This window comes from Pinus tabuliformis, chromosome 1_2, assembly GCF_031772625.1.
Source record: "Pinus tabuliformis cultivar Carrire ecotype Pingquan chromosome 1_2, CPIR1, whole genome shotgun sequence".
Lineage (NCBI taxonomy): Eukaryota > Viridiplantae > Streptophyta > Pinopsida > Pinales > Pinaceae > Pinus > Pinus tabuliformis.
In genome coordinates this window covers 131,718,524-132,006,881 of record NC_142298.1, presented here as the reverse complement: position 1 = coordinate 132,006,881, position 288,358 = coordinate 131,718,524, and the positions used below count along the sequence as shown (strand labels likewise).

The window sequence follows — 288,358 nt, the reverse complement described above, 5'->3', positions numbered from 1 at the left end:
AATGAGTGAGAAACATGTCTATGTTCTGACGATAACCCATTGTTGGTGCACTAAGATGTCTTATTACAAGAAATCTTAATACCTACATTAATCATCAACCCAAGGAAAGTATTTTTATTTCAAGAGTGTCAGCACTGTATATGCAGTGAATTCAGAGGTCAACTTATAATGAAAGAAGTTGGAATCGTTGCAATTGCTAATGTCTATTTCTCTAAATTCAATCCAAACAATTCTGAAAGGAATTCATAACACACTTTCAAATCTACTTAATCTATTCTGTAAGAAACTAAATTAGAATGAAAATAGAAAGGATCACACTTGGAAATCTAACTGGTATTAAAACTAATTCATTTAACATGAAGGAAAGCTATAACAATTGAACAACAAATAACCATATAAACATCTCATGGAAAGCAATCAACTCTAGCTTTGAAATCTATGATAGCGTTACCTTAGAATGAACATCAATCTAATGTTAGAATTAACATAACCAATTCAATAAAGAGTATCACGCATATATAACACACAACTAAATCTAGAATCTTGACTAAACAACAAACGCAAATCAGAATCATCAATCCTCACAGTAATCAAAATGATGCTAACTTTACAAACTAACAATAATAAACAAGTATAAGAGTAAACAAAAATGATTATAACACAATTGAAGCAGAATATGTCCTATTGACTGGGCCCAAAGTCTCCAGAAGTCCCCGTTGTTAGATATTCAGAATATGATTATGAATTAAATGCAATCTTATTCATTAAAATCAATAACAGAGTTACATCATCACTGTGATGAAAGTATTATATGTCCAAAAAGAATAGTTACAATCTGCAAATTCCTAACTAGCTGTTCAGTTCACCTCACAACTTTATATAACATTTGGAAAAGTAAATGGATAGAAGCGAATCCTCAGGATCAGGGGATCCTGAGGATTTCGCAACACTCGATATGATTTCATCATAGAATAGCATGGGTCATCCTGGTCTTTTGCTGTCTTCCATGCTCAAGAAGCTGTCTTTTTTACTTTGCTGGCTACTGTTGTTCTGTCGATTGAACAATAATCATCCAATCTGCGTCCCTACATATAAAGATAACGAAAATCAATTTTCCATGCCCAATTTTATCTAATTTGTTACTAATCGATTTTACCCAGCTTCTGCTGTTTTTTCCTCTATTTTTATTCATAAAACGAAGATAAGTATGTGAGGAAAAATGCTTAATTAATCTATTTACGAGGAGAAAACATACCTTTTTCTCGGCCCAACATACTCCCCTGCTTACCTTTTTGCATGTCCTCATGCAATCAAATGGTTAAGGTGTAGTTGAGTTAAGGAATAAGCAAGATATACTTCCTCCTTATACAACCTGAAACCGTTTTTCTTTTTGAGCGCTGCAAAATCCCGATTCACTTGATGGTATGACAAGTTATAATCACTGCGGTACCCATCTAGATGATACCAGATAATTGGACTTCTATATTGGCACCCTATCCAATCAGGGCCCATGCTCAGGACCATGTTGCTGTATTTGTGTAAGCGAGTGAAGGAAACTTTGAAATTCCTGAATCCAAATGGCTCTTTGTTCCTGACATTATTGCTAGAGGCTTCCCATCTCTGTCTGGCTGCAGACAAAGCTTCTTCTTTGATTTCTTGGAAGTACTCCTTCCCTGCTTGTATGATGTCTATGTGCAATGGTCCTAATTGGCCCACAACACCCATTCATTTCATGAACTATTTGTGTTGGACAGAGAGGTGCAGGGGTTTTGTAGGTTCTCCCCTAACCCATAAGTCTATGCCATATTCTCTCTTTTGAAAAGTATTATGGGCTTTAGCCCATTTGATCTGATTAGTGGCAAAGGAAAGAAAAGCTTGGAATTGGATATCCCCTATGAAGGGGCCAGGATTACTATTTAAGTCATCCTCTAAGAAAAAATTATGCATGTACAATTCACACAAGAGGTATTGTACCTGTTCATTCTGTTCTCTAAAACACTTGAAAAAGTCTGGGGTGGTCTTAATTTCCACCTACTTACCAGATTTAACAACTTTGACCTTCAATAAGAGGTATCTTTCTAGTAGGAACAGTGCATAGTTGGTGGCAGGAGCTCGACATGACAAGGCATCTGAATAAAGAGAGAAAACAGTCTCCATTTTCTCCTTAGCCTTCTGTAACTTGACCTGTGCTTTTTCAACTTTCTTCTGTTCATCCTTGTAATTAGCGAAAGTCTCATCCTCTATGACCATGAGTGCCTCAAATTTCTTTCGTAATTCCTAGTGTACTTGTAGGGGCACTACTTCCTCTTTATGCTGAGTCAATTCCTGCTGAGTCTTGACTAGTTCATTCTACAATTTCCTAATGACTGCTTCCCTTACTAGGGGAATGTAGTCAGGCATCTCCTCTATCTGGACCTCATCATCCTGTGTTTCCATTGGACTAGTCTGAACAACAGCCTCGGCCGCTTCTTGGGTCATACAACAATCAACTTGGGTGCTTTCTTCAGTATTAGTTTGAACAACAACTTCAGTTGTTCCTTGGGTCATATGGTAGCCTTCGTGAATATTCTCTGCAAAATTTGTTTGGACAGAAGCATCAGTAGTGGGGAAGTCCGTTTGGGTTTATTTTGAATAAACCAAAAGGGTCTCAGTTTGGATTTCGATATCTTTCCCAGAGCATTGTTTTGTTTGGGTCTCTATGGTCTCTAATTCTGTTTTCAATTTCCTGACCTTGACTACTTCCTTCAACCACTCTCTCAGTTGCTTAATTGTTTTCTTTTTCTTCCTGTACTTTTTAAACAACTTCTTGTGTTTTTCCTTGTATGTTTTCTTTGTCATGAGGCTTTTGACTGACGGTGGTACAACTGTATTTACTTCAGGTTCATGTTCAGGTGGAATTGTGTCAACATCAGGATGGGGTTCTAATGGAACTGTGTCTCCTGACGGACTTTCACCTTCTAGGTCCCTATCTTCATGAACTTGCCTCTTAGGAGACCCCAATGGAATGGTGTCTCCTGAGAAATTATCATTTTCAGGGTCTTCTTCTAGATGGGCCTCGTCCTCTGGGGAATTCATAAAAATGGTGCCCTGTGGTTGATTTTCACCTTCCAGGGTTTCTTCTGTAGGGTTTTCCTTAGATGGGGGTTCCAATGGGCCAGTAGCTTATGCTTGATTTCCCTCCTTAATGGTTTCCTCTGCATGCACTTCTGCTTCAAGGGGCTTCTCCATAGAAGGAACTTGTTCCCTCTATTCTTCCAAATTATAAGTAAATGGTAGGGTTTCTTCATGACTAGGACTGCCAGCAAGGGCAGACTAGTTGGGGGCATAAATTTTCCCTTCAAAATTCCTGAATTGCTCCCTTCCTTCACTGAATATCCCCATATTCTCCAATACTCAGGCAACCTCTTCCTCATAGTCTTGCAGAGAGTCATCTTGTGGACTTGGAGGGGGCATGTGAGATGGCCCAGCCTCGTCTATTTGAATTAGGGTGTGTCACTGTGACTTTATCCTCGCAGAGTGTCTTTGCTTTGCTGGGCCTAAGGCCAAAAAGGGATTCTTTCTTTTCTGTGTCCTTTTCGGACCTGTCACTCTTGGCCCTTGCTTTTTAGTCGCTGGGTTTTCTATAGGTGGGGTGAAAGTAGGATTTACTAGGTTATCCCAGGTTAGCTGCTGCTGGGCCAATCCATGAATGATGATTAATTTGATCAGAACATGATGGCCGATGATTGTAAGTGGGTCCTTTGCCTTTCTGACCCGACGAGCAACACCATGTAATACAAAATTTAAATAAAATGACAATTTAACTGTAATTTTCTGTTTCAAAATAGCTAACAGTTTAAGTTGGTGAGGTTTTACCACGTCCTGTCGTCCATCGCATGTGATATACCTCTGCACAATGGCTGCCAATTCCTGCCATGGCTGTCTTAAAGCTGTAGGGTGAACCCCTTTTCCTTTTCGCACCAATTTCTTGTCTAGGTCCTGAAATACTGTGACTGCATCTTGCAGAAGAACATGTTTGTCTATCCATCTTGTTCCTTCTGCTGGAAGTCTAGTGACTTCAGCTATGACTGCTTCAGAGACTGTTATGTTCTTGCCTTTCACCATGGTGTGGCCATTCTGTAAATTCTGCAAAAATTCAAGTGTCATTTCCTCATGAAATCCCTGTAATTTGGTCAAGTATTGTAGCTAGCCGGCGCGCTCAAGAATCACACGAGCCTGGTCTGATACCCTAAGCATTGTGGGTTCATTTCGAATGGCTTTTCCTCCCATGGCTGCTATTTTTCTGTGGCTGATTCACTTGCATGCACTTCTCTCACACTTTCACAGTTTGGAACAACACTAGAGAACGTTAAAGCTATTGACAGAAAAATGATGTTGTTTTGAGAATTAATATCAAAGGAAATTATGTTATTTGTCTCGTCAACAATATTTGGCACAGGATCATAATCAATTCGCATGTTATCCATAATGGTTGCCTTCTTCCCTCCAATCAGAAATCGTTTGATAATTATTACAGACGCGCAATCATCATGCATACCTTTAACCAAAAATCAGTTTAATAATCATCACACAAACTATCCATAAATTGTCACACATGCTGTTCATACGCATACCATCCCCCCTCCAATCAGAAAAGGGTGTCCATGCCCACCAAACATGGGAAAAAGGGAGAAAGTGTTGGTAAATCATAAATGCAGGTAACCAATCAATAAAAGCAGCGTAATATACGACAACGACAATCAAAGCAGTACATGTCAAAAGATTTGAAATGCTCGTAAAATAAAATAGAGATTTATATCATTATGTCAATAGATATTTACCTTAGGTGGAAAAGTGACAAACGCATGACCAACGATAAGTATTAATGACTGTCGGTAAAGTGATTGGACAATGATGATATAATGCATATAAGATATAGGTTACCATGCATGTTGGCTAATTAAATTAAAAATGCTGTTCAAATGGGAAATTTTCCTTTAGAAACGAATCCATAGGTGGTAATAGGATAGAGAGAATTTGGCAGTGTAACATAGTACTTCAATACCACAAGCAGATCCATTGCTGCCAGTAGTCGTTCATAGGTTCTACAAGGTTTCTTTGTAACCCCACAAAATGAGCCAAAGTCCTCCTTTTAGTATTTAGATGATTCTCCTTTTCTTTCTATAAAGAGACCACTATTATGGCATGGTAACCAGATAATCATAGTGCCATTCACTAGGATATAACAAAGTGATCAGGCTGGCTGGTGATGAGACCCCCTGTCCTTTTGAAAATTTTAATTATCAAGAAGGTCATTACCTTGGTGTGGTGGCCATAATGGAATGTCACCTGTTACATCCTTATGATCATGGTAGGTTGGCTCGTACTGAGACCTCCTATCCTCTTTAAGACAATGTTTGTTGCATTTTCACATTTTTATATTTTCATGTTTTCATATTTTGATGCTTTTATTGTAAAGGCTCATTTACTCCTTAAGAGTCAGGGATGGCGTGAGAAGTAAAAAAAATGCCAATGAAAGTTATGCTTTTACCCCCATATCATCATATCAAAGGGATTTATCCATTTGAAAGTGTAAAATATAAACCGACATGGTATTAAGATAATAAATAATTTTATGATGTGTCCAAAGGGAAAATATTCATCCAGTCATTATAGAGATGCACCATGTCAGATTTTGAATAAAGATGGCAATCAAAAGGTTCCATAAATCATAATGGTATTAATATTGCTGTTTTTCTTTATCTTAGGCACAAATCCAACAAGATGGTTTTTATTCAAAACATGGAAGAGAAAGAAAATGACAAAAATAATGACCGATGATGAAACAACAAAAATAAATCACAGCTATTTATTCTACTGAACAGTGATTGTTCAATCGATTGAACAACAACTGTTCAATTGATTGAAGAACAAACACACAAAAGAAAAATTAGGGTTGTACAATTGATTGAACAACAAACACACAAAAATAAATTAGTGTTGTTAAATTGATTGAACAATAATTGTTCAATTGATTGAATAACAATCATTCAATCGATTGAACAACAAACACACAAAAATTTTTTAGTGCTGTTCAATGGGTTGAACAACAATCGTTCAATTGACTGAACAACAAAACACACAAAAAGTGTTGTTCGATTGATTGAACAACAATCGTTCAAACGATTGAACAACAAAACATGCAAAAAATAAGTGATGTTCAATTGATTGAACAACAATCATTCAATCGATTGAATGAAAAAACACACAAAAGTGCTATTCAATTGATTGAACAACAATCGTTCAATCGATTGAACAACAAAACACACAAAGAGTGTTGTTCAATTGATTGAACAAAATTTTTTCAAATGATTGAACATCAAAACACGCAAAATGCTGTTCAATTGATTGAACAAAAATCATTTAATCGATTGAACAAAGAAACACATAAAAAGTGTTGTTCAATTGATTGAATAATAATCGTTCAATCGATTGAACAACAAAGCACTCACAAACAAATAAGTGTTGTTCAATTTATTGAAAAACAATCGTTCGATCATTTGAACAACAAAACCAACTCAAACAAATAAGTGTTTTTCAATTGATTGAACAACAATCGTTCAATCGATTGAACGACAAAACACACACAAGTGCTGTTCAACTGATTGAATAGAAATCATTCAATCGATTGAACAACAAAACACAAAAATGGTGCTATTCAATTGATTGAACAACAATTATTCAAATGATTGAACATCAAAATACGAAAAATGATGTTCAATTGATTGAATAGCGAAACACACAAAAAGTGATGTTCAATTAATTGAACAATAATTGTTTAATCGATTGAACAACAAAACACTCGCAAACAAATAAGTGTTGTTCAATTGATTGAACAACAAAACACACAAAAGTGATATTCAATTGATTGAGCAACAATCGTTCAATCGATTGAAAAAAAAAACACATAGAAACATGCTGTTCAATCGATTGAACATCAATCGTTCAATTGATTGAATAAAAAAAAAACAAGAAGTAAGTGTTGTTCAAGTGATTGGACAACAATAGTTCAATCGATTGAACAACAAAATGTACAAAAAATAAATTAGTTCTATTCAATTGATTGAAAAACAACCATTCTATTAGTGTCAGCCTTTGAAGCCTTCCACCAGTGATCAAACATGCTCTTACAAAGTGGTCTTAGGATGTCAAAGTCAAATTTTGTCATTTCAGTGAGTCTTCAAGTAAATTTTGGTCACTAGGTATTAGGTCTAGGATTTGTTTACACTCCTTTCAAAGTTGTCCAAATGTCGGTCCATGTCACCATTCAGCTAAGTGTACCATCATTCAAAGAGTTGTCATCATCATTTCAGGTTCTAATGGGTCATTTTACTCCTTGTTCGTGCTTCAGTTGTACTTGGGTAAGGCTCATTTCCCTCTCCTAGGGTTTTGAAGGTAATTTTTCTTAGATGGTCAAATCATCAACAAAACTTATATCCTGATGTTCATATACCTTCCCCTATCCTTAATGTACCTTCTTAAGCACTTTCCATCACTGATATCCCTCAAATTCATCATTTTCCCACAAACCCTAGCTTCTTGCTACAATTTGACAATCTTCTAGGCTAGGCCTGTGTTTTGCCCTTTTAGACCCCTTCCACTCACTCAATATTTGAAATTCCACTTTCCCTTGCTTCCTAACATACCTCCCTATTTTTCAAAATTTTCTCAAGAATTTAGCAACCCTTCATTTCCCCTTCATTTCCCTTCATTTCTACAAATCCCCTGTTCCACATATTGGGATAGGTTTTATTAAAAAGATGTTTTTGAGAAATAGAAGATGAATTTGACAAAATTGAGAGATTGTTTTTCCATCATTGGCCCAAGAAGAAAAAACTCTTTCAGTTTTTACACAGGTTTCATGGTTTGGGAGAAATGTAGAAAACATCATTTGCCTCAGGAGGGTTGCTGCACCTCTGGAGTGACCTTGGTAAAATCAATTTTTCTCCTGGGTGGAATGACCAAATGACTTTCTTGATGAGTCAACTGATAATTAGACACAAAGATATTTCCAATGGGCTATCATGAGCTCAATTTGGAGTTGAGGAAGACCTTCAAAAGTTGACTGCAACAACACTCTGCATTTAGGCAGCCTCATTTTGCACATTTGACCAGTCTTGGGAGATTTGACTTTTGACAAGGAAAATGAACTCCTAATTGGAAAATTTAAGATTTTCTGGAAATTAGACTCGATAAGATTTCCAACGAGCTATCACATGCCCAATTTGGACACTAGGAAGGCCTCCAAAAGTGGTCTGCAAAAGGGCGCTACACATAGAAGGGGCACTGCACACTTGGGGATTTCACATAGTGCAAAACTGAACGTGCACTGCGCATAGAAGAGGCACTGCGCACCTGAGAGAGGGCGCTGCACACCTGAAAACTAAGCTCCAAAACATGCCAAATTTTTCCAAATTGAATTAAATCACCTCAAATCTCCCAATTTCCTCCATTGCAAGTAAGTATCATTGCTATTCTTGCTCAAAATAATTTTTGCAATTGGTTTTTGGTGAGTTTGTCTCTTAAGAAAGTAAACCCTAGTTGTCACCAAAATATCTCATAAATTCAAAAGCCCGCTATTTTATTGCTATCTTTCCTCATCTAGTTTTTGTTCCATAAAACCTATTCCCCATACAAGAGTCCCTAAACATCATTCCCTCTATATTTTCCCCACTTCATACACTATTCCAAAACCCTACACTATTCCTAAACCCTACTCACTCACTAAATCCTATTCACACCTTTATTCACTATCACCCATTCATCCATCAAAATCTCTTCATACTCATCTTACCTTCAGTCACCAATTCACCACTCTTCATTCACCACAAGGAGAACAGGCAAATGACTACGAAGGCAAAGGTCAAGTTGACCTCCATTGAGCAAGAGATTGAATGAACGAGAAACTTGGCTTGAAAGGGTCAACATTCACCTTGAAAATCTGCTTGAGAAGGCCAATAAAGAAAAGAAGATGCTTCGTCACATGGCCTATCACTGTATGACCTGGAACAAAATATAAGGATGAGGAAGCTTAAGGCAAGGTTGAGGAAGGCCTTGAGAAGAAAAAAGGAGAAAGACAAGTTGGAAATCCTAGCTGATGCCTCATTAGCTCATCAAAGTAGTGGATGAGGGTGCCTTGTGCCAATTTTGGGAAAATTTTGGTAAGATTTTGCAATTTTCAAAATTTAAATTTTGCAACACAGGAATTTGGCATAGGTGCACAGTGCCACTGGCGCTGCGCTTTTGACTGGGACACCTTTTGGAGAAATGGATTTCATATTCAGATTTAGCATGATGAGAACATCAATCCCTAAAAGTTTCAACAAATTTTGAGCAAATCTTGGTCACCTAAAGGTAAAAAAACCATCAAAAAATGACCTCTTTGCCTCTTTTTGGACACACAGGAAGCAGCCTTGGGAGATTCCACTTTTGAGGAGGCAAATGACATCCAAATGAAAACATTAAAGATGTTCCAGAAACTAGACAGGAAGACCTTTCCAACGAGCTATCTTGGACTCAATTTTGTCAAGGAAAAGGCCTCCAAAACTGGGTATGAAGTGGCACTGTGCATAGGATAAATTTTGCCAGTTTTGTTCAAAACTCCAGTTTTCGCCTTGTTATTTCACAAATTGACTTTTTCTCTCATCATGGATGAATTTATGATTTTAAATGATGTTATTCTATGTAAATTTAATTACAAAAGGACCTTATAGGGTAGATTCATCATTTTGAGGTGGTTGAGGGGTCAATGAATCAGTTTCCATGCTTATAGAGGCAAATTGTTTGACTGCCTATATTCCAGTTCTTAGTTGGAAAATGGTTGAAATTGCCCCTTTTCTCATGGATTCGACCCCTGAAGGTCAGGATGAGTGGTTTGGTTGTCTATATTATGTATTTTCTTCCTCATTTGTAAAGGTTGGACTCTCTTGGATGCTCTGAGGTACATTGTACATCTCTACAGCAGTTTGGCAAGGAAATAAACCAGGATTTGCAGCTATTTTTGTGGGATTATTGTGGTAATGCGTTTTTGCATTGATTCTCCTTCTGTCATTAGTTTTTCTCATGTGTATATGTGCCAAAATCTATTTCATTCTTCTTAACTAAATGAAATAAATATATGTAGGTAGAATACAGTGGTAACAATGCTCTACCTTGGGAATACATTTAGTTTTTGATGTTTTCAGCTGTTTGAAGAGGACTCATGATCTTTGCATGCCCTCCTTAGCTCCTCACTAGTATTTAGACCTACCATTCCACTCAATTCCAAGTGCTTAAACATCTACCTACCTTGCCCCACAGAACACCCTGCATTCCTGACTTGATTTCCCGGACCCAAAGCTGCCTGCTCCATTTGATCCAACAAGAAAATCAACCAAAAATCCTAGAGCTACTATACCTAGCCTAAAATCCATATTTTATTCAGTCATCTCAACTGAGATTGACAAGGAGAGAGCCCTTTCCTGACCTAGTAGGGCTAGCTACTAGGTTAAGCTTGGTTTGTGGTTATCCTAAGATTGCCTCCCTTCAGCTTGAGCTCGATCTAAGCTCTAACACGTTCAATCGATTGAACAACAAAACGCACAAAAAATAAATTAGTTCTGTTCAATTGATTGAACAACAATTACTAAACACACCCAGAAACAAGAGAAATCCTCATATTTACATGGTGATGCCTAACTAAATTGTAACCAACCATAAAAGAATATATACATTATTTACAACTGAAGAAAGATACATTTTTACGAGAGCAAAGCTGCTAGGTCATCATTCTCTGCGGCTAAAATTTGCATAGTGGGGTCATCACATACTTGTTGACAAAAAGACTCTTTGGTGAGTGGTTTGTGATAAAGATGCACCCGATGCCCATTCACCTTGAAAGAATGGCCAGACCCATCAATGGTAGTCAAAGTGAGAGTACCATTTTTATGTACTTCTTGAATTTCATAAGGGCCAAGCCACCTTGTCTGTAACTTTCCTAGAAAGTCTTGGAATCTGGAGTCATAGAGGAGTGCCCAATCTCCTTTTTGAAACGTCTTCTTTTTATTAAGACTGTCGTACCAATTTTTCCTTTGCTGCTGAATAATTGTGATGCATTGTAGAGCAAGTAGTCGAGCTTTGTCCAATTCATTTATTTGTTGAATTCGTTTGGTTTGGGCTTCTGTCAGATCCAATCCCACTTCCTTAGCTGTTCTGAGAGTCTTTATTTCAAATTCAATAGGAAAGATAGGTTCTTTTCCAAATACAAGTTGGTATGGAGAATATCTAGTAGTATTTCACCAAGTTGTGTGATAGGACCACAAGGCCTCTAGTAGTCTAGCATCCCAATCCCGCCGATGTGTTGAGACTGTCTTGGTGGGAATTGCTTCGATGACCTTATTGGCACTTTCAACCTACCCGTTTGCTTACGGGTGATACATGGAAGTGACTCTATGTGTAATGTGGTGGTTCCTTAGAGTGGTTGTAATCTTGTGTCCTACAAATTTCCTTCCTCCATCCATTATCACTTCCCCTTGGTAAACCATACCGCACAAATATCCTAAAAAGGAAACTAATTACAGCTTCCTTTGTAGCTCTTGGAAAATCTATTGTTTCTACCCACTTCGTTACATAATCTATGGCAACGAGTATGTATGTTTTTTTGTTTGATGGTGGATGAAATGGGCCAACAAAATCCAATGCCCATCGTTTGAAAGGTTCTATTACCAATTTGGGTTGCAATGACGTTTCATTAGATTGACCAGGTCGGTCCATCCTTTGGAATCTATCACAAGCCTGTGCATATTTCTTAGCATATTTAAAAATAGTGGGCAAATAATAGCCCATCTTTAGTACCTTATGCCCTTTTCTACAATCTGTGAAGTGTCCTCCACACGGCTCGTCATGGAAAGCCTTCAAGATGTCATAAATTTCATCCTCACGAATGCATCTGCATATACACATATCAGACCCTATATGAAAAAGGTATCTTCCAATCCAAGAAAACTAGGCGTTGCGTTGGACAATCAGTTTACTTTGCCTTGCTGTCAAGTGCATGGGCAACTTTCCCACTGCCAGATAGTTTGCTACATCTACATACCATGGTGTTTTGACTGCTACGACAAACAAATTTTCATCTGGAAATTGGTCGTCCACTGCCAATGGATCATTTACCTTTGGAACTCGAGATAGAAAATCAACGACTAGGTTTTCCTTCCCCGGACGATCTTTGATGGTGATATCAAACTCCTGCAAAATCAACAACCAACGAGTCATTCGACCATTTGTAATAGGTTTGTTAGATAAGTACCTAATGGCAGAATGATCAATATACAGAAAATCTTGATAGCAAATTATATAATGTATGAATTTGTTTATGGCATAAATGCCATCTAAGAATTCCTTTTTTGTTACTATATAATTAAGTTTAGCAGCAGTAAGAATTTTACTGATATAATGTATAGCATAATATTTTTTGTCCTCCTCTTGGTCGAGGACAACGCCTATTGCTGCATCTGATGTGTCCATGGAGATGTGAAAGGGAAGCTCCTAGTTAGGTCCACGTAATACTGGTGCCGTCATAACTAGTTTCTTTAAATTTGTAAAACTTGTGTCACATTTGTCAGACCATTTAAAGTCAACATTTCCAGTTAAGCATATAAAAGCGCAAAAGTTTGTGATTTTTTTTTAATAAACCTGCAATAATAGCCTGCATATCCAAGGAATCTACTTACCTCCGTCTGAGTACAAGGTGTAGGTAGTAAGAGAATTACCTGTATATTTGCTGGATCTACCTGTATTCTTACTGCAGAAATGTAATGTCCCAGGATTATGCCTTTTGCCATCATCATGTGACATTTGATATTGCTTAAACACAACTTGGTAGCGATGCATCATTCCAAAACCTTCTCCAATGTTTGTAGCGCTTGATCAAAGTCATACCCATATGGGGTAAAGTCATCCATGTAAACTTCAAGTCCTTCATTTATCAGATCAACAAAAATGCTGAGTATAGCTCTTTGAAACATCGCTGGGGCATTGCATAAGCCAAATGGTAACACTCTGTAAGCAAATGTACCCCACGAATAGGTAAAGGTTGTCTTGTCTTGGTCTTCAAGGGCGATTTGAATCTGATTGTAGCCGCTGAAGCCGTCTAAAAATGAAAAGAACTACTTCCCTACCAGAGTATCAAGGACTTGATCAATAAATGGAAGAGGGAAGTGATCTTTCTGTGTTGCCTTGTTCAATTCTCAATAATCCACATAGATACACCACTTCCCATTTTTCTTGGGGACAACTATCAATGGATAGACCCATTCGCTATCTGAAATGGGATTAATGAAATTCATGTCCAACAACTTTTGTAGCTCTTCTTTTACAATGTCCTTGAGATGCGGATTCAACCTCCGCTGAGGCTGCCAGATAGGACGAGCATCATTTTCGATGTAGATATGATGCGTACATAACTGTGGGTCTATGCCCTTCATATCAGGATAGTCCCAGGCAAAAGCCCCTTTATATTTTTGCAGGACTTGAATGATTTTTTGCTGTTGGTCATTGTCCATGCTATCATTAATATTTAAAACCTTTCCTAGTTCAATTTCAACAGGCTTGCTATTATGAACAAGAGTTGTCTCGATATGCTGATCATCAGTATCTTTCAAAGGGTCTTCGAAGGCTTCATTGTCAAGAATTACTTTTAACATTTGGAATTTGACATTATTCACATTAGCTGGCTAATTGATAAAGTTCTTGATAACATCATCTTTAGTCTGATCTTTGAATTCAAGTGCCTCTACTACTATAAGAGGTGAACCAATTTTTTCTTCCAGGTAAGCATGTGGTTGTTTATGCATTTTTACAATGGGCAGACTCAGTTTGGCAAGAGGATATAAAACAATATTTTTTACAACATCCCCTTTAGAAATGGTCATGCTGCCTTCTCGGCAGCCTATGTAAGCATCAGCTGTTGCTATCCAAGGTTGGCCCAAAATCAGAGGGTGCCCATCTGATCGACTCTTTGGGTTTATGACGAGAAAATCTACTGGATACTCCCATGAATCAACAGAAACCGTAATATCCTGTAAAGTTCCCTCTGGTCTTACCACCAAATGATCAACAAGTTCTAGCAGGGTGGTGGTTGGTTCTAGATTTGTAATACCAAGTGTCTGACATGTTTCTACTATTAAGATGTGTGTTTGGAAAGGAGTGACCATATATTTGAACTGTAACTATGGGATTCCCAGGATCTTCATACTTTACTGGAGTTTCCCTTGCAAGAGAAAATCAGACAAGGTCTGTGCAACATGAATAGAGGGTGAAGCTTTTGCTTTCCTCACAGGCTTATTCACACAAATCTCTTTAATCATTTTAGCATAAATAGGAATATCTTGGATGGTATGGAAGAGAGGAATTTTAATAAAAAGATTTTTTAGTTCCCAAACAAGATCAAAGTTTGATGAACAACTAGTTTAGGCGTTGTTAACCTTTCGGGGAACGGGGGGGAAGTAACTATGAGTTTTTCAGGGTCTTTATGCTCATTTATATCTTCTCCTTGTTTAATTTCTGTGTCAGTCACAGTTGATGGTGTATGTACAAGTGGGGTTTATAACTCAATTGATGGATGGTCTCTATTTTCCCTAGGGGTGATGATGCGTCCTGACCTCAATCCAAGTTCATTGCATTATTTTTGTTCAATCTCATAGTCTAACATTTCGACAATTTGCACCAGTTGAACGGTCTGTTATTGGGATTCAGATTTGGTTGAGCTGGCAATTGAGGATGCAGAAGGGGCTGAGGATTTTGTTGTAATGGATATGGGGTTGATAATGTAGGTTGAGGTTGAGGACTTGTCCCCATAGGTGTATTGGATATCCCTAAAGGTTGCTGCTAATTCAGAGACCAGTTCGGATTTTGAGAAGTAGAGGTAGGCCACTGGGATGGATATGGATTACCTTGCCAAACAAGAGTAAAAGGAGAATTTGGCTAGCCATTACCTAGAAAGAACTGAGTTGGCAAAGGTTTCATAGGAAATGGCTTGGATTACCAATTCGAGTAAGGTGATTGGCCTTGCCATGCTGCCCCAGGGTTCTGTTGCTAATTAAATGATGAAGAAGGAAATAACTAGGATGTGTCTTGTGACATACTTGTGGGTTTGGCTTGCCACTGTCGACGTTGGTTCATTAAGTATATTGGCTCTGTCTCTTCTTTTGCTTCTTTGAAAACTACTTTCAGCCCTAGAAGTGATGAACATTATTCAGTGGTGTGATCCTTGGTGCAGATGGCGCATGTCTGGACCATGTCCAATGGAAACTCCCATTGGTTGTGCTTCTTCCGATAGCGTGGGAAAAAAAAAAACAAGTTTTGTTCTGCTAAGGCTTGTTTCTATTTAGCTTGTAGGACGTCTAGCTGCGTTGTAAGGGTGCCCAGGATGTCTGTCTTGAAGTCTTCTAGGAGGTTACCAATTTCCATTCTTGTTACGCCTCCACTGTGTGGTTTGCTTCCTCTAGTCATAGGATCTCGACTTCCTGACCCAGTGTGTGTGCTACCTCGCGAACACGTGATACACAAGTGAACAATTTCATCATAATCTTCATGAGAAATATCTCCTTTCCCCATAAAATTTAGAGTTTCTATCCATTCTTCTTTCATTCCCTTAATTAAGATAGCTCTCAGGACTTCTTTTGGTAAAGTGGTGTGAGGGGATATCTGCAAATTATAGTGAAACTGTTCGACATATTCTTCTAGAGTTTCATTATCCTTTGCAACCATCTTAAATATTTCATCTTTTACTTCCTTAGTCTTGCAGAAGTCTTGGTACCTTGTGCGGAATGAAGTTTTCATGTCATCCTAAGAGTTAATAGTATGTCTGCCTAAACCCATGAACCACCTCAAAGTTGCTCCTTTTAGAGTAGAAGGGAACAATTTTAATTTTTGAGGGTCGGTGGTATAGTCATACCCTCTGCAGAGGACATCAAACTTGAATAAGAAGGCATCCAGATCCTCTGTGATCATCCCATGAAAGGTTGGGATGCTTTGCAAGGGAATAACTTTCATCAGGGCATTGGCCACATGGTCAAATATGGGGTATTCCAATGTCGAGGTCTAACCTTGAGGTGGTAGATTCGCCATTTGGTAAAAAATGTCCCAATATCTTCAGGAATTTCAGGGGGTGCTATTTGAGTAAGCAGAGGATTCCCAATCTGAGTTGGTTTTGCAACACTACCTAGATATGGGATCATAGGAGATCCTTGTTTAGACAACTGTGGTCCTGCCTTAGCAGTTCCACTAGTTTCTCCCTCTCCTTCTCTTAAGTTGCACAATTTTCCCTCTTGTAGAGGATCAGAATGTAAATTTGCTGTAACCTGAAAACTCTGTTCAGATCCTCCAATTTGGCTATGAATCTCAACATAAGCTATAGATGGTGAGCTTGATGTCTGAGGGATTATAGTAGGGATTTTCCCAGATACAGTTCGGAATCCTACTGATGCTTGAGACTCTGCTTTTCTTATGATTTCATCTATAAAATTTGTTCTCCCAAGGCTCACCAATCCCTTGGGTTTTGTGGATTTAGGTGGGGGGTTCTGATATTTTTCTATCTTTTTATTCCTAGTCATTCATAAAAAAAATCTATTCCTATTTAACCTCTATGCAATTGCTGAAAAGTAGGCTGAGGAGCAAGCACTTTACTTTCCGGTTATGCAGGTTCTTACCTCTCGTTTTTAAAACCTAGTTCTTTTACAACAACTAAAAAAAATCACTTTGAAACACTCTCCTCGACAACGACGCCAAAATGTTGGTGCACTAAGATGTCTTATTACAAGAAATCTTAATACCTACATTAATCATCAACCCAGGGCAAGTATTTTTATTTCAAGAGTGTCAGCACTGTATATGTAGTGAATTCAAAGGTCAACTTATAATGAAAGAAGTTGGAATCGTTGCAATTGCTAATGTCTATTTCTCTAAATTAAATCCAAACAATTCTGAAAGGAATTCATAACACACTTTCAAATCTACTTATTCTCTTTTGTAAGAAACTGAATTAGAATGCAAATAGAAAGGATCACACTCAGAAATCTATCTAGTATTAAAACCAATTCATTTAACACGAAGGAAAGCTATAACAATTGAACAACAAATAACCATATAAACATCTCATGGAAAGCAATCAACTCTAGCTTTAAAATCTATGATAGCATTACCTTAGAATGAACATCAATCTAAGGCTGAAATTTACATTACCAATTCAATAAAGAGTATCACGCATGTATAACACACAACTACATCTAGAATCTTGACTGAACAACAAACGCAACTCATAATCATCAATCCTCACAGTAATATGAATGATGCTAACTTTACAAACTAACAAGAATAAACAAGTATAAGAGTAAAAAAAAATGATTATAGCACAATTGAAGAAGAAGATCTCCTATTGACTGGGCCCAAAGTCTCCATAAGTTCCCGCTGTTAGATATTCAGAATATGATTATGAATTAAATGCAGTCTTCTTCATTAAAATCAATAATAGAGTTACAACATCACTGTGATGGAAGTATTATATGTCAAAAATAATAGTTGCAATCTGCGAATTCCTAAAGAGCTATTCAGTTCACCTCACGACTTTATATAACATTTGGAAAAGTAAATGGATAGAAGAAAATCCTCAGGATTAAGGGATCCTGAGGATTTCGCAACAATCGATCTGATTTCATCATAGAATAGCATGGGTCCTCCTGGTATTCCGCTGTCTTCCATGTTCAAGACACTGTCTTTTTTCCTTTACTGGCTGCTACTATTCTGTCGATTGAACAACAATCATCCAATCCGTGTCCCTGCTTATAAAGATAGTGAAAGTCAGTTTCCTGAGCCTAGATTTATCTAATTTGTTACTAATCGATTTTACCCAGCTTATGCTGTTGTTTCCTCTATTTTTATTCATAAAATGAAGATAAACATGTGACGAAAAAATTCTTAATTAATCTATTTACGAGGAGAAAACATACCTTTTTCTCGGCCCAACACCCATTCTCACAAAGCTTTCCCCTTGAAGAAAAATAAACTTCCCTTTTCGTGACAACGATAATCCCCATGCCCAAAGATGACACATACTGTATAAGATAAAGCATGAACGACTCTTAATATTGAAGAGGGGAGTTTGATATCATCAACTTACCAATCAATGACTAAGGAACGATCGATCACATGATTCACAATAGGCTTTGAAATTTGAGTACATGCCAAAATTTTGGAGGGTGTTGCATCCACTACAATAAAAAGATACCTGTGGGACTGTTTGGTTAGATGATGGATCCGACTGTGATAATCAGATTTGCATTAAGCTCTCTGAGAATCATGTATTTTCACGATTGATCCAAACATATAGATATACAATATCACCATTTACAGGACTGTGTGCATAGGCGGATAATGTTGCTACAATACATTCCAACAGAGGAATAAGATGCTGACATTTTGACAAAAGCTTTGTCAAGAGGGAAGTTCTAGTTCCACAGGTGTAGGATAGGGGTGGTTGATAATCCCTTTCTTGATGAGAGGGAGTGTTGAAAAATGTAGCAATAAATTCTCAATTTGATTTTGCCTTAGTCAAATTGAGAAAACTTGAATTTCCACAGCACGATACAACTTGGATGCAGTTAACTTGTGTGACATGGCTCTTGTCACTCATTTAATTCAGTAAATTCGAGTTAGAGGGCTTGAAGTTCAATTAAGCATGTGTGATTGATAATTTGTAGCAATCAAGGCTAGTTATTTCAAGTTATTTTCAGTCAAACTTGTTCTAACCATTGGAGGAACTAGTGGAAGGTCAATTGTCCAGTGGGACAAAAGCCTAACTCAGTGATCATATAATTAATTGATCAATCAACCCAAAATAGCTAGTGCATGCAGACAATTTGAGTTCTCCAACTGTGGTGGAGATTCTAAGGAAATGTAACATCAGTTGTAAACTAGTCTTGAGTGTAGATGTGTTGCATGTAGTTAGATGATCAACCTTGGGAATTGCACAAGCATTTTGGAGGAAATTCCTAAATAATAGGTGCCTAATTTCCTTACGAATTGCACAAGGAAATAAGGGTTCAAGCAGAGGCAGAAATTGGCTAAGTCCAGGTTAGAGCTTCTCAATGAGAAAAGAGATAGGTTATTCACTTGCAGGTTGAGCTTAGATGGAGTTATCAATCATAATACATCTCTATTAATTAGATTAATGCAAACACACATAGGGTTTTTAGCAGATTTCTTTCCCTTGGAAAAAATACTATGTGCATGTGTCTTATTTCTCATTGCATGTTTGTGATTGATGTTCTAAATTATGAATTAAATTCCGTAAAACATTAGAGTAGGTTTGTGTCTTGTGATTTTGATTAAAATTTCATGAGAAATTGCAAATCTACACCATAATATCTACATACTATCTATCCAAGACCCCATGGAGTTGTTGTAAGTATTTTCATTATATATATCATTATAAAATTATTTATTACAATTATTTAGTCATATGGTTTATATGAGAATGCAACAACAAATGGTCAAAATGTTGAATGAAGAGAGTTGGGATGATGTTAGATGCAATTATAAAGATTCAAGCTCTACAACAACTCTGAAATAATTTTTTGTTGCATTAAAAAATGTATTTTGATTTATTATATTCATTTGTAGACTTTTTTCTATTTTATTGCTTATAGATATATCTATATATTTCATTAGAAATGTTGAAGAGGAATGCAGATGGAGTAATCAAGAATTTCAACAATTATATTCAAAAAACTAATCTTGAAAGACAACGAAAGAAACACCTTCAAAATGTTGAATTTGATGACACTCTTGATCAATATATTTAGATTTGGTTTGACACTATCCAATATCAAGTAATATTAGGTGATTGTGAAAATATTGCAAATCTTGCTCCTAAAAAGGATTACTCTCTCGTTATTGTAGATATCCCTTATGGTTTCAATATCCAAAACATTGGATATGATAGTTATTCTTATTCTTTCTAATCTTTCATGAAGTGGTTATGAGAATTGTAGTAGTCATAACATCACCACTTTGGAAATTTTTGATTTTTCATTCAAACATACAATTAGGATTAGTATTATCAAGCTTCAAGGGAAAAACAATCTCAATGAAGCAACTTGTTTGATATGACATTTAAATTGTATATTTTATGATTAAAATTAAAAATAAATTTGATTTATGTACAAGTTAATTGAAATTTTACTATTTCATGTTAACGGAAGAAATCAAATATTAGTAGCTCCAATAGTGATGCATTTGCAAGTGATATTGAGAGCATCCATGTTGCATGTTGGAAAAAAGATAATAGTTATAATTTTATTCTTATGAATTAAAAATATCTTATGAATGAAAAATATTAAGGGAAATATAGTCAAGTATTGGTTTATAGTCCTATTGTAAGAAACTAACATATGGGGAAAATATGTAAAACAAGATATCATTAACTTTTATCAAAAGCCACAACCACTCTTAATTATCTTATAGACACATTTTCAAGTAAAGGAGTTTGGGATTTGGATTTGTTATCATGTTCATGTAAGATTTATGATATTAATTTATACATGTTTACAACTCATGTAATTAAATTTTTATTTTTTATTTTGTGATTAGGTACAACACTAGCATGCTGCTTATGAAAAGGAAGAAATGGCATAACCATCGAGAATGACCCACTACAAAGCAATTTCATTCAACAAATAATTAAATCTATTAAAATTCTTCAATGCAATGCAATAAGTTGGTTTGAGAAAAAGAGGTTTTAGTGGAACACATGTGGCAAAATCAAATGAACCTTAACCACCATTATACATATTGTTTAGAGAGGAACACATTGGGGACTTGCATACGTTGAAGATACAATGGAAGAAAAAAATGACCCAATGGAAGCACATAGTAATGTGTAAGAAATGATGATGATGCTCTTGAGTACAGTGAATTTGGAATATATGATGTTGTTGATAATTTTAATTTGTGCTTGAAAAACATGCTCAAGGTTGCAAATTGTTAATAAGGTATAGTTGTAATGTTTTGGCTTTGAGATTTTATTATAAGAATAAATATGAATTTATTGTAGTTTTATGATGAAGATTTTTATCATGTTATCCCCATTATTCTATGGCAAAAAATTAAATATTATCTTCTTTTAACATAAAATCTATTAATTTTTTTGTTTGTTTGTTATTTTTGGTTCAATTATCCCATAAAATCCTTTGTTTTGACATGTCATTTTAAGCAAAATATTTCCAAAGTGTGTATTTTTTTCTTTATATCTATTTTTGAAATGTATATTTTTTTGTTAAACGTTTAAAATTAGTATTTTCCAGTGAGAATTATTCATTGTGAATTGAAATAGAGATAAAGAAGTGTTAAAATTTTTATTTTAAACTATATTTAATAAATATGGTAGATTAAATTAATTAAGGATACATAATTAGATGAAGAATGTTAACCTCAAAATACTAAATACAAAATTTATATTTCTTTATTTTCTAACATTGAGAGAAAATTGAAAATTCATTACACAAAAACATTGAAAAATAAACAAACTCGAAAAACACTTAGAACATCAACATTTGAAAAATGATGGTTGATACTTTATAGATAAAAATATTGAAAATGTCAGAAAATTTCTCCCCTCCACAACCCAAAAATAAAAATAGGGGATGCTTGGTAACTTTGTAATTAATTATATCCCAAATGGCATTAATTATTTTCTTATATTAATATTTTTTTGCAAGAATTTCGTGTTATGATTTCCAGCTTCAACCCAAGTGGCTTGACTCTTCATGTGCTAATCTATCTCTTTTTCCATCTCTAAGTTGGATTGCAAAGATTCCATATGTTTAAGTTCCTTTAAACCTTCTCATTTAAAATTCCCCAGTCATTTTCCTAGAATAGATCCTCCCTTCCAACCTCAACACTATTTGTGTCTCTATTCCTAAACCCCTTTCCCACCCAGGCTGCCACCTTCTCCTTTACAATATTTACTGATGAAGATAATTGCTCACAAGTTGATGAATTAGTCTTAGGAGAGAAATTGTGTTGCTTATCCTTAATAATGGAGTGAAATTTACTTTTTGCAAACCAACAAGAGTTATATTTGAAAATGGAATCTAATTTGGAGTCCCCTGAAACAAATGCTAAATAAGTGGGGAAGTGACGAAAGGATCTGGTAGTTCCCACCCATGATTTGTAATCTTCCACTTTCTGTGGTAGAGTATATTAAACTAGTAAACAATCCAATGCTTTTGCAACTGCATCATGACTAGATATATTATTGACCCAAGCAAGCCTTAGTTTGATTGATTTGCTATCCACCCAATAAGAAGAATATACTTGTGTTAAAAAATAATGCCATCTTGTTTGCCCTGGCACTAGCCCCCAAACTTCTTTATTGTTTACATTTAGATCAAGATCACCACCAATAACTAGGTTATATGACTTTATGCATTAATATTGAGAAGCCATATTCCAAAAAAGTTGTCTCACCTCATATCAACCATATACATTATATGAATTTATGCATTGATACTGAGAAACCATATTCCAAAAAAGTTGTCTCACCTCATATGAACCATATACATTGAGGATGAATAGGAAGTAGCCCAAACTCTTGTTGAAAAACTTTATAAATAAACTTGAAACAATAGAGAAAAAACTAGCTTAAAAAAATTGTTATTCCACCCATGATGATACTGTTGGACAAACTCTCAGAGTCTAGGGCTAAGAAATTTGATCCCTTCATCAATTGTTTTAGATTAGGGATAAAATTGTCCCCTTCTCCCATCATTTCTTATAGCATAAAAATCTTATGATGTTCTTGGTCAAATAATCATATAAAGGATAAACGTTTGGTTTATCCCCTTAGGCCTCTAATGTTGACATATAGGATCTTTATGGGGAAATCGCTGACGGGACTCATCCGGCTCTAAGGACCCCATGATTAAATTTTTCCTTCCTTGGTTGATGTTAATGATAGATTTCTCTTGAGGTCATTTAAGATTTTTAGTTTGGTCCAAAGATATCAAATTTGAACCCTTATAGACCCCCACAAGGATTATAATTTGAGAAGAAATATGAAGGGGAAGAAGATAGATTAATCAAGACATCTAAGAAATCATTGTTAGTAATCTTGACATCCCTAGGAGTGGGTGCTAGAGAAGACAAATCCAAGGCTAAATAAGGTTTTACCTAGAAACTAAATTGTTGCTGACTAATATGGAAATCAATGGAATTGAGATATCCCCAACAAATAATATTGTGTCTCCTCCACTACCCAGATTGACCTCCTTCAAAACATGGTTGTAAGTAATATTATCAAATTACATCAATTGATCCTTCATTAGAACAAAAGAAATCCACCCTTGTTCCTCCATGACATGCCCCATTGAAGCAATTCTTCCTCCAAATCCTTCTTAGTAAATGGTTTTGAGAAATATTTCAAAACATGGCCATGTAAATGACATTTTGAGCATTGGAAAGGGATGTTAACACAATCTAAGATCTATGTACAATTTTCTTCCATGAAAACTAGCTTAATAGATTCAAACAAACCTTTATTGAGGTTAATATCTACAAGGATTTGAGTTACAGAGTTAAATCCAACATTGATAAAACTATCATCAACCATAAATGTCTTACCATGATGTTTACCTATGGCTCATAGATCTCATTCACTTTGAAATTCCATTAGGGAGAATTGAAAGTTTGATCCAAATAGGAATTCTCACCATTGGATCATTCTTGGCATCAAAGAGGGTGTGTTAAGGTTTTATGGATAGGTATGACTTGTCCATATATCATACCTTCTTTAAGATTGAAATAACATTCTCCTTTGATTGAAAAATAAAACCAAGTTAACCTATATCTCAAAGGTAATCCACTGGAATATAATAAAGGCTATATTCCCACTTCCCTTCCATCTATTGCAGTAAGTGGCCCATCCCTACTCACCCACCCAAGAATTTTTTGGCAAAAGTATGCCCAGACAAATCCAATATTTGGTCCACTACAATGTCCTCTCACTACTAGCATGACATACCCATCACGATCGTTAGTTACCCTTAGTTTTCTCTTCTTGTTGTTCCCAACATCACTAAAGTCCTACTCTCCTTGTAAATTTCATATACTAACCATAGACCCTGAAAAACCCACTTCCTCTACGTATGTAGATAGAAATGATCACTTAGATCCAATTTTAACACAAAATTTGGTATCTCAAGACTTTGGACAAGTGGGTGGATAGAAGTATTTTGGGTTGTCTTCCAGTAGTAAAGACGGATCTACAACAAAAATTACACTTGAAGAAATGTAATCATGAGGGGATTCCATGGAACCAACTCGAGATTTCCTGATCCTGACAAATATCCCTTAGTAATAAACTCTCCTATGCCATAGTTAAGTAAATTAGAAGAACCACTACACTTCTTGAGCTTGAGATTTGGTAAGTTGAACTCATCACTTTCCAACAAGTGAGATGATCTATGCATTAGTATGGTTACACTTCATGGGGAGAAGAAATTTTTCTCTTCTAACAAGTCATTCAAAGAGTACTTGACAAATTGGACATCATCATCTGTGGTAATCTCTAGACTGATGATTAGGAAGCAATGAAAAAATCAAATGATAGATGATAAATGGAAACCATAGAAAGAGTTGTGTGGCACCATGCCACAAACCCCAATTCCTATACCTTAAGCATCACTATGCAAAGGCCCTTGATAATCTTAAACCAACTAACCTAGTGGAACATAAAGTATGTATAATTTGTGGCACATATTATTTTGCTCAACGACCAATTTATTAGGTAATTATAGATGATCACTTTTTGACCGGATCATATCACCAACCACTTCATAGGTTTGAATCTCCTAGAGGACATAGTGATAAGATGAACATCGACCCCCAAAAAGTTTATACAATTTTTCTTTCTTCAAAACCTAGGTATAACTATTACAAAATCGTTTAAACTATCTTGTAGATAAACCTTAGTTCATGTGTTAGTATCAACACAAATCAAAGACATATTCATTATGCAAAGCTATTACCCCTAATATGATGCTCTAAATAAAGTACAAATACGTAGACATTGATCTTGCATTCTTCTTCATTTGATATGCTACAATACCCTCACTATTGTGTTCTTCCTTGTTCAACAAACTATAATAATCTCTCTACATCCAAGGGGAATCAATATTTATGCCTTGGGGAGGGAATATCTAACACAAAAGAATAGATATTCCTTAACGATCAATTATTGTAATGGAAATGGAATCATATATATTGGTATGAAAAACCACATTTCTATCTATTGCATTTAAGGTTTCGCTAGTCACATCTCTTGGATGGTAGATTATGGTTTCCTTTTGATGTTTTCCAGATAGTCTCTCTCTCAAAAGCTTTCAATATGAGACAATGTTCATAAAAATGAATAGGGTTTACCCTAGCTAGCACCTCCCTCTGAAAATTTTGAAGGTTCTTGTGCTAAAGTCGATTGATCTCTTATGTGAACATTAACGTTGTATTATTTGAATTCTTATGTAAATTTTAAATTTTGTATTGAAATATTTTTAAAAAGTATAAGAATTATATATGTTACTCACACTGAGAGTCATCCTTTAGGGTTACAACAATATTTATCAAGGAATTATAGCTCATCATGTCACTAGTCAAGAATTTAATATGGGTGGGGAAGATAACAATCATTTCGCCCAACCACCAGAGATAACCTTAATTGATCTTTTTGTTTTTTAATTATAATCAACATTGTTTATTTTTATTTAGAGAATATTTTATTTTATTTTAAAAAGGACTTGCATCAACTCAATGGTAAATACTAAAATAAATACACATATCCCTTGTACTATGGTATAAAATGCACCTCTTAGTGTAATTATATAATTATGATTAAGTGTTAGATTTTATAATTAGAAGTGGCTATCCAACCATCTAAACTCATTAAATAATTTTTTGTTTGTTTGCTAGATTATGTGAGTCCTGAGATCACTGGCACACCTAACACGTGGCTTGAGTATGTTAGTTTTTTATGGTCTGGGGTAGCATCAGACATGTATTCTAGTCTCTAACGATAATTAGAGGCTAAGGAACATGAGACCTCCAAAACCTAGAAAAGGTTTTGCAAGATGTTCTTGTGAAACGCTTTAATTAAGTTAATTTTCTAAAATTAAAATATTTCCTAAGTCTAACTTAGGAAAAGTGGTAAATTGAGATTACTCTAGAGACTTCTATTGATGAAGTCTAATTGATCTAAGTTGTCGATGAAGATTAAATCATGGTTGTTGAAGACTCAACGAGAGTCTATTATAAGACCAAGACGAAGGGGCTTGGAGAAAACACATCAAGGAGATCGAGCATCAGTGTGAATTTCCCAATACGTAGTTTTCAACGAGGGAAGAGTTTGAGCTAGAGAAGGAGAGTAGCAGGGGGTTTGTAGCTATGAGGAGAAATTCTCAGGTGGTTTTCTAGTTTCCAAATTCAGGAAAGGAAGATTAAATTATCCAGTAAGGACATTGAAATTCTACAGTGTGAATTGCTAGTTTCCCAGAGAGTGAAAGTGCAGGATCTAGAGAAAAGTGCAGGATCTAGGATCTTATCCCGGAGGCAAAGAAAATTGGATCCAAGGGCATATAAGGGCAGGATGTCTCATCTGGAATTGATTCATTTAGGAAGATCAATTTCTTAGTAGCAGAGTGTGCAGATTTCCAATCCAATAGAGTGGATTTGTTGGGAAGTGTGAATTTGACAAATTTGTAGTTAAGATGGATATAGAATGGTATTACTGCCATTGATACATCTTAACTATGGATCTACCAAATTCCAAGAGGGATCAAATATTTCAAGATGAAAGCCTCTTTTTAAGTGCAAACTCTAAATATTTGATTGCTTTTAGTACAAGATACACACTGAGTTAAGATGACGCTATTTCTTAATAATAGTATTCATATTTATATAAATTTTACATCCCTCTATATAGAAATATTCTTAAATTTAATATAATTAAAACCCTAATTATATATATATATATATATATATATATAATCCCATCCTCACTCTATTCGTTTAGTTAGTTTTTGAGTATGAAGTAGATTTGGTAAATCAGTCTTAGCTATAAATAAAATAGTTCAATACTTTATAGAGTAATATTATTTTAGATCAAATTTAAGAAAAAATAAAACACTTAAAATCTTTAGATGTGAGGAAGATATATAATTCTTATAATTTTAAAAACATTTCAATATAGAATTTGAATAAATTATTTGAATATCCATATTAATTAATTAATTTCAATATCAAATTCATATATGGAAAAATAAATTATCCCTCAGTGGGAGTGGATATATGGTTAACCAGAGGGCCTCGGGGTTAACCCACTCCCCCACGCATCACACATGTGATCATTAACACATGGCTCTAGAATCCGATACATCTGCTGGGAGGAGTATCCAAAAGCTATGACATATATGTTAATAGGCGTGATGGAATTCATTCCGCTGTTTGAATTCTGGGTGATGAATTTTGGCTGGAGAGAGAATAGCAGGGATCACGATGGTGACCATGAGTGCTTGCTTAAGTGTTGAATCAGCGGGTACAACATAGTGGCATGTCGACTTGCAACATAATGGATTGATTGTGATTTTCAAATTAGTATATGGGACTTGGGTATGACCCTGAGAGGGGAATTGGTTCTTGGCTCAACATTTGGGTAGGAACTTAGGCACTTTCTTTCCTATCTATATTGTGGTTTCAAGGTGGACTACCCTTTATGCGCCGAGAAGGTAACCCTGCTACATTATTTATATTTGTCTAGTTGGTTTGTCAATAGTTCTGTGGGTAAACTTTGGGATAACTTCAAAGGGGATTTCATTGAACTCTAGGGTTTGCATATTGGTGATCTAAATTGGAACAGATTATTAATTTTGTGCTAATTCCCCATTCATAATTAAACCCAAGATGCCTATCATTTGTTTTTTCAAGTGCTTAAGGATTCAAAACTGTTGCATAATTAGTAGATTCCCATGAGAGTTTCTTATGTAAATGTTATAAATAGTTTAACATAAAAACATATGCTAAACAACAGAAATATAAAAACAAATAAAATCAAAACATAACACACAACAAGCACATGATAAATGAGTTCACCCCTTCTGGGTTACGTCTCCTTGGTCCAACTTCCAATGCCTTGGGCCTCTCTATTACGCTCAAATTACATCAAAAGTGTGTTTACAATGCTCATATGCCCTTGAAACCTATCTCAATGAGTTCAGAATCATCAAAACTGCTAGAATTGACTATTTGTGCATCAAATTTGGATAAGAACTGAAGGATTTATGACTTCTCCTAGTTCTTCCTCTAATCGTTCCACAAAATGCTCTAAAACCAGCAGAAAACTACAAATTAGCCACAAAATCTGCTATTTGGGTGATCCAGGTGGATGCTGGTGGCCACCCACCTATCCAATTTGGACCCCCACAACTGTCTCTTTTAGTTTTTCAGTTTCCCTAATTCTAGCACAATTTACTATTTTTAGCAGTTTTTCAGGTCCTGAACTTTCGGAGCCGTTTTGAGGCCATAAACGACGTTTTTTGGGAAATCTAGGAGAAACATGGGTCCGTGGACCGATGTTTCTCTTCCCAAAGTTGTAGTGCTCGAATATATCTTTCTAACGAGCTATTGTACGTGTCAAACAAAGATCGAGTGCCAAAGTTACAACCCTGGGAAGTTGATGTACCAACTTACCCAAAATGGGGCCCACAATTTGGCGTTTCATCTTCTAGGGTTAGATTTTGGGATGTGAAGGGTTTTCCATTATTTCTCAACAATAAATAGGCCTTCGAGCCTCATTGTAACACAATTTAGAGGCATGTACCTGACACATCTCTTCTCAAAGATAAGCTACCATCGCCCTAGCTGGTCTATTTCCATTTATGTTTGTAAGCATATTTCAATATTTTACATTAATGAAATGAAGTATTATTTCTGCTGCATCTCCACGTTTATGGTTATCTCTGTAATTTGTTGCATTCCTTTTTAAATCCAGATTAGTGGTATCAGAGCGGTCTGCTCTTTCTCTGTTTTTCTTTGCATGTCCCCAACGAGGTCGGGATATAAGGAGTTAGGGCTTGAACTGGTCGAACCTTTGCAAGACCAACCTCACAAATCCCGACGGCCTCCCATGATGGATGAAAAGAAAGATGAGGGGGCAGGAGATCCTATCAAAATCTTGTTCGAAGAAGCCCTCGAGCGACAAAGGAACGCGATGATGGACAACTTTGCGCAGATCCTTCAGCGGCTACCCAGAGGTGACGCATCAGCTTCCAACAACTACTCTGGAAACGCCACATCCTTTAAGGTACAAGTTAATTTTTAAATGCCCATCTTCGAGGGTAAAATAGACACAGATGCCGTAGATAAATGGTTAAATATGCTATATGGGTACTTTTCTGTTCATGAATTTTCGAGTCATGAAAAGATTGTTTTCGTTCTTCTCAAAGTAGCCCCCCACGTCAAGGACTGGTGGGAAACCTATTGCGAGCATAAGGATGAAAGTATGGGCTCACTATTTTCAGCTGCACCCACTTGGAATTCATTCCAGGATGCCGTCAAGGAGCAGTACTACCCTATCAAAAGCTACGAGGACAAATACATAAAGTGGACCTCGTTGTGACAGAGAACGGACCAAGATGTGCCAGAATTCACAAACATTTTTCATACCCTTCCCACAGAGTTGGGTATCAAGGATTTTGAGCTACATTTGGTAATCAAATACCACGACTGCCTACACAGATACATCCAGGAAGAGATGGAGTTCCTGAACATCTCCTCACTCGGCACGGCGTACCGATACGCTGCCTAGATCGAGCAGAAGTTTAAACAGAAGAAGTGAGACTTTGGATCTGTAAATTCGAAGACCAAAGGAAAAAGCCCAGGTAGGGTGACCCAAGACAGCCCGTCGAAGTCGCAAGAAAAGAACAACACCATGAAGTTGAAGAAGGATAAAGGAAAGTGGTGGGAGTTCCATAAGAGCCCCACTCATAACACAAGTGAGTGTCCGGACCAAGCAGTCACCGGTGGCTGAGTTGAAGGCTTCCAAATCAGATGCATGTTCCGACCCTGAGTCAGAACCTGGAAAGGGGAATGGAAAAGGGAAGTAGATCATTGATGCAGAGCCTAGTGTCACTATTTCCACCGCCAAGATCCAAAAGAATGAGCCCAAAGAACCAGAGGAGTGGGAGCGTCTTTTCCACTCACAGATGTGGGTGAAGGGTTCGCTGCTACAATTCATTGTTGACAGTGGCAGCCAAAAGAACCTCATTTCAGCAGAGGTCGTGAACCAGTTGGGCCTACCGACTACACCACACCCGCAACCGTACAATATCGGGTGGCTTCACCAAGGACGAGATCTCTGAGTTCGCCAACAGTGTTGCCTTCCCTACAACATCAAACACTTCACAGATGAGGTATTGTGTGATGTTGCACCTATGGATGCTTGTGATACACTATTTGACCAGCCATACTTGTGGAGGCAACATGTTGTGTATGAGTCAAGGCCTGGCGCTGTTATTATTACTTTGGGTAATTCATTATACAAGATACCAGAGGTAGCCCCACCTACTGCCACCTCTTTGATCTCTGCTAAGAAATGCAGCAAGATCGTCTCCCAGATTAGGAAATTCATTTTATATCTCATTCGCTCCCAAAGTAAGGGGAAGATCGTCACCACATCCATGACCCCCGAGAAGGGTTCCTCTATGCAGCAACAGTAGTAGAGGGATACGATCATGAAAGAACACGGGAACAACTTCTCCTCGCCCACAGGGGCACCACACAAGTTTCAGGTGGGCGACAAGGTTTGGTTACATATGCAAAAAGAACGCCTTACAAGAGCCCATTAAAAGCTTAGACCACTCCGACATGGTCCTTACAGCATTACCAAGGTCGTGGGAAAAAATTCTTTGGAGCACAACATTCCTCCATTCCTTTGTCTGCACCAAGTGTTCATTGTGTACCACCCTTGACCATGCTTCCCACCATTACTGGACACATCAGAGGTTGCAGAACAACTCACCAGGGACCAAGTTCAGTAGATGGAGGAACTCAACGCAATGGGGACCAATGCTTCCTAACGGGGGAGGAATGATCCAGGTGGATGTTGGTGGCCACCCAAATATCCCATTTGGACCCCCAAAATTTTCTCTTTCAGTTTTTCAGTTTCCGTAATTGTAGCACAACTTACTATTTTTAGCAGTTTTCTGGGTCTTGAACTTCCAGAGCCGTTTTGAGGCCCTAAACGATGTTTTTTGGGAAATATGGGAGCAACACGGGCCATGGACTGATGTTGCTCTTCCCAAAGTTGTAGTGCTCGGATAGATCTTTCTAACGAGCTATTGTACGCATCAAACGAAGATCGGGTGCCAAAGTTACGACCCCGGGAAGTTGATGTACCAACTTACCCAAAATGGGGCCCATAATTTGGCATTTTATCTTCTACGATTAGGTTTTGGGATGTGAAGGGTTTTCCATTGTTTCTCAACAATAAATATGCTTTCGAGCCTCATTGTAACATAGTTCAGAGGCATGTAGCCGCCACATCTCTTCTCACAGATAAGCTACCATCGCCCTAGATGGTTTATTTCCATTTCTGTTTCTAAGCATATTTTAGTATTTTACATTAATGAAACAAATTATTATTTCCGCTGCATCTCTGTGTTTATGGTTATCTCTATAATCTTTTATGTTCCTGTTTAAATCCGGATCAATGGTATCAAAGTAGTCTGCTCTTTCTCTATTTTTCTTTGCATGTCCCCAACGAGGTCAGGATATAGGGAGTTAGGGCTTGAACTGGTCAAACCTTTGCAAGATCAGCCTCGCAAATCCCGATGGCCTCCCATGACTGATGAAAAGAAATACGAGGGGGAAGGAGATCCTATCAAAATCTTGCTCGAAGAAGCCCTCGAGCGACAAAGGAACACAATGATGGACAAATTTGCACAGATCCTTCAGCGACTACCCAGAGGCGACGCATCGGCTTCCAACAACTACTCTGGAAACGCTACACCATTTAAGGTACAAGTTAATTTTGAAATTCCCAACTTTGAGGGTCAAATAGATGCAGATGCCGTAGATAAATGATTAAATCTGCTAGATGGGTACTTTTCTGTTCCTTAATTTTCGAGTCGGGAAAATATTGTTTTCACTCTTCTCAAAGTAGCCCCCCATGTCAAGGACTAGTGGGAAACCTACTACGAGCAGAAGGATGAAAGTATGGGCTCACTATTTTCAGCCGCACCCACTTGGAATTCATTCCGAGATGCCATCAAGGAGCAATACTACCCTATAAAAATCTATGAGGATAAATACATAAAGTGGACCACGATGCGACAGGGAAGGGACCAAGATGTGCCAGAATTCACAAAAATTTTTCATACCCTTCGCACACAGTTGGGTATTAAGGATTCTGAGGGACATTTGGTACTCAAATACCACGGCTACCTACACAGATACATCTAGGAAGAGATGGAGTTCCTGAACATCTCGTTGCTCGGCACAACATACCGATATGCTGTCAAGATTGAGCAGAAGTTTAAACAGAAGAAGCGAGACTTTGGATCTACGAATCTGAAGACCAAAGGACAAAGCCAAGGCGGGGTGACCCAAGATAGCCCGTAGAAGCCGCAAGAAAATAACAACACCACGAAGTCAAATAAGGACACATGAAAGTGGTGTGAGTTCCATAAGAGCCCCACTCATAACACAAGTGAGTGCCGGACCAAGAAGTCACTGGTGGCCGAGTTGAAGGCTTCCGAACCAGATGCATGTTCCTACCCTGAGTTAGAACTCAACAAGGGGAATGGAAAAGGGAAGAAGATCATTGTTGCATAGCTCAGCGTCACTGTTGCCACCACCAAGATCCAAAAGAATGAGCCTGAAGATCCAGAGGAGGGGGAGCGTCTTTTCCACTCACAGATGTGGGTGAAGGGTTCGCCGCTGCAATTCATTGTCAACAGTGGCAGCGAAAAGAACCTCATTTTAGTAGAGGTCGTGAAGCGGTTGGGCCTACCGACTACACCACACCCGCAACGTACAATATCGGGTGGCTTCACTAAGGACGAGATCTCCGAGTTTGCCAATAGTGCCACCTTCCCTACAGCATCAAACCCTTCACAGATGAGGTATTGTGTGATGTTGCAGCTCTAGATGTTTGTGATGTACTATTTGGCCAGCCATACTTGTGGAGGTGAAATGCTATGTATGAGTCAAGGCCTTGTGCTGTTATTATTACTTTGGGTAATTCATTATATAGGATACCAGAGGTAGCCCCACCTACCGCCACCTCTTTGATCTCTGGTAAGAAATGCAGCAAGATCATCTCCCAGACTAGGAAATTCATTTTCTGTCTGGTTCGCTCCCAAAGTAAGGGGAAGATCGTCACCACATCCATGACCCCCGCGAAGGGTTCCTCTACGCAACAACAGCAACAAAGGGATATGGTCATGAAAGAACACATGAAAAACTTCTCCTCCCCCACAGGGGCACCACACAAGCTTCAGGTGGGCGACAAAGTTTGGATACATATGCAGAAAGAATGCCTTACAAGAGCCCATCAAAAGCTCATACCACTCTGACATGGTCCTTACGGCATTACCAAGGTTGTGGGAAAAAATGCTTTGGAGCACAACATTCCTCAATTCCTTCACCTTCACCAAGCGTTCATTGTGTACCACCCTCGACCATGCTTCCCACCATTACTGGACACATCAGAGGTTGCAGAATAACTCACCAGGGACCAAGTTCAGTAGATGGAGGAAATCAACGCAATGGGGACCATTGCTTCCTAAAGGGGGAGGAATGATCTAGGTGGATGTTGGTGGTAACTTACCTTTCCCATTTGGACCCCCACAACTGTCTCTTTTAGTTTTTCAGTTTCTGTAATTCTAGCACAATTTACTATTTTTAGCAGTTTTCGAGTGTTGAACTTTCAGAGCCGTTTTGAGGCCCTAAACGACGTTTCTTGGGAACTATAGGAGAAACATGGGTCCATTGATTGATTTTGCTCTTCCCAAAGTTGTAGTGATCGGATAGATCTTTCTAATGAGCTATTGTACATGTCAAACGAAGATCGGGTGCCAAAGTTACGACCACGGGAAGTTGATGTACCAACTTACCCAAAACGGGGCCCACAATTTGGCATTTCATCTTCTAGGGTTAGGTTTTGGGATGTGAAGGGTTTTCCATTGTTTCTCAACAATAAATATGCCTTCGAGCCTCCTTGTAACACAGCTCAAAGGCATGTATCCGCCACATCTATTCTCAGAGATAAGTTATCATTGCCCTAGCTGGTCTATTTCCATTTCTGTTTGTGAGCATATTTTAGTATTTTACATTAATGAAATGAAGTATTATTTCCGCTGCATCTCTGTGTTTATGGTTATATCTGTAATTTGTTACGTTCCTATTTAAATCCAGATCAATGGTATCAGTGCGGTCTGTTATTTCTCTGTTTTTCTTTGCATGTCCCCAATGAGGTCGGGATATAAGGCGTTAGGGCTTGAACTGGTCGAACCTTTGCAAGACCAACCTTGCAAATCCTGACGGTCTCCCATGACAGATGAAAAGAAAGATGAGGGGGCAGGAGTTCCTATCAAAATCTTGCTCAAAGAAGCCCTTGAGTGACAAAGGAACTCAATGATGGACAACTTTGCGTAGGTCCTTCAACAACTACCTAGAGGTGACGCATCGACTTCCAACAGCTACTATGGAAACTCCACACCCTTTAAGGTACAAGTTAATTTTGAAATCCCCATCTTTGAGGGTCAAATAGACGCAGATGCCATAGATAAATGATTAAATCTGCTAGATGGGTACTTTTTTGTTCATGAATTTTCGAGTCGGGAAAAGATTGTTTTCGCTCTTTTCAAAGCAGCCCCCCACATCAAGGACTGGTGGGAAACCTACTGTGAGCAGAAGGATGGAAGTACGGGCTCACTATTTTCAGTTGCACCCACTTGGAATTCATTTCGGGATGCCATCAAGGAGAAATACTACCCTGTCAAAAACTACGAGGACAAATACATAAAGTGGACCACGTTGCGACAGAGAAGGGACCAAGATGTGCCAGAATTCACAAACATTTTTCATACCCTTCGCACACAGTTGGGTATCAAGGATTTTGAGCTACATTTGGTACTCAAATACCGTGACTGCCTACACAGATATATCTAGGAAGAGATGGAGTTCCTGAACATCTCCTTGCTCAACACAACGTACCAATACACTATCAAGATCAAGTAGAAGTTTAAACAGAAGAAGTGAGACTTTGGATTTGCGAATCCGAAGACCAAAGGACAAAGCCAAGGTGGGGTGACCCAAGATAGCCCGTCAAAGCTGCAAGAAAAGAAAAACACCACGAAGTTGAAGAAGGAAACATGAAAGTGGTGTCAGTTCCATAAGAGCCCCACTCATGACACAAGTGAGTGCTGGACCAAGCAGTCGCTGGTGGCTGAGTTGAAGGCTTCCGAATCAGATGCATGTTCTAACCCTGAGTCAGAACCCGGCAAGGGGAATGACAAAGGGAAACAGATCATTGATGCGGAACCCAGTGTCAGTGTTGCCACCGCCAAGATCCAAAAGAATGAGCCCAAAGATCTAGAGGAGGGGGAGCGTGTTGTGGGGAAAAATGCCTATGCAGGACGATCCTATCCACCTAAGGTGTGACAGTGCCTTAGCAACAAACATATACAACTATTCTGGTTTCTTCCTTTATGAAATGTGAAAGAGGGGAGATCGATAGACTTATCGTTGTCTTCCGTTTGTCCCTCGATCTAGATCCTCTTCTCTTTGGGTGTTCACAACTACTTGCCTCCTCGCTTGCTCAAGAGAACATCTACTTGATTCCCACGAGATCACAAGAGAACAACTACCTGTGACAAGAGAACAGCTACTTGCGACAAGAGAAGAACACAACACAAAGACAGATATTCATATTCACAAATGATTCAGGATTAGAAGTAAATCAAATACACTAATGCAATCATACAAATACACCAGTATATAGGAGAAAACCAAGATAGCTTTATTGATTGATAACAAGGTTCAGGAAGAGATACAACCCAGAGGGCTCCAATCCAGCATCTCCTTCCCAGCAGAATGGAATTCCTTCTTCAGCTCCCTTCAAAGCATTAAGCACCCAATGTTTCCAGTCTCAAACCAACATCAATTCTTTGCAATAACAAAATTCCAGCCTCTAGATCTCATGGAGGAGAGATCTATATATAGTTATTTTGGAGAGAGGATGAGTCAGCTTGAGATCTGACTAGTGTCCCCTCCCTCTCTCAGTTCTTGAGTCCACTTGGAGGTTCTTGCTTCCACTTGGAGATTTGGAACCTCTTACTCATCACCAGTTGAATTCCCTGAGGCAAGTGTCATTTTGGAAGCTTCCTGAGCATTGACACATTGAGGAATGAGCCTGCCACTTGTCCAAACTCACTCAGCGCAGGTAGCTAGTGTTGGAGTTGACATTCAACGCAGGTAGACAGTGTAGCAGTTGACATTCAGCGCAGATGCTCAGTGGAGCAGTTGACATGATCCTGAATTGACTTGTTTTTGAGTGGTTTCAGGTGGAGAACTTCTATGAATTGCTGTGGTTAGTTAGCCTTGTTCCTCTAGGGGTAGGAACAACATGTTTAGGGACTTTGGATCCCTTAGATTATGGACATTTCATGCTCAGTGCTGTAAGGCACAAAAATGTCTATAACAGTTGCCCCCTAAAGTATGAGGCCGTTTATCGGGTGAAATGATTTATCCAGGAGGGTCCGAAGTTCATCCATTTGCTGGGAGGAGACATGTAATAAGATACAATACAATACATTACGATTCATACTGCTTTCATGATCTAGCTGAGGCGGGCATTCCCATGCTCAGCTTTATAAATTCATTTTTGTTCATAGAACAGATGATCGTCTGATGGTAGACTGATAATTTTGGCGAAACTATCATCCTTTGAGTAGGATGATCATCTGCTGCAATGATGTACATGTCAAATGTCTTTATCTTTCCTGAATATATATCGCAGCCCGGATGGATGAAACTAGATCCGGGGTCTTCAAACTCGTTCGATCTTCACTCTAAGTACAAGTCGATCCATGTGAGAATTGCGCTGAAGTCGAACATGGAAAGACATCGCTTGATTACCGGTCAATGATGTAAACCGTTAACAAGCGCGAGAGGAATCACCGATAATGATAATGACCCTCAAGGTACTGCAGTACAATTCACGTGGCGTGAATAAAGGACTTGGCGTCGAACACCACGCAAAATCTTCTGGTCGAAGGTCATTGATGTATACCTGTCACCGGAAGTGAGAAACTTGCCATTGAGGCATGCAAGCTTCAAAGTACTGAAGGGGTTGTTCCTAGGTCAACTTCTTGGATAATGAGCTGATGTCGACAAGAAGTGATCCGTCAAAGGAGGGCCTTGATGAATCCCACATCAGTGACACGGAACGGAGCTAATGATTCTAGTGGAGGTGAAAACGATCTGTGACATATGATTCAGGGTGGCGGTCATGAATGGATGAAGGATAATGTATGGCAGTGGATGGGACCCGGTTGACTCTTTCTGAACGACTTCTCTTGAACATATGGCGACACTGATGCGATGGATCGGTAGCATTACCCCAATATGGATGGTATGGCGAGACCATGGTGATGTGACCGGTGAATGAGACAACCCAACCCGATTGTGGTACGGAGGAAAAGTGTCATGTTCAAGAGCGACCTGCTACCATCAAAGTTTTCTCGATTTTCTCCCAATTTTTCCCCAGTCATTGCTGACCAGTACCTCTTTATTTTTGTCAAGCTTGAGGAGGATAACATATGCTTGTTCTATAACTTGCCCTTCGGGCAAGCCCATCGCTATGTTTTAACGAGTCTAGCGATAGTGAAACTCGTTCTCGTCTAAAGACAAGTTTGTCGCTATTTAGTGGTTTAACGAGTCTAACGACAAGGATAACTCGGTCCTTTTCATTTTTAGAGAGTCTGAAAAGGTACGTAAAGTTAACTCCAAAAGTCCTTTTTCGTCATCTAATCCCTTAAGTCCGAAAAAGTATAAAACAATACAGAAGGGATGAGTTTTCGATAGTTTTAATGAGCCGAATAAAACAAGCGCTCGATCTTTTTGTGCAATAATCCCTCAGGTCCAAAAAGATTAAAATCTAGAGGAGGGATAGCACTTCCGGTCGCTTTAATGAGCTGGAAGGCCAAAACTCGGCAATCTTTTCATATTTTACGAGTCAGTTGAAAAGAGCTTAAAGAAGACTCGTCTTCTAAGGAACGAGTGATGAACAGGGTTAGCAGCTGATTCCAGGTACATGTTGGAATTTTCCAATCACGGCAGTGTCACAAGGATGGCTAGGTGAAATCACTCTTCGCAGCTGTTCCTCAGAATGGGTAAACAATCATATGGAGGTAAACAATCGGCCAAATGAAAAGTGGAGGTGACGGTGCAAACACGACCAAGGCTTTTATGGCTGATAAGGTTATGTACACAATGGTTATTTTACCGGTAATGGGTTCATTTTTTAAAGAGCTTGATGCGCCAAAACACTGCTCAAGCTTATGTTTATTTTTTAACAAGCATGAATTCCGCGTTAAAACTGCTCGGATCTTGCGTTTATTTTTTAACGAGCATGAACTTTATGCTAAAACTGCTCGTTGATAAGTTTGCATGCCCCCAGCATAACAATGCAAATCAAGGTGCATGCCCCCCAAGCTTCATTGCATTCAACTTGGTGGTTGGAATGAAGGTTTACCTTTGAGATTTGGAAAGGAGATTGTTTCATTTTTTAATGAGGTTGACACAGTAAAAGAACTATCCTCATGACTCCTTGTTTCATTTTTTAACGAGGTTGACACGAGATTAGAACCGTCCTCGGAGCCCACTGTATTTACAGTATTTCTATTAGGGCGATGATCCACACTGACAAAATGTTTAGGAATCTTCCGAATCCATTAGATATAGAAGATTTCATATTGTAGGTTTCCACTGTGGCCACTTCCGCCAGATTACTTGCAGGCGGTAGGGCAAAAGTACCCATTAAGGCAGGGTCTTTTAGGAGACCTACTCCAATATTTTGAAGCGAATGATTGCTTCCATGGATCATTGGAATGCTTCCCGTAACTTGTGAACTGTCGGGGAGGAAAGTTTGTTGGTCGACGACTGTAATTCCTCCTTGAAAGGGAAATGCAATCTTCCTGAAGTAGTTCGACACAACTGCGGCCATGGCATATATCCAGGGCCTTCCCAGTAGGATGTTGTAATCGAGGTTTCCATCAATTACTTCAACATCAATTCCTACTGTTTTGCCCCCTAGTTCAACTTGCAAGTTACTTAAAATCCCGTATGGAGTGTATGATCTTCCATCAAATGCTTTTAACGTCGTTGACGATCTCGACAAGGGTGGTGAGCCTAAATTCTTCCAGCAACTCATCGACATAATACACGTAGATGCCCCCTCATCAATAATTGTTCGATGAACAGTTTTGTTGAGGGCTTTCACTTGAATAAGGAAAGCTAGTTGAGCTGGTAACTGAGGGTCATATCCTTTATGATCAAAGGCCACAAGATTGGAGTCCATTGGGTCAATTTCACCTATTTCTGATAATAAAGCTTGCTCTTGGGAGAGGCAATTTTGTGGTACCTCAAGCGTCGACATAGCGGACGGCGATTGGGCCAGGTCCTCTATTATATTATAATTCTGTGCTATTTTTGCACGAGGATTAAATGTCGACTTGTACACTACTCCCTTTGGCGACTTTATCATTTGTTCAGGAATGGTGGGTGGCACAACTTTGGTCAAAGTTGTTGTCGAACTACTAGGTTGTTCATTAGCCTTGTTATTCGACACCTGTGGATTCCTGTAATCTTTATTCCTTGCCAAAGCATCATTTTGCTGCTTTGAGATAGACAACATAAGCACTTGGGATCGGGAAGCATTTTGATTAGCAACCAGTTTGGTACCCGGGCTTGGAAACGGATCAGCCAATACTGCTGAGGTTTTTGAACTCTTAAAGAGTTTCTTAACTTCAGCTATATGTGGACAATCTCTCGTCCAATGATCCTCATCGCATATATGACACCCCGCAGGGGGTTTCCTTTTTCTCCCTTTCTTTTTCTTCTTGCCCCCTGGTTGCTTCAGTTGTTTGCCCTTGTCGGTCTACGCGGCATTTACTTCCGAGGCAAGAAGTTCCTCATTTGCATTTTGACTGGAAATCTTACGGGCCCTTGTAGATGTAGCCTTTGTCGATTTCGTGTCTGTCGTGCCAATCACGCCGTCGATGGCATGAGAGTCATTGTTTGATTTAGGAGGAGGAGGAACTGAGAATTCCGGTCTAGGGGCGTCAGGTATTTTGTCGTAGAGCGTGCCAGACTGAGTATAGACCAAGTCCAGATATTGCGCACGAGCGATGACTTGCTCTTCCGTTACGACTCCCTCCTTTGCCACATCTTCCGTGATTGTAGGAAGTAAGGATTTGATAAACCATTCAGCTAATAGCTGATCGGGAACGTACGTTTTTACCATCCTACGACGACGTCGCCACTCATGTATGTGATTAGATATGTGAGTGGCCGTTGTCTGTTTGAAATTGGTTAGTAGTTCCGTTCCCGTTTCATACCTTATCGGTAATTGAAAATGGGTTAAGAAAGTCGTGGCTAAGGTACTGAAATTGTCGAACGAAGCTCTAGGCAATTCAATATACCATTTTGCCGCTGGACCCGTTAACGTCCTCTGAAAAAGGCGAAGTCTTATCGAATCATCATTCAGGGTGTTTGATGAACACCACAAATGAAATTTCATCACATGATTCGACGGATCTTCACCCGGATTTCCATTAAATTTAGGAATATCTGACAGAAGTTTATGCGGAATCGCTGGCCACCAAGGGGCATAAGCAATTGGATCATTCGTCAGCCGGTTTAGATCTGGTAATTCTAGAGTTGCTACAAAGGGTAAATGTTGATTCAGGTTAGGCGAAGCATACCCAGGATAAGATGGAATCGCCTGAGCAGTGGGTCTTTGCATACCAGCATAATGTATTTGATGCTGGCAACTTTGACAAGGTTGATGGGCATAACCATTATAATATGGTTGTTGATAACCGTTTTGGAAATGCGATTGCCCATTACTTACAAAGACTTGTTGCTCAGGTCCTTGATATGATTGCTGGAATGGGGGTTGTTGAGTTTGAACCCGCTCTGGTTGTTGAACCATTTGCTGTTGACCAATACTGGATGATTGACCAAGATGAGGAGTCACAGTACTTGTTTGATCCCGAGTCACTCCAGATAAGGAGGCACTAACCTGAGGTTGTGATTGAGTCGTTGAGACAAGAGGCTGTTGTATTGCAACCTGAGAAACTTGGGGTCGACATACAATAGGTAGCGCTTGTACTTGCGACGCAATCACCATACCAGGTATAGTGGGAATATTCGACACAGGGTGGACTGGTTGCATTGAATATGAAACCCTTGGTTGCTGAGGCAGTATTGGTACCCAACCGCTGGATGTAATTCCAGTTTGACCTGAACTTTGTTGTAAACTCCCATATGGTTGTTCTCCGGGAGGGAACAATGAAAAGGCATACTGCCCTCCATATGGTGGCAATCCAGTACTTAAAGGGTAGATTGGCCTTTGAAGACACATTGGATCAATTTGTTGAGTTTCAACATAAGAAATACCAGATGATAATCCGGACGAAGAAATAGGAACTAACCATGTCGTCGAAGCAGTCCCTGATGGGACTCCGGCTTGTTGTTGATAACTTGCCGGGACAGATGGTATACCATCGAACATCGTTGGGGTAGCAGCAGGAGGCTCTGCTGCTGCTGTGTCGGATGACACAGTCCTGGATATCGACGGTTGTTCAGACATGTCTAGTCTATCCAAAAGATTTTCTAGCGATTCTACAAGAACTTACGATGAAAAGAGACTAACTTCGAAGATCAACGAGGGAATGGTGATGATTATTCCGTTTAAAATAAATTTTAACGACGCTTTAGACACAACTTGCTTTTTCAATTTTAAAGAGTCGAGAAAAAGCTAAAGATGACTCTAGTCTCCTTCGATGTTTTAACGAGCCCGAAGTGACAAATGCTCGGATGGACTTTTTCTGTTATAGAGTCTGAAAAAGGCCAAAAGAAACTGCTCTGGAGGTCTAGGCAGAGGGTGTGCCAAACTTTTCGCAAAACCGCAGAATACTTTTTAAGGTACGGGCGGTCGATCTTCGTGAATGCTGTGTTCACTGCATTGCGATCAGTAGGGCGGCCGACACGGCTTCCTAAGGATAAAGGATATATGCTTATAGGGGTCTCCCAATATATACGCGACGGTACGTGGGAGCACAATCCGTACTAGTGCTATCGTCCCTCAGGAGGAATCACCCACCTTCCACGAGATCGACAGTCACTAGGCTTAACGACGCCGGAACACGTCTCTAGCCTAGACCTCTATGTTGTGCATTATGTTGCAAAGCGTTGTTAGGTTCATTCAGTTTATTTTAAGTTGATATTTTTTAGAAGTTTGCCTTTCAGGATCACCACGAGATGTATGGTACAATTCCTAAATGTAGTCTAAGATGATAAGCAAGCTTTATTATCTTTTCAACTTTGAAAATCCTAGCTACTAAGGGAAAAGAAAGACACTATCTTTTCTCAAAGAGCAATCAACACACTCTAATGCACTCTTCCCTAAATCATTCATGCAAACTTATCAAAATGCAAATGCACAATGCAGGTGTTTGTTTTCCGCTTTCTTAGTATTAATGCCTACAAAGAAAGCTTTTTGTACAACTTTGAATTTGCTTTTAAATGATCAATACAAACAAGTTCACTTTTTCGAAATCAGAGAAGATATAAGAGATTACAATACTTAACGATTTTCGAAATAAAGACTTGTTTAGACACTTAAAAGAGACAAATTCAAACCAATAAGCAAAAGTAAATCTATAATCAATCTGCAAACAGCCAATGAACTCTCTTCTAAGATCACAATCAATCAGATCTGAATCAAAGGCTACAGGATGACTACTTTACTCATGCAAAGGAAAACTGTAAATGACGCCACAAACACATAAAAACATTCACAGTATTTTTGTACAAAAGGAGGTGGAATCTAAGCAAAGAAAATGAGTTATCAGACTGGTACCTATGCTGGTTAAAGGCTGCAAAAAACAGAGATCAAAACAGGGCAACAGACAGCAGAGAACCCCAGCTGCACAAGGCTAAACTGGTTCAGCGCAAGTCCAACACTGTGGGTTTGACATTCAGCGCAGGTAGCCTTCACGGGACCTGCGTTGAAATGCAAACTGCCTTCACAGTGTCTACGCTGAAGGAGAAACTCTTGTTTCCCCTGGGTTCTGGGTCATAAAATGCTCAAAAATCAACTGTTTCAGGCCAAATCAGAAACACAAGCAAGGTATAATCAAAGGGATGCTTTGAGAGGGTACTAAAGACTATCACAAAGGATCATCAAGTCATTTGTGAGTCCATTGTTCAGATCATAGACAAAATCCAGTGAAGGATCAAGGCAGCAACAGTCTACTTTGCAGAAGCAGTTCGATTGTTGCTGTTGAGTCTATGAAGCAAACAATGATGTAAACACAAATAAAATGACTAAAGCAATCTCCCCAGCGGAGTCGCCAATTTGTTGTGGGGAAAAATGCCTATGCAGGACGATCCTATCCACCTAAGGTGTGACAGTGCCTTAGCAACAAACAGATACAGCTATTCTGGTTTCTTCCTTTATGAAATGTGAAAGAGGGGAGATCGATAGACTTACCGTTGTCTTCCGTTTGTCCCTCGATCTAGATCCTCTTCTCTTTGGGTGTTCACAACTACTTGCCTCCTCGCTTGCTCAAGAGAACGACTACTTGATTCCCACGAGATCACAAGAGAACAGCTACCTGTGACAAGAGAACAACTACTTGCGACAAGAGAAGAACACAACACAAAGGCAGATATTCATATTCACAAATGATTCAGGATTAGAAGTAAATCAAATACACTAATGCAATCATACAAATACACCAGTATATAGGAGAAAACCAAGATAGCTTTATTGATTGATAACAAGGTTCAGGAAGAGATACAACCCAGAGGGCTCCAATCCAACATTTCCTTCCCAGCAGAATGAAATTCCTTCTTCAGCTCCCTTCAAAGCATTAAGCACCCAATGTTTCCAGTCTCAAACCAACAACAATTCTTTGCAATAACAAAATTCCAGCCTCTAGATCTCATGGAGGAGAGATCTATATATAGTTATTTTGGAGAGAGGATGAGTCAGCTTGAGATCTAACTAGTGTCCCCTCCCTCTCTCAGTTCTTGAGTCCACTTGGAGGTTCTTGATTCCACTTGGAGATTTGGAACCTCTTACTCATCACCAGTCGAATTCCCTGAGGCAAGTGTCATTTTGGAAGCTTCCTGAGCATTGACACATTGAGGAATGAGCCTGCCACTTGTCCAAACTCGCTCAGCACAGGTAGCTAGTGTTGGAGTTGACATTCAACGCAGGTAGCCAGTGTAGCAGTTGACATTCAGCGCAAATGCTCAGTGGAGCAGTTGACATGATCCTGAATTGACTTGTTTTTGAGTGGTTTCAGGTGGAGAACTTCTGTGAATTGCTGTGGTTAGTTAGCCTTGTTCCTCTAGGGGTAGGAACAACATGTTTAGGGACTTTGGATCCCTTAGATTATGGACATTTCATGCTCAATGCTGTAAGGCACAAAAATGTCTATAACAGAGCGTCTTTTCCACTCACAGATGTGGGTGAAGAGTTCACTGCTGCAATTCATTGTCGACAGTGGCAACCAAAAGAACCTCATTTTAGCAGAGATCGTAAAGCAGTTGGGCATACCGACTACACCACACCCGTAACCGTACAGTATCAGGTGGCTTCACCAAGGACAAGATCTTCGAGTTCGCCAATAGTGCCGCTTTCCCTACAGCATCAGACCCTTCACACACGAGGTATTGTGTGATGTTGCACCTCTGGATGTTTATGATGTACTATTTGGCCAACCATACTTATGGAGGTGAAATGTTGTGTATGAGTCAAGGCCTCGCACTGTTATTATTACTTTGGGTAATTCATTATACAGGATACCAGAGGTAGCCCCACCTACCACCACCTCTTTGATCTCTGCTAAGAAATGCAGCAAGATCGTCTCCTAGACTAGGAAATTTATTTTCTGTCTGGTTCACTCCCAAAGTAAGGGGAAGATCATCACCACATCCTTGACCCACGCTAAGGGTTCCTCTACGTAGCAGCAGTAGCAAAGGGATACGGTCATGAAAGAACACAGGAACAACTTCTCCTCACCCACTGGGGCACCACACAAGTTTCAGGTGGGCGACAATTTTGGTTACATATGTAGAAAGAATGCCTTACAAGAGCCCATCAGAAGCTCAGACCACTCCAACATGGTCCTTACAGCATTACAAAGGCCGTGGGAAATAATGCTTTGGAGGACAACATTCCTCCATTCCTTCACCTACACCAAGTCTTCATTTTGTACCACCCTCGACCATGCTTCCCACCATTACTAGACACATCAGAGGTTGCAGAACAACTCACCAGGGACCAAGTTCAGCAGATGGAGGAACTCAATGCAATGGGGACCATTGCTTCCTAAGGGGGAAGGAATGATCCAGGTGGATGTTGGTGGCCACTCACCTATCCCATTTGGATCCCCACAACTGTCTCTTTTAGTCTTTCAGTTTCCGTAATTGTATCACAATTTACTATTTTTAGAAGTTTTTCGGGTCCTAAACTTCTAGAGCCGTTTTGAGGCCCTAAACGATGTTTTTTGGGAAATATGGGAGCAACATGGGTCCATGGACCAATGTTTCTCTTTCCAAATTTGTATTTCTTGGATAGATCTTTCTAATGAGTTATTGTACGCGTCAAACGAAGATCGGGTGCCAAAGTTACGACCTCGGGAAGTTGATGTACCAACTTACCCAAAATGGGGCCCACAATTTGGCGTTTCATCTTCTAGGGTTAGGTTTTGGGATGTGAAGGGTTTTCCATTGTTTCTAAACAATAAATAGGCCTTCGAGCCTCCTTGTAACACAGCTCAAAGGCATGTATCCACCACATCTATTCTCAGAGATAAGTTATCATCGCCCTAGCTGGTCTATTTCCATTTCTGTTTGTGAGCATATTTTAATATTTTACATTAATGAAATGAAGTATTATTTCCGCTTCATCTCTGTGTTTATGGTTATCTCTGTAATTTGTTACATTCCTGTTTAAATCCGGATCACTGGGCAATGATTTCGCCACACTATGGGCCATATCTTGTCGGCCTTATTGTAGATTGCAATCAATGGTTTCAGAGGGAGGAATGTCTTGTTTACCGACGAAATTCTGCAATTGCGATATCATGGACCCGTCAGAGTTTTAAACTATGACATATAATGTTATCACGTCCAAGGTCTTTCACATTCGAGACCTAACTTGCACGGCCGATTCCTGTTATTGCTGCGATTGCGATATGCGATCACATTGCTAAGCTTGTCAGCCGAGGCCGATACCAGTTCTTTGATCCCTTTCACCGATTGCGATTGCGATTTGATCGCATCACAACCCAAGCTACCGAGGGCTGATTTGAAACAAATTTTTTTCCTACCACTATGATATGCGATTTGACCAATGATGGGTTGCCACTTGGCACCTCCATATTCACTGAGGACTTGCCACATCATCCCAATCCAGCCATATAGGCAAGTCAAAATTGAACTTTGAATTGCTCTAACTTATGCATACGAACTCAGATTGGAGTGTCGATCACACCATTGGATTCAAAATGACGAACTCTTCAATATGAAGCTAAGTTTGAGAAGATTCTAGCACTTTTATTTTTGAGCACAATTCTAAGCACCTGATCACTCCTCCCCACTGGAAGCCTTTTGGACCCCAAAAGGATCACTTTTAGTTATTGAATAGATGAGGGTAGTTGTCCCTCGCCTTCCCCACTTCAATCCATTTGGCCTTTTGATGGATGCGTACCTTTGAGACCCACCCGAAAATAATCAATATTTCCTATTTTAGTTGTCCTTGTCCTTCTGTCAAGTATAGTGTCTTACTGAAGCACATCAAGGTATTCCAGATAAAAGTCTTCAATAGATGGAATTTGAATATTCTCTCCTTGATCTTCAATCAAAGGAGGTTCATACAATGTCAATTTTTCAACATTAACAATGGAATAGATTTGCATATATGAAGGCAAATCAAGCTTGAAAGCATTATTACCAATCTTTTCCAGAATTTTAAATGGACCATAATGAATTTGTTTCATCATCTTACCTTCACCTTGAAGCCTTTCCTTGCTAATGTATAGACAAACTTCATCACCTACTTGAAATTGATGATCCCCACGATGCTTATCATGCCTTGCTTTATACTTGCCTTGACTCTTTCCTAGTTGTTCTTGAACTATTTGGTGAGTCAACTGAATTTTCTCAATGAATTTCTTTGCTCTGTCTATGTCACTATGTCTGTCTACAACTACATCTTTTTCAAAGATGAAATCCAAAGGTGATTTAGGAAAGTATCCAAGGCATGCCTCAAAAGGCGAAGTTAGAGTAGAAGATTGTTTTGCTCTGTTGTAAGCATGCTGAATATAATGCAATTGTTCATCCCACAACATAGGATGTTTGCTGCAATATCCTCTCAGAAAATGAATGATTGTCATGTTAACCACTTTAGTTTGACCATCTGTTTACAGATGAAAGGCTGTGCTTTTCTTCAATTTGGTGTCCATAAAGTTCCATAAACTTGACCAAAAATTCCCAACAAATCGAGAATCACGATAACTTACAATAGAAGTAGGCAATCCAAATTGAACCCATACATTTTGAAAGAAAAGTCTAGCTATTTGTTCAACTTTAATTTTCTTTTTACAAGGCATTAACATGCACATCTTGCTGAACCTATCCACAACTACATACAAATAATCATGAGCTTTCCTTGATAAAGGAAAACCTCCTACAAAATCCATAGAAACACTTTACCATGGTCTTGAAGGAATTGGAAGTGGTTTATACAATCCTAGTTTCCTATTACTAGGATTACTGGCTGCACACAATGAACAACCTCTTATAAAACGTGACACACTTTCAAGCATACGAGACCAATAAAAATACCTCTGAATATTTGCCACTATTTTACTTACACCGAAATGTCCAACAATAAGATAAGTGTGTGCTTCCCTTGCGACATTTACTCTCTCTCACTGTGGAACACAAGGTTTTCCCAAATGATACAACAATTATCATGTACATGGTAGTCTAATTCTTCAACTTTGTGGCCTTGACTCAAGTTTAAATATACCTCTTGAAAGTCAACATCCTGTGCATATTGTTCAACATAACTTCCAGGCAAAACAAAATTATTCTTGAGTAAAATGGCTAGATTTACAACCGGTCTAGAAAGTTTATCAAAAACTCTATTATAAATTCCTTTCTTGTACCTGATTACCAAGTGGAATTGCTGTAAAAATCCCATCCAACGAAAGTGCCTTGACTGCTGCAATTTGGTTTGAGATTGCAGATATTGCAAAGGCTGATGATCGGTGTGAATAATGGTTTATTTTCCCATCAAATAATGCTTCCATTTCTTCACACTTTGCACCAATGCATAAAGCTCTTTATCATACGTAGGATAATTAATAACAACACCATTAAAAATTTCAAAATGAAATGAAATGGGCTTACCATGCTATAAAAGAACTACACCCATGGTGTAGTCACTTGTACTTGTTTGTATTTCAAATGGTTGTTTCAAATCCGGCAATGCCAAAATTGGGGCTGAACTGATATTTTGTTTCAAAGCATCCAATGATTTTTTATGTTTGCCTCCCCACTGGAAGACAACCTTCACACTAGTCAATGCATGTAGTGGAGTTGATATGGAGGAGAAAATGGCAATGAACTTCCTCTAGTACTGCGCTACTCGTAAAAAACTCCTTACTTCTGTGACTTATTTGGGTATTGGCCAAAGCACAATGACCGAAACTTTAGAGGGGTCAATCTTCAGCTCACCTCCACCAACTATGTGGCCCAAATACACTAAAGAAGTTTTCTCGAATTCACATTTAGACATCTTCAGAAATAACTGTTCTTTTATCAAGACATTCAACACTTTCCTAACATGCTTGACATGCTCTTCTCGTGATTTACTGAATATAGAAATATCATCAAAATATCATCTAAATATACAATTACAAACTCATCAAGAAATTATCTTAAAACATCATTCATAACTCTCATGAATGTAGTTGGAGCATTGCAAAGACCGAAAAGCATAACCAACCACTTAAACAATCCCTGTTTGGTTTTAAAATTAGTCTTCCATATGTCCTCCTCATCTATTCTAACTTGATGATATCCACTTCTCAAGTCTAATTTAGTGAAATACTTTTCATTTTTCAAGTGATCTAGAAAATCATCTATTTTGGGCAGTGGGTATTGATTATTTATTGTAATATTATTCAAGGCTTGATAATCTACACACATGCGCTAGGTTCCATCTTTCTTGGCTACCAATACTATTGATGAACCACATGGCGAAGTAGAAGGACAAATTACTCCTTTATCTAACAATTTATGGACTTGTTTTTTAATTTCTAAACTTTCCAGAATTGACATTCGACACATACCAATGTTTGGGAGTGGACTGTCCTGCTATAGCTGAATTCCTCTTTCTAGTGTCAATCCCTTTGGTTCTTGAAACATGTCTCCATATTGATTGACCACATCAACAAATTTAGCTTTCAGCTTCACATCATAACTTGTAAAGGATTCATGCTCCATGTCATTTTTCTACTTGATCATGAGGAGCACGAGACTCTTGTTGGAATTAACCAATCGTTTCACTTCATCTGCGCTTGCCAAAGATAGATTAATTTTCCTGTGATGGGCTGTCACAATGTACTCCACTGCGTTTTTGAACAAATGGTATTTGTTCTCAAATATGTGGAAAACAACCTTCCTGTCATATAAATACAGACTTCCCAACACAATTCCTGAGATATCCAATGGCACAATGTCTAATTCAACTTCATCAATGAAATTAATGGTGATTGCAAACCTGAAAATACATTTCCATGTGACCTGTAAATTAGCATCCTTGGTTATCCATTCCAATGGATACGGTTTGTGATGGGGCGTGGTTTCCAGATTCATTTTCTTAACAAAATCCATAGAAATTAAGTTGGCTTGCGATCCACTGTCAAACGACGTATCTATTTTCATATTTTTGGAAATTACCCGGATATGGAATAGCTCTATTCGATTTTCCTCATTCGAAATGCTGTGGGTATTATTTTCTGCGTTGGTATTTTCTACGACTTCCTCTTTGCTTTCTTTTGCCACTAATTTTCCCTTGGTGACTGTGGTTGTGATTTTTGTTTCATCTCCTAAGTCTGAACCCAAGTTTTGTTGTGCAACAACATTGATCTTCTGTTTCCCTTTATTGTTGAATTTCTTCGGTCGTAATTCTGGATGAAGTTTCTAGTGATGTGCTTCATCATGTCCTTCCTTGGAACAATTCTTGCACATGGGTTTCTATCCTTATTTCTTAACAGAAGCATTTTTCTTCTAATTTCCTTTAAACTTCTTCCCTTTTTCGACACTTTGAAATGACTTCTTCTTACCTTCTTCCTGTATATTTTTCACTCTTGCTTCGAGGTGTGTAGCTTGAACATAAACCTCATCAATATTCGTGGGACTAAACGTAAGAATAATATGTTGAAGATAGCTATGTAACCCTCCTATGTATTTCAACAAGGTATCTTGTCACTGTAAGTCTACTCCTAACATAAGAGCTCTTTTCATAAAATCTTGAGTATACTCTTGCACATTTTGACCTTTCAACTGTTTGAAATTTTTCCAATTCATAGTGGCTTTTTGCATATGAGCTAAAGGGTAGAACTGTCTTTTTATAGCAACAATGAAATCATACCAAGTAATAGAGATATTACCATGTTTTTTGATCTCATCTTGAGTCCTTGCTTCCCACCATACAAGTGCTACACCCTCCATTCTCAATGAAGCCAACTGAATTTTGATATCATCCTCTTGAAGGTTCTGAATTCTACAATACACCTCCAACTGACGAATCCAATTATCCAGCTTCTCTGCATTCACTTCACCATTGTACATAGGCAACTCAAATTTAACATCAAGCTTCAGAAAAGGTGATTTACCAACCCCTTTTGAAGAATGATGATGAGTATGAGTAATAGTCGTATGTGTGGAAGAGTGTGAATATGCTTTCGAAGAAGAAGATGAAGAAGATGGTGGAGATGGTGGAGGTTTTCCTCCATTCCCATTACCTCCTTTTCCTTTATCTTCTTTTCCATTACCTCCTCCTGAAGAACCTTCTCCATTGGGAGGCTTGGAACTTTCTCCTTGCAATCTGCTATTCCTCTCTTCATAGAGGACCTTAACCATCTCTGTCATATCAAAGAAATCCTTTTTTAAGGTCTTCTCATCTTCTGTCATGATAGGTTCTCCTTCATGAGACATGGTCTCTGAAGACTCAACTACAACTTGAGGCTGTATTGGTGTTGGAATCTCAACTGTAACTTCTGCAACTTGAGGCTGAAATGGTGTAGAAGACTTTAGAAAACTTTATCTTCTTCCCTTTCACTCAATTTCAGGGTTTCAACCAACTTTCCTTCACCTCTTTTGAACTTTAACCTCGTGAGCATGACATAAACTTGCAAACAATTAAATCCTTCTTTCACAAAGAAAATATAGTAAGAAAAACCAGTTCTCTGATACCAACTTGATCTTAATTGGAGAAGATTAGTAATACTGTGCTAATTCCCCATTCAAAATTAAACCCAAGATGCTTATCATTTGCTTTTTCAAGTTCTTAAGGATTAACTTTTTTTGCATAATTAACAGATTCCCATGAGAGTTTCTTATGTAAATGTTATAAATAGTTTAACATAAAAACATATGCTGAACAACAACAATATAACAACAAAGAACATCAAAATATAACACACAACAAGCACATGATAAAGGAGTTCACCCCTCCTGGGCTACCTCTCCTTGGTCTAGCTTTCAGTGGCTTGGGCCTCTCTATTATGCTCAAATTACATCAAAAGTGTCTTTACAATGCTCAGATTCTCCTGAAACCTCTATCAATGAGTTCATAATCATTAAAACTACTAGAATTGACTATTTTTGCATCAAATTTGGATAAGAATGAAAGGAATTATGAATTCTCCTACTTCTTCCTCTAATCGTTCCAAAAAATGCTCTAAAACCGGCAGAAAAATACAAATTAGCCACAAAATCTGCTAACCGGGAAAGAATTTCATTGCAATGCGGGCCATATCTTGTCCACCTTATCACAGATTGCAATCGAAGGGTTTCGGTGGGCGAAATGTCTTGTTTACCCGACAAAATGCTACAATTGTGATATTGTGGACCCGCCAGAGCTTTAAACTGTGACATATAATGTTATCGTGTCTGGGGTCTTTCGCATTCAGGACTTAACTTGTGCCGGGGCCAATTCCTAATACTGCTGTGATTTTGATATGTGATCGCATCGCATCGCTTAACTTGCCGAGGCTGGGGTCGAGCCCGATACCTATTCTCTGATCCCTTTCACAGATTGCAATTGCGATTTGATCGCATCGCAACCTAACCTACTAGGGGATGAATTGAAACACATTTTCCTCCTACCACTGTGATATGAGATTTGTGAGGACCAATGGAGGGCTACCACTTTGCGCCTCCTTATTCGCTGAAGACTTGCCACATCATCCAAATCCTGCCATGTAGGCAAGTCAAACTTAAACTTTGACTTGCTCTAACTTTTGCTTATGAACTCTGATTCAAGTGCCGTTCACACCATTGGTTTAGAATGACGAGATATTCAATCTGAAGTTGAGTTTTAGAAGATTCTAACACTTCCATTTTTGAGCATAATTCTAAGCACTTGATCACTTGGGGTGTTAAGTGATCACACTTTGGTCATTTCTCTTGATTCTAGCCTCTATTTGTGCAAGCTTGGTTTTCGTCTTTGCCCTTGTTTTGGCATAGCATTGGTGGCCACCCTCATCTGTAGCTTGAACAAGTGGTCGTTTAGTCCCCCTTTAAGCGTCTTAGTTTTCCGAGTTGTTGTTATTTCGGGGTCGGTGCTTTGTGGGTAGATTCTCTATCCAATTGGGTGGAGGAATTTAGCATTTGTGTGATTGTGAGATTCAATGACACGTTTATTCTTGGAAATTACTTTGTTTCAGGGAAGTCTATCTCCTCCTGTTACATAACCTCTTCTCACGTGGTATTTACCATTTTCAAGAAATGAAAGTTCTAGTCTTCTACTGGTTGTTGTTCCTACTTCTATCCAACCAGGATATTTGGGGATTGGTCAAAGACCCCATTTGTCAGTCCTTTAGGTTCGAGGGCAATTACGCGTTAGAGAGGGAGGCCAAGCCATGGGGGCGAACATCAATTCAATGTTGGTCATTCAGCCCACATCCACAACTCTTCCTCTGGAAATTCTGCAAGTATGGAACGTGAAGGTGAGGTGGCTCACACTCCAGACCATTCTCCAGGTCGTATAGTTGCTCCAACCTCCTTGGATTCTATAACAGAGCAACTAAGAGGCATTCAGGCCAACATGGATATTATTCGTGATCACAGGTATGAGGACCACAATGAACTGGTTGCATATATGAATGACATTCAATTAAGCCATAACAAGATCTTGGAATAGTTGGACAACCTCCCATGGAGCCATCACCGAACTAATGATCATCTCCGCGATCTAGAAGCTCGTGTGGAACACATCGACTTCCACATGCATGAACATGCTGGTTATTATGCTTCTCCCCCTGTACTTCCCCCCATCCTCCTCCTTGATATGTTACTGTTAGTATTTTTGTTCTTTTTGTCTCCTCTATGTGATGTATGGCTTCTAAGCCTGGTGGAAATAATGCATGTAAAGGTCTATCTGTGGCATCCTCTGGCCCCCAATGCCAACAAGTTTGGTCGGAATGAGGTAATGGGGGCTGTAGAGACACATTTTGTACTCCTTGTTTTTATGGAAATCTAATAGAAGAAATTTGACTGACAAAAAAAATGGGGAAAAAATTATTTTAATGTTAAGAATACTAAAATATTTCAATACCTAAAGATAAGAAATAATTTAAAGTAAAAAAATTCGGTTAGTGTCTAGTAAAAAATAATAAGAGTAGATATTTAATTCATTAATATGTAAAATACCCATGTTAAGTAAATATTCCAATTTCAACTATGCATATATTATATATGTTTAAAAAATAACTATGTATATATTAAATAAAGCAATTAAAATCAATTTACAAAAAATGTTATAGTTAAAACATTCCAAGTAGTTTTATTATTCTACATTTTGGTCCATTTTCAGGTACATTTTCTAGTCAATTTTGTTTAAAATCTAATAAAAAATTGTTGGAATTGCAAGTTTTTTCTTTGTATTTTACAAAATAGAAGTGTCCAAGGGGATTTTTAGGGTATTGAATCCATCCATGTATTCAAAAATGCAATTAAGCAATGAAAAATTACCCATGGTGTGTGTCCATCCTAGCCTCAGAACTATCAATCTTTGAGATTGATCAAATCTTTGGAGAATGCACGTCAAGAGATGTGATCCCTCTAGGATGTATCAAGAGCATTGTTCCATCTTAATTATGGATCTACCAAATTCCTATAGGAATCTATTTCAAGATGAAACTTCCTTTTGAGTGCAAAACTTGGAAAATATTTGTACCTCTAGATATGTCATTGATAAATACTATCAAGTTAGGATGAAGATAGTTCTTAATAATTAATTATATTTCTATAGATTTCACATCTCTATATAGAAATATTCTTAATTTTAATTTAATTAAAACCCTCATACTACATATAGCAACATATATACTCAAGACACTTTTCCTTAACATATTTTATAATTTAATTTTTTAATGTGTTATATATATATATAAATAAGTGCAAATAAACAAAATAAATTATTGTAAGCATTAAGTTTTTATCTGTTTATTAATCAAATTTAAATACAAAGTTTTGAACTATCATAATTACAAGTATGAATTATTATTATTTAAATTTATTTTAATGTGAAACAAAATTATAATATAACAAATTGAAGTAATTTAATGTTTTATTGCTTAATTTAATTGAGTTGAAATTAAGTTTGTTTGTTTGTTTTTTTTTTTTAGTGTTTTCTTTAATTTAACTATTTCTTATGAACGTGATAACAAAGCAAAGTGCCTCTCCACATAGTGACTGTAATTGTAAGATGTATTTGCATTGCAATAGAAAAGATTTACATCGATTTAGCAAAAATGTTATCTCACTTACTAGCTTGGAAACTAGACCAAAAAAACAATAAAATAAAAATTGAAAAACTTACCGAATTGAATTTATTAAATATTTAAAAATAAAATTTATTAAATTGAATTTTTTTGGTTTACTTTAAAAATCAATATGATTTATTTGTATACCCCATTTGAATTATTTTATTTGTGGTTGATATTGGATTTTTTTTACATATTTATTAAAATATTAAAAACAATTATTCATAAAGTTATTATTTATTTGTCTACATATATTTATATAAATAAAATTAAAATAAATGTATTTTATTTAAAAATATGATTGAAATATTTTATATAAAGTAAATATTAAATTCACCTGTAAACTCTAATATGCAAAACATTATATCTTTTCTATATATATATATATATATATGATTTTGTTTAACATTTACTAAGATTAATATTGTATATTAGACCTTAAGAATGTAAGACATTAATTGAGATTTTTAATATTTTATTTTAAAAATAGAAATTAAGAGAGAGAAGCATTTCTAGATCACTGTTGTTTTGTTGACTTAACAAGTAAGGAGGTTGGTAGTATGACTAATATTTTGAAAATTAGAATGAATGTAAGCAAGAGCTGGGCAATCTAGGAGAAAATGGTTTTAGCCTTCAACCCTCTTAGTATCACAAAGGTTGCATTCTTTCATACCAAGGTGTTTTGGGAATTGACCAGCCTAGAATTAGTTCTTCTCTTAACAATGTTCATTCTCCTTTTAGCATTAGTGAAGAGGAAAAGATAATTCTGGTTATCAAGATTGCCAATCTCACTTAAGCTAGAGGTAGAGGTTTTGACTCTGGTTTTGACTAGAGTTAGAAGCAATTTTGGGGAATCACTTTTTCTATTTTTTCAAATGTAACTATGATACTAACACTTAATCATAAGTAATATAATTAGGAATAAAATCTTATAAACTAAGAGATGTTTAAAAGAGAACTTGTACTTTTTCTTTTCCTCTTCCTCTATTTGCTTTGTATTTAACTGTTATAATTAGTAAATAAATATTAACATAAATTTGTATTAATTTATTTTATCAAATATATTAAGAGAACGTATGTATGGAGAAATTGAAGTTTTTTATTTTTATTTTTAATATGATTTGCATTATCAATATTATAACTAATGTAATAAATAAATATTAACATAAATTCATATTAATTTATTTTAGAACATAACACATTTTTGAAGAAATTATTTTTATTTTATTTTATTTTATTTTATGTAGTTTCTTAAGTTGTAAATAGGCTTTGTTACAATACTATGGATTATCAATACCACATGTCAAAAAAAAGGTAAGTCATAGACTTATTCATAACGTTTTTTTTTTTAATTAATCAATTTAATTAAATTTCAATCTTTGATTTGTGTATACTACTTTGAATATTTTGTGGAGGTTAATAATAATTAGTGATAATTAAATTAAAACTTGGAAGCCTTATTCCAAAATAGACACAACTATGTGTATAATAAATTTCACATCTCTATATATAGAAATATTTGTATTTTTATTTTGTATATAATTATTAATTAAATTTAAATATGAAGTTTTAAAATATAATGACTATGAATATCAATCATTATTTTAATCTGTACAATGAAATGGTCTTTTCTTTTTTTTGTAAGATCACGATAATTATATTACTATCAAAATTTCCAGCCTCAATTCAGCAAGAAGTAAGGGTTTTGACTAGATTTAAAAGCAATTTTGAGAAACCACTTTTTCTATTTTTTCAAATGTAACTATAATACTACCACTTAATCATAGCTAATATAATCAGGAATAAAATATTATAAATTAATAGATGTTTAAAATAGAACTTGTACTTTTGCTTTTCCTCTTCCTATATTTGGTTTGTATTATAAGTGTTATAAATTTTTTAGTAAATAAATATTATCAAATATATTAAGAGAACATATCCATGGAGAAATTGAAGTTTTTTATTTTTATTTTTATTTTTAATATGATTTGTTTTATCAGTATTATAACTATTTTAATAAATAAATATTAACATAATTTCGTATTAATTTATTTTAGAATAAAACACATTATTATTATTATTATTATGTAGTTTTTTAAGTTGTAAATAGTTTTTGTTACAATACTATGGATTATCAATACCACATGTCAAAAAAAGGTAACTCAGACACTTGTTCATATGACATTTTTTTGTTGAATTAATCATTTTAATTAAAAAGACAAAAAAAACATATCTACTTTGGAGATAAATTTCAATCTTTGATTTGTGTATACTACTTTGAATATTTTGTGGAGGTTAATAATAATTATTGATAATTAAATTATGGTTCTTGAAGTCGTCCCTGATGGGGGTGATAATCAAGGCTAACATGGTCGTCAGGCCTCATGAGGAGTGACGAATGGGTCAGAGGGGAGGGTCATACCTCTAGCCCCCTCATACCATGCAGACGAGGGAATGGCATACAGGAGCCTTAACTCCTAGGCATGTGAGTATTTACGGTGCCTTGGGAAAGGGAAGTGATAACGGGTTGATAAGCAGGATGAGGAAGGTGCCAGGATTTCGGTTCAGTGCTCAAGTTTGGTGGTGGAACTATACTTGGCCTCATGCTCGAAAATGAAAGAGGCATCATAGGTGTGACATAATTGCTGGTTTCTTGATTTTCTTTAGGGAATTGTGGTTTGTTGTGTGTAACATAGCCCAATTCCTGGTTTTTCTTGGGCCTTGCAGGGCTAGACTGAGTTGGTAGGCACAGTGTGAAGGAAAATGCTATTTCTGGTTCATTTGGGGTAAGGAGCGTCTCTGTAAAATCTGGCAGTGTCATGGTGAGGGCGGTGTTTGGGAGGCGTCAAGATTCTGGAGAACTGTCGTCCTCCTGGTAGTCGGCTCTGTACAATGGAGTGACTGGTGTGGCAGGGAATGTGAAGGTCATTCTATAGGTGCTTTCGTAAGTTCATTTTGGTGGATGGGAGGGCATCAATTCATTTCAATAGAAGATGCAACACAATTGGCAGAATTGGGTGTGATTGGGCGGTGACAAATGTGTCTTAACCCTTGAACGAAGTGGTCTAACTTCCTGGTGAAGTCAGGGACGGGAAGGGAGGAGGCCCTTCCATTGGTAACCATGGTGGATGGAAGTAGGAGAAAACCGATGGGCAAGGTTCGGGGTGCAGGTACTAGAGCGTGGGGAGGGCGAGGAAGCAGACTTCATGGTGGTCGACGAGGTGGCCAAAGTTGGGGGCATTTGACTCAGTGTGGCTGTGGCGACGACACGAGGACACCACACATTGGTAGCAGTACATGGACTCTTGGCTCTCGAAGAGGTGGTGGGCGCAGGAGAGATCATGCAGCTCCAAACGATGGCTACTGTGATGCCCCAGACCCACAAGGATTGCAACACTGCTGTTTGGAAAAATTTCGAGGCCTAACCCAATCCTTGGTGGAGCAGGTAGATGCGGTAGAACGAATTAATTGAGAAAAACATGATGAGTTGATGGCAACACTAGAACACATGCATTACTTCTAGTGCCAACTCAGGGAGCGAGTGGTGGTAGTCTGGCGAGGACAAAACCATCTAGCGGAGAAAGTGGAACAAATGGAGAATTGGATGGCACACTTCGAAGGGCACATTCAGTGCAACTTCCATCCTCTGCGTCCTCCAAGTACTGCTCCAGACAACCCAACTTCAATCACCTTAGACGATTAGTATGTCCTCTGGTTTTCTTTATGTTTTGTTTGTCTATTGGAGCCTATGGCCCTCTCATTTGTGGACACTGTTACTGGCATCTCTTTTGTATTTTTGCCACCTTCTGCAGACTATGGTCAACAAACCTAGTTGGGGTGAGACCACATGCTTTTTGAAGTATCAAATGTATATCTTTTTTTCTGAATGAATAGAATGTTAACTTAGGAAAAAAAATAAAAATCTGGAAGTATTATTCCAAAATAAATACAACTATATGTGTAATAAATTTCACATCTCTATATATAGAGATATTCTTCTTTTTAATTTGTATATACTTATTAATTAAATTTAAATATGAAGTTTTAAAATATAATGATTATGAATATGAATCATTATTTTAATTTGTATAGTGAAATGGTCTTTTCTTTTTTTGTAAGATCATGATAGTTATATTACTATAAAAAACATTGACATACAATATTGGCATACTTTAGTGATTATCACTACTTGTTTGCCACTTGGAAAACTATACCAATAACATAGGCACACAATTTTCTGATTGTTCATGCTATTTTTAACCTGAAGGATTGATGATAAAAAAAATACATATAATGCTACAAATAAAACTATAGATAGACTAGAAATTATATAAATACTATTGAAAATTAAACTATTGTTGTAAGGTGGCACTTGATTGACTTTCATTATGTAGAGGTGTTTGTTGACTTTCATTATGTAGAGGTGTTTGTTGACTTTCATTCTATAGATGTGTCTTCCTAGCCAAGAGGATGTGGCTCTCTATTATATTTTGATGTAGAGGAATCCATTCTTGTCAGCCTCTTTGTTAGGAGTGTGATCTTCCTATTTTTTTTCCACTTTCTCCAAAAGTTATAACATTCATATGATGATTTCATGCTGAGTGTTCGCTATGTCTACAATGAATATTCCCATTAGAGTCTGTATACACCAATATAGATTGATAGTCTACCTCTATGAGGAGGTTCTAGCTCTGATAAAGTTCCTAATGTTTGTGATCCAGTCTCTAGTATCCTACTCGACATGTGTGCTAAGAATGCATCTCCAGGAACTTGTTTTTCCACGTCAGATATTTCTCTCTGAATAATCACATGGATGATAGAGGGAGGATTGAATTCTAGAGGAGAGGAGGGGCCAGAATGTCCCTTCCTTTCTCTACGAGACATCTCAAATAATCAACATGTGGCCATGCAATGACAAGGGAAAACTAAAGGCTAGGCCATGGAAAATTTTAAGGATGATATTTTTTCTTAAATTTTACAACCCTTGGTGAATCTTACTAGTCAACAATTCGTAAACTATAAACTACTTAGCTATATTTTTGTAAAAATGTTTAAATTTATAATGATATGATATGGTCCCTATAAAATTTGGTGAATTTTAAGGTAAAATAATTTTGTACTATAAAATATGGGTGAACCAGTTTTAGAAGAAATTGAATAGGCATATCGGTTTTTGGAAAAAGCATGGAAAATTAACTCACTTGCGAATATTAACCCTTAAAATTTTCACTACACTAGGTATAAGGGGAGAGAAAATCGATAGAACATATGAAATAGGGGAAGGGCAAAAAAGGAAGGGCATAGGGGGAGCCCAAAAGTGTAGAAAAAGGGGGGTTGTGAGGGGGCGGGTGCGGGGGGTAGGGTTCTTAGTGCAACAGGGGATGGGGTAGGATAGAAGAAGACAAGGAATGGGGGCACAGGGAGGGAAGGGGCGACCAAGAGGTCAACTAGAGGGATAGGGGAGGAGACCAGAGACCTGGAAGAGAGGTGAAAAGTGCGTAGGACAAGGGAGGGAAATTAAAACAAAAACAAACCTCCTAGAATAATTAGGCCCAATGAGGGTGAGAAAATACTAGAAGCCTATAAAGCTCGAAAATGAAAGAGAACCAAAGACAAGAGAATGCAAAAATATGGTGTAGAAATGCAACTGCTCAAGAAATTGTAATCTAAATCAAGAGACACAATTCTACTCTACTGATATTCAGAATTAAATTCACAATTTAGAATAACAATCTCAGACATGCAATAAGAAATCACACACATGTAAAATATTTTTATAGCGGAAAGGAACTGCTAAAAACCCCTTAATCCTTCTCGCATTAATCAGATGAATAAAAAATGTGTTACAATTGCTAGCTCTTTGTGAGCTTACCTTGCAAGTGAACCACCTATCTCTCTTCTCAATGAGAAGCTATGACCAAAACTTAGTCAATTTTTGCCTCATCCTCAACCCCTATTTCCTTGTGTAATTCCTGAGGAATTTAGCCCCTATTATTTAGGAATTTTCCTCCAATTGATTGCACTATTCCAAAGGTTGATCATATGACTGTATGCAACACATGTACACTCAATACTAGTCTACAACTGATGTTACATTACCTTGGAATCTCCACCATAGCTAGGGAACTCGAATTCTCTGCATGCACTAGATATTTTAGGCTGAGTGATTAGTTAACTAGATGATCATTGAGTTAGACTATTGTCCCACTACACAACTGACCTTCCACTAGTTCCATCGATTGTTATAACCAGTTTAACTGAAAACAACTTGAAATAATTGACATGTATTGTTACAAATTAGAAATCACACATGCTTAACTAAATTCCAAGCCCTCTAACTCAAATTTATTGAGCTAACTAAGTGACAAGAGCCATGTCACACAAGTTAACTACCTCCAAGTTGTCTCTTGATGTGGAAATTCAATTTTTCTCAATTTGACCAAGGAAAACTCAAATTGAGACTTTCTTGCTGCATTTTTCAACAAAGAATTCAAGAATGAAACATGACTCCAAAGAGGAAAAACCAAAACACCAAACTTGCAAGTGTTGGTTGCACTACGGGAGGTCATTCAAGAAGGAGAGAGGAGTTTGAAGCAATTTTTGTTTAGGATCAAGATTAGACCCATTATACTCAATTGTTCCATGGATTGATTATGTTGATATAAGAATTACAACTTTGTTTTCATCCCACCATGGATGGTTGCTTATAAGCGTGATGCAAAGGCTCTCTCCTTACCATCTGATTTCCTTATCACCACCTTTTTTCATTATTTGCTTGTTTCAATCCATGACTTCCCATAATGAACAACCTCCTCTCCTCACTATACGAAGTCCTATGCAAGTGTACCTTCCCTAAATGTTGAACAAACCAGCTTTGTGTCACAACAACAACCATTAACTTGCCATATACTCGTTTCCTTATGGGAACATTGTGTCCATGTAGGCTGCCAAGTGGAAGGAAGCCTGCCTTCCCTTATGCTCTTGTTTGTTCTCATCTCAAGGCCTGGTTAGATGTCCCGCCTGTGCATCAATAATGGGGAATAGTAAAATGGATCTGATTTATATTTACTCTTTATATTTTATATATATTTCATATTTCTATATATAGAAATATCCTTATTTATAATTATATCTTTATTAATTAAATTTATTAAGTATTTGTATGTTTTGAAATATCATGGTTGTAGATATAGTTCTAGAGTTGAATGTAGGATATTTTCCAAAAGTTTATGTACAATATGAACAACTGTGAAAATACACACTCAAACAATATCATGGCTATTAATATGAATCATTATTATTTTAATTTATTACTTTTTAATTTTTTCAATATTATGTTTTATTATTATTATTATTTTTAAATTTAACACTTCATTTATTTTTTTTCCAAAGAAAAAATCAGTAACTTTCTATTAATAAAAATGAAAAGTTACATTGTGTAGATGCATAAAGCATTCAGGAATTGTCCTGAGGGGCCTGGGTGTGTACACACACGTAGTAGCAAAGCTACCAAAAAATAAAAATAAAAAATAAAATTACAGATTGCCAAATATACTAGACTTATCTTTTTTGCCTCTTTTCTTTTGGACTTTTTGCTAGACCCCAAGGGTTGGAGTCGTAGAGACAATTGCCAGTTCATTATTTTTAGAGATGTTTGGAGCTTCTTTATCTGAGTCGGGAATTTCAGATATGTGGGATCGCTTAACTCCACCAGTGTCTTGATTGTTATATTTTTCCTCTAATGGGGTTTCAATGTTCTAAGCAGTTGTTGAGCTTTTTGGATTCTCTGCTTGTTTTTTATGTTATTCTACCTTTTCATCTCCCTCCTCTTGGGGGTCTTGTTGTTTTTTTGTCTCCGAGTGTTGCTGGGTTTCATCCATTTCTTCATCCTCTTCATCTAACAATGGGGGTTCTAAAAATTGCCATCCTTTTGGTTTTTGCGGTCTCTTCTTTGTTTTTTTCTTTGTTTGTTTGCATGTATTTTGCAAGTGCCCTGTTTGGTGGAAAACCCAACATCTAAAGGCAATGTTTTCAAAATCGAAAACCTATATCCACTTAAAATCTTTAAGTGTCAAATGAATACATTCTAGAAGACATTTTCTTAAGTCCATCTCCACAAAAATTTGAGCAAAAGTGAAGATCGTTTTTTCCATTCCTTCTTGATTCAGCTTCAGGAATCGTCACAGAGAGTTTATGATGCCTTATATGACTGGAATTTTTAAAACCACCATTGAGTTTCCATCAAAACCAAGGAACCATGGGGTTACGAAGAGACCTGCCCTTCCCTAGAACCATGGTCAGTCATTTATGACATGATTGTAATATTTTTGGGCATCAAACTGAACCACAAAAAAACCTTTTGCACACAGATAAATACCACAATCTCTAGTCCAGTTGAGGTAGATACACTCACTTAGATCTTCAGATTTTAGCCACAAACCATTAAATCAACAAATGGTATCTTGTTCTTGTAAGATATTGAAGAGACCACTTACTTCTGGTATTTCTATGGACATAACTGGAGCTTTTTCCATCTTTTCTACTATGTACAAACCTGGAATTGTCAGATTTTGGATTTTTTTGTCTTGGGTGCCCGCTTTCCCTCTTAATACATCTTTGAAAGAAAATTGACCCTTGTCTAGCGGTGTTGATCTAGTTGATGTGCTTTCTCCTGGGGCACCTCCTTGTAACCGAATATTCTGGATAATGGTAGAGTTCCTTTGAATACCATAGTCTTTCAAAAGAATCTCTTCCTGCAACACTTTCCCAGAAAAAATCAAACTTTGTAATAAAACAAAAATACCTGTGACATATTGGGAATTTTGCTTTAGATTTGACACTTGATCCGTACTCCAGACCCATAACATTATCAATTTCCGAGAAATATTTTTGATAAAACCCTGAAACAAATCCTTCGGATATGGGTCTGCCCCTCTGCCACCGCCTCTAGACTTTTGTGCCCTATTTAAACTCGTATTGGTTTTCTCTGCAATTGATGACTAGGTCCAAAACCCTAGGTTGTATGGGACTGTGCTCTAATCAATCTCTGTTCGGTCCATCAAACTTTTCCCATTGCTGCTGGAGATGTCCATTTGCTTTGCATGTAACTCTTGACCACTGCATGTCCATCACACAGATTCGTAGGCTGTCCTAGTGGAAAAAAACCATTTTCTGCAGTCCACCTCTCCTCCCATAAACAAATTTGTAGAGATTTGAGCCTTTCTTCTACCGAGTTCTATTTTTTATATACTGCAAACCTCTCATCATTCATTTTAAATGTTCTTGGAGCCATCTAGCAACATGTTTCACACACGTTACAACCATTGTCCACGTAGTAAGCTCCGTTGTTGTTTTGTGTACTCCTTTGAGGTCTGAATTTGGATACCTTAGAATTGAGGATGAGATTGAGATATTTGCTAAAGAAGACATGGAAAAATTCGTCAAGCTTGAGGACCTAACATTGGAAGATGCTCACGTGGCTACGCTATTGCAATGCTTTGATGACATGCACATCGTCCTTCTTGGTGGCGTCATTCTACCCTTGAACTTCAAGGAGAAACTGATGGAGAGACTTGATGGTCATCTGCCCACCACTCTCTGAGTACTTGTTGAACATATTTTTGATGTCCCTGAGCAGGATCAGGGCGACCGATTTGAACTTGTGAGTGAAGTAGACGCATACCTTGTAGTTTCCCATTTGGCGCTGGTTCGATTCTCGCGAGTCTTGATTCAAAGATCTCGATTCATTTGGTCTAACACTTCATTTAATGTGGAAATATAACATTTTCATTATAGAAAATTTCTCAACATAATTAACCATGGTGGATGGAAGTGGGAGCAAACTGATGGGAAAGGCTCGGGGTGTAGGTACTGGAGCGTGGGGAGCGCAAGGAGGCAGACTTCGCAGTGGTCGACATGGTGGCCGGAGTTGGGGGCATTTGACTCAGTGTGGCAGTAGCGGCGACACGAATACACCCCGCATTGGTAGCAGTACACAGACTCTTGGCTCTTAGAGAGGTGGTGGGTGCAGGAGGGCTCATGCAGCTCCAAACGATGGCCATTATGACGTCCCAGACCCAGAAGGATTGCAACAATGCTGTTTGGAAAACTATCGAGGCCTAATCCAATCCTTGGTGTAGCAGGTAGATGCGATAAAACAAATTAATTGGGAAAAACACGATGAGTTTATGGCAACACTGAAACACATGCATTACTTCCAGTGCCAGCTCAGGGGCCGAGTGCTGGTAGTCTAGCAAGGAAAAAACCATCTAGTGGAGAAAGTGGAACAAATGGAGAATTGGATGGCACACTTTGAAGGGAACGTTCAGTGAAACTTCCATCCTCTGCCTCCTCCAAGTCCTACTCTAGACAACCCAACTTCAGTCACCTCAAACGATTAGTATGTCCTATGTTTTTCTTTATGTTTTGTTTGTCTATTGCAGCCTATGGCCCTCTCGTTTGTGGACACTGTTACTAGTATCTATTTTTTATTTTTTCCACCTTCTGCAGACTATGGTCAACAAACACGGTCGGGGTGAGACCACATGTTTTTTGAAGGATCAAATGTATATCTCTTTTCTAAATGAATAGAATGTTAACTTACAAAAAAATAAAAATATGGAAGTCTTATTCCAAAATAAATACAACTATCTGTGTAATTAATTTCACATCTCTATATATAAAAATATTCTTATTTTTATTTTGTATATACTTATTAATTAAATTTAAATATGAAGTTTTAAAATATAATGATTATGAATATGAATCATTATTTTAATTTGTATAGTGAAATGGTCTTTTCTTTTTTGGTAAGATCATGATAGCTATATTACTATAAAAAACATTGACATACAATATTGGCATACTTTAGTGATTATCACTACTTGTCTGCCACTTGGAAAACTAGACCAATAACATAGGCACAAAATTTTCTGATTGTTCATGCTATTTTTAACATGAAGGTTTGATGACACAAAAAACTATATATAATGCTACAAAGAAAACTATAGACAAACTAGAAATTATATAAATACTATTGAAAATTAAACTATTGTTGTAAGGTGGCGCTTGATTGACTTTCATTATGTAGAAGTGTATGTTGACTTTCGTTCTATAGATGTGTCTTCCTAGCCAAGAGGATGTATCTCTCTATCATATTTTGATGTAGAGGAATCCATTCCTGTCAACCTCTTTGTTAGGAGTGTGATCTTCCTGTTTTTTTTCCACTTTCTCCAAAAGCTATAACATTCATATGATGATTTCATGCTAAGTGTTCACTATGTCTGCGAGGAATATTCCCATTAGAGTCTGTATACACCAATATAGATTGATATTATACATGTATGAGCAGGCTCTAGCTCTGATAAAGTTCCCAATGTTTGTGATCCAGTCTCTAGTATCCTACTCGATGCGTGTGTCAAGAACGCACCTCCACGATTTTTTTTTTTCCACGTCAGATATTTCTCTCTAAATAATCACATGGATGATATCCTTATATCTTTCAATAGCTTCTCTTGTAGCTAATTGTGCATGAGCATCATGAATAGAGGGAGGATTGAATTCTAGAGGAGAGGAGGGGTCAAAATGTCATTGCCTTCCTCTGCGAGGCATCTCAAATAATCAATGTGTGGCCATACAATGGCAAGGGAAAACTAAAGGCTAGGCCATGGAAAATTTTAAGTATGAATTTTTTTGTTAAAGTTTACAAGCCTTGGTGAATCTTACTAGTCAGCAATACGAAAACTATAAACTACTTAGCTATATTTTTGTAAAAATATTTAAATTTATAACGATTTGATATGGCCCCTATAAAAATTTGGTGAATTTTAAGGTAAAATAATTTTGTACTATAAAATATGGGTGAATAATTTTTAGAAGAAATTGAATAGGCGTATCGGTTTTTGGAAAAAGCATGGAAAATTAACCCACCTGTGAATATTAACCCCTAAAATTTTCACTACAATAAGTATAAGAGGAGAGCAACTCAATAGAACATATGAAATGGGGGAAGGGCCAAAAAGGAAGGGCATAGGGGGAGCCCAGAAGTATAGAAAAGGGGGGATTATGGGGGGGGGGAGGCAGTGGGGGGGGGGGGGGGGGGGGGGGGTGTTGGCGGGGGAGACTCTGGGTGTAACAGGGGGTAGAACAAAAGAAAATGAGGAACGAGGGAACATGGAGGGAAGGGGAAACCAAGAGGTAAACTAGAGGGATAGGTGAGGAGACCAGAGACTTGGGGGAAGAGAGGTGAAAAGTGTGTAGGACAAGGGAGGGAAATTAAAACAAAAACAAACCTCCCAAAATAATTAAGCCCAATGAGGGGAGAAGATACTAGAAGCCTATAAAGCTTGAAAATGAAAGAGAACCAAAGACAAGAGAATGCATAAATATGGTGTAGAATTGCAATTGCTTAAGAAATTTTAATCTAAATCAAGAGACACAATTCTACTCTACTACTATTCAAAATTCAATTCATAATTTAGAATAACAATCTCAGAGATGCAATAAGAAATCACACACATGTACAATATTTTTATAGGGGAAAGGAACTGCTAAAAACCCCTTAATCCTGCTTGCATTAATAAGATGAATAAATAATGTATTACAATTGCTAGCTCTTTTTGAGCTCACCCTACAAGTGAACCACCTATCTCTATTCTCAATGAGAAGCTCTGACCCAAAATTAGTCAAATTTTGCCTCTTCCTCAACCCCTATTTCGTTGTGCAATTACTGAGGAATTTAGCCCTTATTATTTAGGAATTTTCCTCCAATTGATTGTACAATTCCAAAGGTTGATCATATGACTATATGCAACCCTTGTACACTCAATACTAGTCTATAACTGATGTTACATTGCCTTTGAATCTACACCACAACTAGGGAACTCGAATTCTCTGCATGCACTAGATACTTCAGGAAAATTGATTAGTTAACTAGATGATTACTGAGTTAGACTATTGTCCCACTACACAACTGACCTTCCACTAGTTCCATTAATTATTATAACTAGTTTAACTCAAAAAAACTTGAAATAATTGACTTGTATTGCTACAAATTAGAAATCACACATGCTTAACTAAACTCCAAGCCCTCTAACTCAAATTTAATGAGCTAACTAAGTGACAAGAGCCATGTCACACAAGTTAACTACCTCCAAGTTGTCTCTTGATGTGGAAATTCGATTTTTCTCAATTTGACCAAGGAAAAATCAAATTGAAACTTTCTTGCTGCATTTTTCAACACATAATTCAAGAATGAAACATTATTCCAAAGAGGAAAAACCAAAACACCAAACCTGCAAGTGTTGGTTGCACTATGGGAGGCCATTCAAGAAGGAGAGAGGAGTTTGAAGCAATTGTTGTTTAGGATCAAGATTAGACCCATTAGACTCAATTGTTCCATGGATTGATTATGTTGATCAAAGAATTCCAAATTTGTTTTCCTCCCACTATGGATGGTTGCTTATAAGCATGCAAAGGCTCTCTCCTTACCATTTGATCTCCTTATCGCCACCTTTTTTCATTATTTGCTTGTTTCAATCCATGACCTCCCATAATGAAAAACCTCCTCTCCTCACTATACGAAGTCCTACGCGAGTGTGCCTTCCCTAAATGTTGCACAAACCAGCTCTGTGTCATAACAACAACCATTAACTTGCCATATACTTGTTTCCTTATGGGAACGTTGTGTCAATGTAGGCTGCCAAGTGGAAGGAAGCCTGCCTTCCCTTATGCTCTTGTCTGTTCTCATCTCAAGATCAGGTTAGATGGCCCGCCAGTGCATCAATCATGGGGAATAGTAAAATGGATTTGATTTATATTTACTATTTATATTATATATATATTTCATATCTCTATATATAGAAATATCCTTATTTCAAATTATATGTTTATTAATTAAATTTATTAAGTATTTGTATGTTTTGAAATATCATGGTTGTAGATAGACTTCTCGAGTTGAATGTAGGACATTTTCCAAAAGTTTATGTACAATATGAACAACTGTGAAAATACGCACTCAAACAATATCATGGCTATTAATATGAATCATTATTATTTCAATTTATTTTAATATAATAAGCATATTATTTTTTTTCTCACAAAAATAAATGTAATTTTATTAATAAAAAATAAATTACAATGTAACAAATTGAATTGAATCAATTTATTACTTTTTACTTTTATTTTTAATTTATTCAATATTATGTATTATGTATTAATATTATTTTTAAATTTAACACTACATTTTTTTTTCCAAAGAAAAAGTCAGTAACTTTCTATTAATAAAAATGAAAAGTTACATTGTGTAGATGCATAAAGAATTCAGGAATTGTCCCGAGGGGCCCATGTGTGTACATACACGTAGTAGCAAAGCTACCAAAAAATAAAAATAAAAAATAAAATTACAGATTTCCAGATAAACTGGACTTATCTTTTTTGCCTTTTTACTTTTGGACTTTTTGCCAAACCCTAAGGGTTGGAGTAGTAGAGACACTTGCTAGTTCATTATTTCTAGAGATGTTTGGAGCTTCTTTATTTGAGTCAAAACATTCAGATACGTGGGATCGCTTAACTTCACCCGTGCCTTGATTGCTAATTTTTTCCTCTAATGGGTTTCAATGTTCTAAGCAGCTGTTGGGCTTTTTGGATTCTCTATTTTTTTGTTATGTTATTCCACCATTTCTTCTCCCTCCTCTTAGGGGTCTTGTTGTTTTTCTATCTCGAGTTGTTGTTGGGTTTCAACCATTTCTTCATCCTCTTTATTGGGCGATGGGGGTTCTGGAAATTGCCATCCTTTTGGTTTTTGCAGTCTCTTCTTTGTTTTTTTTCTTTACTTTTTTGTATGTATTTTGCAAGTGCCCTATTTGGTGGCAAACCCAACATCTAAAGGCAATGTTTTCAAAATCAAAAACCTATGTCCACTTAAAATCTTTATGTGTCAAACAAATACATTCTGGAAGGCATTTTCTTAAGTCCATCTCCACACAAATTTGAGGAAAAGTGAAGATCCCTTTTTCCATTCTTTCTCGATCCAACTTTAGGAATCGTCCCATAGAGCTTCTGATGCCTTCTATGACTAGATGGTGCCAAAAAGGGAGTGGGAGATTACGTAGCCTTACCCAAACCAGAATTTTTAAAACCACCATTGAGTTTTCATCAAAACCAGAGAACCAGGGTTTACGAAGAGACCTACCCTTCCCTAGAACCATGGTCCATCATTTATGACATGATTGTAATCTTTTTGGGCATGAAACTGAACCACTAAAAAACCTTTTGCACACATATAAATATCATAGTCTCTAGTCCAATTGAGGTAGATCCACTCACTTTGATCTTCATATTTCAGCCAGAAACTATTAAATCGACAAATGATAGTTTGTTTTTGTAAGGTGTTGAAGGGACTACTTAATTCTGGTAGTTCTATGGACAAATCTGGAGCTTTTTCCATCTTTTCTACTATGTATAGACCTAAAATTGTCAAATTTGGGATTTGTTTGTCCTGGGTGCCCACTTTCCCTCTTAATACATATTTGAAAGAAAACTAACCCTTGTCTAGCAATGTTGATTTGGTTGATGTGCTTGCTCATGGGGCACCTCCTTGTAACCGAAGATTCTAGATAATGGTAGAGTTCCTTTGAATACCATAATGTTTCAAAAGAATCTCTTCCTACAAAACTTTCCCAAAAAAAAATCAAACTTTATAATACAACAAAAATACTTGTGACATATTGGGAATTTTTCTTCAAATCTGACACTTGATCCGTACTCATGACCCATAACATGATCATTTTCCCAAAAATATTTTTTTTAACCACATGGTGAATCAGTAACTACCAGGCCTAATCTATGGGAGACCAAGGATCAAACCTCATAGCTGCCACTATAACACCAAGAGCATAACCAACCACCTGCAAGTCGGGTATACTAAGTTCCTATGATTTTAGCGAGAGCAGACTCACGGGAAAGGGGAATCCGCCCCTCTAGCTGCCACCACAGTAGGTCATTGTACTCAATGAGATTTGAACTTCGGTCTGCCCGGGCTTTTCCCAGAAATATTTTTGATAAAAACCTGAAACAAATCCTTTAGATATGGGTCTTCCACTCTGTAGCCACCCCTAGACTTTTGTCCCCTATTTAAACTCGTACTGGTTTTCTTTGTAATTGATGACTAGGTCCAAAACCATAGGTTGTATGGGACCGTGCGCTGCTCAATCTCTACTCGATCCATCTAAATTTTCCCTTTACTGCTAGAGATTTCCATTTGCCTTACATGCAATTCCTGACCACTGCATGTCTGTCGTACAGATTCGTAGGCTGTCCTAGTGGAAAAGAAAACCCATTGTCTACATTCCATCTCTCCTCCCATAAACAAATTTGCAGAGATTTGAGCCTTTCTTTCACCGAGTTCCATTTTTTGTATACTGCAGACCTCTCATCATTCCTTTTAAAGGTTCTTGGAGCCATCCAGTAGCATGTTTCACTCACGTTACAACCATTTTCCACGTACTAAGCACCGTTGTTGTTTTCTGTACTCCTTTCAGGTCTAAATTTGGATACCTTAGAATTGATGATGAGATTGAGATCTTCGCTGAAGAGAAAGTGGAAAAATTCGTTAATCTTGAGGCCCTGACATTGGAAGATGCTCATATGGCTGCGATATTGTAACACTTTGATGACATGCACGGCATCCTTCTCGGTGGTATCATTCTGCCCTTGAACTTCAAGGAGAAATCGGTGGAGAGACTTGACGGTCATCTGCCTACCACTCTCCGAGTACTTGTTGAACATATTTTTGACATCCTCGGGCAGGCTCTAAGGCGACCGATTTGAACCCGCGAGTGAAATAGACACATACCTTGTAGTTTTCCTTTCAGCATTGGTTCGATTCTCATGTGTCTCGAACCAGAGGTCTCGATTCATTTGGTTTAACACTTCATTTAATGTGGAAATATAACATTTTCATTGTAGAAAACTTCTCAACGTAATTAACCAACTCAAATATATATAAAACTTGATTTTTTTTTTTACTAAAATACCGTATTATAGCCATAATTATTTCTGAACACCTAATCCTTAGGGATTGGGCAAAAATGTATAAATATGAAAATAAAAAAATTTGAATAGTTAGAATGGGAAGAGACTTTGGTATTTGAATCCCAAAAATCACTCCTCTTCATGTATATAATGATGCTCACATTAATGCAAAACACAATTGGGATTTACCTTCCTATTCCAACATGGTATCAAAGCACAAGTACCAAATTTAGGCATTTTCCCCCTCTTTGTAACTCCTTACTATTGACTTAGTGCCATCTCTGTTAAATTTTCAGATTGTTCTATGTTGTTTCAATTACTTTAGCCTAATTCAATTCTTCAATTAGAAATATTTTCAATAATAATTAATGTTTCCAATCACCAACAGTAATTGAAGATACAACATTAAATGCAATGACAAAGGAGACAATCAACACATCAACAAAATACACCAGGTTTGGTCAAATACGAGGGGAAAACCCCACAAGGGGGAAACCCCTCTGAAATTACTCTTCTATTAGATTGTCATGAAATGTTTAGAAGAGAGTACAATGAGCCCAATACAATATGATCCAAAAAAGTTATCCCAAAAACATTCAGAAATATGTTTTTGGCATCAAAATAAATTAGAGACAACTTTTCCTATCTGCGGTCAACTGTGGTTAGCTACGGTCAAATGTGAAATTTTAGACCTACTTTCCAGTCGCAGGGAGGAAGAGGTATGCATGAAATTGAGAGCTTCTAGTTGCTACCTTGAACTTTTGATCTTGTGACTATAGTCAAAAATTTCCTTTGAGAAGCCCGCGTTGAGATTCAAAACCTTAGAAAGATGTGAGAGCTTCGGATCTTGTAATCTTTGACCTGTGCGAAACAATTTCCTTGACCCAACCTCAGACCTGTGTGAATTAATTAATGAAGAATAGAAGAAGAAGATTCTTGATAATGTCCAAATGAGCTTGAGGTCACTTGTATTTATAGGCTTCCAAGGGTGTCCAATTTGCTGTTAGGGTCGGCCTGTTCAAATGTGCATATGTGGGATTTGATTCATAAGTACACTTTCCTTTAACCAAATTGAGTGCTTCAATAGTCAAAATTGGTCATCTTGAAAAGAGGAATCTAGTCCCATGGTTGGAATTTGTTAATGAGATGCCAAATTAACACTCCCTCACAGCTAGGGAGAAATTCTAGCTGCATCATGTAATAATCATGTGTATCTTGTCATCATATCATGTCTCGTCTCTGCTCAACTCTGTCTGCTAAAACATTTTGGAATATAAAGAATAAGAATCATCGAAGAGAACATCTTAATCTGAAACAATATCAAGGAGAACATCTGAACCTGAAACTACATCGAGGAGCACATTTCAACCCAAAATCTCATGATGAAGCTAAACATCTTCAACCCCATATCGAGAAATAGGTGATATAGGGGAGCACATCTCAACCCAATCTATTGTCCAATAATCTTCCCAACAATGACCCTTAAGATTCATGTTATAGAACACTTGCATCATAATTCGAGCTTGGGGGAGATACCCAACTTACCAAATGTACGGATCACACAAACCCAAGCCTCCTCAACCTGTTGGCCAAACAGGGAGGGACAATCCCAACAAGCCCAACTTGTGGGTATGATGCCAATTGGGGTATACTTTGTAAAGACCAAGATAGGGTGAGATACCTGAATTTTCAAAATATACAAGGATCACACACACCCTATGGGTTGTCACAGGGGTGATACCATATTTTCCAGATATCCCTCAACCCCAGGAGCCCTCCATCTCAATTCCACACCCTGAGAGCTCAAGGAGGGGGGTAGAGTGGGCTTAATGTCCTGAATTAGTGATGTCCCTTATTAGGAGGGGTCACATCTATCAGTCCAAGTTACTCTCTAGAGACCAAAAACATCACTTTCGACAAAGCCTTGGTGAGAATATTTACAATCTACTCATTTTTCGATATATGATGGAGTCTAACGGATCCTCTCTGCATCATGTATCAAATATAATGATATTGAATATCTATTTGCTTGGAATTTTAATGATATACAAGATTCTTTGCCATATGGATCCCACTCTTATTGTCACAATATATCACTGTAGTGTCTAGGACCTGCTTAGATAGCTCTCTAAAGATATTTCTCAACCAAACGACTTCGTAGCTAGCCAAGCTAGTGGAAATGTATTATGCCTCGACGATACTCAGTGCTACGGACTCCTGCTTTCTGCTCATCAATATATCATGGTAGATCCAAGGATAAAACAATGTCTAGATGTACTCTTCCTATTGAAAACATTTTCTGCCCAGTCAACATCAGCATATCCATGAATTTGAACATCTCTGGCAGAATATATTAGACCAAGGGTGATCGTCCCATGCAAATATCTCAAAATGTGTTTGGCAGTGATCTAATGTGCATGGAGAGGCTCGGTCATGGATTGACTCAACGTGTTCATTGCATTGCATATGTCCAAAGGGTGTTAATGAAGAACATTAGAGCCCCAATAAACTATTTATACTCAGATCGATTTTCCAAATCAGGTCTTGCAACTTCTCCACATAACTTCTTGAAATTCATTTCCATCGGCGTGGGTAGGGATTTTCACTTTGCCATTCGAAATATCTCCACTAACTTCATGACATATTTTCCTTGTAAAAGGAAAATCTCATAGGGCCTTTGCCACACCTCAAGGCCTAGAAAGTAGTGCATGAGTCAAAGGTCCTTCATCTCGAATTGAGAGGCTAACTCGCTCTTACACTTGATCATCAAGGGTTCACTACCTGTCAATAATAGATCGTCAACATATAAAACCAAAATCAATGACATACCTTGGACTACCTTGAAGTAGAGGTTGTGATAGAAATTGCTTCTTGAGAATCCTAGCTTCACCAAATAACTATCGATGCGGGCATAACATGCTCTTGGGGCTTGCTTCAAACCATACAATTCCTTCTTCAACCTGCAAACATGTGTCTTTCGATCCTCTACTTCAAATCCTTATGGTTTCTCAACATACTCTTCTTCTTGTAACATACCATGGAGGAATCTTGTCTTCACGTCCATCTGATGAAGGGTCCATCCTTGACTTGCAACAAGAGAAACTACGGAACGAATGGTTGTATATCAAGCCACAAGTACAAATATATTGTCACAACTTCTCCCTCTTTTTTGGAGAATCCTCAAGCCACAAACCTTGCCTTGAATTCTCAATGCTACCATCAAATCCATGTTTGATCTTGAATATCCACTTTGAAGTCACCAAGAATTTCCCCTTCAGTCTCGATAAAACATGCCATATGTCATTCTTCATAATTGATCCATATTCTTTGGCCATAACATCCCTCCAAACTTTTTCTTTCACGACTTCTTAAAAGGTGGGAGGTTTGGCTTGAATCATAGTGCTCACGGCTGCAACATATATCTGGTACCTGCATGGCTTCTTCCTTTCTCTACACGATATTTAGATGGGAACTTGTCTCTCATCATATTGTAATGTGTCACAGAGCCAAAGTGGTCTCTTACCAGTAGGAGGATCTAAGGGATCCATATGGTCAAAAAAATTTGTCTCAGGTTTGGGCACCGAAGGACCATCTAAAATATCCATATGATCATTCCTCTTCTCAGGAGGAGGAGGCAGAGGAAGGTCCCTTGCTTTCCCAAGGGAAACATCTTCATCGAACATTACATCCCTGCTAATTTCAACCTTCCTTTGACTAGGAATATATATTATAAATGATTTATAATTTTCACAATATGCAACAAATGCACCTTTTCTTCCCATAGTTTCTAACTTGTTTCATTTATCCTTTGGTACATAAAAATGTACGGGACAACCAAAGATACTGAGGTGGATAACATCGAGCTTGACACCCATGAAAACTTCTTTAGGGGTCTATTTGTTCAATGCTTGATGAGGTATATACGACAACAATCGTTGCTTCTCCCCAAAGGAACTTCGAAAACTTTTGATCATGGAGCATGGCACAAGAAACTTCTATAATAGGCATGTTCTTTCTTTAAAGTACTCCATTTAGTTTGGGAGTATAGGGCACAATTGTATCTTTCTTGATACCTTATTTCTTGCAAAAATCATTGAACTCCTTTAATATGTATTCTCCACCATTGTCAGACCTGAATATCTTGATTTTCTTCCTTGTTTGATTTTTGAACAAAGCTTTGAACTCCATAAACATTTTGAAGGCTTCATCCTTGTTCTTCAAATAGTATATCCACATCTTCCTTGAGAAATCATCAATGAAGGTGATGTAGTAAAGATGACCACCAATAGAATGCACAGGCATCACACCACATATGTCAGAATGAATGAGATGGAGGATGTCATTCATCTTGTTATCACTAAAGGGGAATGGTCCCCTTATCTTCTTTCTAATGACACAATCTGGACATACTCCATCATGTTGGGATTAAACAACGGGAATACCAAAGACCAATTTCTTAAATTTGGGAAGAGTGTCATAATGTAGATGGGCCAATCTTTGGTTCCATAGCTTGCTTAGATGAATAGTATCATGGACCAATGCTAGAAGAGGTATTCCTTCAAATATCGATCCCAATGTGAATGCATCTCTCATAAGTGATCCAATAGGCCAAGTAAGAACCTTTCCCTTGATGAAGGCAACCCTCATCCCTTTGTATTCGAAAGCAAATATTGATACCAAATTCTTCCTCAATCCCAACACATACATCACATGATGGAGAAAAACAAATTCCTCGGATTTGAAATGAAATTTAATGAACCCAAAGCCTTTGAGAGGATGAGTGGATTTGTCTCCAAGAATAATTTTAAAATTTTACTCCCTCTCTACCAAATTAGAGAGAAATTCCTTATACCTAGAGACATGATGAGTGACCCCACTATCAAGCAATACACTATCCCACGACTATGTTGGCATTATGATACAGGTGTTTTCCTTGATGGCAACTCACAATGGTGACAGATCACAGTGAAATAGGTTAACAACAAAGCATTACAGATCAGACTCTAGATATTGAAGAAAGAGAATGGTTTAAGAAGCATACGCTGGTTCACTTTGTCAAAATAGCGTATACACGTTGGTTCACATAACAAAAAGATCATATACGTATACACACACTTTCACAAGAGGAAAAGCACGTACATGTTGGAAAATTAAGGAAATTCAAGAGTAAAGAATACCAGGGGTCAATACCATGGTATTAGCCCATGATATTGAGTGGAGTAATGACTATTTGATCCAGTCCAGATCTGGTAGAGTCTTTCCAGATCGAAGGTTGATCTCCTGGATCTCCACAGCATAGGTAGGGCATGAGGTTTCCCCAGTGTATACCTGCTGGGCCTGTCTATTGTTGGGGTTCGGGTTTGGTTGAGCAGGCATTTGAGGTTGCCTTGGAGGAGCAGGAGTTAATGGTTGAGGTTGAACTGGTGGTGGAGGAAAAATGGAAGGAGGAGTGTTGTATTGGGGCCTCCACCCCGACTGAGGTGCATTGCATTGAGGCTGTGGCTGGGTATGTGAGTGATATGGATGAGAGGTAGGTTGAGTGGGGTACTGAGGTGGATAAGACCATGGAGGAGGCATGGACCATGAAGGATGAGCAGGGGGACCCTAGGAAGGCATAGGAGTTGACTGGTTGGGGTTGTAATAAGCTTGAGATGCCCCTTGCATCCCCTGCTGATAAGGTCTAGATCCTTGTGGCCTCCTTTGGTTGAGGTAGTAGAGAGGCTCTGTGGGAGCTTCGGTCCCTTGGTACATGGCTTTAAACCCAGGTAAGGTTGGACACTGATTTGTGGGATGGTCCTCCTCACAAACGAAACACACTTCAACCGAATGCAATGGACATTCGTTCTTAGGGTGCCTCCTTGTGCACCTAGGACAGAAGACAGCCAAGGCTCTCTCAGCCTCTTCTTTCTTTTGCTGAATCCTGAATGTATCAAGCTGCATGGAAATGGTTTGTCTCAACTCACTCTTAAGATCTTCTAATTGGTTTGCAAGCTCATGTTTGGAGAAAGGGACACTAGTTGAGAGGTGGTTTCCTCTACCTCGTTTCCGAGCTACCCTGGAGTGGTTTCTAAACACAGTCTTGATGTCCTCATAAGGCAGTTGGTAAATGTCCCCCCCCAGCTAACATGTGAAGGGTATCTAAGAGGTCTTCAGGGACTCCTCGGAGTAGGACCAACTTGAGGGATTCAGGGTCAAGTGTGCACCTGGCCCGCTTATAGCTTAGTTGGAACCTCTCCTCATAATCCTCTAAGGACTCATCATTTCCCATGGACATCCGAAAGATTTCCCCCTTTGTTTCCTTGGACCTACAGTAATCCCGGTACTTGGTGTTGAAAGCTTGCTGCATCTGAGCCCAAGTAGTGATACTATTCCCAGGTAAACCCATGAACCAGCGTAGTGCTGCATCCTTGAGAGTGGAAGGGAAAAGTTTCAACTTTTTCTCATCTTCAGTATAGTCATAGGTTCTACAAAGGACAACAAACTCAAATAGAAAGGTATCTGGATCTTCAGTGGTCAACCCATGGAAGTGAGGTAAGGCGGAGGGGCTAATGTTTTTCATTTTCATCTCTCCATTGGTCTCTCGGATGGGGAAGGCACCTTCTATTCTCTCATCTTCTCTTCTATTATCAGCCATAGCTTCAAATGGAGTAGTCTCTAACTCTTCTTCTACTATAGGATCTTTGGATATCTCAGGATGTTCACCTATAGGTTCTTCTAGGTCACTGTCACCAAAGAGGAGAGAAGGGTGACTCAGTGATGTGGTGGGGGTGTTTGGTAGGAATTTGCCTGATCTATCTCGGTTCCTACGAGGCATGAAATGGAAAAGACTTTCTTTTTTCTCTTTGATTGCTTTTGCTTTGCTTTTCTTTTGGTACCTGCAAAACTGAGACAGATTGATCTACAACTATCTATGAAAGATGCAAAATTAACTGAAAGCAGGAAAGGACTAATCTACTTTGCTCAAACGAAATTGCAGGAATGGAAATGCTAGTCTACGCTTGCAGAAAGGAAATGCTAATCTATGAAAGCAGGAAATGCTATGCTACTTTTGCAGAATGGAAATGAAGTAAACTACTTAGCAGAAGGTAAGAGTAAGAAAGTAGAAGAAAAGCAACAATTGCTAATACTCTGATGCTTCCCCGGCAATGGCGCCAAAAAGATGGTGAGCTCCAGTATTGTAGCAATAATGCTACAACTCCTGGGGCTTCCTGTCTCTTAATTTTATCAACCCGGTAGTTCGTACAAACTTGGAAGCGACGGTGCTGTATGCACAAGTACTAGCTCTTGTCGCAGCTGTCACTTGGTCAGCTGGCACAAGTCCGCTAGGGTTCAAGCCAACTTCTATAGGCTCTCAGAAGAAGCTTGTTAAATGATGGACGAAAGCTAGCTCAAAGAAGACTAATCTACTTGGCAAAAATGAGCTGAAAGTAAATCAAAACATGGAAACCCTAGGAAACCCTAATTTAACTGGTCTAACCTCTATGATGCAAAGAATGTGAAGGAAACTTCTACCAATGATGCCATTACTTCTAATAAGTGAAAATGCATGAATCTAATCTACTTGCATCTTAAAAGACATGTTTTTGTATTTTTTCTTTAAGTGGATGGAGTGATTGTGATTTTGTGCTTATTAGGGTTTGGTTGTGCAGGTGTGATGCGGAAGGAAGGAAAGCTTGGGAAAGGTTGGGGAGGCTAGGAGAGGTCCCCAGAGATCCTTAGCATCAGTCCACAGAGGTTCCTCACGTTCAGAGGCTCAGCAACCGAGTGAGTGGCCTCCTACAGGATGTCTGCAGGGGATTCTACAGGAAACGCAGGGGTTTCTACAGGAAGTCTACAAATTGCTACAGGATGACCTACCTTGGGTGTTTGAAGTGATGGTGGAGTGATGGAATAGTAGGGGGAGATGTGCAAGGTAGGAATAAAGCTGGTGATGGCTCAGGAGTGGAGAAGTAGGATGGAGAACGAGTGTATGAAGTGGGTTGATGGATGGAGGGTTATAACAACGAAATGTCTAAAGAATGAAGTTACGTGAGGAGTGGAGGAGTTTGGGAGATAACAGAGTGGAGCAGAGGTCAAGGATGTGGTTGTATGCGTGATCAAGACGAAGAAGAAGGTAATAGAACGATGAAGAGCAGTGTAAATGAAACAAATGGCTTATGACTGTCACCAAGATGAAAATTCATTAATCCTATGCTACTTGTGCTATGAACTCAATGAACAGGAATATAAAGCGTGTAGAGGAATGTGCATGAAGCGGTGATGAAGGTGTATGGTGCAAGAGTGAAGTGCATGGAAAGATCTATCATAAATGAGACTATGTTGCAGCATGTATAAAGTGAAGAACTGCGTATTTTTGTAGTTGGTATAGGCTGCACTCCCATCTCCAAACAGAGATGGCAGTGGAGACTTCCTCAACCTTTTTTCTTGGAGCTCCAACGTATTATCAACCTGCTAGTCTAACTGAACAACCGAAAGCAAATCACCATAAACTAGTCCTATCTATGCTCATGAAAACGACTAAATTACCAAACTGTGAATTCGAATTGCATGTGAAAATAAACAAACTCAAAGTGCTGGAACGAAATGCAAACACATTACAACACTGAGGAGATCTATTGCTCTCAGGTTGGGCCCTAACCTGAGAGCTATAGCTCCTTGAGAAAACTCAGAACTAGATCAAAATCTGCCTTCTTTATTCATAATCTGATGTCATGCCAAATTGGCTTACAAAAAGGAACAAAGACTGAGCTCTAGCTCGTACTTTCCAATTACAAGAGTAATGCCAAGGTTCAAAAAGCTTCTCTGCAAGGCTACGGCCTCAGTATTTATGCAAAAACGATCATCCAACAGATGTCCTTGATTTTAGGAGCTCGGCTGTCCAACTAAAGTTTAACTGCTGATCCTGTAGGACAGTCATAACTACAGTTCCTGTAGAACAGTTATAACTGCTGTTCCTGTAGAACAGTTATAACTGCTGTTCCTGTAGAACAGCTGGCTGCTTCTAAGCTCGGTGGGGAGATGGATTGGAGCTCGGAGTTCTTGGTGGGAATCACGAGGAAGGTCCCCAAGACCGTGGACATCCTCCCCTAAAAACCAGCAGTGCCACCTCATTGTCTCCTTGTCTCCTTTTTCGTTGTCTTTTTCTCCCTTTTAATGCCAAAAACCTGAAAGCATCATGCATTAGTCACGTAGATAAAATGTCTACCCTTCTTCCTACAAACAACACGAATAAACTAAGAAATGCATGCATAAGCAGTAAAAAGTGAATGGTTTGAGCAAAGCAAGTAGGCCAAATGAGCCCAAATTATACCAAAAATTGGGGCTCATCACTTGTGTACTGGTATGAGTCTGCACTAGTACAAGATTGTAAACATGTTTTTCTTATATTAAAAGAAGACAAATATGACAACAACATGTGGTTTTTCTCTTGCATTGGGTTTCCACCTTAAATCTTGGTGTTCATGTGTGTCTCTTATGTGTGATTTCTTATTATGTTATTACTGCACATGTTTATTGTTTAATGGTTAATTAAGTACTAATGCACTAATTAAAGATCAACAGATGATGAATTAACTAAATCATAAGTTCATTGGATATACAATAGTTGCCTTTAGAACAGTTGCGTGCACACGCGAGTTCCTTTCATTGAAGTAGCGTATATAAATCTGACTATGAAATGAAAAAGTTATTAAGTTGATAATATTGATTCACCCCCCCTCTCAGTATTATTTCCAACAGAATCTGGAGGAGAGGAACTGGTAAGGGCATAAATAATACTTTCATACCTGGAGAATATTTACTTCCTTTTAGGACGATGATATTCTTCATGATCACTTGGAGCATCTCTTCTTCTTCTTTCTTCTCTTTCATTGTGATCATTTCTTCGTTCATCTCTTCTTCTTCGATCATCAAACTTGTTGTTGTTACTTCTAGTGTTGTAGTGTCGACCATTGTTCTTCTCGGGCCAATATTGAGCATAGTGGCCTCCCTTATGACAATTGAATCATTCGACGTGAAATGATTCCTTGGATATTAAAAAGAGGAACTAGTAAGGGCATAAATAATACTTTCATACCTGGAGAATATTGACTTCTTTTTAGGACGATGATATTCTTCATGATCACTTGGAGCATCTCTTCTTCTTCTTTCTTCTCTTTCATTGTGATCATTCCTTCGTTCATCTCTTCTTCTTCGATCATCAAACTTGTTGTTGTTGCTTCTAGTGTTGTAGTGTCGACCATTGTTCATCTCGGGCCAATATTGAGCATAGTGGCCTCCCTTATGACAATTGAATCAATCGACGTGAAATGATTCCTTGGATATTAAAAACCTTCTATTTGAAGTTCGAGGAGGAGGATTTCTTGAATTTTATGGACCTCCTTTTCCTTTCTTCTTCATCTTGTCGCAAGTGATGAATGCAACAAGCTCTCCTTCTTCATGATTTTGTATCCTACCTCTAGAATCCATCCTTGATTCTTCTTGAGTGACATTTCCAACAATATCATCAAATTATGGGAAAACATGTTGTTTCTTATAGTAGTAATGAAGGTTTCCCAAATAGGAGGGAGACCTCTAAGAGTAACAATCACCAATTCCCTGTTAGGCACAATTTCTCCAACTCTTTGAAATTGATCTCTAAGATGAGATATCCTCATAATGTAGGATTGCACAAACTCTCATTTTTTCATCTTCATATATTTGAGTTGATCTTTCAAGGAGATTATTTCATTCAAATTGTTGACTTCATACGTGCCAGTTATCTTATCATACATGTCCTTAGACTTCCTCAAATTTCCAACATATGCAAGTAAACTATATTGTAAACCATCAACTATATTTTTCTTTGATTTTAACTCACCTTTCTTGTACTTGTTCTTGGCAGCAATGGAAGCATTCTATGGAGGCTCTGGTGATTTTCCTTGAATGTATTCCAAAACATCATTGTTATCACCTATGATCTCCAGCTTGATTCTCCATGCACCGAATTTAGACGAGTCACTAAACTTCTCATGTTCCTTAAGAAAGAGGAACACATATTGATTTGACTATATAGGCTTCTTCGAATTTCAAAATATTATTGCTTCAATGCTTGTCTTTTTTTGGGCTTGTCCTTTACCTTAGCTCTGATACCATGTTAAATTTTCAGATTGTTCTATGTTGTTCCAATTACTTTATCCCAATTCAGTTCTTCAATTAGAAATATTTTCAATAACAATTAATGTTTCCAATTATCAATAACAATTGAAGATAGAACAATACATGCAATGACAAATGAGACAATCAACACATCAACAAGAAACACTAGGTTTGTTTAAAGACCATGGAAAAACCTCACAAGGGGGAAAACCCTTTGAAATTATTCTTCTATTATATTGTTATAAAATGTTTAGCGGAGAGTACAATGAACCTAATACAATATCATTTAGAAAAATTATCCCAAAAACATTCAAAAATATGTTTATGACATTAAAATAGATAAAATACAACTTTTCCTATTTGCGGTCAACTGCGGCCAGATGCAGTCAAATGTCAAATTTTAGCCCTACTTTCTGGTTGTAGGGAGGAAGAGGTATGCGTGTGAATGGGATATTATATTCACTATTTTGAGCCTATAAGCCCATGGCTAGAATCGAAAATTTCCTTTGACAAACCTGTGACTGAGACCCAAAACCCTAGAAACAGTTGTGAGATTCGAACCCTGTAATCTCAGACCTATGCGAAACAATTTCCTCGACCTAGCCTTAGACCTGTGCAAACCAATCAATGACGAATAGAAGAAGAATATGATTTTTAATGTCCAAATGAGCTGGAGGTCACCTTTATTCATAGGCTTCCAAGGGTGTCCAATTTGTTGTTAGGGTCGACCTGTCCAAATGTGCATATGTGGGAGTTTATTCATAAGTACACTTTCCCTTAACCAAATTGAGTGCTTTAATAGTCAAAATTGGTCCCTAAAAAATAGGAATCTAGTCCCATGGTTTTAATTTGTGACCGAGCTACCAAATTAATAATCTCAAGTCACAAAACTTAACCTGAAGGATTCCCTACATCTCTATCCACCGATCCTCTCTATTTAATATTCAACTTTCACTCCTAGAACCCTAAGAATCTTTGTGAACATAATGCTCTTATCCTATGCCCGTTAGCCTTGGCATCAGTCTCTGTAGGTGAAAACTAGGGCTTACATCTTATGAGAAAAGTTATTCTTGACCTTGAACAACTTCATTAGTTTTGCAAAATCCGTATTTTCCTCCAAGCCTCTCATTCCGAAGCTTCCGTTTAGCAAAACCATGTGATCGAACATACCTTCTGTTGGGAACTTCTTTTAGGTAGGCACCTCACATTCTTCTTGATATCTCATAAATGATTGGTCCTTGGAAGTATTTCAATGGTTTGTGTGATTACCAATAGACATGGGTTGATCTCCTTGGCAACATTCAAAGTTTCGATTGTTCTTGAATAAACCAATCTTTGCCTATAAAAGCATGTCGTGCATGCATGCAAACTTTTTATAGAATGACATAACTCTTTCTAGTTTGTTGTTGTGCTGATATTGGGTTTGAATTCAAGCACTTTCCCCTCAAATCCCTTTGCCTAATGAGGGTAGGCAAGCTTCTTGGAAAGATACTTGAAGCTAATTTTGTTTTAGGTTGGAAATTGATTTTGATGCTAGGTATGTGAGGAACCTTATTCTATTACATTATGCAGTTTTTTTTTGTTATTATTGTTGTGCACATACACTGAAAATATTTGAATTCAAAGACCTATAATCTGACTCTACAGTCATTCAATTTGTGGCCAATTCAAAATTGTTTATTGATGTTTATATATGAGATTAATAAGGAGAAAGCGTGAAAGGGAAGGATTTATATAATGAAAATGCTTATGCTTTGTTCATATTCATGTGTTCCCTAATTTGTTACAGATATTGGTAGGCTTCCACTTCCCATATATAATAACTCATCTTCTTGCATATTTTCACATGGTGTATGCTACCAATTTAGAGGAACCATTGATTGTATATTCTTGTGTCTATAAGAAGAGAATCCTTGAGGGTTTCCACTACTTTGAGTTTGACTTGGCTTGAGATCTTGACTCAGATCTATTTTCAATGTCATAGCAATGTTCAATATTTTATTTTAGTGATAAGGTTTGGAAAATACTTGAATTTTCTAGGAGGTTGAGGTGTTTTTGACATCTCTGAAATCTTGCTCTTATTCTTAAGCTTATATGTTGGTGGAAAATATGCATTCTCTCATTTCCATTGTAGGAGTAGTATTGAATGACAAAGAGGAATACAAATAATGGTCATGCAATATTAGGCATACTCTCAATTTTAATGACTTATGGAAAGGAATTTGTGAAGGAGAAGGTGACAATGCACCTTCCAAGCCCACATTAGACAAATAACTATCCATTTGATAGAATAAGGACAACAAAGATTATGCACTGATTTTTTCTTTTGTAAGTGAAGATGTGAGTCATCATATTATTCCAATTACAAATGCTTATGAGTCACACTAATAATTGGAAGTAGTTTAGTTGATGATCAAGCTCTTCAACTTGGAGTTGAAGGATGATGACCCCTTGTCCCTAGCCTCAAATATTAGAGCCATCATGCATGATGTAGAATCCACTGGAGTTAAAATGGGCATCCCTCCCAAAAACTTTTTCAAGGCCCTCTATCATACATACTCTCATTATCTTGAATCCTTACAAGCTAGTTCCTAACTCAATGACATTACTTTTGGCACTCGTATGGAGAAGTTTGTATGAGGGGAAAATGATTTTGGGAAAAGAAGGAAAACTACTCAATCCCCTAAAGAAGCAGTATGGATTACATAGAAAGAGAGGTATCAAACATGATATTCTCTTGAAGGAAGAGGTGGCAGAAGAGGATGTGGAAGAAAGAATCACAGATGCATGGGTGTAATAACCATCAAGGATAAAGGTATGATCTCCATTGAATTCACTGTGATATAAATGGACATGATACATCCACATGAAAAGTCCCTTGGGAAAGAATCAAGCAAGAAAACAAAGAAGACAAAGGTAAAACACTAGATCCAATGAAAGGTAAAACACATGAATATGCTAATCACATTATTTCCCATTGCAATATTGGAGTAACTAAAGATTTGTTTCATACTTCATTTGCTTCTTAGAAAGATGCATAATTTATTGATATATGTAAAAATTTCCTTATGGAATTTCGAAAGGAATTCTTTGAAAAATTTAGTGACAATGTAGATGGAACAATATATTTTGTAGAAAATTCAAGCCTCAAGCCATCTAGACTTGGCACCATTAGGCTTAAATTACCTAGACTTCTTGAATTTCTTTTGCAGATGTAGTCTAACTTCCAAAGCTTGAGAGAAACTTGTTGTCCATTATTCAGATTCTCCAACAAGGACACTCCAAATTTATGATTGAAGGAAAACTAGAAATAAGGAAATCATCGGATAACATAGTTTTCATGATTGGAATAGAGGCAACAAGACAACTGAAGCTACAAGGAACATCTGTTTGTGCACAAAACTCTGTATACACTTTTCAGTACAATGAAGGTACATTTGCATCCAGTCTTCTATGGCATGAAATATTTTGACATAGTAATTATGACATTCTTCATTTATTAAAAAGAAATGCTATTTCTGGTTTTCCAACTATTCCAAGGAAATTGAAGCAATGTGATGCTTGTATCTTAGGAAAACATAACAAACAACCATTTCATGATACTACATCCATAGCACATAGAAATATTATACTGGTTCATTATGATTTGTGTGTCCCTATGTATATTCCTTCTAAAAATGAAAATAAACATATAATGACTTTTACTGATGGTTACACCAGAATGTGTTGGTTATACTAGTTGAAATTAAATCATAAAATTTTGAAATTTTCAGAACCTTTCATGCATGGATTGAAAATGATGCATAATAACATATCAGATCTCTCCATCATGATAATGGAAAAAAATATAATTCTAATGAATTTTAAAACTATCTTCACCAACACAAGACTCAAAATCAAACAATTGTGCAATGCAATCCTCAACAAAATTGTGTAGCTGAAAGAATGAACATGACTATATTAAATATGGTTCGCTCAATGATGTTTTAAAAAAATGTAAAGCTAATGTTTTGGATTGATGCACTTCTAGGTGCATATACCAAAAAAAAATTCCCATTGTATGCTCTCGAAAAAAAAGACTCCTTATGAAATGTGGTTAGTCACATTCCTTTAGTAAGGCATCTCATGATCTTTGGTTCCACTTGATATGCCTTGATTCTTAAGGATCAAATAAGCAAGCTTGATGCAAGGAGTCTAAAGTGCATCGTCTTGGGGTATTTAGATACCACCAAAGCATATCATCTCTATGATAAGGTAAATAATAAGTTTATATTTTGAGAGATGTGATTTTGTTGAATCTTCCAAGACCGATAATATTGTTGAGTGGTAGATTGATCGTTTGGATAGATTCATTCATGCAAAAACTTATCATGAATTTGATAACAAGATTCCACATATTGAAGGGGGGGTTCCTATCTTGGACCAATTTGTGGAATATTCTTTTGAAGCACTAACTCCTCCTCATAAAGTTCCAACAACTTCTTCATATTAGGAAGATCCTTTGTGTGATTTGATTGAGAGTAATGAAATGTTAAATATTGATGCAAGCCCATCTCAATCAATAGAGAATCCCTTGCCATATTAGAAAGGTCCTCCAAAATGGCTCATTAAAAAACTTGCAAGTGTTCATATTGAAGAGGTTGGAAAGAAAGGAACTAGAAGTTCCACCACACAAAATGTGTGAGCATGTGGTGCCTTATTATTCAGGGTGTTTTGATATAACATTGATGATGGAATGTGAGAGTTAGCATGTGGATTATTTTCTATGAGATGATGATTTTATGATTATAATTAATATGTTGTTTGCATGTTATGAGGTGTTGATTTGTAGGAATTTACATGGTAAGTTCCTCAGATAGAACACCAAAGGACACCACTCACAAACAGATCACAGATCAATACACCAGTATTTTTGACGTGGTTAAAACCCTCAAAGAGGGAAACAGTCCACGACTTGAGCCAACGCGACCACTTCAGGAAATTTATTAATAAAAGAATGAAAATTTACATAAGCTTCTCTCATGGATGGTTACCCTACAAATGACCCTCCATGCTCTTTAAATAGAGATCATGGACCAATCGGGTGTTAAGCCACAGATCAAGTGTCGGTAATACCGAGGAGAGAATGAAACGTCGGATCACTACATATCGTGACCTTCGGATTGTAAGTTACAAAATGTACATAGTAAAGAAACACACTTTACCTAACTCTACAGTAGACCAAGTTATACTTAACTATTTCCTATGTGTCGGAATATCCTAGCATCCCCCCTTAAGAACAACTTGGGATAGGATTGAAGGATTTACAAATATGACACAATAGGAGAAGGAAGGAGGCACTAGAGCCGATCCCCCTTAATGACAACTTCCTGAACTCTAGCCATAAATCGAATTTTAGTAAACTTCGCCTCTATGAGAGCCTTTGTAAAGATGTTTGCAACTTGATCATCTGTTGAACAATATTGCACTTCAAGAACATGGCCATGAATGAGCTTTCTGATGAAGTGCATGTGCAATTCAATGTGTTTGCTGTGCTAATGTTGGACTGGATCTTTTCATAGTTGAATGGCACTTTGATTATCACACCAAAGTGTAGTCGGATGCTGCTGCTGAAAGCCAAACTCTGACAGGGTCTGACGAAGCCACAAGGCTTCCTTACTGGCTTCTACGACAAAACGATACTCTGCTTCTGTTGAAGAAAGAGAAATGGCACCTTGTTTCTTGCAAGCCCATGTAATAGGTCCTGAACCAAGAGTGAACACATAACCTATAGTAGACTTCCGATCATCAGGGTCACCAGCCCAATCGGAATCAGTGAAACCAACCAATAGAGGAGATGCTTCGACACTGTAATGAATCCCAAACTGAATTGTACCTCGAACATAACGAAGTATTCTTTTAGCTACTTTCCAATGACTTTCATGTGGGTTTTGCATAAACCGAGCAAAGGAAAGGTCAGGACGAGTATGGGTTAGATACAAAAGTTTTCCTACAAGTTGACAGTATAAGGTAGCATCAACTTCAGGAGAAGTACAAGTGACTGAAAGTTTGACTCCAGACTAAAAGGGAGAAGGGGCTAGCTTACAGTCTTCCATGTGAAAATGGCGTAGAATATCACAACAATACTTGGACTGGGAAAGGGAAATACCTTCCTTGGATTGCAAGACTTGAAGACCAAGAAAATAATGTAAGTGTCCTAAGTTTGTCATTTCAAACTTCCTTTTAAGGCTAGACTTCACATGGTTTATAAGGTTGGGATCACTACCAGTCAGGATAAGATCATCAACATAAAGAAAAATAATGATAAGAGACTTGCCCACTTTCTTGGTGTAGACAGTATTGTCAGAATGACACCTAGAAAAGCCAATTTCTAAAAGAAAGTTATCCATTTTGGCATACCAAGCTCGAGGAGCTTGCTTGAGACCATAAAGGGATTTCTTAAGCTGACATATAAGGTTGGAGTCTGTTTGTATAAAGCCAATAGGTTGTTCCATATAGATTTCTTCATGCAAGTCCCCATGCAAGAAGGTGGATTTAACATCCATCTGATGGACTTCCCATTTGAAAGAAGCAGCAAGGGAAAGAACAAGGTGGATAGAGTTCATTTTGGCAATGAGGGAAAAAGTTTCAGTGTATTCAATGCCTTCAACATGTGAAAAACCCTTAGCAACAAGACGAGATTTATGTTTATCAACTTTCCCATCTGGTCCATACTTGGTTTTGTAAACTCATTTGCATCTAACAAGTTTTCGTCCCTTTGGTAGAGGAACAAGATCCCATGTATCATTTGCTAATAATGAATGATATTCTTCATTCATATCTGCTTCCCAATCTGGATGGCCTGAAGCTTCTGCAAAGGTGTCAGGATCATAATTCGCTGAAGCTTGAGCCAGTAAAGAAGAGGCTCTATCAAACTGAGAATGTGTACGTCGCTGATCTGTAGGATCACCGACAAGATCACTTGCTGCATCCCGAGTAGCACGGACCCATTTTGGAAGCTGAGGAGCTGAAGGAGGATCCTGAGAAGGTGGGGGAGGATTGTCATCCTCGCTTTCATCATCTGAAGAAGAAATATTTTCAAAAGTAGAAGAGATAGGGAGAGGTGGCACATCCACTGAACTAGGCTCGTAGGCCGATATATTTTTAGCAAATTTTACATCTTCTAATGATAACATTTTTGGACTTAAGTGGAATAAGTCTATATCCTTTGAAATCTTCAGGATATCCAACAAAAATACATTTTTCACTCTTAGGTTCTAAAGCTTTATGCTTCTCATCTGGAATATGGGCCCACACTTCACTTCCAAAAACACGAAAGTGACTTACATCTGGTTTAATTGAGCTCCATGCTTCTTCTGGAGTGATATTCTTTAAAACCTTAGTAGGAGTGTGATTTATTATTTAATTTGCACAGTTAATTGCTTCTACCCAAAAATTAAGAGCAAGTCCTTTAGATTGAAGCATACAATTAGCCATTTCCTTTAAGGTGCGATTATTCCTTTCAGCTACACCATTTGTTGTGGAGTATATGGAATAGTATGTTGCATTTGAATTCCATTCTCAGTGCAAAATTTGATGAGTTTTTTGTTAACATATTCTCTGCCATTATGAGATCTTAGCTTAAGAATTTGATGTCCAGATTGTTTTTCAACAAAGGCCTTAATCACCAAGAACATGCTAAATACTTCACTCTTGAGTTTTAAGAAGTATACCCAAGTGCGTCTGGAGAAATCATCAATGAAAGTTAAGAAATACTTGTATTCAGAGAATGAAACAACTGGAGGTGGACCACATAAATCACTATGCACAAGCTGTAAAGGGGCTGAGGCGTGCCAAGAGGCACGTTTTTCAAAACTATCCCGATGATGTTTTCCAAGTACACATCTGGAACAAACACCATCTCTGCAAGATACCATTGGAAGACCTGTCACCATATTTTCTTTACATAGATTCTGAAGGGAGCGATAGTTTAAGTGACCAAATCGCTCATGCCAAAGTTTGCTCACTTCATCGTTATGAGCAACAAATATCGAGGGAAGATTTGATGACCCAAAGTTGTGAAACTTATACAACCTTGTAGAATCATTAGCAATGCCAGTAGCTAAAATCTGTCTAGGATCTCTTAGGTCCTTAATTACAACATCATGAGGTGAAAATTCAATGATTTTACCTTCACCTGAATGAGTTATCTGATATGCAGATAGAAGGTTGCAGGATAAGGTTGGAACACATAATACATCATTAAATTGACCATTGTCTATATGAGCAGTTCCAGTCCCTACAACACTAAGAGATCTATCATCACCAACATATATATTTTTGGTGTTACAATCATTTAAAGAAGAAAACATGGCTTTGTTTTTGGCCATGTGATAAGAAGCTCTAGAATCAATGAGCCACTCATGAGAATGAGAAGAAGAAGATACATTTAGTGCATAGCCAGACCGAGATGCTTGACAACCACATGCAGAAAGTGCTATTACTGAAGATGAAGTTGAAGTTGAAGAATGCTCCAAATGGATGTTATGCTTCTTCATTTCTGCTTCCAAGGCTTCCATCTTCTTAAAGAATTTGGATTCTAAGTGGCCATCTCGATTATAAAAGTTGCAATGTCTATCATTCTTCTTCCCTTTGTTTTTATTTGTCTTATCATTTTGTTGAAATGATTTTTCATTTTGAGGCTGAAATTGCTTAGGACCCTTGTTTGGTTTAGGACCATTCCTTTTAGGATACAACTTCTTAGGATTCTTTGAATTTGGTTGCTTCTGGGTGACTAACGCTTTCTTAGAAGAGTTTCCAAGATTAAGAAGACCAAGGTGTAAGAGTTTTTCTTGTTCTCTTATTAAAGAACCACAAAAGGAATCAGAGGAAGGGGACCTGTAGGCTTGTCCTTGAGAAATGAAGGCTTCTATTGTAGAATGGAAGGTGGAAACAAACACAGAATAGGCTGGTCCCAACTTAGTAAGAATGGAATAAATAAGGTTACTATCTTCTTTCTTAACCTTAACACCTTCCAAGAGAAGTCTAAGGGTCTTGAATTTGGACAAAAAATCTTCAATGCAAGAAAAATTATTGGGGTCCAATGTAAGCAACTCATTTTCAAGTTGATGGGTTTTAAGTTCATTTTTAATTCCAAAAACTTTAGTGATATGTTTCATTACTTCCTCAGGAGTATCAAGTTCTGCAATATGGAATCTAAGATCGGGAGAAATAGACATCCCTATCAACCCACGTGCTTGATCTTACCTATTTTCCCATTTAGTTGCCTTATCTTCATCTTTCAGTTTGGTTTCTTGGCCTGAGGCTATTCTGTAGAGACCTTTACTTCTAAGTAAATCCACAATGTAGGACCACCATTGGAAGTAGTTGGTGCTGTCAAGAATAACTTGGAATGGAATTTCCATTTTAATAGAAATTGAAGCTATAGATGCTGAAACTAAGTGTTCTAATGGAAAGAGCTTGAAAAATTAGGCGGGTTAAAAAAAAAACGGCTTCCGGATGAAGAAGTTATGGCTTTTTGAAGAAAAGTTGATGAAGATGCCGACGAAGTGCGGGAATGTGCGGAAATGAATGATAATGTTATATTTTAAAAAAAATCCGCCCCCTTTCCAAACTTAATCTAATTATCTCAACAAAAAGAAGACTTGAACTCAAGACCTCTACTCTCATAAAGTAGCTTTGGACCAAGTGAGTTAAACTAAAAGTTTAGTAATTTTTGAAAAAGAGGAAGGGTTTTTTTTTTTTTTTTAGTCGCTGAAGCTTTGGGCTGCGTGCTTACTTGAGAAAACTCTTTTTCCCTACAAAATAGAAAACTCAAAAACCAACACGGGCATACAAAAAAAAACAAACCTCACGGCTTGAAGTTAGCTTTACCCGGAAACTAAATATTTTCCTCAATGTTTCTGGTTTTCCGAGATCACACTAAGGCACGGCGGAAAAGAGCATACGCATGAGAAAAATCCTTCCTTTCTGTTTCTGATTTGCCCAGATCGCACAGAGTCGCGGGGCAAAGAGCATACACAGAAATGAAAGGTATAGATCCGGTAATAAAAAAGGAGCTAAATAAACTGAAATAATAAACAGATAGAAAATAACTAGAAACTGCAAAAAAAACACTGTATACCTCCAGATCTTAAAAATGACATAGGTAGGGCTACCAAAAACCTTTTCGCGTGAAACGAAAGGGGTTCCTCACTGGAATAGATGCTCCTAACACAATAGAGCAGTCCCCTTGGCCCGAAAGCAGTCAGAAATAGTAGATCTAGGAAACGGTAGTCGGATGCAGTTCTACCGGCTTCAGATTTGGATCACCAACGGACGCGGCCCTCAAATAGCTCTGATACCATGTAGGAATTTACAGGGTAAGTTCCTTAGACAGAACACCAAAGGACACCGCTCACAAACAGATCACAGATCAATACATCAGTATTTTTGACGTGGTTAAAACCCTCAAAGAGGGAAACAGTCCACGGCCTGAGCCAACACGACCACTTCAGGCAATTTATTAATAAAAGAATGAAAATTTACATAAGCTTCTCTCATGGACAGTTACCCTACAAATGACCCTCCATGCTCTTTAAATAGAGATCATGGACCAATCGGGTGTTAAGCCATGGATCAAGTGTCGGTAATATCGAGGAGAGAATGAACCGTCAGATCACTACATATCGTGATCGTCAGATTGTAAGTTACAAAATGTACATAGTAAAGAAACACATTTTACCTAACTCTACACTAGACCAAGTTATACTTAACTATTTCCTATGTGTCGGAATATCCTAACATGATTGATAGGATATTTTTTATAGGGCCGAGAAGGCTAGATTAATTTATGATCTCATAAGAGCCCATGCCTACGAGGGAAAATATGTAGCATATTATGGGTTAGGGACTAACTCAACCAACTACTTATGCCATTGTTTCTTTTTCCTTGTATAATTCTTCATTGGATATGGGACCATCCTAAGAATTCCACATGCCTGATATTGGAGTTGTGATGACAAATTTTGGAAGAGGGATGGAGTTGCATGTGGGACTTTGATTCCTGGGGTTATGCTTGGTAGGATCTATGGATGGAGTTTGGGCCAACCTTTCAGGATGCCTAGGGTACGTGAATACAAAAATAAATGCTTCCCATGGGGGAACAAGGTTTTTTCCTTGGGGCTCTAGTATAGAATAATGGGCTTAATCCTAGTTCATAAAGTTGGGAAATAAGAGCTTGAGAGTACTCACACTTTCCCCTAGTGTTGTGATGTAATTTTGAATGTTTGTTGTGGTCACTCGGGTGGCCCTTGTACTAGTTATAGTAGAGGGTGTTATGTAGAAAAAATAAAAATAAATAATGTATAATTTATATGATTAAACTTAACTTTTGGTTGAAGTTATTTGAAGAGGTGAAGTATGCAATGCCCCATATTATTAAATAATAATAATAATAATAAAATGAAGATCATAGTAAATAATAATAAAAAAGAAATAATTTTATTAATAAAAGTAAAAGAATAAAGTAAGAGTGAGTAAATTATGGAAAAATCTTTTTTAAGAAAAACCTAAATTAAAGAATAAAAATTGCATGATGACACATGGATTATGTGCATGAAGGTTTATTTCCATTTTTGGAACAAGATATTCTAATTAATCGACGAGAAGTAGGATGTGAGGCATATTTTTCTTTGAAGAATTCCAGGAAAATATGAATTCATTGCAGAGGTAGTTGATTAAGGGATAAGGAGTGACCACTATAGAAAGACCCTGTGCAGTTGTGCGTATCGTTTGGTGGGGAGTCGTCCCCAACATGTTGATTGTAGTCAGAACATCATAGTAGGGTAATGGTTTTGAAATCACAAGTAAGCTAGTTTCTTCATTCAATAGGTAAGATTATCACCACACATGGTTCTTGCAATTAATGTACCTATTAATTAAAATATTCTTTATGTTGACGATTAGTAGGCTTTGGATTTTTGTAAGTAATTTTGTAATTAATTATGTTTCAATTTCAAACCATTACAAGAAAGAAAAGAGAATGAGGTCATTTGTAAGTAGTGGCGGAAAAAAAATGGTCATTCCCGAAGTCCTAAAGGTAATAACAATAATAAATAAAATAGAAAATGTATTATGGAGAATCAAGTTTTTAAACTACATGTAAAGTGCATATCACTGTGAGACTTGGTTAGGAGTGTGTACCCTTGTTATATCTAGAGTGATAAATGGGCATGAAAGATTCCTGGACACCTTGGTTATAACCTTTTAATGAGGTTGGATCTAGAGAACTTCCCAAGTAAAGTTTAAAGGGTAGACTATTAGATTAACCTTGAATTGGGAATGAGTAAAATATTTTTAATTTTATAATCATGGTTTTTGGGCCCATGGTATTTGTGGTCCATGGTATGTTTTCCATAGCATTGCATGTAATGAAGTCTATAAATAGGCTTGGGATCTCAATTATAAGGTGTTAGGAGGTGAGCAGTGAAGGCTCACTTGTCTAACTTGGTTAGGTTTGCACAAGGGACTAAAGAATATTATTTCGCTATTTTTTGTTATAAGTGTTTTCCAAGATAAATCACGTGCCATTATTTATGTGTTCTTTCTATATGTTTTATTATTGTTGATTTATTATTTCTCTCACACATTTTTAATCCTAACAAAGAGGAACCCAAGTCCAAAAACCAATATTATTCCTTAATCAACATGATAATATGAGGAAGTGGAGTAAATACTTGCATCTTCTTCCTTTTTTCGGTAAACGTGATTGTACACTAGTTTTTTTCTTATTTGGAAGCTATATACCCCTCACATTCCTTTTTTGGTTCCCCTTTTGATGAAATTCCCCAAAAGGTATTTTATCCTTCTTTGTTCCTCTGTTCGCATACCTTGCCCTTGAGATGGATCTCCAATTCCACTTGATATCTCATATTTATGCTCTTTCAAATGACATCTTGATAGCAAGACTCCAACACCATGGGAACATTCAACATTCCCTTATCTCTTGAAAAAAATGCATTTCAATATCATCAAATTTGTATTTCTTTTAGTTTTCATATTTATAACTATAACAATATTCTCCCATTAATCCCCAAGATTCCTCAATAGGATCATGCATATCTCCTCATTCACTTCACTTATAATTATTTCTAGTTGATTTACAAGTGAGTTGAAAGTATTAATATGTTCAACTTATCTTATCCCATTTTACAAGTGAGTTGAAGGTATTACGATTTTTAACTATATTATACCCTTCATTCATATTGAGATAATATTGGCACGTAGGGGGATGACTCGGGGTTCGAGAGAACTTGTCAACAAAACCCCTTTAGACGTCGAACCTTTCAGCAACACCTACAAGTAGGTGAAGTCTCACTTAAGGCATCTAGGGGCAACTGTAGGAACTTGAACAATTTTGCAACGATGAAGGAGATGAGGACCTTAAATTAGCATTAACCACATTCAACATATTATTAATTATTATTTTTCAGAAAAAAAATGAAGTATACCGTAATTATATGTAGTAATCCCAAGATGAATTTAAAAGTAAAAATATTACAAAAAATAGACAAGTCATTACATATTGCACAAAAAACTAGAATAAGCCAAAACCTGATCATTTTATTATTAGTGCGAAACTTCCATTACAATCATATTCATCATGGATCACTAGCCTAGAAAATCATTCAATATTACAACATAAAAATATGTCTTTTTATGTATTAGATGTATCCACGATGTGTCCCTCGACCCTGATCCATTTATAGGTTTTCATGTGGACCCAAGCAGAGAAAAAAACCCTTAGTAGTAAATTATTACTATGGGATGGTAAACATTACTATGGGATAGTGAATATTACTATGGGCTAGTGCAAGCAAAATTAGCCCTATGATTTTCCTTATTCTTCTCACTTCTGCACATTATCCCTTAGCTAGCTTTCTTGTGGTACCCTCATGTGCAATTCTCCTTTGTGTAGATCCCCAAAATTTGTTACACAAAAAACTTCTCGAACATGCCCTGAACACTCACCTATGGATCGCCCTAAATCCACTTAGGATTTCTGACATTCTAATGATGGCACAATATTCTTCGTTATTGCAACAAAATTTTGAAGGTCTGTCTCGCAGTATCTACCTTTTCCATGAATTCCTTTGCTTGCCCAAGTATTTGTTCTACAAAATCCAGTATAATGTGGATATTAAGATTATCTTCTCCTCTTTGAACTTCTTATTTGATGATATGATGTGTGGTCCTGATCTTGTTCGTGACCTTCAGTGCTTCATTCTGCAAGGTCTCAATCTTCCACATTAATTGCTGCTAATCAACTCTCATTTGATTTATCCACTTGCTTAAACCTATGCTCATTCATTAGTAATGTGTTAAATTTTTACTTGAGCTTATGTGCCTTCTCCTAAGTTGTTTGAATCTTCTACACCACTTCGTTCAATTCTTAGCTTTTTAGCAACTTGATCCAAATCTGCATACTGTGTTTGTAAATATTCTTATATTTTTCCTCTAAATCTTGATATGCTCCAAGGTCATTGTTGTTGCATGCTCCTTCTCCCTACACTCTTTTTATTCTAGTGGAGTGTTTGGAATTGTTTTCAACTCCAACTCCACTACTTTAGCCTTGATACTCATAATGGCCTCACCAATTCTTGTAAATTTCCCCTTTGTTGGTGTGTTGACCTCCTTTGGGGCTTCTAGGATGTTGTTGTAGACCTCTTCTACTACATTTCTCAAGTTCTCTTATCTATGGAAATTGTCTAACGATAATTTTGATAGGACCAGTTCCACATGGCTAAAGCCTTATATGTGTTATTGCATCTCTACACTATGGAAACTCCATCGTCTTTGCTGATAATTGTAGCACATAATGCTCTCTTGATGTTGATGGTGGCTAGGACTGTATTGGACTTGTGTCAATCACTTTGGTTGCATTATGTTCCCTTGTCAAGAAAATCTATTTTTTCCCTACTAGGTGTTCCATGGAGAGTCTATTTGACTCCAAAAGTTATCACAGTTTCTCCAACTACTCTTGCATTCTTATTTGTACCTATTACTATTGATACACTACTTTCTCAAGTGCCTCTTCCGTCTTTTCCATAACTTGGTCCCCAATATTCTCTATGTCATTATTAGACAATGACTAGAGCTAGGTTATCATTAGTTTCACCAATTTCCTCTTCGTCCAAGCGTGTGAAGTTCCTTCTTTGGAAATCTGTTGCTACTTCCACTTGTATCCAACCTGTGTAGTGATTCTTCCTAGGATTCACATGTTCCATCTCCTTGTCATCTCTCCTATGCGACTCATGAAAAAATTTCTCTTATTCCAAATCCTTATTACTTTTGATCTTCTCAACATCATATGTCTCCTCCACTAGGACTTTCCACTCCGCTTCCCAGTTCTTTATTATATTGCTGACCTCTAGCTCCATTAATCTATAGCAGCTTTAAAGCCATTTCTTAGCACGATGTCTCTTTGAATGAATGAATATAAAATGTGAGGTGGCCTTAAATCACATGATCCTCTTGTAAGATTATAAGACCTATGGTGGTATGTGTGATACAATTTCTATTGTTTTCCTAACCACCTTCTTGTAAACATAAAATGTGAGATTATTTTCTAATAGTGAGACATACCAGGGTACCAAAAATGGTTTGTGTGCCAGTTCTAAAAAATGTGCTTCCTCTAGCTACCTCCATGCTACTAAGGAAATGAGAATCAAGGGCCACACATAGTGGAACTTTGTGTTTTTGTCCTACGCCTCCCGACAATCTATCAGAAACTAGTTTAAGAGGAATGTGGCCTAGTTCATTTGGACCACCATTTATCACTTTATTGCTACTGCAATTGCTCTTGTTGGTACCTGATATTTTTGACATTTGTGTAGTAGTTTAGGTTCCATAAAATGGGTGGCAAATCTAACTGCATTATCATTAATGTTGGGGATATCAAAAGTGCACAAACCTCTGTGTGTTCCATAGTTCTCCTTAACTCATTTAGCTAAGGATTTCTCCCTTCTCTTGTATGCAAAGAAAGGTTCTGGGTCTTCACTCATTGTTGGTAGCGTTGCGATCCTTGCAATGAAAATTGTGTCTAATGAAACCAACTATTCTATCTAGAGGAAACCTTCGTGAAAACAACCCAATGAATATTTGACACATACATTGATTTCAACCCTATAGAAAAATACATAATTTCGAGTAAGTTCAAAATAACTGACTATGCTTGGCCACATATCCACTCCTACAATTCTACTATGAAAACTAGATCGTTCAGGATAGTGACGTGTTGCAAGTACTTCTTTGGTGACAAATTCAAGAATTTCTTGACATTTGTGATGTCATGGTCTAAATATTTTAGGTTCTCCACTGCACTGAGCATGTTCCCCTGCTTGAGAACTCCAGGTAGAATTAGAGGCATCACCATTGGGTAATTTGGGTCCTTCAGATGAATCAATGTTGCCTGAGCTTTCTGTGTGGCACATACACCCATGGAAACTAACCCTGCAGTGAACCAGACAAACCTAGTGTTGGCATTGGGGTTTTGCCTGCTACTATGGGTTGTGCACGGGATGAAGGTGATTGTGATCCTCTATTGTCTTTGTTATAAAATTACTTTTAGGTGTATATGCTCCTCCCCTAGTGGTTGTCATATTTTCTAGTGTTTCAAATGGCATCTTGAAACTCCTACTATTTACTAGCTCGACTCTCTCAATTCTCACTCTTCTCTTCAAATGATTTAAACAAAATAAATTCATATGAAAAAGTGAAAGAAAATTATACCTCTCTACCATACTACGTAGTGCTCTAGGCAACATAACTCCAAAATATATCAAATGTGATCTAATATTCATTCGTATTTAATTCTCTATGCAGATATTGCATTGGTGCACGAACTCAAGTAGGTGGACATCCTGTCAGCAACCACTCTTGTCATCTCTACCGATATGGAGGGATTCTATCATTAAAGTGCCTCCTTTATTTTCCAATTTAATCTGTCTTTGAATTAAATTGTGAATTAAAATCAAATTTAGTCTTAACAACTACAGGGAAATAATCAATTAATTATTTCAAATTAATTAGTTGGAGAAATTCAAGTTAGAAGTATTTTTGAAGTCATGGAAGAGTTATCCCTTAAATTAAGGAGATAAGATTGAGTTATATTTGAGTTGTAATTAGTTAACTCAGTTTACTGAGTTAAGTCCAGTTAAATTAGTTCTAAACTGTTTGAGGAACTAATAGAGAGTTAACAGTTAGTTGATGCATGCATGCACTCAACTAGTGCTACTCTAGTTAACTGAAGATTCCCTCATCAGAAACTCATGCATGTCTATTCTGAGAAAGACCCAGTTGAGTTAAATGTCAAGGACAATGTACTATTAGTTTCATGTGTTTTCTTATAAAGAAAACTCATGCATGCAGTCAAGGAATCATCCTTGAAGATTGCGTAGTTTTGGAGGATTGATCATCCACTTGGTAGATTGGTTTTCCACTTGGTAAGAGAATATCATCCATAAGGAATAGGGCAAGGAAATAGGAGATTGGAGGGCAGAAAGGAAGGTTGGAGAGCAGCCAAGATTGCCTGTGAGCATCTGTGAGGATTGTACTGAGAGCTGGCTAGCTGTGAGAGCTAAGGCTTTGTATAATTCCTATGTATTTCCACCGTGTATGGTAATACAATAGTGTGGGGTTTTTAGCTAAGGATTTCCCCAAAGTATTTTCATGTGTATTGTGAGATTGATTCTTCTTCTTCTAGTTATATTGTTCAGCTCGATCTTTAAGCTTTCGCAAATTGATAGTAGAAGTAGGTTATAGTATTCTGCTTTGATTTATATTGCATTATCGGGTTAACCTATCATAGATTTTCTACAGTTAACTCTCTTAATCCTTGATTTACCCTTCAAATGCTTTAAACACAATAAATTCATACAACTAAGTGGAAGAAGCTTATACCTCTCTTCCATAATACATAGTTCTCTAGACATAGTTACTCCAAAATATGTCAAATGTTTTATTATATTCCTTCATACTTAATTCTCTATATGGATATTGCACGGGTGCATAAACTCGAGCAAGTGGACATCCTGTTAGTAGCCACTTCTATCAAATCTATTGATTTGGAGGGATTTTGTCAATATTATATCATTAATGAATTAGTTTCTCATCCTTTATGTAGCTAAGATGTCCAACCTAAGTGGACAATGGTGATGCTTTCCTACACGTTTCCCCCCTTTCTATTCTTGTGTTTTTCCACGGTGTTAGTGCCTGGCATCTCTTTACTTTTTGTCGAACCTGCACAATTATAAATTATGGAGACTATGTGACCTACTCTTGTGTGTGATTCTCTTCCTTCTACCAGCCTCCCCATGTTCTGTGTTGTCCTCTTTTCAGTCTAGAAAACCACACACACACACACACAATTGTTTTTAGCACTATGCGGAAGGTTGGTTGCTCCTATAGGGTTTTAGTTGACTTCCATTGAAAAAACTTCTATTAGCTCATTTAGTTTTTCCAACTGAGCAACCCTTGCTTTTATTACATACTTGATCATAAAGGGGCCTAACCAATGCATTTTAAACTTTCCAAGAAGATTTAAGAATTTGTTTTCATACAACAAAAGCCAGTGACCTTGCTGAAATTTCTTCTATTTCTTACATCTATCTTGCCAAGTTTTCTCAAATGCTTTCTGGACATTTTAGTGAAATATTTCTATTGTGTAGACATCTTCTAATTGTAATAGTTTTGAAAATATATTTTCTACTGCACCAAAATCAACCAAGTGTGCCAATGCAACAATGTGCAGACTTGGCATTATAGATTCCATAGGCATCACCACTTCCCATCCTTATACTAGTCTGAAATATGTCAATTTCTTACATGTGGTCTAGTAAACCCATAGAACTATTGGAATTCTTAGATCCCATTCATCAATATTTACATTGCATACTTTTGTCAAAGTACTTTCTAGGATCTTGTTGAAGGCTTCAACAATGTCGTTAGCCTAAGGATGATAGGGTGTGCTTTTCTGATAATAAAATTGAAATTATTTTTTCAAGGAAGTAATTGTATTATTTAAGAAGTGGGTTCCTTGATCACTCAAAATTATTTTTGGACATCCAAACCTTGTAACCACGTTCTCAAACAGAAACCACATTGTTGTTTTTGCACTGCAGTGTTTGACATGTTTTTCTTTATCCCACCTAGTAAGATAGTCTATCACATTTATTATATACTGATCCCCTAATCTATCTGGGGGTGGGTTGATAGGTCCAATGAATTCTAATGTCCATTTATCAAATTATTGGAATATCACCTATGGAAAGGATTGAATTTCATGCTTGTACTATGCCTCTAGCCGATGTACCTTATACCGAGACATATATCTTATTCTTGCGAAATTGGTGTTCAATCAAATCTCACTACAATAGCCACTTCAAAACTTAACTTCAATTAAATTAAGTTTAGAAATTATTGCATTCAATCCTAAACAACACGAATCATTTACATAAATAACACTTCAATATACAAGAGGGGGAAATCTAAAAACAATTTCCCAACTACTCTTTGACTCTATAAATTTAATACAAAAAACTTCAGTTTATAATGGACTTTGGTTTGGTCGGGATGAGCTCCAAACAGTTTGTTGCTACAACACTTCACATATACTAATATACAATAACCGAGTTACAAACCTTCAACTAGCAACCCACAACCAAACACAATAAATAACCAAGTTGTGGCCCTTTCGACCTACACGCAAACTCAATACACAAATAACCCACGATGTACCACCTTTGATAATACTTCATTCCACAATCTTGCAAAAATTCCTTCCACATCGTGCTTTAGAGAGTGATCTTCTTCATGAGACCCAACTCTCTTCTTTCTTCATTGTCTCCTCCTTTTCATGCGATGACAGTTTGTTGACCTTCAGTTGAATGAAGTTCTAACTCCTCTCCAATCATCTTATATATATGAGTCACAATCCATGAAAAATCATGTCTCTTCCAAGGGACATGTTGGTTGGGAATTCTAGCTGACCTTGCTTCATTCGAGGCAACCATAAACTCCAAACCATGTGGGATCATTTTTCACATACAAAATTCATTCATTTCACCATTGGTAGTGTGTTTGCATGTCTCATCCTTGGTCATGTACCTTCACGACTCAGGAGGGCACATCTCAACTGGGCACGCCTTGTCTTCAGTCATGTTCATCTCAATTGGGCACACCTTGTCTTCGATTGGGTGTGCCTCAGCTAAGCACCCTCATTGTTTCGAACCTAAAAATTGTTCCAATAATTCCACCAAACTAATCTCAGGTGCGTTCTTTGTGCACTCGTCTCACCAAACTCTTTCCATAAAATTTGTCTCGAGTGTGCCCTTCCTACCAATAAGTCATTACACTGAACTCAACTCATCCTAACCCAAGTGTGCTCGAGTGCCTGGCATAAGGGCTTGGAAACCTCCCCTATGTGAAAATGGTTGTCATCCTAGATAACGCACCTCTCGACAAACTTCTTAACCAAATATTGAAGATTGTCCTCATCATGAACAACCTTCACAACAACTGTCTTCATCAATACAAAAGAATCTTGTCTCTAACGTATATCCCATGTCTATTCATGTATCATAATATATAATAATGGCATGTGTTGATCCCCTTGTGAAATCGACTAGTCAGGTAGCTAATATAACCGTAGCATCAACTTCACAAGAACACATGCACCCAAACATGTGTAACCATTGTCACGTCTTTCAATGTCACACAATATTTCCTTTGATTATGCTCATCATGAGGTGCCATTACATGGCATCTCAAGCTCCCATGGGTCTCACCATTTCAAGCAAGTGACGATAAGCCCATCTCCTTCACGTGCTTTAAAAATATGGTGTGGGTAAGTCATACAACTTCCCTTCCCACATCACAAGGCCATCTCTCCATGTCATCAAGAATAATCCACCCATACTTGGTATGAATCCTCCATAATTCTATACAATATACTCCTTCTCTTCACATTGATCCTCGCTTGTGTGCATTCGCAAATCGGACGAGCGCATCTTGGCTGGAGCACCTTGCCTTCGACCAGGCATGCCTTGTCTTTGATAGAGAGTGCCTTGATTGGGTACCTTTTTATTGCTGACTCACCAAGTCATTCCAATTGTTCCACCGAAATCATCTTGGGTGTGTTCACCAAAATAGCTCATAAGTCCAAGGAGAGGTTTCAAATGTAAGAATATCTTCTAAAAATCATACAAGTGACCTCAAAAAATTTTGAAATGTGTTGAAGAATCTAGGGCAAAGTAGTGTTGTGATGATTCTCTGAGACTTGATAACAATTTATGAATTTTTTTTACTTTTTCTTATTTAGCTTATATTTCTTCTTCTTATTATTAGTGTATACGTGTGTGCTTCATCAAACCGCTACCAAAACAAAATAACAAGAACACAAAATTTGGCTCTCTACCAGGGACAAACCCTCTTCACTCTTGAGAGGGAAACCCTTTGTAAGATTTCTCTTATTGAAGCTTCTTATTTGAACAACTGCCAAACCCTAGAACCTTCACTAAGATCTCCTCCAAGCATGAGTCACATCCTTCCTCTTTCTTCACTGTCACTTTTGACACTTCTTCCGACACTTTGTCTTCTAGCACTTTGCCTCCTAGGTTAGGAAACCTTAGAATATTAGGGCTTCTTTACTTCGCTATAAGGAGGACCTTATTTGCTTCCTTTGAGATACCTTGTAGACCTTAAAGTACATTCAAGTGAGACTTATCATGCTGCTTCCCTTGATTGGTGTCAAACCTGTGAATTTTTCTCGTTGCACGTGTGAACAAAACCTTGGAACAATCCTCCTTTTCCTTGTCTTCTTTTCCTTTCTTCTTTGCTTGGGAGAGAGACCTTCTAGGACTATATTTCATCCAAAAACAGGGAGATATAAGGACCTTCACCTTACTTCTATTGTAGCCATAGGCATCCCTTACTCCTTCACACGTGGGATTGTGTGTATGCCCTCGCTTTCTTTGTTTGTTGGCATCCCTTTCTTCTTTGTTTGTAGGCCTCGCTTCAACACTCGAGTATGAGGCCCTTTTAGGCCTAATTACTAGCCCAAACTATAAGATATATACTTCTTTCACTTCACTGCTATTCTAGCCGCAAACTGTACCTTATCTCTTCGCACGTGTGGTTGTTGATGCCCTAGAAAGCAGACCTGTACCTTCGTTGTCCTTCCTCTTATCTTCTCCACCCTAACAGACTTCTTTTGCCCTTGTCTTCATCTCTTTTATCCTTCTCTTGTATGTGGATTTCAGAGTGTAAGTGTGTCCAAATGAGGAGTGGACAAAATTTATAAATATAGGTCTGTCCCTTCTCTTTCAAGTCGACATGACTGTTCATTAGGCTGACTTGACTGTCTTCTAGGCCGACTTGACAATTGCATTATATTTTACATTTATTCATCATTTTTGCTGCTTGTAGACTTCATTGGTGCTAGGAGAGGATTTGACCATGCTTGGAGTTATTTTCTTGACCTTGAATGATGAGTTACATAATGTAACATGCTCTCAAAGGGTATTTTCATAGTTACATTTTGAATTTGACTCTTTAGAAGCACTTCAAAATGTGCTTAACCTATTTTCAATGAGCAAGAAACTCATTGACAAATAATACAAAAATAATTTCTCTTTTTTTGAATAAGTACACATATCAAAATTACATTTATGAAGACCGAACCTAGTTACATTTTCTCCAACACCCCCTCTTAACTAGGGAGTTATTCATACAACATTACAAGGTGTTTGGAAATTTTTAATCTTAAAGAATTCACATAAGAGAAATCGGATTAGAAATTCATATGTTATAGCATCAAAGTGATAAAAATTGTCATAGTGCAAGGCCTTGACTAACAACTCCATCTCTTTACGAGAACATGAGCCACAATGCTGGCGAGACCAATGATTTATAAACACCTTCATCATTGTCTCTCAAGGTACATACCCACCTGGGTGTTCTCGAGTATGACCTTCTAGGACTATTCTTATCTTGGGTTCCTAGCCCTCAAATAATATCGGTCCTCTTGCCTACTCTTGTCTTGGATGCCCTACACATCCTCAAAGAGTATCAGATGCCATATGATTACCTAATCCTCCCATTCTTTCTTCCCAAGTGAAGACAAGAATGTTGTGTCTATCTTGTGTCTACATTTCCATTCATGGCCTTCATCTAGACTTACGGCTGTTAGTCCTGCATAACACATGACATGGAAAACACAATATTCACTCCTTTGTAATCAGGGGTGATTAAAAAATCCTTCTTGATCAGGGACTTGTTAGAGCTCCCTCTTAACTAGGGACTGTTTCCTTCATCAACAACTTCTTCTTCATGGGTCCTTCAGCTGCGTGATATCCTTCCTTTCTTAATGTCATGAAGTTTTCGATCAAAATTAATCTCGGTAGGGAACCATCCATCCATCACTTTCCTTCTTGGTTAGTCATGTCATTGCTTCGTGGAAAGTGACTATCAGGTTCTTCTAGTCATCTTGGTTACTCCTTTGTCATCTTGTCCATGCTTTGAAATTCTCTCATCATGGATGCTCCATCATACTTGCTAGGTTATATGATTTGACTTGGTAGCTCATCACGACTTCATCCTGATATTGCTTCAACATTGTTTTTCCTTTTGTTGGATGGCTTCTTCATCACGACATCTTCATAGAGTAGAATCAATTATCTACACCTTTTATATCTCCAAGGCCTTGATAGGTGTCAAGGGTCCTTTCTTCCTTCATCAGAGTTATCCTTCCTTGTTTCGGGAGATATATTTCAAGGTATTTTGTCAGATAGTGATTCTCAGTGGTCCTGGTGTTCTTCACATGTTCAATCCCTTTCTTCATTTGCTTCTTCTCAGATAGGTTGGTCAACCACCTAATGCTTCTTGTGGAATCATTCCTTCATCCCTTGCTTTCTGGACTTGTTAGCATTTCTTCTTGCTTCTTAGTTAGCAATCTTATGCTCCTTATGTGAGAATGTTTTTTTTTTTACCATCATTGCATCGTGGTACATGCCTTCGATCATGTTCTTGGTGAAATAGATCCTTTCATGCTTGATCATGTTATAGAACTATACCCATGACTCAATAATATAAAAATTGATCCTCCTTGGATCATTCTTTGGTGTAGCCCTTCTTGATTCATCTTAGCTTGCCTGCATATCATCCCTTTTCTTGAATCCCATGAGTGGGATTCCCAATGAGACATCCGCCTTGGTTCATGAACCTTCTCTTGAATATTCCATCATATGATTTTTAAATATCCCCACCTTGCAAATGTTTCCTACCTTTGATGATTTAGGTCTTCTAAGATTCTTATCATGATAAAGTTTTCTTCCATCATATATGAGGTCCTATTCTAGGTATGCTCCTTCTACACGAACATCTTTGAGCTATATTCTAGAAGATATTCCTACTTATGCATTTTCATTCTTCTCATAGATGCTACATCTACATGAGTGCCTAGAACTCCATGTACATCGTGCTGCTAGATTATAGAGGGCAATTCTAGCCATTCAATTTAATTTATTCCTACATGATCCTGTTCTACTCAAAACTTTGAAAGAAGTCTAGAAGGAAAGAATTTTAATTAGTCATAGTAGAGATCCGGAGGATCTTCCTTCTTTTGCTTCTTTCCTTCCTTGTCCACCTCTTTATTTATATGAGCTTCTTCTCTCTTTCTCTTGTTGTGGTTGTCCTTCTGAAGCTTGGGACAATTCCTTTTGTAGTGTCCATATTCTTGCCATCCAAAACATTGAATCTTGGACATGTCTTTGTTGTTTGTTCTTCGTGGACAAAACTTGCCAAATTTACCCTTTCTTTTGGCCATGGTAGCAAATTCTTGCTCCTTTGATCCCATATCTTCTTTCACCTTAAGTCTAGTCTCCTTTGTTCTGCATAGAGACCACATATCACTGAGAGTGGTTGATTCCTTCTTGGCATAAATGCTTGATGTGAAGTTTCCCCACTCCTCAGGTAGAGAATTGAGTACAACAATTGTCATCTCTCTGTCATACATGACTTCCCCAAGCTCTTGAAATTGATCTCTCATCTCAGAGATTTTCATGAAGTAGGGAAATATTACTTCCCTTGTTATCTTCATCTTGTATAATTCATTCCTTAGAGATAATAATTCTCCAGTGGTGGATATTGCGAATAGCTCTACTAGCTTATCATAAATTTCTTTTGATGTCTCAAACTTGGAAACATAGGGAATAAGAGAGTCCTTGATTGATTCTATTAGAATCCCTTGAGCTCTTGTCTCATCCTTATTGTAATTAGCTAAGGCTTGAGTCTGTTCCTTAGCAGGGACAATGATGTTCCCCTTGACATATTCTAGGAGCTCATTCTCCTTGAGAAGTAGATCAATCCTCTTCTTCCATGCAAGAAAGTTATTGTTGCGTACCAACTTATTGATTTGCTTGCAAAAATAAATTGATGTATATTCAGAAGGGGATATGCACTTACTTGATATATTTTGAGATTTGATGAATTTGCTTCCTCCTTGAAAGCTTGATGGCGTGTCTTCCCTAGATCTTGATGTCCTTCATGTTGTCTTCTCCAAGTGGATTTGATTGTTGATGAGATGCGCTTGAAGACTTGTAGCTTGATGTAGATCTGCCCTTCTTTGTAGGTGCCTTTATATAAGGCTCTCCTTCTAGATTTGTAGCCCTCCTTGATGAATGATGGATTGTAGACCCTTCTTGCTCTTGAAGTGGTTGAGACTTCTATGTTTGATGCTTTAACTTTGTAGATGCTTCTTTTGATGAGTGTTCTTGAGTTTCCCTTTCCTTGATGTGTCACATACCATTTGATACCATGTTGAAGAATCTAGGGAAAAGTAGTGTTGCGATGATTCTCTGAGACTTGATAAAAATTTATGAAGTCTTTTTACCTTTTTTTAGTTAGATTATACTTCTTCTTCTTCTTATTAGTGTATATTTGTGTGCTTCATTAAACTGTGACCAAAACAAAATAACAAGAACACAAAATTTGGTTCTCTGCCAGGGATAGAACCTCTCCACTCTTGAGAGGGAAACCCTTTGTAAGATTTCTCTTATTGAAGCTTCTTATTTGAAAAAATGACAAACCCTAGACCCTTGAATAAGATCTACTCCAAGCATGAGTCAAATCCTTCCTCTTTCTACACTGACACTTTAGGTACTTCTTCCGACACTTTGTCTTCTAGCACTTTGTCTCCTAGGTTAGGAAACCCTAGAATCTTAGGGATCCTTTACTTCACTATAAGGAGGACCCTCTTTGCTTCCTTTGAGATATCTTGTAGACCTTAAAGTACATTCAAGTGAGACTTCTCATGCTTCTTCCCTTGACTGCTATCAAACTTGTGAAGTTTGCTTGCTACACGTGTGAAAAGAACCTTGGAATAGTCCTCCTTTTCCTCGTCTTCTTTTCCTTTCTTCTTCACTGGAGAGAGAGACCTTCTATTAATAGATTTCTCCCAAAAACATGGAGATATAAGGACCTGCACCTTACTGCTATTTTAGTTGCATGCAACCCTCACTCCTTCACACGTGTGACTATGTGTATGCCCTAAAGACAATCTTTTCTTCTTTGTTTGTAGGGCTGCCTTCAACGCTGGAGTATGAGGCCCTTTTAGGCCTAATTACTAGCCCAAAATATACCCTATCTCTTCGCACATGTGGATGTTGATGCCCTAGAAAACATACCTGTACCTTCGCTGTCCTTCCTCCTATCTTCATTTCCCTAACAAACTTCTTTTTCCCTTGTCTTTTGTCTCTTTTATCCTTCTCTTGTATGTAGATTTCAGAGTGTAAGTGTGTCCAAATGAGGAGTGGACAACCTCTATAAATATAGGTCTGACCCTCCTCTCTCAAGTCGACATGACTGCCCATTAGGCTGACTTGACTGTCTTCTAGGCCGACTTGATAGTTGCATTATATTTCACATTTATTCATCATTTTTGTTGCTTGTAGACTTCGTTGGTGCTAGGAGAGGATTTGACCATGCTTGGAGTTATTTCCTTGACCTTGTATGATGACTTACATGATGTAACATGCCCTCAAAGGGTCTTTTCATAATTATATTTTGACTTTGACTGTCTAGAAGCACTTCAAAATGTGCTTAACCTATTTTCAATGAGCAAGAATCTCATTGACAAATAATACAAAAATAATTTCTCTTTTCTTGAATAAGTACAAATATCAAAATTACATTTATGAAGACTGAACCTAGTTACATTTTCTCCAACAAAATGACCCTCTCCAAGTCACAAACAATGAAGCCACATGTTCGTCAATAGCAAGTAGATGTGTTTGCGAAGGGTTTGAAGCTCTATTCCAATTAAAAATATCTAGAAAGATGATGAAATAGAAGGTCGTTCAAGGATATTCAACATGGAATGTCAAGAGGATGCTCATGCATGAAATTTTTTCCTAAATGGGTCTTGAATGATGTGACCAATTTCATTGCATATTCGTACTACCATGTCAACTATGAAATTTCCCCATGAAATGTGATGCCATGTGAACAATCATAGAATCATCTCCCATTGTCCCAAGCCAAAACATGTCGAATACATAAAATAGGGTCCATGCTTAACAAGCTAGATAAGAGTAGTGTTAAGAAAGAAGCATAAATGAAATGCAAAAATACAAGGAAGAATAGTTATAATTATGATAATTATAATTCATTGAACAAAACAAATGTCTTGATGTTGGAGCTTGTTGAAGGATGTGAAATATGTGAACATGGTAATCTCAATACCAAAATTAGATACAATCTTGTAATGACTGTGTTTTACTTCCAGGAGAGAAGGTGACTTCAACTACTTAGTAAGGAAAGGAGGTGAAAAATATCAAGACAAAAAATTAAGGGACGCATTGACACTTGTTAGATCTAATACTTTTGTGATCCATAATGTAGATATCAGTCCTTTGGATTAATCACATCGTTAGGATTTGGTCGACGTTTCGAACCAACTAATGTGGTTCATCCTCAGGACAAGGTGAGAAATCGATCGATCAGAGTGAATAAATAGCAGGGATGTATCATTGCCCAGAGTTAGCCGTTTGAAAAGTAGCCATTAATTAGTTGAAAAATAGTTGTTAATTAGTTGAATTGTTTAATAATTTAGTTAGAAATTAGTTGTTATATAGTAGTTAAGTATTTATTATTTATTAAAATTTTATTATTAAATAATATCAAATTCTACATTATCTTGAATAATTAATTGTTTGTTAGGATTTGAATAATCTAATGGTCTCATATTTGGAGTGATACTAGCTGTTATGTAGTGATCAAATGTTTAATAGATTATTCACTAATAGTAATATTATTTGTAAATAATTAGTTATGGTAACATAAATTAATTATCTACCCATATTATTAGTAAATAATAATTCATGATGTTTATGAGGTATAATGAAATTAATTTAATTTAAATTAGGTTAAAGGCATAATGCTTGGAATAATTTTGGAATAAAATATTTTAATATAATTATAATTTGATATCAAAATTATTAGATGAAAACCTATCTACCTTAGATGAAACTAAAGGTTTACTAGAAAACAGGATTATTAATTGGACTAATTAAGATTAAAAAATTTAGAGGAGAACCAATATTCCTAAGATAAATCTATAGGATTACGAGGTAAGAATTAGGATTAGTTAAGCTCACCAATATAAAGTTAAAGGGGGAAAAAGGCCCTGAGGGAGGAAAAAAGCAGGGGGGAAACTAGAAGGAACTAAGAGGAGAAAGGAGAGGAAAGGAGGAAGAGTCAAGAGGAGAGAGCAGGAATCCAACTTTTACTCAATTTCCAGCCCTCATCCCTATTAAGGTTTTTGGCATTCCTCTCAATTTCAATTGCTTCTTTGAGTTTCCTGTGGTGGAAATGATCCACCTTAGCAATGAATTTGGATTCTTCAATGCAGACATGCTGCTTTGATTTCTCTGCATGCTTGACAAGGGCTGATGTGCGGGAGCGATTATATCTAATGTCAGCATCATGCTCACCGATTCTCAGCTTAATAGACCTTCCTGTTTATCTAATGTAGGGGATGTATTGACACTTGTTGAGCACCTGACATGTAAGGAGGATGCCCATGCATGCAAACGTCGCCCAAATATGCCTCGAATAATGTGACCAATGCCTTGGGATATGTGTACTACCACCTATGAAATTTCCTTATGAAATGTGACACCACTTGAACAATCATAGAGTCATCCCAAAGGGTCCTTGGCCAAAACAAGTTGAATCCATAAGAGGGGGTTCCATGCTTAAAGAAAAATATAGGAATTGTGTTAAGAAGCAAGCATAAGTGAATTCATAAAAATCAAGGAATAATAGTTAGAAATATATACTTATATTTAACCATATAGGTGTCTTCATGTTCCAGTTATTTGAATGATGCGAAAGATGTGAGAATGGTAACATCACTACCAAAATAGGTTATAATCCTACAATGTACATCTTAGAGTTTTATGTTTAGGAGGGTAGAAGGTGACACTAATTCCCTACCAAGGACATGAGGTGAAAAAAATTAATACTAGAAACCAAGGGACATACTGACACTGCTTTAGCACCATCAGAAACAAAAGGCATAAATTCATCCCTTCTGGATGGTTTCCTAACTCGCTAACATACATCACAACTATGACATAATTTCTTAGCATCCATGTGAAGAGTATGCCACTAAAGTCATGCAAAATAGCTTTTCCTGTATAACGGCCTCTTACAACTCCTTCATGTGCCTCTGATAGTATCAAAGGCCTTTCATGCTCCAAAACACAATGACGAAGTATCCCATCTACCCCTAGAACTTGTATAGGAAACTTGCTACGAGTTGATAATCCACTGAAACTAGTTTAAGAGGAATGTGGCATAGTTCATATGGACCCCCGTTGTGCACTTTACCACTATTGTAATTTATCTTGTTGATACCTAATATTTTCAACATTTGCATAATATTTTGTGTGCCATGACTTGGATGGAAAATCTATCTATGTCATCATTAATTCCGGGGATATGAAAACCATGCACATCTCTCTATGGGTGAAATAGTTCTCCTTAAACTCTTTAGGTTGGGATTTATCCCTACTCTTGTCTACAACGAATGGTTCTGGGTCTTCACCCACCATTGGTATCCCTGTGATCCTTGCAATTAAATTTGTGTCAAATGAAACTGGTTGGTCCAGCTGGAGGAAATCTCCATGGACACAACTCAACAAATTTTTGACACATACATTGATTTCGATGCTTTGGTGAAAATGTATAATTTTGAGTAAGTTGAAAATACCTGACTGAGTTAGGCTGCACACCCATTCTCATGGTCCTACTGTGATTACTAGATCATTAGGGATTGTGATGTGCTACAAGTACTTCTCCAGTGCCAAATTCAATAATTACTTGGTGTCTGTGATGTCATGGTAAGAATATTTTAGGTTCTCCACTATGTTGATCATGTTCCCTATTTGAAAAATCCATGTAGGATCATAGGAATCACCATCAGTTTGTTTGGTTCCTTCATATTAATTAGTGTTGCTTTGACTTTCTCGGTGGCACATACACCCGTGGAAATTGACCCCACAGTGAACTAGAGAGACCCGGTGTTGGAATTAGGGTTTCACCTGCTGTTGTGGGATGTGCTGGGGGTGAAGGTGCTTATGATCCCCCAGTTGTCTTTGTTTTGGCCTTATTTGTAGGTGTATATTCTCCTCCCCTAGTGGCTATCATATTAGCTAGATTTTGGATTGATGGCCTAAAACGCCTACTCTTTACTAGCTTGACTCTCTCAATTCTCACTCTGCCCTTCAAAAGATTTAAACTAAATACATTAATACAACTAAGTGGAAGAAAATTGTCCCTCTCTTCCATATTGCATAGTTCTTTAGGCACCATAACTCCAAAATATATCAGACGTGATATGATATTCCTTCATATTTAATTCTCTAGGTGGATATTACATTAGTGCATGAACTTCAACAGGTATACGTCCGTTCAACAACTATTTTTTCCAGATCCGTTGATTGGAAGGATTTTGTCATTAAAGTTCATCCATTCTATCATTAATGAAGAAGCTTTTAATTATTCATACAACCAATATGTCTAAACTACATGAGAAATGATGATTTTTTCTGACGTGTCCCCCCCTTTTCGTTTCCATTTTTTTCCATAGTGCTAATGCTTAACAATTGTTTACTTTTTGTCGAACTTGCAGAGTTATAAATTATGGAGACTATGACACCTATTCTTGTGCATGATGCTCTTCCTTTTAAAAACCTCCCCATGTTCTATCCGGTCCTCTTTTCAGTATAGAAAAATAGACACACACAAACACACACATTTTTTTTAGTACAATGTGGAATACTACCTGCTCCTATAGAGTTTCAAACAACTTCCATTGAAAAAACATGTTATTCGCTAATTTAGTTATTCCAACTAAATAACCCCTACTTCTATCACGTACTTGATCATATTTGGGCCTAACCAATGCATTTGAAACTTTCCTAGATGCTTCAAGAATTTGTTTTCATACAACAAATCCCCACCATATGGATGAAATTTATTCTGTTTTGTACATCTATGATGACAATCTTTCTTGTGCGCTTTTTGGATAGTTTGGTGAAATATTTTTATTGCACATTATTATTATAATTGGAAAATATTTGAAAATATCTTTTCTATTGTGCCACAATAGTTTCCAATGCAACCCTTTGTAGACTTGAAACTATAAATTCCATAGGAATCATGAATTCTTGTCCATATACTAGTTTGGAATGTGTCTTCCATGTCAATTTTGTTACATGTGGTCCTGTAAGCCCATAGAAATAATGTAATTCTTAGATCCTAGTCATTACAATTTACATTGCATACTTTCATTAGAGTATTTTATAGGGTTTTTTTGAAGGCTTTAATAGTGTCATTAGCCTGAGGATGATAGGGTTTGCTTTTCTGATGGTAAAATTGAAATTCTTTTGTCAAGGAAGTAATTGTATTATTTAAGAAGTGGGTTCCTTGATCACTCATAAGTATTTTGGGACATCCAAACCATGTAACCACATTATCAAACATAAATCACATTGTTTTTGCACTGCAATCTTTGACAGGTTTTGCTTCAGCCCACCTAGTAAGATAGTGTGTCACAATTATTATATACCGAGCCCATGATCTCTTTGTTGACAGTTTGATAGGTCCAATTAAGTCCACTACCCATTTATCAAATTACTGTAATGTAACATATGGAAATAATGTAATTTCATCGCTCATGGATGGTTTCCCAACCCGTTGACATACATCGCAACTCTGACAGAATTCCTTGCCATCCCTGTGAAGAGTTGGGCACAAAAGTCTTATGCAAAAGATCTTTTGTTCAAAATATTTTCCTGCATAGTGGGATCCTGCAACTCCTTCATGTGCTTATGATAGTATCAAAGGCCTTTCATGCTAAAAAACATAATGACGAAGTATCCCATCTATGCCTAACTTGTATAGGAAACTTGCTATGAGTTGATAATCCAGTGAAACTAGTTTAAGAGGAACGTGACTCAGTTCATATAGACCCCTATTGTGAACTTTATTGCTACTTCCTTTACTCTTTTTGGCACAAAATATGTTTTTCATTTGTATAGTAGTTTGCATGCCATGACCTAGGTAGAAAATCTAACTAGGTTGTCATTAATGTTGGGGATATCAAAACTGTGCACACCTCTGTGTGTGCCATAGTTCTCCTTAACTTCTTTAGCTAGGAATTTCTCCCTACTCTTTTATGCAAAGAAGGGTTCTGGGTCTTCACCCACCATTGGTAGCCCTATGATCCTTGCAATTAAATTTGTTTCAATTGAAACTGGTTGGTCCAGTCAGAGAAAATATCCGTGGACACAATTCTACAAATATTTGCACATACCTTGATTTCAGTGCTCTAGTGAAAATGAAAATTTTTTAGTAAGTTTAAAGTACCTGATTTTTCTAGGTCACATGGCCAATCCTATATTTCTAGTATGATGATTGGATCACACAAGACTGTGACATGCTGCAAGTACTTATCTAGTGCCTAATTTAGGAATTTTTTGATGTCTGTGATGTCATGATCTGAATATTTCAAGTTCTCCATTGCACCAAGCATGTTACAATGTTTGAGAACTATAGGAAGGATCAAGGGTATAACCATAAGGTACTTTGGGTCCTTCAAATGGATCGATGATGTTCTAGGCTTTCTGGGTGGTATATACACCTATGGAAACTGTCCCTGTAGTGAACCAGACAGACCTGATATTGGCGCTGGGTTTTGGCCCGCTATTGTAGGCTACTCAGGGGGTGGAGGTGCTTATGATCCCCATGTTTTCTTTGCTTTAGCCTTATTTTTAGGTGTGAATTCTGCTCCCCTAGTGGATATCATATTGACTAGTGTTTGGATTGGTGACTTAAAACTCCTATTCTTTACTATCTCGACTCTCTCAATTCTCACTCTGCTCTTCAAATGCTTTAAACATAATAAATTAAAACAACTAAGTGGAAGAAACTTATATCTTTCTTCCATAATACAAAATTATCTAGGCACCATAACTCCAAAATTTATCATATGCGATCTCATATTTCTCCGTATTTAATTCTCTAGGTGGATATTGCATTGGTGCACAAACTCGAGTAGTTGGATGTCTTGTCAACAACCATTCTTGCAAGATCCTTTGACCTGGAGGGATTTTGTAATTAAATTTCATCCATTATAACATTAATTAAGTATCTTTTCAGCCTTTATGCATCCAAGTTGTCCAACCTACATGGCCAATGGTGATTTTTCTGTCACTTTCCACCTTTCCATTCCTACTATTTTCCATAGTGTTAATGCCTATAAATTGCATACTTTTTATCTAACCTACATAATTATAAATTATGTATAATATGCGAATTGATCCTGTGCATGATGCTCTTCCTTCTGGAAGCCTCCCCATTTTCTATGTGGTCCTCTTTTCAGTCTTGAAGAACACACACACAAACACATATATTTTTAGCACTGTGTGGAAGGTCAACTACTCCTATAGAGTTTCAATCAACTTCCATTGAAAAAACCTTCTATTGGCTCATATAGTTTCTCCAATTGAACAACCCCTACTTCTATCAGATACTTGATCATATATTCCACTAACCAATTCATTTGGAACTTTCCTAGATGCTTCAAGAATTTTTTGTCATACAGTAGAACCCATTCACTTGGCTAGAATTTCTTATGTTTTGTACATCTATCATGCCAAGCTTTCTCATCCGTTTTCTAGACATTTTGATGAAAATTTTCTATCATGTAGTTTTCTTCTTATTGCAATATCTTTGACAATATCTTTTCCCCTACGTTAGAATCATTCAAGTGTGGCAATGCATCAATGTGCATATTTGGAAATATAAATTCCATAAGTATCATTGCTTCCTATCCATATATTAGTTTGAAAGGTGTTTACATTGTCCGTTTCTTACATGTGGTATGATAAGCCCATAGAATTATTGTAATTCTTAGATATTATTCACCATGATTTACATTGCATACTTTTTCAGAGTATTTTCTAGGATCTTGTTGAAGGCTTAAATAGTGATATTAGCTTGAGGATGGTAGGGTGTGATTTTTTAATGGTAAAATTGAAATTCTTCTGTCAAGGAAGTAATTGTCTTATTTAAGAAGTGGGTGCCTTGATAACTCATAAGAATTTTGGGACATCAAAATCTTATAATCACATTCTTAAACAAAAACTGCATTGTTGTTTCTGCATTGTAGACTTTAACAGGTTTTGCTTCATCCCACCTAGTAAGATGGTATGTCGCAGTTATTATATCAAGCCCATGATATCTTTGTTGACGGGTTGATAGGTTTAATGAAGTCTACTACCCATTTTTAAATTATTGGAATGTCACTTGTGGAAATAATGGAATTTCATACCTCCTGAATGGTTTCAAAACCAACTAACATACATCATAGCTCTCACAAAATTCCTTGGAATTATTGTGAAGAGTTGTCCACTAGAGTCTTGCGTGTGGGATTTTTGACCAATATCTTTTCTTGCATAGTGGAATCTTGTTGTCACTTAGATTGTACAAGCACGATGCGGCAACAACTTAGGTTAGGGGTTGCCACCTTGATCCCTGACCTCTCCATTCTAGTTGTCTCACAACAACAAGCCGTGGGGGGTAATCCCTATGAAATGTAAGGATGAAAGACTTGTTGGCAATCAATAGGTCTGGGAAACATGATTGAATGTCCTAGCTACTTGGTTAAATTTAACAAGACTTAAATATCATATTATATTTAAATGTGAGACCAATGCCTTATAGAGTCAACTTCTTACTTATTACCAATTAAATGCAAAGTAACCAGATGAACAATCATTGCTTGGATGCTTGAGTATCCTAGATGAAGTGAAAATCCCACAAGCTAGGTGAAATGAAAAATCTTGGTTGATTTTAAGTTAGATTCCTATTCTAAATGTACCTTCCCCTTAACTATTTTGGAACTAGTCTCTAGAGTAGGTTGTGGGATAGAAGCCAACGGGAAGCAAGCAGGGGCTTGATTAATGATATGACCTCCCCAAGTGTTCTAACCATCCAATTCCTCTAGCACTGTAGAGATTGTGGCTCTAATGACTACAAGGTCATTGTGTTAACCACTAAAGAGGTGCTAAGTCCCTCAAGATAATTTGAGATAGGTGGTCTTATTGTCTATCAACCAAGCTTATGCTTGGAGGTAGGTTAATTAAGATGAAAGACTAGTATTGAGCTAAAATGAAAGGTGAATGGGTGAATCTTAATGTGATATTACTTAAATGTTTCTTTAAGTACTTAGTTATGATTTTCTTCAAGTTAAGATATTGATTACTTAACAATTCTTATAAAAGGTAATCTCGACCACAAGACAAGTGCTTAAATTCAACAGTGCCAACAAGATATAAAAATGCCCATGATACAATTTGTTTGATAATGACAAGATGTATGCTCTAAAATAAATATTGCCAATATACCAAAAATATCATAAACCAATGATGTCAAAAGAGAACAAGATCACTTATCCACTTAGAATAATTATCCAATAAGACAATAAGATTGTAGATGTTCTTAGCCAATATTTCTCAACAATTAGACAATTATAAGAGATTTGTAATTAGACTTCACCAATCCTTGAGTTAAGAGCACTTAAACAATGATTATTAGATTCTCAATGGACCAAGAAAATAAAATTCTAATGATATTATTTAAACACAATTAAAATAAGACACTTCAATGCTAATTAGACCTCAATTCCCAAAGTAACTTAAACCATTCAACAAAATTATGAGATTAGAGCTTAGTGTTTCAAGTGCCTTGTGAGTGAGCTTAGTGCAAAGTTAATGACCCTTAGAGATTATGATATTACAAGAGACAAGAAAATGTCAGTGTTCTTATCCAATCTTACCAATGCTAGACAATAAGAGAACTTTAAAGAATGAAACACATTTCCTCCATAATGAAATATTAGAATGTGAGCAATGTTATCCAAGAAAGGGAAATTTATGACAACAGTAAATTACTTGTGGAAACAATGAACCAAATTCCAAGAGACACTAAGCTTATCACTTCCTTTCAATGAAAATAGTGATAAGATGATTATGTCACTTATGATATTCAATGAACAATAGGACAACAGTAAGATTACTTAAGTTTTATAGCTCCTTTAGGTGTCAAATGAGATGCATATGTGTGTTAAATATGAGAAATAGAAACCCAAGTGTCAAATTACTTTGCCAACACAATAATTTAGATGTATTAACCTTCTTATGCTGCACTTTTCCACTATTATATCAGACTTACTCTGCAGATATGAAAATCACCAAAACAATTAGATCTATGCCAAATGATGAATTCCCAATAAATGCAATAAATTCCTTAATATATTAGGCAACTTATGGAATATTATTATGGCACTAAAATGGAAATTTTCACCATTATTAAGAGGAGATGGGACTGTTATATAAAAACAAATATGAGTAAAGAGTTTCGAGATAACAAACCAATGGCCCTCGGCCTAGAAGAAGCTTTCCCACCTTGCCCAAAATTTTCCAATTCTGGAACACCTGCAAATACCAAAAAATCTGCCAAATACCTCTGCAAAACACACCAATATCAGTCCATAAATCAAATTCTTACCGCAAATATGAAATTAGGGAAAATGAGGGTAAAAAAGGGGCAACGCTAGGCCCTAGAGGGCTAGAGTTGAGGTGGAGAAGGGATAAAAGGGAGGAAATAAGGCTTGATGGATCTGTGTTAGGGCTACAAAGGGCTAGTAGGCCTGCAACTAGAGCAGGAGAGGCCAATTATGGCCCTCGTTGAGGTAAGGAGAGCCCACAAGGGTTTTTGAAAGGGTGAGAGGCTTTGGAGAGGCCATGCCAAGGTAGACAAAGGGGATAAATGGGCAGAGGAAGACTAACATAGGAGAAGAAGGGAGGAGAGAGGGTTGAGGGAGCTTGATAGAGGGAATACAGAGGGATGCCAAGGGGCTTATGCCTTATGGTCAGACCTCTAAAGGCCAAAAACTCCCACGGTGGGGGCTAGGAGGGCAGGTCGAGGCCCTTATGCCTATAGCTATGCCTGGAAGGCCTAAAAAGGGTGACAACAACCCCTAAAAGGGCCACGCTAAGGCCACAAAGGCCAAAATAGGCTTGCAGCCTAGGGCTAGAGGGAAAAAGGGAGTTGCAGCTAGGAAAGGGAGGCCTATACAACTAGGGTAGAAGAGGACACTAGGCCTAGAGGCCCAAAAAATTTCAAACCCTCCGCCAAAATTTGAATTTGTTTCAGATCTTTAGTTTCACTACAAAACCTTCAATTGGCCCTTCAAAAATTCCAGAGACTACATTTTACCCTCACATGCCTAGATCTAGCTCTAACCCAACAAATCTTCTTGAATACCACCTGCATAAATGAAAATAAAATGCCCAAAACCCCAAATATATATAAAAATTCACAAAACCCCAAACCCCAACTACCAAACAAGGATTAGAAAAAATTATTCTACAAAAAAATATTTTACAAAATATACAAATATACAATGTTTGAAAAAAATAATTGGAGAATGAAATTTTTATGAAATTTGATAATGGGTAGATGTATTTCAAAAGATAGATATCAACTACAACCTTAGCGAAGTAAGAAAATCACATAAAATATCTGAGATCCAAACAAGGTTAGCGTATGCCCATAGTTTGTGAACTTGGAGCCCAAGGGTTGGGGAACATGCAAACTCTACATATATTTCTTAAGAAAATTTGTTATATCATACAATGAATCAAATCACCTAAGATAAGACTAAAACTTACCAATAGAATGTTCCTATCATCTACAAATGAAATAACAATTCATATCATATTGAAGCACAATATAAGAAAGCACATGCCCAACACATACCACCGATAAATGAGACAAAGACACCATGAACTATACCCCAAAGTATTTTGTTATGAGATTCAAGCGTTCCCAGCAGAACACTGGCTTCACAACAACGTTTACAAAATTACGTTTGACCAAAGATGGACAATAGAAGTAAAATGTCTTCTATTTATAGAGAAATTCCTCCAAGTGGAAAATAACGGTTAGTTGGCTTGACCCCCATCAAAATAATCTTGACCGTTGATAAATCCTCGATCAACTTTTAATATTTTCCATCTAAAATACTTATTTTTTGAGCAATTTATCGAATTTTCGATTAAAGCCATTTTTTATTAGTTCAAAAATAATTATTTTGAAATAATTTCCTCAAAAAATTGACTTTGACTCTATCACCAAAGTCCAAGGGTCCAAATTTTCTGGAAATTTCCAATATTCCCTTGGTGGGGGGCCACCAAAAATTAACTTCTTTTAGAACCACGATTTTTTCCACTTGGAGAGATTAATTTCTCTAACATTTTAATTTTGACTCTAAATTAATTAATTTTGACTCTAAATTAATTAATTTTGAGAAAGGGGATTAATCATTTTCCACCCTCAAATATTTTAGCCATGGTGTCTAAGTATGAGGGACCATACACGAAAAATATTTTTTACATAAGATTTTACAAATTCAACCCTAGAAAGGGCAATACCCATTTGTTATAGTCCCTCATAATATTTACCCAATTCTGCGACACAATATGATCTAGTAGACCAAGTGATTTGTAATAAAATAATTTAGTTAATTAGCTTAAATTATTCCCAAATCACTTTTACAATAGACTTGACTAAAACACTAGGGCTCGCCTAAGACTTTGATGATAAAAGTTCCACCTTAGCTTTGGGGTTGAGGTTGGAGGGAAAAACTCTGTTGATCATCTATGTTTAGAAACACAGATAATCAGTGAGACGAAAAACCTCATAGGATGAAATTCATCGCCAAAATCATAGGCTTACCTAGGTTGTTACATAATTAAATGGTTGTACTAGCATCATTTACATTATAAATTTGCAGAATGGGTTTGCAATGACATGAAAGATTGTTGGTTGATGATTTTGAACTTTGAAAAAATTTCTTCAAGCTTATGGATCCTGCTTCCTTTGAATGTTGAAAAAATGGGTGCAACATCTCGCTCGATATGGGGATACATTGCTTAAATGCAGCAATGTGAGAATCCAGAATCTTGTATCCAAGAAAACATAAGTCCATCAAATAGATATCCATTCAAAATCAAAATCATTGTACATACATATAGTATCTACTAGAATAGAAAAATATACTTTAACAAACTAAAATGAAAAAACATATAACTTCAAGTGCATAAAATAGAAACAACTAATGACATGATTGAAAAGGAGTAGGGTTAGAGATACTATACAAAAGATGCTCCATGGCACAAATTTCATCTCTATAGTATAGTTTAATCACTTTCCCATTTGCTGGCAACTCTATAGGATCACCTCCCAAATTACTCAGATAGGAATAATTTGTTCGAGAGATTCCTCCGATAATATACAGACCAAGCCATAGACTATCGAATTTTATGTGATTTTTAGGTTTCTCATTTCTACAATCCCATAATAACACCATGTCTCCAATAAGTAGAGACCTATTCTAGTACAATTTGTCAAAATTTTCCTTTGTTATGCCCTGTCCCTGACATAAATTATCAAAAGCATTTTTGTGAGCCTCATTAGGTTCCATAATTTGATCAATTCTTCTTTGCACTGCATCCTTATCATATGTAAACTGTTGTAGAAGTTGATAAGCTGGAAGCTTGAGATGGACTGGTAAAGTTACATCCAAACCATAGACAAGTTCAAAAGGACTTTTCCCAGTATATCTTTTCTTTGTGATCCTATCTTCCCATAATGCATATTTGACCTTATTGTTCGAAGATCATTTATTATCCCCAATTTTTTTTTAGTGAAGATTCTCATATATTTGTTACTTGATTTAGAAATTACATTTCCTTGGGGATAATAATTTGAAGAATGAGATACGAAAATCCTGTACTTGAAGTAGAAAGAAGAAAATTCAGAAGAGTTGAAGGCTTTGGCATTGTCAGTCGTAATTTTGGTAGCAACACCAAAGCGAGTGATAATTTGATTTTCAAGGAAATCCATGAAAACCCTCTCCATGGTGTGCTTTGTTAGAATGGCCTCAACCCACTTTGTGAAGTAATCTGTTGGAGTCAAATCCATGAATATCCATTACTATAATTCTGGCTAAATTTTCCAATGAAATCCAACCCCCATTGCTGAAAAGGGGCTTTTTCTACAACCGATTTAAGAGGCAACACTACTAATTTATGCTTTCCAGTGAAAAGATGGAACTCCTAGCGTTTTTTGACAAATTTATGCACATCTGAGAAAATGGATGGTAAATAATATCCAACATGCAAAATCTTGTGGGTCATGGTCTTTGTTGCAAAATGGCCTCCACAGAATCCTGCATGGAACTCACCGATAATATTCTTAGGTTCATCCTCATTAATGCACTAGAGCATTATCCTATTTCGATTTATCCATCCAATTCCATATTTTAGAATACAATATTCATATGCCTTTAATCTGAGCACCCTCATTTTGTGAGCTACAAAGTGATCAGGACATGTCATATTTGTCAAATAATAAATAATGTCCCTATACCATTCAATACTTTCCAATTTTTGAAACTCAGGGGAGATAAAAGGCTCAACCACTTCATTTTGCAAAACAATCTCTAAAGATTTCTCAATATTTTTTGTTAACATATGAGTTAATCCTTTACCTTTGACAAGTTTGATTGGTCTAATCTCAAGATCATATTCTTTAATTTTAGTTACCCATCTAGCACAAGTTCCTAAGCAGTTGGTTTGAGTCAATATTTCGTTGATGGAATAACCCACATAGGTTCTGAAATGCTTAAGGGACTTGACCAATTCTTACACTTGTTTTTCCATAATTATGTACTTCAACTTTGAATTCTACAAGGATTTTCTCACGAAGGCTCTTGTATGCTCATGACCCTCTTTTTTTTTATATAATAGGACACATGCTATAGTATCTTTGAATGAAAATGAAAAAATCGTAAATTCATTTAAATAATCCATGTTGACTAAGGCAGGATATTTAGCTATAATATCTTTAATATCCTAAAATCCATTTTTACTTTCATCTTTCCAAGCAAACTTTTCATCCTTTGTCATCAAAGATTGGATAGATTTAGAAATTTCCGCATAGTTTGAAATGAATCTCCTTAGAAAGTTCATTTTTCCTAGGAAACACTGAAGGGACTTCAGATTATACGGCAAGGGGATATGTTGAATAACTTCAACCTTTTCAGGGTCAATCTTGATACCATCTTTAGAAATGATGTGTACCAATAACTTCCCTTTGGTTACCCCAAACACAGTCTTGGCCAAACTCCCGACATTTGTAAAAAACCTGCTTAAGAAGGTTTATATGGTCCTTACTATCTTTTCATAAAAAAATGAGATCATCGGGGTAAATTTCAATGACTTTTGCAATTAATTCCTTGAAAGCATAATCCATAGCCCTTTGGAAAGTAACCCCTACATTTGTCGACCCAAAAGGCATTCTGAAATATTAAAAAGTACCCCAAGGTTTGGTGCAGGTAGCCTTATGATGATATTATTCCTTAACCTAGACCTGATTGTAGCAAGAAGATCCATCCAATAATGACATCATACCAAATCATGTTATCCTTTGAAGCATATTTTCCATATTAGGCAAAGGATAATTTTCCTTTTTGCAAGCCAAGTTAAGATATTGGAAATCAATGCACAACCTGATAGCACCATTCTCCTTTTTAACAATCACCAAATTCGAGCACTAGGAAGAATGTCGAGTTTGCATAATGATACCTGAAACAAGCATTTTCTAAAATTACTTCTGAACTAGAGGGGCCAAATTAGGATTGATTATCCTGAGTTTCTGCTTAAATGGTTTAGCATCTCCATCTTTCAAAGGAATCATATGTTCAATAACATATTTTAAGTAATCTTTGAGCTCATCGTAGGAGAAGGCCAAGACATCATGATACTCAATAAGAAAATAAGCCAATTTTTCTTTCTCTTCCATAGAAGTCCCTTTACCAATTTTAACCATTTTTGGATTCTCGAGAGAGCCAATGTTCACCTCAATAAATTCATCAGGATCCATCTTCCTTTCATAAACCTTTTTGGTGGCATCATTTCTATCAAATTTTTTTTCCATGGACACCCTATTTCCAAAAGTGGTATTTATCACATCTTTACCTTTAGAATCAAACCCTTCTTCCTTAGAACATGCTTGGAAATTTTCAAATTCATCCAAGTGATTAAGAAAATAGACAATTTTTTCTTATCATCAAATACCTACCAATGTTCAACATTATCGGAGACTGATGGTCTGAAAATGAATTCTACCTTAGCCTTATGTTTTATTATATTATCAGATATTTGGAAGCTATAAGCAGCCACAACAATATCCTCAACTTGACCATTTTCGTCTCTAGGAATGATTTGCATACCAAATGAATCAAATAATTCAATAGCATCCCATACGGTGTTTCTGTACTTTTTAAGTCTATCACTTTTACATGAGAATATACCATTGACATGCTTGATGATAAGATCATATTCGCCTTTCAAACTTAATGACTTTATTTTGAGGTCTCTGTTTATTTCAAGGCCCATTAACAAGGCTTCATACTCATCTATATTGTTAGTTTCTTCGAACTCTAATTGGAAAGAAAACTTAAATACATGCCCCAAAGGTGAGATTAAAAAAATTACGGCCCCTTTTCCTGACTTAGAAAGAGAACCATCCAATCATGTTACATATCTACTCCTGTGATTCTTCTTTACTATCTGATAAGATTAATGGATCAGAAAGCACTACATAATTCCTAATGCTAGATTGCATCACAATATGCTCTTATATAGGGTTCTTGGGAGGGGTGATCTTTTCTGGGACCTTTTCAACTTTATTAGAACTATTATATGGAAAACAAGATCAGGGGGACTGATGCTCTATTTTAGGCATTTTTCCTTGAGAAGGGTTGACAATTTCCTTGATTTTGGCCTCTTGAATTGGACTCTTTATCATTTCTTTTATAGGCGCAGATATTTTTGCAGTGTTGATCCATTCTCCCAAGTCAAAACTAGGTTGAATATTAGAAGATTATTTTTCTTGTACGCATTGATCCTTGAGAGAAAATTATCTTTTTTTCTCGAAATTACCAACGTTAAGGGTTTTAACATCATGGCTATTCTCGATAACTTCCATCCAATCTTCTAAAGGAAAGTGGAATTCCCTTCCAAACATATTTATATGTTCCGTTGTTGGTTTGGGTTTCTTATTTAAGATATTCTTTGTGATAACACAAGATTATTCATCATGGGAGCTTTGACATGGTCTGCAAAAGGATTGGAACATCATATTTGCAAATTCAAAGGAATCAGAGGGCCTTTGTTAAGAAGAATGATTCCTTTTTGGCCAGGCATTGCTATTATTTGTAGGATGAGTATGACTTCTTTCCATTTGATTAAACCTAGAATGCATGGATTTTATTCTCAAGCACGCTCTACTCTCATCTCCTTAACCATTTGAGTTAATTATTTAATCAGATCATGCTTACCTCCTTAATTTCCTTTCCTTTAGATTTACCTGGAACCAGGAACCTCCAGGAACCTCTGACTTAACCAAAGCTTTCTTATCCTTTTGTAATTCTTCAACAACACCTTGAGCAACAACTAAAGTAGTAGGCTTGGCACATCTAACTCAAATTGAGTGTCAACATTAAATGCTTTAAGATATTTCTCTAGAACTATTTTGTCACGTGGCTTGTAATCCTCAATCATATCTTTAAGAAGACCATTAAATATTTGATTAAAATCCTCAATTTTTTCGTTTTCCCTTTTCTTGATGGACTTAAGCTCTTTAACTAAATATTTTACCTCTATCTTATCCCTAAATTTATCTTTGAACGCATTAATAAGGGCTTGTAGAGAGTCAAAAGCATTATTCGACTTGTCATGAAACTAATCCAGTGCAACCTCTTCTAATGTAAGGAAAAACAACTTCATTTTAACATCCCCATGATTGTATGCAGTCACATGAGCATATCTTTGTATGAAAGTGTTGAACTCTTTTATGTGAGCTTCAACAATGATTTCATTATTCCCCTGGAATGTCGGAAGCTTGTTTATGGCTGAATCATTTGGAAGATCATGCAGATATCCTTGAATGTTAGTGAAGCTACAAGGATTGTAATAATCCATGGATTCTTGATTGGTGGGATTAAGAAAATTCAAATGGATATCATGGAGGGCTTCCTGTCCGAGAAAGATTAAATTCTTTCTATAGTGTAATTTGTTTAACCAAGATATTAGAGAATTTTCAAGAAGAGCGGGGATAACCAAGATATTAGGATTTCTTCTAGAGTAAGCTCTTATATATGGATGAACAAGTGGAGTCACCACCCAAATAGGAAACCAATCAAAACATCCAGGCGCTAAAGGTGCAGATAGACAAGATGAAAGGATTAGTAAGATGACAAAAGATAAGGTGATGAAAAGATGAATAGATATCAACGACACCAAAAAATGTGTCGATTGACAGGTTAATGAAATGATGAAAGATGAAATATTGAGAATATGCCATTGAAGTGTCGAGAATAAGATATCCCTAACAACAACACCATAAAATGTTGTGGCATTGCTGAAATAATTATGTCACCTATGATATTCAATGAACCATAGGACAACATTAGGATTACTTAAGTTTTGTAGCTCCTTTAGGTGTCAAATGAGATGCATATGTGTGTTATATTACCCAAGTGTCCAATTACTTTTCCAACACAATAGTTTAGATGTATTAACCTTCTTATGATGCACTTTTCCATTGTTATATTAGACTTACTATGAAGAGATGGCAATCACCAAAATAATTAGATCTATTCCAAATGATGAATGCCCAATAAATGCAATAAATTCCTTGATATCTTAGGCAACTTATGGAAGATTATTATGGCACTAAAATGGAAATGTTCACCATTTTTAAGAGGAGATAGGACTGTTGTAGAAAAAAAGAGATGAGTAAAGGGTTTAGATATAAAAAAACCAATGGCCCTAGGCCTAGAAGAAGCTTTTCCACCTTGCCCAAATTTTTCCAATGTCTAGAGACCAGTAAATACCAAAAATTTGTAGGTTTTATCCTCGTACAGAAATTACTTGCATACGAATTCTAAAACATAGAAAATAAACAATATGAGAGTATAACACATAAAACACATATACACAAAGATTTTCCCATGGATCCCAAAACCGGGACTAATAGCTTGATTTTTCATTATTTTCCTTTCAATGTTACAATACATATATATACATGCCGAAGCATCCAATACCATGGAACAAAAACCATCACACCCAAAACCATGTGCGAACCATGCACAAAACCATAGGTAGGTTTGCCCCACCTAATATACGGTCCCAAAAAAATGTCCCTGGGGTGCTGCCCTGAACCCCGTAGAGGGGGGTCACCCGACGCCTCAAATCCTCTGGATAGGGGGGCTACTGCCCCCCTGTGACCCCCTCACTGCATAATTGGTGCAACGAAGGGGGGGATCTGCCCCCCATATAATCCCCCGGTTAACTAGGGGAGCTAGTCGTGGAAAGAATATAACACAACCCAACAAAATTGTGCCAAATATCTCTGCAAAACACACCAATATTTAGTCCAAATATCAAATTCTTATCATGGAGATGAAATGAGGGAAAATGAGGTTAAAAAAGGGGCAAAACTAGGCCCTAGAGGTCAAGCATTAAGGTGGAGATAGGATGGGAAGGAGGACTCAAGGCTTGATGGGCCTGCGTTAGGGTTGTCAAGGACTAGTCGGCCTAAGACTAGGGGAGGAGAGGCTAATTAAGGCTTGTGTTGAGGTAAGGAGAGCCCAGAAGGGCTGCCAAAAGGGTGAGAAGGATTTGGAGAGGCCACGACAAGGTAGACAAAGGGGACAAATGGGCAGTCGAGGGCAGAGGAAGACTAAGAGAGGAGAAGGAAGGAGGCGAGAAGGTCGGTGGAGCTAGACGGAGGGAAAATAGAGGGAGGCCGAGGTTCTTAGGCCTTACAGCCAGTCCTAAAAAGGCTAAAAACACCCATGACAAGGGCTAGGAGGGCACGCCAAGGCCCTTAGAACCTACGGTTAGGCCTAGAAGGTCTGGATAGGGTGACGACAACCCCTAAAAGGGCCACACTAAAGCCACAAAGGCCAAAATAGGCCTACAGCCTAGCACTGGAGGGAAAAAGAGAGTTACAACAAGGAAAGGGAGGCCTAGAAGGCTAGGGTAGAGTAAGACACTAGTCTTAGAGGCCCAAAATTTTTTGAGACCCTTGCCCATAATTTGAATTTGTTTCAGATCTTCAGTTTCACTGCAAAATATTCAATTGTTGGCCCTTCAAAAATTCTAGAGACTAGATCTTTCCCTTAAGGGCCTGGATATAGCTCTAACCCAAAAAATCTTCTTGAATATTACTTGCACAAATGAAAATAAAATTTCTAAAACCCTAAATATATACAAAACCCCAAACCCAAACTACAAAACAAGGGTTAGAAAAAATTGTTCTACAAAAAATTAATTTACAAAATATACAAATATACAATTTTTTAAAGGAATTTTTGGAGAATGAATTTTTATGAAATTTTACAATGGCTAGATGTATTTCGAAAGATAGATATTAACCACTACCTTAACAAAGTAAGAAAATCACATAAAATATCTGAGATCCAAATAAGGTCAGCCTTTGCCCACAATCTGTGAACTTAGAGCCCAAGGGTTGGGGAACTTGCAAAATCTATATATATTTGCTAAGAAAATTTGTTAGATCATACAATGAATCAGATCACCCAAGATAAGCCCAAAACTTAGCAATATAATGTTCCTATAATCTACAAATGAAATAAAAATTCATATGATATTGAAACACAATATAGGAAAGCACATACTCACCACATACCATAGATCAATGAGACAAAGACACCATGAACTATACCCCAAATACTTTTATTATGAGATTCAAATGTTCTCAACAGAACAATGGATTCACACCAACATTTACAAAATTATATTTGACCAAATATGGATAATAGTAGCAAAATTTGAAGTTCTATTAAAATAGAAATCCCTCGAAGTGGAAAATAACAGCTAGTTGGCTTGATCCCATCAAAATAATCTCGACTGTTGATAAATCCTTGATCAAGTTTTAATCTATTTCATCGAAAATTCTTATTTTTGAGGAATCTTAAAATTTCTCATAAAACCACTTTTTATTAGTTCAAAAATAGTTATTTTGAACCAATTTCCTCAAAAAATTGACTTTGACTCAACCACCAAGGTCCAAGGGTCTAAAGTTTCTTGAAATTTCCAAAATTCCCTTGGTGGGGGACCTCCAAAAATTAACTTCTTTTAGACCCATGATTTTTTCCACTTGGAAAAATTAATTTCTTTAACATTTTAATTTTGACTCTAAATTAATTACTTTTCTAGCTTAGGATTTAATTTTAGTTTTTCCAGAAAAATTAATTAATTGACTCATGAGGGGATTAATCATTTCCCACCCTAAAATATTTTAGCCATGGTGTCTAAGAATGAGGGACCATGCACTCAAAATAATTTTTACATAAGATTTTACAAATTCAACCCTCGAAGGGGGATGCCCGTTCATTATAGAACCTCATAATATTTACCTAATTCTGTGACACAATATGATCTAGTAGACCAAGTGATTTGTTAAAAAATAAATTAGGCGATTGGCTTAAATTATTCCTAAATAACTTTTACAATAGACTCGACTAAAAAAACATGACTCACCTAAGACTTTGACGATAAATTCCATCCTATCTTTGGGGTTGAGGTTGGAAGGAAAAACTCTGCCTATCATTTGTGTTTAGAAACACATATAATCAGTGAGACGAAAAACCTCCTAAGATGAAATCCGTCATCAAAATCATAGGCTTACCGAGGTTGTTACATAATTAAATGGTTGTACTAGCATCGTCTACATTATAAATTTGCAAAATGGGTTTACAATGACATGACAGACTGTTGGCTAATGATTCTGACCTTTGAGAAAAGCTCTTAAAGCTTTTGAATCCTACTTCCTTATAATGTTGAAAAAATGGGTGCAACACATCCTACAACTCCTTCATGTGCTTCTAATGTATCAAAGGCCTTTCATGCTCTAAAACATATTGACGAAGTATCCCATTTGTCCCTAACTTGCATAAGAAACTTTCTATGAGTTGATAATCCACTAAAACTAGTTTAAGAGGAATGTGTCCCAGTTCATATAGCCCCAGATTGTCCACTTTACTACTGCTAGAATTGCTCCTATTAGTACCTGATATTTTTGGCATTTGAGTAGTAGTTTGTGTGCCATGACCAGGGTGGAAAATCTAACTACGTTTTCATTAATGCTGGGGATATGAAAATCGTGCCACCTATGTGTGTGCCATAGTTCTCCTTAACTTCTTTAGCTAGGTCGCATGCTCACTCTTGACATTCTACTATGATGAATGGACCGTTCGGGCTTGTGATGTGTTGCAAGTTCTTCTTCAATGCCAACTTCAGAAATTTCTTGACACCTATGATGCCATGATATCAATATCTTAGGTTCTCCATTATAACCAACATGTGCCCCTTTTTCAGATCTCCAAGTGGGATCATAAGCGTCACCATCAGATACTTTGGACCCTTTAGATGGATCAATGTTGTATTGGGATTTTTGGGTGGCACATACACCCATGGAAACTGACCTTATATTGAAGCATATGACCATGTGTTGGAATTGGGGTTTGGCCTGGTGTTGTGGGATGTGTAGGTAGCAGAGGTGCTTGTGATCCCCTCGCTGTCATTTTTATTCCATTATTTTTATGTGTATATGCTCATCCCCTAGTGGTTGTCATATTAGCTTGTGTTTGGATTAGTGACCATAAATTCCTACTCTTTACTAGCTCGACTCTCTCATTTCTTATTGTGATATTCAAACATTTTAAATACAATAAATACAGATGACTAAGTGGAAGTAAATTTTACCTCTCTTCCATCCTGTGCAATTCTCTAAGTGCCTTAACTACAAAATTGATCATATGTGATCTGATATTCCTTCTTATTTAATTCTCCAACTGGATATTGCATTGGTGCATGCACTTAGGTAGGTGGACGTCTTGTAAGCAGCCACTCCTGTCAGATATGTTGATCTGGAGGGATTCTATCATTAAAGTACATCCATTATATCATTAATGAAGTATCTGTTCAACCTTTACATAGTTAATTTATCCAACCTATCTGGCCAATGGCGATGTTTTCCGATTATTTTTCCTGCTTTCCATTCTCACTTTTTTCCATAGCGTTAATGCCTAACAATTTTTTACTTTTTGTCAAACCTGCATAATTATGAATTTTGGAGACTATGTGACCTGCTCCTATGTGCAATTCTCTTCCTTCTAATTTCCTCTTTTTAGTCTTGCAAAACACACATGTTGGCATTATGGCTAATGTGGTGTCCTTGATGGCAACCTACTTGACAGATATGTACTTCATATCAATATAATGGTCATGGAACTAATGCATCTATCAGGAATATTGGTATAGATTTTATAGTGGATATGGATAGAGAAATGGTATTTCAGTTACAACTGAATGACAAATGTAAATATTTAAAAGTATAGGCGGTTCTTGTGAAAAAGGGTCGCGTACATACGCAGGTCTTGTGAGCAAAAGTCATGTACATAATATGAACCATAGAAATATGGATACCATGGGTCACTACCATGGTATTTTCCCATAGTAATTGGGGAAACAACATTTATTTGATCCTGTCAACAAATACTAATGACATTATCAAAGGATTTACGTAAGGTATTGGCTAAGGAAAAATCTATATAAGGAGATGGAGATCAAAGTGTTATATGTGCAAGTAATGGATTATTTATGTGTAATATGATCTGGAACATGTGTGCACTAGGAATCAAGGAAAAGACTCATATCTAAAGGATTTGGAGATATGTTCATATATATGTTTGATTAATTTGTTTGTTGCAAATGTTTAGGTAGCTAACAATGATAGGTTTGTGGTTATAGTGATGTTGTGATCTGGATGTGTTTTTGAGAGTCTATAGTTTTGACTATGAAGGTTGTGAAATGCGATTTATGTTTGCAGCAAAGGTATGTTTCAGTAATCTAAGATCTGTACGTTGGTTTGCTTCTTAATAGTCACGTACATATATGTATATGTTTCTGGTTAGTCGCATGTATATTCTAAGATATGTTTTTTTTCAGTATATTGAAACTTGTACACGAGTGTTGCAAATGATAAGTGTGTATACATGTAGGTTTTCTCCATAACATTCACGTGTATATTCTAAGTTATATCTGGTCAGGGTTTGCAGTGATTCCTAATGATGACAATTGATGAGTTCTATTGTATTTTTTGTTGTCTATCAATGATGCCTTGATCTGGATGTTTTTTATCTGCAATGGTTTGGGTGTGCATTGATTTAACCTGGTTTCATTTGTTGATTCAATATTCAGTAACTTGATGTTTTAGTGATTCAGTTGGTTTACAGTTCTTTAATGATTTAGAATTTGAGATTAAGTTTGGGCTTATTGTTGATGTGGGTCTAGTGTGAAAATATGATGAAAGATGGCCTATAGGTTTTGATATTTGTTTGAGATAGATCGATCCAGTGTACAACATTATGAAATGTGGTCCACGAAGGGTTTTGAGGGTTGGAGCCTTTAGTGGGAGAATCAGAGCTTCCTTCCAGTGTTAGCTGGTAAATTTGTTGAGGGTGTACGTGTTCCATTCCATTAGGTGTTGCAGAACGAGTGGAGGTTGTTGCCTCCTATAGGTGGGTGCGTACATGTTGGTAAGAGTTTGCACCAATACAAGATGTAATGCATTTTTTCATAGATTATGGGAGTGGTGGTTTTCTCCCACATTGGGTTTCAACCTAAAACCATGGTGGTTTTCTATGTGTGTTTCTTATGTGTTGTAATTTATTTTCTCTTTACTACATACTAGATGGTTAATGAATCAATAATGAAATGGTCAAAGTTAACTCACTGATGGAATTTATGATAAATTAAGTAATCTGGATATACGCGGTTTTACTTCACTGAAGTCGCATACACATGAGGGTTGCATAAATGATAGTAGTGTACATAATTATTGATGTGAAATTGAAAGTTCAAGAAAATTAAACATACTGATTCACTCCCCTAATATTATTCCTAACAATTGGTATCAGAGCAGGTCTCCCTAGCAGAAGCTTAATTGCTTGATAGTGGATCAAGGACAATGGAAAATAATTAAAAGAAGAAGTCAAATAAGGAAAACTATGGCATTGAAAGTGATATATCAGAAGCAATGACTGTGACAGATGTCAACAAATATCTAGATTCAGGAGCACCCCATTTTCTGTTGGTCAAGAATGAAGAAGATAGTAACAAAGAATTATCAGGTATTGTTTCTTGTTCTAATTGTTGTCCATTTCCCTATATATTTAATAATAATGATAGTGAAGATGACAATGAATTAACTAAAAGCACTCTCATGGGTAGAAGTGAAAGTAATCATTCTAAAGAGAAAATAGAAATGGACAATAAAGGTATTCTTATGCTTAGTGATACTAACTATCAGGAATGGAATGAAAAGATGAAGTCTAAGTTAATGAACCTTAGATATGATGTTTGGAATTTAGTATGTAATGGTTGCACTAAAACTCCTCCATTAGGTGAAGAATTGCAAAAGAATAATGTGGCATTAAATGAAATCATTGGTAACATACCTTATTCAGCATTAGGAAAGGTTATGCATTATGCAATTGCAAAGGAAGTATGGGATAATATACAGGCAATCCATGAAGAAAAAATAGAGGAAGAGTTTTAATTAGGAGAACCAACACGTACTTATTTCTAAAGGAAATAATGATGTGTCAAAAAATGAGTATGATGTGTAAGATGGAGTTACTAATTCAGAAGAAGACAAGTTAGAGAAAGCATTTAATATTAGAAGAAAACTTGTTTTTTCCTTGAAAAGGACTAAAAATATTAAGAATAAGTTGCAGGCATATGAAAATAGGGATCATGATAAATCAATAAATACTGTAGCAGAATATAAACAATATTTTGAAGGACATGAAGTTGAGATCGTCTCTCTAAGATCAAATCTTGAAATGTCAAACAAATGAAATGAGTGTAGGTTTTAACCCTGTACAGAAATTTCCTGCATACGAATTCTAAAACACAGAAAATAAACAATGTGACAGCATAACACATAAAACACATATACATAGGAATCCCAAAACCGGGACTACCAACTTGATTTTTCATTATGTTCCTTTCAATGTTACAATACATATTTATACATACCGAAGCATCCAATACCATGGACCGAAAACCATCACATCCAAAACCATGGACCAAAAACCATCGCGTCAAAAACCATGTGCGAAAAATCATGCACAAAACCATAGGTAGGTCCGCCCAACCTAATATAGGGTCCAAAAAAAAATGTTTTGGGGCGTTGCCCCAGACCCCATAGAGTGGGGTTACCTACACCCCTCAAATCCCCTGTGACCCCCCCCTGCTACGATATCGGCGCAACGAAGGGGGGGATTTTCCCCCCTTCTAACCCTCGGGTTAACTAAATTGGCTAGTCGTGGAAAGAATATAACACAACCCAACATTCTTCCACTTGTTGTTTTCTTTCTACAAGGGGCCATATGAGAGCTTAGTCATTTATCCAGCCCTACAACACCCATTGTTTCTCTACACCAAGAGAACTTCTCAGAGCTCACATATTTTGTCAATGCATCTGCAATATTCTTCAAAGTGTCCACCTTTACCAGCAACACCTTTTTGCCTTCTATCATATCCCTCACAAAGTGATATTGAACATCAATGTGCTTTGTCTTTGAATGATATGCAGGGTTCTTTGCAAAGAAAAATGCACTTTGGCTGTCACAGTCTATGCTTATAGCTCCCTGTACTAACGCCATACTTGAACAAAATCTCTACAACCAAACTGCTTCCTTTCTTGCATGAGTGGCTGCCATATATTCTACCTCTGTAGTTTATAATGACACTACAGATTGTTTCTTACTCATCCAACTGACTGCACCTCCAAATAGGTTAAACACATACCCACTTGTGGATCTTCTCTGATCCATATCTCTAGCCCATTTTACATCAACAAAGCCACAAATATCCAACACTCTATCCAATCCTAGTCTTCCTTGGTAGCAAAAACCATAATCATTAGTGCCACACAAATACCTGAAAAATCGCTTCACTATTGTCCAGTGCTCCTTCCCTAGTTTTGACATAAACCTGCTCAATACTCCCACTGCATGTGCAATGTCTGGTCTAGTACAGACCATTGCATACATCATGCTACCGACTGCACTTGCATATGGAACACAAAACATGTCCTCTTCCTCTTCGTGTGTCTTGGGACACTATTCAACAAATAACTTTACACCTACAAGAATAGGAAACTTCACCAGTTCACTATCCTGCATATTAAACCTCTGCAATATTGTCTCGACATACTTCCTCTAGTTTAACCAGAGCTTCCTCTTTGTCCGATCTCTTTTAATTTCCATGCCCAAAATATAGTTTGCAGCACCAAGATATTTCATGTCAAATTTGGAGGACAAATGGGTCTTCAAATCCTGGATAATTTCTTTGCCATTTCCAACCAGCAACATATCATCCACATACAAGACCAGATAAAGAACATGGTCACCAATTAATTTAAAATACACACAGTGATCTGCTTTGCTTCTAGTGAAGCCAAGTCCCCGTATAAATGTATCAAATTTCTGATACCACATCCTTGGTCATTGTTTTAACCCATACAGAGAATTCTTTAACTTGCATACCAGTTCTTTCTTACCCTTCACCGCAAAGCCTTCAAGTTGCTTCATGTAGATTTCCTCTTCCAGATCCCCGTGAAGAAATACTATCTTCACATCCATCTGTTCTACCTCAAAATCAAAAGCAGCAACAATAGATAAAAGTAATATAATAGAAGTTACCTTGGTAACAGGAGAAAAAATATCACCAAAATCAATTCCCCGCACTTGGGAATAACCTTTTGCTACCAACCGAGCTTTGTATTTCTCCACCTTTCCTTTTGCATTTGTCTTCCTCTTGAACACCCATTTGCTGCCAATGAGTTTCCTTCTAGCCGGCAACTCCACCAGATCCCAAGCCTCATTTTTGTAAAGATTCCATTTCATCAACCATGGCCTCTTTCTAGAGTTTCCCATCCTCTGAATCTACTGCTTCCTTCACAAATATGGGATCATCGTCAGTAATAGATAAAGCAAAATTTGAACAGAAAGCAGATGGACTATACCTTTCTGGCTGCCTTCTTTCTCGAACTGATCTTCTCACACCCAGATTTTGTGGCTCTTCATCTTCTGATTCCTCCTCCGTTGTAGAGTCTGATTCTTCCTCCTTAAGCTCAAACTCTATCTTCTCAGGTTCCTTTGGTTGGACTTCATGTTTATTAACAACTTTTACCTCTCTGAACACCACATGTCAGCTATACACAATCTTCCTTGTTACTGGGTTCCAAAGCTTATAACCCTTTAAACCATCCTTATTCCCAATAAAGATGCACTTTTCAGATTTACTATCCAACTTGGTTCGTTTCTCCTTTGGAACATGTACATATGCATCACATCCAAATACCCTCAGATGTCAAAGAGAGGGTTTCTTACCAGTCCATACCTCTTATGGAGTCTTATCCTCCAACGCCGATGAAGGTGATCTACTGACCAGGTAACATGCTATCTCCACCGCCTCTGCCCAGAATTCTTGTCCTAACTCGGTACCACTGAGCATTCTTCTTGCCCTTTCCATCAACGTCTTGTTCATTCTTTCTGCAACTCCATTTTGCTTAGGTGTGTATGGAGTAGTCTTCTGCCATGCTATACCACACTTCTTACAGAATTCTTAAAATTCCTTACTGCAAAACTCTCCGCCGTTATCTGTCCTCAACACCTTTATATTCTTCTCTATCTGGTTTTCCACCAGAGCCTTAAATTCTTTTAACCTGTCAGAGACGTCAGATTTCTTCTTAAGGAAATATATCCATGTATTCCTTGAGAAGCCATCTATAAATGATACATAGTACATCGACTTACCCAGTGATGGAACCTTCACAGGTCCAAATACATCATTGTGCACAAGTTCTAATATTTGTTTTGCCCTCTTACCACCAGAGGGGAAATTCACCTGATTCTACTTCCCATATACACAATTTTCATAGAAATCAAAATCCAAAAAGCTATTACTCATACCTTCTACCATACCTTTACCATGAAGTATTTGAAGGCCCTTCTCTCCAATATGTCCAAGCCTTTTATGCCACAACATGGTCTTCTTTCAGGAACCATAGAGCTGTTGCACCCATCAACAATAGTGCTATCTTGTAGCTTGTACAAAGTTCCAATCCAAACTCCTCGCATCAATACCAGTGCTCCCCAAACCATCTTACAACTATCCTTTTCGAACACTGTTTTTAAACCTGCATCATCCATCTTGCTTACAGAAATCAGATTTTTGGCCAATGCAGGAATATGCAGAACACCCGGAAGTGTTCTAAACCTTCCACCTTGCAACTTGAACTTTACTTTTCCGTGACCAATGATTCTAGCCTTCCTATCATCCCTAAGAAGACATCACCACCATCGTATTTCTCATACTCGCAGAACCACTCTCTATGGGGAGTGAAGTGAAAGGATGCACCTGAGTCAATCAACCATGCCCCATGATCTACATGTGTACTTGAAGAAGCCAAGTACACATCACCACCTTCATCTAAGGTGGTATTCACCTCTGTAGAAGGAGCATCATCAGATCCATTTCCTTTATCAGGAGCTTTAGATTTACAGTCCCTTTTGTAGTGCCCTTCCTTTCCACATTTCCAACACACCACCTTTACAAGTTTTCCTAGAGATTTAGATCTCCCTCTAGATTTAGATCTCCCACTTGATGGCTTATTTTTGTTTCTATTCTGGGACCGTCCTCGTATAGAAAAAGCACACCATTCTAGCTCTCCATATTTTTCAGTCTCATCTCCTCCGTCAACAAGGATGAGACTATTTCATCAAACTACAAGGCAGTTGCATTGCTACCTATTGTAATAACCAGACTATCCCATGAATCTGGTAGAGAACACAACAAACTGATGCACTTATCTTTATCTGAAATTTTAATATCAATAGATAATAACTACTTACCACAATATTAAATGTGTTCAGATGCTATGTCACCGAGTCTCCATCTTTCATCCTCAGGTTATACAACTTTTTCCACAGGAACAGTTTATTGACCAGAGACTTAGATTGGTACAAAGTTCCTAACTTGTCCCACAAAGCCTTCGTCGTAGTTTCTCCTGATACTTTCAAGAATACTGAATCTGAAACACACAATTGTATTGTGCTCTTTACCGTCCGATCCAACTTCTTCCATTCTTCATTGGACACTCCCATTGGTTTACTACCTAGATCTACCACGATCCGTTGATTTTTATCCACCAACAGATCCTCCATCTTAAGTTTCCACAACTCAAAACTCTGACCATTAAATTTCTCGATCTCTATATTTCCACTACTTGCATCTATTTTTACCATTAGAATCGATCTCGCAGATCTCCCACTGAACAGGGTCTACCATAGACTCGAGCGAAACCCCTAAGCAACAAAGGTGTCCCCTTGAAGCCAAAACAACTCTGATACCAAATGTAGGTTTTAACCTTGTACATAAATTACTTGCATACGAATTCTAAAACACAGAAAATAAACAATGTGAGAGCATAACACATAAAACACATATACACAGAGATTTCCCCTGGATCCCAAAACCGGGACTACGAGATTGATTTTTCATTATGTTCCTTTCAATGTTACAATACATATTTATACATGCCGAAGCATTCAATACCATGGACCGAAACCATTGCATCCAAAACCATGGACCAAAAACCATCGCGTCCAAAACCATGTGCGAAAAATCATGCACAAAACCATAGGTAGGTCCGCCTAACCTAATATAGGGTCCAAAAACAAAATTTTCCGGGGCGCTGCCCCAGACCCCATAGAGTGGGGTTACCTGCACTTCTCAAACCCCCTGTGACCCCCACCCCCCGCTACGCAATCGACACAACGAAGGGGGGGCTCCGCCCCCCTTCAAACCCCCCAGTTAACTACGTCGGCTAGTCATGGAAAGAATATAACACAACCCAACAGTGAGGAGATACTTCAAGTATTTGAAGAACAAGAGAATGGGATGAAGGAATAGATTATTGATGTGTAGGGTTTTCTTTCGGAATCATCGCATCCATAGTTGTTAGAATCGACATTTCGAGCCATCCACTGTGGCTCATCATTAGGATAGATCTATAAGTGTGTAGGACAGGTCTTAAACATTATTAATAAAATTCTAAATAAAATTAATTAAAAACAAAAGTAATAAATGGAAAAAAATTAATTAAAATTATCATTAATTAAAATTAATTAAAATTATTAAAAATTAATTAAAATTAATTAAAATGATCATTAATTAAAATTAATTGAAGAAAAAGAGAAAGAAAATTAATTACAATTATTAAAAATTAATTAAAATTAAATAAAAAATTAATTAAAATTATTTAAATTTATCATTATAAATAATGGCATGGTCGGCTAACAATATTCCCTTTCCACATAGATCATTCCTCTATTTATTCAATTCCTACGAGATTTGTCCTACACACTTATAGATCTATCCTGATGATGAGCCATGGTGGATGGCTTGAAACATCAATTCTAACAACTATGGATGCAATGATTTCGGAAGAAAACCCTACACACAGTACAAATCGCAGAAGCCTCAAAGCAATAGATTATTGATTTAAGAAAGAAAATGGAATAAGGAAGAAAGGGTGAATAAGGAGTGAGGAAAAAATATTTGGAAAAGTAAGAACAATGTCAAAGACTAGAGGTTGAGGTAAACATTCTAAAAGGTAAATTAGAAGATAAGGATACAAATTTGAGATTTCAAGATAGTACTAAGATTTTGGATAACATTCTTAGTTGTGAAAGGTCCCCCTCCATTAAATTTGGTCTTGGTTTTCATGAAACTATAAAAGGAGAGTCTAGATCACAAAATTGTGCAAGTGATTATGGTGTTAACAAAGCCAACTCGGAAAGACTTGGTAAATAATTAACAAGTCAACCAAACCCGCAACCAAAGAAAGAAAATTTTCAGATAACATCATTTTCTCCTAGCTATATAAGTATCAATCAATTCTGTCCTCTGGAAAATGGTATTAAATGATTTATCTATCATAACTTTGGACACTTTGGAGCCAGTTGCAGAAGCAAATTCACAAGAAGATCATCAGCTCCAAGGTATTTAGGTTTCTTGAAGGGAAATAATTTTTCTTGCAACATTTTGGTCACAAAGATATTAATTGAAATAGGAGGAATATGAAACAAAGATATTATGATTCCTCTGCTCCCTTTTCTGGTCATATAAGATGTTATACTTGCAAAAAGTTTGGGAATGTAGCAAAAAAATGCAGGAACAAGTCAAAGGATTCACACAAACAACAATTTGATTTCTCCAAGGAAAGAAATTACCAAAAGACCTGATAAATATGGATCCACCAACAATTATGATATTAAGCAAAAGGAAGAAGAATAAGTAAGGTGTGGTCTTGCTCTTTGCTCATTTGAACACAAATATAAATGGTACATAGACAACAGATGCTCTCATCACATGTCCGGAGATAAGAACAAGTTTGAGTCTCTCAAGAAAAGAAACGATAGTAAAGTTATTCTTGGAAATAGTGCTCCAACAAAAGTCCTAGGAAAAGGTAGAGCCAAACTTGATAAAGATAGAAAACTAGCTAACACACTATTAGTTCAAGGGCTAAAGAAGAATATTCCAAGTGTAGGTCAAATAGATGATAAAGGACATATAATTGTGTTTACATCAACTAAATGCAAATTTATAGAAGAATACATTGGAAAGGTTATAGCAAGAGGATTAAAAAATGTAGATAAATTATATGTTCTAGTAAAGAAGAACTTAGGCAGAAATAAGAGGTATAGTTCCTCTTCCTTAGATTCAAAGTAAAATATTCCCCACTGTAGTCTACTCTACTTAATGCATTCTTCTATTAGAGACTACAAAAGTGAATGTGAGGTACATAACCTCATGAAGAAAAAATGATGACTATCAGGTCCACATGATCAATGGTGTATGATCTCAAGGGGAGCTATGTATGTGTATCTATATGATGATTCCATATGTAGTTTTTATATTGCTTTGGTGATGTTTATACTACTGACATTGCACAGGAACAAACAAGACATGTTTAGGGGAGTCGTGGCTATAAAATTCAACAGTTTTTATTCTATACCTGATATTTATGAAAGCCAATCGCATGTGTGTTACATAGTAATTTGTCACTGGCCTCATATCCCCTGATCTCGGATAAAGTCAGTCCCTGAGCGACATCTTCTTTGTGTCATACCTCAAATAAATGTGTCCACATCTTCCCAATCATTCAAGAAGATTAACAAATGCTCTTTAATTCTGAAGATTGACCCTTTTTACCCATGTTTCAATATTGTTGCAAGTAAACCTCATTTTTCCTGCGACGATTCCCTGTAATGAACTAGAACATCGCGACATCGTTGCAGGGGTACATCTATTCCCTGCGGTGGTTGAATTTTAGGGCTCGTCACAAGTCCTCAAGATATTTCTTGCAATGATGGCTCTTAATACACTATTGCCACACGAGGTTGTCTCTGAGTCCTAGCGTATGACTCGCGATGATCCATATATGGTGAATTAGTTCAAATAGAATGCTTCTGGGTGGTTCTGGAACTGGTTGTTGGGTCAAGGAAGTTCGGTTTTCCTCCTCTGGGATGGTAGTTCTGCCTTTTGAGAAACCTCCCTTGAGGATAAGCTCCCTCTCCCTCATTTATGGAGGCTCCTCCTCTTATAAAAGCATTCCCCATTGCTATGATCAGCTAGTTTTTGGGTATTGAGCAAATTAGCTAGCTTCGGTGCGAGTTTGATAGTTTGTAGTGTGAATTGATGATAGTCTAGAAATTGGTTGTGGATTACCTTAGCCTTTACTAATGCTTTTGAGTGTGAGAGAGAGTTATCAGCCACTTGGGAGACCCTTTTGAGAGTGAATGCTTGAAGAAACATATCGGCTGGACCCTTCGAGGAAGCTTGCGACATCAAGGTTTGGTTGTAAGCTTTTCTTTTATTCATTTTAATACAATCAATGGTGATTTCCTATGTCATGTGTAAAATATACTTGATAGCTTATGGTTCCTTGACTCTGTAGGTAAATAGATCATTGTTGTGCTCTATTATGTGTTTTGTTTTTCTCTTGTGTTGTTTCAGGTGAATCGCTCATCGAGGAAAAGGAAACGATAGGTAAAGCGATACAACGAAATCTCCATCGAACACCAGTTTGAGGTAGGATATTTCAACAATGGCTATTTAAGGAAATTAGCTGTTGTTTTATCTTGTTGTGACTAGACCCACTCTAGGGCTAGAGGGGTTGCGTTTGTCTGCAGAGGGAACATTTCCTACATCACAAGTTGGCAACTCCACTGGGGAATCCTTTGTGTGTTGTCTCTTGTTTGCTCTTGATTGGTTTTTATTTGAATTACATAGTGTCTCTTGATTTTGGGGCTGAGCCATTAGTGTTCTGGGTTACTTGAGTTAATCTGGTAGTCCCTCTCACTGTCTGAGAGATTAATCTGGTGTCCTTCAACTATTTTTGCAATGTCCTACACATTTCATGACATTCATCGCATTTTTCAACCATATCTAGATGACCTCCTGGCTCATTCAGCTAAACGTTCTGACCATACAAACCACCTCCGCAAGATTTTTCTTCACTGTCGACATTACCGTATGTGTCTTAATCCCCATAAGTGTGTCTTCTGTGTCGAATCTGACAAAATTCTTGGATTTTTCATCTCTAAAGAGGGCATTCGTCTCAATCCCCTCAAAGTTGAAGCTATATTGAATCTCCCTCCTCCTGCTTCTTTGCAACAATTGCAGAGTTTGCAGGGAAAAGCCAATTTCCTCTGTCATTTTATTCCTAACTACGCCGAGATTGCTAAAGGTTATACACGTCTCCTTAAGCATGACACTCCCTTTGTTTGGGATGACACTACCCAAAAGTCATTCGAGCAACTGAAGGCACTCCTTATTTCTGCTCCCTTATTGCATCCACCTGACTACCATCGTGACTATACTCTTTATCTCACTGCTGCCGACAACACTATTGGCATGGTTTTGGTTCAAGACGACGACGATGGTTCCAAGCACGTTATCTATTATCTTACCCGCAACCTCCTTGACACTGAGACTTGATATGATTATGTCGAGAATCTCGCCTTGGCATTTGTTCATGCTGTCCAACGTTTCTGTCACTATATTTTGTTGTGCATGACGATTGTGATTTCCGATTGCAACCCGATGATGTACATCTTGTCACGTCAATTGCTGGGGGGAAGTACTCGAAATGGATCATTATCCTTCAAGAGTTCGATTTGGAGTTTACTACTGCCAAGTCTAAGAAGTCCCTCGTCTTCGCTGAATTGATTTGCTCATTACTGTTTGCTACTGCTCGCTCTCGGATAGAGGATCGCATTCCGGACGATACCCTTTTCTTGATTAGTACTCTTGATCCCTAGTATAGTGACATTATTGTCTACCTCCAGATGTCTTCCTTCTGTCCTAATTTATCTAAGGATGCTTAGCGACGTATACATCACCATTCTCAACCTTATCGTATTGTTGGGGACACATTGTACTGTCCCGACGTTGATTAAGTTCTCCATCATTGTTTGATGTTCGAGGAAGTTGAACGAGTCTTGAACGACTGCCACTCTGGTGCCTGTGGTGGTCATATGTCTGGTTATGCCACTGCCCAAAAAATCCTTCATGCTGGTTACTTTTGGCCCTCTATTTTTAAGGATTGCATTCTCGCTTTTCGTTCCTACCACGCATGCCAAATTTACCAACGAAAAATGTGTGCGCCACCATCCCCTTTGCATCATGTCATTATCGTTGGCCCTTTTGCTAAATGGGGCATAGATTTTATGACCTGTAACCTTCGCTTGACTGGGGGGCATGGGTATATTATCGTTGCTGTCGATTATTTTACAAAATGGGCCAAAGTGATGCCTACATTGTCCAATGATGGTAAGACAACTGCACAATTCCTATTCAATCATGTGATTACTCGATTCGGAGTCCCTCAGGCTATTTTCACTAATCATGGTTCTCATTTCCATGGTCATATGATGACTGAATTAATGACCTAGTTAGGCTTGCATCACAATAGTTCGATGCCTTATTACCCTCAGGCCAATGGCCAAGTCGAATTCGTCAACAAGGTGTTGGTTACGATGCTTCAACGTACCATTGGAATGCACAATTCTAATTGGCATTTGCTGTTGTTTTCTACCTTATGGGCCTACCATAGCTCGGTGAAGGATGCCACCAGATTCACCCCGTTTCAACTCATTTATGGTCTGGAGGGTACCCTTCCTATTGAATGCGAAATACCTTATCTCAAGTTAGCTGTCGAATTACTCTTAAATACTACTCCTGTAGAAGAATGTTTTCTTTACCTAGAGCGGCTAGACGAGACCTGTCGACTTGCTTCTTTAGTCATCGAAGCACAAAAGAAGAGAGTGAAAACTCACTTCGATCAGACTGTTACTCCTCGTTCATTCACTAAGGGAGATTTAGTCCTGCTGTACGATCAAGAAAATGATAAGTTGGGGCCAGGCAAATTCGAACCTATGTGGCATGGGCCTTATATTGTGAAATGCGTTTTGCAGAAAGGGGCCTATGAGCTAATTGACTACGAAGGAAAACCATTAGATAAGCCCTGGAATTAAAAAATATTATGTATGAGTTTTTCGTGCCTCTATTATGTACATAAGTGTGTTTTCAGTGTGTGCATGTTTGGCTTGGTGTGTAGGTGTTAATGCCACTTATTGTGTCTTTTTACTGCTTGTGCAGATGTCTGTTGCACCTTATATCGGTTTCATTGATGGTGCTTGTTGTAGTGCATGGAATCTTTCCTCTGCGGCATGGGTGATCTACGATCCTCACGGTGAGTTAGTAGAACTTCAAGGTGTTTGTCTGGGGTGTACCACAAACAATGTCGCTGAATATAGTGCCATCATTGAATTATTGGTTGAGGCTGTTAACCTCAATATTCGTGCATTGATTGTGAATCTGGACTCTCAACTTAACGAGCGCTATTCCATCAGAAACCCTCAAATTTTAAGATTGTATTTGCATGTTCGCTTACTAGAAAGAAATTTTGATTACATTACGTATCAACGCATTCCTAGAAGGCTAAATACGTTAACTAATGGATTGGAAAATCATGTATTGGACAGACATTTACATAATTTATAAAAAACATTATATGCAAGTATTCAGACGCAATAATAAAACATAGATAGATGTATATCGTGTGGCGCACCGAGGTGCTCAAAAAATAATGTATATGTTCAGGTTACAATCTGAGACACATGTCTCTCAAAACAACAGAAAAGGAAACCTAGATGACTACTGTGGTGGGTGCTGCTCTCTATAGCAGACCACTACCCGAACTACTCGTCTAAGTAGTCTATGAATCCTGTTCGACACACCCGTGGTGTGTCGTTGGTATTATTGTGGGATCTCCTCAAACCCTCTGTAGTCAGGGATCCCCTCGGTCAAGCCCTCCAAGTTCTGGGCTATCTCCTCCTCCGCGTCACCCCCTGGAGGTGGCAGGGCAAGCTCTCTATTCTCCCTCCGAGTCATAGGAGTGAGACCCACCGGTCTCTCAGGTCCGACATTTGCAAAATTTAACAAAATTATTAGTGCATATACATTTAAAATCCAAAAACGATAAAAAACTAAAATATAAAAGTGTGGTGGTCAATCCAAGTATGTTACCTCTCTCATCCCACTGCTCTCTGGGCGAAAGTAGCATGATCGGATCTCCCTTGAAATTCGTACCTAATAGGGCCAATCCTCAAACACTACCTGCTAACGATGCAACCAATCCATGAAGTCAGGACCCCATGATACTAGCTGGCCGCTGCCTCCTCGCGGTATCACATGGGCCCACCTAGTGATACAGTTCTCCCGTGGTCCAGGCCACCCTATTCGCTCTCCTGTAACTAAAGTATGGTTACCCGCTCCAACATGAGAGGTACCAAAATTGACCCGTACCGAAACTGCTTCGTCTCGCCTCACTGGCATTTAGTCAGCTGCCTCTTCATATTCAGAGACACTGCCTCTGCCTAGTCAAACATGGTAGGATTGAGGCAATCTAAAGCCAACTGCAGTTGTGTTTTAGTTGCCTCATGTTGAGCCTAAGAACCAGCTGCTCTCGTGATCGTGAACAACAATACACGTAGTGACAGATCGTTCACTATTGGAATCTGTAACTTCCCACTAGTGGGTGATTTTCGTGCCCCTGGGCATGCTCGTGCAATCAGCATGTCTAAGGACTCTCCAATGATCTGCACACCACCCATGCGGGGTCTCTCTCCTTGTCGTGATAAACCAGTAAGAAAATATATGTTTGTGGAGTCAAACTCAACCTCCTACCCTCGGATGATGAATTTACCCTCTGTTGGGTTCCATGATCGAATTAAGAACTCTAGGAGGTCTAATTGCACTCTTAATAGTGGTGTGAGGAAGAATTTGAGCAGTCCACAGTTTCGGAGGACTTGCAAGCATTGAGGATCAGTTGCCCCCATCTCGTCATCTGCATCATGTGTGCGTTCTTGCCACGAAAATTCCATTTTGCACCCTGCACATACAAACATTCTCCTATTAGAAATTGTTTGATCCATTTTTATATGCCACAATGGTGTAAAAATAAATTTTTTGTGTTTCCTGCGCTCATCACAGCTGTTTTTAAAACAACTGCGATGGTCTGATTTTAGCAGTTTACAATTTCTCGGATCGTCGCAGGAGTACATCACTCTCCTGCGACGATGCCGATTTCAGCTCGTTTGGAATTCACGGTCGTCGCAACCCCGAGGGGAACATCTATGACGACCGAGGTGAATTGTTGAAACAAAAATCCTTCCCAAACTCGACAAAAACATATGGAATTATAGTTAAAAGCACTCAAAACACAAAGGCAAAGGCAGGATACTTACTTGGAGAAGGTTTGGAACGAAATGAACCACCACAGCTTCAGAAATCCACCACTCAAATTTGCAAGGTATGCGTTGTTTAGAGTTTTACCACGGTTAAAAACTAAAACAAGGTGAATTATGTTTTTACCATATGCCTTATATAGCTTTTTTTTTTTTAATTTAGGGCTTTAACTATAGTTTTTTGGGTTTTTACTATAGTTTTTAGGGTTTTGGTTATGGTTTTAGGGTTTTTGACTTAGGTTTTCTAACATTAATCGTGTATCCTTGTAGAATGGGTCTTATGCTTGGGTTTCTCTGTGCAGGAACAGGTGTGTCAGATGTGGGTCTTGGTCGATACATGCTTGGTAAATACCGTGAAAATTTCTCACGAGTCTTCTTTAAGCTCTTTTTTGACTCGTAAAAGATGAAAAGATTGCCGAGTATTTTTCCCTTTATGACTCGTTAAAGAGAATAAAAATGGAGGTTTGTTGTCAGCTCTTTTCTGACTGTTTCAAAACGAAAATATGGCTGAGCCCTTATCATTTCGAGCTCATTCTTGGTTACGAAACATCGTGTCTCTAGTAAGTTTTTTACTTTTTTTGGATTGGAAACACTAATTACGAAAAGTACTCCTTGACCGAAATGGTCAAAAGGTTCTCTCAAGTATCATTTTCTACCTTTTCAGGCTTGAGAGACGCAAACTTACGAAAATGGCCCCCCTTGGAGTTTTTTTTTTTTTTTTCCGTGTCTTTTTCAAACTCTCTAAACATGAAAAATACTCCGAGTTTTACCTATGTTGGACTCGTTAAACCTTGACGACATTGGACTCGTCACCATGATGAGACCCGAGCTTCTCCTCCCTAGGGCTCGTTAAAATTTCACTAGGTTGGATTTGTTCGAAGGATGAACTTATATCGCAAGCATATGCTATCCCCTTCAAGCTTGTTTTTCAAAAATAATTGGGGTACTCGCCAGTAATGGTGGGGGAAAATTTGGAAATATTCCATTGGTTACCTACGACAGCTAGTCACTCTTGAACATCGACACTTTTTCTTCTCACCGGGTTTGGGATATCCTCACATCGTCATTGGCCTTTTGGGGTTTGGGTTTGTCATTTTGCCTCATTCCATTTGATCCTTGTTGTCTTCGTTAGACCTCCAATCCCTTGGTACCAAAATGCTGCCACATTCCAGAGTCATGTCACCGATATGTTCAAGAGTTTAATCCTTTTGCAGTTTGCACCCTTACCTCCTCCTCTGATTCTCTATTTCATCCATCTTCATCTTGTTCCTTGTCTCATGTCATTGATGTGGGAAACATTATGGCCCTCCTGCGACGGGTTGCTTCTTGTCGACATCAACTCATTATCCAGGAAGTTGATCTAGAGATTCCTTTCGGGTACCTTGGAGCTTGCATGCCTCAATCGCAAGTTCTTCGCACTCGATGATAGGCTTGCATCATTGGTCTTCGATCAAGTGATTCAGATCATTCTTCACACTTTGTGGATTGTACTAGCAGTACCTTGAGAACCATTGACATTACTGGTGGTCTCTCTCGCGCTTGTTAACGGCTTACATCATTGGTCGGTAATCAAGTGATTTTATAGTATGCTCAACTTCAGTACATCTATTTGCATATTAGAAATTGTACTATGGTCAGTTGGGATTCAAGACCCCGGACTAAGCTTACATAAGTTCGGGTTGTGTGGATTGGTTCGTGATTGCATACATGACTCTTTGATTGGATGGCTGCAACCATACCTGAGTCTTTCTGGATGGCTTCGACCATACCTCTATTTTTATATGGTCTTATCGACTGGATGGCTGCGTCCATACCACAAACCAATTCTATCTGTCTTTTGGATGGCTATGCCCATGCCTAGACTACATGTATTTCTTTCACTGTCAGAGATATCAGTTGTACTTGCGCCTGTAGGCTCTCAGCGATGGTGTTCCGGTTCGGTTATGATTTCGTAAAGAATTTCACCCCTCCCACTCTCTCAGCCTTCATGCTTTAGGGGGCATTTTTTACACAATAATTTGTCACTGGCCTCATATCCCCTAATCTCGGATAAAGTCAGTCCCTGAGCGACATCTTCTTTGTGTCATACCTCAAATAAATGTGTCCACATCTTCCCAATCATTCAAGAATATTAAAAAATGCTCTTTAATCCTGAAGATTGACCCTTTTTACCCATGTTTCAATATCGTCACAAGTAAACCTCATTCTGCCTATGACGATTTCCTATAATGAACTAGAACGTCGCAACGTCATCGTAGGGGTACATCTGTTCCCTGTGACGGTCAGATTTTAGGGCTTGTCGCAAGTCCTCAAGATATTTCTTGCGACGATGGCTCTAAATACAATGTTTCCCTGACGTCATCTCTGAGTCCTAGTGTATGACTCGCGATGATCCAGATATGGTGAATTAGTTCAAACAGAATGCTTCTGGGTGGTTCTGGAACTGGTTGTTGGGTCAAGGAAGTTCGCTTTTCCTCCTCTGGGATGGTAGTTCCGCCTTTTGAGAAACCTCCCTTGAGGATAAGCTCCCTCTCCCTCATTTATGGAGGCTCCTCCTCTTATAAAAGCATTCCCCATTGCTATGATCAGCTAGTTTTTGGGTATTGAGCAAATTAGCTAGCTTTGGTGTGAGTTTGATAGTTTGCAGTGTGAATTGCTGATAGTCTAGAAATTGGTTGTGGATTGCCTTAGCCTTGTACTAGTGATTTTGAGTGAGAGAGAGAGTTATCAGCCACTTGGGAGACCCTTTTGAGAGTGAATGCTTGAAGAAACATACTAGCTGGACCCTTCGAGGAAGCTTGCGACGTCAAGGCTTGGTTGTAAGCTTTTCTTTTATTCATTTTAATACAATCAATGGTGATTTCCTATGTCATGTGTAAAATATACTTGATAGCTTATGGTTCCTTGACTCTGTAGGTAAATAGATCATTGTTGTGCTCTATTATGTGTTTTGTTGTTCTCTTGTGTTGTTTCAGGTGAATCACTCATTGAGGAAAAGGAAATGATAGGTAAAGCGATACAACGAAATCTCCATCGAACACCAGTTTGAGGTAGGATATTTCAACAATGGCTATTTAAGGAAATTAGTTGTTGTTTTATCTTGTTGTGACTAGACCCACTCTAGGGCTAGAGGGGTTGCCTTTCTCCGCAGAGGGAACATTTCCTACATCACATGTTGGCAACTCCACTGGGGAATCCTTTGTGTGTTGTCTCTTGTTTTCTCTTGATTGGTTTTTGTTTGAATTACATAGTGTCTCTTGATTTTGGAGCTAAGCCATTAGTGTTCTGGGTTACTTGAGTTAATCTAGTAGTCCCTCTCACTGTCTGAGAGATTAATCTGGTGTCCTTCAACTATTTTTGCAATGTCCTACACATTTCATGACATTCATCGCATTGTTCAACCATATCTGGATGACCTCTTGGCTCATTCAGCTAAACGTTCTGACCATACAAACCACCTCCGCAAGATTTTTCTTCACTGTCGACATTACCGTATGTGTCTTAATCCCCATAAGTGTGTCTTCTGCGTCGAATCTGACAGAATTCTTGGATTTGTCATCTCTAAAGAGGGCATTCGTCTCGATCCCCTCAAAGTTGAAGCTATATTGAATCTCCCTCCTCCTGCTTCTTTGCAGCAATTGCAGAGTTTGCAGGGAAAAGCCAATTTCCTATGTCATTTTATTCCTAACTACGCCGAGATTGCTAAAGGTTATACACGTCTCCTAAAGCGTGACACTCCCTTTGTTTGGGATGACACTGCCCAAAAGTCATTCGAGCAACTCAAGGCACTCCTTGTTTCTGCTCCCTTATTGCATCCACCTAACTACCATCGTGACTATACTCTTTATCTCGCTGCTGCCGACAACACTATTGGCATGGTTTTGGTTCAAGACGACGACGATGGTTCCGAGCACGTTATCTATTATCTTAGCCGCAACCTCCTTGACACTGAGACTTGATATGCTTATGTCAAGAAGCTCGCCTTGGCATCTGTTCATGTTGTCTAACGTTTCTGTCACTATATTTATTTGCGCATGACGACTGTGATTTCCGATTGCAACCCGATGATGTACATCTTGTCACGTCAATTGATGGGGGAAAAGTACTCGAAATCTATATCGAGTACTTCCCCCAGCCTAAAATGGAAAGCAAAATTATGGCAACAAGGAGGCCTACCACTCACAATCATAAAGATGGAAGTGTTTATTCCCCTAGCCATCCATAACCTACAAGGTTGACACCACAACAATTGGAAGAAAAAAGAGAAAAAGGGCTTTGTTACAGTTGTGATAGAAAATACACTAAAGGTCATAAGTGTGCCGAGAAGAAATTATTTTACATAGATTGTGAAGAGGAGGAAGAAAAGGAACAAGAAACATAAAAAGAAGAGGATATACACCAAGAACAAACCCTAGAAAAAGAAGAAATGAATCCGACCATATCTTGTAATGCATTGGCTAGAATTACCACTCCTCAAACTATCAAGATATAAGGGCATATCAAGAAGAAAAAGGTAATAGTGTTGATTGATTCGGGAAGTACCCATAATTTTATTCATTGTAAGATAGCCAAGGAATTGAATTTCTTCCTATATCCAGCACCAGAGTGTCAAGTGATAGTTGCAAGTGGAGGAACCATAAATTGCTCAGGAAAGTGCCATAATATCAAGTTATCCATGGGAGAATATGTATTGAATAGCCTAATGCTTTCCATTCCAATGGGTGGTGCTGATGTTGTACTAGGATTCCAATGGCTACAATCCTTAGGTACAATAGATTTTAATTTTCAAGAACTTTTCATGAAATTCTCTTCAGAAGGAAAGGAAGTTGAATTAATGGGTATCGCAGGGAAACCAAGAAAGATAATCAGCTCTAACGGAATGAAAAAGCTTCTAAATAAAGAACAACGAGGCATAATTGCACAATTATGTTCACTAGAGGTTACCACATCGAAATCATCCATTTCTCCAGATCTCCAAAAATTCTTGGACAATCATTCCAAGTTATTTGAGACTCCCAAAGGCCTTCCACCTATTCTTGATCATGATCATGCTATTAATTTGATTCCAGGAAGTGTTCCTCCAAACATCAGGCCTTACAAATATCCCTATGTACAAAAGAGTGAAATTGGATGTATGGTGTAGAAATGCTAGAGGCTGGTATAATTCAACCTAGTCAAAGTTCTTTCTTTGCTCCAGTAGTATTGGTTCACAAGAAGGATGGATCATGGTGCATGTATCCAAATTATAGGGAGCTCAACAAGCTCACTATTAAAGATAAATTTCCCATTCTTGTCATTGATGAATTATTGGATGAATTGCATTGATCAATTTATTTCACCAAGTTGGATCTTCATTCAGGATATCATCAAATCAGAATTAAGATTGAAGACATTCCAAAAACAACATTTAGAACTCATGAGGGTCATTATGAATTTTTGGTCATATCTTTTAGCCTTACTAATGCACCTTCTACATTTCGAGGTTTGATAAATTCCATCTTCAAACCCTTCCTTAGAAAATTTGTGTTAGCATTTTTTGATGATATACTAATCTACAACAAGTCTTGGAAGGATCATGCCCAACATGTTGACATGGTGTTCAAACTATTGGAGGAGAAACAATTATATGCAAAAATCTCCAAATGTTTCTTTGGAGTACAAGAGGTGGAATATCTGGGTCATATTGTATCTCATGAAGGTGTTAAGGTAGACCCTAACAAAATTAAAACCATTAAGGAATGGAAAATCCCCACATCCATAAAGCATCTACAAGGATTTCTCGGGTTGACAGGGTATTATCGCAAGTTTGTTAAGAATTATGGGAGAATATCAGCACCTCTAACAACATTATTGAAGAAAGATGCATTTTCATGGACTCCAGAAGCAACGGAAGCCTTTGAACATCTTAAAGAGGCAATGTGCCAAGCACCAGTCTTAGCTACACTGGAATTCACAAAAACCTTTATTGTGGAATGTGATGCCTCAGGAAATGGAATTGGTGCAGTTTTAATGCAAGAAGAAAGACCCATTGCTTTCGAAAGTCGTTCAATCAAAGGAAAGTATTTACAAAAAGCTATTTATGAGAAGGAAATGTTGGCAATACTACATGCACTTAAGAAATGGTGACCCTACCTAATGAGAAGACACTTCAAGGTAAAAACAGATCATGATAGTCTTAAATACTTTTTAGAACAAAGATTATCTTCAGAAGAGCAGCAAAAATGGGTCAGAAAGATTTTGGGTTATGACTTTGAAATCATCTACAAAAAATGGAAGTAAAACATTGTGGAAGATGCACTCTCAATAAAGGATGAGGATGTGGAAGAATTTCTTTGCGCCATTTCTATTATCCAACCAGATTGGGTAAACGAAGCAAGGGATGAATGGAAGAATGACGAGGAAGTGTGCAAACTCATTCAAAAGATAAAACAAGATCCTAGTACATCTGATACATTTAGCTGGAAAAATGATTCATTATGGTACAAGGATTGGTTACACCTATGTAAGAATTCCCAACTCAAACAAAAGATTCTTAGGGAATTGCACACCTCTCCCTTAGGAGGGCACTCAGGATTTCTAAAAACCTACCACAAGGTTAAGAAGGATTTTTTTTGGGATGGCCTTAAATCGGATATTCAAAAGTTTGTGGTGGAATGTTTGGTTTGCCAACAAAATAAAGTTGAAACAATTAATACCCCAAGACTATTACGACCTTTATCCATTCCAAGCCAACATTGGGAGGATGTTTCAATGGATTTTATCACAGGTTTACCAAGTCGGAAGTAAAGATTATTATCATGGTGGTAGTTGACAGACTTACCAAGTATGCACACTTTTGTGCATTATCTCATCCATTTAAAGCGAGTACAGTTTCTATTGCATTTATAGAAACAATTCAAAAGCTACATGGAAACCCAAAGATTATTGTAAGAGATAGAGATCCCATTTTCACTGGAAATTTTTGGACATAATTAATTTCTTGTCTTGGTACTCAGTTAGCTCATATCTCATCTTATCCTCCTTGATCTGATGGGAAAATTGAGATAGTAAACAAATATTTGGAAGGATATCTTTGTTGCTTTGTATCTGATAAACATACACAATGGGTCAAATGGTTGCCTCGGGTTGAATGGTGGTATAACACTTCCTTCCATACTGCAACAAAAATGATCCCATTTATGGCACTTTATGGATATCATCCACCATCCATCACATCATATTTAAGAGAAAATTCTAAGGTTCAAGCAGTGGAAGATCACATCGAGCATCAGCAACAAGTTCTCCAACTATTAAAGGATAACCTCACATTGGCACAGAATAGAATGAAACAACAGGCAAATCAACATTGCAGCGAAAGAAGTTTTGATGTAGGTGATTGGGTATTCCTATGGCTACAACCATATAAACAAATGTCCCTCAATCAAGCTAAGAAGGATAATAAATTATCACAAAAGTATTATGGTTCGTATCAGGTGTTGCAAAAGATAGGTACTGTGGCATACAAGTTGGAGCTTCCTGTAGCTTCCTGAGTGCACCCAGTTTCCATGTTTCATGCTTAAATAAGGTTATAGGTGACAAGCTTCCAGTTAAAACAATATTGCTAGAACTTGATGAGGAAGGAAAAATCATATTGGAACCTGAAGCAATCAAAGAAACAAGAACTCGATAGCTACGAAATCGATCAATTTTACAGTATCTCATAAAGTGGAAGAACTTATCCGTTGAAGATTCCACATGGGAGGATGAGAAGTTTATACAAAAGCATCCATAACTACTCAAGCATTGAGGACAACACTTTTTTGAAGGAGAGGGGCATGTTAGGTCCCTATAATCCTAGTGATTCCACCATTACTATTGTTTTTGTATCTGTTATTATTATTTTTGTGTCCCTATTGTCCCCATATTGTTATTATTGTGCCCCATAGAATCCCTCTGTTGTTATTTTTGTGCCTTTATATTATTATTGTTAGGTCGGCTTGGTTATATTGTGACCCCTTAGACTCCTATATATAGAAAGGAGGTTTTTTCATTTGAATCATCCAAGAATTGTTCATTTGTGTAATGTAAAGGAAGTTGCCCCCTCGAAGAGGCTAAATTCTAAGGCGTTAATCTATCTTTTCTATCTTTTTGTGAGCTGGTTTCATAACATGAAGTTTTTCAGAGACAACAATGATGTTTTTCACCCACATTGGGTTTCCACCTAAAATCCTAGTGTTCTATGTGTGTTTCTTATGTGATGTGATTTATCTATTATTTATTGCATATTGGATGGTTAATGAATCACTAATGCAATGGTTAAAGTTAACTCACTGATGGAATTTATGATAAATTAAGTAAACTTGATATACACATTTTTACTTCACTGAAGTCACATAAAAACGTGGTTTGCATAAATGACAGTAGCATACATAATTCTAAATGTGAAATTAAAAGTTTAAGAGAATTAAACATACTAATTCACCACCCCCCCTTAGTACTTTTCTGAACAATTGGTGTCAGAGCATGTCGCTCCAACATAAGATTAACTATTGGAGAGAGGATCAAGGACAATGGGAAAGAAGCAAAAGAAGAAGGCAACTCAAAGGAAGAATTCAACTCAGGAAAATTGTGGTAGTGAAAGTGATAGATCAGAAGCAACGAAAGTGATAGATGTCAGTGAATATTCAAATTCAGGAGAACCCCATTTTCTGTTGATCAAGAATGAAGAATATAGTAACAAATAATTATCAAGTAATGGTTCTTGTTCCAATTGTTGTCCATTTCCATCTCTATTTAATAATTATGATAGTGAATATACTGAATTTCTCTCATGGGTAGAAGTGAAAGTAATCATTTTAAAGAGAAAACATAAATGGACAATAAAGGTGTGCTTATGCTTAGTGATACTAACTACCAGGAATGGAATGAAAATATGAAGTCTAAGTTAACGAACATTGGATCTGATTTTTGGAATTTAGTATGTAACGGTTGCACTAAAACTCCTCCATCAGGGGAAAATTTCAAAATAATAGTGTGGAATTAAATGAAATCATTGGTAACATACCTGATTCGGCATTAGGAAAGTTTATGCATTATGAAACTGCAAAGGAAGTATTGGATAATCTACAGGAAATCCTTGAAGAAAAAACAGAGGAAGATTGTTCATTAAGAAAACCAACAAGTAATATTGTTTCTAAAGGAACTAATGATGTGTCAAAAAATGAATATGATTTTTCAGATGGAGTTACTGATTCAGAAGAAGATGGTTTAGAGAAAGCACTTTATCTTACAAGAAAAAATGTTTTTGCCTTGAAAAGGATTAACAATCTTAATTATAAGTTGGAGGCATATGAAAACAGGGATCATGATAAATCAGTAAATACTATAACATAATTTAAACAATATTGTGAAGGACTTGAAGCTGAGATCATCTTTCTAAGATCAGATCTTGAAATGTCAAACAAAAGAAATGAACAACTACTTCAAGTATTTGAAGAACAAAAGAATGGGATAAAGGAATATATTATGTATTTAAGAAAGCAACTACAAGAAGGAAGAAAGGTTGAAGAAGGAATGAGGAAGCAGTATCTCGAAAAGGAAGAACAATGTTAAAGGCTTGAGGTTGAGGTAAACATTCTAAAAGGTAAATTAGAAGAAAATGATAAAAAATTGAGGTTTCAAGATAGTACTAATATTTTGGATAACATTCTTAGTTGTCAAAGGTCCCCCTCCATTAAATATGGTCTTGGTTTTCATGAAACTGTGAAAGGAGAATCTAGCTCACAAGCTTGTGCAAGCAATTATGAGGTTAACAAAGAAAACTCCAAAAGAGATCGTAAATAACTAATAAGTCAACCAAACTAGCAACCAAAGAAAGAAAATTCTCAAAGAAAATTGAGCTATAGAAGTGTCATACGATTCTCTCCTCTGGACAATGGTATTGAATCCTTTATCTATCATAACCTTGGACACTTTTCAACCATTTGCAGAAGAATATTCACAAGAATATCATCAGATCCCAGATACTCAAGTTTCTTTAAGGGGTATTGTTTTGCTTGCAACATGTTTTGTCATAAAGCTATTAATTTCAATAGGAGGAATATGAAACAAAAGTATTAGGATTCCTTTGCTCCATTTTTTGGTCATATAAGATGTTATACTTGCAACAAGTTTGGGCATGTAGCAAAAGAATGCAGGAACAAGTCAATGAGTTCACACAAACAACAAATTTATTTTTTCCAAGGCAAGAAACCATACAAGAATATTGTTAATAAAAGACTTGAGAAAGATGGATCCACCAACACTCCTCATATTCAACAAAAGGAAAAATAATAAGTAAGGTGTGGTATTTCTCTTAACTCATTTGAAGAAGAAGATAAATGGTACATAGACAACAGATACTCTCATCACATGTCCATAGATAAGAACAAGTGTGAGTCTCTCAATAGAAACAAAGATAGTAATGTTATTCTTGGAAATAGTTCTCTAGCAAAAGTCCTAGGAAACGATAGATCCAAACTTAATAAATATACCTATGAAGTTAATGCACTAATAGTTCAAGGGCTAAAGAATAATATTCTAAGTGTAGGTCAAATAGTTGATAAATGACATATAATTGTGTTTACATAAACTAAATGCAAAGTTATAGAAGAATACACTGTAAAGGTTATAGAAAGAGGATTCAGAAATGCAGACAAATAATATGTGCTAATAAAGAAGAACTTAAGCATAAATAAGTGGTACAGTTCCTCTTCCTAGGATTCAAAGTAAAATGGTCCCCACTGCAGTCTACTCTACTTAATGCATTCTTCTATCGGAGACTACAAAAATGAATGTGAGGTACATAGCCTCATGAAGAACAAATGACAACTATCAGGTCCATAGGATCAATGGTGTATGATCTCATGGGGATTTATGCATGTCTAATTAGATGATGATTCCCTATGTAGTTTTGATATTCTTTTCTGATGTTTATAATACTGACATTGCACACGAATATACATGACATGTTCAGGGGAGTTGTGGCTATAAAAATCAACAATTTATATTCTATACGCAGTATTTATGAAAGACATCTGCATGTATACATGGTTTTTGATTTAGAAAGTAATGAAAAATAAGTGGCACAAATATAGGGGGAGCTTCTCATATGATTCCATCAGTCATTATTGGTATTCTAACATAAATTTGTTACAAATTGTTAATGATTTCCATATGTTGCTTAGGAATGATGTTGGTTCATGTTAAGGTTATGATTTGTTGCAAAATATTATATTGTTGCTAATGCAATGGTTCTTTGATGCATTTGCTGATTGATTTGATGCATATAATATCATAATTGTGTTGGCATTATGACACTGCTTTGGCGCTCTGTCATAGCTGTTGTCCTTGATGACAACTCACTCAGATGACAGATCACAGTTCAGGCTCTCAGAATGAAGAAAAAGAGGTATATGCAGGTTCCCCATTGATCAAGCCACGTATACACGTGGGTTCGCAGACCAAAAGGTGCATATGCGTATACACACACTTTCACGCAAGGAAAGACGCGTACATGTTGGAAAAATTAGTTTTGGTCTGTGGTATTTGGTCCATGGTATTGGTCTAAGGAATTCTGTCCAAAGTGTTGACCCCAGGTATTTGGTCCAAGGTATTGATTCTAAGTGGTTTTGGACCATGGTATTGAGTAAGGCCTAAGACTATAAAAGGAGGAGAAGATCATTAGGCAAAGGCACTCAAGCATTGAATATCTAATGAAGAATAAGATCTAGAATACAGGTCTTTGGGTTATGGTGCAAAGCTGGATCTGAATCAAGGATGAACTTGAGTGCTTGATGAAGGATAAGTTCTATTGATGGGTCAAGACTTTAAGGCTTGAAGAGAAGTATCTTTGTGTGGTTTTGATCTTTTATAAATGGTGCATGTCGTAATCTGTAAATCTGATGATCTGGGTATAACTGATGTCTGAATAGTTGTAAAGGTTAAATCATCTTTTACAGATCTGTACGCAGGTTCATTATAGAAAAGGCGCGTATACACACTGGTTCGACATTTCAAAAGTGCGTATATGTAGGTTTGCCTTGATACAAGTGCATATGCATGCAGGTTCATCACATTGAAGTAGCATACACCTCATAAAATATGTTTTAGCTACTTCTTATTGATGTTGCAGTGTTCTGGGTTTTGGTTATTGTTACTATACTCTGGTTACAACATTTAGAGAAGTGATTGTTTAATTCACTTTTTGGTTGGTGCAAAGGAGATTGGTTGATGTAGATATATTTGACGTTTGATTAATGTTATTGATGGATCTAGTCTTAAAATTTATGAAACGTGGTCCCTGGAAGAAAAGAGAAGGTTGTAGCCTTCTGTAGGTCAGCACCTACGTACTAGTACATCGGCCAGTACAAGAGCTAAGGGGTTGTATCTCCCTTCTAGGAGAAGCTGGAGAATGAGAGAAGGTTGTAGCCTTTTGCAGGTAGAAGCTTGCGTACTGGTATAAGGCTGCACCAGTATAGAAATATTGTAAAAAGAAGTTTCTTATTAAAAGAAGATAGAGACAAATTGCAGCAGGTGGTTTTCACCCACATTGGGTTTCCACCTTATATCTTGTGTTCTTGTGTGTGATTGTCTACTCTATTTTTACTGCACCTGGTTACTGTTTATATGGTTCTGATGCATAGATTAAAGATCAACATCTGATGAATTAACTAGATTATAAGTCTGCAAGGTATATGCTAGCTTCCTTAACTACAGTTGCATATATACGCAAGTTTCATTAACTGAAGTAGCGTATACAAATATGATTGTGAGACGAAATATTATTGACTTGCTAATACTGATTCAATGCCCCCTCTCAATATTATTTCCAACAATTGGTATCAGAGCGGTTCCTTCAGAAGAAGCTTGATCACTTGAAGGAAGATCTATCATCATGAGTAACTACGAAAGAGAGGCATCCATTAGACCACCAATATTTTATGGGATCAACTTCGTCTATTGGAAGGTAAGAACCACATCCTATCTTCAATCTCTTGGAACATATATTTGGGAAATCGTGGAAGGAGGATACACATTTCCATCAGCAATTCCTACAGATACGACAAGTAAAAAGCAGTATGAAACAAACACCAAGGCTATCAATACTTTATTGGGAAGTCTATCACAGTTAGAATTTGTCAAGGTTATGCATCTCAAAACCACCAAAGAAATATGGGACAAGATCATTCTAATCTATGAAGGAGACGATCAGGTAAAACGTGCAAAACTACAATCTCTCAGAATCCAATATGAAAGTCTCAGAATGCACAATGATGAAAGTATAGCTAATTACTTCTAACATATAGATGAGATTGTTAATCGCATGAAAAAATTGGGTGAAGAGATAAAAGGAGTTACTTTAGTTGAAAAGGTTTTAAGATCCTTGTATTCTAAGTTTGAATCAAAAGTTTCTACCATAGAAGAAAAGTAGGATCTTCAGAGTATTACTATGTCACAGCTACACGGAATCCTAACTACTTTCGAAATGAGAAAAGGGGGTCCGTCAGATATGAGAGAAGCCGCATTCAAAGCTTCAGGAAGAGAACTCAATGAATTAGGACATACGTCAGAAGGAGAGGAAGAAGCAAACTTTGTCAAGAACCTTCAACGGGGTTCTAGAAGATTTAGAGGTAAACTACCTTTCAAATGTTTTGCTTGTGGAAGAGTGTTATGAAACCAGCTGAAGAAAAGATAGAAAAGATAAATCAACGCCTTAGAATTCAGCCTCTTCGAGGGGGCAACCTCCTTTACATTACATAAATGAACAATTCTTGGATGTTTCAAATGACAAAACCTCCTTTCTATATATAGGAGTCTAAGGAGTCACAATATAATCCAACCGACCTAACAATAATAATATAAAGCCACAAAAATAACAATAGAGGGATTCTATGGGCACATTAATAACAATATGGGGGCAATGGGGGCACAACAATATAAATAAGGGGTATAACTACAATAGTAATGGGGTAATCACTAGTATTATAGGGACCCAACATGCCCCTCTCCTTCAAAAAAGTGTTGTCCTCAACGCTTGAGTAGTTCTGGATACTTCTGCATAAAATTCTCATCCTCCCATGTGGAATCTTCAGCGGATAAGTTCTTCCACTTGATAAGGTACTCTGAAATTGATCGATTTCGTAGCTGTCGAGTTCTTGTTTCTATAACTGCTTCCGGTTCCAATATAATTTTTCCTTCCTCGTCAAGTTCTGGCAATATTGTTTGAACTGGGAGCTTGTCGCCTATAACCTTCTTTAAACATGAAACATGGAAAACTGGGTGCAATCGAGAAGCTGCAGGAAGCTCCAATTTGTATGCCATAGTACCAATCTTTTGCAACACCTTGTATGGACCATAATACTTTGGTGATAATTTATTATCCTTCTTAGCTTGCTTGAGGGACATTTGCTTATATGGTTGTAGCCGTAGGAATACCCAATCACCTACATCAAAACTTCTTTCACTGCGATGTTGATCTGCCTGTTGTTTCATTCTATTCTGTGCCAACACGAGGTTATCCTTTAAGAGTTGGAGGACTTGTTGATGTTCGATGTGATGTTCCACTGCCTGAACCTTAGAATTTTCTCTTAAATATGATGTGATGGATGGTGGTTGATACCCATAAAGTGCCATAAATGGGGTCATTTTTGTTGCTGTATGGAAGGAAGTGTTATACCACCATTCAGCCAGAGGCAACCATTTGACCCATTGTGTCTGTTTATCAGATACAAAGCAACGAAGATATCCTTCCAAACATTTGTTTACTATCTCAGTTTGCCCATCAGATTGAGGATGATAAGATGAGCTATGAGCTAACTGAGTACCAAGACAAGAAAATAATTCTGTCCAAAAATTTCCAGTGAAAATGGGATCTCTGTCACTTACAATAATCTTTGGGTTTCCATGTAGCTTTTGAATTGTTTCCATAAATGCAGTAGAAACTGTACTGGCTTTAAATGGATGTGATAATGCACAAAAGTGTGCATACTTGGTAAGTCTGTCAACTACCACCATGATGACACTCTTTCCCTCAGACTTGGGTAAACCTGTGATAAAATCCATTGAAACCTCCTCCCAACGTTGGCTTGGAATGGATAAAGGTTGTAATAGACCCGGTGTCTTAATTGTTTCAACTTTATTTTGTTGGCAAACCAAACATTCCGCCACAAACTTTTGAATATCTGATTTAAGGCCATCCCAAAAAAATTCCTTCTTAACCCTGTGGTAAGTTTTTAAAAATCCTGAGTGCCCTCCTAAGGGAGAAGTGTGCAATTCCATAAGAATCTTTTGTTTTAGCTGGGAATTCTTACAGAGGTATAAGCGATCTTTGTACCATAACGAATCATTTTTCCAGCTAAATGTATCAGACGTACTGGAATCTTGTTGTAGCTTTCGAATAAGTGCCCACACTTCTTCGTCATTCTTCCATTCCTCCCTTGCTTCATTTATCCAATCTGGTTGGATAATAGAAATGGCGCACAACAATGCTTCCACATCCTCATCCTTTCTTGAGAGTGCATCTGCCACCACATTTTGCTTCCCTTTTTTGTAGATGATTTCAAAGTCATAACCCAACATCTTTGTGACCCACTTTTGTTGCTCTTCAGAGGATAATCTTTGTTCTAAAAAGTATTTAAGGCTATCATGATCCGTTTTTACCTTGAAGTGTCTTCCCATTAGGTAGGGTCGCCATTTCTTAAGTGCATGGAGTATTGCCAACATTTCCTTCTCATAAATAGCTTTGCTTAAAAACTTTCCCTTGATTGGACGACTTTCAAAAGCAATGGGTCTTTCATCTTGCATTAGAACAGCACCAATTCCATTTCCTGAAGCATCACATTCCACAATAAAGGTTTTTGTGAAGTCCGGTGTAGCTAAGACCGGTGCTTGGCACATTGCCTCTTTAAGATGTTCAAAGGCCTTTGTTGCTTCCGGAGTCCATGAAAATGCATCTTTCTTCAATAATGTTGTTAGAGGTGCTGCTATTCTCCCATAATTCTTAACAAACTTGCGATAATACCCTGTCAACCCAAGAAATCCTCGCAGATGCTTTATGGATGTGGGGATTTTCCATTCCTTAATGGCTTTAATTTTGCTAGGGTCTACCTTAACTCCTTCATGAGATACAATATGACCCAAATATTCCACCTCCTGGACTCCAAAGAAACATTTGGATCTTTTTGCATATAATTGTTTCTCCTCCAATAGTTGTAGCACCCTGTCAACATGTTCAACATGATCCTTCCAAGACTTGCTGTAGATTAGTATATCATCAAAAAATACTAACACAAATTTTCTAAGGAATGGTTTGAAAATTGAATTCATCAAACCTTGAAATGTTGAAGGTGCATTGGTAAGGCCAAAAGGCATGACCAAAAATTCATAATGACCCTCATGAGTTCTAAATGCCGTTTTTGGAATGTCTTCAATCTTCATTCTGATTTGATGATATCCTGAACGAAGATCCAACTTGGTGAAGTAAATTGATCCATGCAATTCATCCAGTAATTCATCAATGACAGGAATGGGGAACTTATCTTTAATAGTGAGCTTGTTGAGCTCCCTATAATCCGGACACATGCGCCATGATCCATCCTTCTTGTGCACCAATACTACTGGAGCAGAGAAAGAACTTTGACTCGGTTGAATTATACCAGCCTCTAGCATTTCTGCAACCATACGTTCAATTTCACTTTTTTGGACATAGGGATATCTGTACGGCCTGATGTTTGGAGGAACACTTCCTGGAATCAGATGAATAGCATGATCATGATCACGCATAGGTGGGAGACCTTTGGGAGTCTCAAATACCTTGGAATGATTGTCCAGGACTTTTTGGAGATCTGGAGAAATAGATGATTCCAATGTGGAAACATCTAGCGAACATAATTGTGCAATTACACCTCTTTGCTCCTTTTTTAGAAGCTTTGTCATACCATTAGAGCTGATTATCTTTCCTGGTTTCCCTGCAATACCCCTTAATTCAACTTCCTTTCCTTCCGTAGAAAATTTGATGAAAAGTTCTTGAAAATTAAAAGCTATTGTACCCAAGGATTGTAGCCATTGGACTCCTAGTACAACATCAGCACCTCCCATTGGAATGGAAAGCATTGGGCTAGTCAATACATATTCTCCCATGGATAGCTTGATATTATGGCACTTTCCAGAGCAATTTATTGTTCCTCCATTTGCAATCATCACTTGACACTCTGGTGCTGGATATAGGAAGCAATTCAATTCTTTTGCTACCCTACAATGAATAAAATTGTGGGTGCTTCCTGAATCAATCAACACTATTACCTTTTTCTTCTTGATTTGTCCTTCTATCTTGATGGTTTGAGGAGTGGTAATTCCCGCCAATGCATTACAAGATATGGTCGGATTTATTTGTTCTTCATCTAGGCTTTGTTCCTGGAGTATATCCTCTTCTTTTGACCTTTCTTGCTCCTTTTCTTCTTCCTCTTCACAATCTATGTAGAATAATTTCTTCTCAGCACACTTATGACCTTTAGTGTATTTGCTATCACAACTGTAACAAAGCCCTTTTGCTCTTTTTTCTTCCAATTGTTGTGGTGTCAACCTTATAGGTTGTGGAAGACTAGGGGCAACAACACTTCCGTCTTTATAGTTGTGAGTGGTATGCTTCCTGGTTGCCATAATTTTGCTTTCCATTTTTCTTGCTAACCTGAATGCCTTCTCTAATGAATCAGGTTCCCAAAGGCGAACATCATGTTGGATATTATCCTTTAAAGACCCTATGAACACATCAATCCTATGCTCCTCTGGAATATCTTTTACCCTTATGTTCAATTTTTGGAACTCCTCAATGTGCTCCATTATTGAACCCTTTTGTTTGAGACTTATCAATTGGCTAAAAAAAGTGTTGCTTTTTGTATCCTCATAATGTGCTATCAATTCTTCCGTAAAAATTGCCCAAGTGATAAATTGTTTACGAGAGCAAAGCCATTGATACCATACAAACTGATTTGGTTCCAAATATAAAGTTGCCATACGTACCTTTTGTGTGTTTTGCACATTATTGAGATCGAAGAATTGCTCCATCTGTAATATCCATGTGGCGGGATCCTTGCCATCAAACTTCCTCATATCGATTTTTGGAATATGGTGGGTCTTCGATCCAACATTAGAGTCTATGGAATCATGATTAACATTTCTTTTGTTCTCATCATGAGTTTCCTTTACTACCTTTTCACCATTAGTAAGTATTTCTTGTAGAAAATTTGTCAAATTTGTCTTCAAATCTGCCATGTCTGTCTTCAAATCTGTCCTCAAATCTGCCTTCAGATCATCCATCTTAGCTTCCATGCCTTTATCTTAGATTCCACGCCATTTATCTTAGCATCTGTTAGCTTTTGTGAGCGTGACATTTGTTGCACTTGTTCTTGTAATTTTGATATATCATGTAGCATTTCTTCCTCTTCTTCATGAGTCATGCTAGAGCTTTCAGGTTCCTTACTAGGTGTTTGCATTTTCTTTCCTCGGGGCATCAGTTACCGATAATAATGCTTTACTATGCCCTTTGAATTCCTTCAAACCAAGCTTATGCAAAAATTTAAAAAAAAAACTACACACCTTTTTTTACTTTGTAGAAGCCTGATATTGAATCTGATGTATCTCTGTAATTTCGAATCATCCAATTCTGAAATTGTGATCTGTAGTAGCCTTCTATGTCCTCTTTCCAATGCCACTAGTCTGATCCAAATTGGATTCTCCAAGAAAGAGTTATGCACAATCTCCCACAGTGACCTGATTATAGACTAGTTCAGTAGAGCGAACTTGTATGAAGTGCCACGTGTCACTGTTTCAACCTTTGACTCTGAAAAATATATAAAAGAAAACTAAAGTCCGTCCTATTTCTGTACCTTCTTACGAAATTTCAATCCGATGCTCAGAAAGAAAGTTATGATGATTTTCCCCAGGTCACCTGTTTTGAATGTAATTCAGGAGTCTGCAAAAAGACCAACTTCCTCAGATCATATCTCCGAAAATATGGCGCGAAAAGCTCTGAAATTTGGACCCAAGGTTCAGCGTGATTTCGTCTCAAATGGGTTTTTTTTGTGACTTCTGAAACGTCACAGAAAAAAATTTATAGCGAAAATGCCACGATGACCTGTTTGGAGCAGCGAAACCCTAGAATCCAAAGCTCTGATACCAAATGTTATGAAACCAGCTCAAGAAAAGATAGAAAAGATAGATCAACGCCTTAGAATTCAGCCTCTTCGAGGGGGCAACCTCCTTTACATTACATAAATGAAAAATTCTTGGATGATTCAAATGACAAAACCTCCTTTCTATATATAGGAGTCTAAGGAGTCACAATATAATCCAGCCGACCTAACAATAATAATATAAAGCCACAAAAATAACAATAGAGGGATTCTATGGGCACATTAATAAAAATATGGGGGAAATGGGGGCACAACAATATAAATAAGGGGTATAACTACAATAGTAATTGGGTAATCACTAGTATTATAGGGACCCAACAAAGAGTCGGTCATTATGCTACCAAATTTCCTCACAAAGATAAGCTTGATAAAGGTAAGGAATAAAAAAAATGGAATAGAAAACAAAGTGTAAGTAAGAAGAGATACTATACGCATGAAGTAGTGATGGTTTATCAAATAGTGATGAACATGAAAATAGTAATGATTATAGACTTCTTATGGATTTTGAAGATCATGATTTCTTGGATGCTTTAGATGAAGATGGTCTTTATGAAGAAATTTATAAACTTAAAATTTTCTTAGAAGAAAAGAATATGATTATAGATACTCTGACATTCCAACTTGTTGAAAGGGAAAAACACAATGAAAAATTAGAATGTGAAATTGTGGGTCTAAGAAAAGATATTGAGAAAACAAAAGCTCTCAATCTCAGATTTGCTAAAGGATTAGAAACTTTAGATGAAATTATCAAAGTGCAGCATTCTCCTCTGATAAAGACAGGTCTTGGATATACTGAAGAAGCATCTCAAACACAGAAGCCGTCAACCTCCAAAAGCTATCTTGATGCAACAAGGAGAAGTGAACAGTTTGACAATCGTCAGCAAAGGCATAAAGCAGATCACCAGGTAAATCGGGTTCAATCTACTTCAAGGATGAACAGAAGCTATAACCAACCTCAGGTAAATCATACTCAATCTGTTTCAAGAATGAATCACCAGGACAATAGATTCAATAATCACAGGAACTACTTTAATGGCCAATGTTTTTCATGTCATAACTTTGGACACAAAGCTGCTCAATGTGTTGCTTACAAGACCATCATGACTAGAGAAGCACGAAATCAAAGGAATGTGACTGGGATCATGAAAAGGACCTACAATAACTTTTCTCCTCTTGAAAATGAAATAGAATGATCTATCTATAACAACTTCGGTCATGAAGATTCTAAATGCAGGAGCAAGTTTCAGCAAACATCTCAGAAGGAGCAAACTTCATTGGGTCCCAAAACATGGAGAAAGAAAGAACCACAAACAAAAAGATGTGGTATAGCCCTATATGTAGAAGGGCAAGAAAATTAGTGGTATATTGACATTGGATGCTCAAAACATATGACAGGTGAGAAAGAAAAACTTCAGTCATATAGTGCCTTAGAAAAGGAAAAGAAGGTCTCATTTGGAAATGACACTCCTGCTATCATAAAAGGTAAAGGCTCTGTTCTCTTAAAAGAAAAGGTTAAAGTTGGAAATGTTATGTATGTTGATGGTCTTAAGCATAACCTATTGAGTGTTAGTCAAATGTGTGATCAAGGAAATGAAGTAGTATTTTAATCAAATGGATGTGTTGTTTGTGAGCTTGATACATGATAAATAGTGATCAAAGGCATAAGAACTCCAAATAATTTATACATACTCAATGGAGGACAACAATAGTGCTATCTAAGAAAAAATGATGAACACTGGCTATGGCACAGAAGATTGGGGCATCTAAGCTTCCCTCAAATAAGGAAAGCATGCAAATTCTAGGTTGTTCGCGATCTTCCTGACATCAGAATTCCATAAAATACAATATGCAAATCATGTCAATTTGGTAAGCAAACCAGAGCACATTTCCTAGAAAAGGAAGGATCAGCTAGCAAGCCTCTTGAACTTGTTCATACTGATTTATGTGGTCCTTCAAGGAAAAAGTCACCTCGTGGAGAAGAATACTTTATATTTTTCATTAACGATTTTTCCAGAATGTGTTGGATAGGACTTTTAAAGCATAACGATGAAGCATTTGAAAAGTTCAAAGCCTTTAAAGCATTGTTTGAAAATGAATCATATCACAAAATCAAATGCCTAAGGTCTGATCGAGGAGGGGAATTTACCTCAGATGAATTCTTCGACTTTTGTGAAGAACATGGAATAAAAAGGGAATTTTCTACCGCGAGGACTCCTCAACAAAATGGAGTGGTAGAAAGAATGAACATAACTATTTAACAAATGGCTCATGCCATGCTATATGATTCTGGAACTCCTACAACCTTCTAGGGTGAAGCTGCATTTTCTGCCATCACTATTATCAACAAAACAAACGTTCGGGTAAACATCACTCAAACTCCACATGAACTTTGGTATGGTAAGACTCCTACTGTAAAATACTTCAAAGTTTTTGGAAGCAAATGTTACATCAAAAGGACTGATGAAAACCTTGGCAAGTTTGAACCTAGAGCAGATGAAGGCATTCTCCTTGGTTACTCTTCCCGAAGTAAAGGATATAAGTGTTATAATAAAAGACTAGGTAAAATTGTTGAAAGTATTGATGTTATGGTTGATGAAGCAGGAAAAAATCCAAATTAGGTAAAAACCGAAGATTATGAAGAAGATGAGGATTATCCTTCCACATCAAATCAGACTAATTCTGAAGAAGAAACCAATGAAGCACTAGAAGAACAAATAATGGTAGAATAAAAGACTCCATCCAAGTATGTTTAGAAAAATCATCTAGAGACTCAAATTCTGGGACAGAAAGAGGCAGGTGTATAGACAAGAAGAACTATTACAGAAGATTCAAGTTATGTAGAATTTCTTTCCTCCATCAAACAGCAAAATGTACATGAAGCATGCAAAGATGAATGTTCGGTCAAGGCCATGAATGAAGAGCTTGAGCAAATTGAAAAGAATAAGACTTGGAATTAGTTCCTAGACCTCATGATAAGAATATCATAGGAACCAAATGGATATTCAAAAACAAGTTGAATGAAAATGGAGAAGTTATTAGAAACAAGGCTAGACTTGTTTGTAAAGGGTATGCTCAACAAGAAGGTATAGATTTTGAAGAAACTTTTGCACCTGTTGCTAGACTTGAAGCCATAAGAATGTTCCTTGCTCTTTCTAGTTTTCAGAAATTCAAAGTCTACCAAATGGATGTAAAATCTACCTTTCTTAATGGAGACTTAGAAGAAGAAGTATATATTGAGCAACCAGATGGATTCATCCTTGGAAATGATCCAAAACTTGTATGCAGACTCAGAAAGGATCTCGATGGTCTAAAACAAGCTCCAAGGGCCTGATATTACCGTCTTGACAAATACCTCCATCAACAAGGTTTTACAAAAGGATCAATTGATAGCAATCTATATACAAAGATTGACAATGATAAATTACTAATACTTGTTGTGTATGTTGATGATATCATTTTTGGTAGTAATGAAGAAGCCATGAGTCAAAACTTTGCTTTGGTAATGTAGAAAGAATTTGAAATGTCCCTGCTTGGTGAACTCACATATTTTTTTGGTTTACAAGTTCAACAAAATAAAGATGGTATTTTTCTATCACAAACCAAGTATCTCAAGTAGACCTTGAAAAAATATGGCATGGAAGATTCTAAACCAGTATGTACCCCTATGGTAACAAGATGCAGTCTCAGTTCAAATGATGAATCAACAGTAGTACATCAACCAACCTACAGATCCATGATTGGCAGTCTTCGTTATCTAACAGGTACCCGACCAGACATCATGCATGTAGTGGGAATAGTTGGAAGATTCCAAGAAAATCCAAAGGAATCACACCTTCAAGCAGTCAAAAGGATCTTCAAATATCTTCAAGGAACTTAGAATTTTGGTTTATGGTATCCTAGGGATACAGATCTTACACTTCATGCATATATAGATGCAGATTGGGCAGGAAGCGTGGATGATAGAAAAAGCACTAATGGTGGTGCATTATATATGGGTTCCAAATTAGTGTCTTGGTTCAGCAAGAAACAAAGTTCAATTGCATTGTCTACAGCTGAAGCAGAATATGTGGCTGCTGCATCTTGCTACACACAACTCCTTTGGATGATGCAAACATTGCAAGACATTGAGATCACATGTACTCCACCCATCCCCATTCTATGTGATAATACAAGTGCAATCAGTATTTCAAAGAATCCAGTCATGCATTCCAAGACCAAGCACATACCTATCAAATATCATTTTCTTCGTGAACAAGTGCTTGAACAAAAGGTCAAATTGGAGTATGTTCCCTCCAAAGAACAGGTTGCTAATATATTCACCAAACCGCTACCCAGAAAGACATTTCAATATCTCATACAGAAGTCAGTAGTAGTTGATGCATCATCTTGCTGTTGAAACCTATTCGGTTTAGAGAAAAGTGGTTTTACGCGAGTTTCATGAAGCATATCCACGTACATACACTGGTTTCTGTGGATACAGTCATGTATATGTTGATTTGAAGCAAAACAGTGGGCTAGACTCAGGATGAAAAGAGTCTGATATGGGTCTGACAATGATCATCTGGCATGGGTTCAGGGGGAGCATATACTTCTAATAATGCATTGTTGGCATTGTCTTAGAAGATCTTGGTATAATTTCACAGTTTTTTTTTATCCATGTGGAATAGGTGCAGAGGGTGATCATGGTTGCTGGTATGGATGGTGATTGACAGATGCTGATGATGATAGTTGCTGATAACTATCTTGTTTTAGATATTTTGTTTCTATGTCATGTATATCCTTTATTATCAAGGTCATGTAACGACCTATTTTGTTTCCCCATTATGCATGGGATGGATGATGTAATGTTCTTGTTTTGACAATGTATAAACTTTTGGTATATCCCCACTTGGTCCGTAGATGGATGAGTCAATCTTGGTATATCCCCACTTAGTTGGGAGATGGAGGTATGTATGAGTCTTTGGTGATAGGAAGGTCATTTATGATGTATAGAGTCATGTTCTTCTTGTAGAACATCTTTTTTCAGACCTTGCTTACAGTCAGGGGGAGCATGGACAACACACTTCAACATATCAGAAAATTCAACATGTACTCAGGGGGAGCATAACCCTTTGCCCTTGATGACAAATGGGGAGAATGACTTGGGGTTTCCATCAAGTACAAAGGGGGAGATTGTTGGCATTATGACACTAATTTGGCGCTATGTCATAGCTGTTGTCCTTAATTGCAACTCACTTAGATGACAGATCACAGTTCAGGCTCTTAGAATGAAGAAAAATAGGTATACGTAGGTTCCCCATTGATCAAGCCGCGTATACACGCGGGTTCGCAGACCAAAAGGTGTGTATGAGTATACATGCACTTTCACGCAAGGAAAGACGCGTACATGTTGGAAAAATTAGTTTTGGTCCGTGGTATTTGGTTCATGGTATTTTGATCCATGGTATTGGTCCAAGGTATTCTGTCTGAAGTGTTGACCCTAGGTATTTGGTCCAAGGTATTGATTCTAAGTGGTTTTGGACCATGGTACTGAGCAAGGCCTAAGACTATAAAAGGAGGAGAAGATCATTAGGCAAAGGCACTCAAGCATTGAATCTCTAGTGAAGAATAAGATCTAGAATATAGGTCTTTGGGTTATGGTGCAAAGTTGGATCTGAATCAAGGATGAACCTGAGCGCTTGATGAAGGATAAGTTCTATTGATGGGTCAAGACCTTAAGGCTTGAAGATAAGTATCTTTGTGTGGTTTTGATATTTTATAAATGGTACATGTTGTAATCTGTAAATCTGATGATTTGGGTATAACTGATGTTTGAATAGTTGTAAAGGTTAAATAATCTTTTACAGATCTGTACGTAGGTTCATTATAGCAAAGGCACGTATACACGCTGGTTCGACATTTCAAAAGTGTGTATACGTAGGTTTTCCTTGATACAAGTGTGTATGCACGTAGGTTCGTCACATTGAAGTAGCATACACCTCATAAAATATGTTTTAGCTACTTCTGATTGTTGTTGCAGTGTTCTGGGCTCTGGCTTGGGTTCTGGTTACTGTTACTGTACTCTAGTTACAACATTTAGAGAAGTGATTGTTTGATTCAGTTTTTGGTTGGTGCAAAGGAGATTGGTTGATGTAGATATATTTGATGTTTGATTAATGCTAATGATGGATCCAGTTTGAAAATTTATGAAACGTGGTCCCTGGAAGAAAAGAGAAGGTTGTAGCCTTCTGTAGGTCAACACCTACCTATTAGTACATCAGCTAGTACAAGAGTTAAGGGGTTGTAGCTCCCTTCCAGCAGAAGCTAGAGAACAAGAGAACGTTATAGCCTTCTGTAGGTAGAATCTTGCATACTGGTATAATACTACACCAGTACAAAAATATTGTAAAAAGAAGTTTCTTATTAAAAGAAGATAGAGAAAAATTGCAGTAGGTGTTTTTCACCCACATTAGGTTTCCACCTTATATCTTGTGTTCTTGTGTGTGATTGTCTGCTCTATTTTTACTGCACCTGGTTACTGTTTATATGGTTCTGATGCACAGATTAAAGATCAACATCTAATGAATTAACTAAATTATAATTCTACAAGGTATATGCTAGTTTCCTTAACTCTAGTTGCGTATATATGCAAGTTTCATTAACTGAAGTAGCGTATGCAAATCTGATTGTGAAATGAAATATTATTGACTTGATAATACTGATTCACCCCCCCACCTCTCAGTATTATTTCCAACAAATTGATGTTTAATAGTTGGCATAGGTTTAGGCAAAGCATCTTCTATGCTTCTAATGTTTCATTGTTGGCATTATGGTTTCTTAAGAAATCCTTGTTGCATCATGGTGTTTATGGTAAGGTCATACTTTTTTTTTCACTTACTGGTTCACGGATACCCGGGTCAGTGGGTAGCCGCTACGTCCAGGGTTTTTAAACACTGAGTGGACGCCACCCGAAGGGCATCAACACCCCTCGGCCTATTTACTGACCTAACCCCAAGAGCTTTCGGGATTCGACCCTGTGACCTCCCATTGGCGAGGCACTTGATTTGACCGATTGAGCTAACTCTTGGGGCTATGGTAAGGTCATACTTATTACTGCTATTATCAGTGTTATTTCATTTTTTCACTACTGGAAGATATATATATATATATATATATATATATATATATATATATATATATATATATATATATATATATATATATAGAGAGAGAGAGAGAGAGAGATAGATAGATAGATAGATAGATATAGATATAGATATAGATATATGTTGCTGTCATTATGTCATGGGTTGTCCATGATGCTTGGATTGCATGTGGTGAAGTTATGGATGATTCCTATATGTTGCTTGAGTTTCATTTGGTGAAGTTTTCCTATTATTGCTATTATCTTGATAGAGGAGAATATTTATGCTATAGTAACTATTTCTGTTGGTTGATGGCTTATGATGCTGGAGGTACTCTTTGTTTTCTCCCATGTTTTTGATGCATGGATATGCTACCTATGATATTATGATTCTAAAGATTGATATTTCTTATGGATTATGGCTCTTTATATATGTGGAGAGAGCATGTTGACCTTGATTACAAGAGGTAAAGGGAATGTGTTATTAACAAATCCATATTACATAATCTTATGCTTATGCTACAATTTCTTGGCGATGTTTAGAAACATTTCACATTTGGTCACATATTGATGATATTGAAGAGATTAATGCTACACAATCTTATCTTCTTATTGCTTCTCAATGATCAGTAGGTTCATGCTGCTACTATGTTGTTGTTGTTAGATGATTATGTTGCAAATTACTATATGATACATGATGGTTGTTGATGACTATCATGGTATTACTACTTCAATGTTGATATTCTTGTTATGATTATGTATGTATTTTTAATGTCATGGAAAGACCCATGTTGTAATCATTCTAAAATTCAGTCATGTATGGGCTATTGTGACAGATTCAAGTCATTATTTTGGGTAATTGATGTAAATTTGGGTCCAATATGTAAACCCATTATGTTGGGTGATTGATGTAATCATGGGAGCATAGAGTCATTAGTGATAGGAAAGGTCATATTTGTTTGAGTCATAAATCCTTGTACTTTATTGTATATCTTCAGAAAGTACAACATAGACTCAAGGGGATCATGGCCAGTGTGAAGATTTTATGATGCATATCAACAAACTCAGACTTACAGTAATGAGAACTACAAGTGAAGTACTTCATTTAGACTAGTTCAACTCTTTTCCTTGTATGTCAAAGGAGAAGAGAATACTTGGCGTTGGGAGAGAAGACTTGGTGTTTGTAGATGTGTTTTTTGGTGTTTTACAATCACCAAAAAGGTTTCCATCAAGTCTAAAGGGGGAGATTGTTCACATTATGGATAATGTGTTATCCTTGATGGAAACCTACTTGACAAAGATGTACTTGATGTCAGTATGATTTTCATGGAACTAATGCAACTATCAGGAATATTGGTACAAATGTTACAGTGGATATGGATAGAGAAATGGCGGTTCAATTATAATTCAATGATAAATGTAATGATTGAAAAGTACACGTGATTCCTTTGAAGAAGGGTCATGTACATACACATGTATTGTGATAAAAAGATGCATACATAATCCGAACCATGGAAATATGGATACCGGGGGTCATTACCATGGTATTTTACCATATTAATTGGGGCAACAATGTTTATTTGATCTTGCCAAAAAATACTAATGACATTACCAAAGGATTTACCTAAGGTATTGGCTAAGGAAAAAGCTATATAAGGAGATGGAGATCAAAGTGTTATATGTACATGTAATGGATTATTTATGTGTAATCTAATCTAGAACAAGTGTGCAGTAAGAAGCAAGGAGAAGACTCAGATATGAAAGATTTAAACATATATTGATATATATGCTTGATTGATTTGTTTGTTGCAAATGTTTAAGTAGATAACAATGATAAATATGTAGTTATAGTGATGTTGTGATCTGTATGTGTTTTCAGAAGTATTTAGTTTTGACAGTGAAGTTTGCGGAATATGAGTTATGTTTACAATGAAGATATGTTTCAGTAATATAAGATAATTACATCGGTTTGCTTTTGGATAGTCACATATATACATATATATTTCTGTTTAGTTGCGTATATATTATGAGATATGTTTTTCAGTATATTGAAACCTATATGCGGGTGTTGCACATGATAAGTGTGTATACATGCTAGACTTCTCTATAAGAGTCGTGTATATATTCTGAGTTATATCTGGTCAGGGATTGTAGTGTTGGTTGATGATGACAGTTGATGAGTTATGTTGTATTTGTTTTTATTTGTCAATGACACCATAATCTGTATGGTTTTATTTGCAATGGTTTGGGTGTGCATTGATTTGATCTGGTTGTAGTGATTGATTCAGTAATCAATAACTTGATGTTTTAGCGATTTAGTTGGTTTACAGTGCTTCAATGATTCAAAATTTCAAATTAATTTTGGGCTTATTGTTTATGTTGGTCTAGTGTGAAAAGATGATGAAAGGTGGCATACAAGTTTTGATATTTGTTTGAGATAGGTGGATCCAGTGCGAAACATTTTTAAACATGGTCCACGAAGGGTGTTGAGGGTTGGAGCCTTTAGTGAGGGATTCAAAGATTCCTTCCAGTGGTAGCTAGTAAATATTTTGAGGGGGTAGGTGCTCCCTTTCGGTAGGAGCCGATAAATGAGATTAGGGGGTTTAGCTCCCTTCCAGTAGGTGTTGGAGAATGAGTGGAGGTTGTAGCCTCTTGTAGGTGGGTTCCTGCATGCGAGTAAGAATTTGTGCCTGTACAAGATGTAATGAAGTTTTTCAGAGATGATGGCAGAAGTGGTTTTCTCGCACATTGGGTTTCCACCTAAAATTTTGGTGTTATATGTGTGTTTCTTATGTGTTGTGATTTATTTGTTCTTTACTACATGCTCAATGTTTAATGGATCAATAATGAAATGGTTAAAGTTAACTCACTGATGGAATTTATGATAAATTAAGTAAACTGGATATACTCAGTTTTACTTCTCTGAAGTTGCATACACACGCGTGTTGCATAAATGATAGTACCATACAAAATTCTGAATGTGAAATTGTAAGTTTAAGAGAATTAAATATATTGATTGACCCCCACTAATACTTTTCCTAAAAACACAAACTATCTCTCTAACACACACACATGCACATACAAATTTATTTTTTAGCACCATGTTGAAGGTCAGATGCTTCTATAGAGTTCAAACCAAATTCCATTGAAAAATCCTTCTATTGGCTCATTTAGTTTTTCCAACTGAATAACCCTTACTTCTGTAACAAGCTTAATCATATATGGGCCTAACAAATGCATTTGAAACTTTCCTAGATGCTTCAAGAATTTCCTATTATACAACAAAACCTAGTCACCTGGCTTAAATTTCTTATGTTTTGTACATCTATCATGACAAGCATTCTCACATGTTTTTTGGACATTTTGGTAAAGTCTTGTTGTCGCACGATATTCTTCTAATTGCAAAAGATTTTAAAATATATTTTCTACTGCACCAAAATCAATCAAGTATGCCAATGCAACAATATATATACTTGGAACTATAAATTCCATAGGCGTCACTACTTCCTATCCATATACTAGTTAGGAAAGTGTTGGAAAAAGTATCTAGGTTCAGTCTTCATTAAATGTATTTGAGTGATCATGTAATGTACTTGTCAAAAGAATAAAGTAAAGAATTTTTATTATTGTTATTGTGACTTATTAAAGAGTGGGTTTCATTCTTGGGTCACCGTGTTTTAGGTCAAAGTCCCCATTGATGACTTCTAGGATTTGTTCTGAGTCAATAGAGTCATTGTAGTTTTAAAGAGACCCTTCTTGGGCTTTTGAATCGTGTAAAAAGGTTAAGCATTAAGTTAAATATGCTTAATATATCCTCCACACCAAGTTAGCCTAGAAGAAATCAAGTTATCTTAAGGACCCTGATTCAATCTCACATGGAGCCTATAAGTACAAGCACATCAAATTCATTTAGAATGCACTCGCTCACAAGAAGTTTGATATCTCTTGTAGCTGGGAAAAGTGTGAATTCTATTGTCGCGAAGCCAAAGGAAGTGTGATTTGGGAGGAGCCTACGGAGAAGAAGAAAATCAAAATTTTGGTACCTCTCTCTCTCTCTCTGTTTCATGCCCCAGATTGGGATATTGAAGTATTCCAAGTTTCACTATTTCGGAAGCTTCCAATTGTCAGAAACTACTACCTAGTCGAAGTTGCCAGAAAGGGGTTAAAATTCTAGGAGGCTGACTTGGTGTGGAGGGAGGGTCTGGTCTTGGTCTAGGGTGAAGGGTCTCAAAGAATACTATTGAAAGGAAAAAATTCTTGACTGGGGTTTCCCCTCGAGGGGAGTTTTTCCCTGGCATAGTGCCTACATCCGATGTCTATTGTTTTATGTGTTGCTACTTTGGTAGTTGCTTGATGAACTAAAATAAAGAAGATATAAAGAATCATAATAAAAAGAAACATCACAAGTAATAATGAATAATAAGAAAGTATTTTTTCCTTTCTGATTTTCTAACATGGTATCAGAGCTTTGGTGAAGAAAGAATAAAAAGGCAGTCTCAAGAACTTGATCAAGGAACCATTCAAAGGATTATCTTAGGGAAGAAATCTACTATATTCAAGGAATATTTATAACACAATCAAGGGAGAGAACAAACTTGAAGGGGCCTCAAACTAAATGTATTGGAATAAAATGATTGACCTCATCCTTGAAAAGAACAAGATACTAGACTTGGTCAAAGAAAAAGTAAAGAAGCTGACATAGGATTCCAGTGATGCTGACAAAGTGAAATTCAGGGAACTAGAATCTGTGGCCATGACTCTAATGGTAGAAGGAATAAAGTACAACCTTCCCATTCATATCTAACATCGATCATGCTTAGGAAATGTATGAATCCTTATCAAAGTTATTTACTATTAAGAACATTGGTCAAGTACAAAGTTTGAAGTCGAATGAGCTAAGGACCACAAAGATGATTACAGAAGACACGGTGACATCCTTGTTTGTGAATATAGCAAAAATCAAGGATGACCTTTTGGTCGTTGATGAAATTGTTCCAAACAAAGAACTCATGATCACTTCCCTATTAGGATTGCCACCTACTTGAGGTGCATTTTTTGCAGGACTTAATAGTTGGAAAGTATCTCTCACCTTTGAATAAATATGGACTGCCTGCAGTCAGAAAGAATTAAGGGTCTTATTAGTTTCCAATCCTGAAGGAGTGTCAAATTCCTACATTTCTCAACAAAAAGGAAAGAAATTGAAAGGACCAAGGAAGAAAGTTGACATGTCTAAGGTAGAATGCTATCAATGTCATAAGAAGGGTCACTATAGGAGTGACTGTCCCGACAATCCAAGAAACAAGAAGAGAGAAAGAGATCAAGCCAACATTGTTGAAGAAGGAGACCCAAATAAAGTCAAGCTCAAAGAATCTGACATTAGAAACTTACACTACTAAGTCCTTTTCTTGTATCTTTAGATATCTTGTTTTATATTTTTGATGTTTTATAATTTATAGGTTTTTAACATATTTTTCGAAAATACATTTTTGTTGTTTTTATAAGTTTGTAGGAATCTCTCAAGCTTTGGAGGGAGCCCCCAAAAACTCCCAAAGATAATTATCTCATTTTCTTTCAGCTTTTGGTTTCATGTACTCATTCTATTTTGATTATATTAAATACTAAGCACCATTCTCCCTCGATTTTTTTTACCAGGAAGACATCTATACCCTCAAGGAGTATGGAAGAAAGCCACCGAAGATAAAGTTTGTCAAGAACCAAAGGTATGCCTTAAACTACAAAAACATTGAATTCTTTAGTTTATTCATTTAACAATCTGTTACTAACATTGTTGTCCCTATCTATATTGAATTATATCGATTCTTGTTTTGGGTGATTCATCACTTGATAAATCTACCCCACTCCTATTCTTAACTGATTTTATAGAACCCTAGACATGTTCTCTAGCAAACCCTAACCTAAGGGTATATGAATGTGAATGTATGAAACCCTAAACTTCTTAGGGATATTGTGAAATTCTATTTGAATTTTTATTTATGATGTCATGTTTGGGATTTTGGTATGATAAAGAAAACCTAACTTAGGGTTGAATGATAAAGTTTAAAATCCCAAACCTTTGAAGTATTGGTTATTTTTGGGTTTTCTACGTTCCTCTATTGAAAGCATAATTCATTAGGGTTTGGTGGAATGTATAAGAAAGACACTTATAATGTATCATAATTGATTTCCTTGGTATGTGTGTGTTTGTCCGATCAAACCCTACTCTAATCAAATTTGTTATCACTTTTCTTGATATTTGTGAAGTTTGGTTTAACTGACACATGATATGAAATGCCTTTGCATGATGATGATCGAAACCTAGCTTAGTCTGGCTTGGTATATGTATAATGTGGTAATGTTGTTTGACATATGATATGCTTATGTGTGATGATGAATTCCTAGATATGTGCGCTGACTTAATTATTGATGGTCATAAGTCTTAGGGTTTAATATAATCCTTTATATGAGTTTAATATTCTATGATGATGTTGTTTGGGAAATCTAGGGTTTTGAAACTAAAACCTAGTAGTTGTTAAATACTCTAGTATGTGTGCTATAACAATCTCAGATCTATTTATGTAATGATTATTGAGATTGTGAAAATGAAATTCTAGGGTTTTGGAGTTGAACTTTAGTAGAAGTAAAAATCTCTGATGTATGATGACAATATGAAGGTTTGAGATTTGTGTAAAATTGTTGAAATTTGAGTTTTGGTTGGGATTAATGTTTGATTGAAAATATATGGTTTGCAACTAACCCTAGTGGAAACTGGTCATGTTAATGGCTAAGTTGTGATTGGTTTTGATTGATTCTCTTGTATGAAATATAGGATTTGTATGAAACCCTAGTGGAAATATGACATATGAATTCTAAAAGTTGTTAGATACCTTGTAGAATTATGATTGTTTGAATTGTTTCTAGGGTTTTCTATATGTTGTAATAGGGTATGTCACACCTTTGAAAGAAACATTGAGACCCTAGATGGAATGAATGTTATTATGAAGTAGTCTAAGGTTTATGAAAAAGTCCCTAACAATATGTCGAAGAGTATATATGTCTTGTTAGTAATTAAGTTTGGGCATCTGATATGTATAAAGTTGAAATGATTCTCTAATTCTGAGATGCCTAACTTCATGCTTCTATAGATTTGGTTGTACTTTCTATCTTTGTTGTGCAGGTATGCAATCATCAATATGGTGAAGATGATCATTGATGTGATAAGCATGATGACGATAATGATAACTCTGATGAAATGGTTAGAATCCATGAATGATTCTCCCATGAAAAAAAGAAGAAGTTGATCTCCCTAAGGAAGCATGAATAAAAGAGATCTCTCTAATATTAAGAGGGAGTTTAGATAAAGAGATGCTCCCTGGTTGAGGGGAAGGGCATAGCTTGGTTTTATTGAAGAATTAATTTCGGAGGATATGTTGTTGCATGAGAAGTAGGAAAGGAAAGTGTATGATTGAGGAATCTTTTGTCAGAGATTCAGTTGATAGTCCTTGTTATCTCAAAATCAGGCCCTGGAAGGCTGATTACCAGGAAGACTTCAAGTAACTGTTTCAAACCAATCTTTTAGCTAAGGCTTAGCCTCCTTAGCCTGAGAGGGCTCTCTCAAAGGATTAAAGTTTTTTGATTATGATTAAGATGGCTAACTCTTTGTGAAACAAATAGGAATGAAGCTGGTGGAATCAAAATTAGCAAGCATCCATTGGGCTTATGGAGTCATATATCATTTAGCATTAACAGTAGAATTGGCTTTGCAATAAAATCAAGGCATTCAGATTTCAATATAGGTAGAGTACACCAAACACAAAAAGGACAGTTTCCGAGTATATGAAGGAAATTAGAACACTGCAAGTGATTTCTAAGTAATCAAATACTCATAATACTATAGACAACATGAAAAGACAACAAAAGGAACTCATACATTGAACTCTCTATGATTCTTGAGCAGCAGAAGCCAGTACTGTATTACCAAAAGAAACAGAGTCTTTACATAAGCTTAATAACAGAGCTTTTTTACATAAATTTCCAACCAACAATGTAAACTTTGAAACGGGAATTGATACTGTTACCCGTTTCGTAGAGATAGCTAAAAAGTGACCTGATTTTGAAAATGGGTGATACAGAACACACATGTTTTTTCTAGAGCATAGTTTTTGGCACTTTAGTTTTTTTTATGCACATCACGTTTTAGAATGGTAGTGATTTTCATGCTGATTTTAAAAGGTGAGCATTCTGCATCATACTCCTTTTTTAAAAGCCCTGTTTTTTGGCTTTAAATTTTTTAATGTATAAAATGTAAATAATTATTTAGTAAATTTGATAATTTTTGAAGTGGTCGTTTTCTTCACATTTTCTTGTTTTTTATTATAATTATAATTTTTTTTTTTTTTTTTCGTGAGGTTTTTACTGTTTTGCATTTTTAAATTAGAAGGTCGATATTTAGACTTTTCGATATTCTACATATTTATACATCCTTAATTAATTTTTCAATCGACATGAAATAATTGTTTCTAAAAAACAATATTTTTTAACAATGGACATAAAAATAACATTTTTTAACATAAATATAACTAAAAAACTACACGTTTTGATAATTTTTTGTTAGAATTGACATGTCAAAATCACAATTTTTATACGATAATTTTAACTAAAAATGGTTAAATAATAGCTTTTTCTATGAATTTCATGTCAAAAAAATAATAAAAATCACTTTTTTTTTCAAAAAATAATGATTAACTTAAAAATCAATGCAAAAATCACATATTACCAATATTGAACGTATAAAACCCTAATTGAGTGTTTATTCTTCTCATAAAATGTCAAAGTCAAAACATTGCAAAGCTTGATTTACAAGCATAACTTAAATTTAATCAACAATGTCACGTAATTCAAACTCTTCGTCCTCTAGAGTTTCATCATTGTCCTCTTCCACAATATTTTCTGTTTCATTTTGCTCATTTTCCTCTTCTAATGGGTCTTTGATGTCTGCGAAACTCCCAATGTATGTCTTTCCAAACATTCCATGTAATGGTGGTTGGGGTTCCTTTGCCATTTTTGCCACACGTGATTCACTAAAGTCCCCTTTCTTCAACCCAATTTCTTGCATTGCATCTGGAAGGAATTGAAGAGCATTAATTCTTTGCTGAATGAAATTGCACTATACTGGATCTTTTTCAATTGCAATGCAATTTCTTCCTTTTTGAAGGCAACATGCTAGTGTTGTACCTAATTTTCAAGCACAAAAGAAATAATGAACTAAATTAGTACAATGACATATTAATTAAAAAAAATAACATATTGAAATTCAATTCCATATAATAAAACTTACCTGAGCCAGAAAATAAATCCAAAACCCAATCTCCTTCATTTGAACAAATGTCTATAAGATAGTTAATCAATAATTGTGGTTTTTGATAAATGTTAACTATCTCTCCTTTTGCTTCTTTGTCTTCATATGTTAGTTTTCTCACAACAGCATCATAACTCAGTATTTGGCTATGACTCTTTCTGTCTACCCGATTAAAAATCATAGACATATGGCTATCATATTTTGCCCAACTATCAATATGAATGAACTCACAATCATTTATAAATTGTTGATCTTCATTGTGAAGAAGATTTGACTTTTCCCTGTAACATGAAATAGTAAAATTTAAATTAACTTGTACATAAATAAATTTTTCAACATTAATCAAATATACATTTTAAACGTCTTACCATGTAAGCTGCATCCTTGAATTTGTTTTCCCCTTGAAGCTTGACAATATCATTGCCAATTGTGTGTCTGAATGAAATGTCACAAATATTCATAATGGTGATGACGTGACTTCTACAAATCCCGCAACCACTTTACTAAAAGCTTGATAAGTATAAGGGTCACTATCATAGTCAATGTTTGGAATATTGAAACCATGGGGAATATTTGCAATGACTAGGGCATAATCCCTTTTAGGTATGAGTTTAGCAATGTCTTCACAGTCGCCTTGTATTACTTGATATTGAATAGTGTCTAGCCCATTCCAAATGAAATGATTAAGAGTTGGATCAAATTGAATATCCTTAATACGTTGCTTCCTTAGTCTTTCGATCTTTATTTTTTCGATAAAGGTTTTGAAACTATCGGGCACTCCATTATCATCCTTCCTCATCTTTTATAAAATAAACAAATATATGTGTAAGTTATAAATTAAAAATAGTACACAGGTGAATAAAAATGAATGTATAAATCAAGATACCTTTTTAAATGCAAGATAAAAAGCTTTTAATGTTGATGTAGAACTTGAATCTGGATAGTTGCGTACGACATCATCCCAACTACCTTCATTCAACAATCTAACCATTTGTTCTTGAATTTTCATGTAAACTTTGTGACTGCATAGATAAAGTAACAAAAAGTTAATATAATGATATGTATAACAAATACTACCAAGAACAGCATGTTTTATTTAAAATATAATTATAATCTAGAAATAAATAAAAATATTTCAAGAAGCTTTTGAAATTCTTCAGACATTTCCTCCAATGATAATTCCCCTGACCTCACACGAGATAATATTGTTTTGACAATTTTCTCATCTTTCACTCCTTGCATCGCCCTCCAAGGTGTGATAGTCATATCGTCTAGAAGATGCTTCATTTCAGGAGCTAATTTACTGTTGCCACATATGAATGGCATAGACTTTTTGACCTTCTGGTTTTTAATGGCAATGTCTTCCCACATGCCAAAAATCTCATCAATCAACCTCCAAACATATCCAGTTCTAAATGCCAATTGGAAAATGTTATCAACACCTCTGAATAAATCACTATGTTTGCTTCCCTTTCCACCTTTTGAATTGGTTTTCTCTCCAATTTGATATCCTATTTCCATACAACATTCCTTTCGGAACTCTGCAGTAACTTTTGTCCTATCCCCGCCACATTTTTCTTCAAATTCACTATGAATGAATCTAACCCTTTGGATGAAAGTCATAGACATCCTATATTCATTATCTGAATTATGATTCCATGCCACTAACTTTTCTTCTGTATCAGATAAACCAGCGTAAATGATACATTTCATTGTTTCAAAATGTGGGTTATTAAGATATTCCTCCATAAATTGTCTTTGAGCTTCTACAGAATGGTTCCCCCCAAGCACATAATAATTGTATTCAAAACATTTGACTTATCAAATGCTTCTTTGTTGGGAACTTGAAGTGGATCAACAAGAAGCACATAACTAACCACATGAGCATATGGATTGTACCTCATCAATGTCTTCAAGTTGTGAACATGCAGATGATGTGGCTTTCTAACTTGATATTGACATTGTCCTTCACTTGCTTTATAGGTTTGCCTGACATTAAGCTGAAATGTGCGACCACCATCAATTAAGTTTCTCTTTGTCAAATTCTCTCGAATGACATTTTGTTTTGTTTTGATAATGCCATCTTCTAAATCAGCTCTTGGTGTAATGATTTCTCTACTTTCTTTTGAAGTTTCACTAGGTTCTTGACTGCTGGTAATGACTGCTTCAAAATCATCAACTCTACTTTTCTTGGTCATAACATTCCCACCAGAGTTATTCTTGGGCATTGTTACTTTTGGATTTTTATGGCTCTTCTCAGTTCCAATGTCATCTTTAGTAATGACAACATATGTTTCATCATCAATTTCAACTTCATCGTTCTCAAAAGTAATTTGTTTACCCTTGCTAGATTTATCCACCAGAGACCTTTTTTTCTGATTCTTTGGATGTAGTTTTGTAGCATTATCAATTACTTCATTTTGCCTATTTTCCATATTTTCTTCTGACACTGAGTAAAAACTGCTGACAACTTTCATGATATCATTCTCAATGAGATGAATGCCTCCCAACCTAATTGAACAACTTTCAACGAAATTCTGCCAAACAAAATATCATATGTCAATAAAAAACAAAGTTAAAAAATATAGTGAGACACTTTAAAAAACGCAAAATACAAATATAAATAATAATTCTTACGATGTTTTGTGTCATCTCATTTACGATTTGACTACACAACTTTGTAGATACCTCTCTCGTGTCATACAATGAATATGATAGTTGGTATTTAACCCTTTCATGTGACTTGGGAGCTTTTGTAAGTACGTAAACAACTTCAGTGTCCGGTACCGAACACATATCTACGACTCTTCCCATCACCTCAAAAATTCCATTATCATTTGGTATATCGATATATAGATATATATTCACATTTACGCTTTCTCTTTCTTTCACATACCACATTCTTGATGGAAATTTCACCTCTTTCGAATTCTTCTAGTCTGAAATCATCTTCTTATCACTTGAGGCACTTGAAAGATTTGTAGTCATGAGCTCAGGTGGAGTTTGTTCACCAATTTTTCTTTTAGATGCACCTTTATGAGTCTTTGGTCCAGAAAGATTCACTGAAATTCTCTTTGATGCCATTTTCCTGAAAAATAGAAACACAAAAATCAGTAAATAATAAAAACATATTAACTTAAAGTAACAACGAAAACATATCATAAATTTTAATCAACAATCGCCCCAGCCACCGCCCCTCATATTCCAAAAGGACATGCATTAACATTCCAGTGTAAAAAAGTAAATCACGAATAAAACATTTTGCTCGGGCACCCTCACCGACCCCCCCCCCCCACATGGCATGGGCGCCCCCACCGACCCACCCCCCCTCGCACGGCATGGGCGCCGTCACCCACCAACCCCCCCCACACGGCATGGGCGCCCTCACCCACCCACCCCCCCAAGCATCCCAAACCCCCACCCCGGTGGCCCGGGCGCCCCGGCCCAACCCCCACAACCCTCTCCGGCCCGGGTGCCCTCACCCGCCCGCCCACCCCAACTCTCTCCCTACTCCGCCCTCGCCCCGCCCGCCCGCCCGCCCGCGTGCCCGACCGACCCAGGCGCCCTAACCCACTCCTCTGGGCGCCCTGCCTACCTCTCCCCCAACCTGCGTGCCCCGCACCCCCTCACCCACCCACTCCAACCCTCCCAGCGCCCCACCCCTCCGGGCGCCCTCGCCCACCCGCCCGCCCCACCCCTCCAGGCGCCCTCACCCGGCCCCCCGCCCGGCGCCCTCACCCACCCGCCCGCCTCACCCGAACCCCCCTCCGCCCGGGCTCCCTACCTCTTCCCACACCCGCCCACCCTGCACCCCCTCACCCGCCCGCTCCAACCCTCCCGGCGCCCTCACCCGCTCGTCCGCCTGGCGCCCTCACCCACTCGCCCGCCTCAACCAAACCCCCCTCCGCCCGGGCTCCCTACCTCTCCCCCAACCTGCCCACCCCGCACCCCCTCACACACCCCTCACCCACCCGCTCAACCCCTCCCGACGACCTCGCCCGCTCCCCCACCCGGCGCCCTCACCCACCCGCCTGCCTTACCCCAACCCCCCTCCGCCCGGGCTCCCTACCGCACCCCCTCACCCCGCACCCCTTCACCCGCACACCCTGCACCCCCTCACCCGCCCGCTCCAACCCGCCTGCCCCAACCCGCCCGCCCCGCCCCTTTAGGCGCCCTCGCCCGCCCGCCCGCCCCACACCTCCGGGCGCCTTCACCCGGCCCCCCGCCCGGCGCCCTCACCTGCCCCCCCGCCCGGCGTCCTCACCCACCCGCCCGCTTCCCACGAACCGCCCTCCGCCCGGGCGCCCTCGTGCAGGCACCACCCAGGCCGCCCGCTCCCTCGCCCGGCAGGCAGGGTCGCCCTGCCTGTAGGGTGAGGGCGCGGGCGGCCTGGGTGGCGCCTGCACGAGGGTGCCCTCCCTCGTGTAGGCGCCACCTGGGTCGTCCGCGCCCTCGCCTAGCAAGCAGGGTCACCCTGCCTGCCGGGCGAGGGCGCGGGAGGCCCGGGTGGCCCCTGCACGAGGGCGCCCAACCTCGTGCAGGCGCCACCCGGGCCGCCCGCGCCCTCGCCCAGCAGGCAAGGCGACCCTGCCTGCCGAGCGAGGGCACGAGCGGCCCGGGTGGCACCTGCACGAGGGCGCCCAACCTCGTGTAGGCGCCACCCGGGCCGTCGGCGCCCTCGCCTGGCAGGCAGTGTCACGCCCCTACACCTGCGGTAGTCTTCCAACCGCTTGTAGCGAGGTGCGGCACCACTGAACGCTTTCTTTTTAACAATACTAACATTCGTGGACTACTCCTACTCCAACATTAACATACTTAGTTTGTGTTTTGCAACCAAGTAAAAGCATTATCCTTTATACCTTAATGAAGCCCATACTCATTCATTATCCATATGCAATTAACCGAGAACATCAACAATTGCAAACAAGTATAAAGGGGAGGGGCAACTCCCCGTAATGTGAGTCTGCCCGACAATTTTATTAAGAATATCAGATTAAAATACAACAGTGTGTCTTGGCCGAACCAAATCTCACACTTACTCAATTTTTACAAAAGACAGGCCACCTGCCTTTTACAACATGTTCTGCACCCTTGCACGAAGGGAGGTGCTCACCCGAGCCACCCAAGATCCCTTAGCCAAGTCCTGCATAAAACCGTGTACAAAAATCCACTCACACATGGGACTCTTTGCCAACCATCACATAAGACAAAACCTGCACAACTTCCCAAGTCCAATGCGCATGAGGTATGCGCATTTCCTTAACCAAACTGCGCACTCCTCTTTGCCTTACGAAGGTATATGAGCGAAAGACTTATGTTCAAATGAGCCTCCTCACATGTCATATATATATGCAATGTACATGGGTTTTACATGGGGTGTGCAGCCCCATGGCCGACCCCATAAACCCATCATACATGCCCATATGCACCATTAAACAAGTCGGCTTTCATCCTTTAATCCGTCGCATATAAGTTCGCCCAACACTTAGTCGAATTTCTAAGTGTTGCACTTATCGTCGCATTGTCGTGCACGGTTTCGTCGCATTTCCGTGTGTGCTCACCCACCCTTGTGCGCTCACCCGCCCGCCTGTCGTGCAGACCCGCCCGCCATGCAGCGTTGCCCGCCCGCCGTGCAGCCTCGCCCGCCTGTCGTGCAGACCCGCCCGTGCGCCCGTGCACGGTGACTTTGGCCGGCGCCTGAACGTGTTCGTAACCAAGGACCTTACATCCTCCTCCACCTGAAATCATTGTCGTCCTCGACAACATACCATCCCGGTAGCTCTCCACCAAGATCATCATCATCCACGATGTCGACCTTTCCACACAAGGCAAACATCCCTGCAACATATGTAGAGACTCTTCTCCACTATGTCTCGGCTTAATGACCACTGCCACCAAGCTCACCATACCAAGGTATGTATCTCCATAATCCATGCTCAGGTCCATGGAAACTCCATCCATCTCATCTGCAACATGTTGTCCATATGTGTGCCTCCTCCATGTGAAGAGACCATCTCCTCAAACCAACTCTCGATGTGCCCCATTCAGGTCCATGAAGCCTCTTCATCATCTGCAATGTGCCATCCTCAAGTCTCCAATCTTATCAACTCTTGATGTGCCCCATTCAGGTCCATGAAGTCCTCTTCATCATCTGCAATGTGTCGTCCTCAAGTCCCCATGTCACACTAGCAAGTCCTCCTGCATAACATTCCTGCCCTAGCACTCCTCTTTGGATGTCCCTTGACATCTTTACAAGTGCTTTCACACAATGTCCTTGCATAGGTCTGCCATGCTCCATGTCTTCAAGTCCCCAACCTGATGTCCATGACTAAGCTGCCCATGTAGTCCAACCAAGTAGACACATCACAACATCTGGCCATCTCATCCAAGTCTTCGATCTTCGGTTTAGTGAACTTGGTCACTCAACCATCCCATCATTGCATCATTATGTCATGAGTCCCTTCACCATAGCTCCTTCACCAAAGTGTCCACCAAGACTATCTCTTGGTCTCGGCCATGAGAATTCCACCCAAAACATCACAAGTGTTTTCCCTCCTCAATCTATCCATGAGTCATGCCAGGCACTTAGCCAATTCTTCATGTGGCTAAAGCATGACCCAATCCTCCATAATGTTCATCAAGTTCCACCCTTGTCAGGGATCCTTGCACCTTTCATCATAAGGTCACAAGTAACCCCAACAAGCCCTGCAACAATTGACAATCCTTGCTTCTCCATACAAGGTTCCATCATAGTCATCCATGGTAAGATCCTCCCCAGCATTGGCAAACTGGCTTTGCCCTTTCCTGCACATGGTCCATCTCCCAAATGCCCAAATGAAACACAAGTATCATCACTTACTTCATCATCATGAGGCTCCTCCATGTGAGTGACCTCATCCATACATGTTGACAAACTGCACGATCCTGGTTCAACTTGATCAGCCTCAAGTTCATCCTTCATCGTAGTCATGTCTGCAACATCTTCATCTACCACGGCTTCCTCTTCCTTGTTAGCACAATCTGCAACTTCATCTTGCTCTATTGTCCAACCAAGTTGAAGAAGTTCTTCCTCAGCTTCATCCTTCCTCTTCAAGGCTAGGAGATGCCTCACTTCCTTCTGTCTTATCTCGAGCTCCTTGAATTCTGCTTCAATCAAGTCTACTTCCTTTGCAAGTCGAAGAGCTTCCCCTCTATCAGGAATCCCTTCCTTAACCAAGGCACGGAGAGCATCCTTTGTTTCAAACAACCTTTTGCCACATTCTACAAATCCTTGTTTTACTCTTTCTGACTCTTCAAGTAGACTCCCTTCGAATTCTTCGAAGGATGTATAACCCAATTTCTGCAAGATAGACATCTTCACCTGCAACCTGAACCGGCCCTTGTCTCACTTCGTGTGAAACGGTCCCCTTCACCTGCAAGTACCCTTGTCACTGTCACGAGCAACTTTTGCTCACCAGCTCCAACCGAGCTCTGATACCAACTGTCACGCCCCTACACCTGCGGTAGTCTTCCAACCGCTTGTAGCGAGGTGCGGCACCACCGAACACTTTCTTTTTAACAATACTAACATTCGTGGACTACGCCTACTCCAACATTAACATACTTAGTTTGTGTTTTGAAACCAAGTAAAAGCATCATCCTTTATACCTTAATAAAGCCCATACTCATTCATTATCCATATGCAATTAACCGAGAACATCAACAATTGCAAACTAGTATAAAGGGGAGGGGCAACTCCCCGTAATGTGAGTCTGCCCGAAAATTTTATTAAGAATATCAGATTACAATACAACAGTGTGTCTTGGCCGAACCAAGTCTCACACTTAATCAATTTTTACAAAAGACAGGCCACCTGCCTTTTACAACATGTTCTGCACCCTTGCACGAAGGGAGGTGCTCACCCGAGCCACCCAAGATCCCTTAGCCAAGTCCTACATAAAACAGTGTACAAAAATCCACTCACACATGGCACTCTTTGCCAACCATCACATAAGACAAAACCTGCACAACTTCCCAAGTCCAATGCGCATGAGGTATGCGCATTTCCTTAACCAAACTGCGCACTCCTCTTTGCCTTATGAAGGTATATGAGCGAAAGACTTATGTTCAAATGAGCCTCCTCACATGTCATATATATATGCAATGTACATGGGTTTTACATGGGGTGTGCAGCCCCATGGCCGACCCCATAAACCCATCATACATGCCCATATGCACCATTAAAAAAGTCGGCTTTCATCCTTTAATCCGTCGCATATAAGTTTTCCCAACACTTAGTCTAATTTCTAAGTGTTGCACTTATCGTCGCATTGTCGTGCACGGTTTCGTCGCATTTCCATGTGCGCTCACCCCGCACGTGTGCGCTCACCCGCCCATCGTGCAGACCCGCCCGCCTGTCGTGCAGACCCGCCCGCCTGTCGTGCAGACCCACCCGTCGTGCAGCCTCGCCCGCCCGCTGTGCAGCCTCGCCCGCCTGTCGTGCAGACCCGCCCGCCGGTCGTGCAACCCGTGCGCCCGCGCCCGCCCGTGCGCCTGTGCCCGCCCGTGCACGATGACTTCGGCCGGCGCCCGAACGCATCCGTAACCAAGGACCTTACTAGCAGGGTCGCCCTGTCTGCCGGGCAAGGGCGCGGGCGGCCCGGGTGGCGCCTGCACGAGCGCGCCCAACCTCGTTCAGGCGCCACCCGGGCCGCCCGCGCCCTAGCCCGGCAGGCAGGGTGATTCCCAGAATCGCCCTGCCTGCCGGGCGAGGGAGCGGGCGGCCCAGGTGGTGCCTACACGAGGGCGCCCCCCCTTGTGCAGGCGCCACCCGGGCCGCCCGCGCCCTCGCCCGGCAGGCAGGGCGATTCCGGGAATCGCCCTGCCTGCCAGGCGAGGGCGCGGGCGGCCAGGGTGGCGCCTACACGAGGGCACCCAACCTCGTGCAGGCGCCACCTGGGCCGCCCGCGCCCTCGCCCGGCAGGCAGGGCGATTCCGAGAATCACCCTGCCTGCCGGGCGAGGGCGCGGGCGGCCCGGGTGGCGCCTGCACGAGGGGGGGCACCCTCGTGCAGGCACCACCCAGGCCGCCCGCGCGCGTGGGCATCCCGTGTGGCGCCTGCACGAGGGCGCCTGTAAGGCCTTCGTGACTCGGGCAGGCGTGCACGACGAGCGGGCACTCCTTGCACGACGAGCGTGCGCTCCATGCACGACGAGCGGGCGAACGACATGCGACGGTCCTCCGGATATGCGACATTAAAATGCGACGAAAGGGAAAAGATGCTTAAAATGGTTAAGTGTTGATCCTTGTTTATATGCGATGACAAATGGAGTTTGGCCGACGTGTGAAGTGCACATATGGGCATGATATGAAGGTTGTGGGGTCGGCCTTAAGGCTGGACACCTCCTTCCAACCACATGCAGAGTTGTATATAAATATGATGGACTTGAAGTTCATTTGGCATCACTCAACAAGCTCGCACTTCCTCTACGCATTGGACAGGGGTAAAACAAGTGCGCAGAAAAGAGGAGTGCGCATATCTCATGCGCTCCTCTTGTGAAGGGCGCAGATTTGCCGGAAGTCATTCGTGGGGTGTTCAAGGTGCGGTTTGAGGCAGATTGTGCAGGACTTAAAGGTGGAGTTCTTGGTGTCTCGGGTGAGCACCCTCCTACCGTGAGAAGTTAGTACATGTATTGTAAAGGCTGTCTATGCCTTGATTGTAAATTATTCTAAGTGTTGGCTTGGAGCTTGCCAAGCATCACTTGTATTGTATTATTGAAGAAATTGTTATAATATATTGTTGGGCAGACTTTCCGGGAGTTTCCCCTCCCTTTATACTTGTGTGCAATTGTTATTGTTCTTGGTTAATTGCATATGGATAATGAATGAGTATGGGCTTCATTAAGTATAAAGGATAAATGCATTTTACTTGGTTGCGAAACACAAACTAAGTAAGGACAAGTGAATTAGGCGTAGTCCATGTGCACGAGTATTGTTAAAAAGAAAGTGTTCGGTGGTGCCGCACCTCGCCGGCATGGTTGAAAGACCACCGTAGGCTTGGGGGCGTGACAGGTGGTATCAGAGCTGATATCCTAGTTGATGATTGAAGCATTAAATCTGATACACAACTTGACAGTTGGTATCAGAGCAAGGTTTTCTCGTGAAGGTTTGAGCAGGGTTGCTCGTGACAGTGACAAGGGTACTTTCAGGTGAAGGAAGTCGTTTCACACGAAGTGGAACAAGGACCGGTTCATGGTTGCAGGGAACTTGGTGAAGCTGGTAAAGGTTGGAACCGGGTGTCGTAGAGTTGGGCAGGCGGTACTACGTGCTGATCATACGATTTGGGCACTTGTCAGATGGGCAAGTGGGACTGCATGTGGACAGGTATACACGGTTTGGGCATCTTTGGACCAAACGAAGTACGAACCGAGGAAGATGAAGTACAAGGCATGGCAAGTTTGGGAGAAGGTGAAGGGAAGCTCTTGCTTACCTCATACAGGTTGAAGAGGTTGAAGGAAGAGAATCCCCGGATCCGAGATAAGCTTGAAGTCTTGGAAAAGAATGTTGAAGGAGAGCTTCTTCAACTTGGTTGGACAATGGAGCAAGGTGAAGTTGCAGATTGTGCTATCAAGGAAGAGGAAGTGATGATGATTGAAGATGTTGCAAACATGACCATGATGGAGGATGAACTTGAGATTGATCAAGTTGAACCAGGATCGTGCAGTTTTCCAGCATGGATGGATGAGGATACTCATATGGAGGAACCTCATGACAATGATGATGAAGTAAGTGTTGATACTTGTGTTTCATTTGAGCATTTGGTAGATGGACCGTATGCAGGGAAGGGCAAAGCCAGTTTGCCGAGGCAAGGGAGCATCTTACCATGGATGTCTATGATGGAACCTTGTATGGAGAAGCAAGGATTGTTGTTTGTTGCAGGACTTGTTGGGGCTGCTTGTGACCTTATGATAGAAGGTACAAAGGCCCTTGACAAGGGAGGAACATGATGATCGTTGTGGATGATTGGGTCATGCTTTAGCCACATGGCTAAGTGCCCGACATGACTCATGGACAGGTTGAGGAGGGCACACACTTGATGATGTTTGGGTGGACTTCTCATGGCCGAGACCAAGAGATAGTCTTGGTGGAACCTTCAGTGGGGGAGCTATGATGGAAGTGACTTATGATGATGATATGGTTAGGTGACCAAGTTCACTAGACCGAAGATTGTAGACTTGGATGAGGATGACCGATGGTTGTGATGAGTTTACTTGGTTGGACTACATGGGCAACATAGTCATGGACATTAGGTTGGAGACATGGAGCATGGCAGTCTTATGCAGGGACATTATGTGGAGCACTTGTAGAGGTGTCACTTATGGGCATCCAATGAGGAGTGCCAAGGCAGGAATGTTGTGCAGATGGATTTGCTGATGTGACATGGGGACTTATCAGTTGTGAGCCTATGGAGAGGTTGTACACTCTTGTGCAACAAGACCATGGACTTGGATGGAGTTGTGAGCAGACTATGGAGCATTCTTACTACATGGAGAGTTGAGGCATCTTGTAGAGACCTTTGGGCCGAGAATTGTATGCTTGCTAGAGTGTTGGTTGGGGATGACTTATGGAGCTCATGATGACATGAGATTGTTGTGACTTTTGGGGACTTCATACATGGTGGACTTAGAGGATTTGATGCATTGAGGAGCTGAGGTCAGGTGACTTTGATGCAGTATGGGATGCATACTTTCAAAGTACATGTATGTGCATGACTTGAAAGAGTGACTTGAGGTGGAGGATCGATATGAGACACTTTGGAGTGATGGAGTTATGATGATGATGATGCCTTGGTGGAAACACTTGGGCCATGAGTTGAGCCGAGACTCAACTACCTTTTGACATGGGAGCTGATTGATCTATGATCATGAGCAGCACATGGATAGATGAGACAAGTAGATACTTGTTTCTATGGCAGACTTGAGGGATGGCACATTGCCGATGTGATGGAGGTAGCTTCATGGACTTGGATGTGGCATACCGAGAGTTGGAGTTTGATGAGATGGTCTCTTCATATGGAAGAGGTACACATATGGATGATGTTGGAGTAGATGTGGCTGACTTCGTGTAGCACATTGACACCAAACATCATGGATGACATGTTGCGGTTGAGATGAGGACTACTTCATGGAACTGAGCATGGTTTACTTATATGGATGGATTCTTGATCGAGTTCAGGATGTGACGGGATGCTTTGAGGAACGACTGATGGTGGCATGAGGATGTGCATTCTCATGGTTTGGACGTGACGGTTGGATTAGCTACCCAACTAGTTCAGACATGGGGGATATCAGTGTACAAAGATGTGTTAGCATTATGTTGGAGTATCATGGCAGCAGTTCACATGGGGATGACACATGATGAGGTCGACACGATATGTTGCAGTGAGCAGGCAGCTTGGATGGAGGGACCAGCCTTCCACGATGGAGCAGCATGTGGAGATTGTGACATGATGGTTGATGATCATGGATTGAGATGACTTCCGATATATGACATATTGTTGAGATGAGATGTTGGCACATGGTTGAGGTGTGTTAGCACTTGTTGACATATCATGGGCAGTTTTGCACATGGTGGTGATGACATGATGGAGTTGACACATTGTTGCGGTGGACATGTAGCTTGAGTTGGAGGGATCAACCTTCCATGGTGGAGAGCAACATGGGGAGATTGTGACAAGGTAGTCATGGCCATCTGATATATGACATACATTAGTATGGAGTATCTTGGTGACAGTTGGTTACTAAGATGAGAAATGTGGAGATGGAGTCCTACATATGTTGCAGAGATGTTTGCCTTATATGGAGGAGTCGACATCATGGATATTGATCTTGGTGGATGGCTACCGAGATGGTATGTTGTCGAGGACGACAACGATTTCAGGTGGAGGAGGATGTAAGGCCTTCGCGACTCGGGTAGGCGTGCACGACGAGCGAGCGGTTAACGCGACGGGCGGGCGCTCCTTGCACGACGAGCGGGCGAACGACATGCGACGGTCCTCCGGATATGCGACATTAAAATGCGACGAAAGGGAAAAGACGCTTAAAATGGTTAAGTGTTGATCCTTGTTTATATGCGATGACAAATGGAGTTTGGCCGACGTTTGAAGTGCACATATGGGCATGATATGAAGGTTGTGGGGTCGGCCTTAAGGTTGGACACCCCCTTCCAACCACACGCAGAGTTGTATATAAATACGATGGACTTGAAGTTCATTTGGCATCACTCAACAAGCTCGCACTTCCTCTACGCATTGGACAGGGGTAAAACAAGTGCGCAGAAAAGAGGAGTGCGCATATCTCATGCGCTCCTCTTGTGAAAGGCGCAGATTTACCGGAAGTCATTCGTGGGGTGTTCAAGGTGCGGTTTGAGGCAGATTGTGTAGGACTTAAAGGTGGAGTTCTTGGTGTCTCGGGTGAGCACCCTCCTACCGTGAGAAGTTAGTACATGTATTGTAAAGGCTGTCTATGCCTTGATTGTAAATTATTCTAAGTGTTGGCTTGGAGCTTTCCAAGCATCACTTGTATTGTATTATTGAAGAAATTGTTATAATATATTGTTGGGCAGACTTTCCGGGAGTTGCCCCTCCCTTTATACTTGTGTGCAATTGTTATTGTTCTTGGTTAATTGCATATGGATAATGAATGAGTATGGGCTTCATTAAGTATAAAGGATAAATGCATTTTACTTGGTTGCGAAACACAAACTAAGTAAGGACAAGTGAATTAGGCGTAGTCCATGTGCACGAGTATTGTTAAAAAGAAAGTGTTCGGTGGTGCCGCACCTCACCGGCACGGTTGAAAGACCATCGTAGGCTTGGGGGCGTGACAACGCCCCTCATGCAGGCGCCACCCGGGCAGCCCGCGCCCTCGCCCGGCAGGCAGGGCGATTCCGAGAATCGCCCTACCTGCTGGGCGAGGGCGCGGTTGGCCCGGGTGGCGCCTGCACGAGGGCGCCCCCCCTCGTGCAGGCACCACCCGGGCTGCCCGCGCCCTCGCCTGGCAGGTAGGGCGATTCTGGGAAGCACCCTCGCCTAGCAGGCAGGGCGATTCCGGGAATCTCCCTGCCTGCCGGGCGAGGGCGTGGGTGACCCGGGTGGCGCCTGCATGAGGGCGCCCAACCTCGTGCAGGCGCCACCCGGGCCGCCCACGCCCTTGCTCGGCAGGCAGGGCGATTCCAGGAATCGCCCTGCCTGTCGGGCGAGTGCGCAGGCGGCCCAGGTGGCGCCTGCACGAGGGCGCCCCCCCTCGTGCAGGCGCCACCTGGGCCGCCCGCGCCCTCGCCCGACAGGCAGGGTGAGGGCGCGAGCGGCCCAGTGGCGCCTGCACGAGGACGCCCCCCCTCGTGCAGGCGCCACCCGGGCCGCCCGCGCCCTCGCCCGGTAGGCAGGGCGATTCCGGGAATCGCCCTCGCCTGGCAGGCAGGGCGATTCTGGGAATCACCCTGCCTGCCGGGCGAGGGCGCGGGCTTCCGGGGTGGCGCCTGCACGAGGGCGCCCCTCGTGCAGGCACCACCCAGGCCGCCCGCGCCCTCGTCCAGCAGGTAGGGTGATTCCGAGAATCGCCCTGCCTGTCGAGCGAGGGCGCGGGCGGCCCGAGTGGCGCCTGCACAAGGGCGCCCCCCCTCGTGCACGCGCCACCTAGGCCGCCCACGCCCTCGCCCGGTAGGCCCTCGCCCGCACCCTAGGGGATTGTATTATTGAAAAACTGATATAATATATTGTCGGGCAGACTCACATTACGTGGAGTTTCCCCTCCCTTTATACTTGTTGCAATTGTTGTTCTCGGTTTAATTGCATGATGATAATGAATGAGTATGGGCTTCATTAAGTATAAAGGATAATTGCTTTTACTTAGTTGCGAAACACAATCTAAGTATGTTAATGTGAAAGTAGGCGTAGTCCACGAATGTTAGTATTGGTGAAAAGAACGCGTTCGGTGGTGCCGCACCTTGCTACAAGCTGTTGGAAGACTACCACAGGTGTAGGGGCGTGACACCCCCCCTCGTGCAGGCGCCACCCAGGCTGCCCGCGCCCTCGCGCTGCAGGCAAGGTGATTCCGGAAATCGCCCTGCCTGCCGGGTGAGGGCGCGGGCGTTTCGGGTGGCGCCTGCACGATGGCACCCCCCCTCGTGCAGGCGCCACCCAGGTCGCCCGCGCCCTCGCCCGGCAGGCAGGGCGATTCCTGGAATCGCCCTGACTGCCGAGCGGGGGCGCGGGCGGCTCGGGTGCGCCTGCACAAGCCTCGCTCATGGGGCTAAGGGAGGGTGGGTAAGGCCGAGGGCAGAGGATGGGTGAGGCGGGTGGGCAGAGGCGGGTAAGGCGGGCGGGTGGGGCTGAGGGAGGGTGGGTAGGGCGGGCAGGCGGGCGGGCGGGTGAGGGCACCCGGGGGTGGGTGGGGAGGGCGGGTGAGGGCGCCCGGCCCGGGTGGGGCGGGCGGGCGGGCAGGTGAGGGCGCCCGCGGGCAGGTGGGGCGGGCGGGCGGGTCAGGGCGCCCGCGGGCGGGTGGGGCAGGCGTGTCCAGGCGCCCGTTCCAGGCGGGCGGGCGGGTGAGGGCGCCGGGGGGTGGGTGGGGCGTGCGGGTGAGGGCGCCCGGGGGTGGGTGGCCCACCCAGAGGGGTGAGGCGCCCGGGTGAGGGCGCCGGGAGGGGTTGGGCGGGCGGGTGAGGGCGCCCGGGCCGGGCGAGCGGGTGAGGGGGGCGTGGGTGGTTCGACCGGAGGGGTGGGGCGGGCGGGTTAGGGCGCCCGGGCCAAGCCGGGCAGGCGGGTGAGGGGGGAAGGGGTGGGTGGGCCGGGTGGGTGAGGGGGCCCGGGCCGGGCAGGCGGGTGAGGGGGGGCTGTTAGGGTGCCCGGAGGGGCCGTGCGAGCGGGTGAGGGGGGGCGCTATTAAGGCGCCCGGAGGGGCCAGGCGAGCGGGCGAGGGGGGGTGGGGAGCACCCACGGGTGTTAAGAAAATGAGGTTGACCGGGCCCACCATGCTCACGATTTTTCATGAAACTAATTTAATATAAAAGTTTTCAAGAAAAAAAAATTAACTTACCTTTTAATTGCGAGAATTCTTCGTTGATTATGTTGTTGATAGCGATTTAGCTGCTCCACAAATTCACGACCTCTTTCAACGATTTTCAGAAAGCCTGGATGTGATGTTAGTAATAGTGATAATGAAATTTTAATATGTAAGTGAAGTTACAAGGATGTTTTACTGTACGGTTAATATGGGATAATTTGTTTTACAATATTATAAAGTGAATATTATAGATTTGTTTTACAACGGGTTGAATGTGGGATAATTTGTTTTAAAATATTTTAAAGTGAATATTGTAGTATTGGAAAGCGAATATTATATGGTTTAACTATTATAATAATTGTAGAAGTTGTAGTGTACAATTTTAATTATGATTTCATAAAAAAATTTAGTTTACATTTTCCAATAAATTGTAGAACAAAGTAATAAAGGTAAATAAATTTAACAGACTTTTTGGAGGGAAATATTTTCGCGAAACTTTTTGGAGGGAAATATTTTCGCGAAATTTTTTGGAGGGAAAATTTTTGGAGGGAAAATTTCATTCTTTAAGCTATATAATATCTTTAGGAGACTCTCCATTTGTATCATTCAACATCTTCTATTTGAAAGGGATGGATTGTTCTGATAGTGAAGTTTTGATTTATACACCATCAACTTCTTCATCGCGTAACAACTCTATTCATATTGATGAACATAGCGGGAATTCTTCCACTATGAATAGAAAGTCACTTCTTCCACTTAGTCCTGATTCTAAGGACTATGAGAGCAGCATTGATGAAAGAGGGGATGGAGAATTTCAAATAAATAAAGAGTCACAGATTCCACTTAGTCCTACTTCTAAGGACTATGAAAGCCGCAGTGATGAAGAGCATGATGGTGAAGTTCAAAAGAACGGAGTGTCACAATGTCCACTTAGTCCTAATTCTGAGGACTATGAGAGCAGTAGTTTTGAAGAGCATGATGGTGAAGTTCAAAAGAATGGAGGGTCACGGTGTCCACTTAGTCCTAATTCTGAGGACTATGAGAGCAACAGTTTTGACGAGCATGATGGTGAAGTTCAAAAGAATGGAGTGTCACGGTGTCCACTTAGTCCTAATTCCGAGGACTATGAGAGCAGCAGTTTTGAAGAGCATAATGGTGAAGTTCAAAAGAAGGGAGTGTCACGGTGTCCACTTAGTCCTAATTCTGAGGACTATGAGAGCAGCAGTTTTGAAAAGCATAATGGTGAAGTTCAAAAGAAGGGAGTGTCACGGTGTCCACTTAGTCCTAATTCTAAGGACTATGAGAGCAGCAGTTTTGAAGCGCATGATGGCAAATTTCAAAAGAATGGAGTGTCACGGTGTCCACTTAGTCCTAATTCTGAAGACTATGAGAGCAGCAGTGATGAAAAGCATGATGTTGATTTTCAAAAGTATAGAGTGTCAAAGTGTCCACTTAGTCCTAATTCTAAGGACTATGAGAGCAGTAGTGATGAAAAGCATGATGTTGATTTTCAAAAGTATGGAGTGTCACGGTGTCCAGTTAGTCCAAATTCTAAGGACTATGCGAGTAGCAGTGATGAAGAGTGGGATGATGAAATTCAAAAGATTGGAGTACCACAGTGTCCACTTAGTCCTAATTTTGCGGACTATGAGAGCAATAGTTATGAAGAGCGTGATGATGAATTTCAAAATAATAGAGTTTCACTGTGTCCTCTTAGTCCTAATTCTGCGGACTATGAGAGCAACAGTGATGAAGGACAGGATGATGCACTTAGTCCTAATTCTAATGAGTATAAAGGTAGCAGTGACAAAGGACGGGATGTAGCATCTTCAATAAGTAAACAGTCACATTTTCAACGTAGTCCTAATTCTATGGACTATGAGAGTAGCACTGGCAATGCATATGAGGAAGAATATCCATTAAACATCGAGTCAGATTTTCCATTCAGTCCAAATTCTAAGGACTACGACAGTAGCACTGAAGAAGCAGAAGATGAAGAATATCCTCCAAGTCAATATTTGAAAAGCAGAGATGATCATAGTGTGGATAACATTCCCCTTAATGATGATGAAAAGCCTTATACAAATGATGATCAAATGATGGAGATGTTGCCAAAAAACATTGTATCAAGGAGTAGGAGCAGACCTTTTCCTATCAATGCAAGTTGTTCTAGTTATACAAGGGGTAGAGCAGAATATCTGACGAGAAGAAGTTCTATCAGTGCTCTCATTTCAAGTGAATGTTGCCAAAAAGATTGCTTGAAACATATGGATTTCAAATTTGCATTAGAAAGCGGGAAGAGATATTTGTCAATGAATAAAAGCATGCAGAATTCATATTTAGTTGGGTGCATGCAATCTACATTGTTAGGTTATGATTATCATATTGGGGCTTTTTTTATCTGTATAAAAGGTTTCAAAATGTTTCATTCGATTGGGAATTTTCGTCTCTCGAGAATTCAAGAAAATTTGGAAAAGGATCCCACATTTTATTCAGAAGTACGTCATAAAAGACAGTTTGGTCCATTATCAAACACTGCAATGTCATGGATGAAAGATTTCTTTTCAAAGCATGGAGAGTGTATGCCAAATGGAGAGACAATACATATTCCAGATAATTTTTCAAGACGAGAAATCTACAACTTATACAAAGAATATGCAGAAGGTGCTGAGGGACATGGCCAGTTTATTACATATCAATATTTTGTGAAGGTATGGAAGAAAGAATTCAACAATGTCCGTATTCCTAAGAAGACAAGGATGGGGATTTGCAGTACATGTGCTTCTCTTAAATCAAAAAGGGACAAAAGTGAAGGCTCAGAAAGAGGTAAGCATTCATAACTTTAACTTTTAAAATTGTATAGTCATCAACTATGAAAACATATTTCTTAATGAATCTCTTTTATGTTGTGTAGATTTAATTGTCAAACAACTTCAGGAGCATCGCGAACAACAAACAAACGAAAGGAAGAAGTTGTACAAGCATCGAAAAAAGTGCTATGATAATCCGAATAAATATTTGGGTTTGATAATTGATGGTATGGACCAGAAGAAAACACTTTTACCACATTTTGTTCGCACACCCAAAAATTTACAGGAGGAAAACTTTATTCAATTTCACTTGGTCGGTTGTATGGTCTTCAATGGGAAAATGTTGCCAAGGGTGTACTTCACAGCTCCAAATATTCATAATGATGCAAATCTGACCATAACTATAATTCATGATGTGATTTCTGGTAATCTTCCTGAAGTTTTGTATCTACAATTGGGCAACACTTGCCGTGAAAACAGAAATCAGGTTGTTTTTGGATATCTAAACATGCTTGTTGAATTGGTAATTTTTCAAAAGGTAAAGGTTGGTTTCCTTCTTGTTGGGCACACTCATGACCATATTGATCAGATGTTCAGTCGTTTTTCAGTCTCATTGAGGAGGAAGGAAGTTGGTAGCTTGCCATCACTAATTAAATGTATTAAGAAATCATACATGCCAGAGCCTACTTTTGATGTGTTGGAAGAAACTATTGACATGCGAAGGTTTATTCTGGGATCATATGGTGAGGGGAAATGCATTGAACAACTTAATGACATTAGCTTCCAACATCAATTTCGTATCAAAAAAATTGATGGGAAAACACTAATATGGGGCAAGAAGTATTCAACTACTACAGAATGGGCACCGTCATCAGGATTGCAATTTTTGAAGTTCATTCCAGATCATCCAATATTTGCATCAAAAATATTGTTATTACAATCAGTTGGTGAAGTTCAGAATGCACGTAGACAGAACAGAGCTATAAATTATTCTGATTGCCTGGAAGAAATTAAAAAATGTATTAGATATACATATGAGTACTTTGACATTGCTGATTCAGTTTGGTGGGAGTCGTTTTTCAATAATCAAAGTTATATCATTTCGACAGCAATAAATGAAGATATACCTTTGAAAAATCCATTTATTTGGCCACATAATGTGTCGAATGAACATGAGGAAGTAAACATTGTTGAACAGCAACAATCTCAAGGTATTATTAATTCTTCACAGGCAGAGGAAAGAGAGATGTATATTGGTTCCAGAAGATCTCGCGCACAACGTGAAGCCATGGAAGACCTTTATAGGGGTTCAGTACAGGATATTAAGGAGGGTTGCATGATTGCAGTGCTAGCAGATGGAGATCCCAATGGCTATCCATTTTGGGTTGCTAAAGTTATAAAGGTCTTTACAGAAAATGAGGATGTTACAAGTGTTGAAGTACATTGGTATGCCACAAATGCACACCCATTCAATGGTGTGTATAAGCCAGAGATGGTAGTTGACAAAAAAAATGGCGGAAAAAGAAAAAGAAAGGGTACAAATGTAAATCGTCGCCGCACAGACATATTAAAATTGGAGGATGTAGACATACTTGTTTATGACTTCAATTTAACAAAGAGAGGAACTCTTCGCTTCAAGACGATAGAGATTCTGAAAAGGTTGTTACCAGAAGGAACAGTGTTGACATGGGAGTCACCTGAAACCAGTCGTAGATCTAGAAGAATTTTGAAACCTGAAATGTTGGGCATGCATGTGGACTCAGATGGGGCACTAGTTGATGAAAGAGAAGAATATGGAACATCTTCGTCAGCATCCAGTCACTCATCTGAAGATGTGAATTCTGATGGTGTGCTAGAAAACATGAGTGGTTTTGAATAATTGTTTAAGACAGTTTATATAACTGATGTATGCATCGTATCTTCAAATAAAATTAATGTTTTCCATATGGTGTTAAATGAGAAGTTATGAGGCATTTTTATGTTGTTGGATTATATGTCTTAGTTATGATAAATTTTATTGTTTAAAATATCTACAATGCAATATTAAATTAGAGATATAAAATATGTTTTATTCAATATACAAATAATGACTTTTGAATGCATTTAGTGATGTAATTTGTTCATAATGTCATGGTTTTTTTTATTTTATAGTTGAAAAAATTTCAATTTTTTTTGTATCTAGCATGTTATGGTTGAAAACATGTTAAATTTATACTTAGGAAAGAAAAATGATATTCTACCAAAAACATTAATGTGTTTTTTCCCACATAAACAACTTTGTTTGACACATAGAAATTTGGTTTTATTAGCATTTTTTTTAAATACTGAAAATTGACCCTAAAAAAAAAATCATTGTTCCAGTGTCATCAGTTTCATTTTGAAGCTATATTTTGCACGAAAATTTCATAGTAAATTTTGTATTCACTGCCAATTTTAAAACATGTTCAAAATTGATGCCTAAAAAATAAAAACATTGTTCCAGTATACACACTTTTCGTTTTGAGCACTGTTTTTGATGTTTTTTTGGGGTTTTTTGGCTAGAGTTCCCGTTTTGAGTTTATAGTTCCCGTTTCAAATTTTACATTGTTAACCCTTATTACATTTCACTTTCTTCTATATATAGAGTTCTTCTACCTGACTGAGATTCCTCCTCAAACATGAGGGGAACTCGAAATCTACTTCTAATGACACCTGTTCGACTTTTAACTGCCTATTAAATGTAACAAACTACAACTAGACTTTCTAGAGATCTAAATCAAGTAGGAGTCTAACTCCATATTATGCTAATAATAGGCTTGATTACAATAATTCTTGTTCTTTGACATCTGGTCCCTTTTTAGTTTGGCTGTGGTGGATGTTCAAAGCCCCATGCTAGTCTTCGATGTCACATCTTCTCCATTGCCCTGAAACATAGGAAACTACCCCTGTTTATTGGTCTTTGGTTTGCCTCAAAGCTTTCGAATCCAAAGGACCATGCCCTTCACCATTGATTATCCAAAATATATCAGATTGCCACGTCCTTGATGTGCTGTCAACCTTTTTCATGCGTGAAGGAAAAAGTTCTTCCAAGCTGTTTGACATATCTTGGACTGTAGTAAATGTGCTCACTTTATGACAAAAAGTTTAGAGTTTGGATTCGAATACATGTTTCCTCCACCTGTCTTGACCTTGTTGAAAGTTGATAGCTTCAGATGATCCCTTGTAGATATTCCCTTTTCAAAATTCCCGCTTGTATTTCAAAACCGGTTGACTGAGATTAGATTGTGTAGCTTCAGCAGTTTCGTAGCGCGCTACGAAACTGCTGTGCGTTAGTCATCATCTTCAGCAGTTTTGTAGCGCGCTATGAAACTACGGTGTTGTTCCAAAAATCACAATTTCAACCCAAAATTTTGCTATTTTGAGCCCTTTGTTGTTTAAACATTCTTTCAACTGCTCCAAGGCCTTTCAAAATTGAATGAAAATGTATAATTCTTCAAGAAAGATTATACCAAGCAAAACCATCAAAATTTGAAACATAGCCTTACTTGAAGTGGGATTTTTTAAAGGAGATTCCTTCAGCTGGCTTAACTGTATCTTTAAGTCTTCAATTTGTTTCTTCATGACCTTGATCCCAGATCTGAGGTTTGTATTGACCTTCCTGATAAATTAAGCTTCCTTTATTGCAGGAAAAATCCAGCTACGGAATTGAACACTAAAATCAACCACTTCAGGAATTTGAAATGTTTGGTCCTCCCACCAAGCTTGCATTTGGTTAAAATAAGCCTCCTTAACTGCAAATTTCCTGGCAGCTTTCTTCAATCTAGCAATTTCAAAGTTGGCCGATTCCAATCTCCTTTTCAAGTTTTCCACACTATCTTCTTCTTGAATGGCAACTGCTTTGCCTTTATCCTTTCTTTCATGATGTCGTGTCACCTCCCCTGTTTCATCTGCTCTTAGCAATACCTCCTATACTTGTTTAAACTTCCTCGTTATGGGTCTTCTGGGCTTAAAAACGAATTAATCAACCTGATCATCAAACTTGAGTTTTTTCGAGGCTTTTACTCTCTTAGCCTTGTCTTTTCTTGACTCTATCAAATCTGCTTGAACTAGTGGAGACTCTTCAATGTCAATGGCTTGCAATAAGTCATTTAAGTCTCCCTTTGAAACAGGGCTTTCTTCAATACTCACTGACTTAGCTTTTTCTTTAGCCACCTGGCTCCTAGTCCTTCTTCATTGAACTCCTTCACCCGTGCTTGATTCATGTGCAGTTTCTTTGACCTGAGTTTTCTCTTTAAGGGACTGCTGGGGTGTATCCTGGATAGTCAGTGACCTGGTGGATTCTTTCACTTGTTTCCTTGCCTTTAAATTTGAAAACCTCTTGGATCTTGTTTCTGCCTGATGACCAGCTGTTGTTGGAAGATCTTTTGCAGCTTGAGGGTTGAGACCGGTCTTGTTCTTGAAACCAGACATGAATATGAATGTGTCCCAGTCCCTACCTACCCTCTGGAGTTCATGCAGAACAATCAACTTAACCAAGCCATGGTGTAACAATGAAGTCTCACTGGCTTCTCTTCTTAGCTGCAGCTTGTCACACATTTTGCTTAAGCTGCGGAATAAGCAAAAAGGTAGATCAATAGATGTCTTTCTTGTGAAATGCAACAGAATTTTAAAATGATATGAATACACCTTGTTATATCTCCCTTCACAGGTAAGGTACTTCTGTATACAAGTAAGCAAATTGGCATATGACTCTTTGACATAACTTCTAGGAACAGACTTACTTAAATTTGAGTTAATGAAGTCCTGCTTTAGAAATTATTTGCATGGGGTCATATCAAATTTGAAATTCTTGAACCAACTTTCTTGCCCTCTTGGAATCTCTATAACTGTGGATATCATGTCTGGTGAGACTTGCAATTCCAGCATACCAACCTTTGAGTTTAGTCCTGTGAAATTCAGGGAAAATTCCTTAGTAACTTGTGCATGACCTCCCTGGAGCTTCTTGCAAAAATTCCAACATCCAGCTTGCTTAAACGCATGCTCGACCTCTCTGTTCTTCAAGGTTATGTCTAAACCTTCAGGTTCGTTTCTCAAACATTTGCCTGATCTGTGGTCTTTCCTTTCTGTCGATCCCTCCATGAAGGTTTGAAACACTGTCGCCGCTAAAATTTCAATCTCTACCTTGTTTGAATAACTGCCTCACTTGATAACAATGTATTCAAATTGAAAACTTGTAGACTTGTTCTTCATGCAACGAATACAATCACCATTAAGACTGTGGATACCTGGCTTTTCTTGGAACTTGCAATCTGTGTGTACCAATGTACCTAGTGACTGTAATAATGGAGATAAGCGGTTGGACATGATATGTGGAGTGCATAAACTGACAATGAATGACGCTATTATAACTTAACTTGATAGATTTGACAGTTGGGAAAGATTCGCTGCGGAATGCACGAATCTCCGATTTCGCAGCGCGGTCAGTGTAAATTTTGAATTGTACGCTACGAAATCACCTAAGACGTGTTGCGCTATGAATCACCTAAAGGAATTTTGCACTGTGAAACTTCTAAAAGGATTTATGCACTGCAAAAACACTTCAAAATGGTTACATGCGCTACGAAATCACCTAAAAGGCTTTGTGGCACATAGTAATTTTTAAACCAAACTGACACATGGCTATGAGACCGGTGATGAATGAGAATGACCAATGATGAATGAGAATGCATATTTGACTCAAGACCCCCTAAGACTCAGACTCTAAGTAAAAACAAAATCAAACTTTGACTAGCACCGACCTTTATCATCAAACTAGTATGAGAAATTTTGGCCTTAGAATTCTTAAGTGATAACAGTCCTACTATGAAAAGTTGAAAAGAAACATCAAGTTGTCTGGAAGACCCCGAAGGTTTCTATTTGATTAGGTACGTATGAAAGTATATTATTTATTGGGGTTGTGTTTGTACAGGTGAATCTCTCGAAGGTTTTAATAGCATGTTGGTTACTAATTAGTTTGAATGGGAGATATTGGTCATCCTTGATCTACTGGATCAATGAGTGTTGAGGCTTTGTGAATGAAGCATTACCTGGGAGGACATCTAGCCGGCACTTTATGTTGATGTCTATGTCCCAAATTTGGAAAGTGGTGTTGGTTATTGAGCTCTGTTTTTGGATACATACCTAGATTTTTGGGTTGGTCATTAGCAAGTAAGCTTGATGGTACCTAGAGGGGCTAAAAGTTTGAGTCCACCTTATTTCCTCTTTGATAGGTTGTCTTGGTAAAGAATCTAGTTCGTGGCATTATGGTGCCTAAAATTTTAAGAGACCAATGGATAGATTTCCCTGGTCAGGAATATATTCCATGGCATTGCAGTGCCTAAAATTCTTCATTGTTCATATAGTTTGAGATATTCCATTGTACGTGTATATGATGAATACCTCCCTAGTTAAGAGGGAATGTTGGAAAATGTAACTAGGTTCGATCTTCATTTAATGTATTTGAGTCATCATGTAATGTAATTTTCAAAAGAATAAATATTTATTATTATTATTATTATTGTGACTTATTAAAGCATGGGTTTCATGCTTGGGTCACCATGTTTTAGGTAAAAGTCCCCATTAAGTATTGCTAGGATTTATTTTGAGTCAATAGAGTCATTGTACATTGAAAGAGACCCTTCTTGGGCTCTTGAATAATGTAAAAAGGTTAAGTACTAAGTCAAATATGATCTATGTATCCTTCACACCAAGTTGGACTAAGGACCCTAATTCGACCTCACATGGAGCCTATAAATACAAGCACATCGAATTCATTTGGAACACACTCTCTCAAAAGAAGTTTGATATCTATTGTAGCTGGGAAAAGTGAGAAGTCTGTTGTTAGGAATCCAAAGGAAGTGTGACTTAGGAGGAGCCTAAGGAGAAGAAGAAAATCGAAATTTTGGTACCTCTCTCTCTCTTTGTTTTGTGCTCTATATTGGGAGATCAAAGTCTTCCAAGTTTCACTGTCGCCGGAAATTTATACCTAGTCAAAGTTGCTAGAAAGATTTCAAAATTCTGGGAGGCTAACTTGGTGTGGAGGGAAGGTCTGGTCTTTGTCTAGGGTGAAGAGTCTCAAATAATACTATTGAAAGGAAGAATTTCTTGACTAGGTTTTCCCCTCGAGGGGTTTTTTTCCTTGTCATAGTGCCTACATCTGGTGTCTATTGTTTTATGTGTTGTTGCTTTGGTAATTGCTAAAAGAAAGAAGATATAAACAATCATAATAACAAGAAACATCACAAGAATAAGAAAATATTTATGCCTTTCCGATTTTCTAACAGAAGTTGGCTTCCCTGTCAATTTATTACAATGGGTTTGGTAAAACCATAAAACTACTAGAATTCTTAGATCCCAATCATCACAATTTACATTGCATACTTTCATTAGAGTATTTTCTAAGAATTTGTTTAAAGATTCAATAGTGCCATTAGCCTGAGGATCACTTTTCTGATGGTAAACTTGAAATTCTTCTTTCAAGGACGTAATTGTCTTATTTAAGAAGTGGGTGCCTTGATCACTCATAAGTATTTTGGGACATCCAAACCTTGTAACCAAATTCTTGTTTTAGCCCTGTAGTGTTTGACAAGTTTTGCTTTAGCCCACCTAGTAGGATAATTTATCATAGTTATTATATATCAGACCCATTATCTCTTTACTAGTAGGTTAATAGGTCCAATAAAGTCTACTGCCCATTTATCAAATTCCTGGAATTCCACCCAAGGTAATTGCATCCATACTAGATGGTTTCCCAACTCACTGACATACATCACAACTCTAACATAATTCCTTGGATTCCCTGTGAAGAGTTGTCCACCAAAGTCTTGCACGCAAGATCTTTTGTGTAGTAGCATTTCCTGCATAATGGCATCCTGCAACTCCTTCATGTGCTTCCTATAATATCAAATGTCTTTCATGCTCTAAAACTCAATGATGGTGTATCCCATCTATGCCTAACTTATATAGGCAACTCGTTATGAATTGGTAATCCGCTAACTTCACCACCAATCGTTTCTTTAGCGCTACCATATATTTTATTAGGGATACTCCTATACTAAGGAATTGGATGATTTAGCTGAAATATTTATCCACCATGTTTACTGCAAACAAGTGTGCATTTGGTAGTTTGTCATCAATATCCCCTGCATCTTCTCTAATAATATGTGCAATAAATTATTCGGTCTTGCATTAAGTCTCCTTGGTTTTACAACTACCTCAAAATAATATTCTTGGAAGAGAAACAAACACCTACATATTCTCCCCCCAAACACTCACATGTTCATGAGGAACCTCAACGCATAATGGTCAGTATACATCTTGAAGTGTGACCTAAGTAGGTTCTGTCTGAAATTCTGCAGTGCATTCACCATTGACAAGCCTTCTCATTTTGTAGTGGTATAGTTTTGTTCGACAGTTGTTAATTTCATATTAGAAAATGCAATGGGGTGACCTACGTCCCCTTCTCCCAGCTGAGCTAAAACTATGCCCAAAGCTATCAAAGACGCATCTACATGAACATGAAAATTCTTCCCCCAATTTGTAAAAACCAAAATCAACCTAGTGACTAATTTCTTCTTTAAGGTGTCTAAATCTTGTTGAAACTCTTCATATCATTCGAACTTAACCTTATTTTTCAATAGCCTTTATAAGGGGGTTGTAATCTACATATATCTCATTATGAATTTCCTGTAATAACTTGTATAACCTAAGGTTGTGCACAATAGGTGTTTATTTCACACTACAAGACCCAAAGAATACCAAATGGTGAACAAAAGATACATTTCTTCAAATCTAATGAAATTTATAGTTGCTTACATTTATCAAGCATCAAGAAATGGACTTCAATATGCTTCTTCAAAAGGCTGAATACTATCCAATCATCCAAATATACCTCTAGGAACTTGTGGATGAAATATATAAATGTTACTACCACAACTCTAGAGAATTCTGTAGGTGTGTTCTTCAAACCGAATGGCATGATAGTATACTAGAAAGATCCCCATTCTATCACAAAGGTAGTATTATGTCTATCTTCTAGTGTAACCTTAATTTGATGATAGTCTGATAATTGATTAGTAAACGAACAAGCCTCATGTCCTCCTACATTCTCCTCATCTGTACATGGGGTGGGAATTGGGTCATGCACACACACATCATTAAGCTTTCTAAGGTCTAATTAGGTTCCAATTTCTCTTGTCTTATTGTATCACACTACCATTGGGCTTATCCATTCTGAATCTTCTACTGGTTTAGTGATTCCATCTTCCAATATCGTTTCTAGCTCTTTTTTCACTTTTTATTTATATAATGAGTTCAATATGTATGGTATTTATTTGATTGGCTTTGTACTTGGTTCTAGGGGGATTTTCATATCTCCTAGTTCCCTAATAATCCCTTTCATCTATGAAAATGTGGTTAGGAAAATGTCTTGGTATTCACATAGTAAATCAATAATATTTCCCATTGTCTCATTATCCCAATAGTATACAATAACTACTAGTTTAGGGTTGTGATCAGTTAAAATCTTCACTTTTCACGTTCTAATAGGATTTGCATAGTTTATAGACTCTAGATTTGGACTTGCGACTACATATTGTCCTTCTATTTCTGGTACTTGTAATTTTCTCTAGTCACCCTCTTCTTCACGTCCTTTTATGACATTGTAACATTCCATGAATAATTTAACTATATGGGAATGCTTGTGCACAAAGCACAAGGGTATCGACTTCTATGTAGCTTGGCCCTCTAGCAAAAAAAAATTATTGTTGACATTTCACAGAGTTATATCAACTAATGGATCATATAATTCAAATATGAATGTTATCTTAAAATTCCGAGTCATCTCTCCTTAGTTTGTTACTCCATTGTGCTGCACCTCTAACTCAATATACTGATTCCTTGGGATAGTATCCAATGCATGTACAAATAGATGTACCCGTTCCTCCTCTAGCATCTTCTTCTTATTCCACATTGTAATGAAACCTTTAAGGTGAGTGGTAGGGAAAATCAACCCAATATACCTTGGTTTAATGTTTCCTTCATCCAACCTGGACCTAATTTGCAAAAAATGTTTGCATGTCTGCTAACTTTCCATCTTGGCCTTGCGCATGGCCCTTTGGTGCACAAGTGTTTCTTTCAAAGCTATTTCTAAGCTTGAAGTATTAGCTATTCAAGTATCTATGACTTGAACTCTTTTACAAAAGAATAAACATATGACACTCCAAGAAACTTCAGGAGATCACATACCTTTGTTCCTATCCACTACGCTGTAAGTGTAATATGTGTGCACCTTCTAGTAGAGACTTCGTGCAATCTCTGCTACCAATTTTTGAGCACCTCCTCTAAATATAATGAAAACGAGTTAATGTTATGCTAACTAAATATGCCATTGGTAGTCAAATTGACATAATCATCCCTCCACACAGTCACATTGTAAATTTTTTCAAGGTATTCTATGTTGAATTCCTTCTCTATAGGTTCCACATAGTGATCTTCGTCCTCTAGATCTAACGAAAGAGTAACCCTCAAGTCTCCTCATTAAAAAAACATTTGCCTCTTCTTTAGGTTGATTATAACATAGTTACCAAAATCCCAATCAATTCCTAATAAAACTAGATATGAATTAGTATTGTCTACAATATCTATCACCTCAAAATTGAAGGTGCTTTTGACTCCATTAATTTTGATGTCTATACATGTCAGCCTACCAATGGGGAAAACCATGTATTAGTTTTCTAATCTTAGATTTATGGGTGACCAAGTCAAAATCGATCTCCCCATCATCTCCCATGTCCTTTAAGTAAGGATATTCACAACTGAGCCTAGATCCATAATGATATTTTCCATGCCATAATCCCCTATCTACGTGCTAAATTTAATTCTCGATTTGTCCATATTGTGTGCAGAACTTGTCCAATTGTGCATTGAGGGGTCTGCACGATAGATACTTTTGATTATCACACACACTAATGAATCATTATTCATAGTTTATCTAAGGCCAATTCATCCTTCATTAACTCTAAACAACTTTTCAAAAAATTCTTAATGGGACTTACCTTCTCAACAGATTCTCTAGGTACAGTTTTGTCATATATCTAGGGTATATCATACATCGATGATGCTTGAGGTTCAATTGAGATTGATGGGCCTCATTATGTCACAATCAACTCCCTTCTAGCTATCATTTTATCTTACTAGATCAAGCTTTGGAGTTGGTTCTACAACTTTTCTTACCCACTGATGAGGTTGGTTTCCTTTCCTAACTATGTTTTCTCCTATCCTTATTCTTCCTTCTGTAAGTACTCCTACATGTGGACAATCCCTGCACAATTTGGAAGTTATCATCTCCATGTTCTGGCCTCTCTTCTCCTGCCACTTCACAATCACCTAAGGACAATCCTTAGTAGCATGATCCAACTGCTTTCAATATTTACAAGTTGTGTAGGGGTTAGGGAAATCCCATACGACATGTCTTGGATGCACACAATTATAAAAAATAAAAAAAAAACCTACTCCTTCTAAATCCTCCTAGTCCTCTTTCTTGGAAACCCGATCCTCTTCCTTGCATTCCTTGGCCTCTACTTAGCTAGTTGTAGGCTCTTAGATGGTTGTAAGTCTGCACTCCACTTTCAGTCCCTTTAGTCTCTTATGCCCTATATGAATTAGAAATTTCCTCCCTCATTAGTTTTAGTGCATGACATGTATGGATAAAATCTAGCATTGATTTACAAAAATCACAAATCAAAGTCTTGACTAAGCTCTAGTATTTATTCATCATGGGATAGGTTTTTGGCAAGTGATCCCATACTCTACAAATATCACACCACATGGCCCTATCTTGTAGCAAAGGTTTTGTGACCCCTGTAACCATATACTTTGTCATAGTCAGAGACTCATTTCTGTGGTGGATTTATTTTTTACATAATACACCATACCTCCTCATGTTTTTCCATGCCTTTGGTTAGGTATTGTAATTGTAATGTTAATATTGCCAGCTATAATTAAACCTAAGCAATTTTTGCGTCATTTTTTCTTCCTACGAGGGATGCTTCTAATTTAATGGAAATCTATAATGCTTTGGACTAAAAGGAAATCTTTTGTTGAGTTATGGGATGCATATGTGAGGGAAAAATCCTACAATCAACCATTACTTGTGTTTCAAATTCGATATCTAAAATGCTAATTGGCCCATCAAAACCTTAAATCTTTGGTAGAAGTCCCATACCAATTCATTATTGATCTGTTTGATTTCTTTGATTTTTGTAATACACTAAGACTCTAATTTTGGCTTCTAGAATTACTTTAGCAATTCTTGCTTGATGTCTACCAATGACCTAGTTTTCCCTACTAGTGAAGTAGCCTTATACTTCATATACTAGGATAGTGTGCAGTATTTGAAAGTGGTTTCCAATTGTGAAACCTTTTTTAGTTCATCCTCAACCTGTTTCATAGTCTGTATCGCCTCATAAATGAACAATGTTATTTTGGATCCTCTATCCTAGTCCCATGAAAAATAAGCATTCAAAAAGTGGGACCAACACCTATCATTGTTTATTACGTGGTACTACCTTGTGGTACTCCTCTTGACTAACTTTTTGATACTTTGGGATTCTTCCCTTTTTTTACTACTCTAACTAATTCTATTATTTTGACTACTATCCTTACTTCATTTATTAAGAATTTATGCAAAAAAGTGTTATATGATCTTCCCTCTTGAATTGGAGACACACATGAGGTCGTGGGTTCGAATAGGTTATGGCCAAAGAAGGGTCACTAGGATACATTGTATCTTCCTATCTTGGATTGAGTTAGCAATTTTCTCCCTTATTCCTTCTCCTATCATTACTTCAGCTATGCTATTTTTCATTACCTCCTTTACGTGGTACTCCATCATGTAGATGGTTTGCACCTTTTTTTTAACTCCTAATTCTCCCAACCTTCGCTATTATGCTGTCATCTCTTCCTTACTATGAATTTACTTGCTATCTTACTATCAGTCATGGGTTTTGACACAAACCTCTTCCTTATCCTACTACTATGTTGAAGTATCGTTAAACTGCACAACACTCCACTCACCGTTTTCGGTGTGCTTCCTTCCTATGCTGATGTGAATGCTCTTACCCTTCCAAGTTCTCTGCACTTTTATCCCTAGGATTCCTCAACATCCTCAACTCATCTGATATTTCCTTGTTCTTTATTGCATCTGACACCTCTGTTTCCCTTAGGCCATCCTCTATTCAGCCCCATTCTCCCCATCACATGCATAACTGCTCATGTTGTCATATTCCAATGAAATAAATCCTTTATCACACAACAACATTTTTTTCTAGGTAGGAAACAATCTCAAATATCTTCCTCATGGTGCCTTAAAGAACTTCCTTTCAACTACACTGTATGATTGAGTATCATTTACAACAAATTCGATAATATAGTCTTCCAACACACTATTTAACCAAAAATAAATCAAACGAGAACCCTTATTACTTAGAGAGTTCACCCTCTAGATCAATTCTAGAGTCCAACTATGTGGTACAATAGGATGCCAAGTCCCATTCTCTTCTCCCAACTTTTATAACCACTCGGTTAAAAAAATTGGAAACTCAAAAGAGAATATATCATGAAATCCCATAAAAACATACCTTTGCATCCATTTTTCAGGGATGATCCACTGATTTCTTTCATAGTCTATAGAAAACTCATGTTTGTTTTCCTCCACCCACTATTGTATCTCCTCCTTAGTAGGAAACCACATCCCCTTCGGTTGCAAATACTAATCCCGGAAACAAAACCATTTTGTTGGCACGCAGGAGGTTGACCTAGGGTTCAATAGAATTTGATAACAAAACCCTTTCAGACACTGACCCTTTTGGAAACACCTGCAAGTAGGTGAATTCTCACCCGAGGCATCTAGGGGGGATTGTAGGAACCTGAATATTTTTCAAGTGATGAATGAGAAGGGGACCTTAAGCTAGCATTACTCGCATTCAAAGAATTATTACTTATTATTATTTAGAAAAAGAAACGAAGTATACCCCAATGTTTTTTAGTAATCCCATCATACACACATTCTTAAGTAATAATATTATGAAAAATAGACAAGCCATTACATATTACACAAACAACCAGAATAAGCCAAAACATGATATTTTTATTATTATTGCAAAACTTCCATTACAATCATAACCATCGCGACTCACCAACCTAGAAAATCATTCAACATTACGACACACAACTATATGTTTATGTATGTCTTAGACGTATCCATGGTGTGTTACTCAACCTTGATTTATTTATAAGTTTTCATATGGACCCAAGCCGTCCAAGAACCCCTTAGTAGTAAATTATTACTATGGGCTAGTAAACATTAATATGGGCTAGTAAATATTACTATGAGCTAGTGGATACAAAATTAGCCCATCGACTTTCCTTATTCTTCACACTTTCACCTACTATTCCTTTGTTATATTTCCTGAATGGTACCCTCCTCCGCGATGCTCCTTTGCGCAGGTCCCCAAAACTTGTTACCTAAAAACACTACTCCAATAGGTAATTAAAAAGTTCCCTTCTCAAAAATATCTTATTAACTAGGTAATTTACCTCATATAAGGTTTGTAACTTGTCCCATAAGAATTTGTTGAAATTACATCCTAAACATTTAAGGCATAATTTCATGTAAACCCTATCCTTCTTGTCCATTTTACTACAATATTATTGAGAGATACTTTTTCGCCTAGTACCATATGTGGTAACGGAAATACATCTCTCAAGAACTAGACAACATTTTTTTCTTCCACTAATTAAAATTATATCCTACAAAATTATCAATTATAGTCCTTGAAATTGTATGTTCCATATCATTCACTCCAATACTTTTTTTTTGGTATCATCAACAATCCTTAATTGTGCATTTTCCCAGTGATCAATTTTAACTACCAAAAATGATAGAAACTAATTAATGGTGTAATGAAATGCACAAAATATTGCAGAATAAATAATACAAAAATGTATAGAACAAGAGAGATGTAGATATACATGGTTCACCCAATTTGGGCTATGTCCATGGAGAAACAACCAGTACTTCCTTTTAAATTATCCAACAAAATGAAGAGATACAACCTACAGAAGATCCACTGTAATTTCCTCTTTGCTCTCACATAGTCTCCTCTCTCTATTTCTCTCAGAATAATAATCCGCAGTCGTAATACAATTCCCTCATATAAATTAAGGGTTTCCTTCTAGGGAAAAAAACTGTAAATTAAAATAACTTCTATCGAGGGTGTTATCCCTGAACCCTCACCAAGGGGGGTCTCCAAAAATGCAGCCACCCCTAGGCATTAATATTGGGGGGGAAATCCCCCCACACACCCCCGTTGAGGATTGGGATCCAAACACAACTGAAACAAGACCTATGATTCAAAAAGATAATTAGGATCCACATACAACAATCTCCCACTTGGATACTAATTATATCAAATCCATCGTTGCTTCACTTCTAAGACAATGCTTCCACTTTGGAATTGGTTATTTCTAATCTTCATCATCCTTCCTAAAGGCCAAACGAAATTAAGTAGCAACTCAATTTATCCTTGGTTACAACTTTTTTCAACATATTTGTAGAATTTTGGCTAGTGTGTATCTCTTCCAGCTTCAACTGTCCATCATCCGAAACTAGTCATATGAATTGATACTTGAGTTGTATATGTTTAGTCTTAGAATGAAAGGTTTAATTATTTTCAAGATGAATGGTACTCTAGTATATAACCTGCTCATCTCTTTCTTCTTGCCCAACTCATCCATAAACCTTTGTAACAAAATCATTTCTTTACTAGCCTCTGTAGTAGCAACATACTCTGCTTCCATTGTTGAAAGTGCAACAATATTTTTCAATTTTGAAGCCCAACTAAAATTTATTCCACCTACAATAAACACATACCTTGTGGTGCTCCTCTTGTTATCTCTATTTCCAGCCATATCTGCATCAACATATCCTTGTAGAGCAGTGTTTGAACCATCAAATCATAATGCTTGATTTGTAGTACCTCTCAAATACCTAAGAATCCACTTCACTGCGATCCATTGTTATTTTCTTGGATTGTTCATATACTTTCTTACAACTCCCACTGCATGTGCAATATCAGGTCTTGTGCATACCATTGCATACATTAAGATTCCAACTATTGAAGCATATGGAAATTTACACATATAATCCATCTCTTCCTGAGTCTTGGGGAACATCTCCTTACTTGGTTTGAAATGGCTAGCCAAAGGTGTATTGATTGGTTTTCTATTCTTCATATTAAATATTTCCAACACCTTTTCTATATACTCATTCTGAGATAATGTTAATTTGCGATTTTTCCAATCTCTAGTTATTCTCATACCAAGGATTTATTTTGCAGCACCCAAATCCTTCATTGCAAATGAATTTGCTAATTTTCCTTTGAGCACATTTGTTTCATTCATGTTAGACCCTACAACAGGCATGTCATCTACATACAATAAAAATATAATAGATCTACCATCATTTTTCCTTTTAAAATAAAAAAAATGATCAGAGTGACATCTAGTATAACCTTGTTCAGACATAAACCTATCAAATTTTAGATGCCATTGCCTTGGAGCATATTTTAATACATACAAGCTCTTCTTCAAATTGTACACTAGTTTCTCCTTCCATTTGACCTCATAACCTTGTGTCTGTTGCATATATATTTATTCCTCCAAACCCCCATGGAGAAAGGTTATCTTTACATCTAATTGCTTAAGATGCAAATCTTTTGCTGCCACTATACTTAAAATAGTTTTGATTTAAGTCATTTTAACAATTGGAGAACAAATTTCATCAAAGTATATATCTTTATTTTGTGCAAAACCCTTCGCCATAAATCTAGCCTTATACCTCTGTTTACCTCCATCTGCTTCCTTCAACCTGTAAACCCATTTATTCTGCAATGTTGTTTTATATGCAGACAACTTGACTAAGTCCCAAGTCTCATTTTTCATCAAGGAGTCCATCTCTTCATCCATGGCTTGATCCCACTTCTTCCTGGTTTCTATCTACATTTCTTCTTCATATCTTTCCAGTTCACCAAAATTAGTCAACAATACATAATATAATGAAGGAGAGTATCATTCAGAGGGTCTACTTATCTTGGTAGATCTTCTAACACCACTTTCAAGTGTTTGAGGTGCTTGTTGCTATTTTGGTTGTTGTTGTTGTTGTTGCTATTGTTGTGGATGCTAATTATTATGATTTTCAGGCACCTTTAGTTTTTCTATGATCTCATCAAGCACTTCGTATTCTTTGTTTTCTTTTTCATGTTGCTTTCCCTGCGTCTGATCCTTATACAAGACCTTTTCATTGAATATGACATATCTGTTCTAATGATTTTGTGATTTTGATAATCATATAAGAGATAAACAAAATCATTTACACCATATCCAATGAAGGTATATTTCTTTGATTTTGCCTCAAAATTTGTTCTATTTTCTTTATTGATGTGGATGAAGGCATCACAACCAAAAGTCTTTAAAAATGTTTAGTTTTTATTTTTACATGTCCATGCCTCCTCTAGAATACCACCATCCAAGGAACTTGAAGGCCCTCTGTTTATTAGATAAACAACAATATCTACAACATCTACATAGAAAAATATAAGGTAAATCCTGCATGAAACCTCACGCACCTTGCATGCTCCATGATTGTCCTTTTAATCCTTTCTCACACGCCATTTTCCTATGGTGTTCTTGGAAATTTCTTTCTCTGCAAATTCCATGCTCTGAACAATACTTATCAAACTCTTTGCTACACTATTCACCTCCATTGTCTGATTTGAGACACTTCAACTTCTTTCCTGTCTCATTCTCAACCAAAGCTTTCCATTTCTTGAAAGTATCAAATACATCATATTTATTTTGAATACAATAAATCTAGGTTTTCCTAGTTGCATCATCGATAAAAGTAATATAATAGTGAGAGCCACCAAGAGATGATACCTGAGAAGGTCCTCATACATTTGTACGCACAAGCTCTAATTTTTTTATTTTCTTTTCCTTCCGAAATCTGATAACTATGACTCTCTTAGATTTTCCATAAACAAAATTTTCATGGAAATCCAAGTCAACATGCTTCAAACTTGGAAACAAATTTTGTTGGGTCCTTCATTTTTTAAGGAATAGAAGTTGCAGAGGAAATTTTGGATAAAGTCGCCAGAAGTAGAGCACTAGAAAATCAAATTGGCGACAAAATATTTGTTTTTAGATTCACAGAAAAACATAAGGGCATGTACAATAGAAGCTGGAACTATTTTTGGTAGAGTCAACAAGAAACCAAGGTAATGGCTCTAGGTTTTGTAAAACAATGGATCACGGTGTTGGGTTGTGTTATATTCTTTCCATGACTAGCCCACATAGTTAATCGAGGGGTTAGAAGGGGGGTGGACCTTCGTTGCGTCGATTGCGTAGTGGGGGTAGTCATAGGGGGTTTGAGGGGTGCAGGTAACCCCACTCTTTGGGGTCCGGGGCAACGCTCCAGAAAATTTTGGTTTTGGACCCTATGTTAGGTTGGCGGACCTACCTATGGTTTTGTGCATGATTTTCGCACATGGTTTTGGATGCGATGGTTTTCGGTCCATGGTATTGGATGCTTCGGAATGTATAAATATGTATTGTAACATTGAAAGGAACATAATGAAAAATCAAGCTGGTAGTCCCGGTTCTGGGATCTGGGGGAAAATCTCTTTGTATATGTGTTTTACGTGTTATGCTCTCACATTGTTTATTTTTTGTGTTTTAGAATTCGTATGCAGGTAATTTTTGTATGGGGTTAAAACCTACATTTGGTATCATAGCTATTTTGGCTTCAAGGGGACGCCTTTGCTGCTGAGGGGTTTCGCTCGGCCCTGTGGTAGACCCTGTTTAGTGGGAGATCTATGGGATCAATTCTGGTAGTGAAAGAAGATGGTGGGCAGTGGAAAGATAGAGATCGAGAAATTTAATGGTCAGATTTTTGAGTTGTGGAAACTCAAGATGGAGGATCTGTTGGTGGATAAAGATCAGTGGATCGTGGTAGATCCAGGTACTAAACCAATGGGAGTGTCTGATGAAGAATGGAATAAGCTGGATCGGAAGGCAAAGAGCACAATACGATTATGTGTCTTAGATTCAGTATTGCTGAAAGTATCAGGGGAAGCTATGGTGAAGGCTTTATGGGATAAGTTAGGTACTTTATAGCAATCTAAGTCTCTGGTGAATAAACTATTCCTACGGAAAAAGTTGTATAACTTGAGGATGAAAGATGGAGACTCGGTGACAGAGCATCTGAATGCATTTAATACTGTGGTAAGTCAGTTATCATCTATTGATATCAAAATTTCAAATGAAGATAAGTGCATTAGTTTGTTGTGTTCTCTACCAGATTCGTGGGATAGTGTGGTTATTGCAATAGGTAGTAGTGCAACTGCCTTGCAGTTTGATGAAATAGTCTCATCCTTGCTGATGGAGGAGATGAGCTGGAAAAATATGGAGAGCCAGAATAGTGATGCCTTATCTATACAAGGACAATCCCAGAACAGAAACAAAAATAAGTCATCGAGTGGAAGATCTAAATCTCTAGGAAAACCTGTAAAGGTGGTGTGCTAGAAATGTGGAAATGAAGGGCACTACAAAAGGGACTATAAATCTAAAGATCCTAATAAAGGAAAGGGATCTGATGATGCTCCTTATACAAAGGCGAAAACCACCTCAGATGAAGGCGGGGATGTGTACTTGGCTTCTTCAAGTACACATGTAGATCATGAGGCATGGTTGATTGACTCAGGTGCATCCTTTCACTTCACTCCCCATAGAGAGTGGTTCTACGAGTATGAGAAATACGATGGTGGTGATTTCTTCTTAGGGGATGATAGGAAGGCCAGAATCGTTGGTCGTAGAAAAGTAAAGTTGAAGTTGCAAGGTGGAAGGGTTAGAACACTTCTGGTTGTTCTCCATATTCGTGCATTGGCCAAAAATATGATTTATGTAAGCAAGCTAGATGATGCAGGTGTAAAAACAATGTTCGAGAAGGATACCTGCAAGGTGGTTCGGGGAGCACTGGTATTGATGCGGGGAGTTTGGATTGGAACTCTGTACAAGATGCAAGGTAGCACTGTTGTTGATGGGTGCAACAGTTCCGTGATTCCTGAAAGTGGAGCAGAAAATCTAGTGGTCTCTGGAGAGAAGACCATGCTGTGGCATCAAGGCTTGGACATATTGGAGAGAAGGGCCTTCGAATACTTCATGGTAAAGGTATGGTAGAAGGTATGATTAATAGCTCTTTAGATTTTGATTTCTGTGAAAATTGTGTATATGGGAAGCAGAATCGGGTGAGTTTCCCCTCTGGTGGTAAGAGGGTGAAACAAATATTAGAGCTTGTGCACAGTGATGTGTTTGGGCCTGTGAAGGTTCCATCACTGGGTAAGTCTATGTACTATGTACCATTTATAGATGACTTCTCAAGGAATACATGGATATATTTCCTTAAGAAGAAATCTGAAGTCTTTGACAGGATTAAAGAATTTAAGGCTTTGGTGGAAAACTAGACAGAGAAGAATATAAAGGTGTTGAGGACAGATAACAGTGGAGAGTTTTGTAGTAAGGAATTTGAAGAATTTTGTAAGAAGTGTGGCATAGCACGGCAAAAGACCACTCCATATACACCTCAACAAAATGGAGTTGCAGAAAGAATGAACAAGACATTGATGGAAAGGACAAGAAGCATGATCAGTGGTGTCGGGTTAGGATAGGAATTCTAGGCAGAGGCAGTAGAGACAACATGTTCCCTGATCGACAGATCACCTTCATCAGCATTGGAGGATAAGACTCCACAAGAGGTATGGACTGGTAAGAAACCCTCTCTTTCACATCTAAGGGTATTTGGATGTGATGCATATGTACATGTTCCAAAGGAGAAACGAACCAAGTTGGATAGTAAATTTGAAAAGTGCATCTTTCTTGGGTATAAGGATGGTTTAAAGGGTTATAAGATTTGGAACCCAGTAACAAAGAAGGTTGTGTACAGTCGAGCTGTGGTGTTTAGAGAGGTGAAAGATGTTATTAAACATGAAGTCCAACCAAAGGAACTTGAGAAGATAGAGTTTGAGCTAAAGGAGGAAGAATCAGACTCTACAGCAGAGGAGGAATCAGAAGATGAAGAGCCACAAACTCCGAGTGTGAGAAGATCAGTTCGAGAAAGAAGACAACTAGAAAGGTACAATCCATCTGCTTTCTATTCAAATTTTTCTTTATCTATTACTGATGATGATCCCATAACTATGAAGGAAGCAGTAGATTCAGAGGACGAAAAACTTTGGAAAGAGGCCATGGTTGATGAAATGGCATCTTTGCACAAAAATGAGCCTTGGCATCTGGTGGAGTTACCGGCTGGAAGGAACCCATTGGCAAAAAGTGGGTGTTCAAGAAGAAGACAACTGCAGAAGGAAATGTGGAGAAATACAAATCTTGATTGGTATCAAAAGGTTATTCCCAGGTGCCGGGAATTGATTTTGGTGATATTTTTTCTCCTGTTGCCAAGGTAACTTCTATTAGATTACTTTTATCTGTTGTTGCTGCTTTTGATTTTGAGGTAGAACAGATGAATTTGAAGACAACATTCTTCATGGGGATCTGGAAGAGGAGATCTACATGAAGCAACTTGAAGGCTTTGCGGTGGAGGGTAAGAAAGAATTGGTAGACAATTTAAAGAACTCTTTGTATGGGTTAAAACAGTCACCAAGGATGTGGTATTAGAAATTTGATACATTTATACAGGGACTTGGATTCACAAGAAGCAAAGCAGATCACTATGTGTATTTTAAATTAATTGGTGACCCTGTTATTTATCTGGTATTGTATGTGGATGATATGTTGCTCGTTGGAAATGACAAAGAAATTATCCAATATTTGAAGACCCAATTGTCCTCCAAATTCGACATGAAATATCTTGGTGTTGCAAACTATATTTTGTGCATGGAAATTAAAAGAGATTGGGCAAAGAGGAAGCTCTAGTTAAACCAGAGGAAGTATGTCGACACAATATTGTAGAGGTTTAATATGCAAGATAGTATGTTAGTGCCTAAATCTACCTCATGCTGAGAAAGTGTTGTGCTATACAACAACCCCCCCCCCCCCCATTTCTGAAATTTTTTTCTTTAAAATCATAATATGAAATGGGTCCCTTTTTAAATATAGAGATGTGAATAAATTGGTATTTACTTATTATTAGAAAAACCCTCATAAAAATTCCAATTGAAATATGATTTCCTTTTTAAACAATAAATAAAGGCCTTTTAAAAAAACAAATGATAAAGCTTTTATTATTACGATAAAGCGATCGCAAGATCGCATATCGCAATAATAAAAAGAACATAAGTAAAGGCACATTGAATAATTCCGATCCGAAAAGGGAAATCACTATCGGATATCGAGGAAAGACAAAGCGCATCACCTATAAAACATTCCCCATTATTCTGATGTGATAAAGGCATCACTATCGGCAATCGGCATTGGTAAGCGTTGCATTAATTGTGTCACCCTCAAATCCCCCGATGCGATAAGGCGTATCGCCATCGGCGATTGGTGATTCGCAATGGCATAAATAAAGGGACCCAAGCCCTGCCCCGATTGCGATGCATTAAATCAAGGCGCGTGTTTCTAAACATAATAAAGATTGGCATGCATTGTATCACCTTCGGTGATTGAACGATATTTTGGATTATTATGTAAATCCTCCTTTTCACGACGCCAATCATCAAATACGATTAACCGCCAAAATATAAGCCACGCTTGAATCAATATACGTTATGATGGATTATTTAAAAGCTCCCTTCACTGACAGATGAAGCGGCCAATTAATGAAGGAGTTATGCCAAGATTTTCCACTTAGATTTTATCTGCGCCAATTTTTATCACGATCTTTTGTTATTCATACCTCTTTCATATCGGCTCTTGAAATTTGTTTATCTGTATTACACTAGTTTTCCTTCCTTGTGCAGAATTCCATCGAAGTTTCAAGTTTTAAGCAAATGGGAAAGAAATATAAAAGGTCCACTGCGGCAGCAGCTCCTGCAGTTACTATCCAGCCCACCAGTGACCCAGGACCAAGCAAGAAGGGATTGATTTCAGACACTACATCTCTCGGCCTGGGAAATACCAGTTGGCAAAGCATTTATAATCTGATTGAGGCTGAAGAACCAGAGGAAACAAAAGAAGAAGCGACTGCAGACTCAACCAGCAAATCAGAAGCTTCGCTAAAGGATTTGGCTAACTCGTTTTTACACAGGATAGCAGCTCGGGAGAAAATTCTCCCTTACACTGATGTGGTCAGATGGGTGGTTGAACAAATTCCTATTTCTAATAGAACCTTTTGCATAGTTGATGGAAGAGTTTTCGGTTCGTTTCAGCCTAACGACTTGAGAAAAATGTACCATTTTCCCGAGCCGGAGAAGAAATACAACAAAGCTTTTCTAAAGAAATTCGCAGATGAAAATGAGACGGAATCAGCCCCAATTAGACAGTGGAGACAGAATCTAGCAAAGCACAAACACGAGTCATCGGGTAAGTACTCCATGGATTCCTTAGCATCTCCTTACTGCTACGTTGGGGCGATGATGTGTAGGATATGGGGGATGCATGATTCTGCAAAATTTGATATCGAAATGGTTCCTTTAATGGAAGCGGCAACTAGTAGTTATATCATGGATTGGGCCAATATATTGTCTGATAAATTAGCCTCTGCAATTCTTGATTTTAGATTCAATTCACGCAAAACTACCCGGACTATCCCTCCCTTCTATTACAGTGCTTATGTTATGGATATGCTTTGTTTTAATTCTGAATACCCGATACTCGGGTGGAGGTGGACGCCACAGGACCCCAAACCAATTCACATCTACCATCAGATGTTATGGAAGGCACATTACAAAGACCACTTGTATCAAATCTGTAATGGTTTTATGTTGCCCATCTATTATGCTATCTTTGATAGGCCTGCCCCAAGGATTTCCGAGGAGGCCGAAATTGATTTGACTGCAGTGGGGAATTGGTTCGGGGAAGATAAATTCACGTATATACGGGTGTTTGGCAGTGCCACAAAACCCCATGTTCTCCCATTATATGTGCCCGATAAACTGTTGGCACGTGAATTAGCCTACCAAATCACAACTGCTGGAACATCCAAAACTCTTAGGACTTCCAAAAAACAGCTATGGCATGTATTCCCTTTAAGATGTGGTGTTTACACCATACTTGATTGGAAACATGCTGAGAAGGAGGCAGGCAAAATTAATATGCTCAACCTTGCGACCATCCCTAGCAGGAAATTCGATCCCCGGAAGGTTGCCTACAATGTGCTTGAACAGGCCAAACTCACCAAGTTTGACCATGAAAAAGATCAATTTGATGATTTATTTTCTTCAGCAGAATCTTTGTCTCAGGTTAAAACATTGGCTAGAATGAAATATAATGACGAAGCACTGGTGGAATTCAATAGGCTCAGAGAGCAGAGGTTGCAAACTCTGCCTCTGGACTTGTTGGCCACTACACCAACAACTAAGTCAAGCGAGCCTGGGCAGAAGAGTACTGACGAGCCTCCCGCTACAAAAGAAATTCCCAAAAAAGAAACAGAGCAGGAGAAAGGAAAGGAGCAGGAAAAAGGGAAGAAGCATGACAGTGAAGTTATTGATTTGGAGACTCAAATTGATCCAAAACTCCTCCAAGAGTGGCAGCAATTTGACTCTATTATTAATAATCCCGAGACTCCACCAGGATTCGGCATGCCTCAAGTGACAGTCAACCAAGAAACAACCACAACTACGGTTCCGATGGAAGGAACCAGTGGCCTACCCAGTAGTAAGGATGCAGAAATAATCCCCAGAGATCCATCTGATCAAATTGTTTTACAGGTAGAAGACATACCACCACTAGACGTCTTTTACAGTCCTAAACACAGGGTTGTGGTGAAAAGACAGAGGAAAAGGAAAAGACTTGATCAATCTTCCCTTTTGCCAGATCAATCAGAGATGGCTAACATGGTGTGGAAGGAGGAACTGAACCCTTCCAATGACCTTATGAAACTCTCCCAGTATGCTGGAGCATATTCGGCAGCCACAATGGATAAGGCTTCAGAAGTGAGCAGTCTCCTCAAGGAAAAAGATCAAATGATTGATTCATTGCAGTCGCAGGTGTCCAAAGCACAACGAAAAATAGAACAATTGGAACAACAACTAGCAACACAGCGGCAGACAAACAGCCAATTACACAAAGAGAAACAGAGGATAGATTCAAGTGCAGTGAAGAAACAGAAGGAACTGTCTGAAGCAGTGGCCAAATTAAAGGCAATAAACGAACAAATGAGAGAGACTAAAGATGAGAAAATCGCTCAACTGTCACAAGAAGTGGAAAAGTTCAGGAGTCTTCCTCAAATAATAGAATTCAGAATAGAAGCTCTACAAATCAATAAGGCATTGATTACACAACTGAAACTGCTATGTCATAAAATTTCTTTGGTTGAACCTCTTTGTGAAATTACTACAGTTATAGTTGATAAATCAGTTGAAGCCAAACAGGAATTGGAACAGGCCGATGAGACCTTAACCAATTTTCTCGCTTGGCAAGACTCCCTTGAAGGACAGGCTTCGGATCTGCCCAAAATTATTGAAGCACACAAAGACATCCTATTCCTAGAGTGGCAGACTCAATTAATGAAAGTAGAAAGAGAAACCTCAAGATGTCGGTTATCTACTAGCAATTTAATTAAATTTGTTAATGACACTCTTTATCTGTCTAATATGATTTCATAGTGTAATCCAGGAAAATTAACATCAGCCAAAGCCTTGGAACAAACATGCAACTAGGAGCTGGAAAAGAAAGGAAGATTAATCACTGGCATCCAAAGCTTAACTTGGGATACCTTTTGGTTTTTCCTAATCAAGCCATACAGTCAGAGGGTCGCGCTCAAGTGTTTAACTGATGCTATCAGTTGTATGATCCCCGAGATACAAGATGCCACATATTCTGCTCAACTGAATTCTCGCCTAAGCCGCCCCCCAAAGTTGCAACCGATGTTAGATATCTGCCAGCTCAAGCCGAAGGGAGATCATTCGAAGCAATGAATCATGCTGCCAACTGGAGACAAGCTGATTTTGAAGAGATCTTCATAGCATAGTTGTACCAATTTATTAGCAGTTTTATTTTGTAATTAGTTAGCTTAATTAGTATTATAGGCCCTTTCATGCATTTGGAAAGGGTCCTCAGTTTGTGTATAAACTCAAATCAGGAAGTCACACTATTGTGCTTCTGATCTATTTTTTTATAAAGACTTGGCTCGTATTTTGATTTTTGACAAAGAAAGCTTTGATGATCTGTGCACTATTGCCTCTTGTGGAAGTATTTTCTAAGTTGGAAAAATGAATGTGAATGTGATTGATATTGGGAGTGACTCGAATAAACATATGGTACTATTATCTATGCTCTTCTGTCATTTTTATGTGAATTTGCATTCATTTAAATTTTGCTATCATTGAATATATATATGTGCTTTAACAATAGGCCTTGTACTTTTCACTATTGGATGTCTAAGGACTATTATTCTTTCACTCATGTCTATGTCTATGATATAAATGAGAAATAGTGTAATAATGTCTGCTTGATTGATTTTTTCAACTATTTGGGCTTAGTAATTATCATATGAATAAACATCTTTGCTTACCAACAAGAGTCATCTATATACCTGTTTGTGAATGAAGACCATCTGAAATTACACTAAAAGCAGCAATTTCCCGGGATAGAATAGTTATTTATATTTTACTTTTAAATTAGATCATTCATCCATTATCATTAGATATTAGAAAGTCAATCATTTATCCATCCCATTTACCAATCATTGGGAAACTGGTCCCATTATATCCAGTCGAAGCCACGATACCAAACGGAAAAGGAGTTGCCTTTAAGGTCCGGATCGGGTGGTTATCCTCGATGTTGATGCAGTGATTTTCGAGGCATCAACATTTTTGGTGCTAGAAGGAGGGCATGAACTGTGAATGGCAAGCAAACCCAAACCTACAATCTATTCTGAGAGTAAATCTCCCTCCACCTCACCTCGTACCTCCCGTTTGCATGCCGGATCTCTAGTATCCAAGCGAGAAGAACAGGAATCAACTACCACTGCTCAAACCCACCATACTTCAGAACGATTAAGTCCTGAGTCCCCTGAAGTTCAGCTACTCATCCATAAACTTCAAGGCTTCTTGATATCACCACAGATATCTGAGGTATCTCATGGCAGTGAGACTTCACAATTCAATCTACCTCATCCTCTCACCAGACTTCAGAGCGGAAAGCTCGGTATCGAACCTACTGAGTTGCACTTACCTAAAAGAAAAAGGGCAAAAAAGAACACTGAAGGATCTGACAGTGAAACATTCTCATCCACATCTTCCATCTCATCTTCCCCAGTGCGAAGTCAGCCATCCACTCCCTCATTACATATTGTTGTTCATCAGGGATTAGGAACTTCAACATCCCAACCTGCTCAATCCTCAATATCAATTCCTTCGCAAACATCTGGAATTTCATCAGCAATATCATCCACTACTGGTGTTTCAATGGCAGATCCATGGAATAGTCCCGGTGCGATCAATATGCCTACACCATTACATGCATTTCCTGATTCTCCTGAAAAATGGTTACCCAAGTTTAATCTAGATGTTGGAACACAAGTTGAAGAACATATTAATAACTTCATGTTATCAGTTAATTTGAAAGGAGTAACAGAGGAAGATGTTGTCGTTAGGCTTTTCCCTTATACTTTGCAAGGATCAGCGGGATCTTGGTATTTTTCCTTGCCCTCTGGATCCATTACCAATTGGAACATTTGCCAAGAACAGTTTCTTACTAAGTATGGTGATGATAGATCTTTAGCCACATTAATCAATGATCTCTCCAATCTTAGGATAGAGCATAAGGAACCGATTAAAGAATTCAACTCACGATTCAATAAACTCTTGAATAAGATTCCAACGACCTCCAAACCAAGTGAGAAAATCAAAAGCGAATGGTATATAACTACCCTACCCTCCAATATAGCTATCTTCGTAGACAAGGCTGCAAAACCAACTTTAGTTGAAAACATGAAAGAAGCACTTGCTGTGGAGAAACGTATTAATGCTCTAGAAAAGAAAGTTGCTCTTGAAGATAGAAAATCCAAAAAAGTTTCTTTCAAAGATGATTCAAAGAAGAAAACTCCTAAAGATCCATATGATATGGAAGGTTTACAAAAAGTCCTCAAGACTATGTCAAATGAAATGGTCGAAATCAAAAAGCAAGTAGCAGAAACCTCAACAAAAAGGCCATTTAGGAATTTCAAGAAACCTGAATCAAAACCACCAAATGTTATATCCAACGCTGATTTAGATCTTGAAGAAGAAGAAGAGGATGAAACAGCCTTGACATCCGAGGAACCCAAATAAGAAGAGACTGTCGAATGCCATGGGATGTGGGATTTTATTTTTCCCACTTCCGATACAGAAAACGAACAAGAAGCTTTCCCTGTGACTACCAGGAGTAAAGGCACTCCTGAACCTATCCAGACAACTTTGAAGAAAAGGAATGCAGGTTCCTCTGCTACCAAAGAAAAGATTCCTACAAAGAAAGCTTTAGCAACACCACACCAAAATCAACCATCATCTTCAAATCTACCTTCAACATCTAAGACATTGGTAGTATCAGATTCTATGGACTACAATATTATCGAAGACATGAAGAAGACTAAGGCAAATATTACTATGTTTGAACTTAGCAAACTCAAACATCAGCAGAAGTTACTTCTTAAAGAGTTAAATGTCGTTCCTTCTTCACCTCTTCCCAATGCTGTATTGTCCAAAGCTGCTAATGATTCAAGCCAATCGCCTTCCGGTAGAGTGGAAGCTACTGACGCAGTCTTAATTGGGGATAGATCAAATTCTCATACTCCTCCCTTCCACTTAACCTATAGATATATAATAGAAACCTACACAATTGTTTGATTGACTCAGGGGCTTCCTCTAATATAATGCGAGCTTCAGTTTGTTCCAAACTAAACATTGGACCCCAAAAGTCTGTTATTCATATTGTACAGTTGGATAGAACTAAGTTCCAGGTTTTAGGGGAAATCAACTCAGTAACTATCAGGTTATCGGCTTATCCTAGAGTAGTTCAAATAACTGATATTTTGATCGCTGATATACCTGAATATTATGGGTTGATTTTAAGTAGAGATTGGTCTGAAAAGCTCCACAGTTATATTTCCACCGATTGGTCTCATATGTGGTTACCTTATAAAGGAAAACCGAATCAGATCAAGATTGATCGGGAGAAACAGATGACCCATACAGTTACCGAGTTTGAACAAGAAAACCAACCAATAGCATTTAATAACAATATCTTGGGAATTATTCATCTGAATCATTCTTTGGCAACTTCATTGCCCAACCATCTCCTTTCCCAGTTAATAATTTCACATCTCAGATCGAAAACTTTTCACAAACAGATAGGTCAAGATGTTTTAATGTTACTGAGGAAACTATAAATAAAATTGTTGATAATTCTTTATTTTGGTCACTATATTTTGACGGGTCTAAGTCTAGTGAAGGCTCAGGAGAAAGATGTATTTTGGTTAACCCTCAGGGAGAAAAAACTATGTTATCTTGCAGACTGGAATTTGAATGCACAAATAATACAGCTGAATATGAGGCCCTAGTCCAGGGACTCTACAAAGCGATTGGCCTCAAGGTTCAATATTTGAAAGTGTTTGGTGATTCAGAGATTGTTATTAAACAGGTGAGAAATACAATTCATTGCCTCTCTGGTCATCTCAAACACTATCAGTCTCTGGTACAGGAACTCACCTCTCAATTTTTAGCATTCAATATTTCTCCCATCCCTAGGTCTCAGACTGCAGTAGCAAACCTATTAGCTAATGTTGCATCCAGAATCCTACCATCCGAAGATTACAGCCCAGATAGATTTTCAGTAGAGTTAATTTTTAGACCATCGATTGCCGATAATGTCACCAATTGGAGAGTATTCAATCATGATGAAGACATTTTAAGCTTCTTGACTTCTGACAAATCCTATGATGGCCAAATCATTGATGAAAGTGATCATGACCTTCAGATGAAGGAAAAGCAAGAGGGAAACTTAATACCAAAACCAGTGGTCAAGCTTGAAGATCTTTACGATATTAAAGACAGGTTTAAACAGGTGACCAATTCAAAAATCCAGAGTTCCACTTTAAGATTTGAATTGATAAACCTAGGTACTGATGAGAACCCTCAAAACATCAATTTGGGACTAGGACTTTCTATAGAAGAAATAAAAACATTCATTAAGCTGTTAAACAAAAACAAGTATGTCTTCGCTTGGAAATATGATGATTTGAAAACATATGATACATCAATTATTCAACATACTATTCCAATGCTTTCTGAACAAAAACCAGTGCAACAGAAGTTAATAAAGATTCATCCTAACCTTGAGAGTCAAATAAAGGCTGAATTAAATAAACTCTTGAAGGCTAAGATAATTTTTCCTGTGAGACATTCAAACTGGGTTTCCAAAATGGTGCCTGTTCGGAAGAAAAATGGCGATATCAGGATTTGCATTGATTTTAGAAATCTTAATAAGGCAAGTCAAAAGGATAACTTCCCTTTACCTACTATGGAGCAAACATTACATTCAGTAGCTGGTTCAGAACTAATGTCTTTTTTAGACGGTTTTTCAAGATATAACCAAATACTGGTTCATCCTGATGACAGGCTTAAAACGACCTTCAGAACTAAGTGGGGAACTTATGCCTACCAAAAGAAGCCTTTTGGACTCATCAATGTAGGAACCACATTTCAGAGAGCAATGGACATAGCGTTCAAAGGATTGCTTAATAAATGAGTAGTTGTCTATTTAGATGATATTACTATATTTTCCAAGAAAAGGTCTAATCACGTACATGATTTAAAACAAATCTTTGAACGGTGTAGAAAATATGGTATATCTCTTAATCCAAAGAAGTCCTTTTTTGCCCTTAATCAAGGAAAACTTTAAGGCTTCATTGTTTCGAAAGATGGTATCTATATTGATCCAGACAGAATTAAAGAGATTTCTGAAATTCCATTTCCCCATAATAAAAAATCCATGCAGTCATTTTTGGGTCAGATTAACTTTGTTAAACGTTTTATTCCAGATTTTTCCCAGATTATTTTACCATTGCAAATGATGATTAAGAAAAATGCAATGTTTAAATGGGGATCTGCAGAAAAGGAGGCATTTGATTCCATCAAGCAATCAATAATTAATGCCCCTGCTTTAAGCACTCCCAATTTTTCTAATCATTTCATACTATATACCCTCGCATCCGCTTCGTCATATGCAGCAGTATTGACTCAAATCAATGATCAAAACTTGGAAGCGCCAATTTCGTTTTACAGCTCAAATCTTCAAGGTGTTGAACTGAATTATTCGGAAGTTGAAAAACAAGCCTTTGCTGTGTACAAAGCCATAAAACACTATAGGCCCTTCCTCTTAAAAGCTCACACAAAATTTATAGTTCCTTTTTCAGCAGTAAGACAATTACTAGTTCAAAGGGAATTAGGAGAAAAGAGAGCAAATTGGGTCACCGCATTACAAGAGTATGACTTGGAAATTAAGCCAGCAAAGATTGTCAAAGGTCAAGGTTTGTGTAGGTTGTTAGCAGGAGCATACAAAATTCAAGAACCTGAAAATACAGAAGATACTGAAGAAATCAATCAGATAAGTACCACAGGTTCTGAATCATAGTATACAAATCTGATTTTCTATCTAAGAAATGGGTACGCTCCTTCCAATCTTTCCTATAAAAACAAACGTGCCATTAGATTGAAAGTAAAGAAATTTACAATTATAGATGACGTATTTTTTAGGCGAAATTATGATTCAATTTTATTAAGATGCTTAGAAAAACATGAAGCACAAAAGGTTTTGCAGGAACTTCATGATGGACCAGCAGGAGGACATTTTGGAGCTGATACCACAGCTCACAAAATCATTCATGTTGGATACTATTGGCCCACCTTGTTCAAAGATACTCATGAATACGTAAGGAAATGTCAAAGCTATCAAACCTCCAGTGGAAGACAAAGAAATCTTTGATGATCTGTGCACTATTGCCTCTTGTGGAAGTATTTTCTAAGTTGGAAAAAGGAATGTGAATGCGATTGATATTGGGAGTGACTTGAATAAACATATGGTACTATTATCTATGCTCTTCTGTCATTTTTATGTGAATCCGCATTCGTTTAAATTTTGCTATCATTGAATATATATATATGTGTGTGTGTGTGTGTGTGTGTGTGTGTGTGTGTGTGTGTGTGTGTGTGTGTGTGTGCTTTAACAGCAAGCCTTGTACTTTTCACTATTGGATGTCTGAGGACTGTTATTCTTTCACGCATGTCTATGTCTATTATATAAATGAGAAATAGTGTAATAATGTCTGCTTGATTGCTTTGTTCAACTATTTGGGCTTAGTAATTGTCATATGAATAAACATCTTTGCTTCCCAACAAGAGTCATCTATATGCATGTTTGTGAATGAAGACCATCCGAAATTACACTAAAAGCAGCAATTTCTCCGGATAGAATAGTTGTTTATATTTTACTTTTAAATTAGATCATTCATCCATTATCATTAGATATTAGAAAATCAATCATTTATCCATCCCATTTACCAATCATTGGGAAATTGGTCCCATTATATCCAATCAGAGCCACCATACCAAACGGAAAAGGAGCTGCCTCTAAGGTCCGAACCGGGTGGTTATCCCCGATGTTGATGCAGCGATTTTCGAGGCATCAACAGAAAGGTAGGATCTAAGACAACATCAAACCATGCTTAACCTGGTAGCTAGCCCTACCAGGTCAGGAGAGGGCTCTCTCCTTGTCAATATCAGAAAATATGATCGATGAGGCTTGAGATGACTGATGTGAAAACTGATTTTAGGCTAGGTATGTGTGCAGAAGAATTTGATTGAATTTGATAATGTTGTGTTGGCTCAAATGGAAAGGCAGATTTTGGGTGTGGGGAATGAGGCTCAGTTTTGCATAGATCCCTATGGGGAAAGGTAGGCAAATGATTTGGCACTTCAAATTGAATGAAATGGAGATATTTAGACAGGTGAGGAGTTGAAGAGGGCAAGAAAACCTCAGGGATCCTCTTCAAACAGCTGAAAACATCAATAACTAAGCAAACCCTAGGTAGAGCACTGCAATTTCAATGGATTCTACCTATATCCTTGTTTGTTTTAGTTAAGAAGAAGCAAGATAGATAATGGCATACATAAACATAAGTGAACTCACAATTACAAAAGAAAGTACAATACCAAAACAAAATGCCACATGAATCCCAAAGAGTGCTGCAAACCCTAGAAATGACTCTTACAACTTGAAAGACAAAAAGTCACTGCAGATGATCTTGATGAATGGAAATGGGCCAGCAGTTAAAGGACATGAGGGAAAATGTACAACAAGCCACTACCGTCAGATGATCCATGCTCCTAATGGAATGCAGCTGAGTAAGCGAGACACCTAATATGCAATGCAACAAGAGAATTTGATCTCTGATGGAGGGATGAAGATATCAACACTAACATAGTAAACCGGTGAAGGTTCCTACTCCTGTAGGTGTAAAGTTATCTTCTAAACAGTGTCCCAAGACACAAGAAGAGGAAGAGGATATGTCCCATGTTCCATATGAAAGTGCAGTTGGTAGCCTGATGTATGTGATGGTCTGTACTAGACCAGACATTGCACATGCAGTGGGAGTATTGAGCAGGTTTATGTCAAAACCAGGGAAGGAGCATTGGACACTAGTGAAGCAGGTTTCAGGTATTTGCGTGGCACTAGTGATTCTGGTTTGTGCTACCAAGGAAGACCAGGATTGGACAGCGTTTTCGATATCCGTGGCTTTGTTGATGCAGACTGGGCTAGAGATCTGAATCATAGAAGATCTACAAGTGGTTATGTGTTTAACCTTTTGGAGGTGCAGTTAGTTGGATGAGTAAGAAACAATTTGTAGTGGCACTATCAACTACAAAGGCAAAATACATGGCAGCCACTCATGCAAGCAAGGAAGCAATTTGGTTGTAGAGATTGTGTTCAAGTATGGGGTTAGTACAGGGAGCTATAAGGATAGACTGTGATAGCCAAAGTGCAATTTTCTTGGCAAAGAACCATGCTTACCATTCAAAGACAAAGCACATTAATGTTCAGTATCACTTTGTGAGGGATATGATAGAAGACAAAAATGTGTTGCTGGTAAAGGTGGACACTTTGAAGAATACTGCAGATGCATTGACAAAATTTGTGAGCTCTGAGAAGTTCTCTTGGTGTAGAGAAACAATGGGCATTGTAGGGCTAGATAAATGACTAAGCTCTCTCGTGGCCCCTCGTGGAAAGAAAACAACAAGTGGGAGAAGGTTGGGTTGTGTTATATTCTTTCCATGACTAGCCCACATAGTTAACTGAGGGCTTAGAAGGGGGGCGGAGCCCCACCATTGTTGTGTCGATTGCGTAGCAGGGGGAGTCATAGGGGGTTTGAGGGGTGCAGGTAACCCTACTTTATGGGGTCCAGGGAAACGCCCCTGAAAATTTTGGTTTTGGACCCTATGTTAGGTTGGTGGACCTACCTATGGTTTTGTGCATGATTTTTGCACATGGTTTTGGATGCAATGGTTTTTGGTCCATGGTTTTGGACGCGATGGTTTTCGGTTCATGGTATTGGATGCTTTGGAATGTATAAATAGGTATTGTAACATTGAAAGGAACATAATAAAAAATCAAGCTGGTAGTCCCATTTTGGGATCTAGGGGAATGCCTCTGTGTATATGTGTTATATGTGTTGTGCTCTCACATTTTTTATTTTCTATGTTTTAGAATTTGTATGCAGGTAATTTCTGTATGGGGTTAAAACCCACACAAGAGATCAAAGGATCAAATACCAAATCAAGTGAACATGGGTTATAAACGAAGATGCAAAACAACAAGAAACAAGTTTAGAAGGTATTGCAAAGTCTTGGGAAGAATCCTGGAAATTCTGTTAGAGATCTGAGTTGTGCAAAAGAAAGACTACTTGTAGGCAGATCTGATTATGTAATGATCTATGTTTGATACTTGTTTTGAGCTTTAATATCTATGCACAAGTCCATAATGTGTTGTAAGTTGTATTGAGGGAATGTTTTTGTGATTGGGATATGAACTTTAATAATAAAAGGAGAATGGGAGTTTTATCATATGTTTATGCATTTCGCACCCCCTTTTAAAATTTGTTGCATGTTATTATTCTATTTTAAATGTGAAATTTAGCTTGTAATGAATGAATGTATGGATGGTTGTGAAAATTAAATAATATCTAATTCTATATCCCCTTCCACCTTTCTATGGTTCTAGCTCACCTTAGGTGAGATACTCCTTTGATCCAAGGGAGTGAAAATGTGGGTGAAGTGGTAAACTACATGGAAATCTTTGTTGGCACCCTAGGACAGACCTTGGGTCCTTCTTAATTTAAACCTTTTCAGCAAAAAATGGTTTCATTTCCAGGACCTCAAGTTTCTTAGGTGATCTAGTTCATGCAATCAAGGTATATTGGCCGAGAGATCTAAGAATAGTGGCATGAGAAATTTGATCACTTTTTTTTGCAGCAAGAAGAATTGAGACATAAGGATCAAGATTGGATCCAAGAGGAGGTTCTATACACTGAGCCTACTTGTGATCAATATGAGAAATTTAGGTGCAATTCTCTTAAGTAATTAGAGAATTGGATGACTTAACTTCAACATAAATCGGGTGTTGCAACACGATCGAGGTTGCACAGAACTTGGACTGCAGCTTATTTGACTAATCTTCATCAATTGGATACATATCTAACGAGAGTTGTCAAATTTTGGGTTTATGCAACTCTTGAGATCTACATCATTGAATTTGTGATTGAGAGGCACCAATCCTTCTCTCGTACAAAATCCATATTCAAGTTTGGGCTACGAGGATGACTGCTAAAATATATTACTCTTTGGATTAAAGTATTGATGGTTGAAGACGACTTGTTGGTATTTCCACAAGTTCAAATGGAATCTTAAATTTTTAGTACTGGGGGAATGGATTAGGGGAGAGGATTTTCATTCATATCCTGGAAAATGAAGAATTTATTATAATGAATCAAGAAGAGTTGCAGAAGGTGAGAGATTTCAAAGCGTTGCAGAGGGCAAGAATAACTGACAAGTGGCGAGAAAGGAAGTTGTGAGAAGTTAGGTTTAGAAGAAGGGAATTGTAGTGCATAGGAGATGATGTAAGAAGTTTTGCAATGCAGAATAAGAAAATGGAGACTCTGCAGTTGCGGAAAGGAAATGTGGAAGAAGGTTCTTTTTCTCGAATAATAAGAGTTGATAATGGGATTGAAGTGGAGGGTTTATAAGCGGCTACTCAAATGCACGTGGAATAAGAAGGATTTCAGATGTCTGAGCCAACTGTCCAACCAAATATGTTACCAAATGAGCTTACACCAGTAGATGATGATCTGCACTTTGCGATGAGGCAAATTTTCTTTTAGGATGATTCAGTACTAGAATATAGAACAACGCAACACAATAACACAACTCCTCCTCTCCCTAACCTTCCCCTGGTGCCATATCAAAGTCTTGATCTTCTCTTTTCTAAGGTAATTAAGCTTATTAAAGTGCAGTTAGTGCATAGTCGATATAAGGGTAAAGGTAGTTTTAGTGGTATTGGTCAGCCAATTTTAGCTAGTTTTTCTCAACCGAGTTGCCAAGGATTTATACTTGTTTCCTCAAGACAATGAGCTATGGCGGGAGTCATAACCATCTCACTTACCAGACACCAATAATTCTTAGGAAGGGGGGGTGAACATGTCAAACATCACTGGTATATATGTGAAGATGTCTGGAGAGCTCTTCAGACCCCTAAAACAACTAAGCTTATTGATTTTCAAACTACATTGTTTGATAGAGCGTTGTAGTGGTGTACAAAATTGATCGATGTTAACCCCAACATCGATATGGATCTATTCAAACAAAAGTTTATTCAGGAATTTAAGTTACCTCAGTCAAATCAATAAGGATTGGCGGAATTGTTGCATATTCACCAGTGGGAGGGAGAATTTTCTTGGCAATGTATGCAACATCTTAAATATGATATCAACAAGCTATGGCTAGCTATCCGTAAGACTATAGAACCAATGGTTCTTCAACGAATCTTGCTATTGTGGGCCTCCATAATCATATTTCTACCTTGACAGACATATTAAAAGATATTGCACTTTTATAGCATATGCAACCTCATATTTGGTGTACTCGCTATCAGGTTGAAGGACATTGTGTCACAGAATTCCTACGACTGAGGGGACTAGGACCATCCAGTGCCACTATGGGACCTCCCTCACCAAAATCCCCCAGAGTTTTGAAAATTTCATCTACTCTTTCTTTTTCGGGCCATACACAATTCCATTAATTTCCAAACACTCAAGGCATGTCTAGGAATGGTTATTGTGAGATTTGTCAAACATTTGGTCATTTACCTTTCCTATATCCAATTCTACAGAAGTACCAATATTCCCAATAATTTGTTTTCTAATTTTTGTGATCACCCAACCATCATATGGATCAATTTTGGTCCTTGGATTCTTTAGTAGTCTGTCTTGACCGTTCAACCTTCCGCACGAATTAGACTCCTTGAGGCTAAGGAGGGGGAGTTCCCAAGGGAGGAAAGAAGGGCATGAGAGGCCCGATTAAGTGTTATAACTATGATTAGGAAGGCCATGTCATAAGAGAATGCCCTATGACATGAAGAACTTGGTTTTCATACTATCAAGTGAATACCTAAACTTATTTCTCGGTGGGAGGAGCACAACTAGGCTAAATGAGCGAATTTGGTCTGTGCAGATCCTCGGGATCCTAGTCCTATAGTGCAACCCAATATCAATGTTGTTACAAGAGGAGGAACAAATACTAGAGTTAACGTTGGAAATCCTGATCAACCAACCTTCATAAGACCTGCATCTCCAAAGAAGTCTTATGATCCAAATCAACACAAGGAATGCTACAGGGGCACAACTGAAATTTTCCATCAATTGATTTCTTCGTAAGGATATCGAAGTTAACAATAGGGGAAAGTAAAGTTTTGTGATGATAAACATTCTGTAGAAACTTTCCAACCAATAATGGATTGGTTTAAGTTATTTCTACAAATTATGAATGATGAAAAACTCATTGGTCAGTTGCGGAAAAGGTTAAAGGCTATTGTTAAGGATGACGTGTTTTCTGAAGAACCAATTTCCGTGAATTTACCTGAGCAACATTCCTAGCGAGTACAGTGGAACAAGAAGTGAACTGGAAGGGTGTTCTGGATAGACACTCAAATTGTAGGTTTTGAAATTAAGGACTCCATGTTGGACTTGGGCTCGAATGTCAATATTCTGCTGAGTAAAACTTAGGAAGCTCTCAGAAAACCCAAGTTGGTATTTTACCCTATTTAGTTGTGAATGACAAATATATATTGTATTCTTCCTATTGGAAGACTAGAGGATCTTGAAGTTGATATTTCTGATGTCAAAACATATGTAGATTTTTAAGTTATTGACATAATTGGGGATAATTATCCATATCAAGATTTATTGGGCATCGATTGGGCTTTTGAAAATTATGCAGTCATTGATTTGAAGTGGGAAACTATGACCTTTGAAATAGATGGAATTTGAGTCATACAACCTCTTGATCCTTATCAGGGCCCGAGATTTACTGAACCGATGGACAATGTTGAGCCACCTAATTTACTGGACCAATTATATCAACTGACCGTTGGGAGACGAGAATATTATATTAACCCCATGGCACCTAGATCTATCAGTTGGCATAGTATTCAAATTATTAAAGTTGGCTATGATGTTGTGATGGAATATTGGAAACAAGGAGTTCATGAAATTCATTCCTGACATTGTGCCACTATTCGATGTGTCTGTTGGATTGGTACTGAGGTATGTGAGTATCCCATCTTCAATGGTACTAATTTTGTTGTAAATTTTATTAAAGAAGTTGACTCTTGCATAGAATAAAGTCAAAAGGTTCCTCTAATGAGTGTTGCTTTGCAAGTGACCCCTGCAAGATGGTGGGCAGCCCATCGGGATCAACTTCAATATTGGAGCACAATTAAGGTTGTCTTGCTTTATCGGTTTCTTCCTCCGAATGAGCTTTTAGGTAAAATCCCTACTTATGATGGTTGTACTTGCCTGCAAGAGCATGTTGAGCATTGATGTTCTGTATGGCAGGTTGATGGCCTAGTAGTTGAAATGTGGCCACATCTATTTATCCATTCCTTGGGAAATATTTCACAATATTGGTATTTGCAAGAGGAGTTGAAACACCAAACAACAGATTGGGATGTGTTGTCTGCCTAGTTCTATAGATACTTCTCCTTTTATGATGCTGGTGAAAGGATAGCACAAGCCCTTCAAGATATCAGAGGAGTATTATTTTTAGGTGGGAACACTTTGGCAGAATGTAGCAGGTATGGAGACTTTACACACCAATATGAATCGAGGTTTCATGAAGATGCTATTTTAAGTAAAGTTAATAAGTATATGGACGATGACTTCGAGGAGCTAAGACATTTTTCCTTTAAAGAGTATGAAGGGGAACATAAAATAAAAGAGGATCCTATACATGATGCTCTGCATCTGCAACCTCTGAAGTTGAAGATGATGAATATCAAGACATAAGAGAAACTGAAGCTTGCTTCTAATGGGGACTATTGGGATGATCAAACTACTCAGAAAATTTTTGATCTGCTCAAAGAATATGATGGTTTATTTCCCTGTTCTGTCTCAGAATTGATTGTAAGTAAACGAGATTTGGGAGAAATGAAAATAGCAATGAAGCTAGATGTGAATCCAGTTAAACATCGGCCCTATAGATTGAATCTGCGAGTCAAGGAGAAAGTGAAGAAGGAAATTGACAAAATGCTAGTTGTTGGTCTTATATTCCCGATTTATGAAGCTGAATGGATAAGCCCCATTGTCATCCAGGATAAGAAGGATTCAGAGGAAATTTGAGTGTGTGTTTATTACTGTAGCCTTAATAATGCCTGTGTACATGACCCGTTTCCAACTCCCTTTAGCGATGAAGTCTTGGATAATGTTGGGGGAAATGAAGCTTACTCTTTTATTAATGGTTTCTCGGGGTATCACCAAGTCTGCATTGCAAAAGAAGATAAGAAGAAGACCACATTCACTACTGAATGGGGGTCCTATGCTTATAATGTTATGCCCTTTGGGTTGAAGAATGCCCTTGTTATTTTCTCACACATTGTTATTCTTGCCTTCCGTGAATATATACATAAGTTTCTTGAAGTTTATATGGATGATTGGACCATTTATAGCATGCTCAAGAATCATCATAGCTTGCTGAGATTTATGTTTTATAGATGCAGACAACTTCAAATATATTTGAACTTGAAGAAATGTATTTTTGTTGTGCCTTTTGGAACATTATTGGGGCATATCATCTGCAAAGGAGTATGTGTGGACCCTGCCAAGGTTGTGGTAATACTGAATATTCCACCACCCACTATTATCTGACAATTGTATTCCAAGTTGGAACATACTAGTTATTATTGCATATTTATAAGAAATTATGCTTTAATGACAACACTGCTTGAGAATCTTCTTAAGAAATATGAACAATTTGTGTGGTCTACTGAATGTGATGTTGCATTTGATACATTGAAGGAGAAACTTGCAAGTGCACCCATCCTGGTCTACCTTGACTAGAATAAGAAATTTAATGTCCATATTGATGCATCTAGAATATCCTCAGGACTTATATTAACGCAACCAGGTGAAGGAAACTTGGATCATCCTATTTATTTTGTAAGCAGAAAAATTTCCACCGTAGAAAAAATTGGGAGGCTTTAGCTATGGTATATTCTCTCCAAAAATTATGACATTATTTTCTAAGAGGTCCATTCAAGTTCTTCACACCACTCATCCTTAAAATATTTAGTCAATAAGCCTATACTTGAAGGAAGGATTTTTCAGTGGTTATTGTTATTTCAGGAATTTACTTTTGAGGTGATTGTCAATCAGGGAAGATTGAATGTGGGACCATACCATTTTTCCAGGTTAGAGTTAGGATAATCGTGGGGATCAGTTGATGATCAATTACCGGATGCTCATTTGTTTCGTATTTAAGCTATCCCTGATTACTTAGAAGATATTGCCACTTTTCTTGCTACATGACAATTCCCTCCTGATTATACTACTGTGCAAAAGAAGCATTTGGTAATCAGAGCAGCAGACTACCAACTTATTGAAGGACAACTATATAAAATGGGATTAGACCATGTTTTGCACCATTGTATTCTTGATCATGAGCGCAAAGGCATATTATGGGAATGTCATGCTGGAATTGAAGGAGGTCATGTTGGAGGAAACACTACTACTCGGATAGTTTTGTAAGCTAGCCTCTGATAGCCAAGTCTCTTTAAGGATGCAAAAGAATATACAAAGACTCACGATGTCTATCAATGGGTTGGCCGAATGTCGTGTAACAATGAAATTCCCTTGCATTCGGTACAATACCTAGCTATTTTTAGAAATGGGTTATTGATTTTATTGGGCCTATTCACCCTCCTACTCATCATTCGCATCCTCAGTATATCATTACTGCAATAGATTATTTGACTCATTGGGCAGAAGATGCTCTTATTAAAGATTGCACTGTTGATACGACTGCTAAATTTAGTTTTGAAAACATTATTACCAGGTTTGGTTGTCAACAAAGTCTTACAAGTAACCAAGGATCCCATTTCATCAATGAAATAGTCCAGGATTTGCTACAAAATTTCATGATACAACACCATAAGAGCACTCCTTATCATTTGCAAGCCAATGGTACTGTCGAAGATTTTAATAAAATTTTAGAAAAAGGACTTACTAAGGTTTTCTCTACCAATAGAGATGATTGGGATGAACGAGTTCCTGCTACTTTATGGGCCTACCAGACTATATTCAAGTGGTTACAAAAGTACACTCTTGAACTGGTTTATGGGAAATAATTTATTGTTCTTGTTGAGTTCATTGTTCCTAATATTTTTATTACTCATGCAACTCGAATGTATTAATATGATTCCATTCCCGAATGAGTGCATGAATTATTACAACTTGATGAGTGTCGATTTCTTGCTTACTTCCATCAAATTGTTGAGAAGCAATGCCAAAAGGCTTGGCACGATTGACATATCAAGAAGAAATCATTTATTGTGGGAAACTAGGTATTACTCTATGACATAAAGTATCACAAGCATCCTGGTAAGCTCCAAATGCATTAGCTTGGTCCTTTTTATGTTGTGAAAATTAAAGATTCTGGTGTTGTTTGACTTGCTCAATTAGATGGTACACTTTTCTTTGGATGGGTGAATGGCGCTTGCCTGAAGCCCTATTTTTCTACTTCAACCTTGAAATAAAGTGTCCTCTCTTCACAAGAGTAGTAGGTAGGAGTTAGGGTAGTTGTATCAATAAGTCTTTTGTCAGTTTAGAAGTTTATGTATTAAGTCTTTTCCAGAAGTATGTTGTCATTTTAGTTGCGACCCACCGCAACCCATTGTGGTTGGGGATATTTTCTCATATCTTATCCTATCAGTGTCATTAATTCTCGTCCTTTCTATCATCACTCCCTATCATGTCCAAGTTAGTTACCTAATCCATTTCCCATTTCTTGATAATATTTCCTTCTATGGTTATATTTTCTATTAGATCACAACATTCCTCGGTACGTGCCAGAATTTCCTATCATTACTTTGAGTCTAATTCAAATTTATCACCCGTAATGGCTAAGTTCTCCACCTCACCGACTATTCTATATATGGCCGCCATTCGTTTCCATTTTCATCTTTTTCTTTCTAGAGTTCTAGGTTTCTTCTCTGGCTTCGCTACCACTTATCCTTGAACCCTCATATTCTCATTGCCCCCTGTTCATTTTGTATGTACCCGTCATTTTGAAACCATGGTTCGTTAAGTTAAAACCAATGTCAGTTTGTATCCTATTGACTCTCGTATCCACTCCTAGGATGTCCTATTGGGGAAGTATAAGAAATCCACTCTTGTTGATAATGACCTATCTGATTTGTCATTGCTCCTTGTGCTGTTAAACGATGTATTTATGGAACCCAATACATTTCCTAATACCTACTATACCATAAAATTAAAATCATATTTTCGCCCCTTGAAACAGTCCATTCTCCTTCTTCTTCGCAAGTTACCTATTTTTGGAACCACTAGCAAAGTAATGTGCTGCACAAAGTTCTTAATCAACCAGCTCCATGGGGGTTCTCTCTGGTTGGACCAAGAATACCTCATCCATGCAAAAGATATTTATAGACTCACAGGACTATCTGCTTATGCTGCTAATGTTAGCTCTACTTTTCAAAGAACTGTTAAACGTGACAAGAAAACAGATGAAACTAATTTGTACAAAAAGTATGGAAATGTCAGGTCAATTTACTAAGTAAACTAACGCAGGTGTTTTACTTTTCAATCTGGGTTTGTAGACTTGGAAGCACGTCCAAAGTATATGAATTTCAGGTAAATTCAATTTCAGAAGGCAAGGCTCAAAGATTAAATGAAATTCATATTACAAATAAGTTCTAAGTTTAAAGAAACTAAAAGATCTCTAATTCAAGATGCAATAAGCGAAGGAAGAGGCTCCTAACTTAAGAGGTTCTGGTTGTCCTTCCTCACAGTACTGTTCTCAAGAATAGAAACTAAAGAGCAATAGTTTGTGATTTTTACAAAGAAAGAGAAGAGGCTCCTAACCTGGGGGGTCTTGTTTGTCCTTCCTCACAGTTCTACTCCAACAACATTACCATTGTATCAAATCATAAAATGGAATTCAAGAAACAATTCAAGAAATGCAAAATGATGACTTTTAGTTGTGATTCATAATTTGATAGAAAGAGAATTTAACTTAAATCCTTGGTTGTCCTTTCATATGAAAATTATATTTTAAACCAAAATCATCCAAAAATCATATAGAAATCATAACACATCTAAGTAACTGAATCATAAAACTGAAACAAGAAATATTGAATCAAAATTATGCTAATCTATACAAAATTTAACCAAAGTGTACACCTAAAGAAATCTTCAGCTACTTATAATTTAATAAAGCATCCACAAAATGAACATCAAACAGAACAATAGAAATGATTCTTCAAATTATCTCAAAAGTCTCTAATAGTCTTAATACAAAATTACACTCACACCCTTGAATGGTCCATAAACTGTGTTTAAATAAGAAAATCATAAACAAACTTTTCTATAATGGCTCTAACATCCTTATCAATCCTAATCCATCCATACAGGTCGAACTCATCAAGTCCAGTTCACAAAATCAGGAAAAATCCCACAAAATAATAAATCTGCTCCTTTTTACTAAGAATTCCTGAATGACAGGTCAAGTTTGACCAATGTTGACCAGGCTTGTTTTTGCTCAGTTTGACTGAACCAATAGGTGTTTCTTCATTTTTGGTTCCCAGGTTTTCCAAATATTCTCTTACATCTCATCTGTGTGTCATGCACATATGACTTTAATGGAGCATTACAAGAATTTTTAATGCAGTCCAAATTTACTCTTAAAACCCAATTTTTGCAAAAAATTCCAAAAATTGAAAAACTTAATTTAGTTACATGAATATGCAAAATAGGACTAAATGAGGCATATATAGGTGAAATAGGATTGAATATGGTGGTAAATAGATGGATTTAGGATAAGAAAATTTTACCAAAATTGAGGGCCAACATCTCCCCCTTATTGATGTTCAAGCATGTCCTCATGCTCGCCTTCTCCATTTGGATCTCTTGAGTGATGATGCCCCTGCTATTCCTGATCTTGTAGCTTCTTCATGTGCAGCCTGAAGGAGAATTTCAATAACCTCATATTTCTCTTATTTGTAGATGGAAGTCTTCACTTTTTTTTCTCATATTTGTACTGCCATAACTTTTCCCCCTTTAGCCATCTGTAGGCTTGTTTGGAGATGATGATATTCTGAGTCTCAAGATTTTTAATATGATTTCTCAATTTCTTGTTCTCCTTAGTTATGTTGTTGTTATTTTCTTTATACATTTTGTTCTCCTTTTTCAAATGTCTCTCCATGATCTTGTTGTCTTCCAGCTCACTTGTCATCTCTATTATTTTCTTAAGGTATTCTTCACTGTGCAGCTCTTTAGATTCTTCCCTGGTCTCTTTGGAATATGAATGGGATGAGGTGGCTCCTATCTAAGCATCCTCAAAATAAGATTCTTTCTCTATGGGCTCTTCCTGGACTTCCTTCTCCAATCTCTGTATAATCTCATCAATTTTCTTTGATATTTATGGAGGCTTAGTTCCAATAATTTCAATTTCTGAATCTTTTCCTTCGTTGCTTGGTTCCTCTTGTGATTTTATTCTAGGCCTCCTAGGAATGGATAGAAAGGATTTCTCTTTTTTAATCATAATATCATATTGATTCTTCTCCAATCTTGTCTTAGGATACAAAGGAGAATGCATGATACTTCTTGTTACATGCAACTGTTCAAACTTCTCCTCATTCCCTATTGTTTGTTCTTCAAAATTATGTTTAACCACAAACTCCTTCCAAACAACCCCTTATTCCTTACCTGATAGTCAACAAGTATCTTGATTAGCCCATGATAATAGATATTGGCTTCCTTGGCTTCCATTTTGTTCTCGACATTCTCTATAATTTTGGTTAGGCTTTTTGAAAAGAAGTAGGGTAGGTTGATTTTACAATATCCTTTCATATGTTGAAGCAATTTGATATGATAGAGGTATACCACACTATACCAATTATCACAACTAAAGTATTTTTGGATAATCAAAAGAAAATCTGACCATGGCTCTCTGAGCGAATCTCTTGGAATCCCTTTTGTCCTATCAAAGGACCCCTTCCTTTGATTCTCTAGGAAAAGGGTCCCCTTCTCCTTAAAATGCAAACCCTTGTGATACTCTTCTCCTATCAAAGGAACGTCTAATGCTTGAGAAAGAAAGGTTGGGTTTAATGGTATAGAAAGTTCACCAACTCTGGTTTTTCCATGTTCAAAATGCTCTATGAACTCCTATGTGATTTTATCATTGTGACCATTGAACTTTTTAAGAAACTCCAGTAGCCCTTGCTTGGTATAGTTTCTCTACTGTATCTTTACTCCAGTTTTCTATCTTGATGTCTTTAGTTTCAATTTTGGTTTCCATTTGCATCTGATTTGTGTACCAACTAATATGGCCTTGTCCAGTAAATAACCTCATCATGAATATAACAAGAAAAATATATATATTTTACCTTTTCATTCATGCAATATTTGGATAAAAATCATGGTGAATGTACTTACCAAACCTCTGTAGCTTTTAAAAAAAGAATGATATTACTTCTTCTGCCTTTAGATCTTCAATTTCTCTATCTCCTACTGCAATTGGTATTAAAAAAAATCCTTTGTATGTAAAAATGGGTAAAAAAAACTCTCACTGTGTGAATAATCATGTAAAAACATCTCCAATGCATTCAAAATATCTCACTGTTTGCAAAATTGTGTTTAAAAATTCTTTTTTTGCAAAATTACCCAAAAATTTGATGAAAACCTTCTCTGTTTTGCAAAATTTCGTACAAAATTGCTCACTGTGTATACAAAAGGATGCTCACTGTATTTTTTTATGTGCAAAAATTGGCAAACTTTGTTTTTAAAAATGCATGAGGAAATAATTTTTGGAACGATACCTGAGCTGCAAATGATTGTTGAAACCTTGTAGAGATTAGGTTGTTAAGGTTTGTTTTCTCCTATGTAAACATACAATCCTAGTTAAACTCTTTGTCTCCAGAAATTCGGAAAATCTTTGGTCTACAGGTGGCAAAGTCCTTTTAGGGTGACAAAGCATTACTGAAGTCATGTTTCTCTCATAGTATGACACATTTAAACTACAACCCAAGTTGAACCCTTTTCGAGAGAATAACACAATCTTAAAAATCTTTTAACTGTTGAGAAGACCCCGAGATCTACTCTTACCTGATCACTGTGCAATTTATGGGATTTGATGGAGAATATGTCTGCTCAGCACAGAGGAAATATCGGTTTGGCACTCTCCTATCTCTCCTCCTTTTAAACACAATTCTCCTCCTTATTTCTCCACACAATTCCTCATGCTACCTCTACTGCACAGGGTTCTCCTTTTTGCACACAGTTCTCTTTCAATCTCTGTGTATTTCTCAGTCAAACAAGGTTTTGTGTTTTATTTAAGTTGTGGATAAACAATGAATACACAATGTCCTTTGATTTTGAGCTGGGTTATGATGAAACAGCTGTGATGATGAAGAAAATGCACAAACAAATTTCAACCCTTTAAACATATGTTTGACCATTTGCTGTTGTGTTTTTTCGATTTGACTAGCTGAATGTTCATCTTGTCACTTGTACCTTTGGTTGCCACATGTTTCACTTGATGCATGCGCATGATATAACTCTATTCTCTTTTTACATAGTTTACCATTTGTTTAAACTTTTTACATAACTTTCATCGTGCTTTTACACTCTTATCACCACTTTGTAACACATTGTACATGTCTTGACACTTGTTTTTTTTCTTGCTAATGTCGCATCATAGCTCGTAACTGCTTGTAGTTTAGAGGTTTCCATACACATCACTATTAGGACTAGTCTATGACTTTTGCATTGTGTGCTTTATTGATTATGAATTATGCTTGTTCATTGTGCATTTTTAGATCCATTATAGTTGCATTGCATGTTTCATATCCATTATTATGCCTTGATCATTGCATACTTGCCATTTTTTCATCATTTACATATACTTATGTATTGATTTGTTTTGAAATGACCATAATCTTAGGTCATTTCAAATCAAATTCTTTTTGAAATAAGATGTTAAGTATATTTGTAATGATACTAACTCTCTTTGTTCTTGTCTCGTAGGAATATGCGACTAATTGTTCTTGTTTTGTAGGCAAATTTCCATGAGGCAAAAAAAAATTGGCCCAAAAAGGATACGTGGCCAAAAAGTTTGGTCAAAAATGCAAACGAATGTAGTTGAGTGAATAATGAATTGATGAATGTAAGGTTATAATAAGGTTAATGAATGTAATAAGGTGAATGAATAATGTAAATGTATATAATGTAGGGTGATGTAGGATATAGGGTAATGTAGGATAATGTAAGATGATATATACATGGATAGGGGTGCTGCATATTCAAGTTTAAACTAGTTTATCAATTTTAGAAAAAATTTCAAAATCGAAGGCATTAAGAATACTTTAAACTTACAGTACTTTCCTTTCGCTTGATAGCTCATTGTCAATGCTTTTCTTCTGTTGATGATGACCTTATCTCTTTTGTCAACACTTGACCTTTTGCTAATGATGACGATACTTTGACCTCAAAATGAATTTTGCTGAATGATTTTGCTGGATTGTAGATGCTTGTAGCTGCTTCTCAGGTCCCTTTGATGTTGATTTTAAGATGAATAATCAGGTCCCTTCTGTAATAACATATGACATTGATCTTGTTCAGGTCCCTTACTAATAAATATTGATTATGATGTCTCAGGTCCCTTCTGCAATACAACTGCTTGACATTAAACCAGTTGCATAGTTTGTTGGTTTATTATGAATCTTCCCCCTTGCTGATCTTGAGACTTGTCCTCAAGTCTTTGAATTTTGGAGGATGATTATGCAAAATGAAATTGAAAAACATAAAAGAGAATTCATATTGGCCAAACAAGTTGGTTTTCCTATATGAATTCGAGTTTGTATTGTGCCAGTATCCTAGACTTTCACAACCAAACTCCTTTATTATTTTTTAAAATTTTTATTTTTATTTTTTATTCTGGAAGTACGGAAGGCATATCACAATGTTGTTCCAGTACTTCCATATTGTTTTCTACTGAGACTCTCTTTAGAAAGTCTTCTTTTTTGATAGGCTTATTATAAACTTTGAGTATATGACCATTAACTAGAAATGAAATGACGACTTCATCAATTATAGTGATATTGACTCCTCCATTGTTAAAGATTTCTTCTATCTCATATGGCCCAAGCCAATGAGTAGTAAACTTAGCTTTGAAATCTTTGCACTTGGAGTAAAAAAGAAGTGCCCAGTCTCCCTTATGATTTTTTTTTTTTTTGATAAATCTATCATGCCATTTGATTTTTTGTTGATGTACTAGTGATGTATGCTCAACTGCTTGTTGCCTGATCTCATCTAGTTCATTCAGCCACATAATTCTCTTCTATTGAGCTTCTAACAGGTCCAATACCAATTCTTCTACAAGTTTAAATGTATGAATTTGAAATTTGATTGGTAACAAAACTTCTTTACCATATACTAGTTGATATGGGCTGAATCTAGTAGTATTTCTCCATGTAATTTTGTATGCCCATAATGCATATTTTAATTTGTCTGACCAATATTTTTTGTTCATTTTCACTGTCTTTGTCATGATGTTTTCCAGAACCTTATTAGTAGATTCCACTTGTCCATTTTCTTGAGGATGATACAGAGTAGACTTTCTATGCTTGATTTTGTATTTTTCCGTAAGATCTTAGACAAGTTTAGAAGTGAACTATGATCCCTGGTCTGTAACAATCTGTCTTGGAACTCCAAATCTTACAAATATTTCTTCAAAGAGGAATGAAACCATTGTTTCTTTTGTTGCTCGTGCCACTTCTTTTTCTTCTACCCATTTTGTAACATAGTCTGTACACACTAAGATGTACTTCTTTCCATTTGAAGGTGGGTTAATAGGTCCCAAAAAGTCAAGAGCCCATTGTTCAAATGGTTCTATAAGTACTTGTGGTTTCAATGGCATCTCATCTGATACTACAGGTCTTCCAGTTCTTTGACAACTATCACATCTTTTGACATAGGCCTTTGAGTCCTTGAAAATTGTTGGCCAGTAGTAGCCAAGCTTGAGCACCTTGTATGTTGTTCGTTTATCTACAAAATGGCCACCACATGGTTCATCATGACATGCTTTTAGAATATCAAGAATTTCATCTTCTCTTACACATTTTCTTATCAAAATATCAGGACTAGTATAGAAGAGGTCACCATTGACCCAACTATATCTAGCACTCTCTCTGATTATTTTTCTTTTCTGCTTGCTAGTGAAATTAGATGGTAATATTCCAGATGGTAAATAATTAGCTACATATGCAAGCCATGGGGTTTTAGTTGTTATAGAAAATAGATGTTCATCAGGAAAGTTGTCTGAAATAATAATAAGATCACCAAGAGAATGAAGTATTGACAAGAAATCTTCTACTTGATTATCTTTTCTTGGTCGATCTAGAACAGTGAGATTGAATTCTTGCATTAGTAACAGCCATCTAGTAATTTTGCCATTGGTAAATTTTTTGTTCATTAAATATTTAATGGATGAATGATATGTATGAATAAACAGTTGATAGCCTATTATATAATGCCTAAATTTATTGAATGCATGCACAACAACTAGCATTTATTTTTCAGTTACTATATAGTTTAATTTTGTTGGAGTTAGATTTTTGCTAATGAAATAAATGGCATAGTTAAACTGATTTTCTTTTTGTCACAGAAATGCTCCTATAGCTGTATCTGATGCATCAGTAGATATATGGAATGACAATGACCAATTTGGTCCTCTGAGAATGGGTGCTATAGACAATTTTTCTTTTAGTTTTTCAAATGCATTTTGACGATTTGTAGTCCATTGAAACTCAATGTATTTTGCAAGTAATTTGAACATTGGTAAAGCTATTTTGTTGAAGTTTTCAATGAATCTTCTGTAATAGACTACATATCCCAGGAAAATTCTTACTTCTTTCTTTGTTGTTGGTGGCATTAAGTTTACAATGGCTTGTATCTTTACTGGGTCTAGCTTTATTCCAGAAGAAGAAATGTGGCATCCCAACACTATCCCTTCAGTTAACATGATAAAACATTTCTCATTGCTGAGGGATAAGTTTGTCTCTATGCATATCTTTAGAATTTTTTCAAGGTTGTTTAAATAATCATCAAATGTACTTCCATAGACAGTAAAATCATCCATGTAGACTTCAACACATTCATGTATAAGATCTGCAAAGATAGCTAGGAATGATGTTTGAAATGTAGCAGGTGCATTATATAATCCAAAAGGTAAAACATTGTAAGCATATGTACCCCAAGGACAAATAAATGTAGTTTTATCTTGATCTTCTAATGCTAACTTAATTTGATTGTATCCACTAAATCCATCAAGAAAGGAAAATAACTTTTTCCCTGCTAATGAGTCTAGTACTTGATCAATGAATGATAGTGGAAAATGATCCTTAAGTGTTGCGTTATTCAATTCCAGATAGTCTACACAAATTCTCCATTTTCCATTTTTCTTAGGAACCACAACTAAGGGAGAAACCCATTGACTATCAGAGATGGGGTAGATAAATCCTACCTGTAATAGTTTATGCAATTCCTCTTTCACTATCTCCTTCATCATTGGATTCATTCTTCTTTGTGGTTGTCTTACTGGTTTGATTGTTTCATCTGTGTAAATGTGATGAATACATTTTTTTGTATGGATTCGTTTTATATCTGTATAATCCCAGGCAAAAAAATTTGAATATTTCTGTAAAATTTTGAAGTTATATCTCTTTTTCCTATTTTGGCTCTACCTCTAGAATAATTCTAACATAATTCAACAATTTCATCGAATTGTAAATATGAAATATCTCCTTTACCCATCACATTGAGAATATCAAGATACTCATCTCGTATTCCTTCAAGAAAAAATTTTCTAATGATATCAAGATTTAGAGAATGTTGTTTGGATTTTTGTAAGTTGTAAAGAAATTGTTCTAAGTATTCTTCCAAACTCTCATCTTCTTGTTGAGACATCCTAAAAATATCTTCTTTTGAATCTCTAGGCCTACAATAGGCTTGATACTTCTTAAGAAAAAAATTCCTCATGTCTTCCCAAGAAGTAATAGTGTGTTCTCATAATCCCATAAACCATTTTAATGCAACTTCCTTAAGAATAGCATGAAAAAGACGAAGCTTATGTGTATCATCAGTATAACCATAAGTACGACATAAGATATCAAATTCAAACATGAATGAATCAGGATCTTCAGAAGACATTCCATAGAAATTTGGTAAAACCGAAGGTGGAATATTCTTCATTTTTACCTCTTCTCCAAGAATTGCCCTAGTATCTAAAATTGGGAATCCAAAAGTAGCTTCTTCATCATTTTCTGTTTCTGCATCTTGTCTTCTCTTATGATCATATTCTCTTTTGGCATCTTCTTCTCTTTTTCTTTCTACTTCTCTTCTTGTTTCTTCTTCCCTTTTTCTTTGCCATTCTTTTTGTTGCTTTTCATATTGTAACATTTGTTCTGGAGTGAGTATTGGGATGTTAGATCCTTGCCCTTCTTCTACCATATCTTTTTTAGTAGTTTCAAATGTTTCAGTAACAAATTGAGATTGTGTATTTTCAACTTGTTTTGTTTGTTCAGAAATAGTTTCAAAGATAGGCTAATCTATTTGTTCAAGAATAGGCTGATCAATTGGTTTTCTTGTCTCTCTTTGTTTTCCTATGGAAGATGTTCTTGTTTGTTTTTGTTTTCTCTTTACTTCATAAGCTAACAAAGTTTGTCTTTCAACAAGTGTTAACCTTTGTCCTGAACGTTGTTTTTCCTCTAACTCTTCCAAAGTTGGTTTTCCAGCAATTGGTGTAGTTAATTCAAATGGAGGTAGTCCTGCTTCTACCAATGGTTTAGTAGTTGGGGGGTCTTGTTTTGTGTATCTACCCTTTTTGTCTCTTTGTCTAGGCATAAATGACCATAATGAAAAATCCTAATTTTTTTATGTTTTTGTTTTTGTTTAAAGCTTCCTATTTTGATTAAATCTAAATGTGCTTCTCCAACAATAATGCCAAAAATGTTAGGTCAATTTACTAAGTAAACTAACTCAGGTGTTTTACTTCTCAATCCAGGTTTGTAGACTTGGAAGCACGTCCAAAGTATATGGACTTCAGGTAAAGTCAATTTCGGAAGGCAAGGCTCAAAGGTTAAAGGAAATGCATATTACAATAGTTTAAAGAAACTAAAAATTCTCTGATTCAAGATGTAGTAAGCGAAGGAAGAGGCTCCTAACTTAGGAGGTCCTATTTGTCCTTCCTCACAGTACTATTATCAAGAAGAGAAACTAAAGAGAAACAATTTGTGATGTGTAGAAAGCAAGAGGAGAGGCTCCTAACTTAGGAGGTACCGGTTGTCCTTCCTCACAGTTCTACTCCAACAAAATTACCATTGCATCAAATCATAAACTGGAATTCAAGAAACAATTCAAGAAATGAAAAAGCATGACTTTTAGTTGTGATTCATAATTTGATAGAAAGAGAATTTAACTTAAATCCTTGGTTTCCCTTTCATATGAAAATTAAATTTTAAACCAAAACCATCCAAAAATCATACATAAATCATAACACATCTAAGTAACCAAATCATAAAACTGAAACAAGAAATACTGAATCAAAACTATGCTAATTTATACAAAATTTAACCAAAGTGTACTTAGCTTGGTATGGCGGCCCTCCAACCTTGCCTTGTACACCTGAAGAACTTTCCAGCTACAACTAACTTAATAAAGAATCCATAGCATGAGCAAAAAGTAGAATCGTAGAAATGATTCTTCAAATTATCTCAAAAGTCTCCAATAGTCTTAATACAAAATTACACTCACACCCTTGAATGGTCCATAAACCGTGTTTAAATAAGAAAATCATAAACAAACTTTGCTATAATGGCTCTAACAGCCTTATCAATCATAATCCATCCATACAGGTCGAACTCATTAATTCTAGTTTACAAAATCAAGAAAAATCCCACAAAATAATAAATCTGCTCCTTTTTACTAGGAATTCCTGAATGATAGGTCAAGTTTGACCAGCGTTGATTGGGCCTATTTTTCCTCAGTTTGACTGAACCAATAGGTGTTTCTTCATCTGTGGTTCCCAGGATTTCAAAATATGTGCTCATATCTCACCTAGGTGTCTTGCACTTATGTCTTAAATGGAGCTATTACGAGAATTTTTAATGCAATCCAAATTTACTCTTAAAACCCAATTTTTACAAAAAATTCCAAAAATTGAAAAAATGAATTTAATTACCTAAATATGAAAAATAGGAATAAATTGAGGCATATATAGGTGAAATAGGATGGAAAATGGTGGTAAATAGATGGATTTAGGATAGGCAAAAATAACCAAAATTGAGGGCCAATAAGAACCGCTAGAAAATGGTGTGGAGATGTTCTTGATATGATCAATAATTTGTTGGTTAGAGTTGTTTCCACCATTATTCCTACTAAATTCATGCACTATTTTAACAGAGGAGAATGTTTGTTAGATGTTATATCAGTTGCAGAGTCTTGCGTCTTAGGGGACTAGATGAATTGGTGAAGCTATCTCCTTAATGAGTTATTTGAAGCCACCGATGATGTTTATATCACGCCCACATATTTTTTTTGGATTTCTACTTCTTCCACTTGCTATGTACAAAAGGTGTGCTCCATAAGGCTGATACCCCACCACTGTTGCATAAGGTGAACCTCTTGCATATGCTTATGCACCTTTGCATAGTACTATAGACATTGTCAACAAATAATTTAATGATCTTTCATTTGGCCACTGGTTCAACAAAATGGCTGTTGTGACCATAACCATTTCACGAGTATCACTCCCTTTGCTTAACCAATACGCTCATAAGGTCTGGTTTGGTATAACTCATAGTTCTTGTTATATTCGAATGCTACATGTCTATCCTGCAACTTTCACTATGTGGAAGCTTCCGTTCTACATCAATGAGAACGATTTCCATAACAAAGTCATCACTTGGCCAGAAGTCTTGTCATGGTAGCAAGATGGGAAGGGAATGTACAATTTTGATGCAATGAGACCTGTTAGAGATTTCCCTTCATCCTCGCATAAGCACTCTGGATGTACGCTAGAAGATATCCAATCTTTGCGGAAGAAAGCTAAGGAGTGTGTTAGCTTGGCACATGCTACTTGGACTGAGGTAGGTTCTTTAGTTGAACACACTACTCATGTACATCAATTCACTCTTGTGTCTGATGCACCACCCACTATCACAACCATCATTCCACCTGCTTCTACCCCTGTTACCCATGCCTCCACCATCATTTACCTTAAAGTCGAGCCCCCATCCATCATTCTTGTTATTCCCATTGTTGAAGAACAACCCCTATCCCCGCATACATCTTCTGAGAAGTCACATCCTTAATCATAAGTGACCTTATTTGACCATCAAATTTGAACTACTGCCAGTGATGAACCAGAATACATGGAAATTGATTCCACTTTTATTATTTATGCTAGTTTTCCTACCACTACCATTCCCCCACCATCCACCACTCTTCCTTCTACCGCTACCTCATCTCCTCCCTCTTCTTCCACCACTTTGATCATCTCTACTAAGAAAGTCGTCGATTTCATGAAAAACCTAGAATAGTGTCATCAGGTGATCTCCCTTGCTACTGAGCAACATGATCTCACTTCTTTTATTCTGGCCCCCATTCTCCACATAATTACGAAAAATTAAAAGGGTACTCTATAGAGAGAATCTTCATGACAGGCTCAATCAAAGTGCTTGGTTGTTAGTGACCAACCACTGCAATCACAACTTCCAATGCTAGATACAGTTTCAATAGACACCCTTAGCACATGTTCTTTTCCACAATTATTCCAGTTCATTCATGTTGTTGTATATCAGTTAGAGAACCATCTAGTTCATACCAAGACTCGGTGCACAGATATTTAAGTTACTTGTGATGAACAATAACATCAGCTCAATGTCGCCGCTGCAATACAAACACATTTCTGCCTTGAGAAAGATGGATTAGAGGCTCGAGTGAGTGATGATCATTCCAAACTGCAGTCATAGTAGCCTACACTTGCTCCTTTCTCCTAAGACCAACCTGAATATCTCGTCACCTGTTCCCCTACCAAGTGTTATACTTTTGTTGAAGCAACATGTAAGAAACTTTTCTCCAAGAATCTTACGCTCCAGGATACTATCACTACCTTGTAGCAATCGTCATTAGATCCATCAACACTCTACAAGAATTCGATAAATGATAAGATTCAGATAGCTACCTTTGTCTGCTACACTTTTCTACAAGTTATGTAGGAGTCACAACAAACGTTCAGTTATTTTTTTTATTAGAGCGACGTTCTTCCGAAGAAGAATGAACCTATTTATCCCTTATGCGAGAAAGTCAAGAACTTGTTCCAGCAAGCGATGGTGACTTCAAATTTGGAAGTGAAGAAGCATCTCCTGGATCAAGATGATTTACTAGATGTTCAGATTAATTAGTTAGAAGACGTGTCATAGGAAAATAAATGTGTTCTTTGTGACCTCTTCTCGGAGGCACAAAAACATTTCATCACCTTAACCACGTTGTCCAATATAGCTGATCAACAGATCTAGGATCTTGTCCAGTTGCATCCCAGTGGTCTCAGTGCACAGATGGTTGAATAATTTTCAAGTAAGGTGTCTACACTTTTGGATTCGTGGAACTCATCTGTTTTTGCATTTACCACATTTAAGGATTCGTCTCTTTAAAGTGTTGTAGAGTTGGGTCCTTCATTTGAAGGTACCATAGCCAATCAGAGCGAAATCAAACCACCCCAGATTTTAGATGCAGCAACAACAACAACACATTGAATTGATGGTGAGTTAATGGATTGTGGTAAGGGCATGTTGGGTCCTTTTTTCTGAAGGAATAGAAGTTGCGGAGGACATTTTGGATAAATTCATTGGAAGTAGGGCACCAAAAAATCAATGCAACGAGAAAATGTTTGTTTTGGGACTTGCGCATCAGAAAGTAAGGGCACTTACTGTAGAAGATGGAACTAATTTTGATAGATCCAACAGGAAACCAAGGTAATGGCTCCAAGTTTTGGAAAACCACAGATCAAGTGAGCGAAGGATCAAAGACCAGATCAAGTGAACATGGGTTATAAAAGAAGATGCAAAGTAGCAAGAAACAAGTTTAGAAGACATTGCAAAGTTTTGGGAAGAATCCTGGAAGTTTTGTTAGAAATCTGAGTTGTGCGAAAGAAATATTGCTTGTAGGAGATATGATTATGTATTGATCTATGTTTGATACTTGTTTTGAGCTTTAATATCTGTGCACAAGTCCATAATGTGTTGTAAGTTGTATTGAGGGAATGTTGTTGTGATTGGGCTTTGAAATTTAATAATAAAAGGAGAATGGGAGTTTTATCATATGTTTATGCATTTCACACCCCCTTTTAAAATTTTATGCATGTTGTTATTCTCTTTTAAATGTATAATTTAGCTTGTCATGAATGAATGTATGGATGGTTGTGCAGATTGCATAATATATAATTCTAGATCCCCTTCCACCTTTCTATGGTTCTAGATCACCTCAAGTGAGATGCTCCATTGCTACAAGGGAGTGATAATGCCAACAAAGTTCTAGACTATGCAGAAATATTTCTTGACACCCTAGGAAGGACCCTAGGTCATTCTTCAATTTTCTGCCAACAAATTTATTGAGTGAAGAATATGCATCCCCTTCTCACTCATGTGCTGGAGCCTATGATGCCAATGTGTTGTATCTTCTCCTATGGAGGTTAAAGAATTAAAAAAATTATAAATAATATTACATAAACACAATGTGCCAACCTTTTCTCCTTTTTCTATTACCAGGGCTCCTTTAGCAACCTTCCAAGTTTTGCCTGTAAAAGTAGTTACACAGCCTTCAACTCCCAACTACCCTATTGAAATTAGACTTTTCTTTAGATATGGAACATGCCTTACCTCATTCAATATACATTTGTTTCCATCCTATTTTTTTATAAAAACCTTACCCATTCCAATTATTTTATAGGTTTTATCATCACCTAGATGAACCTGTCCAAAATCTCCTTGAACATAGTCATGAAAATGTTTCCTATTAAGTGTGGCATGGAATGAGGCCTTGAATCTACCACCCAAGCATAAATAATATTCTCTAATGAAAGAATCAAATCATATTACAACACATCACCTGTCACATTCACTTCATGATTGTTCTCTTGTTGTCCATCTCCTTCTTTTCCCTTCTGAGATTTACAGTCTTTCTTCAGGTGTCCTTTCTTCCCACATTTCCAACACACTATCCTTGATCTAGATTTGGATATGCCTTTTCTTAACTTATTTCAATTTCCTGGGCTCCTTCCTCTTTCCATTTTTCTTCCCCTAGTATTTTTAGTGAAAGCATTACCTAATGTCTCACCGGAGCTCTTCTGTCGCATTTCCTTGCTAAGGATGGAACCAACAACATCATCAAAATTTAAAGTACTAGATCCAGAGACAGAGTTACTAATAGCCATAAGCAGGCCATTCCAACTTTCTAGAAATGAGCAAAGAAATAATAGATCCCTAAATTCATCATCAAAATTTACCCCTACAGAACTTAATTGACTGGTAACCATGTTAAATTCATTTTAATGATCATCAATAGATCCACCTTTTGACATCTTCATATTAAATAGATGTTTCATAAGAAATACCTTATTTGAGGCCGAGGGTTTTTCATATAGTTTGGCCAATGCTATCATTAAACCTTCTGTTGTCATTTCATTTGAAATGTTGAATGCCACTGACATTGCCAGACACAATCATATTGTTCCTAGTGCCTTTCTTTCAAAAATCTCCCATTCTGCGTCTATCATACTTGTCAGCTTATTTAGTTTTTCGCTTAATAGTATGTATATATATTTCCGATACAAATAATATTCCATCTGCATCTTCCACAACCGGTAGTTTTGGTCGTTAAATTTCTCAACCCTAAACCTACCATCTTCTGTCATTTCTCCAACTCAAACCAAGAACCCTTCTCTCCTGCGAGTTTATCAGCCAAATAAACTTTCGTCTCTGATATCAATTGTTAGAAACTAATTAATGGAGCAATCAAATACACAAAATATTACGAAAACATAAACACAAAAATGCATAAAATAAGAGAGACACAGATATATGTGGTTCACCCAATTCAGGCTACATCAACTGAGAAACAACCAATCCTTCCTTGTATATTATCCATCAAAATGAAGAGATAAAACCTACAATAGATTTGTTGTAATTTCCTCTTCGCTCTCACACAATCTCCTCTCTCTTTCTCACTCAAAATAATAATCCACAGTTGCAATACAATTCCCTCGTATAAACTGAGGGTTGCTTTTTATGGAAAAAAACCCCTAAATGAACATAACTTCTATCGTCAGATCATCCACCTAATGAACAACCCACATTGACTATGAAATTACAATATTTTACAAGGCAATTTTTCATTTATTTTTAGCTTCGTGGGTGCTTCCCCTGAACCCCCACGAGGGAGGGGCTCCAAACATGCAACCCCCCCAGGCAGCAATAGTGGGGGGAAAGCCCCCCCAAATCCCCTCGTCAAGGATTGGGATCCAGTCGCGACTGAAATAATACGTCTAAATCAAAAAGATAATCAAGCTCCACACCCAACAAAAAATTCATTCAAAATGGAGATCATCCAGGGTTTCTTTCCAAATCCTAAATAAAACCATATATCTTCTACTAATGTATGTGAATGTCTCTACATAGTAATAATAACTATCAATCTCCAACTTCCAAGTGCAATAATTTCCAATAGTAGAACTCTCTTGGCCAAACCCCAGTATTTCCAACTTACAACAAGAACACACCTAACCTACAATGAATATGATATTAATTGTTATCTTTGAGAGCTACCATAAAATATATTCTAAGCACAAGAAAAAATACTCTTGTAGTAAAATAATAAATAATAATAAATCAATAAGTAAATTAGAGATATAAGCCATAAGTGAGAGACAAGAGATACATTCACGGATATAAATAACCACAAAAAAAAAAAAGTTAGTACCTAATAGAACAAATAAAATAATGTGTTATGGAGGGCATAATTCTCTTGTTCTTGTTTTAAGAAAAAAATGGTTTCCTATTATGGATTATAGAAAATGATGATTTATTTAGAGAATTTCATCCTAAGAAGTATGTGGAGAAAGTTGAATCTTATCAAAGATATGCACTGAAATAGAAATGGGTGGGAATGCCTCCATTTTCATGGCCTTAATGGGAAATATAGTTTACATAATTCATCATAACCCATATTATGTATTGTTTTTGTTGAGATTGGGCAATAGAAGGAGATAGTGGAATTGAATAGTGGTTGCATCAAAACCATTATGTTCAATAGAAACATCTCAAATGAAGACATGTTAAAGGCTATTTGAATTCCACATTAACAAAAGTAGCTTATAATCTTGACCTTTGAGTTTCACCAAGGTACATATGTGCTACCACTACTTTAGAAGCATTACAAGGCATTGCTCTCATTGATATGTATGTTAAACCAAAACCAAAAGGTTGGCAATCATATGAACATGCATTCTCATATGGTGAAGATGATTAAAATGTAAAAAATTAGAAAAAAAAACCATTACAAAGAAGGATAACAATGTTTGTCAAGAAAAAGGGATTGATTAATTCAATATCCTATGAAGCATAAAGAATAAGACAAGGTAATGGAGGAAAATTAAGGATTGGTGTGGATCCATGGGTTAGTTTTGGGTATCAGATCTTCCTTCCTTGTGAATTGGTCACATTTCTAAATGAAAATGGGAGGATAACTCTTAATTAGATTGTAGACAATGCATGTTCTACCATCTGGGCCCAAGGTTGGACATATGCTTACCAAATCGATTGATCCAAGAGGATTGATCCATGAGGATCATTGAGGATTGATCAAGGAGGATCCAGGAGGATTGATCAAGGTGGATCTCTAAAGTACCAGAGGCATGGTAAGAAGGCTCAAAAATCAAAGTGGTAGAATATTGATAAACTTATATTCAAATCGAAGTACTTGTTGTCCTGATTCCAATGGTGTGAACGACACTCAAATCCGAGCTCATATGAAGAAGTTAGAGCAAGTCAAAGTTTAAGTTTAACTTGGACAAGTGGTAGGGGAAAATGACATGGAAGAGTCTTCAGAGAATGGGGAAGCACCAAGTGGCAGGCTGCCATTGGTCCCACAATTGAATGGTTGTAGAAGTCAGAAGAACGCGGCTAAAGAATCGGTCCCAATAGTCCCCGAGTTGCAATGCAATAATCACACATCGCAAGCGGCAAAGGGATAACATTAGGGAATCAACCCCGACAGAGTTAGGTTGTGATTACGATATCGCACATCATACATCACAAAGGGAAGCGATTAAGGAATCAGCCCCGACATAATCAAGTTGCAATTGCAATATTTCACATCGCACATCACAAAGGGAAGCAATTAAGGAATCAGCCCTGACAGAGTCAAGTTGCGATTGCGATATCGAACATTGCACATCGCAAAGGGAAGAGGTTAAGGAATCGACCCGGTAGAGTCAAGTTGTGATTGAGATATCACACATCGCACATCACAAAGGGAAGTGACCTGTTATGGAGAATCACCCATGCTTCGACTAATTGCGATTTGTGATATTCTATCAGATCCGATAGATTTATGTGTTGCAGTTGATAGCCCGTCGGGTCCGCCTTTATCGCAGAATGCTTATTGCCAAGGATTCAGGCATGTCTGCCAGTTTAAAGCGCCAATTCTTTGTGTTATCCATCGAGTTCAGGAGTATGTGTCTATTCATACGTCAGTTTGAGGTTAATGTGAAATGGTCTATGAACTGTTGCCAATCAAGGTTTTTCCATGTTTAACAGGTTGTTATTCTAGATCTAAGAATATATATTTGAAACAAACCCGCCTGCTAAACTTGTCATTTGTTGAAACTTCCAGGTTTATGAAGGAATCTGCCCACTAGAATATAAATTGGGTTATCCTGAAAACGAGAGGGGGAGAGAAGTAGAGAGTAGCATAGATTTACAAAGCAGAGCAGCAACACTTCCTCTTGGAAGGAGGCCGGAACCTTACCTCAGAAATCAGAAGGTTCTGAGAAGGTGTAGAAATCCATTTTATCAGAATTGATCATTTGGATAGGCGATTCTGCACGATTTTTTCGCCAGGGAGTCAGTGATGCTGTCTATTTCTAGAGCTGGGCTCTCCATTTGTCATCTATATTCTAGATTGGAGGTATAAAGGTGTTTATCCGAGTAGAGGAATTACCCCGACATACAGGACTTGGATATGTTAGGAAGGAGGTTGGGGAATGTGCCAAAACAACTAGCGAGCCATCAACGACAGATGATGAGAATCACTCATCAGTTCTTTCCAAATCGACAGTGGAGGTAAAATATGTTGATTTCTCTTCAGTTTCATCTTCACATACTATAATTTCTGTTGGCAATGTGGAGATGTCCATTACAGGGAAAAACATGAGACTCTTTACCAAGATGAGGTACAATGAAGAAGAAGGACTTGGTATTAATGGCCAAGGCATAACTCAACCATTGGAGGTTGAGAAAAGACCTCGATTCGCAAGGTTGGGGTGCACTGAAGGACAACGCTCAAAGATGTTAGAAGATTCCACAACATTGTTGAAACCATCGAGGAAAGAGGATGATGGGAACACATCACCATCAACCTATGGTAGTATGCATTGTAGAGAAAGAGCTAAGGCAAGCTCTCGTTTCCATGATCATACCAGAGACCAACAGGAAAGGTATAACAAGTCTTAGTACTCTAATGTTCATTTTGATTACAACCGAATTGTTAATAATGATGAAAATCATGGCATATAAAAACTTGCATTTTTTTTGGATTGCATAACCATGTGTTTTCTAAGTGCTAGAGAAGAACAACAACACGAAAAAGGATGAGGCGTGAAAGAACCTCTCAACAGCAGGCAAAGAAGAAGGTAAAGCAGATCTGGAGGAAGAAGGCTTATTGTAGTCATTGTGATAGAGGTGGTCATCAAAGAGCCACATGTTGGAGGCTTCATCCCGAGTAGCGTCACAAGGACAAAGCATCCATGCATGAACCAGGTGAAACAATTGTTCAACTAGCGAATGCGCCACAAGGAGATGACCTAGTCACGTTGATAAGTGAGAGATAGTTCTTCTAGGTGTGGTAGAATGTCATGGCCTTATTTTTGCAAATCATGTGTTGCATTTTAAACTGTAAAAGTGATGATGTGTTTTCCATCACTTGTTGCAACAACAATGATGTTTGGCCTTATTTTGTGTTGCATTTTAAACTGTGAAAGTGATGATGTGTTTCCATCACTTGTTGAAGCAACAATAGTGTTTGGCCTTATTTTTGTAAATCATGTGTTGCAATGATGATGTGTTTTCCATCACTTATTGAAGCAACAATGATGTTTGGCCTTGTATTAATAGCTAGAGTATTGTTTCCATTTTTATGTAAACTTGACCACAGAGTATGTGTTATAAACTCATGGCAAGTATGGGATGCTTGGCTCATTTTTGGTCATATATAAAAACATGTAATTTTCAAGATATTGTACTACAATTTTGCAGGGGATGCAGGTTTCGGCTCATCGCTTATGGCTCCGAAGGACAAAGGTGAAGGAGAAGGAAGGATGACCTATTAGGACACTTGTGGTGCAGACAATGTATAAAGTAGTTGCAGATTATTTAATGCTTTTGGAGGACCAAAATATTCTCTTAGTGGGGAGGATTGATCCAGGAGGATCCAAGAGGATTGATCTAGGAGGATTGATCCAGGTGGATCTCTAAAGTACCAGTGGCATGGTAAAAATGCTCAAAAATCAAAGTCGAATAATCTTGTTAAACGTAGCTTCAGATCGAAGTGTTCGTCATCCTGATTCCAACAGTGTGAATGACACTCGAATCCGAGCTCATATGAAGAAGTTAGAGCAAGTCAAAGTTCAAGTTTGACTTGGACAGGTGGCAGGAGAAAATGACGTGGCAGAGTCTTCAGTGAATGGGGAAGCACTAAGTGAAAGGCTACCATTGGCCCCGCAGTTTGTTGATCGTAGAAGTCAGAAGTCCGCGGCTAAAGAATCGGCCCCAACAGTCCCCGAGTTGCGATGCGATAATCACACATTTCACATCGCAGGTGGCAAAGGAATAACGTTGGGGAATCGGCCCCGATAGAGTCAGGTTGCGATTGTGATATCACACATTGCACATCGTAAAGGGAAGCAGTTAAGGAATTGACCCCGACAAAATCAGTTTGCGAATGCAATATCTCACATCACACATTGCAAAGGGAAGCAATTAAGGAATCGACCCTGATAGAGTTAGGTTGCGATTGTGATATCGCACATCGCACATCACAAAGGGAAGTGGTTAAGAAATCAGCCCCGATAGAGTCAGGTTGTGATTGCAATATCATACCTCGCACATTGCAAAGGGAAGAGACCTGTTATGGAGAATCGCCCCTGTTTCGACAGGTTACGATTTGTGATATTCTATAGGATTCAATAGATTTATGTGTTGCAGTTGATAGCCCATCAGGTCCACCTTTATCACAGAACCCTTATTGGCAAGAAATCAAGTCTGTCCGCCAGTTTGAAGCATCGATTCTCTGTGTTATCCATTGGGTTCAGGAGTATGCACCGATTCATCCACCGGTTTGAGGTTAATGTGAAACGATCTGTGAACTATTTCCAATGGAGGTTTTTCCATGTTTAATAGGTTGTTATTCCAGATCTAAGAATCTCTGTTTGAAACAAACCGGCCTGCTAAACTTGTCATTTGTTGAAACTGCCCGGTTTATGAAGGAATCTGCCCACCATAATATAAATTGGGCTATCTGCACAGCGAGAGGGGGAGAGCAATAGATAGCAGCATATATTTATAGAGAAGAGCAACAACACCTGCTCCCGGCAGGTGGCCGGAACCTTACCTCAGAAATTAGAAGGTTTCGAGAAGGTGCAGAAAGCCCTTTTATCATAATTGGGCATTTGGATAGGCGATTCTGCACGATTTTTTCCAGGAAGTCAGTGGTGTTGCCTATTTCTAGAGTTGGGCTCTCCATTTGTCATCCATTTTCCAGATTAGAGGTATAAGGGTGTTTATGTAAAACCTACTTGTCATGCCATTTAATGAATGAAGGCCTCCCCATTGTTATCACCCCAAGAAACTCTCCTAGGTTATATCTCAGAGATGCTCGGAAACATTAAAAACTCAACAAAATGTTGGAAATGGATGAATGGAAGGAATGATGTTTGTTCAAGCCAGATAACCACTTCTACCATGCTTAACACCAGACATGGGTGAACACCCCCAGACTACAAGGCTTTAGAACACCAATTACTCACAGTTTGAGGATTAGGTGTACATGGAGAATACTAACCACACCAGCAGATGCACAAGACCATGTGATGGCTGGCTGCAACCAGTAAAGAGGTCTGCAAATCTATTTCCTAATGCACAAACAGGATGACAGCTCTCTGGCACTAAGTAAACAGAAACCTGCATAACACATTCAATGATACATACTAGACTTCAACACAGAGGTGGGATGACAGCCCCTCTAATGCTAAATATCAAGAGCACATGAACAAATGCATAACAGGCACAGCCTAGAACAGAGTAGAAATGGAAAGTGAGCAATTAACAACAAAAGAAGCTTGTATTAGTTGAAAATGAAGACCAGATGCTGCAAGTATCAAAGTAGTTACAATCTCCAGAAGTTGAACCTTACATCAAAACAACAACCATCATCCCTGATTACCTCTGTGTTCTGGGCATATATAGAGTTTGATTACAAAGATATGTTGATGTTCTATGCATGGAGGGGTCATAATTGACCACCAATCGCTTTAACTGCTTGATGGAGTCTTTGGTGCGATCTATCTACTTCAATGAACGAATTTGATCTTTTTTGATGCTCTACTGTACTTCTCAAGCAGGTGGAGTGTCGTATGGGAGGAGTTCCATAACTGTTAAATGCATTTATCTACTCGAGGCTGGTCCCTTCTCTCGCAGCCATCCTTCCTATTAAATGCAGTTGTTAAGGAGTAACTGCATAGAGTAATGAACATTGGCCACCTTTGTCCTTCGATTGCATGGTACAGGTCAAGGACACAAAGACTGCATGGCAGATGAATGGAGGAGGAAGATATGGCCGTTGGATCTCAGGCAAGCAAATCCAATGGCTATCGGGAGTCGAAGGTACACGAGAGATAACGAGCGGGAAAAACGGTCTGCACGGTAAGCGGTATTCCCTGCACCGCTGTAGGGGGTCGGGCGGTAATCGTGCGCGGGCACGCGATCCCATTCAACGCGCGACATGTGGATGATGGGACGCGGCGAAAACCACTTTATCGCGAGTTAAAGAGTGGTTAGTTTATGGTCGCAAGAGAAGCGGATACCATTGGATTGCACGGTAGATGATCGGACAACGGGGTTTTAATTGCGCATGTTTTCGTCGGATGTGACGGGAAAGGGCTGTGTAAAGCGTGCGGTCATGTGATTGTAGTCACAAGACGGTTTAGACTCGGCGCCCGGGGAGCTAAGGAAATATGGGTTTATTCCGGGTTTTGGAGGAAAGCAGGGATAGCGGGGGTTATGAGGGTATGAACGGTGTGAAGGAGCATGAGAAGAATGACTGATGTGAGTCCTTTGTGAGCATAACCAACTCGGCCAAACCTGTATTTGACCCTTGAATCATCAAAGTACGTAGCGGAGCTAACACTGGCTCCTTCTGGGGATGAGATCCTCCCTGTGAGGTCTCAAGAACTGTAGACCAATGCCTTCATACAAAACAAGCTTAAAACATTGCCTAGTATTCCATTGGGCATGGAGTCTAATTAAGTCTACGCTAAAACCTGTAAAAGAACATGCTTACAATCATTAAGGCTCGAAAACCTTAAACAATATAAATCTTCAAAAACTGGCCATCTACTGGACCATCAAAACTGTTTCTCCTCCTCTTGGCCAGCCTATGAGCCGGTTCATCAAAGATCTGCAAAATTGGATTTATTTGATCCTCTACCTCAAAAAGTTTCGGGCATTTGACCTTATCAGGTAGAGATGGCTTATACTTCATCCCCTCTCTGTATGCTCTCGTCCTTGGATGTTCTTCATGGGAGCCTTTGTACACCTGTTGAATAATAACGATTGTTGTGTACTTGTTTATGTCGTTTGTGGCCTGCACAATCAATATGAATGGTGAACCACTGTACTCTTGTGTGGGGGACACAAAGACTTCATCTTCTCCTGCATCTTTCTTAGAACAGTCCACATCCAAGGAAGTGTCCCAAAACTGTGCATCCTCTTCCTCTGTGATCTGGCACACTGCCCTTCCAAGCTGTGTGGAGGCTGACTAGGCAGGCATCAGAATATCAAGACTGAGATAATCAGTATCAGCCTTGGGCATTGAATTATGGCTTGCTCCAGTGCCTAATGGGCAATCATGAGGGCTTGTCTTTTGAACAGACGAAGAAGCATGAGATGATGGGGAACTGATTTCGCCCTTTTTGATCACTGGGCTGGGGATAACAGCAGGCTGGTCGATTCGCAGATCTGCATAGTCATTGGAAGCTGGGCTGGCTTTAGGCTCAAGGTCTTCGAGGATGGTGGGACCTGCTGCTGATTGCTCCTGCTGATAAGCTTGTTGTTCTGCAGGTACAACAAACTCACGAGCAGTGCCTCTAGATAATGACTTCTCATAGGCAGCTCGGGTTAAGAAAGGGGCACTGCCCTTATCTTCCAAACCATGGACCTCCTCCTCTTCTTCAAACTGCTCTTCTTCCATGACTATATTCTGAAAAAGGGTCTTCACCCTTTGATCTTCGTTTGCATCTTTATTTCTCTGCAAAATTTGCAGCTGCTCCTGTGTTCCTCTATGTAGATTTGGATTTGGAAGAGAGAAGGCATTAGGAGCTCCTGCTTCCCCTGAATGCTGCTCCACTCTTAATCTGGAAACTCTAGAGGCTAATGACTCTATCATCCTGGCTAATTTATCGATCTTAGGATCTGAGGATGATGAGAGCTCACCCCTCTGTCTTCTCCTATCAGCATCACCTCCGAGCCTCTCTGCAACTATGATGTTTGATTCTACTTCAAAGGTTGCATCTTGCATATCAGCCAAAGAAGCACATCTTCTTTCTCTTAACAGTAGGCAAAACTGAGAATCAAAGGCATTGGCATAAGTGAGCATAGCAGAAGTAGGGGTAGGTTTCACTTCAGCTGGTATTCTGCTGTACATATGGTTGAATCTGATATTGAAATCAGACAACAGCTCACCATTCTCCCTCTGCAAGTTCCCAAATTTAGTATGGTAGTAGAGCAGATCTTTCTTATCCCCCTAGTGCTTTAGGAACACATCATCTAAGGCCTCAATGTCTGCTATAGACCTAGGGGTTAATTCTCTGAACCATTTCCTAGCTTCCCCATCTAGGCTTTGGACAAAAACCCTCATCCACACATCATTTTCACTTATATCTAAGTTATCAGCATAACTATAAAAGGATTCAAGGTGCTCTTCAGCTGTTACTCCCTCTGTACCAGTAAACTTAGGCATATATTTCTGATAATCTCCTACAGGCATGGCATTCAAAGGGACAGGCAAGACCAGGGGTCCATACCTAGCAGCTATGATTCTTTCAATCTTTGTGAGAGCTTGCTGGCCTGCCATGACTGAGGTAAGTGGAAGGATACTGGTAGATTGAATAGTGGGGAACAATGAAATGGATGACAGAGACAAGGGAATATGATGGACTGTACGGGAGACTTTCTTTGGACTGGGATCCAAAGGGGAACTGACTGAGAAAGAAGCTTTATTAATCTCTGAAGGAATTTCTTTACTAACAAAGCTAGGCTCTAAATCTTCAAACTGTATATCCTCAGCTATAACCTTATCTTTCAGAGATGCATTAGATTTCTTAGGTTTACCTGATCCTGATGCTCCTTTCTGTGATGTTTTCTTCAACTTAACAATCTTCTCAGGGTCAGGCACTGGGTCAGCTGGTGACTTCTAAGGATTTCTTCGGGTATGCCTCACAAACTGAGCCAGAACTGAAATGTGGAGTCGCCACTAGGTAGGTTCTCCAATAGAGTCGCCAGATAGATGATTACAACCAGAAATGTGTCCAAACTTTGTCTATCATCAAAATCTGGAACAGTGTCGTTTCCCAGGGAAGCTGAGCTTCAATATCCTCTCCCCGGCAATAGTGCCAATTAATGTTATCACCCCAAGAAACTCTCCTAGGTTGTATCTCAGAGATGCTCGGGAACATTACAAACTCAACAAAATTTTGGAAATGGATGAATAGAAGGACTGATGCTTATTCAAGCCAGATAACCACTTCTACCATGCTTAACTCCAGACATGGGTGAACACCCCCAAACTATAAGGCTTTAGACCACCAATCACTCACAGTTTGAGGATTAGGTGTACATGGAGAATACTGACCACACCAGCAGATACACAAGACCATGTGATGGCCGGTTGCAACCAGTAAAGATGTCTGTAAATCTATTTCCTAATGCACAAATAGGATGACAACTCTCTGGCACTAAGTAAACAGAAACCTGCATAACACATTCAATGATACATACTAGACTTCAACACAGAGGTGGGATGACAGCCCCTCTAATGCTAAATATCAAGAGCACATGAACAAATGCATAACAGGCATAGCCTAAAACAGAGTAGAAATGGAAAGTGAGCAATTAAAAAAAAAAAGAAGCTTGTATTAGCTGAAAATGAAGACCAGACGCTGCAAGTATCAAAGTAGTTACAGTCTCTAGAAGTTGAACCTTACATCAAAACAACAACCATCATCCCTTATTACATCTGTGTTCTGGGAATATATAGAGTTTGATTACAAAGATATGTTGATGTTCTATGCATGGAGGGGTCATAATTGACCACCAACTGCTTTAACTGCTTGATGGATTCTTTGGTGTGATCTGTCTGCTTCAATGAACGAATTTGATATTTTCTGGTGCTCTGTTGTACTTCTCAAGCAGGTGGAGTGTCGCATGGGTGGAGTTCCATAACTGTTAAATGCATTTATCTGCTCGAGGCTGGTCCTTTCTCTCGCGGCAATCCTTCCTGTTAAATGCAGTTGTTAAGGAGTAATTGCGTAGAGTAATGAACACTGGCCACCTTCGTCCTTCGATTGCATGGTACAGGTCAAGGACACAAAGACTGCATGGCGGATGAATGGAGGAGTAAGATCTGGCCATTGGATCTCAGGCAAGCAGATCTAATGGCTATGGGAGTCGAAGGTATACGAGAGATAACGAGCGGGAAAAATGGTTCGCGCGGTAAGCGGTATTCCCCGCACCGCTATCTGGGGTCAGGTGGTAATCGTATGCGGGAGCGTGATCCCATTCAACGCGCGACACGTGGATGAAGGGACGTGGCGAAAACCACTTTATCGTGAGTTAAAGAGTGGTTAGTTTATGGTCGCGGGAGAAGCGGATATCGTTGGATTGCGTGGTAGATGATCGGACGGCGAGGTTTTAATTGCACATGTTTTCGTCGGATGTGATGGGAAAGGGCTGTGTAAAGCATGCGATCATGTGATCGCGGTTACAAGACAGTTTAGACTCGGCGCCCGGGGAGCTAAGGAAATATGGGTTTATTCTGGGTTTTGGAGGAAAACAGAGATAGCGGGGGTTATGAGGGTATGAATGGTGTGAAGGAGCAGGAGAAGAATGACTGATGCGAGTCCTTTGTGAGCATAACCAACACGGCCAGACCTGTATTTGACCCTTGAATCATCAAAGTACGTAGCAGAGCTAACACCCACTATTGAGCAGGGCCCTAAGATGTAGTCCAAATTGGATGAACTTTGTAATCAAATCTTTGTGTCTTGATCTCATGCATGATTATGGCTCTTTTATCTTCGTTTGATATGCTTATGTTTCATGGTTTTTAAGTGCTCTGTTACATGTAATTTAATAACGCATCCATAGAAAAAAAATCTTGGATCATCAACCTTCCAATTGTTTATGTAGATTCATGGCAAGACTATACAACTGCTTTGAAATTGTCTCATGTGAGGATCAGAGATAGGGAAGACTCTCTTTGTTGGGTCCATTCCTCATTTGGGAAATATACCCCAAAACTGGTTATTTATACTTGACAAATGTTAGAAGGCTAGTGGAACTCATTTGGTGGTGGAAGAAGATCTAGAAATTGAGTTGTCCTTCAAAATCTCAGGTTTTCCAATGGTGTTTGAATGAAAACAAAATCCCCACATGGGATACCTTGCAAAATAAATAGAAGGAAGGGTCCATTTGGTGCACACTTTGCAAAAAAATTAAGCAATCAGTGAGTCATCTATTTTTGACCTTTCCTTTCACATTAGGTATATGGGCATTTTGTAGGAATAATCTCGGTTGTGGTGATTTTTGGCTTGGTGAGACCTTTCTTGACACTTGGAAATCTTGGCAGGAATAGTCAAATGATAAGCAACTCAGGAATATTCCCCCACTCATCTGTTGGGGAGTTTGGCTGGCTATGAACAATGCTATCTTCCAGAACCATCCCTCTTCCCTTAACCAGGTGGTTGCACAGGTCCTTGCAATCTATTCTCTCATTCCATCCTCAAACTTTGCTCATGTTCTACGTGATATATTGGCCAAATTTATAGATTTCTCCTCTCCTTGGGCATATTTTGATGGGGCTTCTCTTGCACACAAATTTTGTGGGGGAGGGAAGTCCTTTATTTACAAGAACATCATTTCTTCAAGCATCATATTGGGTTGGTTAGGGGCTCAAATAAATATGCATAGTTGATAGCATTAATACGTTTATTATATGTTTTGCCACTGAAAAAGAATTTCACACCCTTGAGGCCTATGGAGACTCCATGAATGTCATAAATTGGTTCAATGAGACATAGAGATGCCATAGTCACACACTGCTTCCTATTCTTGAGGAGACTCTTCATCTAAAACTTTCTTTTGAATAGATTTCTTGTTGCCACATATATGAAGACTTGGCATATGGAAAATCAATGAACAAACATGGGAGGATGAACATGAGTAATATCAACAAGCACAATAACCTACGAACTTAATATATTTGCTATATATTTTTGCTTATCATAGGCCTATATAGTTTTGTTTTTAACAGACAAATTATCAAAAAGTATAATGATATACATAAATAAATAAATAAGAATATTAAAATTCCCCTAAAAATAAGAATTATAAATGAAGTTTTCAAATAATCATTATAAACGGAGTTTTATTAAAAAAAAATGAAAAACTTTATAAATTAAACAATTTTAATTTTAATAAAGTGTTAACATTCCAAGCCCACGGGGCTTTGGATTGACGGTGAATGGGTGCTTTGTTAAGGCACTCCTTGCGATAGGTCACTGGTTCAAATCCCCCGTGGGCGCTTAGGTTAGTCTTAACTTAGAAAAAAAAAGTGTTAACATTCCATATAAACTTGGAAATATGAATGATGAAAAAAAAAAAATGGAATGTAAGATATTTTCCTTAATATTTTGACACTCTTTCCTTCTGATAATACTTATATTTAAAATTGTATTAATGATCTCTAATATAACTTGTTTTCCTTCGTGAGTTTTTTCTTAAAATAAATATATTCACACTCTTTTTTTTAATTTATTAATACTTGAATTTAAAAATATATTAATTAGCAGTATGTAGCCCATTTCTGGGGTAATAAGTTAAAAGTGATATACCATTTAATATGCCTTAGAATTCCTATACATGGCAATCATCTATGGGTTAATTGAAGAAAAACTAGTAATCTTCTTAAAACATTCCACAATTTATAGCTTAATTGAAAAAATACTCGTAATCTCTGTAAAGCATTCCACAATTTCCGGCTTCGTAATCTCTGTAAAACATTCCACCATTTCCGGTTTCGTAATTTCTGTAAAACATTCCACAATTTTCGGTTTGTAAACGAAGTAGGAAATAATTGAATAGCAACGGACCAAATTGCGTTGAATGTTTCTAATTTAAAGTGAAATCAAAATAAGGTTTCTAATTGTAAAAGAACCAACGTTAATAAAGATCATTGATATCATAAATTTTCTTGTGTGTGATATATCCAAATTACGAAATCTGTGAAACTGTTCGTTTGAAGACACTGCAGGAAGATACACAACAGGTCTAATAGCTGTATTTCATGTCTGATAATAATTTTTTTTAGTTCTAGTGGTTTGTTGAATAATTAATTTTTTAAATAAAATTTCTAAATAATTTAGTGAACTATTAATTCCTAACTCCTTTTATCTTTCAAAGTTAAATATCGAAAAATTCTCATACTGATTAAAAAAAAGATATTATTGTTATGATTAACTGTGCATGATTTATAAAAAGTATATTTTTTTCAGCACGAAAAAAGCTTTATATTATATTATATGCATTCATCAAAAAAATACAGCAATGCATATGGGGACTATCAATTATGGCTGAACATAGAGGATTATAAGCACATGGAGAGAAAAGATTTTATATAGCCATATCAGATCATGAAATGATAGGACGTATAGAGAGATATTGCTAGTAGCTTCTATGAACAAAATGATAGTTCATTTGACCGTCTCATATGCCATGATATTTAAGGATCAAAAATCAACATAGGAGTCAAAAGTTGTGGAAAAATGAAAAGTCATACCAGATAGGGATCACATTATAGAAAATTATGTACCCGGCATAGAAAAGTCTTGGATCTGATGAGAGATGTTGTCCACTATTATTTGCATCCTCCATATACCCTGTGGAGATGATAGACCTTGTTTTGATAAAGCATCTACCCTCCGGTTTTTATCCCTGGCAATGTGGGATATGGTATAGTCCTTCCGGCCTCAATCTTGTTCAGCCATCTTGAGAGGTGTATGTTCCTTATGATATGTTTAGGCAGTATGTGCTCAATGATCACTTTCAAATCCCCAAATATATGAAGCTTTTGTATGCCAAGGAAGTCACATATAGATAGGAGTCCAGCCAGAGCCATGACTTCTGCTTTATTGTTTGATCCAGCTCCTCCATTCCAATGGATGTCATAAACTTGACCTTCCTCAATGATAATAAAAACTCCACAGGCACATGTGCCATGTTGAGCAGCTCCGTCAAAAAAGGCACAAAGATAAACAGTGACATCCTTGGACTGAGTCTGCCTACCATGCCTGACTTTGGATTGACAAGATTGTCCAATCTCATTATACAAGTGGAGGATATATTTCGAAAATTGTTGATTGCCGATCCCTTATTGAATTGAATATTATCCTGTTGCGCCACTTCCCTATCGCCCAAATTGTTAATAGTGGAATAAGCCTCCTCTCGGTATACAAATTACTCCTTTGGCAATGCTCCTTCTATCACTGAAGTTATAAAAAGCATATTTTATTTTATATTGATTGAGATCAGATATTTGCATGCAGAGATGGCGAAGCAGCTGATTAAGATGGTCCTGATGGCCACTGTGTGGACCTTCCTTGCCCTCTTGTTCCTGGTCAGGGAATCAGGTAGGTAATATTTTTAGGATTGTTAAATAAAAATGGAAGTACGTAAATATAAACATTTTCTTGCTCTCATGTTGAACTGTTTGATCTGTGAACGAATGGCAGAGTGTCAGGGTCTTGGATATTGCTACAGCGTGTACGAGTGCGAGGCATGTCCCCCTGACTTGCACTGCGAGGAAGGCCACTTTTGCTGCACCAATTACACCAACCACGCTTAATATGCTTCCATTACCATGGCATACAATGGAAAGCAGAGTAATAATTAGAATAAAAATAAATATTGAATCATTACATTATCGAGGGAGCCATGGGCCAAACTTTCAATTTATAACTTTTTATACTAATATAATATTTATCTAGTGGTAAGAGAGCGTAATTACTATTTTATGAAAGTTACATTTATTTATTTATTTATTTTGCGTTATTCGATAGTAATTCTATAATAACAGATTAGATTATATTTCAATTTGTAATTTTTATTATATTTTCATAAATGATTTACTCAATTACTATAAATGAGAAAATATATAAAATATCATCCACTCTAAATTAGAAAATATTAAAGTAATTTTTAAATTTAGTAAAAGAATTAAACTAATAAAATATTTTTGGAAAAAAATAATTTATAAAAAGTATATATCATTTAAGTGAAAAGTCTTTTATCAATTCACTTAAAGTATCACAGCGCTAATGGCATGACATAGATTTTTATTTTAAATTAAAGATTTTTTTTGTTTATTTTAAATTAAAGAAAAATATTTGTGTAATTTATTTTTAATGAATTAGTTAAATACTTTTATTTATGTCATGAGGATTAGTTTTTATATAATGATTTGAATTTCAGTATATATATATATATATATATATGTTTTTAACATTTATGTATAATTAATATATAAATAAAATAATTTATTTTATTAAAAACTGTTAATAAAAAAAATAAATTATTTTTATTTTTAAAATATAAAAAAAAAATATATATATATATATATATATATATATATATAATTTAACATCTATTATTATTATTATTTAAGTTAATATTTTAATTTCTCGGGTAAATGTGAATATATATGTTTGAATAATATACTTATATATGTCTATATTATATAATAGAAATTAATATAAATTTATTTTAAGTTTATAAGGATGAGTATGTGATGAGAAGTTAATATAAATTTATTTTTAATTTATATTTATGAGTATGTAATGAGAAAAAATAAATTTTGGAGATTTAATATTTATTTTTAATTTAATTTAATTTTCCTTTAAAGTTTGGGTTTTTATTAATCTGATTTACTTTTATTTAAATTGTGTTAGGGTTTATTACTTTAATCACTTGTATAATTACTCATTTTCTTTATATCCTTTATATCGAGATGTAAAAAACATTTATTAACTTTCACTAATCAAACATAATTTCAACTTTAAATACAAATCAATTCAAAAATATAAATATAGATCTTGAATTGTTTTCTTTATGATTTATTATATTATTTTATATTAATATTTTTTTAATTGCCAAAGGTTTTTTATTTCAACTTAAGATGATTATTTTTTTAATTAATTACTTAGATTGATTATCAAGGGAATATGCTCATCATACGCTTAGTCTTAATGCTTATCAACCTTTGTAGTGTGTTACCTAGTTGGTTAGGTTGCATTGACTTTTAATAAATTTAAAAAATTAATTTTTGCCATGTGGCTCCCTGCACACCAATTTTTTAGGGATTTGAGATTATTCCAATTTTAATAAATTCACATTCTAATTAGATCAGGAAATTAATATATAAACAATATCATTTACAATAAGATGTGTAATTCCTTTTTTTTCTCAAATTAAATTAGAATTGTACCACATGGCTCCCCCACCAATTTTCTAGGGATTTGAGATTATTCCAATTTTAATAAGTTCGTGTTATAATTAGATAGTGAAATTGATATATAACCAATTTTTTTTTAGGAAAATGGTTAATTTTACAATAAGATGTGTAATTCCTTTTTTTTCTCAAATTAAAGTTGACCCATAACCTTTTTACATATGGTTAATCAGCTAAAGTGTACCTTGGTTAAACATTCTTCCTGTTGCATTAATTTTTTTGTTATATTTATAAAGCCTTCGACTATATCAACAACATTAATATTTTTAATATGGTTGTAGTAATTATGTATAAATTTAATATTAAATACATAAAACAATTACACATTATTTCTATATATAATTATAAAAATAATTTTTTATTTATAAAAATAGTTTAATTAACAAGTTTCATATTATAAAATAAATAGCATGTAAATCATAAAATCAAAATTCAAATCTCTATCATCAAATAAAAAAATATAAAAAATGTTTTCACCGTAATAAAAAAATTATAAAATAGTTTAATAAATATTAAAATATATTTATATTTTTTACCATATATATTTAATATTATCACAAATTATATAATTTTAAAACATATTATAAATCCAAATATATAGTTTATACATTATGAATACAATGATTTTTAATATAAAAGAAGGGAAGAAGTTAGAAGTAGGATGGTGCATGACATATTTTTTAAAGGTTAATTTAAATATATAGTTAATACTGTATGAATACAATGATTATTAATATAAAAAAAAAAAAAAAAAAAGGGAGAAGTTAGAAGTCAGATGGTGCAAGACATATTTTTTTTTAAAGTTAATGTGTTGCCTTTGGAATAGTTTTTCTGATGTGAAAGGGTGATCAATATTGAATCAAAGTTATAAACTAATGGTTTTTTTTTTTTTAATGAATTTTAGATTTTTAAAGAGTTTTTTAAAGAGTTTAGTTTTATATTATTTTAATAGATAGATATATAAGGAGAAAGAGAAATAGAGAGGTTTTTAAAAAAAAAACTATTTTATAAATTATTATTCTAATACATTATTTATTATTTGTAAATTTAATGTTATTAATTTATATAATGATATTATAATTTTTTAATATAATAATATTATTTATTTTTATTGTTTTTTATCAGAAAAGTGAAAAGTACTTGTTTGAGTTTTGTTCGTTATATTATGGTCAAAATGTGATAATGATAGAAAATTGTAACTTATCAATAATCATAATAAAGGTAATTGTTTACATTCTGTTAATCATATTAAGTCAATAAATAGTAATGATCATAAAACCACAGCTTGAACAATAATCACTCGCTTAGAAAGCACCTAACTCATCATGGGAATGGTTCTTAAACAATAATAGTAATAAAGGTAATTGTTTAGGCTTTGTTTATGATATTAGAGAAAAAATTATAATTATTAAAAACCACAACTTGAACAATAATCATAATAAAGATAATTGTTTGAACAATAATACTAAAGATAATTACTTGAACTTTTTTTTTCTTTTTTTCTTTTTTTCTTTTTTCTTTTTTTTTTCTTTTTTTTCTTCAGTACGAATAAAAGCCAGATTTTATATTAATCTCAGATCAGCCACATAGTACATATTTTTGGCAGAAACCACTTGCTATAACATGGCCTAAAAAGAGGCAATAAACAGTCTTCTTCTGTATCTATTACTTCTGAAAGTATGCAAAAAAGAAGAAAGTTGAGAAAATAACAAGACTATTAGAGAATGTCTGAAGTCAAAGAAGATATATCCAAAGTTTTGCAAAAGTAAGATAGAAACCTATCGATAGGAGTACCACCTGAATAGGAAGTTTAATGTGCATCGTGAGACTAGCATTTGCTAGATACAAAAAACCAGAGGGAAGAGAGAAGCGAGAAAAAAACAAGTTATGTTCCAGGGAGGAAGAAATCCACAATCTGGTAAGTAGTGTCTCTCAGGGAAATATCCATTTTCCATTTACCTGGTTGAATTAGAAGCCCTTTTTTTGATAGCTTGAGTATTCAGTGATCTATCGACATGTTGAATAGACCATTCCTTTTTCCATTTTTGGAAGAAATCAATCTTGTGTATCCATCCTGCTAGAAAAAAAAAATTATTGAATGTTTGCCAATGACATGATCAATGATGATTTTTGAGTCCCCATATATCTGAAGAATCGGAATGCTTAGGAAAGTGCTGATGTGAAGGAGGCCCGAAAGTGCCATGGCTTCTGCTTTGTTGTTTGTTCCTTTCCCACCATTCCAGTGAATAGAAATATTTTGTTCCTCATTTATAGCAATGAAAACACCGCAGGCACACATTCCGTTTTGCGTTGCTCCATCAAAAAAAGCTCTAGGGAAAATCATCTGTTTGAGATTGTCTTTCACAATTTCATCTCCTTTTTTATGATGTATGGTCTTTTGTGGTAGAGAATTGTACAAAGATATGATATGTTCAAAAACTGACTGGAAATATTTCTGCCTATTTTGGAACAAGAGTTTGTTTCTCCATTTCCATATTGTCCAAAAGACCAATTGTGGTATGGATCTCCATGATCTTTTCTGTGTACCCCACCATTCAAGTGCCTCTTTGATAGAAGGATGAGAAATATAGGTAAAACCAAAATAAGAGGATAGGTTCTTCCATAGCTGATGAGTGAGGCTGCAATTAAGGAACATGTGATAGTTATTTCCCCCCCCCCATTTACAAATTAGGCATATACTTGGGCCCATCCATTTCCTCTTCTGCAAATTTTCCCATGTGAGATTTTTGTTATGGTAGACCAGCCAGGAAAAAATGATAATTTTGCTTGGGGCACCTGATTTCCATAGCGAAGAAGGGAAAAAAAAATCTGATAGAGGAAGATGGCTTCTAGTCAAAGATGAATAGATATCTTTTACACTTATGTTATTCTTCCCCCTTTTCCCTTTCCAGGTGAGAAAATCACAAAAATTTGTGTGGCAGAAACCAATACTCCTCATGGTCATTAGTATCCTATGCCATTGATGAGCCAGTGAACCATTAAGGCCCAACTCATGGGCTTCTTTCCAAATGGGAGAAGGGCCCTGCCAACCAGCAATGACTTGACTCCATACAAAAATTCTCAAACTTTGGAAGGAAGTTTTTATTTGTGGTGGTATAATAGAGTAATCTTCTGCTCCCCATATAGGGTCATACCCTATATACACATTGTTCCCATTTTGTAAGCTCCATGAGAGGTTTTGGAGAAAAAAAAATTCTATTTTACGGAAACTTTTCCAAATTGTAGAGCCATATGTGGACCCTATAGTACCTTCCCTGTACCAGTATGATAAATCTTTATTTCCCATGTACTTGTTCCTTATGGTTATGCTCCATAAGCTATCCTCGAATATACTCCTCCAAAGTTATTTGCATACCAGGGCCATCCCAAATTTCCGAAGGTCCATGACTCCCCATCCTCCTAGTTCTTTTGGGAGTGTAATATTTGAAATTTTTGTCAGATGATATTTCTTTTTTTCTTTGCTTTCACCTAGATGAAATTTGTTGTCATACTATTCAGCAAAGAAATAATGCTTTTTGGGATGTAAAACAGATGGGCCCAATACACAGTTAGTTGTGCTAGCACCAATTGTGCTAGTACCACCCTACCCCCCATCGATAGGCACTTATTTTCCCAACCTGCTATCCTTTTGTAGTAGCGATCAGAGATCCATTGCCAATCCGTTTTCGTATAGCAGGAAGGCTTTAAGTGGTATCCAAGATATTTCATGCCTTCCTTAATGTGTCTCGCTTCAATTTTATACAGATTAGTCAAGTACTCAATAATTCTCTTTTCACATTCCCCATGATAGAAGGTGGACTTACTTTCATTTACTTGAAGGCCTGTAGCTTTTTGGAAATTCTTCAGTATGTTATAAATACAGCTCCAGGTGATATGGCATAGCATTCCAAAAATCAGTATGTCATCCACAAAAAGGCTGTGAGAAATGTAATTTCTTCTGCAGATCATCATGGGACGGTTATGCTCCTCCTTTATAGCTCTTTTTAAATGCAGGCTTAGGGAATCCATTGCTAGAATGAATAGGAGAGGGGATAGGGAGCACCCCTGTCTTAGCCCTCTCACCGCAGAGAAGAAAGCAGATGGGTATCCATTGATTAGGATAGCAAAATTTACATTTTCAACACATGCCATTATCCAATTTGATACATGATGATTAAGGCCAATTTTGGAGAGTAGACATCTTAGAAAACCCCAATCAAGACAATCATAGGCCTTCTTGAGATCAATTTGCAGAATTGCAGCGTCAAGCTTCTTTGTATGTAAGGAATGCAAACTTTCCTGTGTGTTCGCCACCGCATCATGGATATTCCTGTCTTGGAGGAACCCATGTTGTTCCTGAGAGATGAATTTAGACAGGATGCCTCGGATTCTACCAGCAATGATCTTGGAGACAATCTTATAAATTACATTGCACAGAGATATTGGTCTGAAATCCAAGAAAGAGGAGGCTTTTTTCCTTTTTTGGAATGAGAGCAATATATGTTGAAGTAATGTGCTGGTGAAATTTGCCCGACCTTCTTGATTCTTCCACCATACCTAGTAAGTCCTTCTTGATAAGATCAAAAAAGTGAATGAAGAACTCTATCGTCCATCCATCTGGTCCTGGGCTTTTGTCCTTTTTAAAAGATTTCATTACCAATAATAATTCCTCCTCTGTGACGGGCTTATAAAGGTATTCATTTTGTTCTTTATCAAACATGGTAGGGAAAGGGTCAATACCCTAGAAAATGTCTTCAGCCATGCTGGATTCATTCCTTCTGTATGATTTTTTGAAGTAGTTCACAGCCGCATTTGAGATATCTTCTTGAGAATGTACCATATTACCATCCTCGTCTTTTATCTCCCATATTGTATTAATTTCTCTCCTTTTATTTGCATATCTGTGAAAGAATTTGGTATTCCTGTCTCCTTCCTTTAACCATATGGCTCTGCTTTTTAATCTCCATGAGGCTTCTTCTATGGCAAGTAAACTGTTTTTCTTGGATTCCAACTCCTTTATACGATAGTGAAGTTTTAAGGGAAGACAATTCTCAGACATTTTGCAAGCAATTTCATCCAATTCCTTTTGAATGTCTTTCAGATCTCTCCTGTTGGATTTTATCTTGTTGGTTTGCCAGGCTTTGACTATGGTCTTGAGAGAAGCTAGATTATCCAGTAGTTTCTGATAAGGAGAAGAGGAGTCCAATGGAGAGTGGCATAACCAGGATTTTTGAACAAGGTCATTGAAATCTGAATCCTCCAGCCAGACTCTATTGAATTTAAAGGGAAGACCCTTCCTGATACCTTGCTTTTTCCACTGTAGAGAAATTGGTCTGTGATCAGAGATAAAGCAATTTACAATATTCGAAACTAGCAAACCCAGGGGATCTAGCAGCTTATCATGAAACAAAAAAAGGTCTAGTCTTTTAGCCAGATAAGAAGAGTAAGATCTCCCATTATCCCAAGTAGGATCGATTTTAGGAGGGTAGACATAAACAAAGTTATGATGGAGAATAGCATCTTTGATAAGTCCAGCCAAAGGGTCGGTCTTCCTGCCTCTCCCCCAAACTTCATCACTGCTGAGGGTACAATTCAAGTCACAAGCTATTAGGAGTGAGTCCATCTCCATAATTTATGTTGAAAGGAAACGATTCCAGAAGGATAGACGCTCCTTAAAACTAAAAAGCAATATTTATTAAAAATTACAACTTGAACAATACTCATAATTACAAAAAAAATTATAATAAAAGTATTTGAACCAAGATAATTATTTAAAATTTACTCAATCATATCATGTTTAAAAGTTGATAACTATGAAGAATTATAACTTTCAACAATAGTGATAGTCAAAATACCAAAATACCTATTTGAACTTTACTTCTTATATTAACTTTAAAAGTATAATTGTTTCAAATTTGTTTACCATATTAAAAAAAAACAATTATTATAAAAAGAACACAATTTAAATAATTATTATTATTAAAAAAAATATCTATCACACAATTCCACCAAAGCTACATTAAATCAACTGATTACACATATTATTTTAAATTGATTCTTTAAATGACCATTGTGACTCAAGATTCTCACTCCTCACAAGAGTAGATGGAAAGTGACTCATTATTCTCACATCACAAGCCCTCACGATTCACCATGAACGTCATTCAAAATGTCCACTTAATGATATCTCTTGAATAGTTTTGAGGAAGCTATGGGCAATCAATGATATAGTAATATCACATGGAAGTTGTATTCAAAATTTACACTTAATAGTTTCTCCATCATTGTGTTGTTTTCACCCGGCAGTATCAGTTTTTTAATATGAAACATGAGCATTATATCTGAAAACAAATTACGGTACATAATGTATATTAAATATATATTTAATAAATTGAAAGCCAATACCTCGAATTGCGTGGTCATGAATGCTCTCTAGATTAATGTGCGATCGAACGTTATTGCAGATCGTACGAAGGAACTTTTTTGAGCTCCTCAACTTGCTCATGAGGAATGGCTGGAGTTGTGATGCATGAGAAGTTGCTATTTGAATATATAAAATGGGTTTTTAAAATAAAAATTAACTATTTCAAAAGTAAAAAGTAAAAGAAATTATATATGTAATTACCGTGATATGTACAGTGTTTAAATGTGAAAATTTAATTTGAAAATTTAATTTGAAGTGTTTTAGTTAATTAGTTGAATAAATGGTTTGAATCAAGTTAGTTTAAATTGATTTGATGCAGATTATTTTCGTGAACTTTAAGCATCTAGGGCTAATCGAGGTAAGATATGATGCCTAAACTATTTGATGAGACAACCTTGTGTGATTAACTTGAGATCAACCATGATTTGTGGAGAATGGTTGGATACTCATATATAAATAAATGAGTTTATTTAGTGAGTGATATTTGTTAGCGATACATTATGTAAGTTCTATGCTCCAATGATATGTTATTGATACTACTAACTCTTATTTTGGAGATGTTTGTATGCTGCCTGCAATGCACCTATGATTTATAACATTGTAATAGAGCTTATGGATTGGAGATCTTATTTTGGTTGTATATTTGTAAGACCTCTTGTAGGTTTTCACATCACATAAAATATCAATGGTATATGATCTCCTAAAAATTTAAATCTCTAAAAAAAATCGATTCGTTTTAAACTTGTAAGATTCTTTGGATCAAGGTTTGTAGAAGTAACATGAATTTGAAGTAAGGGCTTATCATTCTCAATGACCATAACTGTGGCATGTGGGAATAGAATATGGATACTCTATTAGAAAGTAAAGGTTGATGGTTATTTACAAAAATTAGTATTCTTGATTTGAAAGTCTATCATGATAAATTCTTTCTAAATATCAACAAGGATGAAATTACAAGTGTCATGAAAACCTATATCTCAAAAGCGACTTAGTTCCATACTAGTTGAATCAACTACCTAAATGTATTTCAGAAGAATTTGAAGAATAAATTTGACAAGGTTAATGAAAGTTAGGTGATGCAACTTGAGAAAGCGTTGACCTTCCATGAATCCCTCTTTTTAAACATGATTGAAGACTATTTGTCTTATGTTAATGAGATATAGTTAAAGTTGGGTAAATGTCAGAGCTACTTCTTAAATAAAGAAGGTCAATTAATAGAATTGATTATGATGAATATAAAAAACACCCTATGATGTTTTTTTATTCCACATTTCGTGCGAATCAAGCGTTAAGGAAAGAAGGTGTTAAGGGTTATACACTTGATTCCTTGTTTAGTTAGTTAATTAGGGCATAAAAGAACTATTTGATGAAGGAAATATTTGTGATAATATATAAGATCATTTCACAAAAGAAACATTTTGACAAAATTTATAGGGAAAGAGGTTGAAATGAAAATATCATGAAAGTCCTTAAAGGATACATTGACTAGAATCATGGAGGTCTAGTTGATAAAATAAAGTAGTCAACTGAGAGTAAACGATTGATAGATAAGGTCAAGAATGGCATACTTATTGATATTAT

The 288,358-nt window shown here is 37.6% G+C and overlaps 1 protein-coding gene across 1 annotated transcript; it reads right to left on the bottom strand.

Annotated features, from left to right (window-relative positions):
- Positions 1-285,094: 285,094 nt before the first annotated feature.
- LOC149204867 (uncharacterized) lies at positions 285,095-285,982 on the bottom strand. Its single transcript, XM_089397228.1, has one exon. It carries the CDS (start codon positions 285,980-285,982, stop codon positions 285,095-285,097), a length of 888 nt encoding a protein of 295 aa, XP_089253354.1.
- Positions 285,983-288,358: the final 2,376 nt, after the last annotated feature.

What these genes read in the sequence shown, in the direction of transcription:
- LOC149204867 (XM_089397228.1), bottom strand. Translation starts at nt 285,982, where the DNA reads ATGGAGATGGACTCACTCCTAATAGCTTGTGACTTGAATTGTACCCTC.